Here is a 257,739-nt window from a genome sequence, read left to right as displayed (position 1 = left end):
AATTCCTCCCATTTTAATTATTGATGACAGTTCAACTTGCTCAAAAGGAAAAAAATAGCATTTTAAATTTATTCTGCTTCTTTTACTCTGCACTTTTTCATGGGTGAGGAAAAAGGACTACCCCTGTTTTTCTCTCTACCCTTTCCGATTCTTCTGCCCAAAGGCATTGGCAGCATTGTTTTCTTAGGGAAAACATATGAGGAGGGGGTTACATTTCTGTACCTCACTAACAATCCTGACTGAACTGCCCACCAGGTTCCCATCTCCATTTTCACCCGGAGCAGGCAGCAGCTCTGGCAGGGAGCGATGCGCTGCCCCTGCTCACTGACACAGCAGCACTGACGGGGGCACCGGGGCCATCCCGGCTCTTCCACGGGGCGCGGAGCCCGGTCCAGGGAGGTCCCACGGTGACAGCCGGGCCAGCCGAGGCTGCGGCGGCTGCACTGTCTGGGTGCAGGATCTGGGTGGACTATCTGGGTGCTCTGTCTGGGTGCAGTACCTCGGTGCAGTACCTCGGTGCAGTATCTGGGTGCTCTGTCTGGGTGCAGTACCTCGGTGCAGTATCTGGGCGCACTATCTCGGGGCAGTGTCCGGGCCGATGGGCCCGGCCAGGCTGAGCTGAGCTGAGAGGGGTCAGTGCCGCGGGCACACACAGCGATGCTTTCACTCTGGGCGCGCAAATGACGCAACAACGCCCCCAAAATAACTTCGCGTCACCTTTCCCCAGTGTTTTATCTCTTCTGCTCGCAAACAGCCGCGGCCTGCGCGGCCCCCTCCGCTCTCCGGCGGGGTCAGAGCTCCCCCTCCCGAGGCACCACGGCCTCGCTGCTCCCCGGCACCGCTCCCGCTGCCCTCGCCGGGTGTCTCTCCGGGGGACGCCAGGAAGGAAGCGGCGGGGCGCTGCCTCCTGTCCCGGCAGGGGCCCTCCGCCGCCGCCGGGCTCGCAGGCAGGTAGCGGCCGCGGGAGGGACGGGCCGCCCAGGCGGTTCCAGGCGGGGCCTGGCGGGGGGTGGCGGAGCCGGGACCCGGTGCAGCCTCCCCCGCGGGTGCTCGGCGCTGCGGGCGGGCGGGCGGGGGAAGGCGGCGGGCGGCGCTGGGCGGCCGCACCGCATGCGCAGGAGGGCAGGTGTCGCCGGCAGCCGAGGAGGCGCCGGGAGCATCGTGGCAGCTCCGCGACCTCATGGTGCCGTGTCAGGGCGGAGAGGGCGACGCTGCTCCGGCAGCGGCCGGGCAGGAGCCTGAGGTGCCGCCGGGCCGGGAGGACGGGCCGGGTGCGGTGCAGCCGTGCCCGGCGCCCGGCGTCGAGGCGGCGGGTGCCGAGGAGCGCCGCGCTTGTGGCTGCTGCTCGGGCATGTCGTGGCCGTTCTGCTGCGAGGCACCTGGTGAGGAGAGAGAGTCGGGCAGGGGGGCAGCGTCGTCCCGGCTGGACTGCCCGCTCTCGGGGTGACATTGCCGGGCCGCGGGGGATGAAGAAGCGGCCCGAGGGCATCGGGCCGTCCGCACGTGGCGGCGGGGCGGGGAGCGGCCTCGGGCGGCTGCAGAGGGCGCCCGGGCATCGGTGCCCGCCCCGCCGGCGGCAGGAGCCGCCTCGCCGCTTCCGAGCCGTCCCCGGCGGCGGCACCTGGTACCCGCGGCTCACCTGCGAGCGGGTTCGGCCTCGCCCTCGTCCTCCCGTCCTCTTGAGTGGACAGGCCGGCCCCGGTGAGGGAATCGGCGGGCCGGCAGCACGTCCTGCTCCGTGCCCCGGTGCCCTGTGCCTGTGCGCCGGGCGCGGCTCGGGCCGGGTGCCCGGTGCCCCCCGCCCCGGGAGCGGGCACAGCGCCGGCACCGCTCACCCCCAGGGCCGGGCGGCTCTGTCGCCTCTGTGAGAACCTCGGGAGCGATTATTCCTCGGGAAAACAGTACTTCCTGTTTTAAAGTTTTAAAGACTTGACAGGTTTGGGTAAATAGAAGTGCCTTCTGCCTATGTGAACCTCTGACACTATAAATGCGTTTGAGAGCGCGCTTTAGTTGGTCCACGGACTTGGGACTCTGACTTCCTGATAAGCCACAGATTGATAAAGCCACAAACGTATTGGGAAATATGTAACATGTAGGTTTAAAGTGGAGTTCTCTTAAAACATAAATGCCATCTTAAAATAATTTCTGAAGTTATCTGGAGTACTTTTTTTAAAACAATTTCACTGAAAATGTGTTTGTCATTAAAATGACTGTAATTGACTTTCCAGCAGAAAATAGATTTGTTGGTAAGCTTTGGAGAGGCCAGAGTCCTTCATCAGTGAAATTCACATTAGTGTCACTTACAAAGCAAAGCTTGGGGAAAAAACCCCAGTGTTTGAAATCCTGAGAAACTTTGATTAATTAACCAGAAAGAGTACTTCGGTTTTGGGTTGTCTGTCTCACAAAATTGTTGACTGAGTTGATGACTGAAGGCTATGAATCACTGCTAGATCTTGTCTGCATGACCATGATTAGTTCCAGTGCAGGCTGTTGTGCTCCTGGCACTTTACAGAAGTCAAAGAGAGCTCTTCTGCTTTTTATAACGTGGGGAATCTTCTGCCTTTCCTGAAGGTCTAGGACAATCATCTTCTCACTGACTGTCTTTCCCACAGCCAGTACTCTTCTGCCTCTCCTGCTATTCTTGAGATGCTTGTATGTGAGACGTGTGTTTTTTTTTCATTGCATGCATTTTGCAGGTATAAAACTGTTTGCAACAAAGTACAGCATTAAAAACTCAATTAGAATTTACAACTAAAACAGGTCGCAGTGGGAGCCATTTACCTATGACTTAAAACAGAAGTGGAAGATTGTTTGAAAGCATTATGTATGGAGATGGCCAGGAAATAAAACTGGAAAATTAAATCTGTAGCCACTCAAAAGAGGAGTTGGGTACTGCTTGAAATCTTTTGATTTTCAGGCTGCTACATTCTTTGAAAAAAGCATGAGTGCTTGACTGTTTTGGTGGTGTTAGGCTGGTATTTTGAGGCTTAATATTTTGTGGGGTGGGAATGTTATCTTAATGTAACTTCTCTCTAAAACTTACTTTGAAATAAGTACTCTTCAGAACTGCAGTTCTTGTTTTTGGTGGAAGAACTTGGACCATTTTATTTTTAAAATGAAATAAAACACTTTATTATTGTACTAAGTACATGCTTTGGCAATTCAAGATGTTGATCGTTTAAATTCTAGTATTACAAGATTCTGAAGATTCTGTTTTTGATAGGCTTGTGCTATTGGGTAGCTTACAGAAATTAGTTCCTTCTGATTTTTGTTTGTTCCTTACAATCCAAAGTTTAGTTCTGGATATAAGATCCTTTCAGTGTATTTTGCTTTAATTTGATTGGTTTTCCGTTTCAGCGCTTCCTTTATTTAGGTTGGCTTCATTCTGTAATAATCAGAGAAGCTATCATGCCTGAGATAAAAGTTAATAGTTATGTTTGTGCTGTGTTCATCCATAAGCCAGCCTGGGTTTGGATTTCCCATTTCAGTTATAAGCCAGTCTGATTCCTTTTGTTTCAATATTAGAGACTGTTAATTTTGAAGTTCTGTTATGTGACTGTGTGGATTAAGGCATTACGTAGTTCACGAACACTTTTTAAACACTTTGTTTCATAGTTGGTAGGTGTCCTGGTCCAGTGTTGGTTTGTGGTAGTTTTTATAGTCAGTTTTATGTAAGAGGCTGTTGCTAAACAGAAATATTTCAAGTAGAAGCTGTAACTCTCAGCTGCAGTGTGGCAGGATTCCTTGAGAAACAAACCTTTTGCCTACTTCAGGTTGTAGTTGCTGTTGTAAAGCCTGGGTCCCTAGGACTCCTGCCTGCAAGTCTTCCCTTCTAGGCAGTAAGTAAGATGCACTTTCTCAGCCTTGAGTGCTGATCTCAAGGAGGATCAAAATGGTTTGTGACAAGTTTTGTTAATTTAAAAAAAAAAACCCTCTCAAAACCATACTTAGTTGCTAAGCAACTCACAGCAGTACCCAGCTGATGGTGTTTTAGAGGATCCATAAGGCTCACAGGCTGCCACACTAATGTGAGATGAGGCATCCTTTTATCAAAACACTGCTTTTGCCTGCTTCTGGGACATGGAGTTCTTGCTCCTATCTTTAGAGGGAGTTGCAGAAGAAAAGGTAGCTCCCAGTATTTTATGCAGGTAGAGAAAAAAGAAAGAGATAGTGAGGTGACATCCCACTCAAATTTTTAAATGGGCTCTGTTTTCCTTGGTGTTCACCTCTAGGTTCAGTGGAAATACTGTTCCTTTTATGCAACAAAGCAATAACAAAAAAGGCTGATTTCTTTGGAGATTGCTGCTGCTGACTTCAACACAGTTCTCTGTCTCACAGTTCTCCCTCTCCTTGCTTGCTTTTTTTTTTTTTTAATCAGTGTGGAGAAAATGAGTGGAACGAGGAAGAGTGTGTTGTTGAAGAGAGCCTGAGGCAATGAGGAAACTTGAATAGAAACATTAGACTTGGGAAACTTTCAGGAAGGGGAAGTCTGATAAATAAGCATAAACTAAGGTCTTCATGGAATTATGACAAATATCAGGCCTTTGATGTTCTAACATTAGTTACTTAAATTTATTCTGCTTAAAAATCTGTATTTGATGCCTATTTGAAGAAAATATTTGGATTCTTACAGTGAGATAAAAATGTTATCGGTCTTGGTCAAATTTAGGGTGATTTAGTTGCAAAATGAACATGAGGTATGATAAAAATGAACTTCTGTACAGAGATTTTATATTGTGTATTTGTGAGAAAGGAAATTCATTTTTGCTTAGGAACCTTAGTTAACTAAGCAGCTGATTCCCAAGATAATAGTTTCAGAATCTGACCATGGACTGTTTTGTAGTCAGTTACATTTGTTGGTTCCTGGGCAGAATTGTGACTAGTCCCTATAGTAAATCACCTGTACTAGTCTGATATCTACAAGAAGTTAAGTCTACTATCTCGTGTAGAACTGCAGTGTTTTGTATCCCAGGTGTTAGAGTTCATCTCTTACACCCTGTTTTAAGAAAAAAAGAAGACCCATGATGGTCAGTGAAAAGTGTTTTCATGGTAGATTTGGTAAATACATGTAATATTTGTGTTTGTTTCTTTGGTTCCCCTGTTCTCCATCACAAAAATCACTGCAGATACGTGGAGCACTGCAGTGTGCAGAGCTGTCTGATCAGAAAAGTCTTCTAATAGATCCTTATTAACTGTAGTTTTATCTGTTGCAGGGGTAAAGAAGAAAGCTGCGTGCCCAGGACTTGGTCTGTTTTATACCATACTGTCTGCCTTCCTTTTCTCAGTGGCCTCTTTATTTCTTAAAAAAATAGAAGATGTACATTCAGTGGAAGTGAGTGCATTTCGATGTGTTTTCCAAATGGCATTTGTTCTTCCTGGTTTAATATACTACAAGTAAGTGTAAAAAATGTTTAAATTTCAAGTTATTTCTTAAAACTAGATCTAGAATTATCACTCACTTAAATATGATTGCAATGCAGTGTTATTTTAGTTTGGACGTCAGTTGCATAACTGCATTATTTTAGATTAGTTGGTTGTTTCTTAATATGAAACTGAAAATCTTTGACTCCCTGAATGGTAGAGGCTTCTACTAGGATTATTGTATCAAGTGATTTGATTTCCACAAAGGGGTGATCTTAAAAAAACAGAAGATAATTTGTAGATACTATTGGATTATTTTGCAAGTGAAAAATTATTCACTAGAAGAACAGGTTCTGGACTCTGAATGTGATTGGGGGTCATGATGGAAATAAACTGGTCTGTGATCAGACAGTTAAGAATATTTGGGTATTAAACTCCCTTGTCTAGAAAGGTAAATACCATACTTAAATATGTTTGGATGTTAGTCATGAAATAAGCAAGGTAGTGACATTAATGTGACATTTCTGTTTTTCAGAACAGGGTTTTTGGGACCAAAAGGTAAAAGAATTTTTCTTTTCTTCCGAGGATTCCTTGGCTCTACTGCAATGGTTCTTCTCTACTACGCTTACCAAGTCATGCCGCTAGCTGATGCCACTGTTATAACTTTTACCAGTCCTGTTTTTACGTCATTGCTGGCATGGATCTTTCTCAAAGAGAAATACAGCCTTTGGGATGTTCTGTTCACTCTCTTTGCAGTCACTGGAGTGATTCTTATTGCCAGACCACCATTTCTGTTTGGCTCACGTGTTACAGGGATTGAAGGAAGTTACTCAGATCACCTTAAAGGAACCATAGCAGCGATTGCAAGCACGTTATCTGCAGCTTCAACTATTGTTATACTAAGGAAGGTGGGAAAGTCTGTGCATTATTTTTTGTCAATTTGGTATTATGCAGTCATTGGATTAATTGGATGTGTTATAGCATTGTTTGTTTTGAATGAATGGCGTTTACCACATTGTGGCAGGGATAGGGTTTTTCTAATATTAATAGGCTTGTTAGGGTTGGGGGGTCAGATATTTCTCACAAAAGCATTACAGATAGAGAAAGCTGGACCTGTATCAATAATGAGAACAATGGATGTGGTGTTTGCTTTTATTTTACAAGTTCTTTTTCTCAATCATATACCAACTTGGTGGACTGTGGGTGGTGCCCTTTGTGTAGTAGCCAGTAGTTCCGGAACCTGCCATTCGTAAGTGGAGACACAGTGTGAAAAAAGCTAAACAGAGGGAAATCTAACAATACAGATACTAATTCACTACAGAAACAAGCAATCTTGAAAGATATATAAATACAATATTTATTTTTATTTATTTAAATATCCCATTTACCAAATTGTAGTACCAAATTATATCCAGTAAAATAAGTTGACTTTTTTTAACTAAAATCGAGATGTTTTAGCAACTGATGAGGTATATACTTTCTTATATTTAGGCGTGCTAATATGGGCAGTAGAGAGATACTTCAAAGATGTTGCTTCCTTTCAGAAGTGTACAATATTTATTTTCCTAAAGTTCCTGACTCTCCACTTAGACTCTATTTTTCAGAGCAGTGGAAATAAGTCTCCCAGACTTAATCATATTCTGTGCTTGATTACCACAGGGATTGCAGTACAAAAGTTGGAAGGGAATGAAGAGTTGATAATCCTTAAACAACCAGCTTTTATAGAATAGATAAAACTTGTGCTTCTATAAGCTTTCTAATTATTATTTTGCACAAAGAGATGCCAAATGTGGATTTAATTTGGATTCTAAAAAAACAAAAGCGATTTCATTTTTCCAAGTAATATCAAGAGAAAATTAACTTGGGAAAATTACCTATCAGCTTTGCTTTTTTAAAAAAAGTATTTTAAGTGTTTGCACTTACTTCACAGACATAGTGAAATAACCTAATCACCTATTTTTTTTCACAAGTGATTCTCCCTGTAAACATGTCTTTAGTTGCTGCAGTCTCAGTGATGAGAGACAACAGTTAATTCTATACCACACATAAATTAGCCCTTTCTTCTGGTAGGGACTGCTGCGCTGTAGCTGCACTTTTCTTTATTCTATGCAAAAGATTATATTTTTTAGGTATTTAATATAGGTTATATTTAATGCTGCTTATGACCCTTTTCAGATCCTTCTATACAAAAGTTCTTTATGAGACCAAGTTTGAGTCTCCTTTGCCTTCATAAACATAGAAGGATTTACATTAAAGCTTTTGCCTGTTTCCTAAGAATGTACAAGAGTGCAATGTTAATTGCAGTTTCACAGAAAATGCAGGTTGGCCAAGGTCATACAGAGATTCTACAGAAGAGGTTTGAAGAAAGCTTGGTGGAAGGGTGACACTATGGATACACATCACATTCAGCCATCCACACTGCATCAGACAGTCCTAGTGGGCAACTTCAGTCCCACTTTTCATGCTGGCCCTTTTGAGTCTGTATTTATCACTTCTCTTGCACATCTTCTCACTTTTGTAGGCTTTATCTTGAATGCAACAAATACTAAAGAAAAATAGTTTTAGAGCTTAGTGTCCTTCACATTTCAGGAGGACTAAACGTTCAGTATCAGGAAGTGAAATTTTCCCAAGTTGAAACTTTTGGGTCTTGTCTCAGTAAAGTTTAAAGAAAATTTTAATTGGAATCTTTATTTGATCCTTTGTATCTTGAGGAGGTTTTCTGTTACTTACTCAGTCTACTGTTTTCTAAAAGAGAATGCTGTGTTCTGTACACTTGATAGATGTTTTTTTCCTAAATCACTAAAGGTGGTGGACGTTTTCTTTGATTTGTAGATGTCTAGTCACATGTCTTTCCCTTTGCCAATAAGCATTGCATCCTGTCAGGGCAGATGCAGAGACTTCAATCCCAAAGGCATGGAATGCAAATAGTACCTTAGGGTCATAATATACTGAATCAGAAAGGGCCTGTCAGAATCACTGAGTCCAACTCCTGGCCCTGCACAGGACACCCAAAGGGTCACACCACGTGCCTGAGAGCATTGTCCAAACGTTCCTTGAATCAGACAGGCTTGGTGTTCTGACTGCTTCCCTGGGGACCTTGTTGCAGTCCCCAGATATCCTCTGGATGAAGAACCTTGTCCTAATATCCAGCTTAAACCTCCCCTGACTCAGCTTCAGGGCCTTTACTTGAGTTCTGTCACTGACTACAGGGAAAAGAGATCAGCACCTGCCCCTCCACGTCTTCTTATGAGGATGTTGAAGACCTCAGTGAGGTGTCCCCTCAGTCTCTTCTTCTCCAGGATGAACAGACCAAGTGACCTTAGCAACTCCTCATAAGTCTTCCCCTGCAGACCCTTCACCATCTTCATGGCCCTGCATTAAGCTCTCTAGTAGCTTAATGTTGTTTTACCTTACGGCACCCAAAACTGCCCCCAGCGCTCAGTGCAAGATGCAGTGCAGAGCAGAGTGGGACAGTCCCCTCCCTCACCCAGCTGGCCATGCTGTGCCCTGTGCCATGCTGTGCCCAGTGCCCCCCAGGACACGCTTGGCCCTCCCGGCTGCCAGGACACTGCTGACTCCTACTCACCTTGCCATCCACCAGGCCCCCAGATCCCTTTCCGTGGTGCTGCTCTCCAGCCTCTCATTCCCCAGTCTGTCTGTTGCCCCACCCCAGGTGCAGAATCTGTCACTTGACCTTGTTAAACTTTGTATGTTTGGTGGTTGCCCAGCCCTCTAATTTATCGAGGTATCTGCAGGGCCTCCCTGTATTTGGGGGAGTCAACAACTCCCAATTTAGTGTCATTGATACTCCTTGATAATCCTTGGAGTCCTGCATCCAAGTCATTAATGAAGATGTTGAAGAGAACTGGGCTGTGTCCGAAGCTCATTAGAGACTGGACCCCTGATGTCACCCCATTCTCTGTAACTCTCTGTGCCTGACCCGTGAGCCAGTTGCTCACCCATTGTGTAACACAGTTATCCAGCTGTGTGCTGGACATCTTGTCCAGAAGGATGCTGTGACAGTATCAAAAGCTCTGCTGAAGTCCAGAAAGATTATGTGTACTTTCCTAGATTATGTGGCTTTCCTAGATGGACTAGGAGGTTTGACAATCAAGACTTGCCATTCATGAAGCCGTGCTGGCTGGGACCAATGATTTTGTCCTCCAGGTGTTCTTCATTACCTCACAGAAAAACCTTTTCTATGTATCTGAATATGAGGAGCTGTCGTTGTCCAAGTTTCTGTAGGTAAAACCTGCACCCTGAATCTGAATGTGTTTATAGATATGAGAAGATTCCATTTGAGGAGTAGAATTGGTTCCTGCTTACAGCTGTCTGTTCTCTGCTTTTCCTGAACACTGAAGCTCAGCTACTGCTGACAAGGTCAGGAAACTGCTTTATTATCTCTTAAAAGCCTCACATAATAATAAAATTCCAGTTTGGCACCCTTTTTGCTTAATACTTGAAACTCTGAACTGGGATTGTTTTTCTGCTGCTTAACCATCACTGCCATTGAGAGCAGCTTTCAGGGGAGGGAAGGAAAACAGACTGCATTTTTTACTGCTTCACTTCACGTGTAATATGCATGTGTTTGAATTGCCACTTCTAAAGGTGTGGTTCCAAAACTGTTCAGATTGATGCAAACTTGGATTGTCAGCTAGCCCAGCTCTTTCCTCTTGGCTCAATGCCTATGTGGTTATGTGATGAGCTACTCCTGGGAGCTGATCCAGTACATATCTTCTTAGTAAGGGTGTTGGAGAGGGCAAAACCGGAGTAACCTAAACTTGATGACAGTATAAAAACTTCAGGAAGTAGAATTTGATATTAGTTTAAATTACATTATATGAATGCTGCTTTGTCAGTACAGAATAAAAATTATGTGGAAGCTTACATTAAAAAACATCTTTAGTCCGTGTGATTTCAATCAATCTTGTTTACACTTAGTAAAGTTTCTTCTTAGTAGAGAAAACAGGTTACTGAAGAAAGGATTGTTTTCTTGTCCTTAACACATAAGTAAATGTAGAAAATATGCTACATGACCAGAAGTCAACATCTAGGTATAGTGGTTTGTAATTTTTGTCTCAAGTTCTAGCAGAAACTCTTTCAATATATTTCTTTTGCCAAAACCCCCAGATGATTGGTTTTTCTTCTTTGTTCAAACATACAGGGTTTCCTTATGGCTTCATCTGCTTATTTCCTCTTGCTGTTCTTAAACCTTGCTAAATATTTAAGTTGTTAAGATAATAATCTAAACCAGATCCTATGTTGGCAGATGTATGTTTTGGAACATTGTTTGGATTTTGATCGATCTTTTAGGGAACTGTTTACTGGAATGAGAATGAAGGACTTGACTAGGGCTTCTCTGTCCATAAAGCATTACAAGCTAGTTTCTGTAATTGGCTTTTCTAGATGATGTTGGGAATTAAAGACATTTAAGCTTTAAGTTCTTAAACCACCTCAATTTTAAAATTTTTCTTCCTCTCAAATATAGGCAGAAAGCCTAAATATTAGTTGCAAGCCTTAAAGATAATGAAACTACAGAAGTGTGGATACGATGAAATGCTGGGGTTTTTCAATTGAAAATATTTCTTAAAATTTCTGTTGGGATGGTAAAACTTTTCTCCAAAAATTAACAGTTTGAGAATCTGTAATGAAACTGGCTGAGCCTTGATTCTTTTAGATTTTGATCTTCTTTAGCTTTTTCATACAGCAAGTTTCTCAGGGTCAAAATTATTTTTCTGAGCTTTGAGTCAGAAATATATTGGTGTTCATTGTCTGTAGTGTCCTGCTGTGATCTTTACTTTTTAAATATGCTATTCTAATAGCAACTCCTTCCTATGTAATATGATGGAATATCGTTGCACTGCAATTGCTTTGTTATATTGTTAAGTTTCTCTTATATTTCAACATATTCATTCAATGTTCCAATTTCAGTGGATTCTGAATAGAAGGAGTAATAATTAATTACTGGTTATTTTGCACAGAAACATAGGGATAAAAAGATTTAATTGTTACTGATGCATCGTAAGTTTGGTTCATATGTTCTTTACTATGCAAGACACTGTAATTGCTGGTGGTGAGACTTTGTAGCCTTAATGCCTTATGTACCCAACTCTTCTGTAGAAAGCTTATGGCTTTGTACCGTCACTGTGCAGCAGCCAATTTCTTTCAGGTTCTGTTGGTTGTTCAAAGTATGCTCTAAAAGCCCTTTAAATAAGGGCTTTTAAATAAGTCTACACCAATAATTTGACAAGCTTATTGTAGTAGACAAGAGTGGTCTATATAATTAAAATGGATTTCTATCTAACACCAGGCATGAAATAACCTCAACTTAACAGCATTGGTGATATTACTAGTTAAATGTGTAATTTTTATTCTGAAAACAGATTCCCAATTTCAAAAGGTGGTCCAAGATGATGCTTCTCAGAATTAGTAATAACAAAATAGATCGTACTTCCCTTGATCATAATTTAAAAACTAATAACTACTCCCATGGTATTTTCTCTTCCTTGAGCTTTTGTTTTAAGAGCTGTCTGATGGAGGGTTTATTTCTAGGGAGGCAGCCTCTTTTGAAGTTATTTCCTTGCTAACTAGCAGTAGTTACCCAGGAGGAGTTTGTTTTTTTAGTTCTCTAACCATGATTACCATGGCAGGCTCATCTGTGGCATCAGCCCCACCAGGGTAATAAAAACATTGTCTGTGTCCCTGCATGGATTCAGTGTTGGCAGTGCTGATCACTGACTTCAGCAGGACATTGCAGCTACCAGCAGAATGTTTTTGGGGTCATAACTGACTGTACATCCAAAGAAAAGTTGTGGCTTTATGTTCCTGCAGATGCAGGTGACTTTGGGGGGGAACACTAATATAGAGTTCTATGGTGATAACTTCTGTATATCAGAATGAGTAATTTCCTATGTTTTGTGAATTACTGTTTGATAAAAAGGGGGTAAAATACCTTAATTAAAGGATTTTTGCTATGTTCTATATATTGTTAAATATATGTTGAATTACATGTTTTGTAGAAGTTACTGGCTTTGTTATGTAGTAGTATATTTTTATAGACAATTCTTATATATTGAAATGTTAAGAATATTTTCATAAGAGATTTATATTCCTCATTGCTAATAAAATGATTCTGAAGAATTAATCTCTGGTTTTGCATTGATTAGTGGAATATAACTGATTGCATTAATTGTAAAACTTAATGAAAGAACTGTTAATCAAACAGTCCCCAGCAAACATGAACATAGGTCTCAGATTCTCTGATATTATCATGCTGCATCACTTTTTATGCCTTGCAACAAGCTAGTGACAAAATGAAGTTCCATCAATTTCCATACATTAATTTCTTAACTGGAAGCACTGTAGCATTGACAGATAAGTAAAGTTACATTTTCCTGTGTCCAACTGGCAGTCTGTTTCTCTGGATTTTTTTGTTCTGTTTTATTACTATACATCATAATTGGAATTCAGCTCTTGTCCCACTTGTCACAAGGTGATACTTAATTCATCCTTGTGCTTCCCAGTATCTAGTGTGTTAATAATTAATTTTTCACCAAAGAGGAAAAAAAAATCATATTTGCTAAGTCTTACGGAAAGATTGCTAATTTTTATGGTCCTTACAGCAGTGCTGCTTCCTACAGTGTTGTCAGTTCTTGTAAGAGCAGAAGATATCAGAAGTGAACTTCTCAAGCTTGCACTCAAGAGTTTTGAGAGGAGGTGAGAGATGTTTTTTTCTGGGTGTAACTTAGAGAGGGAAAAATAGAGGAGGGACTGTGAGTTCCATCGTGGGGAGTTACTGGCAGCATTGGCCTGTCTATCAAGCATCCTCTTCACTTTGTATGCTCAAAAATTAACTCATTGTAGGACAACTTGTCACTGTTTGTTTCACATGCTTTAAAGTAAAGGAAAAGCAAGGTACTTCCCAGAAATCTAACTCTGCCAGGCATAGGCAAGGGAATATTATTTGTGAAAGAAACTTTGCCACTTTCTCTTGGCAGTTCTGTGTGTTCTTTGGAACAGCTAATCTAAAAGAAATTTAAGCTTTGAGAGAAGGGGGAGGGAAAAGAACTTTTTTGGTGACTACTAAAAATTTTTATTTAGAAATTATTAGTGGCATAGCATAAGAAACAAAGGCTATTACTAGATGATAAAACTCTTGAAACAAAATTACACAATTATGCTATTCACACACACAAAAAAACCCCTAAAACCAGACAGACCAAACAACAAAAAGCAACAAAACAAACAAACAAAAACCAAAAAGCCAAAAGGAAAAGAGATCAAAGGATTTCAAATTAAAAAGCATTCCCATTATTGGAAAACAAACTTCACTGAAGTTGCAAAATAGTTACATGCCCTGCACTTTATTGATTTGATAAAGTGTTCTTACAGTCCTGAGCACAGGAAGTAGTGCATGAGATAAAATACACAGATGAACTCTTCAAATACGTTTCAGTTGATTGTTCTTCAATTGGCTTTTATGGAACTGTATTTTCTGACACTGCTGAATAGTTCATACATTACCCTGTTAAAGAGCAGTGAATTCCAGAAAGGATGAAAAACTGATTTGCCAGCTGAGTTTACACGCTGAGCAAAGGGAAAAAGATTTGAGTTCTTGCACTGCTGGAATGTGTTTTTGGGGTTCCTGTGAAAGAGGTGGAAAGAAAACTTGTGTTTCCTGGCCAGCGGGCAAGTTCATTTTCCCTCTGTAGTGTGGCTGTTCTGTCGGCAGGTGGGGCTGTGTTTCTTAATTTATTCCTTAGGGTGCAAGATTAAATTCTCTTACAAATCCAGATCCACAGATCTAGACATTAAAAGTTTCAGTACAATGATGTACTCAGTTTAAATATTAAATTTAAGTAAGATTCAAAATGCTATTGAAGCATTTTACTGACTACACAGAATACTGTTCAGCAGACCCTTGAATAATTTCTTAAACTCTTTTTCTCTGTTTTAAACTGTATCCTTCACCTCCCTCAGAGCAAAAGATTCTAGATGGTGCTGGATGACTTCGGCAAGGCTCTGCCTAAAATTCTAGGGAGCAAGGAGAGAGGGTCTTCTCCCTTTCTGTGAACATCAGTGGTTGGCAGGGATCCTGTAATGAGATTGGACATCTTATCAGTAATGATGGTACTGGGTATGATGCAGTCTGGATCTGTAGCATAAGTCCTAAACATCCTTAATATTATTAAAAAAAAAAGAGGGATAACAAGTATATTCTTACTGCTAAATTTTTGTGGCAAGTTGTGTTGGGCTAGGATGAATTTAGGCTGCTGGTTCTAAGGTTGCACAGAAACAGAGCACATATGCTGTCTGAGCAGTTGACCTTGTTGCTCTCTGTTTTTCTCCTGTTTGGCCGGGGAATTTAAAAATATTACTGTTCCACTCTTAATTTTTATTTTGGGGCTGGGGTGAGACCCCTACATAGTTCTTGGTGCAGATGCTGAGGCAGGGAGGCCTTTTGCATCATCTAGTACCTCATCCCCAGGCTCTACTGCCAGATATTCCCAGTGCTTGGGTTTCCCAGTAACTGTTGTTCTGGTCACCACAGCACAGGGCTATGGACAGAAGCAGGTGTGCTGGAAGAGCCTCTTCAGCAGAGCAGCTGATTAAATAAGGAAGTTGTGCAACCTTTTGAGGATGCACCATATGGATGCACCATACTGTGCCTGAAGCCTGGTAGAGTTGGGAAAGTTTGTACCAACTTGAATTAAGGCAGAGAAATATTAGAAAGGGAGGAGGTAACATGGCTAAGTACTACAGTGAGCTAGAAAAAATACTTGTCAACATGTTTTCCATTAGAAGGTTGGCTGGAGTATTTTTTGCTGGTGTTAACAGGCACTGTTAGGTGTTGTTCTACTTCATAGGTAGTACTGGACAGTTTTTGGGAAGCTGAGTAATGTTAAAGAAGAGAAAAACCTTTTTAATATTGTTTGGAAAGGCTACGTGGCAAATCCATTTTATTTTATAAAAATACAGTGCACTGTGAATCAGATATTAGTATTTATTTCTTGTTTTCCCATTAGTACTTTATTACATAAAGCAAATATTCCTTTATATTACCATAAAATTGTTCAGTCACTAATAAGTTTTTATCAGGAAGTGAAGGAAAAAGCTGTTTGCTTTTGAAAAGTAAACCCGATTCATTTTGTTTTTTCACTTTGCCAGAATTATTTCATGTCAATCCATGTCTTGTAAAAGATGTGTGTTGAATTTCTTCATTAATCATCATCTTTATGTAGTATGAATAAGACCCTATGTTCTGCTATTTGTAGTAATGTATGTAGGGAGTCCATATGAAAACACTTAGCTGATGTTCTTTATTATTGCCATGTGACAAAACGTTTTTTTCATTATTAAAAATGGAGAGTGATAACAAAATACTACAATCTGAAATCTTGCATGAGAGGACTGCAAGACAGCCTTTTCTTCCCCAGAAGCCTCATTTGCTTATGTGATTTATCTCCCTTTTCTGCTTTACCTGGCAGAAGCATCTAGCTGTATTTCCTTTGCAGTTTGTTACTTCTTAATTTGCACAAAAGGTGGCTAATTTGAATTTCTGATGTTACCAGCACAGTTATGTGGTTTTTTAAAGGAAGGAAGGAAGGTGCAAAATACACATATACACATACACATATATTAAGACAAGCCAGAAACTTTACAAACTAACCATATTTTTTGCATCAACAAGACTTATAAATTTTAATTACAATGTCTGTCATAAATCATCTTGACTCAGCTTTACAGAACAGCCTCTTGTGTCTCCTGTTCTCTTAGGAGGGGGAAGAAAGGGGGAGAAAAGGGAAAGGAAAAGTCTGGGGGAAAATCTTTGTTCTCTCACTGGCAAGTTCTCTGTAGCAAAGCTGTCCCACTGAAGCCTGACTGTGTGATTGGGTACAGATTTAAGGAAGAGAAGGAACAGTTTGTTCTCTGCTGATTATATAAGAATACCCTTGACAGCATGTTGCTTGCTTCAGATTACAGCCTGTATCCCATGATTAGCATGGAAAAAAATAGGAAAACTAGAGTGATAGCCACATTTCTATTTCTTTACTATGCCTTTTTTTAATCCTGGAAACTTTGGGCTTAAGGTGATGGACAATATTTTAGCCTGTAGCTCTGTAAATGTCAGTTTTGATCAACAAACTTAAATACTGTTTTCCTCAAGAAAAATATATTTTCCGGTTTGATTCTGCTTTTTAAAATTTTCTGGAGGGTTCTGGTCTTTCCAAATTCTCTGATGCCCACATATATTTTTGTAGCATGTTTTTCTAATTTGCCTTTTGTCTCCTTGGATATTTAGAACTTCATTTCAGGATTGAAAGCATTTTTGCAGTCTTTAAAGATTTTTTTTTTTCGTGACAAGACAGATTTTCTCTTTCATATGCAGAGTTGGAAATATGTTCCAAGTACACAATTAATGAAAAAGCATTATTCACATTTCATTTCTCCCATTTAAATGTTTTTAAAGTATTAGGAACTTTTTGACAGAAGCATGATGGGTTACATTGCACTTTTTAAAGCTGCAGCCTAGATGTCTTTCTCTGGAGCTTAATGGCTATGTTTAGGCCCCTAAATTTTTATATAGATCATTACATGCTTACATACAATTTGCTGTAAAGAACAGCAGCTACTTGGAGTTGTGCTCACACTGTCACCTCTCAGAGGTGGAATCCATGGGATTTTTATGGCTGTACTCTCAGGGGACAGGCATTGGGTGTGCAGTGAGGGTGCTCAGAAAAGGGAATACAGACTACAGATCAGTCAGGGCTGCAAAACTCTAATCCTGCATATGGTGAAGATTCATGTGGTTTGAGGCCATCTTCTGCTCCTCTCCCCTCAAATGCTGCCATCGATGGACTGTTCACTGGCAAGCCAACCACATTTACAATACACTGGCAACTGAGAAACCTAAGACCAGCAGATATCAACACTGTACTGTCTTCAGAAATCCTAGAAATTTGTTTTGGATAAATATTTTGTGAAGATGTTTCCATACCAGCCCCATTCACAGACAATTTGGTTCTTTAGCAGCAGTCTTGCTGTCACACTCTTCATGGTAACTTTTCTGCAGATGATTGTAGGTCATTGGTTTAGAATCTGGTGGTGCTGATGTATAGTGTTATTATTTACTTTTTTCCTTTAAGTGTCAATTCTGTTTTTATGACTTCCATGATAACTTTAGATGTACTTTTATTCCTATGTTATCACACTTTGAAGAATTTTTGACTAGGTTGTCTGGGATTTTCAGTATTAAATGCCTCATAACCACATGCATTTATCTTCTTAACCTTAGCATATATATGACTCCAAGTTGTAATTAGTGACTCCATGTTAAACTGCACCAACATGTCTATAAAACACAGCATATGGGTATCTTGATGAAAGGAAATTGGGAGATGCTGCTTTTATAAACCTGAAAGCTGCAGAGCAGATGTGGAAGGAATTACTGCAAAGAATCTCAACTGGCATATAAAACAGAAGCTGAAGTTTATTTTGGTTTTATTATAAAAGAAAAAACATTTTACTAAAGCTCTGTTGTATTTAGGTTACATAAAATTGTGTTGTTCAGGACTAGCTGTGAAACTATGTGCACTGATGTGACAATGGAACAAGGCAATTTTTTTCTCCTTTAAATATTTATACTAGAACTTTACAAGTGGATTGTAAAATACGTATATTTAGAATTTACAGTAAATTTAATAATGTTCCTTTTTGGAGGAGAGACTGTAATAGATATTGCAAAGTTAATATCCTTTTTTTAATTTCATGAGCAAAGAGCAAAATAGTGATTACCCTTTTTAGAGTCTGATTGTCTGGCTTCTTCTGTGGAAAGTCCTGGTCATAAATGCTCATTTCTGAAGAACTATTAACCACAAGCATTCTCATGCTCTCTTATTTTCAACACCTAATCAATGAGCCAGACTTTGTAGAAAACACTAGATTATTGTTTACTTACCTATTATAGATTTCAGAAAAGCATTGATGTGCTTTCCAGGCAAGTGTTGTAATTTTATGCAAGAAACAACACATTTTATCATTATAAATGTATCAAGGATTTTAATGTGTATTTCAGGAACTTCAAGACTATATGAAGAAAGTAATAAAGCAGGCTTCTCAATACATTTTCAATATGACTGTATAATTTGATGTGGAATGAAAGTGCTAGTTACTTGCCACTTTAAAATGACTAATATTTATGTCTATTATTGACTCCCAAATTCTCATAGATTAGTCAATTAATAGCTAATTAATAGCTATATATTTTCTGTCTTCTGGTTTGTTTTGTTTTTTTTTTTTTAGGGAGAATTAGCAGAGAATTATGGTATAGTATTCAATTTTATAAAAAATTATTAAGTTTATTCAATTACTGGTATTAATACTTTGACTTCCATTGTCCCTGAAATGTAATATGAAATAAACAAGAGTTATCACTCCAATGTTTTGAGGACTGGTATTTTAATGTAGTCTCTAACTTTAAAAACTATCATAAAATAATGGCATACTAAAAACATAGCTAGTTTATACAATGGGAAGCCATAAAGGCATTAAAGTCTTTCTTTGATCTACATCAGGACCTACTTCATTGAAATATGAAATTTCTCAGACTAAAACTTGTGTAGCCAAAAAATGATAATGCAGTTGCTCCATATTTACAATTAATTATCCTTAGAAGAAATGTTCTCTTCTAAATATTTGAAAAAAGTTACTGTGAAACCTATTGTAGCTCTTTCAAAGACTGACTGGGGGATGACTTTATTAATGATTTGAAAGTCAAACAGTGGATGTCAAAGCTCATTGTTTCAGCTTTTTATCTAACTGTTCTTTTTAAAAATCTAGCTACATTTTTTCCCCTAATTAAAATGTCCGAAAGTCTCTAAGCATGTGCAGTAGACTTTCAGAATTGCCTCCATGACTGCTGATGGTTACAATAGCCAGGCAAAAGTGACCTCACATCACATAAAGTAACATTAAGTTTGGAATCTAGTTACAAAGCTTCTGGAACATTTATAGACTATCAGACTTCATAAGCAACCTTCAGTCCAGAGTTAATAATGTAAAAAGAATTTCTGAAATTCAAGTAGTTTGTATTATTTATTATGTATTTATTTATTTATCATTTTGAATCAGTATAGAAGTCGTACTGGTTGGGATTATTTATCTAGCAATCACAAACAGCTTCAAAATAGGTCTCTTAGTAAAATAATTGTCTTAAGTGAAAATGCCTTTCTGTAAGAACTGTTTTCACGGGGCAGAGTCCCTTTATGACTGAAGCAGGGTTGTGCTTTACAGAGAGCTGAGATGCCATGACAGAGGAGTCGCCACCCTGCCTCTGTGGGCTGCACTTCTGTAGAATGATAATTGGTTTCTTGGAAGCAAGGAATTAACTGCAGATAAAGCCTGTGTGTTTCTTCACAAGAAAACTATCCATTAGTAAGTCAATGAAAATTTTGCTATACTGAAACCAGAGTGCAGTTAAGAAAACATTCTCAGTCCTTACTTTCATGCGTTTCTAATTTTCTTTTAGAATTTCTGTTTGCATTTGTGCAAATGTGCATGCTTTTCTTTAGTCCTAGCTGAAGGGTGAGTTTTGGAGCAAAGCCCAAGGAAAAACCTTTTGGCTATTTTTTTTTAAATTAAAAGCATATTTTAAGTGTTTTATGTAATTTGTTAAATAAATTGTTTGAAAATATTGCTATATAATACCACGATTAAAAACAAAATATTCCTTTATACATTATACTGCAGGGTTTAGGCAAGTGATTCATAGTTCAGACTGAGTGCAGAAAAAAGCCAGGTATTCTGGAGGTATGCTACCACTGTACTTTTTTTCCTGATGGGAAAATTGCCCAAGTAACTCACATTGCTTTAGTTTCACCACCTGTATAATGTGAATACTTACCATCTTACAGGAATGTGTGGAATGTAATATTTATGCATCACTTTGAAGTTCATCTCTAAATCAATTCTGTAACCCAAACTCCAAACTGCATGGTTGGTAGAAGACTGTGAGACACACCAATATTTTCTGGAAGTACTGCATTTTTCTCTACCTATAAATACTGTATTTGAGCTGGATGTATTGTCTTTAGTTTATCATCAGGCCTGATGGAGCAGTAGGGTATAATGTGATGACTAACAGAGAGTTCTCATGAGAACAGGTTAGACACTGATGTACAGTGAAAGAGAAAACTGAAGCATTCTCAAGGCACTCTCTGCTTGGCTAAGAATGTTAAAAAGAAACCATGACCCATGAATTAAGTCCAGCAAAAAAATACTTTCTTCATCTGTATAACACTGAGGTTGCCAGGCAGCTCAAAATTCACTTCTGCAAAGCTCAGATGTGGGATCCCCCAGAGAAAGTGGAATTCTGGCTGCCTGCAGAGTTTGCCCACCTTGGGAACAAATTTGAAGGGAGGAAGCTGACTTTTTTTGAGAGGAGTCACTTCCATTTTGTGTACAACCAGGGAGAGATGTCCTGGCTAACAATCCTAACAGCAGCTTTCCAACTTGTACCAAGGGAATGAGCTTCTTCCCAAGTAGGTCTGCTTGCAGCAGCTTTATTACATAGATCTAGACACCATTATTTCTTCTTAGTCAAATTTTTTCTCAACCTGCAATGCTTGGTAGCAGGGATGCAATTTCTGAACTGGTAATTGCATAAATACATTATAGGAAAAGAGCAGTTCTGCAGCTTTTTAATACTCATAATTACTTCTTTCCTACAGTTTCAGAGAAGCAAATGTCCTGGAGAAAATGAGCATCTAATTACTTTGTAGAGAGCACCTGTCACTTTTGTATCTGAAGTGTAGCTTTCACAGTGTTCAAAAATCTTACTGTTATTAAATTATTGTCCAGTATCCTGATGAAACAAAAAGTCTTCAATTTACAGGTGAGGAGCTGGATCTCAAGAATAAAATCCTTAATACAAGGAATTGCTTAAGCTTGTTATTGATCCCCAGTGTGCTAAGTTGGCCCATTGATATGTGCCTGAAGACAGATGCCTTTTTGGCAGGTCAAGGATATGGTGATTTCTCCAAATTTTCCATTCAGTAAAATGCAACACTTCCTTTTCAGTATAGGATATCTTTTATTGTTGGAGTTTTGGAAGTTGGAAAAAAAGTGCAAACACATTGTAAAGGAACAGTTATATATATTTTCCCCTGGAATAATGTGATAGCAACTTTCCTACACTCTTTAAAACAAGTGGAAAAGCAGAGAGAAACTGGAAAAAGCTTCTGTGGAAAGGTTGGTGTTGCCTGTGTGTTTGGAGGATAATTCATTGTCACTATTGTAGAGCTGAAAACCCATTGCATGACTTGCTATGAAGCAACTGACATAAGTTGTAGTGTACACTAGAATATTATTAATTAAATGTATTTTGAGCCAATATTCGGACTCTAAAAATATGAAAGTACTGAAAAATACACAGATCACAGAAAACATGAGTTGGAAAAGATTCATAACTCAAATTTCAGTTTCAGCAAAATATTGTCTTACAGCATTTTTTGGATACTATATGCACTGAATGAAATCCAGGCCATGCTGGAGGCAAAGGCAAGGATAAAGTTTTCAGCAGGACCTGGATTTTATCCAATATATATTATATTTCAGTATAGGATGATCAATATTACAAGTTAATTACCTAAATTAGTTCAGACTGACCATGTGTTATGTCTTTTAAACAATAAATTATTTACATGGTATTCTGCTAAAAAGATCAAGGTACTCTACTATGGTGGATGTATTTTCTTCTCTAATAACCAGAACCTATAAGCCAGGGAAAGACTCAGAATAGATAATAAATGTAAAGCCAGGAATTAATAATGAACAAATATATAACACACTATACCTGACCTGATTTGTTTTAAAATTCTAAATAACAACATAAAACCTGTTTGAAAATATGTCACTTACCAGTGGGTAAGTGGCTTTTTTGATGTATTTGTTGAATAGAGTATTTGCTAACAGACTTTCTCCACTGTTATTACTGTCTACAGGACATCAATACTCTTGTATTATGCTCACAACATAATTGTTGCAATGAGGTGATGTGTGTTTGCTCAGGTAACAAAGTAGAATACGTAGGGTTAGATCTGATTTTCAAGCGGCAATAATTTAAATAGTATCATGTAAGATTATACTATTTAGAGTTCCTTGCTTTGAAAGAGAGTGAAATAAACGAACTGGAAGTTTTACAGCCCCACACTGGGACACATCCCCAGATACCTTTGTTATGAGAATCAGTGCCCTTCACAAAAAAAGTCCTAAACAAACCCGTGTTAGCTTATGGCCAATTCTCGCCAGTTTAAAAACTGAGAATGGTTTCTTTAAACTAGAACTTTACGAGACTCTTTTCTTTCCTGTACTTTCGTAAAGAAAATAATCGCAGGCAGAGGTGCACTGCTGCCTTCACCAAACCGCGTTGTCCCGCAGCGACGATGAAGCCCCGCCGCGTTCCGCTGCCCTCCGCAGGCTCCGCTGGCCGCGGAGATGCTGCGGGGCGAGGCGGCGGGCAGGCTGCGCTCCCCGAGCCGCTCCGGGCGGGGGGCGCGGGCCCACATTCCGATGCGCTGAGGCAGCCGCGGCCCGGCCCGCCCCCGCCCCGGCCCCCGCTCGCAGGGTGCGCACGGCGATGGCGCTGGACCGGCTCCAGCCGCGCGGGACGGCGCCGCTGCTCCGCGGTGCGGAGGCGCGGCGCTGGGGCGCTTGGCCGACGGCGCCCGTTCGCGGGAGGTAGGAGGAAACTCTTCCGCGGGCGGCTCCAGTTGGCAGCTCCGAGCGGCGGGACGGGACCCGGGGCGCGCTCTCTGGCTCCGGGAGTCCCCTCAGCGGGAGCCGCCCGGTCCTTCAGGAGCAGCGGCGCGCACGCGGGGCCAGGGCCAGCGGTTCCCGCTGCCGCACTTGCGGGGGGCTCCACAGTGCCTGCCGAGAGCGCGGGGCTGCCCCGGGCAGGACAAGGAGGAGCTGCCGCATCCCATCTGCCTCGCGTGCAGGGGATGATCCTAGCGACCGTCCCGAGGGGCAGCCATCCGGTGGGTGAAAGCCGCTCTCCACCACCGAGGAGGGGCGGTCCCGGGGCAACCCTCCCGGGCGGCCCCGCGCCCTCAGTCCGCGGCTGACTGAGCCGGCGGCCCTGCCCCGCAGCCCCTCCCCAGCTCTCCCTGTCCCTCCCGGGCCCGGCGGGGCGGTGCGCGCCCGCAGCCCCCGCCCCCGGCCCGCCGGGGAAGGCGCCTCGCTCGCTCCGCTGCCCCGGGCAGCGGCGGCCGTGGAGCCCTGGCGAGGCGGGGGCGGCCCCGTCCTGCAGAGCGCTCCGCCGCCGCGGCCCCGCCGCCGCTGGAGTCACCGCCGAACCGAGGAGGAGGACGAGATACCGGGGGGACGCTGAAAGGTGCGTCCCCTGCACACCCCCGCCCGCTCTCACGGGCTCTTTCCCTGACTCCTGAGCGTGGTTGGCCCTCCTCGGGGGCTCTCTGGGGCCCCCACGGCTCTCGTGGCCCCGGGGGCTTGCCGAGGGCTGCCCGGCCGCTGCGGCCGTGCCCTCGGGGGGCACGGGGGCTCCGCTTTCGGCCATGTTCCGCAGCCCCCGCGCCCTCCCCGCCCGACCTTCGGCTTACGGCTTCTCCCTCTCCCTCTTCCTCTGGCAGAGTTCAAGGAAACCCCAAATGCAAATGAAAATTGGGGTGGGCTACCCTTATCCCACATGCTAGAAATTGTTCTCAATTCATCTCTCGCTTTCTCTCTTCCACTGTACAATGAGTTGTAAGTTTTACGTTAAAGTCTGGCAAAATTTAGTCCCAGATTGGTGCAGTGCATCGGAGATGTGGCGTTGGAAGGAGCCTGTGGCTGTCAGGGACAAGGCGTGCTGTCTGTCTCCCCCTCAGTGGGTCTCTGCTCTTGGGGGTGCTGCAGGCCCTGACACCCAGCGTGAAGGGGCAGTGCATTCCTCCCAGCTCCAGACTTCTCTTTGCCCCACTTGCTGAAGTGTTGTTGAGTTAGAAAGACTCAAAGTCTGCAAACACTTACTGAAGTAGTTTCGCTGAAGTGTTTGTAGGATCAGGACCAAAGTGTCTAGGTGTGATGCTTATCTGTTCTGCTGCACCCTCTTGGGATGCCACCAGCACAGGTGATAAAGGGAAGAGCCTATACAGGTGACTGTGAACTGGGCTTCTTCTGATAAAGGAAATGAAAGAGCTGGATTAAGAGTGGTAGAGAAATGCCTGAAGGATCAGCTGTACTTCAAGGAACAGTAAAATGTTTTGTTTCATAGTGAGGCATTTGTGTAAGAAGCAGAATTGGCCTTCTTGTTGCATTTATTATGCTAAAAGTTTGATTAAAAGTTTTCCAAATATTTCCATCCTCTACATTTGTACGACAAAAGTTTGTAAATATTTCCATCATTTACACTTATATATTTGAAAGAAGATCAGAGAACCTGTCAATTATGAAGCAGCCTCTTAGTAATCATTGCAGAGCAGTGACTATTATGTAGTTTAAGAAGTCATATTTTTCCAGCTACATATAATCATCTTTGATCTGTGCTATCACATCCCTTAAAAAGTCAATGGCAAACAACCAATCTCTGTGATCATTACAAAAGCACCGCAACAAATATGCGAGGAGTGAAACATACAAGGTGAAACGTGAGACAGACACTGGTTTGTGTAGTAGGAAGTGCTCAAGAGAAACTCACAAGACATAATGGACATGTATGCCCATCTGCACAAATTTGCAGGGGATTTCTAAAAGTCTTGCTTTCTTAGTGATCTAAATAGAATTCATTCTTGCCAAATTGAGGTAGTAATCTCAGATGCTGTAATGAGTTCATTTCTGTTTTCATACATGGTAAAAAGTTTGTTATTTAGACTTTGTGACTGTAGACGAGGCAGTGCAGTTCCTGTCCTCCCAGTTAACATTAATTTAATGTGATGCATTTTTTGCAATAAAAGTGTGATGTTCAAACCAGGGTTCCAAGACATTAAAAAGGAAAAGAAATACCACAAGGTAAAACTTTCAGATCAAGAAATATGGAAGCCCTTCTGCAGAATAACGAATTTCTCAAAACTGTGTTAAACATAGAGCAAGTTCATAGAGATGATAAGGTAATTTGAGATTTGGGAGATTTGTAATATGAGAAAAAGAAATTCTCTGTATTTAGGTTATCCAAAAGAATGTAATGAAACAATTTGAGCACTACTTGTAAGTATTCATAGAAGTATTTCTTTTTTCAAAGGGCTGTTTTATTTAAGAGAAACATGGATGTTAAGATCGTCTAGTGACTAGAACCTGCATGGAAATCCAATATAGGACAAGGCCCATATTGAAAAGTGACAGCTGTGACTGTTCATGAAAGATTGTAGATTTATAACCACTGGAAACATTTTGCTTAAGTTAGCAGCTCTTCCTTCTTTTTGGAGAAAAGCAGCTATAATTTACCAATAGTTCTGGATTTGAAATGAGAATTAGTTAGAGAAAACTTCAGTTATTAAGGAGGCAAAAAGTAATTAATCTATTATTTCATTAGAGGGCCATGATTTGCATAGGGATTTTTTAAATTAAAAATTAAACTAAGGGTTTTTTTAAGTGATCATCTTAATTTATGTGCGTATTTACAAAAGCATTTCTTCAGGAGTGTTTTCTTATAAAACACTGATAACCACACTTCAGAACTTGGGTTGTGATTTTGTTTCTTGTTTCTACAACACTTAGTACAAAACAGATTCTGGGTCATGTCTGACTCTTAAATTTTATAAATGACAATGATACGTGTTATTAGCAATAATTCACATCTCTTTTTTTGTTTGTTTTATATACTTCTTGAAAATACCAGTAACTGAAAGGTTGGAACAAATCATGGAGTTCCCTGGGTGGACAGACTTACTCTCATGCCTGTTCACAATGCAGCCATTGATGGTTTCAGTGAGCAATGGCTATGATTTGATTGTGCAGACAGCAGGTTAATAGCTCTCTGTACCTTTAATATGCAGTCTGATTCATTTGTAAGTAACACTTTTCATCATGTCTCTGTTTTAAAAAGCTGTTAGCATGCTAGCATTAAATCCATGTTTTCCTCAATTTTGTCCCTTCCTGAGCTTTCTTAATCGTTTAGAAGAGAGGTGTTGCTCATGTACTTGAGGACCTACATGACTGAGTACATATTATGTGAGAGCAGTCCAGCTTACTCTGCATGCTGCTTTATTTGTCTTGGCAAACCTATATATATATATATATATCTGCTTATGGGTAGGGTTTTCCATAGTCATGGTACTGCCAGATATTGCTTATATTTCACTCCTTGATGGTTGTATTTCACTCCTTGATTTTTTTGAGCAAGACATCTATCTGCTGAAATAAGGCTTGTGTTTAAGAGCAGAGGATAAAGTGCTGACAGACCTTTTATGAATTTCCTATATTGGGAGTTCTCTAATATTTTTATTCTGTTTCAAGGCACAGAATTTTGGTTTTTACTTGAAACAAAGTTAATTTGTAAGTATGTCAATGTGCGATCCAAGTCCTCTGGTTTCTCATACTCTGTCATGCTGACATCTCTGTGCAAGACATAATTAATGTCACTGATTTTAAACTAGGCCATCCACAATACTTTCTTCTTAACTGCCCAGTCATTCATAAATAATCCAACATGTTCAAGCAAGAGCTCGATGTGGCAGCACCTACTGAAACCTGGTAACAAGAGCTGAGAGGAACGAGCTCAGCTCCCCACCAGAATTATCCTTCTTCCAGAGCCCGCTACATTGCTCCAGTTTATCAAGTGTCAGTGTAATACCAGCTCTTTCAGTAAATGATTTAGAGCAGCAGGGACACAAACCTTGTGGAGTATGTGACATGCCCCATGGAGCTGCCTCCTGCATTCTTTACATCCAAAACCTGTGTGTACTTGGCTTAGCATTGGTGGTAGAGACAGTGCAGGCTTGAGTCCTTTAGGAGGAGGTATCTGTGGGCCAGTATAGGTACTTGACATTTTACAGTGGTCTGAGGCATATCATTAGGTTTTAAATAGGCTGTCCACTGTGGGATACTTTTTATTCTACATCAGTAAGTAATATTTAATAACTTGTTACAACATTTTCAGTGCTGCCTCCTCATTTAAAAAAAATGACTATACTATTGTATTTGTCAGTTGTAACATTTCATAAGTAATTTAAAAATTAAATGCTCAGGCATTTTTAGTGTTCTTTATGTTACTTATTTCAATGTTTTAAATGAGACACAAAAAAGTAGAAACACTGAGAGCAAAGTTGAAGCTACCATTTGAAAATATTTTTGGGGTAATGGTTTTATTCTGTTAGCATGCACAAGTGCTGCATAACTTGCATCTAATAATAGTGTGTTTTCTTAAACAGATGACTCTCCAGTTGCGTTGACCTTGCCTTGTGTAGTAGGACCTTGCTGTCTGCTGTTTCAGACAATGCTCTGATGTGAGATCTCTCCTCCCACAGTATTTTTCTCTGTCTGTGCTACAGCATACAGCAAGAATGCTGCTGCAGTGATCTTTGGTATTTGAGGTTTTTGTTACACTGCATCTTCTTTCAAACATTTTCATAATGCATTCCTTTACTCCAAGTACAAAACTCTGTTGCTTGGATTAGGTTAATTTCTTTCTGTAGTGGTACAAATACCTTTCAGCAGTGTTTTGGGGAAAACCAACTTGGTTTCCCTTTGGAATTTAGCAAGATAAAAAGGGATCATACCAGATCAGCTACTGCTCTGTGCATTACAGACAGTTCACATCAAAGAACAACCTGTAGATTTCTTCTCAAGGAACTTTCTTGATGTGAATGCCTCCTTTTTAATTCCTTTAAAGTTTTGGATTTTTAGCTATGTACCAAATTGCAAGGGAAAAAGAAAACACAGTGTTGTAATATCCGGGCTGGTTTGCATTTTGAAGATGGTATTCTGCTTCTGTTCTAATTCTAGGTAATTTTCATACTCTGACATTTTTCAAAGATGTATTTTCAACTAGTTAGCTATTGTTCAATGTGGACAAGTATGTTAAAATGCATTTATATGAGATTGTTGCCCATTGGTGGGCAATTTCTAATAATTGGATAGTATTTTCCTAACTTTTTCTAGAGTCACACTTCCGGTGACTTTCAAGTGTGTCAGATGTTCTGTGAGTACATGCATTGTTTCTACTGAAAGCAGTGGGAAAATAACCTCATTGTAGGTACTTCTTGTGAAAGCTTTGAGTTTCTGATCACTCGGTGTGCACCCATTTTAGTTCAGCACACTTAGGGAAGCAGTGAACATAGAGGAGTATCTCTGTAAGTCTGGAAGCCCCTGGATATCTGACTGCAGGAGGGGCTGGCAAACAGGCTGAGTCCCTGCTTGGGTGTAGAGTTCATATTCACTCCTTAGCTGTGCCACAGCCCATGGTTTTGGAACATATTCCGTGGCAGTGGTGTCAAAGAAGACCAGGCAGATAATGCTTCTTGAAGTCTTTTGTGTTATGGTACTTCTTCATTTTTTACGTAAAGAATATTTCTTACTATGGCTCCTTTAGAGCCCTTGAAGATTTTCAGTGTAGCATGAATAGTCTATTGTTTGCATTTTTACATCCAAAAATATACAAAAAGGGAAAAATCTTGCATAATTACCTTTGTATTGTTATGATTGTACCTTTTTTGTTAATTTGTGTTTTTTTAATAATCAATTTATGGAATAGACAACGAAAATAGAAACAGTGAAATCAAACAGTTGGACACCTGCTGGAATTACTTTTGTCTTAAGAGCCACTCAGAATGTTGCTGTCATTATTTGAATATACATGTCTTCTCATTCTGTGCTTTTATTCAGAAAAGTATAAGCAAGAAGTTCAACTTCAGTGGTGGTGTTCACTCAGTAGACTTAGAATTGAAATAGGAAGAAATAACAACATAAAATAGATGGTTTCATATGTGTGTCATTTAAAAAAACCTCCTTGACAATACCACTTAGAGGCATTCCTCATATCATTAGCCTGGGTAATTTAAGTATTTTAGTACAATTATAGGGTTTTTTTATTCTGTTTTTTTTGTTGGATGGATTTAGAAAGTAGCTATCAGTATTCCATCATCTTGTGAAATTGTATTAGCTTAGGCCAAGTCCATATAGCATTGGGTGCTGTTGTTTTCATTGTGGTACTTGTTATGCTTTTGTCCCTCTAGTTAAAGCAGATTTCAGAGACTATAGGACTGCAATACATGGTTAAACTAAATTGCACTACTAAACAGGGTTCTTTATTAATTCTTTGTCTTTAGATGTGTCAGGTTGAAGAAGGTGGTTTTTTTACCCAAGCCAAACTAGCCTTCCTGCTATTTAAGCAGAAAACATTTGTAGATAAAAGTCTAAAGTTGACTATTTCTCATTTCCCATTCTTACCTAACTTTTCTAAAAGAGAATAAAGGTTAAATGTATAGGTAGTACCCTGGTATAGGAAGGCTGTGATCATTAAAAATCAAGCTTTAGCAGCCAGTTTCATTGTGGAGAAGGAGTATAATATTAATACTGTTTGTTCTTGTTTGTGTTAAGCAGATATTGTCAACTACCAATCTATTTGTGCAGATTGAATTTGTTTATATATAGTTATGGGAACATTTTGGATTTGCAATAAAGAAAGAATATTCTTGTAAAATGTTAGTTCAGGCCCATGACTAAGAAGGCATTTATGAGTCTCTTAAATTATTCAATGCCTTTTTTTTGTTCTTAGTGGTCAGCTGAAATTTTTTCTTGTCCCAGCAAATTTTGAGTTATGGCAAATGTTTTTTGCTGGATCCCTGTGTCACTCACTATGAACACTTTTTGGAAGAATATTTTGCTTGCTCTGATTATGTTCATGCAGCAAATTCTGTAACTGTCTTAAAACTTCTTATTTCTTTGTAGTAGGAGACATAAGGACTTCAGGGATCAGGGAAAAAAGAGTCTTGTTTAAAATTTTGTAGTTTCATTTGTATAAAGCAATATGATCCCTTGAAAGTCAGTGACATTTTGGATTGTAAATGGTCCTTCTGGTTTACCAGGATAAGGAAGTACTAAAATTTTAGATTAACTTTGGGGGCATTAGAAAAATAATGGGGTAGTTTATGATATTAGTAAATGGATAATATCTACAATTGAGATGTATCTTCACTGTTTTGTCTCATCATTCTGATCCATTCTATGGACATACCAACAAACTGATTTTATTATGAAAAATGTGTTGTCAGCACCGTTTAGAGCATCAAATTCCAAAATCTCCTTTTCCTTCCATGGAACCTTCCTTTTTGTCTTAGAATTATTAAACCATTATTGTTCCCATTTGCATTTTGTTTTTTATAAACAAAAGTTCTGTTTTTAAGGGTCAGATTATGAATAATTATATTACCTTTACAACTAGTAATTATATAATAGTTCAACTAGGGCTTCTGGAAAAACAGTGCCTCTGAGTACATGACTGTAAGAATTGGCAATACCGGGAATTCCCTTCAGAAATTAATTCTTTATACTTTGTGAACTGTGATTCTAGATTTGCAAGCCAGGTTCAGTAGTGGTGTGTAGAAATAAACAGTTCCCTAGACAGCAGGCTATAAAACAGGTCAGTGTTAAAATATGCAGTAACATCTTTCAAATGTCTATTTAGTATTAGACTACTATGCCTGCCTGAATTCTCTTTCAGGATTCAGATTACAGCATTTGTATGGAGTTTTGTTACCTGATAGGTGTAGGAATGTTAGAGATTCACAGACAGTAATGGGTTTTCTGGAGATCTTCACTTCCACCCTCCCAGAAGAGGCAAGTTTGTGTATTCTCTAAAAATTTGTGAATATCATTCTACTTTGCCCAAAGCTTAACTTGATCTTTGTGTCATCCCCTCGTTTTGTTCCACATACTCTTTATTCTGTTATGCAAGTCGATAATGAAAATGTTTGTCCTTAACAGTCAGTTATCTTGTTGGCTAGGCACAGAAATCTGGTTTTGAGGCTAAAATTTCTGCTTTTAGCCTCAAAAGATACTGTACCACAGTTACAACAGTACAGCATAGTATTATCCTTTATAACAGCTTCAGTGCACCCTTGAACTTCATTTCAACTGTGGTGCTTTACAGAAAGCTGCATAGAATTGACCTAGGAGTTAGTGGGAGAGCTGTAAAAATATTTGAGGAAGGTGTGTGCACAGATTTAAAGCAAAGAAAATTGTTTGGTGTGACAGCATTGGAGCTCTGAGGTTGCTGTTGAGAAGAATGGAAAGCCCTGGACAAAAGAAAAAAAAACAACCTTCAATTTCTTGTTCTTGCTTGCATTTGCATTCAGCAAAACTCTTCCATACATTTCTGTGCATTTGAGTCAAAGAAATCAGTGGATAATTAAAAAAAAAAAAGCCTTTGTGTCCTGGTTTTCCCGCCTTAGCCATTTTGCTTACAATAAAGCTCTATTCTGTGAGCAACCATATGCATCCCAATAAAGGTTTTAAAGTTTGAATTGAGACAGAGACTGTCTCAGCTTTTGGCCAGCAAATGCAAAGAAAGTTGGCCATGTTCCCTCTATTTGCCAGAAAAGCATGAAAGCTGGGGCCCCTCCTCTGTCAGAGAGAAAGGGAAGCTCTGACCTTTCTGCATACAGATTTTTGGAAGTATTGGTCCTTGACATATTATTGGTATGACTTGTCTGTCTCTTTCTTGCTTGATGTGACCCAAAGCCCCTGAGACAAGATCTCTTATCTACAATGAACTTGTATATATTAACCTGGGCTTTTTTCTCTGATTATCAGTTTGGTGGTACTTTTTTCTCTTCTAGCTGCAGTCCTAAATATCAACAATTAATTCCATGTCTACAGAATTACAGTTTTTTTGCATGTGGCTTGTCTCTCATGCTACTAAATCTAAAGACCTAATTGCTTACATTTCAATATTTGATGTACGTATGAGTATGTAATTAAAAAAGCATAGGTATTGTACTATTTATTGCATGTTTTTGTGTAGGCATTTCTAGTACTTGATTTTCTTGTATTCAGGGCTTTGCAACTTTCAGTATTCCAATAATCTGACAATCCCTTGAATGATGTATGACTATATAAAATAAGAATCTTAAGTTATGAAGGAGATTATCCATAAAATTTAGACTATTTTTAATGTGTTCTGTTCTGGTTCAAAAATAAATAATTATTGTAAAATATTTGAACTTAAAATATGAAAATATATTTTAATATTAAAATATTAAAAGTCAGAATATGGGGTTTATAATTAGTACATAATAATATCTCTTGCACATTTTTTTTACCATAACTGTACCTGAGAATATGTATATGTTGCTGTGTAACTTTTTTCTGGTGAGTGAATCATGGAAACTAAGTTTTTTGTTTTTATGGTTATTTTGGTTTTTATGGTTTTATCGTTATACTTCGGTTTTTATGGTTATTATAAGCAATAATTATGCACACCTGGATTATGTACAGCTATTATTAAGTTATATAAACAATGTATACCCAAACTGCTTGCTTTTTCTCTATAATTACGAAATTTATGTAGTGGGTACAATTTTTGTTTTTTAGAGCAGTAACTTGTAAGAATAGAAGTGCTGAAATGCATGCATTGTATTTTCAAAAATATGTTTAAATGTGGTAGTACTACTACCCTTATTACTTCCATAGCTGTTTCTGCTTTTATAAAAGCGTTAGAACACTTAAATAAAACCAACCAGCATTAATGAACAAGTAATACACCAGAAAACTATACAGAATCCTTGAATACTTCAGTGTGAGTAGTGTGCTGTCTGTTTCTAATTAAATTTGTTCTTAGATTACTCTCATTAAGTGTTCGAAGTTTGTCAAATACTTTGTGAGGTCTAAGGTAGATTTTGTGTTTGAAGGTAGAGCTTGCCTTTCCTAAACTAAATTCAATTCTACTGATTTTTCTTTTTTCTTAAAGGTAGGCAAAAAGGGAAAGCAGATAGTTTTGGAAATCAGTAAGAAGGTGTCTGGAATACAGTGGATCTGAGTGTGATACAGTCCCCACTAAATTATCAGGACCAGATCTATAAGGAGGTACTTACAAGATTGCAAGATAAACTCGTAATAAAATAAGAGGACTACTGATAAAAAATTAAAGAATCAAGAAAAAAGTTGGTCTAGTACCTGAAGGGAAAGATGGAAATGAAAACGAGTTGCAGGAGCAGCTAACTGTTTTGAGGTGTGGCAGTAGCATGCCTAAGAAGACAGATGAACAATATTTAATTTGAAATCTCAAAGGACAGGTTAGTCTGCATTCATTTACGTGTGCTGGTTTTATATGCTCTTTCTTCACAGGTCATCTGCGGTTATCCATGAACTTTATTCTAGGTACTGTATCTTTATACCTCATCTCCACATTTCTCACACAACCTTGTGAGAAATTGACTTTTCCTTGTTGGCTTTCTATTGACTAGGAAGTACCAGAGGGGAAAGCAATACCATCAACATTAGAAACTGTTACTATTTAAACAAAGATCTCCGTACAGTATGCAAGATATTGATTGGAAAAGGGAGAGCTACAGTCTGCCTGTTGCACCTTGTGAGTGCTGGAACAGGTGGTACCCTCACTGAGCTACCACGTGTAAACACTTTCTGTTCATATCATCAATGAACTTGACCACTTGTGGCATGTCACTGAGGGGCATCACCTTGCAGACTGTCTTGAAGCAGATTTTTGTTTTGCACCGTTTTGAAACATTACAAGGTTTTTGTTGCAAGCAGAGCACTGTTGCCAGCATCAGCCCTTGTTTTGCTCAGAGCTGTGTAGACTGCACAGCCCATTATTTTTCCTTGCTGCTTTGCCTCTCTTCAGGGATCTTTTCTTGTGCCAGTTATTACTTCATAACACACTCAGCCGCCTGCTGGGGTCAGAGCTGGTTTGAATGGTCTGTCCTGCAGGTGAGCCTCCTCCTGCCCTGGTCTGCAGGGTTTTCCCCTCAGCAGGATGAAGTCACTGTTGTCATCTTGCCCAAGAGAAGTATGATTACAAGGCCTTGGACTGCTCCTTATCTTTCAGTTTGCTGCTTCAGTACTGGCCTGATAGTGTTTGATTCAGCATTTCAGAGTAACCTCCTCATCCCTGTTCTTGGCAACATTGAAAAGTTCGTATTCATACTGCTGCTCGAGTGTTACTTGGTAATTCATTTCCCTCAACTTCTTTTTATCATTTGTGGTTGTGCCTGATGGTGAGACCAGTGACCTCTTGAGCTGGGGGGTTGCAGGAGGGGTCAGTGGGAGGACAAGCCCAGGGCTGAGACTCTGCTGTGGTCCACCTGGGTCAAGAAAGGCACCAGTGGGTGAGCTGGGCCTGCTGTGGGGGGCTGCAGGTGGGGCTGCTGATGGCGTTTGAGGACTTGGTGTTCTCAGAGCCCTGACAGTGCCTCTGATAAATACCCACATTGATCCTGGGTTAACACCATGGAATGCCGTGCTGCTTGTAGCATTCATTTGTTGTTATCGTGCCCAAGAACGGTACAGAAAACAGAGTGGTTTGATCTTAAGCTGTTACAGCAGAAATAACCTTGAGTGTTTCAGCATGCGTCGGCTGGCTCGTTATCTTTCACAGTCCTTTTGTGGTTGTGTTCTTTGGCTTGTTTAATTGTGGCACCAACTGCTTCTTCTGTGGTGCTATCCCTTCTCTGCTCAAGTTTAGAGCATTGATCAGGGATATGTGCACCCCTCCTCCCTTCCAGGACCTTTTTGACCTAAATACAAGGAGTAGACTTGTATTGAGTTAATGTGTTAGCAGCAGGGCTGCACAATCAAATGGATGCAAACAAATCTTTCTGCTTGACTGAGAAAGTATATATGTAACACCAATTTTTATGTAATACGTTGTTACACAGGCATATTAATATAAGAATGTATCCTAGGGTAAAAGAACCAAGATGATTTCCTAGCAACATTTTCAGATTTTAATGAAACAGTTTTGTTTGGATACTTGCAGACTCTCTGGCACATATTGCCAGTTAAGTCAAAATAGAAAAAAAGGTGTTCTGGAGAAGGAAGTGTCATTTTCCAAATTATGACTGCAGTTTTTAGCCGAGTTTCTTATGGAAATGACTTTGTAAAGGCACACTGTGTGTCTGTACACATTTTCTTCCAACTTTTAACTTGGCCTGTAGCAACTGGGTTTATTACAAAGTGCAAGTCTCGAAAATGCTAGACTCAATAAATTTCATGCAGATGTTACTCAGATATAGAAGAGAAGTTCTGTAAATCATTTTGGCTGTGAAGAAGTTGCACATTAGTTGAGGGTCTGTAGAGGAGAAAGACCTTAGTAATAATAATACCTTAGCTCTAAGAAAAGCTTTTGTTGGAAGTGGCGTCGCAGTTATTTCAAATTCATTTCTTCTAGGAGTAACTAAGTTATATAATGCTTGATTATTGTGCATTCTCTTGTTTTAGATTGTACTTTTAGCTACACTACATGAACCTTAAATATCCTCTGAGATGCTTGTCCATTAGTTTTACGAACAACTTCATTGGGTTAAAATTCCATCTATTCAGCTGAAAGTACAAGAACTTTTAAGAAATGTAAGAAGCTTTGAGCAAGTAATTGTTTGTGTTAGATAACACAGAATTAGCTTTTGCCACATATTCTTAACCTAATTAACTATAGTGTGTGGACTGAAGTAGACTAAAATCTGGCAAAAAGTCCCATCTCATCAAGGGAGCAGATGCAGATTTTAGTGTTTAGAATTCTATATTCTTACTATTCTTGAAGCAAGGAGCTTAACTGTACTACCCATGAGTGACCTGTTTTATGAAGACTGAACTTAAATTGAATACTTGGTGAAGGTTGTCTTTTTATCCTGAAATAATGGGTGAAGTACAAATGCACATTTATAAGCCACAGATTGTAAGTACAATTAGTCAGAAATATTTAATGGACTACTTTCTTAAAGTGTCTGAAAGATAACCAGGAAAAGCAAATAAATACCTCCTCAGCAAGGATGTAAATGTTCATTACAATGATTTTAAAGGTTCTCAAATGAAAGATCACCTCAGTATGTCACAATCATTAATGAAGACGTACTATGTTAATCTTCAGGCATGTTTCTCCTTCAAATAGGTTAAATTGTTAAAGAAATGCAACTGGAACTTAAGAAACATGGAATTTGTTTTGTATTTTCAGTGTTTGACTCCATTTATCTTGGAAGATGTGACAGTATATTATAAAAGAAACTTTGTAATTTTGATTGTGGGTATATTTCTGTCCTATTTATTTATTGAGTGAGATTGAATAAATAGTATTTATAATTTGAATTGCAATGTGGCCTACAGGGGTTTTGAAGTATTAAAACGTTTAATTTAAAATTATCACTGAAGGGGTCTTTCTCAACATAATCAATTTTATCTGAACATAAAGAACATCTTCCAACATCCTGAAAAAATAATTTGCAGTTGTGTGGTGACTTGCTGCTTGCACATTTCATTTTAGCAAGAGCCAACATCTTAAAGGTTGTTTCATGGCTTGAATTAGATGTCAGGGTGGGCTTTCTCCCAGAGAATGATGTGACTGATAAAACCATCATAGGAAAAAAATTAACGTAGTCTTGATTTGCTGAGCAAATATTATTTGAGTAGTGCTGTTTTCAGTGTTACAGTGCTTAATATCTAGAAATATTAGAACAGTAATATTAATATAGAAATAGTTTAATGTATTTTCAGGGCTGCTGAATCAATAGTCTTCTGAAAATTCCATGTTTTTAAAGAAGATAATTAATTACAATTGAAGTAAACAGGTTGTTTGCTCTTGCCTTGTTTTGCTTTTACCCTGTTTCTAGTCTTATATTCTCTCTTAGGCATAATAATATGCACAGGACATAGCAGATGTTCAAAAGAGAAAGAATAAGAGAGATAAGATATTGAGATTCCTGAATGAATGGCATTAATAGATCCAGAGTGGTATACAAAGAAAATCTATTTTGAGAAAGGGAAATTGTGCAGTGATTTAATAATGTCAGTTTTCAGCATTTGAAATATTTTTCTTTGCTTTTCCTTAACTAAAGTGTAAATGCATAAATTGACAAATGACTGAACTTATGTCCTCCTACAGATTAGCATTTAATTTTTATTTGAAACATATACTGGGGTTTCAAACTCAATCTTATTGTAGTTATGACAGCTGAACAGTAACATTAAAGTTATTTCTCAAGTCATGTTTTAAATAGGACTACTGTGGCTTAACATACTGTGACTAAAAGTCTTAGCTTGGGTTTACAGAACATAAACTGTAGTGATATATGTGCCTTTAACATACTCTCAGACATTTTAGTCTCAGAAATATTTTTATTGCAGGTTTGTTCTGTTCTCACCAGAGTGGCTTGAATTACAGCTAATACAGGACAGCGCAAGAGAGGGAAATGAGAGAAGACTTGGGTGCTCACACGAGAAAAATGCTGTAAGGAAAAACAAACAAGACTAGGAAACTGAAGTGTTCTTGCTGCTTATTGTGCCACAGCTGGATTGGAGTAATTTTAAAACTTCAGTGGGGTGACAGGTTCGTATGACAAAGTGCAGTTGCTGTTTATTGAAATATGTGTCAGTGTGGCACATAAAGTCCCTTGAAGGCATGGTTTCACATGGTACAAATGCTAGTGAGCTCACATGGGAAGGCTACTACCAGTGGCACTTTGCAGTTAAGCAGAACTGGATAAGAAAGAGGCTTGCCAGGGCTAGAGATTCCTGCTGGACATGGGATTTTGCTTTGTGATGTGAACCTCTCTGGTATTGCCTTAGGAAAAAGGAGAATGAGAGTTAATGGTGTTTGCATATTTGGTAAAGGGTTCTTTACCTCAGGGCTGAAGTGTTACTGTGTTACCAGTGTCCAGGCAAATAATCCTGCTGCTGTAGAAACTGATGTGCTGGTTTCTGTCACTGCTGAAGCGTGGATCCCGGTACAGGGGGTGCAGCTTTGCTGGCAGGCATGGGTGGTACTCCAGGCAGGGTGTGGAGTGTGGCTGGCATGCTGTGGTACCGTAGGGCTTGGCCAATGGCTGGCTGACCTCTGAAGGCTTGGAGCAACTGACTCAGACAAATGCTATCCTCTGGTTAAGGTAGCATCTCCAAAAGCATTTTTCACAGGTGTGGTAGGAAGGGACTGGCATCAGAGTGTGAAACACCCAGTTCTGTCACTGGTGTGCCATTGTGAATCTGTGATTGGATGTTTTTTACAACTGGAGGCCAACATCTGTTTCCTACTTACTTCCCTTCACATCTAAGAACTCATCTGGCTTTTATCTGGCTTTCTGTAATTTGTCCTTCTCATGTACTTAGTTGTTTGTACTAATGACTCTTTGAAGAGAGGGTTTGATAAAAACTATGGTGGATATGGTATGCCATGTTTACTAATTACTACTACATTAGTCTGTAGTCCCAGGTTACTGTTGACTCTTTGGAGTCATAATCAGTTCATATTTCCAAGTGGCAGATTTTGAATGTGATAACCAAATTCTCAGCATATTAGTTTTTGTCTGTAAGCTTTCCATTTTGTATTAATGTTTTAAATGATTGATAAATAAGTACATACTATAATTTCCCTGATATTTATTAATTGTATTGTGATGACAACAATTATTTTCATTAATATTTTAACAAAGACACAATTTGAAATTTTTTAAAAATAATTTCAAATCAAGATGTGTTGTGCACAAAGCACTTTCAATTCTTCTTCTTCCATTTGGTAGACTTAGAGCCTTGATCAGTAGAAAAGTCTCCTGTTATTTTTCAACATATTTATTACTAGGTGGCCTTAATGAAGGGACTTACTGTGCTTTAGCAACTGAGGAGAAATGGCATAATTTGACTAAAGTGAAACCGTGCAAATGAAGGGGGGGTGTGTGTGTAGAACTCGAGAATTTTTTTAAGGGTAAGATGAAGGTATGAATGATGGCATTGAGTTCAGGGAAACCATAAAGTTTTCAAAGGCGGACAAAGCCTTGAAATAGGATGATGGATGAATTATTTTCAAGTCTGAAACTCTAGGTGCTTCAAAGGATCTGAATGACTAATTGTTGGTACTCAAACACACACTCAGTGTGTGGGCAGGGCAGTTGGCTTAAAACTCAAACCTCATTTTTAATTGCTTCTATTTTTTGGAAAGGTTTGTATGATTACTTTTTAAATGTTCAGATCTTAAATTCTGATGGCGCTAGTGCATTTGTTTTTTACATGCTTTAAGAAAAATAATTTTATTTCTCACTGTATTTCTTATTTTTCTTCTGTATAAGCATTATTTAGCCTATTCTTTTGTGTAATATAGTTTATTAATTGTCAGTAATTTTCTTCTCGCTTTTTATTTTGTCTAATCTTTCTAAGAGATCTACTTACCAGCGATAAGTCTGCTGAATTCTGTGCCTTGAAGATTTTTGTTTTTAATTGTACTGCACTTTGTTTTCCTGTGAGTGACTCAGTGCTTGAAAATCTTTTTTATGCATTTAAGACTGTTTTCACATTCCTCAAAAAATTAAGAAACGTTATTCGGAAGTACTCGTTCGAAGATGGAGAAGAATTATTCTGCATTTAACAGCTGGAGTTGTGCATCTCAGGTAGAAGGGCTTGTTTGTCCAAGTGTCAGTGATGGAATTACAGCTTCCAGATAAGGTCACTTAGCATGAAATTTAAGTAACCACTAAACAGAAAGTTTATTTAAACAGTTTATTGCAGGTCAGATCTAGAAAGAAATACAGAACTGATCCTGACAGTGAGATAAATGCAGTTTTGGCCTCTCTCTGTGCATCTCCTTGGCAGAAAAGGAATTCCTGTAAAGAAATGAAGAGTGGAGCTGGTATCTGGCAGAAGCTTAACATTCTCCCTGATGGAGTGATGAATGATGAGGCAATTGAGAGGGTTCACCATCTGGCAGACATTTGCATAGTTTGAGACATCTAATACACAATTATGTTTAGATAAGTATTCTAGAAATTAGAAAAAAGACTCCAACTTGACAGGACAAACAAATACTGTAGTTCTTTGAGATTTTTTTGTTGCTGAAACACAGATGCTGGTGGTAAATCTCAAGTTCTGAATGATGCTCTTTGCCAAATCAAATGTTGTTATAACTTGCTTCCAACTGTTCAAATAGGATTTGTGCACATCTTGAGTGATTCTTAAGAGTCTAGCTATTTCCTCTTTACTGTTTGCCCATAGTCCCCTTGGGAGAAATGAGGTTTAGAAAATGGTGATGACATGTTGGTGCCCTGTTATTGTGACAGTATCTCCTGCTTGATTCTGACATAAAACACTGTAATGAAAAACTTATAGTGTGCATGATACAGCATAAATTGAAGAGAGCTCAATAAATGTGGTTTCTTATTCTGTTTAAGGAATTGGTCTGGAACAAACTATAACTTATATACTAAAAAACAAAGCCCATTATTCTTTTTTAATTGTACATGGATAGTTCTAATATACAAAACATTTTCCTCATAAATCAGTTTTCTCCTTAAGAGCTTGAACTGGGATTATAGTTGTCAAGCATAGTTGTTGGGGTGATGTGACAAAGATGATCAGTAGTTTTATATCCACTTACTATGCCAAATTATTTTCTGTAATTTCCCAAGAATCTCTCAGTAACTGATTGCTTATGCCTTAGATACTATGTAAATAATAGTAATTTGAAATAATTAATAAAATCACTTGGTTGTTGGTGGGTGTTTTGTATGCTGAAATGACTTTTGCTTAGGATAGTTACCTTGTATACGTAGCATGTAGGATGTACGTTGAAGAAATAGTTGTAAATGTCTCAGTATGGCCAGGGTAGAGGGGAGGATTGTCAGGGTTCTTGCACTTCCCTTTAGCTGTTTTGAATTACTGTCTGTCTCAATCCAATAGCAGTTAGTCCATGGAAACCACAGTATGTGTTTAGTAATGTCATGTATCTGTTTCAGTCCCCCTTATTCTCTGCCATCATAATCCTGGCCCTACCAGGCATTCACTGAATTTCCTGTGCAGCTCCCACGGCATCATACTTACAGAATTGCATTTGGCATCACTGACAGCACCCAGCTTCTCCAAACAATTCCCATCTTCACCTTGACACCCATCCCTTACTGCCCCTCATGCAGTTGCTACTTGTTCCCACAATCCAAACAGCATCCTCAAACATTTACATGATCCTCTTTTCCTTTGATAGCCTAGAATTGAAGTGCTTTCTAATTTAACCACATCGTGTGATGGTTCTGGTCCTTCACATGCCTTTTCTAAGACTAAATAATGCTCTAAGTTCAACATGCTATATTTTGTTTTCACTGAAGCAGAATTCTGTCTGACTTCAGATTGAGTAATGAGTTACAGGTTAAGTGGATAGTAAATTAATACAGTTTTGTAGTCTTTGATTATGTTGGATGTTTTGCCTAGACTGTTGTAGACTTCAGGTCCAGATATCTGGGGATTAAGAAATCATTAAATGCTGATATTAATTGTTATTAATGCTAATTAGAACCAGCTTGTACTTGAAGTCTTAAAGTGCATGCAGTCAGTGTAAATGAAAAAAAAAAGTAGACAAATTACTTTTGTGTCACATGTTTTCAGACCTAATACATTCTGAGAATGTGTATGCTGAATGGTTGCCAGGTTGTTTTTTTAATTACTCATTTGTCTTTGTTGGCTGACCTCTGCATCCACAATGATTCACTAATGCTGGATCTAATTTCTTATATTTTTACTTTCCTTTACTGATAGAAGGAGCACATTACATTTCTGACATAACTTAGGCCTTGTAAAATGAACCAGTGTCATTATTAATGGATTTCATCAGCCAATCTAGTGGCTTTAGAAAATGCCAGCATGTACTGAGTATAGTGCAGGCTTTGCTGTCTGCTTCATATGCTTTTATGGTCAGATTTAACTGTAAACTAAATCACTGTGGATAGGAATGATGGGAAGAGTATGCTTTTGAATAATTTCAGCTTTTTTACATGCAAGTGCATGTGTATGTTTGAGGATTTTATATGAAGATCTAGGCTTTGTTCACCAAATGCAGACAGGCAAGTAAAGGAAGCTGCAGGGAGTGATAGTTCTGCAATTCTACAGTAAGATACGAAATACAGTTTTATTGGTTGAGCTTGTGAGGTTTTTACTTGATAGCATATATAACACTGTGTTAACACACTTCATAGCATGTGTAATGAATTCCATCAGTTTCAGGAATTTGCTGTGCACACCGAATTGAAATCTGTTGATTGCAGTGGAAAGCAGACACTGAGAAGAGTATAACTGAGGACACATGAAACCCCTGTCATCTGTTCAGCAGAGCCACAACTTCAGATATTTTTGCAGTTGTCCGTAGATCAGAAGCTTTGCCAATGTGGTATTTACTTGCTATCTCATGAGGTTTTGCATCATACACTAGACATACCAGACTTAGAGAAATGTCAGGGTGCATTTAGACATCCTAGCAAACATGACCTAAACTGAAGCTTCTACTGAGATGTGTGGTCCCTACCAGGCATTCCTGATATTTTCTTTTCATGGAATATAGTAATCATGTGGCTGCAGTTTGTTTGGATGAAAAGAATAATTTTTTGACTTATCAACCAAGTGAATCAGTTTGACTCTGTGGATTCATGATCTCCAAATGAGTGAGGTGGAGAGAGTGGGGACAAAAAGAGAAGAGTGAGGAGAGGAGTAGGTCTACCAGTTTTGGTGGCAGCTACCTGCTAGATTGACATAGCTGAAACATCAAATTATGTTTGCAAATTGCAGAAATGTATAAACCATATTAGGAAGCATTTTCTTCCATTCCCTATGCTGCTCATTTTCTCCCTTGAGCTATTGTAGCACATTAGTACAACCATACTACGAATTAGATTAGGAAGATATTTTAGCTGTGAAGTAACTTGAGTAAAAAGATTCTTGAGATGGATCACATTTGCATTGCAGTCGCATTGCAGTGATCACAAGAGAATGGAACAGCTGGACATGCAGTGGGAGCTTCTTATGCAGACATTATTCTTGATGAATTGGATTTCAAACAGGCACAGATGGAGAAGAGTGATACTGGTAGAGAGAATGGGCAAGGAGAGAATGGAGAGGTGTATGGCCTCAGCAGCTCGGGAGGGAGGTGACCAACAGAGCCAGTGTTGACGGAGATTTGAGATAATTTCTAGAGAAAAGGAGAAGGTCTGAGAGAAGCTGTTTGGGGAGGGTGTGGAAACACTTTGCTGTAAGAGAGAGATGGGAAAATGATTCCATTATTATTAGTAGGAAGGAGGACTGTGAAAGCTCAGTCCTAGTCTGTGAATGGGCTTTTTGGACAGTCAGGGATATAAATGGACTTCTGGTTTTAGTAAATTTCTACTTACAGAAGCAAATCAATGATGTGATTAGTTTTCTTTTTTAATGTTTCTTCATAAAAAACCAGTGTAATTTAACATACATGGTCAATTTCATGATCTTAAAGTCATTGTGAGATGTTAAAGTTGCATAATAATTTGTCTTTTTGCACAGTAGAGTGATATTTTGTTAGAGTTTCACTTAGCAACAGGTGTAATAAGAGGTATAATACTTGCAGTGACAATCCAATCCATTAATTTTTATCCTTGACTTAGGAATAACACAGGGAGTACATTTATGTATATATCATGGTGGCAGGAGAGATAAATCAGTAGAGTAAGACATTTTGATAGATCACAGAATTCTTTGAAAAATCAGTGCTGAAGACAACTACTGATGTTTTATACCTTTTACAAAGAATTATTTTTACTTGATATAGCAAGAAAAAAAATAAAGAGATCAAGAAAAAAATCAGCTGCTTCTCCTTCCTAAATCTTTCTCCTTTGATCAGCATCACTGTATGTAAGTTTGGACTGAAAGGCCTTGGTTGCCAGAAAAAATAAGATGGGCTCCATCAAGTGTGTAGTGTCAAAAAGTTACGTAAGCTGTCATCTGTGTATTTGAAGAGGAAGGACAGGGAAGAGGGATAGGAAATGATACAATAAGAATTGCTGAAGTGCTTTCCTTTTTTTGTGTGCATGTTGGTGGTAGTGTGGGGTTTTTTTGTTTTTTTTAAAGTGAAATAAGTGAGGTTGAAGAAAGTGGATTAAAATAAATTTCAGGGTACCGTTTAAAGGTAGAGGGACTACCAGAGAATGTAGACTTTAAAAATTGCACGAGTGTTACCTTTTCATTGTATGTGCTCTGCAGCTGAGCTGTTGCAGTAAGTCATGAGGTGCTCTGTGAGCTGTGTTGGTAATATGACTCTGTCTTAAGACCCAAGCTTGCCACTCCATTGAACTACTGCTATCTCCTTCTACACAACTTTTCTATGAACTGGGGCTGTTATTTTCCATTCTGGTGCTAAATCTCTCTAGTACAGGATCTGAGTTTACCACCTGGACTCTGATCTGGCTGATCTGGCATGTACATGCGCTTCGTAATGGGTGGAGAATGTAAAACTTGTGACTCTTTGTTCTCTGTCACTTTCCTTTGTGACTCTCCCTGTAGTTAAACCAGTAAAATTGAAATCTTTATTGAAGTATGAAATTGCATTTTTTTCCATGTACTTGTGGTAGTTATTGTATGAAGAAATAGTGCTGTTCTTGCCCTAGCAAACTTTTAAGCCACAGATTTGTAGCTAAATGTCACTTCTTTTAATTTTTTTTTCTTTTTTTTTTTTGTGACCCTCCGTCCACCCTAGCAAATATGATGCATTTAGTTACACTTATTAATTTAATTGGGTGGGAAAATGGGATGTCAAATATCCCATGAACGAATGATTGTGTTTACCTTTTGATTTGTGCCAGATTGCCTTTGGATGAAGGTTAGCAATCAATAAAAAATGAAACCTGACACTCTAAAATGGATTAAAATAAAATTGTTAATCATAACTACTTGAGAAGAATATCAAAATAGATTTTACACTTCAAATTAATCATTGAGCTTTGCTGCTTTTTATGCCCCCCATAATTTCTAATTCTGTCCACTATGGATGATTTAATTATTATGTGTAGCTGAAACTGATTTCATCATTTGCCTTAGTTTTCTGCTATTTTTTAAAATTTAAAGTATTTTTCTTTTGCTTGTTCCTATTGAATTTAGACTGTTCTGGTAAATGTAGGCCTTAATATAGCTGCCTACATTTTCCATAGTTTTAATAATACATGTTATGTTTTTAGTGGCAAATGTGATAAATTGAAGTATAAGTGCATTTGTTTAATTGACCATGATTTATCTAGGAATGTCTCTTTTAGTCTTCTGTTTCCTTTGTTGAGCTGTCTGTAATCTCATATTTTCTGATTCCAAGATTTATTTCTACTGTGCTGCCTGCAGGAAGGTAGTTGGGAATTAATGACAATGTTGAAAGGCAGGTTAGCTTTTTAGCTTAAGGCCATACAAGTAAAGGAGTCAGAAGATTATTTCTGTTTCGATTTTACTCTTCATGCTTTTTTAGTTATAAACTTGTGGTGAAAATACTATGTTTTCTTTATGATTTCATGGTAACAGCATACAGTTTAAGGAAAGCAAAAACCATATAACACCAAAACAATTGTAGTTGTACTTCTGAACATGAAAAGAATTATTTTAAAAGACAGTGTAGATTTAAAGTTGATTGTGTTCTTCAGAATTTTTTATCCTGGTTATCCTGAGTCAGAAAAAATATGGAAAGTACATTTTCTTTTTTCCCTTTTTATTTATGTGTTCAATTTCATTGTTACACTTCAGACTAATATGTTTTCTGCAGTCATGTCACCTTCCGTAGTGAAGTGGAGAAAGCTATTTAAATATGTAAAACATGACAGTGATGACAGTCCAAAATTCTTCTGTGAAATTTTAAGACAGATTTAAATGTTTTAAATTTAAATTTTAAGACAGATTTAAATGTTTTAAATTTAAATTTAAATTTAAGACAGATTTAAATTTTGGAATTCTCTAGGTTTCAGTACAATTATCTTGTGTTTGTAGTTATGATGGTGGATTTTGTTCCATGGATGCTGTTTAATATATCTATATATGTTTTTTCTCTACAGAAAAACAACTTTGTGGGTGCCCTGTGGGGAGATGCATCTGTGACATGGAGTATGTGTTTGGTCATCTACAATCTGAGGCAACATTGTGTGGGCTATATATGACAGAAAAATTACTTGTGGAGACAGTCCAGCTGAATGGCTACGTCATAATAAAGAACTGGTTTAAAAATGTTAATGTCTCAAGCCAGTAATCCAAGTTTGGGAAAGCCTAGCAGCCCAACAGTAGAAACAATTAATTTTTTGTAAACATCAGTGCAAAAAGAACAAGCAGTCGATATATATTTTATCATGTGTTCCCTGATTCTTTAGCTTTCATTACACTGAAATCATGGTATGAGGATTGGTGGGGAAGGTCCTCCCCCCATCCCCAGCACACAGTCCAGCAACTAGAGACTGTGTCAAGATGACCTCTGAGGAGATGACAGCGTCTGTTCTGCTCTCTGTGGTACAGGGTAAAGTGATAGCTGCCCAGTCAGCTGGAGATGAAAATACTGAAAATGCTTTGGACACCAGTGTTATAAGAAGACATACAGCCAGTTCAGGAAGGCAAACCACACACAATCTGTCTTACTTACACAGACTTGAAGAAGAAAGTCTTCAGGGCTCAGTGCCCAAAATATTCCCTCTGGCTAAAGAACAACTGGCTAACGACAAGAGTAATGAAAACTTCTGGGAGAGGAACAGCTCCATCTCTGATTCAGTGGAATTTCTTAACATTAACTGTAACATTGTACAGAAGAACTACAAGAGCAATATCTCCTGCAGCCAGTTGTATCAATCTTGTGCTCCTCTAGCAGGGGAAGAGGCGTGCCTGGAAACTGGAATTCCTGTTTCTCTGGAAAGAGCCATGCTTGCTGAAATTCAGTTGAAAATGAATGGACCTTCATTAAGAAGCCAGACAGCAGTAAATAAGAATGACAGCAGTGATCCTGATAAAGTGGCCTTTTTTCACTTACATTGTGCTAGTGAAAGGAATATATCAAAGGCTTTGTGTGGTTTACACAACAGCTTCCTTTTGGATGACTGCTTGCAGCCCATGAGTGATGGTGATGGTAACACCACTGGTTCCCCAGCCTGCACTTGCAGCATAATGCAGTTGACAAATAATTGTGAGAATAAAAATGGACAGCAGTTGTATGAAGATGCTTTAAGGGATAAGTTCTTATGTCTGGAAAGAGCACCACGAAAGGTTAAAGTGGCATGCTCAGGTCACAACTTCTGTGGAAATAACTTTACTGGAAGGATGCCCTCAAAGCCCTTTCTGAGCCATTTTGAGGACTGCAGTGATAACTGTGAAGAAGAGCTGGAAGAGGATTTTTTTAGAAACAAAAAGGAACGTTCGACACTCTTAATAAGACGTTTCTGTAAAAATGATAAAGAGGTTAAAAAATCAGTTTATACTGGAACAAGAGCAATTTTTAGGACTTTACCATCAGGGCACATAGGAACTGTTGCTTGGAATTATGTTGAACAAAGGAGAAACAACAGTGGCATGAAGTTTTCTAGGATTACAACAGAACAGCTAACTATAATTCAGTCTCTAATAAAATGGAAATTTAATTCCTGTCCTGAGAAGTCCTTATGGTATGAGGTAAGCTTTTCATAGTGGTTTTTTTGTTTGGTTGTTTTTTTTTTTTGTTTTGTTTCCTTGTTTGTTTTGATAACATGATAACCTTTCAATTAAAAAAGTGGCTTCAACTAGTAAATACTTAGTAACACTGAATAGGATATTTCACTTACCCACATTGAACAACCTTATGCTGAACACTGCTTTTTAGAAAAATGTACTGCCATCCTCTAAAATTCTTTTGGTTTAAAATAGCCATGTGGTAAATATGTCTATAACTATATGTATATAAAATTTTTATATATATATATGTCTATACATATATATCAGTATAAAAATGTGTGTAGGTAAATATTTATACCTAGATTTATGTATAAATTTATTTATTGATAAATATTCTTTTCATATAAGAATATAACACACCTATATACAGGATAAAAAGATAAATGCATTTTATAGATATTTATATTTTAAACAGAAAAAGTATGTAATATATGCTTATATTTTTCCATTTATATGATAGGTGTAAAATTATTTATTATAATTCTACACAATTGGATATATATAGCATATATGTATGTATAAACATTTGATGGATAAACTAATAATACAGTTGTTCCATAAATATAAGAAAAGCATTATATATGAGAGTATTAGATTGCAGTGAAAAATTTGTTGCCATGAAAAGAAAGCATAGTATTCCCCCAAGTTGAAGATATTTCTATTTCTTTTACACCTCTTTTACAATAATAAAACAAGTAATACTTGAGTAATGTACATTAATGTGGTGATACTGCCCTGGTTTGTGTTCCCTTAAGTTACATAACACAATGAATACTAAGTTTAGAATGAAATCATGAATGTATAAATTATTATTATAGAAATTACATAGCACATTCTTAATATTTTAAGATTTTAAGCACATTCTTAATTATTTTAAGTAATAAAAGATTTTCTGCGCTGGTGGAAATTAAATAGTTGTTGATGTAATCTATAAAAGATTTTGACCACTGATTACTGAGCTTAGCAAAAAAAGGAGTTGTAGTTTTCCTCTGTTAAAATGTATGAATAACCCTGAGGAAGGGGAAAAATAATCAAGGTAAAAGAGTGTGTTGTCATATAAGCTATGCGTATAAATTGGTCCTGACTAAATGGAAATCTCTTCTTCTCGAAGAAATTTCTAGCAGTTATTGCTCAGAGTCTTCAACAACTTCCAGTAGGACTGAAATGGAAGAAAACTTACATATTCATCTATCATTTACATTCATGTAAGATCACCGAATCCTATGGTAAAATTGATCAAACGAATATGAAATTTTGTCAGTGATAAGGGAAGAAAAGACTGACTCCATGACAGTTGTGGCCTCCTCTAATAGACTTGTGTCCTTCTAGAAATTAGTATTTTTCCATTTAAGTAGTTAATTGAAGAGTTCTATAAACATGTGTATGTCAGGTTTTTTACCAGGTTGCAGAGCTTTGTGGTGCTGGTGATTTTTGTGAAATTCACCACACTGATCAATGGAAGTACAAACTTGCTGGGAGAGCAGATGCAGTGAAGAGGGCGTGTTCACTGTCCTATGAAGGGGTGAATATAATTCTGTGGGTTTACTTAACATGCTGTATGCATGGTACATTTAAGTATCACTACAAATTTTAGGGGGGAGAGATGGGACAGTGTTTTGTAGCTGAGATAGCTGAAGGATGTGTTTATAAGTTTTTATTGGACATTGCCAATTTGACGTGAGTTCCTTAGGTTTTATCATGCTTGCCTGTTCAACCACTTTCCACCACCGCTGTATAATACAGAACATAAAGCATTTTGGGGTGGGAGAGCTTTAATTTTAAGATTTTTTTGTAGTCTGTTTATATGAACTCAGAAACAAAAGTAATAATTATTCACTGAATAATTATTTAAATAGAAAAAGTTCTGTCTCCAAGTCAGCAAAAGATAAACAGGGACTGTAAAGCACTTTGCATAACTACAATGCACAGAAAGAAACACGTGGTTTTAAACTTTTTCTGATCATGTGTCAAAGTGTTTCTTCATCCAGATGGACACTAAAACTGTTTTTCTTCTTATCAGCCTCTGTATATAATCTCCTTATGTTCAACATGCATCAAGTTCTCTTAGCACTGTTTTCTTGTTATTTTAGCATAGAATATTGTTTTTGTAATAATATTTGTATGTGGTTATGGCTTATATTATTAGCATTATAGATAGATTTACACAAACAGAAATTAACTTAATGGATGCCACAAATATATGGGCCTATTGAATGTATGCACTGGGTTAAAATAATTGAATGAATTATGGGCATTTGTAGGAATCTTTCATGCTAATAATCAAAGGAAGAAGGAAAAAGTAGTAAATGAATGTGGTAATTTGTTCTTCCTTTCCCCTTATCTCACCCTTTGAGCATGCATTCTGTTTGGAACAGCTAAGTGAACAGTAATTCTGTTCTTCAAGAGGAAAAAAAAGTTGGAGAAATTAAGTTTTCCTAGCAGTACTGGTGCAACATGGAACAATAGAGACCTTTATATTTTAAAGTAGGAAAATGTGGATCTCATTTGTGCATATCCCTTACATAAAAATTCTAGCTCTAATAAAGGAAAGGCACTGAACTGTCGCTTGGTTAAGTGATTTTTTCTTTTTTCTTCTTTTTTCTTCCTCTACATAGGGAGGTGGGCCTAAGAATTTGCACTATATTGAAAATACACGATGTTATATTTTTCTTCATGTAGCATATTATTACTGTTGAGAGGTATTTCATATGCAGATTTAGACTCCTCTGGATTTAATGTATGTTTTGTATGGTACCAGTTTTTTTCTCTAGCACAGGAGAGAAGTGCTTATTACTTTACCCAATTTTCTCTTCTACATGATCAATAGTTAGAGAATCTCCTTATTAGTATGTCCATTAGCATGTGGTCCAGCAGTTGATCCTCTACATTTATTGACATAAGACTTTATCTTGAATATTTTTTCTAATTTTGCACTTAGTTTTTGTAGCTAAATTCAGTGCACCATTTCCCCTTATCAGATGGGTGTGTGTAATGTGGCTGTTGTATCTGTTTAGGAGACATCTGCTTGTCTGTGTTGGAACAGTGCAGACCCCTCACATTAGTACATATTAAAGGAGTCACAAGTGCAAAGAGTTTGCCATACAAGAGATCATGAGAGTGCAGGCTCTGGTGTTGGCTTTGCTTGAACAGGTATCCACTGCTTGGACACCTGATACCAGCTGCACTGTGTTAGCAATCTGGCTGATTCCCAGAGTCAGAGTTTCTGGGATCTGTGAGATGTAAGGTTCACAGAGCTGAAGTCCACTTTGTTTTTAGCTGATATGGTGGTGGTTTTGCCGTGGTGGTAAGTAATGTGACAAAAGTGAACCTGTCCACCATTGACTAAGGTAAGAAATCTGGGCAGCTCACTAGACTTTCACAGAGTGATTCTCTCAAGCTATGCAAGTGACCTCAAGATCTGCAGATGGCAGCTGCAACAACATAGTTGCAGTGCATAATAGCTAAATTCTTTAGTTAAGCTTATTTTGTAGGCGTCAGTACTATCTCTGCTGTGTCATTACATTCCTGGTGCCAGTAGTTTGAGCTTTAAGAAGCAAGAACTCTGCTGCCTTACTCAACTCTGCTCAGATGGAAGTTAGCACTCTAATATACCTGACATTCTTCATAGTTGCTAAGTTACTAAAATGCCAATGACTAATTAGGCGACAATTAAAGAAAATATTAATTGCTCCATGTCTGTTCCCATGGAGAATAGTGATTCTATAATAGATTTACCTTGTGGGAGTTTTTCATAATTCATGCAATGATTTGGTATAGTAGTTCAGCATTTGTTAGCATCAGGTTTTTGGTCTTTTCCCCTGTAGTGTCCATGGTATTTCTATGACTCCTGTGTTAAATGAATGTCATGCAAAGATTTGTGATATGCATGGCTAATGTAAGGAGTTGTGTGTTAAGATTTCTTTATTTCCATAAAGTTGAGCTATAATCAGTTGGTGGTGTCTGTTAAGAAAAATTTCAGGGGAGAAAAAAGATTTGGAGGTAAAAAATGTTTATTTTTTGTAGACATTTTATAAAAATCTATATTTTAAAATTTTTATTAATGTGGAATCTAAAATAGTCATCTTGGATAATATTTTTTAAAAAATAGAACTAGACATGAGTTGTTTTCTGTTAATATATAGTATTTTAATTGTTGTTTATAATTAATTTTTAATTCTTAATAGATTCTTAATTACAGTAAACATTTTATAATTAATATAAATATTGATTTTAATTTTGAACCTGTAGAGAGATCTCAGTTCCCTCCCTCTGCTGTCCTACTCCCTTCCAGAGCTGTATCAGCAATTCTAGTCAGTGCATGCTTTTGTGGCATTTCTGAAAATACAGATAGATTGAGTATTTCACTATCAGTCATGGAAATAATATCTGCTTAGGCTATTTCAACAACAGTTGCATTAACCAAATGCAGGAGCTTGTTCCTGCAAATGTTAACACATGAAGAAAGGAAGGGTTAGTAATGCTGTGTGTATGTAAGAACATTTTTTGGTTGTTTTTCTCAGGTGTTGAGTTAATTGTAACCTTTAATTGTCAATATTTATCAGAATGAAGAGTGTAACCCTCTTTTATATCTAGTAGTATTTTGGAAGATACACTTTTCCAATGTATTCAAAACATAATTTATATAATGAAGAAGCCCATATTGATTCTTAAGAAGTGAAAGAAAAACTTGAAAGCATTTGTGTTAGTATGAATAAGCAGCATAGAGTGCCTGTTTATGTGCTGTGTTTCAGTCACATGACTGATCTGAGTTATTAGACAGAGGGCTTGTGGAGTGTCCACATGAAATTACCTGGACACGAGTCTTATTAGTAAAGTTATTCTGCCAAACTCTCTGAGATTCACAACCCACAAAGTAGTTTAAAAAAATTAAATTATTACTGACTTTCACTAATGAGTTGTTTTTAATTGTTTCTGTAGGAATTTCAGGTCTGGGTTTGCTGTCATACCATATTTCTGTTAGAATTACGTGCTTTTCCCACAGTTTTTTTACTTCTTGCTACATATTTTGAAAGATAGAATTCTTTAGACGGACTTTTACTCTCCCTTCACAGTTTTCCCTGCATGCCTGAAATGTAACATTGCTCTTCAGGCTAACATTTATGTTGTACTTGTACTTGTACTTGTATTTAACAAAAAAGGCTGATTTGTGATTCTGTGGTGTGGGCCACAGGCAGATTTGAGATTTTTCAGCTTTCCATTTTGAAATAAAATTTCTAGTCTAGCATGCTGAAAGGAATTTACAGGAAATAATGACATAAAGCAAATAATCTGCAAGTGGTTGGAGTGTTTCTCCACTCTAACAATAATTTTTTTATCTGACTGTGCCTGAGTATTTTGCCTGTTAAAATGCCATTGTGCATTTTAGACATAAAGGTGTATTTACTTATGGTAAAGTAGTTGGTAGGTAAGGACAAACAGGTTTTTATTCTACCCGGACCCAGTATTTCTCATTTCTTTGTTTAAAGAAAAAAGTTAATGAGCAGAATTGACTATTTGGAAAAAAATCAGGGAAGCAGGAGAAGAGCCAAATAGGCATGAAATTATGTTTTCCCTTCAGTAAGTACTGTAAAAATAAATTGAACTTTTAAAAATGAAGGTCTATACTTGTATTTGCTTTGGGTTGAGTTACTCCAGCTTTACAGGCTAGCTTTAAAACCAGAAAACTTACCCTCTGTCTGTAGAAGTCATATTGCTACCATAATGTGATAGGGTTTGAGCTAAATTGCTTAATATTTTGTATTATTTTACAGTTGCCTTATACCTTTAACAACATTGGGCCAAATTATGAACAATAAGTTTTAGCTGTGACCACACTTAGGTATTTAAAGCCAATAGTGTGGGAGTCTTGGCAAGAGCATTATATTATGCTTTCAGTTTTTCCACATTTTCTGACTTTCCTTCTAGTGACTGTTCATTAACTGTAAAGCAGCATGAAGGTCTGGTTTAGAAAATCTCTCTGCAGCACATTAAAGGGTTCATTTTAGAGTGTTAGAGTTGGACACTTTTCTAAATTCTTTCTCAGTTGAAACTAAGTTATCTCCATTACCTGTATGAACTGTTGAAAAGCTGGGTTGTTTACTCTGGTGTAAGTTAATAAAAACTGTGCCATATAAACATGACTCTCTTGGTGAGTGAATAACTAAAATCTGAATTTATGAGATTTCATATACATTTTAATTTATCTTGCTTTTCTACAATCTTTCAGAATATTTAAAAAAAATTTCTAAAATTAAATAAGCTTGGCTTGACAGTAATTGGTAGGCATATACCTTACCAGTATGATATTTCAAGAACAACTTAGAGGAAAAATGTCTACTGGAAAATTTTACTTGCCACAATATCTAAGCCATCCTCCATGAGAAATGAGGCTATTTGGTTCTTCTGTATGTGAAAAGTGATTGGATAATGTACAGTTATGAGCCCTCTGGTCGTGAAATTTTCTTGAAAATATGGACTAGTGGCAACCTAAAAGTCAAAATAAAGATTGAACATAATACAGCCATTAAGCACTGTCCAAGTATGTCCACTTGGCTACCAAGTGCCAGGGGGCTCTGAGGGTGCCCCCACACGAGTCAGAGCTAATGAACCAGGGTGACTCAGGGCAGTGTGACAGCACACAGCCTTCATCAGGAATGCTGCAAGAGGGGCAGTGCTGGAAACAAACAGCCCTGGCATTTGTAGCCACTTTTTAATTTTCTTTCTTTTTTTAAATTTTTGTTGTCCTAATAATTTCACTAGACAATGATATAGTTAGACACTATTATTTACCTGTAAAACACATGTTTCAAACAGTGTTTCTATTGTCCTGCAAATCGTGTGAAAGTAAAATTTTGTTTAATATTTTCAACTGTAACCAGATACATTAATTTTTGAACTGAGATTGAAGACTTGCTTTTAGTATAGAAAATACTGGAAGATGGAGACCTGCAGAGGAGGTTGCTGTGATAGCACAGAAGCATACAAAAGCAATGAAAAAGTTTATTTTTGTCTTGAAATCAGCACCTGCACTTGTTGCAGGACTCTGAATATTCTAAGGAACTCTCATGAATGTAGGGTTTTTTCTTCCTCTTAGCTTTTCCAGTAAGTGTAATTCCTATTGAGTGTTGCTACCATTTGGACTTTGAATCCACAGTAAAATAATGTAATCTTCTTTTAAGGTGATTAAAAGTGATTGTTATGTACTGGTTATTTTCATGCTAGTCTCTCAACACTGTAAATATTGTTTTCAAGCAATCAGAATGGATACAAGCCTTCATTAGTAAATAGTGGCCAAAACAAAGGAGGTATTATTAGCTGCTCTAGTTTCATGTTACAGCAGTCATGGTTCTTAGAGTGTTTAGGAATTCCCTTCAAGTATTAGAGAATGGGTGAAATCCTGGTCATACTGTAATCTTTTAAAATCTCCTATTGGGATAATGTTACTTGGAGGGAGAAAAAGAAGCATGTGCAGAATGAAGCTATTGGATTCATGTGAAACCATAGTTTTATGTCAGATGTTTTAAGAGACAGACGTGTGCCAAGATGACAGACAAGCTTAGATTAAGCACTTTTAAAACACTACAGTTTTATACTAAAAATATTCCCTATATAAATATATGTAATACATTGTAATATAACTCAGGTGGGATCATTAACTTAATAAATAAAAGTTCCCTCAGTCCCCATCAGTTGTTTATGCTGTTTTATACTGGTCATGTTATCACAGTGCTTGGAAGCCCTGCTTCTGGACTCGAATCTGTGTCCTTCCTAGCTGTTTTACAAACAAGTGATGATCTCATCTGTTCTCTAGACTTAGAGGCAGTTAGTTGTTAGTGAGCTCACTCAGAGTTTGAAGATAAACTTCTCCCAAACACTCTCCATATGCTGTGGCTAGATTTCCTTTTATCCTCAGCAAGCTCAGTAGCTTTGTGCTGCACTGTAGTCTGCAGAAGAGACATATCCTCTAAGTTTCCAGTGAAGGGGAGGGGGTGGAAACCCACCTTCAAATTTACCTACCAGTTACTAATATTAATGTTAGGGAACTTTGTAGTTACAAGCATAAAAGCAAAGAAAAAACCAAGTTTTTAATAAAAATGTATATAACCAATCAACTATGAACTACTTCTAGGCTGAATAAAAATCTGAATGATAATTCCGGATGGTTTGTCTTTCAGCAAAAACATAAGAATGTATCCAAGGCCTGGAGAATTTTTCTCAATGTGATTTTGTGTTGAATCAAGAAAAATACTCCATAGAGCAAACTGTCCTCCATCTCCTGATTTAAATCCTTGAGTCACTTTGCAGATTTAGAGCATCCTGCAGCGTGCTTGAGGCCATTATAGTTCTGACCCTTGCATATGTGAGATTTTTTGACTTCATGTAAGCACACTGCTATTGTCATGGGAGCTGTAACATTGGACTTCCTGTCTGTTGTTTGCAATCTTGGGATTGCATTGGTGGCTTGTGTATGTCAATGTATGCATTTTCAAGGGAAAACAGGGTATTTCATGAGCATTCAGAATATTTCCCTTTCAGGAAAGTAACTTGTATTTTGGGTTACCTATATGTCCTTTTGAAACTTATCTTACTTAAAATGCAGTCAAGGGGAAATACAAGAGTGCAAAACCTTTTGCTATGTGACCATTTCATTGAGATGTAGTGATTTACTGTCAGCATAAAGGAATTTTTGGTCTATTCACACCAAGTCACTCAACAGGGTTGGGGCTGCAGAAAAGACAGAGGTTATCTATAAGCATGAAGTATAACATGAACCATATTTTACAGCAGTGTATTAATTTTCTTATTTTCTGTAAGTACAGAAATAGAGGGGTTTGTTTCTTTTTTATTGTTTTTCTTAGCCAACAGATTGTGGATGGACATCTATTATAGTTTAAATACATTTGAGCAACAAAGTTCTTTCATCAGTGGGCATTTGTGAATCATTGCATATCTAATTTAGCTTGCACAGTGATTCTTTGCAATTGGTTTGTAAAAACTGCAAATCCAGCCTTTGTAAATGATGATCTCTTTTGAGTCATATTTTTTCTAGTTTTGAATAAATTTCTCATCACACATTGGTTTTGTGTGATGGAACAGCTGTTTCCTGTTTTTCCTCCCAGTGGTTCAGCTGCTGAGGAGATAAATGAATCAATGGTTTGTTTCAGAATTAAATTACCTTTATAAAATGATGGAAGAGTACAACAAATATGTTGGACACCATTACAAGCATGAGGTTATGCTGAAATTCAAGAGATGAAGTACTGTTTGCTATACCTAGGTGTTTCATATACTACAGGGCTTTTGCTACACCAGGAACTCAGTTGATACAGAAGAATTACCAGAATTACCATCGGAAATACCAGGGCAAAGCTTTGTGTGGAGAATTTGGGTGTGCGTGATGGAATTTTCAGGCAGTTCCAAGTTTTTGTGTTAGCATGAGGATATTTTGATTTATCTGTTATATCATCTACATAATTACCAGACCAATACATCATATTTGTCCTGTTCTGCTACCCCCAGGTTTTGGACTGCTTTGGATAGATAACAGGTTCATTTTTGTAATTATACAAATAACTTTGGAATTTTAAAACTGAGTATGATATATATTTTCAGAATAAAGCAGGGCTGGTGTATCAGGGAAGACATGGAATAGTTGGTATATTGTCTGCCTATTAGAGCTGGCTTGTTAGTACACTTTGTTTCTGTTTTGTTCATGGTGAACTGACTCCATATCCACATAGAGAGAAGCTGTGTTTTGTCCTTCCTTCAGACGTCTTTCTTCAGGACCTTTGAATGACTTAGTTACTAACCCAAAAGGTGTTTAGATAGATAATAATGAAAATATTGCTCCCTATCTTCAGATTTGAAGTAATTTCTGTGTAGGATTGTAGAAGGATCACCTGTTGCCCCAGATTTTTTTTGCTCTAGAATAGCAGGCTGTTCTGTGGCATCCAGCTGCACCTGTCCCTTGTGCTGTTTTAGTCCTCCCCGGAAAGCTGAGTAGGCAGATTTTATTTAGTCTGCACCCTCTGGCATGATAGAAAAGCACACAGAGACAGTTGGTAGCGTGTCTTCTCCCATGGTCAGTCCCCTGGATTGAGATCTTTAAATATTCTTTACTGTTGAGTCGCTGAGTTTCTTAGCAGTGAGTAGCAGAGGAAGAGCTGGGTCTGTACTGAAGGCCTCAGCTCCAGAACCTCAGGGCATGCATTTGCTTCCTTGGGCAATGTACCTCAACTATTTTATTTACCCATTTGTAGGCCTTATTCCATTCCTGTTTTAAGGGCTCTGCAGTCTTTTACACATGCCAGCCTTAACAGTATTTATGTCAGGATATAGTCCAGCTCTTGCCATTTGAAAAAGTTTCACCGCTGCAGTTTGCACTCTCTTCATTTCTCTATGGCTTTTCCAGGCTCCTTCTCCCTAGGGTTCTTTTTGGTGGCTGACTACAAGGTCTGCTCTCTCTTTCATGGCTTCCTGACCTTGGAAGTCTCCATGGGACTTCTCATTAAATTCAGTGATAGGAAGGGGAAGCATTTTCCTCTCTCCCTTGAAAATTCTAGTTATTTATAGCTCCTCCTAACTAGCTTTGCTGTTTTTACAGCCAGCCTATCGAATGGTTTTCTGATCTTGTCTTCTAGTGCCATTCTTGAGCTTACATTCAACATGCTTACTATTCCCCACCCTGGTGGTCTTGATGGAGTCTCCTTTATTCTTAATTTTCTTTATAGAGGGCAAGAATTTCCCAACATACTTTTCTTTAGTTCTCTACTATTAGATAGCACTTTTTTGTAATATTCACAATCTACATTCAGCCAAGTCCAGTACTTAAGGCTGAAATTCCTTCTTCGTGAAATTGCGTGGTCTTAATGGGCATTCCTACTTATATAAGTCCAGCTTTGTGGAGCTCAAATTCCCATGTGGCATCTGTCCCATATTTAGCTATTTTATGTCAGTTTAAAATTTTGTTTTGTCCTCTTGTTTTCCATATTATTTTTAGGGATTTTTTTTCATGTGAGGTTTGGTAAACAGCATTCAAACTTTACATTGGGTGATTGATATGCAAATGCTTGTACTGTTACACTTCAGGACTGCAATTCCCTTTCCTAAAGAGCTGGTATTTTTGGACAAGGTTAAATCCAACTATGATAGAGCATAGTTGTAAGGGGTTTTTTTCTACTGTACTCATCAGGAAATAATAAGTATTTGCTAATTAATATTTATATTAGGCAGTGATGACCAGATTCCCCTAATCCTTGCTGAATTTAAATTCCACCAGTCTGCAAAAAACCACAAGGAAAACAACAGCCAAGATGAAAGCAGATTCACAGGACATACCCATGTGGTTGTGACTCAGTGGATCTAAGAGAACAAAAACTTTAAAACCCCTTTTTTTAAAATAAAAGACATGGAAATTGATTTAACAGTAGTGGGCGAACTTGGTAATGGGATATGAAAGGTAGTTAACTGAAAGAACTAATGAAAAGGAGCCAGTGTTCTATGAAAAACTTGGAAGGAAAATAAAAGAGATAGTTGACAAAGCGTCCTTTGAGTTTTGGGACTTGAAAAATGTAGAGAGCAAAAACCGACAAAATCTTGTTTTGAAACCTAACCAGAACTAAGAGATTTGCTGTTGTTTTTTGGAACTAAGACATATGTAAACCAGTGCTAAAGCTGTCATGATAGTTATGTACAGAGTTTGTACTTTCAAGTAGAAATATAAAGAAAATTAATAGAATTTGGAGAGAGATTACTAGTCATCCTTTGATTTTTAAATCATTTGAATTGAGACATTTTGGCAAAGCTTGATGTTACACGGCCAAGCATGTGTGGCAAGGCTCAGTAGTTGGGCAGTTTTACTACCTTCTTGGATTTTTAATTAGATGATATTTTATAGGGTTTTTTTCTCAACAACATTTCTGCTATGGAAAATATTTGACAAACTGACCCGCTTTTTAAAAAATGGTTGTTAGTTTAAAAAAGACAGATCTTCAAGAAGATTTAGTGTCTCAAGTTTGATAAAAATTGGTTTTAAATTCTTACCTGGTCAACGAATGAAATTAAATAATGAAATAGAATGGCACATAATTTTGGAAAGCTTAGAATAACAAAGTTTCTTAGAAGACTAATATGAGGAATATCAAAATATTTAACACTGCTGCTGCTGGTTTGAGTCTCTGTGCTTTCAGAGACTTGCAGACTTCCACCTTTCTCCGAGAGACAAGGAGCAGGGCTCCCAACTTTCCTTGCTCATATATTACTATTGCCACGGTACCAGCAGTACTTGTGCTCATATGAGAGAAGGTTTTTGGTTGCTTAGCTGACATTTGTGTGTCATTAATAGTATGTGCAGCACAGCTTGGAAACCCATGACTGAGTCCATGACTTCGTTGGATCAAATTTTGAAGTTTTTGACTGAGATGACATTATTTTCTTTATGTTCTGTTGATAAATACCACATTGGGCTCCATAAAGACAGTCTAGACCATAGGTTGTTTTCATGTTTGGAGAGCAGCCTATTAGCATCCCTTATCTCTTAGGCTTGTCCTGAACCACATCATAGAGCTTCTCTTTGTGCCTGTGTCAGTTCCAGCTGCTTGGGAGGGAGTCCCACAGCTGTACCAGAGACCTGGAACAGCTGCTAGGTGAACAGGGGGCTCAATAGCACAGCATGTCTGCAGGACTGTAAAACCAGTTTCAAGGTTTACAGATATTTTTATAAAAACCTTGCCATGTTGTTAGGCCAAGATGTTAAGATATTGAAGTCTTGAATACCCATTAAGATTGGGGAGAAAAGTTCTTGATGACTTGTCAAGATTACCATTGTAGGATAACAAAGTGTTTGGGGCATGTTTTTCTAGAATAGATTATTCATTATTTTGTATGGTGGAAAACCATACTATATTTTCTTCTAGATATTTGCCTCATTGTGATTTTTCTTCATTAAGAAACATTCATAAAATTGATTAAGCATTGACAAAATGCTAACTGGAAATTTGAAACCACACTGTTTTTGAAAGACAGCAGTCTTGCCTCTGAGCATTCTGCAGTTTTAATTTTTTTACTTCTCTAATTTTTAACTTCTTTATGCAAGCAAGCACTCTAGGCAAGTCACTGGTACCAGTCTTTTTCTCTAGCACAGGACAGAAGTGCTTATTAACATACTTTACCTGATTTTCTCTTCTATATGATCAATAGTTAGAGGATCTCCTTATTAGTATGTCCATTAGCATGTAGTCCAGCAGTTGATCCTCTACATTTATTGACATAAGACTTAGGTAAGAATGAAGGGCATAAAAGAAATTATATTTTATGTGTCCTGCCTGAATCAAGTTTGGTCATAGGATTTGCTTGGATCAAATGGCTCTAGGACCATTAGCTTTTGTACATCCTTGGTTCAAAGACTATTTGCATTTTGCTAATTATTGCAAGTAGCTCCTCTCCAGCCAGCTGTTGTCATGTTGTCCAACCCAGTGCTTTTAACTTAGCCTAACACCATGGACAGATGCAATTGGTCTGGCTGACATCAGCCAAGGAAAGCATGAAAGTTTGAACTATTTGTCAGAGTTGAGTCCCAAAAACAAGATGGAGATGATCTGAGAAAGCTTTGTTTATACAGTAATTCTCATTATACTTTTCTGAAGTTAGACTTCACACTTTGGTGCATTTCAGAAAATATTGCATCCAAAATAGGGTGTTTAAATTAGACATAGAAATTTCCTAATTAGTCTGCTGGTAAAACTGCCATGATTTTCAAGATGCTGAATGCCCTATGTTCCTCATAATCAGACCAGCAACAGATAGAAGTCTTAGGGATTTACAGGTTTGATTTTTAGGAGTCCAGTTTGAAAATTTGGGCCTAAGTTTCACTGGAACACTCTTTGAAAGTATTGACAGGGCTGCTGCATCACTGTCATCACTGATTTCCACTTAGACCTGGTTTGGATGTGTATATATACATGCACATATGTATATAATCAGGAGTAACTGTGAGAATGTGGTATGATACCCATGATGATAAAATATTTGTCTTTCTGCAGTCCTTTTGACAATAAGGCTTCATTAGATAAGAATCCTTATACTATATTTACACTGACCCAGATCTCTGCAGGGATACTTTTACAGGTGTAACTTTCCCAAAAGAACTGTGTTAGCATCTCCTTGCTAAGGTTTCAAAACAGCTCATAGATGGACTGGGTGTATTTTATATGTGGAAATCATTTTTCCATACCATGGTTACAGAACACGTATTTTCATTTGTTGAAACTCTATGAATACTAAAATATAATTAAAATTTGTACATTAGGAGAAAAAGAAATAGGAAAAATCTGATCTTTGCACCTGTCATTGAAATTGTACTATATTTGAAGTAAAATGTGAGTTATATGCCATCTGGTGGATAGAATAATTCATACAGTTTTACTGCAAATCTTGATATATTTTCTCTGCTGCATTATCACTTTTAATTGGCATTGGTGGGTATTTCTTCAGTCAGAAGTAAAGGGGAAAGAAACCCTGAAAACTGAATTTGAGGCAAAATGGAATTCCAAACTTGGTGCTGGTGTTTGATTAGCCAACTGGATGCTTGGAAGAAAAACTCCAAAGCCCAAATGGTAATGAAACCATTTTCCCCCACTTCAAATATTAATTCTAAGTGTTTAAAATTGTGTACCAACTAGTCAAAGATCATACCTGACAGACCTTTCTCCAGGCTCTGGCTTATTGCAGATTATAAGGTGTTTGCCATGATCTTTGCAGACAGATTGGCTGTTTCTGTGTCTGCACTGACAGAGCAAGTGGGGCTGGGGCAGCCTTTCTCAGCCCATACACCCATGTCCTACAGCATCATTCAGCCTGCCTTTGCCTGCAGGTCACAATTCCATTTTTCCACCTATTTGGAGCACATTTTCATTAAATGCCATTTTCTGCAGGAAGCAGTGCTTCTAAAACTGTTGGATTGCTCGTTGGTATGAATGCAGAGGTGACTTGACTATTTAAAAAGCCTAGATTAGGCAGATACAGTAAAGAGCATGGCCACTATCCAGTATTTCTCTTTGCACACAATGCTACATGGGGGCATGACTTCATGATACACATCTCAGGATGGTTTATGGAATAGACATAGTATGGGATAACAAGTGGAGCAGTTGATGTTGGTTGGTAGAGAATTTCTGTTCTGTTATGTTGATGAATAGTTTTTATTCTTTGCGCTTTTATGGATATGAAGGAATGTAACATCCTGGTATCTACTGGAAGACTGATAGTACAGCTCCCTTGATTTTTCTTCCAACTGACCAAATATCTGCAATTAAAAATATCTAAAATTAACTTTTCTGAAAATTACTATTAGTATATTAGAAAATAATGAAAGTACTTCATAATGTCTTTCATACTGTGATTTACTACAGATTTGATCTAATAAAAGCAAGTTTGTGCTTAGAGCCTGAAAAGGAACAGAATATTCAAGTACCTTGTAATCAATGCATGTGTGAAATGGAATTGTCACCACCATGTTATATCATTGTTCCACTAGCTAATGAAAAGGCAAGGAAAGAGCTGAAATACAATACAGTGGAAAAAACAAGTAATGTTATTGCTTCCACATGCTCCTGATTTCCCTAATTCACACTAGATCAGGTGTCTGGAGGTTTATTAGTTCAGTCATGGTGCACAAGAGGGAGATATAATTGTACATGGAAGCATTCATGGAGTGTTTTATTACTGGAAGTAACGGACTACTTTAGAAATATTTTTAAAGATTCTTCTTGACGGTAAACTTGCTTAGAGGAGACTCAACAGACTTACTAAATGTGACTCCAAACTTCATGGAGTTTTTATTGTCCTTGTAACTGAATTATTTCTCAGCATTCAAAGATAAATAATGTTTAAAAGTACAGTAGAACAAGTGTTCAGCTTATTTGCAAAAATTAGAGTTGAAATGTTGTTTGCACTGTGGTATATAAGGGCTTCTTTCTGAACTAAGCTGCTTTGGCACTTTTTTGTGTTGAATATTTAGTGAAGAAAGAGTATTTATAGTCTTGCCCCCCCCTTTTAACTGTTTCACTGGTCAGGAAACACATACTCAGTAGAACACTGCTAAAATGTTGACAGGCTTATACTTCACATGGTCTGCACTCTTGCAGAAACATATGTATGCTATATTTGGAGTAAATTCTCTGGTTTGTGCTATGAGTCTTACTGTGTCTAAAATGTTTTGTATGATTATTTACCCTCAGAAAGGCCACAGCACTTCAAAAGGTTCAACAAACACTGGTGTCGAAACTTGCTTTGAAAAAATCCTTTCCCATAAACTTGTAAGCATTTTCCACATGCTGCTGTTTTCTCCCCCTGAAATTCTGAATGACTTCTATCATCTTTAAAAATTAAAAAAATAAAGGTGTTCTTCCCATCCTGGTTAAATGATGGTCAGCCAAAGGAGGCGCCCAAAAAGATGTCATTAAAAAAAAAATAAAGTGCACATGTATAGGTATATTTTCCTAATGATTGCTGGGGAGAGTGTTTTTATGATATTTCAGGGGTATTCAAGGATTCCTTTAGGCGATTTGTGGTGAAGCCTTCCTCCACTCTTCCAGCTCGAGAGTGCAGTTAGAGAGGCCGGTCTTCTTCTGTCCTGTGGGACCACGTAGGAGGGTCAGGTCTTCTCACAGGCTTCGTGATATCACGTAGGTCAGTTGGCCTAGATCCCGTTTTATTTAGGACAATTAGGTCTATGATGTATATATCAAACCTTAGTTTTCTGAGATACCCATCGCCTTACCAGCTTGAGAATCCTCAGAAAATGGTTAAGGTTTGCTTTTAGTGTTTTGCTGAATTTCTTCTACAAACCAGACAAAATAATCTTTTCCTGAGGTGAATTTGCCCATCATGGAGCCAGCCTTCCTGGCTTTTTGTGCTTATATGGCTTGAACAGAGATGATATTTTCTCTTGGATAGTCTTATGCCATGACACTTATGTTTATATAAATAAAAAGAAGTTTTATTTTGAACAAGTTATCTTAATATAAAAGATCTATTCCATTTGCTTTGTGTTGTTGATTAAAATGTCCTTTGTGTTCATATATGTGTTTAAAAACATTTAAAAATCTGTGTCTGGTAAAACGTTGCTCTTGGCAAAATGATGACAAGAAACATTTTTTCATGTAAAAAACATTACAAACACTAAATATAATAGATTATATAGAAGAACAATTTAAAATGAATTTTTTTTCAGTCTTCAATGCTATTTATTTCAAACAAGTTTAGGCTTTAAAGTTAGTCAAGCCTCAATACAGCCTGTTAATTTTAAAACAATTGAATGTCACTCCTTCAACTCTTTACTAGGACCTTTTAGATTTAGATTCCGTGTTTAAAAAAACAATTGTCCCTTTTACTCTGTATTACTTGAATAACATTGTAGGCAAAGCTTTTTTCTTGTTTATGTTCCTATCAAGGCTACAGAAAACAATTTTCCTACCAGTAGGTGGAATCAGATGAAAATCTTAATTATTAAACAGAGTGTAGCTGTATTTTCTAATCCAGCCGAAAAAAATCATCGGAGTGGCTCCAGTTTTGAAGTGCAAAAATAATAGCAGCTTTCTAAAAAATATTTAGCTCATGAGAATACAAATTAGACTAATAGAAATTTATTATTTATATTTAAGAATACTCTGACTTTGACACCGATTCCTTACATGCACTTTTGGAGAGTACTCCTGGATAGGTTAAAAATGTTGCATGAAAGAAATTTCTGTTATTAGTTAATATCTGTGTCTGTTCAGTAGGCAGTTATTCTTCTGGGCAGCTTTTTCATAAAACTTTAGAATGAAAATCTTCAAATTATAGATACAAAACTTATGAACATCTGGGTTTTTTAGACACTATTTTAGAAAATAATTCTGATCATTTTTGTAATTTTTTTGTATTACATTTATTCTGAGACCTCTTATAGAAGAAAATTGGCTGTATGATTTCTTTTATACGTTTATTCAGAAGAAAAGATGGAGTAAAGGTTTCCTGGTAGTGTGTATAGTTTCCTGTATAGTGTGTATAAAGTTTTGGCAGTGTTAACCCTTAGTTTTACATGTAATTAAGGTAGCAGGGTTGTCACATATATCTCTTCCTGAAAAATCTGTGTTTGTGCACAAAAGAGTGACTGGTTCAGTCTAAGAGTGACCGATTCATACACCAGTTTATCTTCAGCCAGCTGATTGAAAGAGGTATGGAATCCTTTGGGAAGCTCAAGCAGGAGAAAAAGGTTTGTCCAGCCTTGTTGTATTCGTGGCAGTTGAGGGAGAGTTGTTCAGCAAAGAGCAAGATGCTGAAGTTAGACATTACAGATTTTCCTTTTGATTCTTTCTCTGTTTTCACTTTGAAAATGTTATTTACATACTCATTTTTTCCATGGGTTCCATATTTGTAAATCTATAATAGTCTTAACGTACTGATTTTGGGGTATAGTTTGTTTTCCTCCTGGGTGTTTTGGAAAGTGAGTGAAAATATCCACCCACCCAGTACTTGTAAAACTTTTCAATAAATTTCAGAAATTAGGAATTATACAGCAAAGAAAATGTTAAGGTCTTTAGTGATGGACAATGCAGATTTTCCAGCTTGTTTTTGGCAGATATAAAAAGTGCAAGTTAGACTTCAGTCTTTTTTTAAAAAATCTGCTAAAATGGTCTCCTGCATTCTTGCCTTTCGTCCTTCTTTACTGTAATTTTGTGTGCTGGAGAGTTCCCATGTATGTTCTAGAAGGAAATAATTTTTCATGGGAATGTTTTTCTCCTTTCACCGAGGACAAGCTTTCCAGGGATGGTTTGGATCAAACCATACAGAATATTTGTGATGAAAAGTATAATTTACTGGAGCTCAAAATGCAGCTCACACTTTCTCAGTGAAAGGACAGGGGTGTTTAATGTATTGCAAATGCATGTCTTGGTATGGACACAGGTTCCAAAATGTTTGAAGAACTAAAGCCCTTTGGGAAAAACCTACACAGACAAATTCATGAAAGGTATGTGGGAGAACTTGTAACGTCAGAATTCTGCATCTGGGGTTTCCAGCTATGGGACAGACTTGGCAAGCAGACCAAAGAGAATATGTTGGCTGTTGTCTTCTTTTTTTTTCTTTCCTAGGGTGTATACTGTAGTAAAATTCCTTGCAGATATGCACTCTCTATAGTTCCATTCAGATAGAGAAGCAGAAAGCTAATGAGTTATGGATTAAAGGATTTATAGGAAATATGGAGTTTGCTTCTGTTCCATAGCACAAAGTTTCTGCTCTTTGCAATGTCAAAGAAGGTCACTGTGAAATTAAAGCTATATTAGAATTGACTGCTCTTAATTAAATAGAGGTCAAATAATCAGTCTTTTGCAGAGATGGATTGTTCTCTTTGGAAGTAAAACAAAATTGAGTAATAGAGCACCTTCATCTTTTTGTCAAGAAAATCCCACAGCTGGGGACAATGTCACCTTCTCTGAAAACATGTCACACCATTTATGACTTGTGCTGGCACAATAAACTCTAACTCTCATCCCTCAGGCATTTGTAGCGGTTTGTTTACCTAAAATTTCTTGACATTGTTGAGAAAACATTGCTTTTCTTCCTTGGACTGAAAGAACAACAAACCCCCAAAAAGCTGTTGATGTGGGTTGGAGGGAACAATGTTGTTCATCTGTTGGATTCCACAGACGAATGGAACCTCTTGTAAATGCTATTCGGTCCATATGTTATGAGACTGAAAAATACATGAAAAGTGTATTTGACAGGAAAAGCATTTGGTTTTCTTGCTGACCCTGTGCTAAGATGAAGAGAGCAAGGATGTCTTACTGGTGCCTGACTCCTGACTGTGTTAGTCATGTCAATACTTTACCTCATGTCCTTCAGGTGATACTGGAGTTCCTGGTGAGAGCTTAGAAACAACTCAGAACTGACAACTTAAATGAATGTAGACTTGTCAGCTGCCTCCTCTGTCTTCCTATTTTTTTTTTTTTTTTGGTGTGTGTGTATGTATGTGCAGGGACACGCTTCGGAGTGCTGTCAGTTTAGTTAGATTGACAAGCCTACTTGTGTAGAAAATAATATGTTCCAGACCAGAGGGACACGATGATCTTAAATTCAACTGATAGAGAACATTACCAGACTATACATGGAATTTAGATAGCGTTATGTTTTTCTACACAAACCCTAAGTCCCCAAAAGAAGGAGAGAATTTCATTGTTTATCTGCCAGAAGTGCACTTAAATTGTATTTGAATAAATCTGTTAGATTGTTGTTTTGTTGGGACTGCCAAGAACGGATTGGCTGTCTTGAAGTATTTCTTCGCATAGTGGATCATGCTGCACATTAAAGAAGCTTAAAAGAAGAAAGCAGTTTCTGTACTAGATGGTATCAGGGTTCACACTTTGGATAATGATGTGGTTGTAGGCACTTAGAATGAAGATTTTATTATAGACAGCAGAAGTTAGGAATTTTCAGTTCAAATTGCATCTTTTTTCAGGTGATTTTTTCTAAATTCTCAAAGAACATTTCTGCAGCTTTTGTGGAGTAGTAGCTATAAAAGACTATGAACATAAGCAGCACACAGTATATATAGGTAAAGCTACAGATTCTAGAGCTGCTTAGCTAAATCCATTGTAAATTTTAAATTTTTTTTCCAGTTACCTTCTTTCAAAACCATTTTGCTAAGAAATCAGTAATGTCTCCTTTAAAACATTCATATACTTGAAAATGTCAGTTCATTATGAACTAAATGCCTATAGGTGCCTTGCAGCAAACTTCACTTTTATCTTGGAATAAATGTCCTTGTAGTTAAGAAAAACAATTACAACTCTTTGTCTGAAATTTATCATATTTATTCATTATATTAAGGTTTTTTTCATTCAGAACAATAATTGTTCCCCTACTTTACAGTGGAGGTAGAAGCTGACACTGAAACTGGAATGTTTATAGTAAAGATGAGCATCTTTCAGTGATAATCTCCCAGCAAAAGTAGGGCCACCTGTTATACAGAAAGTGGTTTTGTTGAAATGAAGGAACAGGATTGTCATCTGAGATGTCCATTATTTAAAATATTAGCAGGTAGAACATCTGATGACATTTCTCTCTGTTTCCAGTATAACATTGGCAGGTAGTTTCAAAACATCTATAATAATGGTAGAGAATTTCTTTGAGGAGCTAATCTGTGTTGCAAACCTCAGCATGGTTAGAAGTCTGTACAACATATTTTCTGTAGGAGAGAGGTTATCTTAAAATATTTATATGATATATCTCTATCAAAGACTCTAGATTTTGACAAATGCATTTCAACAAGGGTTAATCACGAGCAAGAAAGCAGAAGGCTGAGTGTGTACCTCCTAAGTTGTTGTTCTGTGTAGAAACACTCATTATTGGGCACAAAATAGGCAAGAAGAGACTACAGCTATTTCTCTCACTCATTACCCATATGAACTCTCCTTCTCTTGTTGTTTTACTGTTGCCCTTTTGCTCAGAAGTAGTTGATCCATCTCTGACTACAAAAGATACAATGAAATTGGTATATATGGAAGAGGTGTTTACGCTGTTCTTTTCACGCTTGGGAATTCCAAGGGGTTGTCTTCTAGACACAAATCTGTATGGGAGCAGTGAACCAAATTTAGAAGATCCTAAAGGCATCAATCAAAAGTACATTTTCCCTGAATATAACCACTAAAATATTTCTTCCAGCTTCTAGCACTTCAGAAAATAAACCGGAAAACGGTATTAGGGAGGTTGGATACTAAAGCATGTGTTAAAATATCAAAGCAATACCAGAGGATCAGTTATTAGAGTTAAACAAATTATTTTTTTCTAAAGAAAAGTCCTTCACATGTAGTTGTTGTATGATATTTCATTATTTTTAGAGAAAGAGAAGATTCTGTAGAAAAGTTTATTTTATGAATCCTAGGAAGTCTTATTCAACAAAAGCATGCATGTGAAATTTTTCTTGCTTCAGTTTTGGAAGATTGAGAAAACTGCATTGTAATGCCAGAGCCCAAATACTTAAAATGGCTCTAATGTATTGATCTTTGGGGTGTTTAATGACAAGGTGTTAAGAAATCTTATAAATTTTTTTGTATAGCCTTAAGCTACTTCCTGCTATTTTTGCACTACTTGCCTAGATAATCTTGTATTTAAAATTGATAGTCCTGATAAATACAATAATATTAAAACATTTGTTATAGTTTTTTTTTCAGAAATCATTATATCTGTTTTCTTTGAACATAATGCTCTCTGCCATGTGCATTTTTAATGTACTTATTGCTGTCTGCTAATTCTTGTAAGAGAATACTGAATGAAGCTATCATGTTTTACTAATAGTTGGACATTTTACGTGCTTTTTACTTTCCCACCATCCTAGCATGCAACTGTAGTATATCTTTTAAGAGTTTTTCTTCTCTGTGTTTCCATAACTGTAGAGAAAGGTATCTTAAAGCCAGTAAGTGGTGTGTCAGGTTATTTAAAAAGAATTCAGAAGATATACAACTCTCACATTTACATCACGTTCTGCTACTCAGTGGTTCTTCAAAACTCTTGCTAGTCAGTGGTTTTCCTACTTTTACCTTTGTCATCATTACTTTTATCACATACTTGTTTTTTTTCCTCCCTTCCATAACTTGTTATTCTCACCTATAATCTTTTTTCAATCAGTGTTTGTTCAGAGATCAATTTACTGAAGAGCAGTATTTGAGGGATAACTAAATAGTAACAAGGCCCACTTCTGAGATGAAGTTACCCAGGTTACCAGATACGGAATTATTCGTGTTTATTTGAAGTGTGACCCACTTTAAGGACCCTTTCTGAGGAAAGCCACAAAATAGCCAGTGTGCTGCAGTACTTTCATGTTGGCTCCATCGTGTATCTTTAATTAACAAAAACGAGGATTTGTAAAGCTGCTTATTTCAGTTCCTGCACTAGCAAAAATTCTCATTCATCTACTTTGTGTTCCTCTGGAACTCTCTTAAAGTAGAATACAGCTGTCCTTGGAATTTTTTAGGCTTGCAAAAATGACTTGTGCACCAGGCCTTTCCTTTATAAATTGTGCCCCCTTGTGAAGAAATATGGTGGGTCAGTAGGAAGGACAGCATGAGAGCAGAGCAGTGTGTGGCAGCCTCAGCCGTGTGCTTGGGAACTGGTTCTGGAGGACTGCAATTAGAAATAATCCTCTTCTGTTTATATAATTTGTCTCAAAGTTTTTTCCCTGTTAATCTGTACATTTTCTGCAGTAGTATAATTGTGTTAGTAGCTTAGAGATGAGAAATCTAATGTGGGAAGAATCATTTTACTTTTGCTTACAGTGAGTTTACATCATGCCAGTGACCTTATTTTCTGTATTTATAACTACGTTTTAGAAATTGCTTCATGGCTGGCATTGTAAATTAATTTTTTCTGTAAATTCATACAATACCAAGCACAAGGCGGTGCCTTCAGATAAATTAAGCATTGCATCATTTCATTTGCAGTAATGTAAACACAAACTCCAGTAGGCCTGCAAAATTAAACATTAAATGTATCAGATTTTATTATCTGTGTGTCTGTGATCACATTGAAATGCTTATGGAGTTTTTACAAGGAACAAATTTCCACAGACTGTTGGGAAGTAGACTTGTAGGAGCTGCAGAGGTGAGGCAGCCCCATGTGCAGTGCAGCCACGGGATTAAGATTTGGCAGCACAGTTCTTTTCTCTGCAGGCTCTCAGGCAGTCTCTGTAGACGGGAACAGGCTGTCATCGTGGGTTGCTGAAAGCCAACCTGCACTTTCTGCTTGTGTTGGCTTGTTTCAATCTCTATAAGTTTTGTCATTTTTCCTGCCAGATGATATGATATGGATATGGTGAAACACAAGGGAAAAAGGTATGGTTCATGTAATATAAACTGTTAAAAAGTTTTTCATGCTCCAGGGATAATAGGAAAGCTTTCCTTCGTCAGAAAGGAGAATGTAGTGCTGGAGAAAAATATATTCTTGCTTTATTAAGCAAGATATTTCTTTCTGAACAACTTTCTTTTCAGTGAATACTTATCCTGTTCTTGTAAGCAATTAGTAATTTTATTGTTTTCTTTTTATTTAAAATAGGGATACCGAATGTGAATGTTTACTAGCTTGTTGTGTTTAATTGATTGTAAAGCCACTTACAGAATTTTAGCACATAAAGTTATAAAGTCTACTTTTTTGCTTAGTATAGACTCTATAACTCTATAAATTATGTAAATATTAACTACAGACATTTATTTTTCTTACTTTATTGTTTTGATAAAATACTTAGATGCAGTTAATTAAGTTGACATTAAACCCCCCAGTGAATTTCTGACTCTTGATGTGTGACTTGATGAAGAAATATTGCATGTACAGCAAGGATTTATAGAAAAAACTTGATATTTTTAGTGAAGTATATTGAAATCATTAGCAAAGTCTGTAAGACTTGTGTTTTTGAATATGCAGTAAAATATAAGTGGAAAAAAATTCTGTAGCTATCGCTTCACCCAGTGTAATCAATACAAAATTGTTCAGTAGAAATGCAATCAGGATGACATTTGATTATTATGTATATTTTTATAAATGCTAAAAATTCAGTTTTGTCTTATTTTCCCATCATGTGCATGTGAAGCTAAAATTACACTACCCACTAGTCATGATAGAGAATTGTTTCATTTTCTCAAACCTATGTTGTACTTTTAAATAGTCTAAAAACTTGGAAATTGTCTAATGTTTAAATGTACCAGACTAGTCTTCCAGTAAAGCAATATGTTTCAGGAATTTAAACTGAACAGTGCTTTTGACTTGACAAGCAATTTATTGTGTAGGTTGGTTAATGAGGGATCCAAGATCCTGCTTGTGAAAAATAACACAATACTGTTCTTTTTCGTACATGAGCTCTCATGATGAGTAACAATAAGTTGTGATGGTTGCACTTAATGAACACAAACTTTCTACCTCTGTGACAACTTCTCTTAATTTCACTTAAATAGCAAGAGTTTTACCTTTCTGATACCTTGTAGTTTGGTTATGTTCAAATCAAATGACCTGGGAACATTAGGATAGGGCCTTGAGGTTTTAAGTAACGTGTCCAAATATTAATTTTTTTTTTGGTGCTGCTACAAAATCATAACACAAAGGGGAACTAAAGGTTGATACATTAAAAATATGTTAAATCGTATATACTATGATAATGTTTGGCAGCATTAGGTTGTGGGACCTGCTCTCCAAGAAGCAGAATAAATGCATAGGAAGATAAAAGTTCCTGTTTTAAAGTGTGTACAGAGTGATAAAAAAGGTGAGCTGTGGGTTATACAGATAGGGCATTTTTCTAAATTGCCATATTACTAAGTAGCATGTAAATATGGGCTTTTGCTGATATATTAGTAAGTCTAGGGCACTAATGTCCTGTAAATGAATAAAATACACAGTCAGCCAGTCAGAAGACTAAAAAAGAATGACTGGACAAAATGTTGAATTACAGTCACACATATGTCAAGCACATATTGAAGGGCAGTTAGCAAGCCCATTCTTACTTTATGGAATTGTATTTGTTGCCATCTTTATTTGTTCTTACTTTCTATTAATTTAGAGAGGGGTCATGACTCTCAGTAAGTGTCTTTTCTGTATCAGTCATTTTAATAAAACCAAACTAGTGCCCAAGCTTTACATTTTGTATTTTCATAAGGAGCTAGACTTCCATCATTGCGTCAATTTGTTTTCATGTGGTCTTTACGTCTTCATAAGCAGATTTCATTATAGAAGAATGCGTTAGTACAGTTTGTAGAGTAACTTATGGAATATAAAGACTGAGTTTGAAAATCGGTTTTTTTAGATGGAAATTACTTTTTTTGCACCATGCAGTTGCCCTTTGCAATGCCAATATTGCAATAGGTTTATATATTTAATGTAGATTTGGCATTTGATGAGATTTCTGTTATAAAAAGCATATGTAAACTTTTCCCTCTACGGAATAGATTGTCCTTGATGTGGTTCTGAGAAGATAGGAGCCTGGAAATTATCTTGTTTATTCTGTTCTACAGTAAAGATCCATTAGATCTATCTAATCTTTATAAAGTACTGGTTTTCTGGTTTTTTTTGTCCCTGATGTCACCTTAAGTTTTTATCGTAGCACTGTTTGAACAAGTCTTCCTGCTTATTCTCAGAATGATGATGCTGTGACAAAACTGCCCTCTAAAGATCTTGAGAATGTACCTGTCAAATTGAAAGTATTTGGGACTTGAGTAAAATGTTAAGCTACTGCTAGAGTTTCATGGAAACATACAATGCTTTCAACGTTTTTTCGTCTTTCAATGATAATTATTTAAAACAAGAGCAAACAACCATTTTTGCTTAATAGTTAACTGAAACATCCATTACAAATTTTCCTCCCTCAAGTACGTGAATAGTTTGTTATGTACATAAAAACTTGGTGTAGTTAATTCAAAACAAATCTGTACTCAGCTCTCCCAAAGCTGTTAAAGAGCACTATTTCTCATTAAGGTGAAGCTTTTAAAGTTTAAAGAATCCTAAATTTGGCACATGTACTTATAGATAAATAAGTCAAAATGTTTTCAGAACTGGTGTGATAGTACGAAAGAGAAGCTTGTAATAGGAATCTAGGTTTTATCCTTCATTTTGTGAGGCTAAGCATACACACAGGTCACTTATGCATGTAATGCAGTGTAATATAATTGCAATTTATAAAAATGATTACACTGAGCAGAGTGGCTATGAATTTTGGTAAGGAAGCTGTTGTATATACAAAGTTTAGTTGAAGCTAATGCTAAAGCAAAATAAATCTCATGGATGACTAAACTCTAGTCCCTGGCTCTGTAACAATCCCCAGAGAATAAGGAAATTTAGTTTAAAATATTTTTGTTCATCTGGTCTTAAGCCAGATGCCTTAAATTCTGAAAATCAAGCCTCCAGTGACATTCCACTCCAATGGGAAAAGAAAGGAGAACATATACTCTGATCCTGCAGAAACTTAACTTCATCAACAATTAAAAAGTGTAATTTAAATTCTGAACTACTGTGCTCTTATTCTTTCTCCCTTGTTCAGTCACTCTACTTTTTCACTCATACTCATTCTCTTAAAACAAGCATATTTACCTTAAAAAACGTGTTTTAAATGTGATGAAGGAATTAGAACTTTTGAAAATTGCAGAACTTTAGATTATCTCTTTTGTGATTTTCAGGCAAGTTAAACTGAACTGGAAATAGAATTAATGAATCAATGCCCCATGTTTAGATCTTGGACTTGGCTTCCAAAGCTCCCTTTGGAGCATCAGTTTTAACTTAATAACAATGTTACCACCCTTGCATCATTTTAGCAGATTCAGATGATAATTAAAAACTCTTTCAGTGACAATTGCTGCCATAGATTCAGTTTGATTCCAGTATACAGTTGTCTTAATGTGAGTATGGCTATTAGTGTATTAGGTATTTATCATCAAAGTTGTTTCATAAAATAGAAAGATGATGTGAAAATTGAATGTACGGTGTTCTGCAGAACAGTTATTTAGAGGCAACAGGTGAACTCTCCAGCTGGCAACAAGGAAAACAGGAAGTTATTTTTTTAGGTGGCTGTGTTGTATATTAGTTGTTCACAATGTCTTCACATGTATAGCTTTTCTACACTTCCAGATGCAGCACAGTCTTAGCAGATAATGACCAGGGAAGATGAATAGTGTTGAAGGTACTGTGTTCTTGATCCAAGAAAGCAACATAAGGAAAATTGCTGTATTGTACCGTGATGGATCATTGTGATCGCTTAGTTTTAGCCGAAATTTTTATTCTAAAAATTTACAAGATAGCCCTTTTTTATTCTTATCTTTTTGTAGGGTTGTTATTAAATGTTCATTGTGAATGATGATGAATGAAGACTCACTTTTTATCAGTAAATTATGATTAAACATGTAATTTCAAAGCTAAGTTTGAAGTATCAATATTCTCTTGTGACTTTGGGCAAGGAATTTTGCCTTTTCTATTTCTGGGTAATTTTTAAAAAAAACCCTTAAAGTGGAAAATGCCTCTTTATAGAACAGAGTTATTTTGTTTCATGAAATCATGTTCTGTATCCTGACCTAAAAGTCTATCAAAAAATTCAGTCATGAAAACTCTGAGAATTTCCTGGCCCCAAAGTACTATCCAAAATAATCTTATAATTATTCATGTGACCCTATGAACCCAACAGCTGAAGTACAAGCAAACAAATAGGCATGGATTCAGTGTCTATAAAATTAGAAAATGAGAACTAGATTTCCTGTGCTAAGGAAAACTTGCTCTTTTATTAGCTGTATGCCATGGGTAGGATGCATAAATTTCACAGCTGTAGTAATCTGCCTACCAATCTTTTACTGTAATATCAGTTAAAATTGGTTATAAATGAAAGTATTTTGGGATACAGCAAGGTTCTATTGCACTTGACATTTATTCAATCCTTAGGTTTCTGTCTACATATCTGAACTATAGACTGTTTCTGATAGATGGGCTGAGATCCACCTTTCAATTTAAGTCCAGAATGTAAAGTACAATAAAATCCCATTATGAACCTTTTCTGATACAAATAAAAATAGTGATTGAATAATTAGAAAGATATTTTTATTACATGTACTTTGTGTCTGAGCTTTGGCACATTTACTCTGAGCTTACTCTGAGATCTTCTAAGGCAATTCTGAGCAGTTTCTCTGCTTGCAGGGATGCATCATTACACTGTGTAAAAACAGAATTAGCCAGTTCTATGACCTTTAACCCTTGCCACTGGCTATCTTATGAATTTTAATATGAGAGACATGGGAATGGAACAGACTGTGTGCTTTCTGAATCAGTTATAAGTATACATATTAACAAAATATTTTCAAAGAACACTTAAGGCCAGAGTTTGGCATAAGCAGCTATAGTGAACTTTGACAAATAGATGAGATTGTAGAAAGAGGATAAGAAACCAAACTTGTAAGGGGTGGTGAGATATGGTCTTCAACAGGGATAATTTTTAGGTTTTCTGTTCGGTTCTAAGATGTTCATGTTGACAGGAGATCTCTTTAAGTGTTTTCTTTCTTTACTGTATGTTACTCCTAAACCTTATTGTCAGTTTATAGATCAGGACTATGCAACTAAGCTCATCTTTCAAAGTTGTTTAAATAATCAGTTCACATGAGTGGGAATGCAGCTATTTTTAAATGTGTGAGTTCTGTGGAAGCCTTTCCTCAAATGGGAAGAATACAGTTGGTATTAAGGTACAAACCCATACAGATTTCTGCCTGTATCTGATGCATGTCTAGGGTTTTTGTTTGTTTTTTAGAGAAAATCTAGACTTGCTATTGCTCCACATACAGAATAATAGGTTAAAAAAAGATGTGGGACATTTGGGGGATTCAGTGATCCATTGTAATAGTAGCATCCTTTACAGTTTGACGTACCAAAGACCTTTCTACTATGATGAAAGGAGGAATTTAAAATGAAAATACTAATCTGTCCTGAATTGAAATTGTTTCATCATGACACATTTAATATTCTAACATCTAAATGGTTTGAGTGACTTATTTCAGTCTTTCTGAGAGTTTTAAGCCTAATTAGCCTATTTTAGATAATGTACATAGCTACACTAAAACTTCAGAATCAAAAATTCAACCTGCTAATCATCTTCTTGTTTCAAGTACTTTTTATAACACACCTGTGAAGTTTTATATGAATGCTTTTTTATCATCAGTAAGGTATATCAAAAGTCATTATTAAAATATACTTTTGAACAGTACTTATGTGTGTGGTACTTATACTTTTATGTTAAAAAACATAGTAGGTAATTTTGAAAGCTGATAACCCAAGAAATTCCAGTCCACACGATCAGATGTTCAAAGACATGATCCACGTCAGACTACTAAAACTATCAGCTTTTCAGTAAAAAAACCCCAAGGTGTGCATTAGTTAGGTGGAGATTACACAGATGTTTATTTAAAAGAGTAATTTAATTTATTTAGTTACTAAGGCAGCAAATTGTTCATAAATTGTTGGTGAAAGTTGGAGGAAGTAAATAAACACTCAGGAAATAAAAAGAATACTGGCTGCATGTAGAATTGACAACAGTAGAACAGAAAACATCTAAAAGTTATAAGTTGCAAAGGACTAGAAAAAGATTAAAAAATACTTAAAACTAAGTTAGCAAGTGAACTTAGTAATAAAATAATTAATAAGTATATATTTTTTCACATACACACTTGTACCAACAGAGGTATAAATAACTGACCCAGCTGAAAGTGATGTTTTTTGCCTTTTCTAGCAAAGATTACAGAGGTTTTTTTCACTGGCAAGGGCATTGTTTCACGTTGCTGAAAAGTGATGTGGAGAACTCCTATTTTGTGTACAGTGTCATCCTTTCATCTTCTCTGTAATCAACTTGAAATTTCAAGTTTTTATGAAAAAACTTTCAAATGACAATTAATGCCTTTTATCAGCCTCTTATTTATATCTTAAGGTGATTCTTCTTAATAGTTATTTGAATCTAAAGTATAGTACTTGCCATGAAAAGCAGGACTTTCTCAGGGTGGAGGTATTGTTTTAAATCTGTATCCTAATTACATCACCCTGCTTTCCATCTTCTAAATCTGTGAAGTTCATCTTTCCTTTGGAAAGGGCTATTTAATACTGTTACCTTTCAGAAATGGAAAATAAGTAAGTAATAGCAACCAAGTTTTTATCAAAAGTAAAAATGATGACTTGTTGGAAGTTTCGATCTGCTGTTACAATTTCTGGTCAAAAATCCAAATCTCAAATTATTGTTTTAAAAACTGTGTCATCATTTCCTGATAATAAGGAATGAAAAAAATTCTCCACTTAAGGCACTTGTCAGATACCAGAACTGAATAGGGATGGCTAATAATATTTCTGAAGAATGTTGAACTGTACTTAAGGATTATTGCCTGTGCAAGATAGTTTAATCCTCATTAAATTCTGTTTCTGTTCTTGAAATTATCTCATCCTTAACAGGATGCAATTCATAAGAAATATTGGCTGGTGAGGTAATGCACATTCTGTAATTGCAATCGAAGCTTTAGAAAGTTCACAGAACATCACTTAATGAATATTAGTGTTTGGGCACATCTGTGCTTGATCGCTCTTTTGGCAGCCTTCCAGCTGCCATTGACACTGATTTCCATGTTCCCAGGGTCAGCTCATCTGTTTTGTGTGTGTCCTCTGCTGCTCTGGGCCACATTGCCCATTTACAACTTACTGTGTAGAACTGAATACTCAACAAAACTTGCTGTTGAGTAAGTGAGCATTGTTGCTCTGCAGCTTGATACTCTTGTCTTGATCTCTGTGCTGACATTCTGTCTGCATCTTCCTCATCCTTAAAGAGAGCACAAAAGTTGGAAAGGTTTTTGAGAGCAGACATTGCAAAAAGGATATTGGCAAGACAGCTGCTGGAAGGGTATCCACAGTGTTTCTTCTAAATTGCTGGAACCTGAAGATCATTTGCAGAAAAGGAAAATATCTGGGTCTCCCACAGTGACTGCATCACTGGACATTAGGAAAGCTATGTGAGTATGCTGGAAAAAGCATTGACTCCAATGATGAAGAGATGCCTGAAGCCCTTTATTTCTCTCCTGTGATGTGTTCTTTCCTTCAGGTGTGTAAGGGGACTGGACAGGCTCCAATGCATGCACCTCCTCTGCAAGTTGTATGTGCCCTACCCCAGGGAGGGCAGCTTCTGTTTCAGTTGGGAGATTTATTCCTACTATAAGGACAAGACAACATAGCATTCCTTGTATGTTATGAAGTACACTTCAGATTATACCATGACACTGTGTCCTCTTATTTTTTTTCTTATTTTTTAAAATACAGTACAGTGTTTCAGCAGTCTAGGGATACTTTAAGGAACTTTTCCATTACAAAAACTGGCATCTCAGCAGGGAGGTTATAACGTTTTAACACCATGTGAAAAAACATAGAAAGCAAGATATGAGCAAGTTAAGATATAGACAATACTCTTACTCCCTGCCATTCTTTGCATTTTTGCTGAATTGCATATATTTCACTGTGAATATGTATTTATAGCTCTAGTTTTCTTGCTGATTAGTTATCAAAATAGCCCTTTACTGCTATTTCTTAAGCACATATGCAAACCTGCACCAAATGGCTGTGTTTCAGTAAAACCTTCAGGCAGTGGTAGTCTTGTTCTCCTGTTGGTAAAGCTGCAGGCAGGCCAGGTGGCAAGTGCCACTGCTGAGTCTGTCAGTTCTGCTTGGTGGGGCAATTGCTGGCTTGCAAAGCCACCTGAAGGGTGATGTTCAAATACATCTCCAAAAGCTGTTGAGTATGAAGAAAGGCATGATAATATGTAACCCTTTATTTGATTGCATTTTATTTTAATCTGGGATGGCTGTTTGTACTTTGAGAATGTTGCCTGTTAGCCAAAAATGTTGGATCATGAGATGCTAGGAGAGGATCTGTGAGTTTGATGCCAGCTTGCAAAACTGCCAGATAGTTGTCTTTGTGTTTGCCGCAGGGAGAAACTGCAATAGAGTGTCATGACAAACAACAGATCAGAGAAGCTTGGGAGAGGTAGCTGTCCTGGTTTCAGGCAGGGTAGAGCTTTCTTCTTAGTAGCTGTTACAGTGGATGTGGAATGGGAATGGTGTTTCATCTCCTGCTGGGCTGGACAGTCAAGAGTCTCTCACAAATTTCAGTGGCGCTACAATTTAGAAAAGCTTACAGTTGAGTGATTGCATTCATCCACATCATCTGGAATAATAAGTTGGGAATGAAATTTAGTTGACCACAGGTTTTATCATAAACCTTGCCCTACTTGTTCTTGTAAATACCAGAACTCAGTTAGACACATAGCCAAAAATTTCATCAGCTGTCCTGGTGTGTGCTTATTTGGTTACAGGCTGCCGAGTACCACCAAGAAGTTAGTGTTCTAACAGTCCAAATATCTGACTTTTGTACTCCAGACACTGAAAGCCACTTACCAAAATGTCCAGTTTCTTGAAAGGATTTCTGAAGACCTCACCTATTTGATTGCTGAAGTGAAGAAGACTTGCCAGTGAACAGAGCTGAGAAATAGTCCTGACAGAGCAGACCTTTCCGCTGTTCTCAGCATCCTCTTTGTCAAACACAGTAAAATCCCTCGGCTTTGAACAACCTGCACAACTGTTTGAGATATGGCCTCTGGCATGTCCTCTTGAGAATATCATGTACACAGAAAGACAAACATATACACTATTGTAAGGATAACAAAAAATGCATTCGGTGTTTAATGTATTTCAGTTCTTATAATTGATACATAATCAGAAATTGTTACAAGACATTCATATTTTAGAAAGACCTTGAATTAAAGATTTGTACTTTAGCAATGATCTTGAAATGTCATGAACTAATCAGTGAGGGTATGGTCATAACGTGAATGAGATAAAGCTGAGAAAATTCAGCATACTTCAGAAAACTAACTATCAGCAGTACCTATTTTTACATTTTTTACTAATATATGCTCCGAAGTGTTATGCTGGAGTATCATTTTGGAAGACATAAAACTCAAATATTGACCAATTCTGCATTAATGCCTCATTCACCCAAGTTCACTTTGCATATTAGTTTCTTTCTGACAACTGGTGTTTTTTTGCATAGCAGACTGTGCTTGTATTCCATGCTATATATATCCGAATTAAATGATAGAATAAATACATGTAAAAGCAATTGGAATGGTCCTTGGTCATGACTTCCAAGAGATCACTGTTAGCTTCATTTGACCAATTTTAGTAAGGGTTTTCTTCTGAAAAACCTGCAAGGCCAAAATGAAAAATCACTCACAGAATTTCGTCACTTGAATGTAATTTTTCTTGGAACAGAACAAATTTGAAAAGAGCAGCATTTCCTGTGCTGTTAATTGTGCTTAGGCTTGTATGTTCTGTAAAACCTTTGTGTTTTCAAAGGAGGTATTTAAATGATCTTCAACACATACTGTCCTGAGAGTTATTACTTGTTATTATACCACTATGGCTTACAGGCATATAAAAATGCTTTAAAAGTGTGCAACAAATGAAGACAGGCTGCTGTCAGCAACCCTCCATCATAGAAGTGCTCTGTAGGTGAACAGCCAGGAAATCAGTCTGAAATGTGTTGTACCAACTGAACACATGCACACACCTGAAACTACATTTCAGTATTTCGTCTTGATTATTCAGGATATCTTGATAGATGTGTTTAGAGAGTGTTTGGACAGATGCAGTGAAGTATTAAAACCTCATTACCCTATTGTCTCATATTTTTACAGTGTAGTAGCAATAAGCATAATTTCTCATGACTATTCTTTGCAATGAAATTCTTGGGTACACACATTCTTCTGTAAATATTCTGCTGCCTAATAAATGGGACGTTTTTAGTCGGTTCATAATTCCAGTTTCTGGGTTTTAAAAGCACAGCAGCAGCTAGATATTTGACAACATGATAGCATGCCTCCAAGGTCTAAGCTAAATACCTGAGGCAGAAAAAATATGAAAGGAGAAACAAAAAAAAGACTACAGTAAGAGATACATGTGCATTTTAGTAAGAAATCACAATTATTTTTTATGAACTGCTATATCTGATATTTCCAGTACAGCAGTACCCATGAACTCCAGCTTCATTCTGGGGGAATGTGTGTCATAAACTGGGCAGTAAGTGGCTGCGGTCTTTAGGTTTCTGCCATTTCTACACAGTAAAGCTGTAGTAATGTTGTGGAGAAAAGGACATATTCCAATTTGCAATTCCGTGATGATTAAACAGAAAAAAAAAGATTGCAAGAGAAAACTAAGGAATAATTTCAAGGCTAGCATAAGTTGCTTGTTCTTATAGTTATTTTTAAAGATTTTTTAAATATCTTAGCAAAATATGTCTGTCGCCACTGTAGGAAACTTTTATTGCCTGAAGGTTATCAATAAGTTAACTTGCAGATACCATTTTAAGTTACTAGAAGCAAAACTGAGGGGCTTTTAAAAGTAAAGTTTTGATAATTTATTTAATACATTATTAAGAAGTGAATAATCTATTTTGTTTCCATGCATTTTCCAAGTATGGACTTGGTTGTAAAGCTGCTAGGATGGAATTCTGTCTGAAATTAATCTTTATTTTAATGCTAATTTTCATTTTTGAGTTGGAGGACAATTTTCTCTACTAGAAATCAGAAATATTGTATGTTGCAAGTAATTTTTATTTTCTTTTTACTTACCATTAAAATCTCCTTAAAAAAGAAAAGAAAGCAAAAGCTATTGAAGCCATAGTATACTCTTATTGGAATACTGGTGTATTAGTATATGGAGCTTCCTGTTTCATCTTGTTTCTTATTTTAAAAGTGTTGCGTGTTCATTACAGAATGTTTAGTATTGCAACACTTTCAGAGTCAGATACTGTCCTGAGTTTCCTTTGAGTTACTGTTTTGTATGCAGTAAGTGAGACATGGCAACATCAGACTGCAGATGGTTTTGAAATCTTTAATTTGATATCTAAGGCAAAAGTGAGGCTTGGTTTCTTGATGGGTAGCTTTCAGTTCAGTGCTGCATCTTACTCTTTTTGGTTCACATTCATTTTTAATTACATTAGTCATTCTTTGGTAGTGGCATGGATCAATAGGATCTGGATTCTGCCAGGATGAACTGTAAGCTCTGGCTTGGAATAAACTTCTTTGTCTCCCAGGCAAGATTAAATTCCCAATTGTCTGCTGCAATCTCTCTGAAAGGTGGTTTTCCCTGTCAGTTACCTGAGGGATTTGTTGCTATTCTGATTGTTTCAGTTCTTTACAGGGGCTGACAAGTATACACATTGTAAGTCTGTATTTTTTTCGTAACCTCATCTGTGTGCAGCAGAAGTAACACACTCAGAACTTTAACACATCAAAACAAACAGAAGTTGAAAATGTTATGTGATGTGCAAAGTCTTTGGAGACAGCTAGTGCCCCAAAGTCTACTTTACACAGAAGAGATTAACACCATTATTCTATGTATAATCTCTCCGGCAAAACACTGTCGCCTATTTCTGTCAACAAATAGTTTCTTTGCTTTGGCAGCTGAAAGAAATTTTAGTTGTGTAGGCAACAGAACATGCCTTTATAAGTTGCAGAGCCCAATTTAAAAAATATTTTGGATGGTAACTGCAGTTTTGAGAAGTTAAATTATATTCATTAACTAAATATTTTTTTAAAACAAACTAAAAAGACTAATTATGTCTACTGTGTGTAACACACTCATAGTCCAAAGGTTTACTATTTCACAGTACACCTTTTGAAAAGGTACTTGCAGACAGTTAGCTAAATAAAAGATCTATACACATACCATCCAGGTAAGGCACCCTTTAAGAACACATTTTCTTTCTGAATTAAGGTGATGATGTGTCTATACTGACAGTCTAAAAGTCTGCGAAACTGCCAGATAGCAAAGAAAAGAAGATAAAGATGCAGGTGTAATATTTCTAGAAACCTCAGACCAAAAAAATTTTGGAAGATCTGCAGGGAGAGGGGAAAAAAAAAGGTGCCACAACATTTCATGCTGTAGTGTAGTGCATGAGTAGTGTAGTGCATCACAGGAGGTATCTTTTAAAGGGATTGAGTTATATATAACCATAGTCAACATGTGAAAGTTTCTTTATCTTAATAAATATGCCAGTGTTCTTTTTCAGATCATTGAATTACATTACTAGTTAATGAATTATTCTATTTTTAATATAAAATTTTACTGTTTTCCCCCAAAGGTGGTTATTACAAAAATTAAAGCTAAGATAACAAATATCTACTTAATAGATTAAATTGTAATTGATTTTCTGCAATTTGTTTACATGGATGAAGGAACCACATCATTGTTCACTTCTTCTGTTAGTGGAGGGTCAGATCCCCCTCATGGAGCAGGGAGTTGGGTCCCTCCTCACTGACCTGGCAGGGTGAATGCCAGGCTCAGGGCAGAAGTGGATGGGTGTGAGATCCCTGTGCTGGGAGCCACTTCCTCCCTGGATCCGTGGCTGGGCACGTGTGTGTCCCGTGGGCAGGGTGTCGGAGCCTCTGACATGTGGCATGCACAGGCTGTGCAAACAGGTTCTTATCATTTGACTGAGCACATGTGTGCTTGCGTTGTAGGGCTGGCTGCAGTTTCTGCCATGTTGATGGATAGCTGTATTTTGTTTATATGTGGGAAAGGATGGCAACAAGACACAAGGCGCTAATTGAAAAAAACTGTCATGAAGCCATCAGCTTGTTTCTTCTGCACATCTTTGACTGGTGGGGATCAATCTCATGAAAATTGTCTCAGCACGTGTCCTGGTGACAGTTATGCTGACATTTCCCTGTGTTAATTTGTAGTTTACACTTTGTAATTAAGAAGCACAGATCATTGAAACAAATTATTAATGTTAATCAGTAAGTCATCATGGAAGAATGCGAAGAATCAAGTCTCCCCTTTTATACTAAATGAAGAGATTTCTTCCAGATTCTTGCTTTGATCATTAGACCCTTTTAAATAAGCAAACATTACTTAGTTGCTAAGCCACAGACTGAAGTTCATTAGTGTGTTATCACAAATATTGGAAAAAGAGTACTAAACCAATATTAGATAGAGGACCTGTGTGTAGGCTGGAAGTAATGCAATAAATGTGAACATTTTGAAAGAGGGTTCAGAGTGATTAAAACCATCTCTGTTTGCAAAACCCCACCTACTCAGCAAGAAAAAGTGCCAACCCTGAGTTGATCTGATTTTTTCTGCTACTGATATCTCTAAGGTTTTCTGGAAGTACAACAGATCTAATAGTATTATAAACAATTTTATTCATATTCAGTAGTTTAAATGTTGATGAGGTATATTGATGTGGGTTCTTTTTAGTCTAATGGTTTTCTTTAGAATGCTTTTAAACATAGATTGAAAGCCAGAATGACTTCTCACTTAAATATCCTGTTTGGGAGCCTGACCCAAAATTCTAACAAACCAGTTTTGGATAAGTAGATATTGCAGGTCATTGAACTTCACAAGAAGTCGTGTTCATTTGGAATTGTTTTTATATTCAGTATGTTATCCTAAGCAAGTGAACTAACAGTCCATGCTTTTGCATTCTTCACAGATCTTCAGTACAGTGAGAGAAGAGGAGGAAGGAGCAGAAGATATTTTTCAATATATTCCTCACCTTCTGAGGAAGCTCCCAACATCTGTTACAGACTGTATATACAAAGGAGATGGTTTTTGTGTAAAACCATGTGTAACAGGTGCTTACTGTCAATATCGTGCCACTTCTCAGAGGACTGCGCTCTCTAACTATATAACTGGTGCTTTGCTAGAAGCAACTACATCATTAGGAGCAAGAAGTGGTCTTTTAAATATCTTCGGAGGATCAACTGGAAGAACAATGCTTAAAGGTAATGAAGATTTTCTTTTATCTCTGTCCACTTAAAGTATAGCATGAGTTCCAAAATTATGAATACAGATAAAAAAGATTTTATGTTTTCAAATATTTTCCTTTGCAGTCATTATATGAATAGCTATCTTAGTTTAATAAAGTAAAAATGCAACTAAACTGAAAAGACTTGTATTACAAAATGTTTCAGGTTTTTTTCTTGTTAGAATCTTTTCTGCCTGCATCCAAATTTAATGTCTAAGCCATTGTTTTTAGGGTGTTTCCATGTGTAGTATTTCTCATTTACCAAGTGCTCCTGCTCATGGGCTGACTTGGTTCAGAACTAGAGAAAGGAGTGTATGCTCTACTTGGTTATTATTGTTGTCATTATACAAGTAGCTGTCAGCATAGCACTGTATTGAGAAGCATGTACACTTCATTACTGGTTTATATTTGCTCTTCTCTTGGGTCCATCATCTTTGTAGTATTGGACCATTTCAAATAACATGGGTGCTCTCTGTGTGGAAAGTGCCTGTTGGAAAATGGATGTTGCATACTAAACTTCCATGCTGATCATCTTCATATGTAATAATATCCTCAATGTGATTTAGTTTAGTCTGTTTTGGAAGCTAAACAAAGCCTTCTTGGTACAAATTCTGTGCTTTAAAATATGGTTTTGTAAAGAGCAGTACTTACATTATTGATTAATTTTTAATTCATGCCTAGAATATTTCATAAGTTACTCAAGAATTTGGAGATCTGTCATCATCTGTCATCGAAACCATAACAAAAGGATGTACTATCTCTGTCATACCATGGTAGAAGTGATGCATGTGGGTATTATGGCTTGCCCAAAATTTTACAGAAATATGACAAAATTAAGTGCAAAACCAGTGCGGTTCCTTAACTAACACAAATACTGACTTCATTTCTAACAGACAAATAATGGTATAGTTTATGCTCATATATGGCTGTCTTAATTTTATCCCAAGAAGTGGCCCTTTCTTGTTTTAATTCTAGGTGAATCAAAGGGTAGAGAGAAGCACTGAAATATTCTATGAATAACAGGTACAGATGGCAAACTTGTAGCATGTGAATGAATTTCAGTAGTACCTTTTACAACAACATTGAGCAGCATTACTAAGCTTCACGTACCATCATTGTCTATGAGAGACAGATATGTACAGTATAGCACCCAATTTTGGTAGGGTTTTCCATTTTATTTTGTTTGGTTTTATTTGTTCTGGGGAGATGAGTGCTTTAGAAAAATAAGCAGGAACAGTCCTGCGATAGCTCGGAAATCAGAATTAGAAGAACTGAGCCACGTGCTTCGGAGCTGAGTTCTGAAACTGAAGCAGCAGCAATAGTTAGCTCAGGCCCACCAAGCTGCTGATATGGCTCCATCTTTTTATGGAGCCTCAGCTAGTGAGTGCTCTTGTGTGCTCTGTGTGCTCCATGTACCAGCACACTTTGCACTAGTTTGGGGGTATCTATGGTGACAGTATTACATGGTGTATGTTGTTGGATTCTGAGCCAAAAGATGTAAGACATTAAAAAATAGTTCAAGATTTTGAACTCAGTTTGCAATTCCACTGATAGGCTGTGTAGAGAGTAGAGACAGGATTTACTGTAGTGGTCTAGGCATGATTTACTGTGCTGATCTCTGGTGAGGAAGAGGTGTGCTGCAGCTCTAGGATATTGAAATTTTCTGGATGTGGAAGCTTCCTGTTCATTTATATTGTGACGATGTATTATATCAGAGAAATTACAAGAGTCCTCTCTAAAACATTTATATGGAGTGTTACCTGGTGATGTGACCAAGTCATTTACATTAGCGAGGAACCCGGCTGCATTCTGAATTCAGAGCTCTGGTCATCATTCATGGGTGTGTACCTTTTGAGAAATTGTCCTGTCTATACAGATTGATAAGAAGGTTATTTTCATCTGTCCAGCATCCTCTGTATTGCTGAATTTAACCTCAATAAGCTAACCTCATCTAAACCTGAGAAATTTTAATTCACATCAATAACTCTGTCATCAAATGCAATGGAGGATTTATCTCAGGATACAGAATGTCTTGGGAACACTTCACTCAGTAGTTGTTTGCAGGCATTGAAAAGAGAATATATTGATCCTGTTGTGGTTTAATAGCTGCTGTTTTTTAACCCTGGTAGGTAGCACCTTGCTGCCACTCACTCCCCTAGAATGAGATGGGAAGAGAATCAGAAGGGTAACAGTGCAAAAATTCATTGAAAAATTCAGTTGAAGAGAGTTTAATAGATAAAGGAAAAGCTGTGTGTGCAAGCAAAGCAAAATAAAGAAGTAATTTAATACCTGCAGTCAGCAGGCAGGTGTTTTAGCCCTTTCCATGAAAGTAGGGCTCTGTCACATATAATGACTTCTTGGGAAGACAGGCACTGTAACTCCAAATTGGTTGTCAACTAAAGAGTAAATATTACTGCACTTCACATGATTTTCAAGACAGTTCTTAAAAAGCTTCCAAAGCAGAAGTAAATTTGTTTAATAGAACCAATCTATATCATGAAGTCTTGAAAAGATCTCAAGGGCTGTTGAATTTGTGTTTGGAGAACCTTTTCTGGACTAGACAGCATTCCACTACTTTCAAAATGTTTGCAATTTTTGGAGACAAAGTTCAGCACTCTCTTGCACAGTGTGTTTAAAGAGGAGCCCATTACTTTAATGAGAAGTGTGTTCATGATTCAGAAAGAGGATTTCTCAAAAAAATTAATTCTCTCTTTACTTAGGGCTTTTATGTAATATCTGCCCAGGAAATAGGGATCCTGCAAACAGGAAGTCCCTAATACTGGGATAGCCTCCTGGGTTGTGTCTCCCCAGCACCAAGCACTTGGTCAGTTCTTTGTGTTGTCCTTCAGGGGTTACTTAGTGACCTGAGCAATGAACCTTACAGTCACAAGCAGTCCAGCTCCAGGGAATACTTTCTAAGGTTTTGCTTGGTAGCTAAGGACCTTAAATGCTCTGAGTCTCCAGGGCTGGGATGGTTTTGTGGGCAGATCAGCCACTGTTGTTAGTTCCACAGAAGGCTTCCAAACATACCAGACCTTCTAAGCCAGAATTCCCAGTCACGTGGATCTGAGACTGAGAGTTTTCAGAAACTCAAGTAGGGCCTGCTGTGTAGGGGGGTCATGTCTGAGGCCTGGAGCAGAGCTCCTGCAAGCCCTGCTCTCAGATGGCTCCCGACTGAGGGGCTGCCACTCCGCTCCCGCTAGCACAGGGATAGTCTGAGACTGGGCTCCCGGGAACCGCGGATGCCTGGAGTTCCCACAGCTGCTCAGTGACATTCACATCCTTGTCAGCATCTTTGTTGCTACAGAGAACATAATTTTCACATATGAACACTGAAGACATTTAGGCTGCACTGTTTTAGTACCTCTGTATGTAACTCAGAGGTTTTGGTTAGTAAAAATTTAAAGTGTGTCTTTCAATGGGATTTGGATTGAAGCCAGGTCTTTTTTTCCTGTAGAAAGGAAATCCTGCTTTTCAGCCTGCTCTGTTTCTTACAAATTGATTGTTACAGAAGTTTGCTCATAGTTGTGAATGGGCCAGAACTTCCACTGGAATCATATTTGAAGGGCCAGTCATTGTCATAGTTCGTATGGTGTTGACATTTTTATGCAGAAAGTGAAAAAAGTTGTGTCTTTCTTAAAGAAGGAACTAGAGTATGTGAAAATGTTTGTACTTTACATTTGATAGAATTATCATTTGAAAGAAACATGTACACTTCCCCCCCCCCCCCAATTTAGTTCTGTTTGTAATCTAAGAAAAAGGGAAGGACAGTTAGAAAGAGGTGTCTGAAGATGGAGCAGACTGCAAACACATTTCTTATCAGTATTCTTTTCACTTTAGAATCTTCTAAAATGGGTAAGTCTGATGCCACTCTCTGTGATATAAATCGGACTACATCTTCTAGAGAAAGCTCAACAGGCCTTGTTAGACAGACAATAGCAGGTTTTGACCAAGAACATAAGGAAAGTAATTTGTCATGAATGTGGAGGCAGACTGCAATGATCTTAAGAAAACCTGCTTCATTCATCCCATAGAATTTAGTGATTACTGGTTTTTTGTAATCAGACTTTGCCATGTGCAAGACTGAACAGCAAACAGGTGCCCAAGTCTCTGTGGCTTTTCCCACTGCTGTTTCTTGTATCCTTTGCACAAAGTGTATTGTTACAATATTGGGAAAATTCCAGGATCCCTCAAGTTAGGGCAGTTGTCTGATAGCTATGTGTCAGAGTCATGGGTGATAACAAGCTTGATGTACATAGATTTAGAAAGGCCAGCATAATTTAGCTGGTGGGTTGTGTGTGTGTGTTTGTGTATGTTGTGCACAAAGGTTAAGACCGTACAGAATGAAAGATAAAGCCAAACAAGCTGAAATTGAGACCTGAAAAGACAAAATGTGTCTTAGGGTGACAGTCTGTGGTGAGATGTGTCAATGCACTATAGGAGAGGAAATCAGATACTGGAGACTGGTCAGTCTGTATGTAGATAATGTGGCCTGAGGCAAGGGTGTGAGTCAGGAAAAAAGGATTTCATGCCTGCTGTGTTGTCTCCAGGATGTAGGTTAGGAATAGCAGGAACAAGTGCAGGTCATCTGGTTAGGAACAGAAAGAAGAGTGACATGGCAGGAAGCACAGATCGAGGCTGAGGCATCAGGAAGGAGGAGAAAGATTTTGGAGGACAGCTGTAAGTGTAGGGACACGTGGGACCGTCTGGAGCTGGCTACAATGATTGTCCCTGCTACTGGCAGAAGGGAAAGATCACTGAGGTCAGTCTCCTGGACCTGTCTCACCCTTTGGCCAGCCCTAATTGCAGCCAGATTGGGCTGCAGTCAAAGGGACACGCAAAGGGTAGTGGAGAAAGGGCTTAATGAGGATCCTTGACAATGTTAATTTAACAAAAAACTTCCTTCAGTCCAACCTGTTTAATACATTATAGGCACAAAGATTTAAGTTCTGTCAGCATAGCTTGTCTTATCCTTACAGTCTTCTTTCCGGGGTCAGTAAGTACTACAAGATAGACACATAATTGAACTAGGCAGAAGGTTGAAGTTTACCAGTGTAAGTGATCTTATTAAAAGAATTTAAAGTATTTTCATCTGTAAAATTGCACCTTTGGATGTAATAGTATCATACTCCTGGTACATGTCTGTATGGATGTGCATATCCTAATCTGTGTACAGGGCTAAGCAATTAAGAAACAACTGAGTTTCAGCTGATTTTACATAGATTTTCATTCCAATAATACTGTGTGAGAGTTCGGGTACACTGTTGATCCTTTAACCTGTCTATCTGAGTCTCAGCTTATAGCAATATTTTTCTTGGGAGTCTATAGCTGTTATTTCCACTAAAAGAAAAAAAAAGGAGTTTAAATACATAGAATGAGTCTGTTGTTAGAGGTTTGTTGTGAGGAAGGTAATAAAGGACATGCTGATGTCTGTGGATGAAGGCTGAGAGAGCAGAAGTTTGTGCAAAGTGATGTCAGTTTTAAAATCAAATTTATTATTTTTTTATGACAACTACTCTTCAGAAAAAAAATGAAAAGGGATTCTGAGTGCAGATAGTTAATCCCTGAACTGCTTATTATTGTTTATTATTTCAAAGGTCTGAACATTTGTTTGAATGGACCTTGTAAAAGTAGTGTCCATGGGAACTTTTAAAGTGTAGAATGGAACTTTTTCAGTATGTTTATGTTAGCATGTCAGTCATGAGCAGAAAACTCCAAGGACTCAAGGAGCAAGATGACTCAAAAGTCATCTCTTGAAGCTTTGGTTTTAGGAAACAAACTAGAAGAGGAAATTCAGTTTTGTAGGATAATGGTGTTTTATTTCTCCAGACAGAATTTTTTTGCTAAATTTCAAGAAATAATGTGCAGTTTACTTAGCAGATCAAAGACATTCAATTTTTTTTTCTCTGGGCTTTCAGATATTTGCTTTTATAACTAGTGAAAAATACTTTAGTAATTGACCCTATAATGATGAGAAATGCTTAATTTGATGGTTCATTTTATATATTTGTAGTGAGATAGCATTAATAAAATTTATATTTATAAATAAAATTAATTTTAAAGTTTTCTATTGCATCTCCATGTGCATCCTTATGTTTTCATATATAACATGATTTTTTTTTAAATCTAAGTGTCCTAGTTTCCATCTGGAAGTTGGAAACAACACTAAATTGTCATTCTTCCAATTAAGAAAGAATATGCTTGTGTTGTCAATGAAAAAATAATGGTGTGTTGGCCAGGTCCCATGGTCCTTCCTTCAGTAGGGATTTTTCAGACAAGACATATATTCTCCATATAAACAAAGTGTCTCGGAGTGTACTGCTCACATTCCAGCTCTGCACAGACCTCTCTCAGACTTCCTGGGGAAATGGAGAAAGCTTTCTTGTGGCAGCATATTGGTTTTCAGTCTTGTGTACTCTAGCAAATTTCATAAGTAACTTTTCAGTGATGTAGTCCTGCTGCTTGTAAAAGTGGTGTAAACTGTGTGTAGGCAAAGGTTAGCTTAGAATGAAGAAAAGAAGTGATAAAAGTGCCAGAGCCAGATACTGACTATGGGATGAAGGCAGGGGTTTGGTTTCTGCTGACTTTCTGAATATAATGCAATCTGAGGGCTATGCTGTCTTTTTCATTCCCCCTGTTTGTAATTTCTTCAAGGTTAATCACATTTCTAGAAGCCTCAGGGAGGTTTTCCTCTACTTTGCCTCTCAAATAAACGCTTCTGGATGGTTACCTAAGTCATAGCCCTTTTTCCTATTAAAGTTAATGCTATTGCCTTTTACTTGAGTTGTTAGTGCAGAGAGCATAATAGCTGTAAAGGTAGGGCATTTGCTAATAAAGAAACACACATTGTGGTTTTTGTAATGCTTCAGATGAAGTTTCCTAAAACAAAACTAATTCCATTTATTACTTTTGGCCTGTTTAAACAACACTGATATAAATATAACTTGTACAAAAGCCTGAGTGTAGGGTAACTTATTTCTTAATATATTTAAAGACAAGAATCCAGCAGAATTAAAATGACTCTTGTTTATAACTCTGCTGTCAAAATCAAATGCTTTTAGTCTTAGCAGGATGTATGCTCATCCTTAATTTCTAAACTTCCTTCCATTTGAATCCTAGTGTTTCAGCTTTTATCTGGGGAGGTGGGAAACCTGACCTTTCAGTGAGCCAGCCAAATGCATGTCTTCTTCATGGCTTACACAAGGCATGTCAGTTATGCATTTTGCCACAGTTTGTAGCTTTAAACTGAGCAGCTGTTGCCTCACTGTTAGTTTGGACAAGTGCAGCGTGGAGACTTTTTGGGGCACTGAAGTACCTGCTCTTCTGGCATTTTAGGAGGAATCTAAGATTCAATGGAAGGCACATTTGCTGGTAAGATTTGCCCTTCTGTGGCCGGTAGTACACAGTTCTGATTACGTACAGGGAGTTAAATCAAAGTGATAGTTTTATTTCCAGAGAAGTAACTTGGGTGCCAGTTTTCTAATCTTATTTTAGATCTATAATGGCTGCATTTAAATAATAGTGCTGTCAGGACACGAAACTGTTTCTAGGTGGAAAATGAAGTAAGGATTTAATTAAAGCAATATGAAATAATGTCTTAACAGTGTATTTTGTATCTCAGCTTGTTTGACATGGAATGCAATATTTCAAGTAATTTAGGAAAATTGCTTTGCATTTATTTGGTTCACATTGCAACTATTTCAATATTAAATTCTGTTGTGGGACATTCCTTTGTTTCGTATTCTACAAAAAACAAGTGTCTGTTACAAAATTGCTGGACAAAATAGGAATTTCAGTACTTTAAAAAGTACTAGAACAAGGTAAGTATTTTTTTCCTAAAGCATATAAATTACTCAAACATTGCACGTTCATACCATGTTTTTGAATGTAAGTGCACTGCTGCTTTTTCTTTAGTGAGCTTTTCTTCCTGGATCTTCAGTATGCAAGTTTATAACTTGCAAGCAGTTTTTGTTTCATGATTGCTTAAGGGAGTTTATGGGTTTTTTCCCTTTCTGAATGGCATGTACACATAGCAGCATGTAATAGCAATGTTTTGCTCCTAACTGGTCATAAAGAAACCCCTCCATTTGCATGTCTTTTTCAAGTGGCATTTGTAACTTGAATGAAGGTTCATAATATTTTGCTCTGTGAAAGGAATGTCCTTTATGTGCTAACTCTCCCATTTCCCTAATCTGGCTGTTAGCTAAAGGCTATGACAAGCATTCACCATTCGAAGTGATAGTACCCCATTGCAATAGGAAGGTTGTCTTGGTTGTCAACACTGTTATTCTCACCTCAGTGATTCAGAGAACACAGCAAAAAAGCACTCTGATATCAAGTGTATCTGTATTGATTGCAAAACAATGGTGGTTTTGATGTGCCTATTCAGTCAGTGATAACAACTCTGAGATAACTAGAAATAGTACAAGAAAGGGAGTGAAATTTATTTTAGTTAATTTCAGCTCAGACTCCTCCCTTTGGCTGTTTTGTAATGCTTTCAGCTTTGATTTGAGGTGGAATGGTGTAAACATTTTTCTAAAAATTAGGCTGATACTAGGATTTTTCTTAGGGCATAATTGGTTTAGCTTTTATTTAAGAGGATTCATATTGACATAGTTTTTGAATGTTTAGTTATTTGCTTTTGAAATACTAGGTATGCATATAAAAGCATTGCTACATATTTTAGTAATTCTGAAATAAGTAATTTGCCAGGAAGATTTATCAAATGCGAATTGAAAATGTTTCAAAGCAATAGTAGGATAAGTAGGATACAATTTGCTGCTAAAAGTACCTTTAACTATTTTCTTGAGCTTAATTTTAAGGGCTTTGCACAGCTCTACAGTAATTACGTATTTTTGTCTACATTTCCCATGGACTTAGTGTGACAGATTTCATGCACACTTTCAGCTTTCTTTGTGAGTGTTGAGGTCTTCTAGGAAAGAGATAGATCTGCTGCTCTTGCATCATGTCTCCTGTCTTTGCCCCCATCCATGGGCTGGAGTGGTGTCTCCTAAGAGCATTTTTCTTTGAGGGGGGGAAAAAGAATTCTCAGTCTGGAAAAACTATTGCTTCAAATGCCTTTTAATATGTTACTCTTAGCTTTAGAGTACATTTTATCTGGAGCTGTTCACCTGTATTTGCTTGTTCAAATTTAAATTGCAAAGCTCTGCAGAGAAACACAGCAAAATGGTCCTGTGGAGAGCCAGGAGTTGGGCTGGATGATCCTTCTGGTTCTTTACAGCTCAGCATGCTCTGTGATTCTGAGAAAAATTTCTTTAACATGGATGAAGTGTCATAAATATTTGTAACTTATTCTAAAAATGATTATACAGTTTTTTCAAATAAACTGGTCTTCTTATTAATTTCTAGAAGTTTCAACTTGGAATTCAGAAGAATTCCAATTGGAAATGTCATTAATCTTTGGGACTTGATTCTGAAAATAGCTATACCTAAAAATAATGCTTTTGTGTTATTTGCTTAGAAGAGTTATTTCTGTTCTTGTGTTTTTGTAGGCACTTGGCTGATAAAATGTAATTAGCATTTTAGGAACTTATTTGTGGTATTATGCTTTAAAGCACCATGAAATAGTTTTGTTATTATTTAAGTTGAAGTGTCTTAAATTTAAAAACAAAAAAGAACCTTAGAAGTAGAATTTTCTTCTAGGCTTTAGGTGTTCATAATATGCAGTTCTGTAATTGCCATGAAGTACAAGGAATCAAATTAAATCATATAGTTCATGTCTACCTCATAGGTACAGTATTTGAATATAAAACCTCCTAATAGCTACTAACAAAACTTTTAAATATGTATTGAGCACAAAAAGAAGAGGTGCTGCGTCAGGTACTGGTTGTCTTGAGGATGGTGGTAGGATTTGCATACAAAGTCAGTGTTTGGGAGAGAAGTCTTCAGGTATTTTCCATAACCATATATAGAATTAATTTCTCTAAAAAAGACATCAAGAGGAAATATGAAAATATTCTTGTTTGCAAAAATAGAACTAGAACTGTGTCAGTAACTAGGATTTCTGTTTGATTCCAAATCACCAAAATATTATACTTTCTTTTGTTCAAAAGAAACAGATCCTTCAAAAACCAAAACTTTTCTTTGAACGTCAAATATTGGAAAATATTTCAGAAAGCTTGAGAAGGAAAAAAAGGTTTAGTGATTGCATGGATCATGGTGCATCAAATTTGAAAACAGGACGGCACTAACAGCATGTTGTTTGGGAAAGTAAGAAAGCTCATGGAATTGCAAAGCCTATTGTCAGTGGAGCCATTTAGCTGGTCTAACATCCTTCTGAGTTGTCTCTGTAATAAGCTCAGTAGTCAAAAGGCAACTGTGCTACTGTACAGCCTTCTGAAGAAGCCTGAGATCTATCATCCACATGCACAGCTTTTCCCAGTGGTCATTGATGCTCCAAGGCAAAGGGTGACACTTCTAGTGTGAGTTTTTCTGTCATCAAGGACCAACCATTTGTTCTTGTTATGCATTTTTTCTGCTAGATTTAATTATTTCAAATCTGATCTTTTTCCCCCTGTTAGGAGATGCTTACATATCTCCTACAGTCAAGTCTCCTCTCAATTGCACTTTATTGAACTAAAGTTACACATTTCTGATCTAAATATCTTTCGCTGGATCTCACTATTCAAGCCTGGAATAATTTTATAGCTCTCTTTGGATACTCTGTGGTTTTTCTGTGTCTTTAAGAAATACAGAAAAGATAACTGTGTATTACTGGTGTCATCCATGATCTATGCAGGGGGACCTAGTTTTGCCAGCACCACCTCCTAAAAGCTCATAGATAAAATTCGGTTTTAGGGTCCCATCTTATTTTTTCAGAGCTGTTAACCTTAGGAAAGCAAAACTCCTTTTCATACACAGGATTTGCAGTTCTTATGTCTAGAATACTTCCTATTTCCAGTAGATCTATAATGTGTACACTAACCTGACTACTTGCTTTTCTGTTAAAGTCAGGTTTGTAAGGTAAAATGGTTAACTGCCCTGTAACAGTCCTGGAATAATTTGGGTTGGAAGGGACTGTGCTGGTCTTAAAGACAGATGTGCTTTATTTTTCCAGGTTTTTTATTTTCTTGCTATATAAACAATATTGTTGACATGGTTGACCCTAACTCTATTTAAAACCTTACCTGCAATATAGGTAACAGTAGCACCACAAGGAAGGAGGAGGAGTGTTAATTTTTGCTATGTACTTTTACAAAAGGAATTAATTGCATTTGAAGTCTTCAGGTTAAGGGAGATTTCTTAATATCTGGGGAAGGTACTAGTTTTGTGTTTGTTTTCAGATGGTAAAATCACTGGCTTTGAAAGTTCCCTGTTAAGAAAGGACTGCAAACACCCTTTCTAGTATAATCTGCTAAAGCTTAATGACAAAGACACAATTCATTAAGGAGTCTTGTGACTGTTTAGAACAGCTTTTATGTGGCAAGTGTATTAATCCTGTGAAAGCCAAATGAAATAAATACTTCAATTTTTTTACAAGATAGCTAGTTTCATCAGTATAATACATAGGGCTATATATTCTGTTTGCTTGAACACAATCTTCTATAAATGTAACTTTTTAATTTACCTCATGATGCCCAAATGACATAAACTAAACAAAGAAATTAGAGAAAATAGTTGCTTATATAGTTGCTTATAGCAGGGTTTAGTCTAAGCAGAACTATATCAATTTACTAGTGAAGTTGTAGAAAAGCTTGCAAGATAAAAAAGTACTTAGAGCATTTATATTAGAGGTAGGAAGAAGTAATATTGAGGCAAGTCATAGATGTTGAGATTGTTAAGATCTCTGTTATGAAGTTAAGGTTGATTTAATGCTTTGTGTAGTCTATTGTTTTAATTCTTCTGACTTTGAGACATGTGCCTACCCTGTTCTCTGCTGTCTGCTGTATTCCACTAATCCCTCTCTGGCTTAAACTCCTGTGTCGTAGAGCAGACTAAGGCTAAATCACACAGGCTGCTCCACTCTGTAATTTAAAAACATATGAAAGGAAGAATCAAAATCTTTGAAGCTCTGACTTTTTGGCAATTCTTGTTATTGTGATGAGTTTTTTTAAGAACTCATTATTATTAAGCTAAATAATATTTTTGCTATCTCAGTACTACAGAACTTTTCTTGGACTTCAGATTTTTTTTAAGCATATCAGCATTTCCCCTGGTAGCTCGCCTGGCCGTGTCTGTACTGCATAGTGCTCATGGCTCTGTGTGAAGTGGTGAGATAGCCCATGGTGCCATTGGTCCTTCAGTCCACTGAAAGTATGTGACTGTGCATCTGATGTGTTCTGTATGTCTGTGAAAGGACTTTGATTATATTGACCTGAGTTTTGCTGTGTATTTCTCTCTTTCTGAGAAAATGCCTCTCAGCATCCTTTGAGTTGTGCTTCTGCCACAGCCTTTGTGATTCCAGAAACCTTGCTAAGAATAGCTGGCTAGTAGCAATACTTTCTTAAAAGAATAACTGGCATGATATAATACTTACATAACATCATGAACGTGACTTACTATGATGGGAAGTTGTAAATTCATGTTAATCCCTTATAAAAATAGTGTATGAATTTTCCTTAGCTTCCCATCAACTTCCTCATGAGAAAAATCAGCTTGTTAAGGATGCAGGCTGTTACAACCCATTTGAAAATTTTCTGGTATTTGGCATCATTAGGTGTTTGCATTGAAAGATACCTTTCCAAATTGCCTTTTAAAACTTTGGAAATTGCATTCTAGAGTAAGGAATAGCTTCTTTCATTTAATTCTGTAAACTCATTACAGAATCTTTTTCTTCACTCAGTAAATTTAGTAATGGTAATTGGACTTTGCCAAACAGGTATTGTACTACACTGGAAACTTGCATTGAAATTGCAAATAAGGAAAAAATGTGAGACTAAGAGGATTGTTGTTATTCTAGGTAGAGAGATTAGTTTTACTCTTTCTGAATCACAAGAGGAAGTAGTTTACAGAAGAAAAGAGCTGAATTACTTCCCTTCTTAAAAAAAAAAAAAAGCCAACAGTTCGGCAATAATTTTACTTTATTCCTCTGTGGTTACAAACTTTCATTTTTTTCAGGCCGGCTTCCTCAGTTGTATTTTAACCCTACAGGAAAAATGCCAATTTGACATACTGTACGTTTACAATACATATTCACCAATGAGCCTGAGCAAAGACTGTGTCTGGGGAAGGAGAAAAAGAAGATAAACTAATCCACACTAAAATAAATAATAAACATGTATCAGGAAAGCCATCTGTGTTTTGCCTGCATGGACATGCATGTTGTCTGCATCTTGTTTTTCCTTCCTTTAAATTATCTGTAAAGTAACATACCTTTTGTCCTGAGAGCGCTCAACCCAGGATACTTAGCCCATAAAACTGTATTTCTCAGAAATGGCTATTAATATTGGCTTTGAAGATAGTTCACTTTTAATTCCAACCACAAGGAAAAAATACAAATAATATGTAGAATACAGTAGTCCAAAATAGTTCAGTTGGAAGGGACCTACAGATCATCTAGTCCTACTGCAGTAGCTAGCCTTAATTCTTTTAAACTAAAACTTAGGAGATTGTTTTTACCCAAGAATACACATAAGGATTACGGCAAGGGCATCAGCTGTGATTCTACCTCTGTGTTTCTGTGCAGTGTAAACAGGACACAGACCAAATGATATTTTGTGGGCAGACACCTAAGGAGGAGTAGCACAGCTCTGGCTGTGTTGGGGTAGAGTGGAGGTACCTGAGCCCCGTGACAGTGCTCTGCAGGACGTGCAAGAGCCGTGGATTTGCTGCACAGCGTTCCCAGTGGCTGCAGGTTACTGACTGGGTCATCATCAGTTAATGACATACTCATTTTCACATCTTAAACATCTCCCTCTCTTTTTGACCAGTTTCAGTGAATACTCTTTTAGTATGTCTTAAAATACTTCTAAGCCATTTCTTTAATAATGAAGTGCGAGTGCTGAATGGTTGTGAATTATGAGTATTAGCTTTGCCCTTCACCCTGTTATGTAATCCATCAATTGATTTCCAGTTCATAATTTTTCTCTATTTTTGGCATCTTTTTCAATTAGTGTCCTTGGTTCACTCATTTATCCTTGTGCAAGAGAATCTTTTCATATTTTCCTCTACATCGTGAATTTTGAACTAGGAGGTAGAATTACTGCAGTATTTCTTTTTAGCAGCATAGAACTCACTGTTCTTATTAACTCTTTTTAAAGTATCTTTATAAATTATGGTACTGTCTTTAACAGCACTTTGAGAAGTCTGTTAAAGTGTGTGAAGTGTTTTGTTCTTACTAGGTTTTTCCTGCTGTACACTGCTGATACAAAACTATTATCACAATAGTTTTGTGGAGTTCCATTACTAAGTTTTTGACTAATGCCTTAATAAATCAAGCAGTTTTCTCTGATGTGTCTTAGGGAATTTCTATGTGTATGTTTTTGATGAATACAGGTATATTTCCTGGATTTTGTTTTTGTTAGAAATCTAAAAATCTTGGGTATCAAATTAAATTATAGCTGCTACAATAAATGTGACTGTGCTGTCCTATTCACAAAATGTTCTCATTATCAGAGAAAATTCAGAGCACACAATAATTGAATCGTCACCTAAACTAAGTGGTGAAGGAGTAGATTTTGTAGGTGCTTCAGTTATGTAGAGGTTGAATTTATATTATTCCAGGTGTAATATCAAATAAGTTAAAAAGTTTCCATAACAGATCATACAAAGACATTTTGTACCCAGGTGCACAATCGAAAGTATCTGCTGTTAGTGGTTTTATTCTCTATCCATTTTCGTAGTTACGTAGAGGACAGGTCTCAAAATAAACTCATGTTAGGAACAGATTCTGTTTAGGGAAATACTGAAAGCAGGCCAGAATGATGAAAACTCCGAACTGATTAAGCATTTTTCAAGTGTATTCCATTCTTTTCAAATTCTTCCACTGCTAAGCTTCAGGGCTTAAATCGGGAACATCTAATCAAGTGTTGTTTTTACTGGATGTGGCTTGGATTAATTTTGTTCCAATAATCAGTAAGAATAATAACCAAAACACCTTATGCAGCAGATTTGCCTGCCCTTTGGTCTATGTGGAAAATCTGGTAGCGTGTCTCATGCACTGGATTGTCTTTCCTTTGAAGATTCAAAAGGCAAGAAAAATTAGTATCAGATCTTACTTAATTCTCATGTTATTCTTTGACATTATTAAAATCAAGTTCTCAGATTGGCATCTAGTGTTCATCTTGTGTCTCTAACACCAATGGCAGTTTTGGTGTGTGCTTCACTTGGTATGACAGTGAAGCTATAGGAAACATTCTTATTATTTTTACCTTGAAAGACTATATTTAATGACTGTTTTCCAAATTGAAACAGTTTTCATTTGGATAGTTGCTTGAACTTGGGCATTCATGTGCAGTATTTGTAAAACTGGACCAGGTGGGAGCAGACCATTGCTCTTTCCCACCTATCCTTGAAGGGTCACTGCAGCATGTAATCTGGTCTTCATGATAAGACCAAAGTATGGAAGATGATGCTTTTTACAAAATGTATTTCTGAGGATCTTAAGGCCAGAAATGAGTTCTAATTTGTGCTTATGGTAATTTATGAAGTTGTGCAGCAAGGTGCAAACTTCAACAGGTCATTAATTAAATGCAGGGATTGTTAATGTCAAAGTCCAGTGCACTCAGACCAGAAAGAAATGCCTCAAGGCTGAGGCATTGAAAATGCCTGTTGCAGTTTTACAGGTATTTACATTATGAATGCTATGTTTTGCTGCTACAGTTTGTAGTCTTTTAAAATTAAAAAGTTCCTAAAACAACAACAAAAAAGAAAATGTAGAAAATCAGTATCATAAGCCCTTGCTTTAATGGGTACCTAACTGTACATACATCTGTTGAACATCCTTCTTTTCCATAGGTGTGTGTATATATATTCTCAAACTACATTTTTGTTTGCATTTTCTCCCATACTCACTGATTATAACAGAGTTCTTTAATTCTTAAAATTGAAAAGCTTTTGCATTACATAAATGGAAAAAATAGAAGCAAGATTAATTTTTACTGTCTTGATTGAAATACTCAAATATTGGAACCTGACTTGAGATGCTTGCACTCTGTCTAATCACTGGATATTTCTCCATTGCAGCATTAACTGAAAGTTGTATGCATTTTAATTTAATTTTGAACAGCAGCTCCTGCTTTGATTTTGGACAAGCTTTGTATTATTTTGGGAGGTGAGGTCAAACCTTGAGTTCTGCTTTGACTCAAGCAGTAACGAGTTCATTTTGCATTGAGAATTATGTGTTCTTTTTCTACAATATTCTTTTCTTCCAAAGTAAACTCATAAATCCTCCCTTTTGACGATTTTGTTCTTATGGGCTGGAATTTATCTGTAATTTACATGTACATTTGTTTAGCATTTGAACTTAACATTCCATATGCTATGCTGTATTTATATCCAGATCTTAAAAGGTCTTGAATACAGATGCTGCACAGAGAACCCTCCTGCTGGTGTGTGTTGCTCAAGTCAAAATCCTGTTAGTATGCCACTGTGGCAGCCTTTAGGAGAAAGATTTATGAAATGTATGTGAAAGTGGAATATTTCTGAAATCATTCAGGAGTTTTTCAGAGGAGGGGATTCATTAGATGGGATTACATTTCAGGAAAAAAATGAAAAACCCAAAGCCACTTGAACAGCAAGTGTGGTGGTGTCATAATAACCTCTTTCCAGCCTTTTCACATATCTGTTACACTGTGGTATAAAGGTGTATATTTAGAAGATCAATCATTATAGCCCAGAATCCCTTCATCCAGCCTTCTTGGTGATAGTTGCCTCTGAAGCAATGAAATCTTGTGTCTGGTCTTGCACAGTGTGTGCTGCAGCATGCCACAAGCAAGAAGATGGCATGTTGCTATCCAACAGCTTTTGAGAGCTAATTTTCAACCAGTCAACCAGACATTCACAGTCTATCTACCAAATTATAATTAAACCTTCTTCTGGCAGGTGTTCTGAAATGAGGATACAGTTTCATGAGTTACAGCAGTAGGTGAAGGTCCCCTAAAATAGCAGGTCTCAGGTGGCCCATTGCCATACATAGGTGGCCCATTGCCATACATGTAGACTGGTAGCAATAAAGCTGCTTTCTGACTAAACATGTACATGGTGGATCTCTTCAGACTTCTGGCAGCACGGCTGATTCCTCTCTCTATAATACCTGTAAGTATGTCTATGTTCAGCAAACCCTGTGTAACACAGGGTGCTCTTTGTAGTTGAAGTATGCATTTGCTACCCTGTTAGCCTCAGGGTCGTTTGTTACAGGCACTGCCTTCAAAGCCTGTTATTTCAGGTGCAGAAGAAATGTTTACTGGCTGGGGTTAACACACAAAAAACACATTGATTCTTATGCAGATATTCTGCAGCCATTGCTAGTTGTACTTTTCTCCGTGAGGATGCAGTCTCAGCTCTTTGCTAGCTGCCCTGAAAATGGAAAGGAATTGGAAAATCAGCATCAAATTGGATGATTTTTGTCCTGAGATCTTCTGATTTTGCCAAGTCAAAATTAATGTCACACTGCTACTCGTTGCATCTTTTTTCTTGGGAATTTACAGCCAGAAGAAAACCCAGTATGTATTATGGACAAGTCTGATTGTTTTTGTCGGTCAGTACCAGCCAACCTGCATACAGAGAGGAAATGGTTGATTAAATGTGTTGATAATATATGGTAATTCAGAGACAAGCAGCCAAGTTCTCCTGTACACTGCAAAATATTTCCATGAATGACTCAGGCTAGTGGAGTGGTAAAAGCCCTTGGATGCAATTCCAGAAATCTGAGCAGCAGCGTGGCTGTAATTACACACGGCAGTGTAGCTGTACACTAGGGATGATGGGAGGCAGGCATGGCAGTTCAGGTGTGGTGAAATCATGGTGATTCTTTGAATTCGTTTCATGTATGATGTCAGTGCTCGTATTTCACAGAGATTTCACAGGATATTGTGAGTTGGAAGGGACCCAGAAGGATCATTGAGTCCATCTCTTAAGTGAATGGCCCATACAGGATAGAGCACATGGCTTTATTGTTATTAGCACATGCTCCAGCCAACTGAGCTAATATCAGTAAATCTAGTTTAGAACCAGGATCTTCTAATCCAGCCATAAGCAGAGTTGAAATAGTTTTTCAAGCTCATACTTAATGGGTAGGAACTTCTGAAAAATGTAAGGGCTACTTGTAGTTGTTAACTCAAGGTTAACATATTAATAAATACTTAATGCTGATCATCTTTAAATCAACTTTACAATCTAAATGAATGTTTTGTTGTACGTAGGTTTTACCCTGTGAAAATGTTTACCCAACTTTTGTAGTTAAAGAAAAAAGAAATTCTTTCCCATGCATGTGCATCTGAACTGTCCTAATAATTATATCATTTTTTTAGACAACTTAAATTTGTTTCAAGACAGAAATTATATAGGCAGGTTGTATCTCTTAACAGTACAGTACTTTCATGTTTTTTTCCTCTGGGATTTCACGTGATTGATCCTATAATTGCAAAATTTTAAAAGTGTGTCCAGAGTCTGGTTTTCAAAACGGAACTCTTTGCCAGTTCCTAAAGCAAGAAGTGATTTTAGGAGTGACTGTTGTTACAATCACTCCATATCTTTCTTTTTGCTGAATTCCACTACTCAGTCAGTTCATGAGTCAGGATTTTGTAGTATATAATGTCATTTAATTCAGTTATACTTCAACATGCTAGTTGCCTTTTAAAAAAAAATCCTCTCCAGAAGTTTCATAAATCTGTTCAGCAATAAAATCTCAGCCTCAGTAGGAATATCTGTGTGTTATAGTTTCAGGGTGTTCTATTCCCAGCAAAATTCTTTTCTACATGTGATTTCTCTCTTTTTCCTTTTCTCTTTGTACTAAAGAAACTATTGCTTTTTTCACCTGGCCCAATGTGGTGACTTGCTGCTGCTTCCCAAGAGATCACCTCCTCCAATGTCTTGCTATTACTATGCCTGAATTAAACTCAAAGCAGGCATTCTTGAACTAGCTGTGAAATTTGCTGTTTCTATTCCAAACCTGAAAAGGATCCTGTGCCCTCAGAGTGTATCAGTAATCCTACTTGGTCTAAAAAAAAAAATAAATAAAAATTCTACAGACTGTAGCTCATCTTCTTTTCCTCAGGTTATCTCTGTCTTCTGCTTTCTGATGCTTAGGTCCTAAAGAACTCCAGTTTTATTTAGTGCAAGTACCCTGTAGATCAGTGCTCCCCTGCTAATAATAATTTCCAATGTGTGCTGATAGGCAGTTTTAAGAGGTAGCCCATATTGCTAGATTTAGGTATATGGACAGAGAACCTGAGTGTCTTCTCATTTGATTACTTGACTCATAAGGAAATTTGAAGACAAAGTGGATCTATTGATTTCAGTGGTTTCTACAGTGAAATCGAACTTGAATTTGATCCCGTTCTGTGTCAAGCTTCCCAGTTAGTTAAATATCAGGCTCTTTAATACTGGAGTGAGTTGTTTGCAGTCAGAATTGATAATGGTGAATTCATGTTCATTAAGGGAGAGAGAGATATTTTTAATTAGATAGAAGAGAAACAGGAAATTAACAAAAGCTTGTTGGTTTGGTTATTACGGTATTGAGATATGTTGCATCCAAGGGACAGCAAAACAATGTTATCCCAGTTGTGCTGATCTGTACTGGAAGCTGGTGTTCAATTAAACTGCTTTATATTGATAGGTGTCTTCTACTTGGGGAGCTTTTATTGTATTTTTCCTCTTTTTTGAACAGAACAGTTCTACATTTTCTATATTGACAGCTGTTCATCTGTGGCTATTTCTTAATTTTTTTTACTTTGGTCAGTATTTATTTTCTCACTGTACACATAATCCATATTTTCTCTTAAAGCATATGAACAGTTTGGAGGATATCTGTAGCATAGCTTACTAAAAAGGCCTCTATTAGAATCCATTTATTGCACACATTTTAATATTAGCAGAGAAAAAGAATCCTCTTAAGATTTTTCTATACTTTCAGTTAGATTAGTATAACGTCATAAAAGCAAAGTCTATTATCAAAAAACTGTCTAAGTTAAAAGATATTATAATAGGTTGAGTAATTACTTTTATTCTTACAGCTATTGAAATCCATCTTTTGCTCTCGATCACAGCTTGTCATAATCACAAGATCTTTGCCAGTAGCCTTCTAGAGAGTGAGCATGTTCTTAGGGACTGTAATTTTCACTTTACTGCTTTAAAACTGTTTTTTGAATGTAGAGATGGAATACTTTTTTTTTTAAATGAAAGTAAGTGTAGAAAGAAAAGGACCTAGAAATAAAACTAAGACAGAAATCCAGTTATTGAATATTTCAGTTAATCAAACTTTGTTGAAAGTAGATTTTCATATTCTAGGCCGGCTTACTCTTTTTAGATGGCATTCATTTAAAAAATGCAGTGACTTTTCCCTGGCACTCTGTATTTTTCTCCCATTCTTAAAAAGATAATTCTTTTGTTAGAGGAGAAGAGCCCTCTTTGTTCCCACTGGTATCAGCGATGACTAAGTCAGTCCAGGAGTCCTTTGTTAAAGCTAAGCAGAGGTTATCTTGTTTTGAGTAATAAAAGTAATACTTGCTGTGTTAAAGATTATCTGCTTCAGCTGTTTATCAGCAGGATAAGCAAAGCTATCTATTTCAGCTTTAGGCCACTCAGAAATGAGTAGTCTGGGTCCTTATTTTCTTGTAGTATTTTTAGCATTAACTTGATGTGGTAGAACACAAAAACCAGTATCATTTACTGCAGCAGCTAATTTTAGTGAGGATCGTATCTTGCCTTAACTGTGAAAAAAGCTACTGTGATTTGGGTCTGAAAGCAGTTCCATTCTGCAAGTTACTCTAAGGACCTGGCCATTCTTTGAAGTGCAGAAAGATACTATCTGTTTCCTGAAGAACACAAACTGACAACACAAAGCTGGAGGACTTACTTATGAGACTGGATAAGGAGTTTTATAGCAGAAGCAGATCTGTTCCTGGAGTAAAAAATGGTGGAAGTCTGAAGCACACACACACAAACAGATGAAAAAATAGTCCAGGGAAAAAAACTAGCTTAATACAGGCAAATAGACAGAAAGTAGACTTTCATGCAGAGTGTAAATCATGGAAGGTGGTGAAGTTGAGAATAAGGATCCTGGATTTTCTGTGATAAAACACAGAAGACTGAAATGACGAAAGATAAGATATCTGAATCTGGAGAGGTAAATTATGCCAACAACCAAGACTTGCAAAAGATGTGACTTATGGAAGAATTACATATTTATAGGTGTAGAAAAAATCAACAGAAATAAGTTATTCTACTTACTTAAATAAGTTAATTCTACTTCTTCAGTATTTTTAGCCATACTTTAGCCATGAGCTGTGTGCCTTCAGATTTCTGTTTAGCCTCTGTTCCTCTCCTTGGATATCAGCTGCATTTTTGCTGCAGCAGCCTGTTCCATGTGCTCTCACATTACAGAGAGAATTTACATAATGTTCTTCCAGTTTAATGAAGAATTGAGAAATGCTAGTTTGAAATTCAGTGTTTTGAATCAGGAAGTGTTTTATTTATTTTCAATCTTCTTTCAAATCCAGCAGTACTGGTGGCTGCTCTTGAGTCATCTTGGCTTCGCTTCCATGAAAAGATTTTCTTTTTGACAGCTTCATTTTTTTGTTAAAGTGAAGCTGGGTTGCGAAGATTTCATTATGAAAGATGATAGTTCCATTAAAGGTAGTTTGATTAAAGGCATTCAAAATCCATCCACTAGCTTTCTGCTGGATTTGATCAATGGGCAGTCAGTGTAGTGAAATCCAGTTCTAATGAGATTCTTATTCTTGATGGTTTCTGGCAGTATAGAGATATGCTTTGGAGCGAGCCTTAACTGTGGTCACTTTGTGGTGTTGAGCCTTGTTCTTAGATGTGAGAGGTTGTGCTAAGTGGAGCCTGAAGGGTGATTATACTTAGGCAAGGTAATGTGCAAAAGATCATGATCAGTGCTCTACCCTATTGCAAATTCAGTGTCAAATTTTGCCAGATTTTGAGGTCTTTGTGCATGGTGTAGTTGGTACAATGATGGAGAAGGTGAATTACTAAGACCGCCCCTTTAAACCTCATCGGCGAGCAGTGTGATGCTGAACAGCTCATCTTTGCTCTTATGTTTTCTCTCTTTCATCTGTCACTAGGCACTCCTTATAGAGTTATATCTTCCTTCCCTGCCATATTGACAGCTATAAGGTGTTTACAGCTGTACTTACCAAATAATGTTGGTTTTGCTAAGTATCGCTGTGGCATTGCACTGTCCATAGTACTTGCTGTCTGTTTCCTGTGGTATATGATCACCTGCAGCCAAGCCATCATCTGAGCTGCCTGTCCTTTCCTGACCTTGGTGCTTGTTCCAGAGACTGGATGTTTCTGACAGCTACAGCTTTTCACCAGTTGGGATGTGTTAGTTGCCTTCTGGGAGTGCATCTTCTGGTGCAGTTTTGTCTGAAAAGAATCAATTTTTTTGCACTAAGACTAAACTAAAGCACAGTAAGTGAAGATACTTGGGAGATTCACTTCAGAAGTCCATTTGTGATGTAAAACAAATGTTCAATCTAGACACAACCAAACACCCTCCATTTCAATGGTGAGATACAGGGGAGGCTGGTGCAGGCTGTACTTTCTCTGCCTTGTGTGGGAAGGGCTTGCATGCACATGGAGTCAGTGAGGCATTGTGACTTCTAGGGAGCAAATAGGTGTCGGTGGGTGTTTGTGTCACACCTTCCATATTATCTTCTTCCTGAGATAATGCTGGTTGTGACAGTGACAGTTCAGTCCATATATGTAAAGCATAAGTAAATACATAATCCTTCTAATATAAAATGAACATTATATTTTGCATTGTTTTTATTTAGGCATAAGCTTGTATTCTGCTGCAAAGTCAAGAATCGTGCACATGAGCTTTTAGTGCTTTTTTATTACAAAACCTCTCAGAACAGTTCTGTGCAGGTTGAGGCAGGAAACAGAACTGAAGTCTCATGTAGAATTGAAGCAAAGACGACTGAAAGGGAGCCCAGAAGCTCACTGCACTCCACCTGTTGCCCAAACCAGCAGTGACACATCACTGGTGTTCTTAACTGGCTTTTCCCCCTCAATCTTTGCTGCAGGTGTTTCAATGACAGAGATTTCTCAGTATATGCAGATACTGTGCGGCACTTCTTCATTATCACCGAAGTTACATATGTTTCCCGCTATATAACCAAGCTACTGCTTGTTGCAAATTAATCCCATTACTTCTTTTCTTGCTAGTGTAGACAGAAACAATTTGTTCTTTCAGAAGTTTCTTCTCTATTTGAACATTTCTCAATAGGTTCTGTTCGCCCAAAGACTTTATTTAGGGCTATTGCAATTTATAATTTGATTTTCAGTAGACTATATTAAGAAAAGCCAATTTTCTGTCTTCTTAACTTCCCTCTGATTAATAATAGTTTGCACAAAATGACTTAGAGTGGAAAACTCATGTAGCATATTTTATGTTTATTATAAGGGACTGAATTTTAATCAGTCATTATGAACTTGGTTTTTTTCTTTCTTAGAGAAACAAATTGCACCCTTTATCACTTGAGAGCTTATAGATATATTAAAAATACTGGGTAAGAGATAGTTCTAGGGTGTAATCCCATTATGTGTGTGGAAAAAATCTCTGAAGATATTTCATGAAGCAATGCAAAAAAATAAACTCCTTTTTCTGAGAATGATGAAGAGTATGTAATATATGGCTATGAATGTTTTTACATTTAAGTAATTATTGAAATATTTTTCAGAGAACCCATTCTAAACTTATCTAGTAAGAAGATTCACTCAGTATTTTGGAATCATTGTGTTGATGTTTCATGCTTCCCACATGATCTTAGAAAGCTTGCCTTCTTCCTTCTTAGGAAAAGTTTTATTTTTCAAGAGATATCACTGCTGGGATATTATAAAACTACCATGAATGTTTTGTATTAAGGATAAAACATTCATGCTCCCAAATATATGCATTTTCTGAGAGGAATGAAAAATATTTTGTAGCCTTGGACATTTGGTTTCACAATGCAGCAAGCTCAGATACAATTTATCTTATAGCAAGTGGATTATGAAGAAAAATGCTGACCCACATGGGTTTTCAATTATCATTATACATTATTTCTTGTGGGAATCGGGTCTCAGTGCCCCAGTCAAGCCCTCAAATTGCTTTGTACTGTGGCTGTTACATGGGGGCAAAGCAGAGGCACACTCTGCCAGATGAGCCCTTTATTTGAGGCTGTGATAAGGCCACGGGTGCTGGAAGAAGGTATTTCGATGTTTCTGGAAGCAGGTGTGTTTTGGCAGGTGGTTTTACAATCTCCTAACTCTAGCTGCCCTCTATCTAGCCAGCACCAGATATAAAAAAAAACATGTAAAAGAAGGTTGTTTAAATAGAAAGAAAGTACTTAGAATATAGTGTATTGCTGAGTAAATGAATGAACAGTTTAACAAAACCAAAACACCATGTTGTCTCGCTTTTGCACAGCACGGTCCAAGAGTTAAAGGCAAAGCCTAATGAATTTTTCCTTTGTTTTGTTGTAGAACGCCAAGCGTGTACATCCATGTCTGGCTCCAGCGTGCTTCCCTCCAGCGTGGCCGGTATCAGCAGGGAGCTGATCGAGCTGCAGCACCTCATCCAGTTCCCAGAGGAGGTTGCCAGCATCCTGACCGAGCAGGAGCAGGAGCTCTACCGCAAAGTCTTACCCATCGACTACCTCTGCTTCCTGACCAGGGATTTGGGCAGTGCTGAGTGTCAAAGCAAGCTGCCATCTATTAAGGCATCCATATCTGCTACTATTCTTTCTTCTCCTAATGGAGAACATAATGCTATAGAAGATCTTGTGACAAGGTTTAATGAGGTAAAACAAAACTTTTAAATTGCTTTTTGTAAGGGTTATTACCTGATGTATGTGTTTGTTATTTCCTTTATCTCTCCGAGCCAAATTTAGCTGTAACAGCAACTTTTTAAAATGTAAATTAAGATGACCAGTTATTTAGCTAAATAACTTGCACTGAATTTAATAGGAGCTATGTGATCAATTTGCTCAGTGAGGTTGGGAAACAGTTGCCTACCTTTTTCTTGCACATTGTAAAGTGAACATGAAGAAAAAATTACAGACTTCTAATTCTTGGTATTTATACTGACAGTATGGGTTAAAATTTCAGTCAATTTATTAGTTTGTTTAGGTGCTGGAGTTCTATTTATTTGTTTTGGATTCTTGTAGACTAAGCATGATATTAGGAGTCAGCACAGAAGTATTATAGAGTTTTCTGTATTTTCTGTAGTATAACTACACTAGTCTGCACTATTTATTTAACCACTGTGTGTATCTTAAGCATTGTTATACAAAGAAGTGTCACTTGGCATGACATTTTCACAAGCCAAATGTTGAGTTCTTTAGTAAGATTTTATTTTGTTTTCAGAAAGGTGGTCTTCTGACGAGTTTAATAGAAAACTGATTAAGAATTGAGAAAATGGTTAAAAAAATCCACCCAAAACCCCAACCCAAATCAAAAATCAAACCACCTAAATAAAAACTCCTGATTTAGCTACAGAAACATGGAACAGTTTGTTCTTTTTGGGGGGGGGAGGGGGGTGAACTATGTGTGATGTTAGCAGTTTCTAGAATTGTAGAAGTGGAATAAAATGAAGATAAAGTTGACTTAATGCTTTTTTAGTTTGCTATCCACTGCATTCTTATAGGGGGTGAGATGAAAATTTTTTTACTACTATGCAAGTAGAAAATTTTTTTGCTACTAAGCAAGTAGTAAAAAAAAAGCATAAAATTAAGTAAATATAGAAGAATGTGTATTGACCCCCAGAGAACTTCCTGTGTGCTGGGCAAAGAAGAATCAGGGAGTGAATATTTAGCATGTTTCAAAGTGTTCCTTCTTGTGTATTACTGAGATTTAGCAACTAAAATAGGGTAAATACATTGGCTTCTCTCACCTCATTCAATTATGAGAACATACATAAAAGTTGCAACTACAATATTCAGTCTTTAAACAGAGCCTAAAAATTGTTTTAATTAGCTGCAGTAGCAGTACTCTATTGGAGCAGACTACAGAAGATGCTGTGGCTGGTGTGGCTGGAGAGGATTGTCGGTGCCGACCCTGCTGGGGCCCTCCCTCCTGGGGGGCTTCTCATGGGGCTGAGCCAGGGGAGATGAGGTGCACTGGCCAAGCTGTGTACAGCCTGGTGAGGCACAGTGCCAGGGCAGTGCATTGAGGACATGTGGCCATCAGCTGTACAAATCAGACTGACCAGGATTGTGTTCTGACATTGAAGGGTCACAGGATTGAAAAGCAAGTAGGTCCTGAAGAAGTCTTGTCAGAAATGACCCAAGTCTGTTCCATATTAATGACAATTTTAGCATTAAAGTTGCCTTTTGATAAGATAGTCAGCATTAGCTTTGAATCTTGGAGATTTTTGACTTTCCAGTTTTTGTTGTCTAGCGTTCCTTGTTTGGTAATTGTACAGGATAGTTTTTTATATCATTTGAATTAATTCCCAAATATTCAGTGCACAGATTCTTTGGTATATAGTGCAATAGATTATTTGAAGTATAATCGGGAATACATTTTTAAAAACATAGATGTTATGTGTTTAAATGGAGTTATTGTAAAATATTTACTGCTTGTCATAAGTCACTGATTTGCTATATGCTTTATCTTACAGTGGAGTATATCAGTTGCCATAGCCAGTCATGAGCGTGAACTCTCAAAGTGTCTTTGTTTATAAATGGAAAGAAAATTCTTGTACAAAGAGTCATGATTTTGTTGGCAAAACTCAGTGAGCACTTGCTGATTTTTTTGGCATTCCCTATAGAAATACTGAAGTGTATTTATAATGTGGGAGCCAAAATTACTTTTAGGATGACAGGCTTCTGATACATGATGGGGAAAAACAATTCCATGTCATTTTTCTGTTAAATAATAATTATATTATTTAGAGAATTTTTCATGAAGCAGTATACTTTTTAGTATTTTTTTCAGACAATACCTATTAAGGAGAAACACTCTATAAAACTTGTGTAGAATGACAGTCAATCCTGAAGATTTTGGACTACATGCATACAGTATCATCAGCTGTAAATAAAGCCTGTAGTCTTTAGGGTTTGATTAAAAATGGAATTGCATAATAGTGGAGCCTTGGGCACAACACGTTCTCACCGGTGAGACACAGCTCATACTTCATTTGCTGCTAATAATATCCAATTGATCTTAGAGTCCTGTCAGAGCAAGGCTCTAGACCAAACTAAAGGCAGATATTCTTTCCTGTTACTAAATGTAATTAAAAGCTGATTCTGAATTAGTGGCTAGCGGGAGGATTAGAGTGAAATACAGCTATATCTACCTTTACAAAACTATTGGCTCTAAGTTTCTAAGACTGTGCACTCCATAGTGGTAGTAATATATTTTTCTGCTCTGATGGAGCTTTGGCTATAAGAAGTTTAGTTTTCAAGGATGTAAAACTGTAGGAATAAACCATTGAGATTCTGCAGAGTTAGCAGAGCCCTGGCAGCTGGGAAGTTAGGAAAATGGTACCTAAGTGTGTTTTAGGACCATAACAACTGGCACATACGTTTTTGCCATCTCTCCTTGTTGCCTGCTGTGCCTCTCTTCTTGATTCAGTTCTTTTCTCCGATTCTTGTATGACATGACTTCACCCTCCTTCTTTACATGGAGTGACATGTGCTCTTTCCCCAGTGTCATATGGCACAGTCTTCCTGGGATTCTGTTTCTTTTTCTGTCCCTTTACCCCCCCAGGCTCTTGCACCTTTATGACTGACTCCCAACATTCTTCTGCCTGTTACCAGCAAAGCGACTACAGAGACACAAGTACAATCAATGCACATGTTGTAAACATTCATGTGTATGTAAACATTTAAAATCATTTCAGTCATTGCTTTATATAAACATGAAAAGAGTCCCTTGTAACTTGATGTTTCTGGCTGAAGCTTCAAGTAAAAGAAAGCCAGTAAAACATTAAACAAACTGAAACATTTAATTTTCCATGCTGACATATGTGAACAGAGCAATTGTGGGTTCTTAAATTGAAAGTTGCATCAGATTGGAAGACAGGTGGCTGACTGAAGTTAGTCCCACTGCTGAACTGAAAATGCAAAATCAGAAGTCAAATGCATAAGGTGATTTTTTTGGAAAGATATGGTTGCCAAAAAATAAGCTAAAAAGGTGAAAAAGTTTGAACAGTGTTAGTATAGCCCTGCTACTGGAGTGGTTTCATCACTCACTAAACCATTCTTAAAATCAATAAAGTTAATTAAAATATGGTTACTTAGGATACTTAGTGATGATAGTTTTATTTTTAATGGTTAAATTTTGTAAGGTTTTTTCATTTTTCATTCAAAACACAAATTTAAACCTCACTAGCAAAACAGAGACATATCATTTTACTGAAATAATGGAATGTAAATAAATATTGCAGTCTGTCTCTTAGTTCAGCATTTTTTGCAATGCCTAAATGGGTTTGCATAATGCTTTTTAAAAGATTGTGTTTGTACAAATATCAAACTCTTTCCAGTCCTTGTTTGGAATAGTTTTTAGTCAGATTTAAAATGGTAAATGTTCTCTGTAATGTTATATAATTTCACACAAGTGTGTTGAGTAAACCATCTATTAATAAGCTATGCAATTTAAAATATTCAGATATTAAAAATGCATCTGAAAATTATCTTGCATATTATACCAAGAGCCAAAAAAAATTCGTAATTTAACCTCAGTGAAACCCATGTAAAAAATTCCAGTTCTGTTTTATACACAGAGCTCTGTATAAATATATACACAGATATTCATCAATATGCGCTGACAGGTGTGTGCACAGTTAGCAGTGCAGAGGAACTCACTTCAGGCAGCTATTAGTGCTGATGCTGCATACTGCTAGTGTTTTTTAATTACCGTTTTTAAAGGGAGAAATTGGACTATCCTGATACACTACGAATTCTGCTTTTAAACAAAGTAATATTTTTCCCTCTTGCCATGATTACCATATGATATCTGATGAAGATTATTATTCATGTTCTTCAGATTTTCCTCAAATGTCTTGACTTTTATCAAACAAAATTACTAAGACCAGATTGACTTGGTTAAATGGGTTATAGATTGCCATGCTTATCCTTTGGATACCTTAAAAATCATCTTCTTGTTTTGTATGCAGAGATTTTTCATACACATACTTGATTTTGTCAGTATTAAAGTTTCTTTCTTTCTTGCTCCAGTTTAGGCAGTATTTAAATCAGCTACAATTTGTTATAGAAAGATATCCATGGCTAATTTATGGTAGGAGTTAAGGAAGGTATGTACTGTAATCTTACCTTGCGGCAAACCAGAAGAATTTGTTTTACTTGCTAGCAACAGTAATTGCTAAACTTCAGGCAGGCAGCTGCGTTTGGTAATTTCACCCCTGAAAGCTGCATCTCTCAAGTATTATGAAGTTCCTAAAAATGTAATATAAATATAGAAGACATCATTTCTTCCATGTAGCATCAGCCACTGAAGTATGTAGCTTGGGAATTGCTGTAAAAGTTTTACAAACTGAAGCGTTGGTGAAATGAATGTAAAACACTACAGATGATAAAACACTGCACATTGCAACTAGAAATTGTTAATAATTTCCTCCCTCAAAGCACCACTACATTTGCATTCTCATAAAATATAAAAAATAAGTTAATTCCCATTAAAAAAAAATCACATAATGCATTCTCTAGGAGGTATATAGAGGATAGTAAAGAATATATATATGAATAATCTAAATTTTGAGTATTAGAAGACTGAAATAAGAGAATGATTGAAGAAAATCCATGACAGATTTAGGGATACAGTTAGTAATTCAACATGCATTAAATGCTGTTCCTTCCTGTGTACTACATGGAGCGAGGTTCCCATAGAGTGAATGATAAACAGTCCTGTAGGTTTCACTTGTACAGGGATTTAAGGTCATGCACCATAACTTGAGGATCAAGTTCCATCAGGAGTGTCTCTTTCATGTCCTTCATGTTTTATTAGTAAAAGCAGCTGACCCTCAGTAATAAGCTATATCCTGGCCCTGACAAATTGGTAGATGTTTTCCTGCATATAGATTTGTCTTGAAATCAGGGGTAGTCCAATAATTAGGTAATCAAAAACATAGGCTCATTTTACATTTTTAGTGACTGATATCTATTTCCCATGTTTAAAAGTAAAAAATACTAACACTAGTAGAAATATGCCTTTCCCAAGTGCATTAGCAATAGCTAACCTGAATTTACTTGAAGTCTTTGATCGAAGTAAGGTAAGCCAAAAAAACTTCTAAAAAATAGTTAAATTAGTTATTGAATGCCACAGATTTTGGTGCAGTTGAAATAGTAGAGATTTTATATAAAAAGATAATTTCAGAAAACCTGAAACCTGTACAGATCTTTTTGTACTACAAATTGTAGTACATATTGCTCAGTACAGGTGGCATTGCCAGGACATTGGGTACAGGTCCTGTGTGCTCAGATTCAGATTTGAAGGAGATTCCTATATCTCTTAACCTTGCAAATGAGACTACTTTCTATGTATCTGAACTTTATCTGGCTCAAGGTTGTTAGTGCTTCTATTAGGGCACCAGAAAATATTTAAAACTTAAGCAAACATCTATTCAATTTTGCTTGTTTAGTACTTAATATTAGTGTCCAGTAATCCTGGATGACACTCATTTTTATCCATCTGAATGAAAAGACTGATGTTATTATCTACTTGTTTAAGTAGATGGTGTGTTAATTCATTACTTTTCTTGTGTCTTGCCATCATGTGGGTTACCGTAACAGAGCCAGGATACATTTTCTCAGGCTTTTCAGACTCATCAGCAGTGCAGCGGAAATCTAATTATAGGTTTGCTGTGATGATTTCTGTTCTGAAGGGAGCTTAAAATGACTTACATAAACAGAACTATGTAAGTCAAGTGTGAAAAAAAAAGTAAACTAAGGAAATAATGATTACTGTGTTGAAACGTAGATCATGATCTGATGTTGAAGTGCTGTCCAACACAAAAACTTAGTCCAAAAAGCTTTACTGCTCTTTCTGACAAATACTTGCAATGCAGTTTGATCTCCTTGGCAAGGCTACTCCTGTGCACTCTTTGGCTGGGATGTACTGTGTGTGCTCAGGCACTGCCTGAGCCCTGAAGCTCTCATGCTGATGTCATGGCAGCTTGGTACCAAGGCAGCTGATGGTGCTGCATCCTGAGGTCAGGTGTTCCTCGGCTGTGCTGCAGCTGGGGACGTGGCTCTGCAAGCCAACCAAGAAAGAAATGCTGCAAGAGGAGGTGCTGTTCTGTATCCACTTGGCTGGAGTGTCCAGGAGTCGGAGCTTGCCAGGATGGAGCTTCCTTTTGCTCTCTTCCCCCACTAGAAACCCATGGATTTAGTGACAGGGTAATTGTGCCACATCAAAATACCATCTATGCTAATAGCTTGCCGAAGTAGGATTCTGAATTCAGCTTCCAGGTGAATTCCACAGCCACCAAAAAATAAGTACCTATAGAGTTCTCTGCTTTTGTGTGAGGTGCATCTAGTTCAGCTGTACATGGACAGCATCTGAGGAAATCCACTTCTGAACTCCCATTTAAATGAAAATTTGATAAGTTTGTTATTGCTTGAATACCATCTGTTCCAGGAAAAATTAAAATACCAACATTTCTAAAGCAGTCATGTTCATTTTTTCTCAGGAGTGGTTTGTGTCTTAGATGCTCACTTCCATCCCCTGATTCTGCCCAATCTGTTATATCTGCCTTTGCCTATTCTATTTTAGAATGAAAAGATTCAGACACTTTATTTTCTTGTTTAGTGAAAGATTTTTTTAAATGTTTTCTACTCCTCTGTTGTTGTCCTACAGGAGGAGTGAACGTGAACTTCATGGTGCCTTTTGTACCCTTCTTTTGCTCTTACATGTTATACAGTATCTCAAGTCGGCAAAGGCTCACCCATGCTGCCCTTTATAGTTTTTTGTTTGTGATTACAGATTGTAAAAGTTCATCATGCTGTTTATAGCGGTCTTAAACTCTCTATTAAATAGAATTTCATCAAGTGGCTGCTCTAGTTTAAAGGTTTCCTGTTAACGGAGAGTCTGAAGTCAGTTGCCTATTTAAACATTCTTTCTCAATTTTGATACTGTTTTCTCTGATCATTACATCTTTACTACTTTAGATTAAAACATATCTGTTTAAAATTATATGATTCTTTCAAACTTATAAAACCATATTAATCAAGTCATTACCACATTTGGTATTGCATAGCAAACAAATATTAATTTTTTGGTGAGATTGCGTGTTTAGCAGTTGCCTTCCCTAACAGAGCCATTTCTGGAAAATGAGAATAATCTCCAAAAATAATATGTCACTTTATTCCAGCATACGAAAACAAATCTGTGCCACAGATCTGATTGTTCTGTTTCACAGTTTCTGATTTTTTAATGGATTTGTTTTATTACCTTTTATTCTGGTTTTGCCCTCATTTGACCCCCGTGCCATGCAGTTTATGGTGGTTTGTATTTTCCATACCTTCATGTTCTTTGGGTATGCACTTCTTGGTCGATTGAGTTTTTATATTTTAGGAGTAACTAAGTAAATACACCAAATAAAATCTCATTCTGAGTTTCTGCAGTGTTTAGTGTGCTGCCCCTGATGCACACAACTTATTGCAGCGTCCCCATAGTCACTGTCCTCACTCCCGAGTATGTCCCCAGTGAATGAATCTTCAAGAATTCAGTCCCAATAGTGTGACTTTTAAATTTTTTTTTCTATATAGGGTGTATGAATTTTCTTCTCATATGGACATTTCTCATTTATTGTTCTTGATTGATGATGCCCTCAGACAGGTTAAATAGTAACTTAGATTTTTTGTAGTCTTTGATTTTCCTCCCTCGGGAGCAGGTGGCTTGGAACACAGAGTCTGTATAGATGTGCATAAATAGAAGCCCTATATTTTTTCAGGAGGGTTATTTTCCTGTTAGTACTAATGCATTTACATTTTATTTCACATGCTTGGTTTTTAAAATAAAAGTCTGTGGCCCCTGAGGGATGAACTAGCCTTTCCTAATTTTTACAAGCCTCTCTTCACACTGGTATTATCTGTAAACACTTGAGTTCTTCAGGACCAAAGAATGGAACACAGTGTCAGTAAACAAATCACATTTATTGCCTCCTAAGTGTTTACACAATGACAAAAATCAAGCCTCCAGGGAGTCATATTGTAAAAAGAAACAGTTGGTTTAAATTAGTTTTCCATGTGAAATATAGCTACTTTTTATGGATATTGTGGGAACATAAACTGGAAAGAAAATCTGCACACTGATAAAATGAAGGGTTGATTCTTATTTGTTTAATACAAACAGAATCATGTACTAAGTTGATTTCTGATTCCAGCATTAATTAATTACCAAAGAGAGGTTGGTAGTACGGGCGCACTTTGAAAGATGGGAATTCTTTTTATTTACTTGATTAGTGATCTTGCAAACAAATAATGCAAAATATCTGAAATGTTCAGTGCATGTAGGAATTAGCAAAATTGTGCATTAAATGCAGCTAGTTTTATGAAATTAACCAAAACCAAAAATTCCAATTTATCAACTTTCACTGTTCATATTGTTGACACGGGTTATGTGGGACTGAGATCTATAAGCCATGTTAATGAGAAATTACACTGCAGATCTCTCCAGCAGCTTTAGAAATCAGCACTAGCTGAAGCTGTCCATTTTCTTCTGTGGCATCAATGCAGATTCAGAATATCTTCTATTAAGATGCAGTAGTTTTTTGTTTAATAAAAGTTTTTCTAGACTAGTTAATGATTTAACTGTTGTCATGTGAATGTCACTGTGTAGGTTGTGTTTGCAATCCTTATGTGATTTGGCAATGAGCCTGTAAGTGGAATTTTGACTGATACCCTCCTGATGGAAGAAACCAAACAAACCCATGTTATCTGTCAAGGATGCATGAGTGCTCCAAGGGTCGTTGCTTTGGCTGACCATACTGTCTGTTTGGTTTTACCAGGTGAGCTCCTGGGTTACCTGGCTGATCCTGACTGCAGGTTCTATGGAGGAGAAACGAGAAGTCTTCTCGTACTTAGTACATGTGGCAAAATGCTGCTGGAATATGGGCAACTACAATGCTGTAATGGAATTCCTGGCAGGGCTAAGGTACTGCCAACTCTTTTTTTTTTTTTAATGGCTTTTCAGTGATTGATTGCATTGCAGCCTCTGTTAAGCAGATGTCTCTGGAGAACAATGAAAACTAAACAAAAATCCATGGCTAAGCCACATCATCTCATGCTGTGACTTTCTAGTAATCCCTTTTTGAAAAATGAAGCATGCTAAACCCTTTCTTTTTTTCTCAAAATGCTCTGAGAACTCCATCCGTTTTCCTAGTGCATGTTGAATATGTTGCATTGCAAAACTTTTTTTAACAGAAATTTTTAAAAATGTAAAAAGAAGGTGGGAAAGCAGTTGTGGTTTATCTAATGAGCTATAACTAATGTAACTTGTGGTTGGAGTCTCCAGAATATAAGTGAAGCATGATCATGGTGATGCTCTAAAAGGATCAGTCTTAAGTGTAAAAAAGAAATTACCCGAAAATGACAAAATACCCTCAAAAGACCAAACAGCCAAATCTGTGTTTAACTCCTCTGATTTACTTACACAGACTGATGTTGGGATCTCATGCTGTCATGGTCTTATGTAGAAGGACATGCATTATCTCAAGGAGGAGAGAGTAGGGGCTAAGAGAGAGCTCATTGTGTGCTTTCCTCTGGAATGACAGGTTCCTGTAGGGCCAGGGAGCAGGAAGGCAGTGCCTTAGCACTGGCAGTTCAGAGGGCAGCAAATGCCTCTGAACAGGGAAGAGTTAAGATCAAGTTTCCTATCTCTTGGCTTTGACCCGTTGTATAATATGTTTGTGTAACAAAGCTCTAAAGTGTTTTGCATTGCTGTTCTTTGTGGTTCAGTAAGGACCTCACTGAGCTATTTGTTTATGGTTTTGGTATATAAAGCTCTTTTGGGACACTCATAGGCATGGGGAGTATATTTCAGCAGAATACATCCACCATCTCTAAGCCATGTAAGTTATGAGGGAAAATGCAAGGCCAATTAAGGGCTTAATTTTGTCTCTAATGCATTTGCACAGCGCAGGAGAGATAGGAGAGGAGAGTTAGTGCTGATGAGCAGCATTTCAGGATAGGGATGGAAAGTGGGGTTAAGGGCAGTCTACTGTGAGGTATCTTTGGATCTTTTGGTATGTCTGAGGCCAGGGGTGGGAAGAAAGGCCATGTGATTACACAGACATACAGCTCAGAAGGTAAAAGAACTCCCAGAGGTACTCATAGTCCTTGCAGCTATTTCTGTTGGAAAGCAGAATTTCTTTTCAGCTACAGCTCTGCACTAGTGCCTGAGGGCTTGAACATGACTTACGTCCTTATTTCTGTGAAAGTAAATCATTTGTGAGCAAATTGGGGAAGAAATCAATGTAAATTTTAAAAAATAAATTTAACTTAAACACTCCAACTTTTGCTTACTTTATGGATTGTTCATAATATAGCTGAAGGAATTTGTAAGAAACACTCTGCTTTATCTTTATGCTGTTTCCAGTCTTTTCTTACTTCTTTATGGGCCCTTAGAAATTTTAGGCAATGACACAATAAAAATGTTAGAGAGCCTACTGGTATGTTTTATGCAGCTGGGCTTTTATTAAAATGTAAAATACTGCTCCAGTAGATCATACTGCTAGTTTCTCATTTTTAGTTTTGTTCTTTGATAATTCAAAGGGGAATTTTTATAAAAATAATGGCTTTGATTTCATTCATTCATTTTTGAGCAATTATAATTTTCTCTATTACATATATGCAGCAGGTATTGGACTTGAAGGTAAGTTGTTGAAATTTTTTTAATAAATTTTGTGATCCCTTCTTGCAATAGGTCTAGAAAGGTTTTAAAAATGTGGCAATTTATGGACCAGTCTGATATTGAAACCATGCGAAGTCTGAAGGATGCTATGGCACAACATGAGTCATCATCTGAATACAGGAAAGTGGTCAACCGGGCACTCAATATTCCAGGCTGCAAAGTTGTTCCTTTCTGTGGTGTCTTTTTAAAAGAGCTCTGTGAAGTTTTGGATGGAGCATCAAGCCTCATCAGACTCTGTCCACGATATAACTCCCAGGATGAAACATTAGAGGTAAATGAAACAAATATTCTAAGATGTTATGTTCTTAGCCAGTGCTTTATTTTATATAATCTTACACACAGGCATCATCAAACTAAAGTTTTCTAAACCAGACTGTTACTAGACTGGTCAGTTACATTGATATCAATTTAATTCCCATAGTTCCTTAGCAATTTAGATTTGGTTGTTTCTACCTAGTTCAATATCAGACTACTGAGAAATCAGCATTAGTAAAAAAGGATGTTGTTTATACTTTGGATTAAGTAAATATGTAAAGCCTGAAATGTGTTATTATTTTCTGCTAAATACTCTGACCTTCCACTTAATTCACTGGGAATTGGAAGTTTGCAGTTTCTTAAAAACAGAATTTAGAAGCTCAGCAGATCAAGCTTTTCCTCTATGGAACAAAACTATTCTTATGAGTTCTATTATTGTAGTTTGAAAAGAAAAATGTTCCTGTTAGATGAAGCATTGAAGACTGAGGCTTTTTTTTAAGTTTCCAGGAGTTACTTTAACTTGTCTTATTTGATTTATGAAATTATTTGGTCTGTTTTGTGTTGCAAGTAGGTACAAAATTCCATGGGAATTAGGAAATATGCACTAAATGTTCTTAATAGTAAAAATTTCTACAGTGAGAAGTAGATGACCCAAGGTTCTATTTGTAGCTATACTAATCTTTTCGATATCTCTATAGTTTGTTTCAGATTACAGTGGACAAGATAATTTCCTACAACGAGTAGGCCAAGATGGTTTAAACAATCCAGAAAAAGAATCAACAACAAACAATATCTTTCAAACAATTCGGAGCTGCAATCGCAGTTTGGAGTCTGAAGAGGGTGAAGATAATGTCAGTGAAGGCAGCAGCTCAAGGAAAAACTCCTTGAAGGACAAAAACCGCTACCAGTAGGTCTCATTTTATTTACTATCACCACTTCTATATGTCATGGTTTTAGTCTTCGATTTTCTTTTACCAGGGCTTGCCTTTTGAAATAAGAGCAACTTTAGCATTTTTCCTTGTATTTATCCATTTCCAGTTCAGAACTTTTCTCCCCTGATACTCAACAGCTTGGAAACTCTCTGTATAGCTATATTTTCCCTCATGATGTAATTACTTCCTCTCATGATAAGGGTAAATCCTTTTTGTCTTACACAGAGAGCTTTAAAAATCAACAGTTACAATTACAATTTTGATCTCTAGCGACAGGAATAGCACCAGGACATATTTGTTATCAGAGCTCAGAACATTATATTCTGCATGCTCAGGCAGTGTTCTGGCCCCTTCAAAAAAGGTTATTTATTATCCTTTAAAAGACTTCTTCTTTTAAGGACATGTTACTTTGAGGGGTTTCAGTTTTGTCCAGGAAACATTCATGTGTGAGTACATATTTTGAATTTTCAAGTTGCTGTAGTCCTGCTATTTTGCAAAGATGTTTACTTCATTGTGCTCTGTGTAAAAAAAGCCCAGTAATCTGATTTCACTTTGAAGACCACTCTTGAAGACTGTACTAGTCACCAGCAGGAAATACAGGAAATGCAAAATTAGGACATCACAGGATGTTCTAGAATGTTGCTTTGCAAAGAAGTTTCATTGCAAAGCCCATGTAGACATAGGTGTGTCAGGTCAGCTTTCAACTAAGTAACTGTGTTAGACTAACTTCAAATTAAGTAACAGAACTTTAGTGCTCTGAGGTAAAGCATTGTAAAATTACATCAGGGCTTGTATAAAAACATGTTTAAGTCACTGCCTTAAGTTATTTTACTAATAATGTGTGTCAGAAATATCAGTATGTTCAGAACTATCCAACTTACTTCACCTACTTAAATATTAAATCTAAAAAGCGACTGACTGAGAGGCAACTGCTATCTTCCTGTTTAAAATGCATTTATTTCATTAACATGTAATTCTAAATTTCATTTAAAATAAATAATCATGATTTCCTGAAAGAATGGTTTCTAATAGAATTATTCACATCTGGCTTTAGTTGCTTCTAGGAAGTGGTGCACTAGATTAAGCCAAGAAAGACAGACCCACTTCTCTGCCCACGTATGCTGTCTCTTGACTTACTTCAAATAGCACTTTCAAGTACTAATACTTTCTTCCAGGAATTATTTTTTTATTAATTAATATGCTTTAAAAATCAACTTGCAAATCACAGTTCAAATGGCGAATAAGCAAGGCATATAAACACTTCACTTGGATGAACAAAATAGAAATTAAATGGAGTTCCTTTTTCATGTCTTTATGAAATAATTTCTTGGTAAATTACTTATGCTTTATTCATAAATGTAATCTAGTGAGTTGCACTCCAAACTAAAGTAGGAATTCAGTTTTTAAAAAATCCAGTGTGAATCTGAAACGAAAATTTAAAATTTAAATGAACAAAACTGCAGATAGGTAATTAAAGTTGTGTTTCCTGGTTCAGGCCACTACCTACTCAGTTACAAGTGTCGGTACTTCTGAGGCAGTAAATACTGATTTTAACAGTAAAATACTTGTAGGAGAATAGCTCTGAAAGTACTGATTTAGCTCAAGTGTCTCACAGGCTTTGGAAATTCCTTATTCACTTGCCATGTTGTTCCTGGGCATGCAGAGAACTGGGTGAGGCGCAGGAGTAAATTGCTATGGAGGCAGAAAGGCCATGTTCTGTTGTACTTGCATGGAGGCTGTGTTTGGTTTATTTTTATTCCTATGAACAGCTAAAGGGTTCTAAGGAAGAAATTTAGTCCTCTTTCTGGTGAGACCTGTCATATTTGCATACAGTATTATAAAATCCAAATTATAACATAATTATGCATTATCTGATAATTGTAACATTGTGGTCATAAAGGCAGAAAAATACACTGCAAAACATGTTTCTCATTACTTTGTAATTGTAAGAAGGATTTTCAATTAGTTTTTCTTTTGATGATTTGGATTAGTATTGTGGAACATGAATGCACCAAAGCTGGTAGGTTAATTTGATTTGAAGAAAATGAAAGGCATCTAATAAAATCAGTGGGCAGTGGGTGTAATTACTTTCCTAGTTGCGTTAGCAAATAAGCTCTATCACTCTATAGTCAGTGACCCATCTAATTGCCCTGGATTTCTGTACATGCCAGATAAATATCAAACATTAATCTTTCTTAGAACTCTGTTCTGATGATTAATAAATTTTTAAAAAATAAAGGTATGCAGGAAAATGAAAAAAAAAAAACCCCACCAAGCAAATTTGAAATAGAGTTTTTATGGAATTGTTAATTAGTGAGTGACCTATGAAGATACTCCTTACTTTCAATCATTGCTTCATTAGCCTGATCTTATCTTCACATTAAAACTTTCTAATTACAGTAAATAATGTATAAAATAGTAGGGGAAAACCTCAGTTTTTTTTTTCTTTTTGTATACCTTGCAATTTTCTCCTCTAAAGCTGCAATCTGTGTCACTATTTCCTTTACTTTTCATTTCCTTGCCTCTCGGGGCAGCACATGTAAAGAAAGGCCCTGGTCCAGCCCAGGCTCTGTAAGTGCTCTGAGGAATTGGCAGCGGTGTCGCTTTTGGCAGCTTGTGTCAGAGGCTCCATTTCTATGTGTGCTTACGTGTGTGTGCTTGGCTTACCTGCTTCTTGTACATTCTAATCTGCAGCCTGCAACATGTGAAACCAGGCATAAGCAAAAGTCTGCCATTTCTGTCTCTGCTGTGATAGACTCCTCCAGCCATGCACAGCTACTCTCCAAATACATGTTATAGCATTTGTACGGAGACTTGTTCATTGTTTTGAGGGCATAGGGAAGAAAGAGCTGCTTCAGTTGCTTGTTTCATTTTAAAATGTAATTTTATATAATACAGATCAGCTCAGTTAAAACGCATGACCTTTATTTGTAGGAATATTTCTTGAATAAACAAATCTACACGTAAGACCAGTGCAGTTATTTTGTCAGTCTCTTCACCACAGCAATAAAACCTCAACCTATTTGCCACTTTTTTATAAATTTGGTGAAGAGTTTGCAATCTCACCCATTAATAAATTCATAGAGGAATCATTGCTGTATGGAATAAGGGAAAAATTCAGATTAATTTGTCATCCAGGTAGAGGAGAGTTTGAGGAAAAGTTGATGGTCATCTGTGCTGTTTAGCTTTGGGGAGATGGTGTATGTGACTTGGAAACACAACATGAGTCATCTTTGGCTTAGTTGGTAGGTAAGGGGCAGGAACTGGGAGTACTGTGGTACTAGGAAGGGGAACCAAAGAGGGTATTAGGATAAGATATCTTGAAGGATATGTAGAAGAAGATGGTTTGTATTCTATTGCCTGGATATTGTTAGGAAAATGTGCTTCATTAGTTCTGTTGTACACAGAACAGTTTGCCTGTGTTTATGTTCTCTGAAGTACCCAAATATTGAACATTTGTGCATTCATACATGTTAGATGCTTCTGCAGGGAAGACATTTCATTTTCACTACCTCTTCTATTAGCTCAGTATTGTTCCTCTGCATCTACTGTTTCTAATTTTGGCAAAATAGATCAGAAATTTTCGTTGCTACATACAAGTTTATGTTAATATTTTCCTTAAGTAAAATAAAATTTCTCATGGAAAGTATCTGATAAAATTCTTTGTGCATTCTTATGAGGAAGATATGTATTTTAACCAGTATTTTACTTGTTTTAATCAGAATATTATACAATGTGAAAGGTCTGCGCATTAAATCAGTAATAGAACAGAGATTAGAAGTCCTGTCTGAAATACACTATATCCTGCTAACAGTTTCCACATATGGCACTTAATATTTCAGCTGAAGCAATCTTACACAGAGGATTTAGAAACCGGTATCGCTTGGCCTTAAGAACCAATCAGACACTCTTTATTATTAATGCAAAATTTGGAAAGTTCTAGGAAAGTATAATCATATTGTTTCAGGAGTTATAAGTAATTGTAGCAGCACCTCTTAATTGATGCAAAATTGCAATAACATAAATTGTAATACTTCAAAAACTACACAGATTCCTGCAAGTCCCAATTATATAGTGATGATAGTATTCCCTTTATTTAAACTACAGCAGAAAAATACTCATCAAGCATAGCACAAGTCAGCACATGTATCACTAAATATAAATCTCTCATCTTTTCTCACATGCAGATTTCTCATCGGCGATCTTTCAGATTCTGAAAGTGACATATTTGAGCAGTTGAAAGAATGGGACACCAGTTCAACAGAAGAGCAGCAAAAAGCTTTCTGCCATGGGATAGAACTCATTCCCTGGTACGTGTTGTCCATCAGGGCTGACGTCCATCAGTTCATGCAGCAAGGGGCAACCGTCATTCATTACGACCAGGAGACACATCTCTCAGCTCGCTGCTTCCTCCAGCTCCAGCCTGACAATAGTACTTTGACTTGGACAAAACCCACCACAGTTTGCCCTGCAAATGCCAAGGCAAAACTGAGTGTGCTGGGCAATACTGCTGAGCTTGGTAAATACCAGTTTCTTGGTAATAGTGGACTGGTGGAAGGCTTTTTGGACTTGTTTTCAGCCAAGGCTGTATATATGGGACACTCGGGCATTGATATGCACACTGTGTGTGTTCAAAATAAGCTTTGCAATATGTCCCTTGAAGAAAATGGTATAACACTACTTTATGGACTTCAGACTACTGATAATAAGTTGCTGCACTTTGTTGCTCCAAAATACACTGCCAGAATGCTGTATGATGGATTGCTGGAATTGACTAAAGCTGTAAGAAAAATGAGGAGATTCCCTGATCAAAGACTACAGTGGCTACGGAAACAGTATGTCAGCCTTTACCAGGTAAAAGATGCTGTGATTCTCTATTAAAAAGTTCAAAGATATCAACAGCTTAATGTAATGCAATTAGTTTCCATCATAAGTAAGATTAGATTAAAGATTAACATTAAATCTCCAATTTTGTAACACGGATTAAGCAGCAAGATCTGATTCTCCACACAAGGTTATGTCAAACCTTGCAAGTTTTCAATACACTGAGGTTAAATTTTTTTTTCTTACAAAGCTCTTCATATGTTTGGAGTTTTGAAATAAATATTTTATTAAATACAAAAGAAAAAAGCAATGACTGTAGTTTAAAAGGGCACCAGAATAATGAGTGATAATAGTTAGGGCCAAAAGCATCCCCAAAGCAGAAAACAAAATAGCCCTGGGGCATTCACTCAGTAATCAAAAATTGTCTCCTCTTGATGTTTCTTTCATTGGTTCCTCAGAGATCTATATTATTGCTTTAAAAATGTGTCCTTATTCTCCTTGTTTTGTTAACACTGAGAATCTTTGTAGGAGGATGGAAGGTTTGAAGGCCCAACCTTGGCTCAGGCTGTTGAGCTCTTTGGAGGCAGACGATGGAGTACAAGAAGCACAGGCACAGGATCTCTCACCAAAAGCACTGAGAAGCCCAATGTGCAGAGAAACAACACTCTGGGAATCAGTACAGCTAAGAAAAAGAAGAAAGTACTCATCAGGGTAGAATATTTTGCTATTCATGTGTTTAGTTTCCTCCTTGTAGTCACTGTATAGCTGTGTTCTGAACCAGAGAAAAGAAGTTTGATGATGATGATGATGATTTTAAAACTGTTTATTGCCATTTCAAGTTTGAGGATTATTATTTTCCAATAGTTTGTTCTTTTCTCATGCTTGCAGCATTGTTAGGGTGTGTAGGTGCCAGGGCTAACAGAATGGGACAGAATCTTCATGCAGCCTTTAGGTGCTACCTCAGTATAAAGATAAAATACTGGTGGTGATAAAAATCTTAACATGCAAAGTGGTGTCTGGAGGTTGGTGTAATTTTTTTTAATCCTTTATGCTTTCGTGTTTCGAAAAACACTACGATTGTTATTCCATATTGCATTAGCTTGCATTTTATCTTGTGTGGGTGACAGGAACATGACCTAGTCTGGCAGTCTCCTCTTTTCCTGGACAAAACTGCTTTCAACAGTAGGCAGGAGAGAGGAAAATGCAGGACTAGCACCTCTATGCTACCCACATTTTCTAGTGGGCAGGTAGAAAGATTCTCAAATGACAAGATCCATTCTCTTTAGAGCTCCAGTGCACCAGTGAAATAGTGTAAAACCAGCTGCAGCATTCTAGAGAGGCACAATCATTATCTTCTGTGTGGTGTCAAACTGAGGTAACACCTAATGGTCCCATGCTACGTATCTGTTTAAGTTGTCTCTTTTCGACTGTTACTGGCCTCACAGGAGTCTGTTTCGTAAGGAATAGCTGATTTATCTCATGGTTTTGTTACAGATTGTACTGAAGTGAAATGCAAATAGTAGGTTTGGGATGTTTATTATGTTGCTCATTATTTTAGGGTGAAAGTGGAGAGGCCACTGATGATGAAATGGCAACTCGGAAGGCAAAAAGCTGTAAGGAATATCGTAATAGAAGTGGTTCAGATCCTCAAGATATTGATGAACAAGAAGAACCAGGTAAATATATTGCTTCAGTACTTAAAAATCTGTCAAGGTTTAGCTCAAAGCCTTTTTATGCAGATATTTTTTGTAGTGTTAAAAATAAACTTATAAAGCTACTTTTGCAGTTGAAACTCCAAATCTGTGAACTCTGAAATTAACTTCTTTAGTTGTTCATGATTGTTCTTAAATTTAGTTTCAGTAGCACTCCCTATCTATTCAGATAAAATACATTCATAATGTTGTTCAGTACATACTTTTTTAACTGTTTTGGGACAAAGCTGGAATCCTGCTAGTGTCTTACTATGTTTTAATGAATTTTCGTATAGGTCTTCTGGACAAAAGCATTTTTATTCGGCCAAATGTAATTGTGGTGAAAACTTTGTTTTCTCCTTAGATCAAAATATTATTATTAATGCTTCTCCATCTAACAACCTTCCATCACGAAGAGCTCACTCTCTGACAGCATCTGGATCTCCCAACTTAGGAGCCACATCATCTTCACCAGCAAGACCAGTCTCCTCTCCTGTAATATCATCAAGCAAAAGTCAGTCTAGGTATGGGCAAAATCCATTTGATTGAAAAAAGAAAAGAAGCTACTGTTACTTACTTATTATCTAATGTGGGGTTTGTGCCCAACTGGCAAAATCTGACAAAAACAGTGCCAGAAATGTCATTAGCCTTTTTGTAGACATCTAAAACACATTGTAGCAGAACACAAGACATTTAAGCTGAAATGCCATGAATCTGAGGATGGCTTTGTAGCAAGTCCCTGAGCAGCATGTTTCAGTTTATATCTGTTACAGAAGCAGATTGGAATGCTGTTCCCAAAACTGCACAAATACAGAGTTTAACTCTTTTTCCAAATCTTCTCCAAAATATAGTTATAGGCATTTTCTCTACAGTGAAAATCAACAGAAATGTTATAGATGTGTGAGCTGAGGTTGTGAGGTTTCTCAGCATAAATAATTTCTACCTGAGGGAGTAATAACCTGTGCTGACATTACTGGTGATGGCTGAAGTACTATCTTGGGAAATGGAGGAACCAATTTGGAATCTCTTACAGGTGTCTTTTTCTTGAACATTCATCCTTTTTGTGCCACTTAGGCAGTGTAAAAGGTTTTGCTGTTGCAATATGTGCAGTATCATAGTGCACTATTATGTTAATGCTATATATACTAATGGTGATGGTATTCGTAATTACAGTATTAATAATAGCTCAGAGGCGTGGACAGTACTTTATAACATACAAGAAGACAGTCTCTACAGAGGCTTTCCAGTGCCTTTCTGGAGAAGGATTGCTGAAATATCATTATGAATATGAATCTCGGGGGTTCCAGGAGAGAACAGTAAACAATAGAAGGGATTACTGCTGCTGATAGAACATTTTATTTGTAGAGACACGTCTTGTACAGTGGTTTCAGTTGTGTATTTCTTGGGAATTGTACTTATACTTAAAATAGTTGGATTTGGCAACAGGTGTGATTAGTAGAGTCACCTGTGAACATGTGTGGTTGGGTTAATGCTGCTTTGTGAGCCTCTGCGTTCCTTTTGTTTTTCACTGTCATTCACAAACTTGGATTTGTCTTGGTAAGCAATTTTTTTTTGTAATGGTGAGAACAGCTTTATTTTACACTGAACTGAAGAAATAACTGCTTTACAATCTCTAGAAAATTATTCTGTGTTTTGCAAATCTGCTTTTTGCTTTTATGCCAAAATTGTAGTTGTCTCTAAATTAGATTAAAAGGTTCAATGGAGAACTCACATTCCCTGGAAAAGGACAGCTAATGTTCTTTTAAATCCTCTCAGGCCGGGGTTTCTGCATGGATCTGTGTGTAGCTAAGCACTGTGGACCTCCCCCAGTTACCACAGGTTTTCCCTGACAACATCCCTGGCACTTCCACAGCATCACTTTGCAGAGCAGTCCCAAGTTTGCTATGACCCTTCCTGACAGAACTTGCTTGGGATGTACCTTACAGCTGTTTCATCTGTCCTGAAGGAGTCTTCCTAACAACAGATTTACATATTTGACCCATTATCTTGACCCTGTTTTAATGAGCCATTAAGAAATTTGGAGCACTGGAGAGAGTTTTATTCTGAACAGAAGTAGCTTGCAGCTGCTTTTGTCATTCCTTCAAAGCAGATGGGCATCTGATGAATTTCCAAGTTCCCTGGAAATCTAGTGCTGTTTGTAGAGTGGAGGAAGCAGCAGGATGGTTGATAAGATCCTAGGACACAGAGGACGGGATATGGACATAGAGGACAGAAAACTAGAGTTGGTGGCCTTTTTGGGAAGAGAGAGTAAACCTCCTCACTCAGCAGTCAATCCAGACTGCTACTAATGGCAAGTTTGGTGGTTGGTGATGATGGAGTTTCCTTGGGGATTTTGGCTTTTTTATTTAAACCTTTTGTTTGTATTGTTTTCCCATTACTCTGGAAGATAATCTTTAGTGATCAGATTGGGTGAAATGGTGAGCATTTTTTTCTGCTCTTAGTCTCCTATTTGGTACCCTGCAGTTCCAATCTGTTTTCTGGAATCTAGAGGCTTTCCTCATCATGGTTTATTTTTCCTGTCTTATAAAAATGCTGGGAATTATTTTAGCTAAAAAAGTTTTATGCAGTATGTCAGTACTTTCCATAGTGATGTCAAACAAATCCAATATTATCAACTAAAGTAGATGGTATTTTTTAATACTTTTAAATCACATTTTGTTTTCAATTGCATGCATCCATCCCATGCCAGGAGTAAACTCAGGAATCTGGTCCAGCCTATTTGTGTAGAAAGTCACCTGCTTGCAGGCATGTCCTTAGGAATACTGGACAACAAGCTGGTCCTGTTTTTCCATCACAGCTGTCTGAACTATTTGTACTGAGCCTGATGGCAAAATTCGTAGAAGAATGGATCAGTCAGTATATTTGAACATTACAGAGCAATAAAATCTGACATGTGATCTGATATTTTGAAGGAAATACTGTAACTTGTGCAGTTAATTATGGTTCAAACCAGATAGTTCGTGATATTTGTGTTGTTGCTTAGATCCTGCCCTTTTCAGGGTGCTGTTGCTGGCAGATCCCATTCCTGTAATGTGTATTCATTGGTGTTTAGGCCCAGGAAGGGGCTCAACATCTCAGCCCCTCATTGCAAGTTACTCCATGTAGTTCACTAAGGACTTGTTCATACTGCTCAAGTAAGGCCTAACTGTACTTACTAGTGCAAATCCTCTAGAAGCCTAAAGATTTTGGGACGTGACTTTTGGAAATGTGCTGGTTCTACTTCAAAAATGTTGTTCAGCTGCACAACTTAGATTAATGATTGCAGTTACAGAACAATCTATTTTATTATTTTGTCTTCAATGGACCTTATACACAGCCTGCATTACAAGAATATTGGCATTGTTTTCTTTAAAGGGAAAATAAGTGCTTTCATTTGTGCCATGTGCATGAAGCCTTTTTTCACATGAAAGTTTTAAATTGCATAATATACATTACTCATTCTGATAAAGTTTACAGTTGTCTTCAAGAATAAAAAAATAGCTGCTATAAACCAAGAAGGTAGAAAACATCATTATGCATCTTAAAAGATGGTGCTTTATTTGCTTCTTCCAGATATTGGTAATAAATGCATTAAGGAGAGCACAAATAAACTGTTAATACACTAATGCATAATATTTCAGTTAAGTAGAAGTTTAATGTAACCAAACTACAGCAGTCTTTTTTGATTTAGCACATGGAGCAGCAGTAGCTGGCATGGCCGTGTCAAAGGAGGAATGAAAGGATTTCAGAACTTCATGGTGTCTGATAGTAACATGACTTTTGTGGAATTTGTAGAGCTCTTCAAATCTTTCAGGTAAAAGATTTTTTTTCTGTACTAATTTCATTCATCCAAGTTTATAAAAGAGCAAAAATTGAATTTTTCTGTTCTTTTTGCAGTGTCCGTAGCCGCAAGGATCTGAAAGACCTTTTTGATGTTTACGCTGTGCCTTGCAATCGATCTGGCTTAGAACCTGCTCCACTTTATACTAATTTGAAGATTGATGAAAATAGCAGTGGATTCCAGCCTGATTTAGGTTTGTTAAAGAGAAAAATGCAATTGTTAGACTGCTGAGCAGTTTCAGTTATTTCCCTTAATAAAATGTGTCTCCTTATCAGTTACAAGTTTAAGTAGAGGACTGCTGCCATGCCTCCACTAATCTAGTTAGTGGACTATAAGACAAAAATGAAGGGAAGGAAAAATATTCCAGCTTTCCATTAGCCAGATATATTTGTCACTGGTAATAGCAGAGGGATAAAACTTGTTGCTGAATGGCTGAGCCCAGGGATCTGTACAGGTTGCAGGAGTCCTGGAAGGACTAAAACACTGAGCAAATATAGGGAGGAGAAATAAAGAGGCTGTGCCCTGTGTCCCATTTGGCTGTTTTTTTCTTATCTACTTCCCTAGTGGATCTGCTTTATTTGGGATAAAGGGGAAGGAAGCCTCTGTCCCTCTTTACATTCCTCAGTTACCATAATCTAAGTCTGGGACTTTGGCCACATGTAAAGAAAACAGTCTTTCTGCCAAGCAGCTTGTGGAGAGGGTGCAGAACAATTGGCATATGAAGCTGGAAGAAGATAAAGGGAAATTGAACAGGAAGGGTGTGGGGTTGCACACAGTGAAGGAAAGGCTTTGAGGCTGTTTGTGATGGTGAGATGGAGCAGGAGAGTCCTGGGTGTGTAAGAGGCCGTGGATCCATGTTAAAGGTTCCAGGATTTTGTTCAGAGTAATTGGATACTTGTAATCTGCTCACATGCATGCTTAATTCTCTCTCTTTTATTAGTGGGCAGAAACAAGATGATTTTGTTCTAATTTACTGCTAAAACACCCAGTGAGATACTTGTGTGTATTGTATACTAGGTTATATTCTATACAGGATATGTAATACACATAATTGTTTAGCTTATACTTTTATTTCCTCATTTTTCTTTTAAGATTTGTTGACTAGAAATGTTTCAGACCTTGGTTTGTTCATTAAGAGCAGGCAGCAGCTATCAGACAACCAGAGGCAAATATCTGATGCTATTGCTGCTGCCAGCATCGTAACCAATGGTACTGGAGTTGAAAGCACATCACTGGGAGTGTTTGGAGTAGGAATCCAGCAGCTGAACGACTTCCTAGTGAATTGCCAAGGAGAACACTGCACCTATGATGAAATCCTCAGTATTATCCAGGTCTGTAATACAAATATCTTGCATTTCCTTTTTACTAGAACTCCAATTACTTCTGTTTTCCCCATTAACATTGTGTGTTGTTCAGAATAGCATCTGTGTGGGTATCTCCTTTCATACTGATATTGTCTCTACAGTTTACTTGAATTTAAAATTTAATACTATCTTTATTTTGGACTAGAAAATTGTACAGATGTCCATAAATATATCCATTAAAAATGCAAATAAATAGTTTTATTAGCAATGAGTACTTTAGTAGAGAAGGGATGCCACCACCTACAAAAGGTGTTCAAGACAATTTTTTTATTTTTTCTTTGTCTGGCCCCGTATTTGATTGAGCATAATCTTACATTGGAACTTTAAAAAGCACCATTTCCACATATTATTGGTTTATTGTAAAAAAATAAATAAATAAATTCCAGAGCAAACATGGCCACTTTATTCCCTTATGTACCATGGCTGAAGATTTTAGAAACTGTGTAGAAAACTTTTTATTCCTTCAAATTCCTTCATGTGTAATTAATATACTCCAAAACTAAGTCCCTGTTTAACAGTTAACAAAGGCTAAAAGCTATACATAACTATCAACATGTAAGATAGAATTGCAGAGTTTAAAAGACAGAAATTCTAAAGAAGCTTCAAGTTGGAATACCATAACTCTTGTTGACATGGTGGTATGTTGTATTTAAGCATATTAGATAGGAGTAGGACACCTGATTATAAATCTTTCTTAATTGCAATTTAATGGCTGTCTCAGGAGGTCAGATTAGGCAACATCCCTTTCAACCTGAATGGCTCTTTGATTTATGATTATGATTTTAGTATGTTTGTGTAGTCATTTGTAAAACACACTTTGCAGGCACCTGATTCATTATTCACAAAAAGACTGTGTTTAAATACAGCTGTTTAGTGCTATGAGCAGACTACATATAAAAACATGACAAGACATGTTTCTAAGAATTTTATTGTTTGTCTGTTTGATTTCTTCCTCCTCATAGAAATTTGAACCTAGTGTGAACATGTGCCAGCAGGGGCTGCTATCTTTTGAAGGATTTGCAAGGTAATTACTTTTGTGCTTTTTTATATATATATATTTGTATGTATATGTAAAAAGATGATACCAGTGTATTGATGTTTCTTGGAGAGTCACAAAATGCTCATCACAGCATAAAATTTCCTCGCATCTTCTCACTTCTAGATTTTTGATGGATAAAGACAACTTTGCCTCCAAAAATGATGAATCACAGGAGAATTCTGAGGACTTGCACTTTCCTCTCTCATATTACTACATAGAATCCTCACACAATACTTACCTTACTGGCCATCAGCTTAAAGGGGAGTCCTCAGTGGAGCTCTACAGCCAGGTATGCAGGATTGGATTGTTGTGTAGCTTTCAACATGAACTTGTTTGTTTTACTGGCAAGTTTCAGGAACATGACCTTTTTGCTTTGAAAATCTAAATGTCCTAAACCCCTGCTTGCAAAACGTTGGAAAACATGATGTGTGGGAAAGCTGCCTGTAAGCACAGTTGTGCTCAAATGCCTTTTCTAAAGCAAAAAAAATGGGTTTAGTTTGAGATTCATAGCATTTAGACACCAGTCGGTCTGACCCAACCTACTAAAATTAGACTTTCCCACAGGAAAGACTGATCTAATATTTTAGTTCATTCAGATGTCAGAAACACTACTGAGATACTGTACATTGCACTGCAAAGACTAATTTCAAATAGAACTATAACTTCTAAAAACGTTACTTCTAGGAATATTCTACAGTTTTTAGACTTTATGCCTGATTGGTGCTGATGAAGGAAGGAACAGTTTCTCCCTTGGGCTTTCAGTTCTGTACTTCTTTGTGTATGTGTATGCATATATATATATATTTGTGTGTTTACAAAATGCTGGAGAAAGCATCAAACTTCCTGGCAGCAGTGTTTTCATTATGCTGAGAGTTAATGACTCACCACTGAGAATGGACTCATCTGGTGTCCCCTGTGCTCCTTCACCTGGGGTTGTAGGCAGAGAGGTGAGGCTGTGTTAGGAAATCCTGAATAACACAAATGCACTGAGTAATGCAATTGCAGAGGTTCCTGTAGTGGCACTGCACAGTGATCTTAGTATTGTGTTGGTAATAGATGGGAAGTGAGATAGAGATCAACTGCCTTCAAAGTTTGCATGATTAAGAAAAGCTTCTTCCTGTCCCTCAAGTATGTGTTGCCAGCTGAAGGGGCACTTTGTTCTGGCTCAGTGTGTCTGGCTTTCACAGAAGTGGTGGAGTGCCAGCTATGGACACAACTGTCTGAAATAAAATTATTCAGGTTTTGAGTAATTTTTTTCTTTGTTCATGAATGGTTTTGCTGGAAATTGTTTTAATTTTTGGGTTCTTTCTGTTCAGTAAAATATTAGCTTGTAGTACAGATGACAGGCATGCTAAATACTGATCACAATAATAAGCTGGGCTGGCAAAAGATGGATTAGCTCATCTCTTCCTTCATCCTTCCTCTTTGCTTCTTGGTTTTCTAGCAATGGCTTTCTAAAATAAATAAATTAATAATTTAAAAATTGATGAATGAATTGATGGCTGTAAATAGCTTGATATAATTGATTAACATGGCCTGGCACATTTCCATTGTAACTATACTCATAGAAGTTTCTTAATACTTCATTTTCAGACTATCTTTATTTATAAAACTAATAATAACGAAAAAAACAGCAAAACTGCAGGTGCTTTCCCCATAAATGATCATGAGAGCAACCTGAAATAAATTGCCATGTTGCTTTATAGCTGTTTTTGCAGGTAGAAGTATGGGAATGTTTCTCTCTCTCAGAAAATTAATCTATACAATAAGAACCACCTTCTGTAAACAGATTCCATGTGTCCTGTATGACACCATGAATTTCAAAGCTTTTTGGTAATTCTCCCAAGAATATACATGCTTTGCTTAATTTTCCCAGTCTTTTTCAATGGGAAATAAGGAATTCAGTTAGGGAATGCAGTTAGCTGGGGACTGTACATCCCATGGGCTGTTCACTTCACAAAGATTGCTCTTTGCAGCAATTTTGCTGAATCACAGGGCTTTCATTCAGCTCTGCAATGTCTGTCTTCTGCTTTGATGGCATGACACTGTAGTTTAGATGTGCTTACACTCTTCAATTGCATTATAGGTTCTTCTGCAAGGCTGCAGAAGCGTAGAATTGGACTGCTGGGATGGTGATGATGGGATGCCTATCATTTATCATGGGCACACCCTTACTACAAAGATCTCTTTTAAGGTATGGTGGTAATGCATGTAGAAACAAAATAGAGGGAAGTTATTTTTTCTGTAATGAAGGGGGGAAAAATTGCCTACTAGAAAAATACAAATTCTTATGTGCTAAAAATTTTAATAGAATATAAACTATAGATTATGTCAGACATGAAATTCTCAGCGGTAAATATGCTTTCAAGTTAGTTTTTGTAGCATATGTAATGTAATTTTCTGTCTTTTTGTTGGTACCTAAGTAACAAAAGTAGGTGTTACCACTTGTGTTGTAACAAGACGCCAGCTTGCTTTGAAAGCACAGGGTGGCCTCTTCCTTCTTGCAGAGGAAAGCAGATGTCTCCCCTCTCAGCTAGCAGTAGGTTGACTGAGAGCTGCAGAATGCTGCTGTGTTCTTTCAGTGCCTCTCTCTCTGTCTGTCTCTGGCAGGAGGTGGTGGAAGCCATCGATCGCAACGCGTTCATCACCTCCGACATGCCGGTCATCATCTCCATAGAGAACCACTGCTCGCTGCCCCAGCAGCGCAAGATGGCCGAGATCTTCAAGGTGGGCCCTCCACTGTGGTCAGGTATTCCCAGCACAAGTCCTGGGGCTTTCCATAACACATCACCTGTTCTTGATGTTTCAGAATGTATTTGGAGATAAGTTGGTGACAAAGTTTTTATTTGAGAGTGACTTTTCTGATGATCCCATGCTGCCTTCCCCTGGCCAACTGAGAAGAAAAATCCTGCTTAAAAACAAGAAGCTGAAAGCCCATCAAACACCAGTGGATATATTGAAACAAAAGGTACAGTCCTTCCTTAAGAGCAAGCAGTGAGACCCAACTCTTGTTAGAAATAGTTCATTTGTGTTTGAAGTTTTTGCTAACCCCAATGTACAGCAGAATAATCTAATGCACATTCATGCTTGGATAGTTCACAGTGGATTGCAGTGCTTTCAAAAGCAGACAGCACATATAGTAAATTATAGCTACAGCTTAACTAAATTTTAGTGTCTATTAATTTTATGAAACTTCATAATATTATGATTAACACCATATGCCCTGTGTGACAAACATAAATAAATCTTTTCTCTGAGGTTTTAACATTTACTATTCATGTTTACTGAGAAGTAGTCATATGCAATGAGTATGTGTGTGTATTTACAGTATGTAGTCATTTTTGGTAGAGTTCTGCTTTGTTTCTTTTTTCAAACTCAAGCCAGTCAAATACTTGATTTTTAATTGACTTTCTGTGGGATACTCTGCTACTCAAATGGTGTTTATTCCCATTTGAGAATTTTTTTGATTTTTAGAATTTAGGCCTGCATCTCAAGTAGCCTCAATCTAATAATGTCTGTGGTTAGTCAGCAGTTCAATTGAATCCTTGAAAAATAATTGCCATTACTCAAAATGTAAACACAATTGCATTAAACTTAAATTCTTGTTATCAGATGAGTAAATCACACTGATCATACCAGTATATAGATATTCTCCGTCTTTTGAAAAAGTATTTAACTGTTTCTGAAACAGCGTATTTCAGACTGGAAAAAGGCAGTCTTGAATGATGTGCAACTTAGACATTTTTCCATAATTAATTAGGTTTCATATCTTATTAAGTGTTTTTCTTGCAATACAAGTTCTCTTTATGCTCAAACCCCCAAAGTGGTATTTTAGCGTGATCTTAACAATCTTACTTATTTCTCACTTATGTATTTAGTGCTTTCATAGAAATAAAACAAGATACAAACATGAAAACTCTTTTTCTCTTCAAAAGTACTTAGCGATGATGTAGTAAGTGTTTCTGTTGTTGTAGGCTCATCAGCTGGCACATTTGCAAGCACAGGCTAGCAATGGTGCTAGCAACCCCCCACCTACCAATGAAGAGGAAGAAGATGAGGAAGATGAATATGACTATGACTATGAATCTCTCTCTGATGGTAATTATATTTATTTCTTTGTTTGCTACAGTGCTTTTGTTAGAACTGTAGTAACAAGATGTGAATATTCTAGTTCAGGCATGAGCTGGGTAAGCAGTGTCCTTGCACAAGTCTGAAAAGGCTGAAAATCTTCAGCTGGTAGAGAAGAGGGGTAAATTGGAAGCCGGTTTACTAAGTCATGAAGTGGTGGATTAAGGGAAGCACAGAATGCTACTCGTTAGATCTAGCTGGTGCTCAGTAAAGCAAGGGGAAGATCAGTCTAAAATAGGTAAAATATTTGTTTGTGCAGCTGGTAGTAAACTTCTGGAATGTGCTGCCTTGGGAAATTGCAGAGCCAAATGGCATCAGCATATTAAAAAAAAAGGATTGGACAAATTCATGAAGAGATGTATAAGCAATTGTTATTGGTAGCAGTATTTGGTCCAACATCCCTATTATTCAGTGATTGTGGTTGTTGGGGTGGTGATTAGTGGCTGGTTGCTCTGTTGCCACTATCAGAAAGAATACTGGGTTAGATGGACAACTGGTCTGACAGAGCTGGGGGTGTCCTCCTGAGTGAACAGTGAAGGGCTTCACTAACTGCACTTTTCATTCTGCTGGGGGCCCATTTAAGTTCTAGGTGCCATGTTCAGAGAAGATGTAAGGCTCAAGCATGTCCTGCAGCACAGGGCTTCTTTTCAGGTGGTCTCTTGTTTACATTACTTGCTCCTGTGTTTAGTGATTTTAAAAATAGTCACAAAATTAACAAATGCAGTTCAAGACTTGACACTGCTTGTGGAATAGCAGTGTTGTTTATGAGTTTGATGTCAATGCTGCCTTCAGTTGCATTTTGCCTGAAAGTTGGCCTAGCTGACAACTTGAGCATACTCTTTGTGAGCAGCAGGGTGGAGATGCTGTAGATGTAAATTGCAGTGAAAACTCAAATCTTTGCTAACATATTTGCAAGAAAATTTTGCAAACTGATTGCAGTAAGTGACTTTTTAGCACTGTTCTAGTTAAGAGAAGGTTTGAAAAATCTGAAGCTAGCAAGAAACATTTACACCTTCCAGTATGTGAAGGAATCTGCAGTATGGTTTAGTACTTTATTACAATGATTATTTGTTGAAGTCTTTAATTATCTTAATATTTTGTTAAAACTAATCTAAATAATAGTCTGTAAACTTTCTAAAAGAGATTCAGTTTTATTTTTCTTACCAATACATTTTTTTTGTGTAAGGTTAATAGTTTTACAACTGACACTTACTTTTCATTTCTCTGGCTCTAAATCTTAATTCCCTTTACTCTTATTCCCTCTCTGACTCGTTTCCCTGTAGCTGATGTCCTTAATGCTTCTTCTGCTCCTAACAGCCAGGAAGGTAAAAGCCACTTGGTTGAGCATTTTAACTGCATGAAATCAGCACTGCATCTTCAGCCTGTTCAATGTGACAATGTGAATATATAGCTTCTACTTCATATTATAAATGCAAGCAGATATTCTTACATGGCATTGTTAACTGGTCAGGAACTGTTAGAAGCCTGCATGTGTGACACTTATTATGCATAAAATAATATGCATCAGGTCAAAGCATCAGGATTATCAGGAATGAATTGAAACCATTCCTTTTGTGAAAACTGTAACATTTTGGTCCAGAAGGACCACATCATTATTAGGCATACTGTTCTCTGAAAAATATGTAGCTTTGAAGAGGTATTTCTATAGATATAAAAAATACTTGTGCATGGTGAAAGTAAGGAGAGGAAAGCCAAAAATTGCTGTACAAAATGTTTACGTATTTGATGGGGTTAATTGTGCTTGGTCTTTGGCATTTTTTTGTCATTCAGGAATATCAGTTGTTTTCAGATGACAAAATTAATTCATTAGATGGTTTGGTTTTAAAGATCTTCTGAGCACAAAAGGATGGGCTTTAAAGGAAAGGCAGTGTCTTAACCAAACCCAAGCATTAGATTTTTAAATAGAAGGTTACTACTAGAGGATGATGCTCTGACCAGTAAATGCATTATTTTAGCATCTGATTATTCATATAAGATTCACAACACTGTCCACAGATATTGTTAATTCAAATTAAATTTCCAGTTGAAATTGTTTGGCTTTATGTTTATTAAAATCCCATTAATTTTTAGATAATATTCTTGAAGATCGACCTGAGAATAAATTATCAAGTGATAAACTGCAGTTTGAATATAATGAAGAGACTGCCAAACGACTAAAGAAGGCTGATGGTGCTACTTACAATAATAAAGGAAAGGTAGTTCTGCTTTTTCCCTCTTTCTTCTCAGCTGCACTTTTATATATAACCAGGTTCAAAAGGATTTGGACAGTTTAGATAACTGAGACATCAGATAGTAAATGGACTTTAATGAAGAGAAACAGTAGAAAGCATGGAAAGACACCAGAGAAAATAGCCTAAATAGAACAAATGCTCAACATACTGTTCAAGAAATGTCCTCAGAGGTTATAGTATGTATAGGCTGCTTGACTGAAAATTAATATTGATGGAACTGAAGATTTCATCTGACTCTTCAGCATCTTTATGCTTCAAAATAAGTTTAAAATACTGCACTATGATATGAGGTAATCACAGCACCTCTTATTAAATCCTCTGGAAAAAGAACCAGTGTACTGCTGTTTAGTGTATTGCAGATTCTTCTCAATATGGATGTGTTTGTTTTGTCTAAATGTTTGTAGAACTGACTGATTAAGGCCTTTACACACTACTGCAGAATCAGTAACAGGTGTTGATCAGATATGTGCACATGGGAGGGAGATTCATTAGGTGAGAACAGAAACATATAGGAAGAAAGTGATAAAATATTTCAAAGACCTAAGTAAGATATGCAACAGTCCTTCTGCATCCAGTAATACTATTATTAATTGTTCTTGGTATTATCACTCAGGTTTACGACATGGAGCTGGGTGAAGAATTCTATCTTCCACAGAACAAGAAGGAAAGCAGACAGATAGCCCCAGAGCTATCAGATCTTGTCATTTACTGTCAAGCAGTGAAGTTCCCTGGTGAGTACACTGCTCTGTTTTATTGCTTTAAGCTTTCTAACTCCTGGAGACTTTATGTTTATGTTTTGGATTAGTTTGAAGTAGTCGAGGAGGTTCTTTCTTCATGATTTGGTAGTCTTCATAATAGCAGCTCCTGGCTGAGAAGCAGTGTTCATAATTTAGGTGAATACATACTGTTTGTCATAATAAAATGTTTACAAAAGTGAAATTTGCCAGTCTTCACAACTTAGACAACTGCTTCACTGCCAAATGCCAGATGACAGAAAGCTTTATCTTGAGAGCTCTGAGTTTCCATGTAAGGACCTACTGAATTAAGAAGGAGAATATTCTTAAGGCCTTGAAGGTAGACTGTGTCACATTTCTTTAAGTGACCTCTGTTTAGTGTGTTTCACCTTTGCCTCCAGCTGTATTTTCTGTTCTTTCCCAAGTGGACAGGAGAGGAGCCATTTGCAGGAGTAAAGCACCTTTTCATAGGGTGAGTGAGGGCAGCTGCTTGCAGACTCTCACTCAGTCTTCATGGAAGCAGTTATGGAAATCAGAAAATCTTCTTTTGTACAGTAGGAAAAATAACTTTTGCAGAGAAAAGGAGAGGGAGTAACTGAAGAGATCACTGATAGGCACTTGTTCAGTACTGAAATATGAGGTTGGGTATATTTTGGCTCACACTATGTACATAAATACTTTTAAATTGAGAATTTATTGTTTATTGATATGTTTAATGTTTTGAATTAAAAATCTGCTCTTTAGTGGAATGGTTCTCTGTGGAAAAATTAGCAATTCTGCCAAATCATGATCTTACACAAACAGAACTTTAATCAGATTAGAGAAGCTAACCAAACATAAAATAGTGTCAAATAGGCAAGATAAACATGCTGAAAAATGGACGGACATTCTTTCATAACTTTAAAAATTGTAGGTGTCACTTGTAAAAATAATGCCTTCCAAATATCCAGATCTGATACTCTTTTTAATGAAATCTGCAATGAGATATATTTCAAGTAAAATATTTTCTTTTAAAGAAAGATATTCGAGATTAAATAAGGATAGTTTGGGTTGTTCCAAGCATTTTGACACATAAAAAATTCTGATGTTCTAAGAAAACTTTGAAGTATTTAATTTTTAATGTAATACTGGTTATTAAAGAAATACCTGCTTTCCTTCTCAGATTTCTTCCTCTTGATTTAAAGGGATCATGAATAGAACAATTAAGAAGATTATCTCCTTTCACAGATGAACACATAAAGCTGTAGAAATTACTTTTCCAGCAAACTTTGTCTCCTTTGAGACAAATACTGCCTCCTCTGTAGGCTCCCATGGCCACCATGCTAGTGATTGGATTGCTCTGCTCAGCTGGAGGGCACAGATGTGGTGCAGTGCCCTACCCAGTATTGCCCATGAATGATGGGAGCAAGGCTGCTAGATCCATGACTATGTAGCTCTAGTGCCTGTGTTCCTAACCAGCTCAGAAAATGCAGGAGTTTTGGAAATAGGGAGGGTAGAATTCATGTCAGTGTCTGATCAACGGTGTAAATACTTTATTTCTTCTGTCTTCATATAATTTTGTTCTCTGTTTACACTTGCCTACATCCCTGAATGTTAATCACTGATTTGTGACTATAAAAAAGGACAAGGACCATAATGTTCACTTACCCTAACCTACTGGGTAACACAGACTTCCCTAAGTGTTCCCTGGTCAAAACAGAATTTATCATGTGGAGAAAATAACATTTCTTGTTTATAAAACCTCTGGTAACAAGGAACCCACCATGGCTCTTGTTGTTTCTGTGCTCCTTGGCCTTACAGTCCTTGCTTAATTTGAATTCCAGTGTGTTGGATATCATTGCACCATTATCTGAGAGGCTGGAGGTCTGTTCTCTTGTGTCACCCAAGCTGAGGGCAGTGGAGCACCCCTGAGCACTGCTACTGGCACATGGCTCATCCCCTTGGTGCTGAGATCCTCACACAATGAGTAGAGAAACTCAGTACATAAGAGCAGGATTTGCACAATCAAGTGGAGGGGGCAGGGAGCCACCTGCGCTCACCAGCATGAAATTCATCACCATCATCTCCATCATATCAGATTACCTGCCCCTATAATATCACTTCTCAAGAAATTAAAGTGAACATAAAAAAGGGCACCCTGCATATAAAAATGCTGTAAATTCCCTTTTAAGGTCTGCAAACCTGCAGACTTCCTGTTGGTTGGAAACACATGGTGAGAAGGTGGCAATTATGTTAGTGTGGTGAGAGGGAGAAGGGCAGGGAAGCTTGCAGTCCTCTGGATTGAGTCCAGAAGCAGTAAAGCACTGTGCTTATATCTAACACACGAGATGGGCACTGAATTCTGTAACTTGAAAAACATGGCACAGGGGTTGCAGGGAAACACAAAACATTTACTCTGACACTGTGGTAGTACAATAGGATTTATGTACAGTATGGTGGAATCTGAGCTGATCCTACTTTGACCAGACAGTTGGACCAGATGACTTCCATATCCTTGTCAACCTCTATTATTTTGTGATCTGATGATTCTGTGAATTAGTAAAGCTTTATTTTGAAGTCAGATTTAAATTGGAGTGAAAAATGGAGCTTGTGTGTGGGAAGAGATGTGTAACATGCAGAGCATGGGACAGACTGAAAGGAAGCTGCCAGCTGCAGTGTGCCCTGTGGCCATCACACTGGGCTGTCAGCCCTGGGGCTCTGCACTGCACTCTGGTGATTTGTGAGGTCAGTTTGTTTCCTCAGTGACTGTCTCCACAACAGGACTTTGAAACTGGATCTTACTTGCCAAATCCATTTGATCCATTCAAAACTGGATTTAAATAGTGCTGGAAGCACACAGCGCATAACTCCTCATTCTTCAATTAAATTCATATTCCTTGATCCCAGTTTCTACCATCTTCTGTGGTTTATGTGTATGCTTTGGCCCAAAGAGACAATACATCTCCAACGTGGAAAACATTTATGTATGTTCTGAATTTTACTAACCCAAGCAGTTCCATTGAAACTGTGTGCATAATTTTAGTAAGTACATGTACACATGCCATAGAGATTGAGAGCTGAAAATTTGCAGCTGTGGGCAGACTTCAATCAGAAGAGGCCAATGTATCCCCTTTGTGATTTACATTTGTGTTTGAAATATTAGTATTAAATCCAGAACTGTCTTTAGGCAGGTGTGAATTGATGTTACTTAATGTGGAAAGTTTTAGGAGTCACATTTAGGCATGTAACAGTGTATTTGCTTTGTTACATTCCATATCAGAAATACATCTTGGGTTTCTGAGAGCGTCCCACATCTCACTGCCATGGGTGTCAGAATAATTATTGTGCACTTTAATTTTGATCTGCTTTGTGCTCTCTCCAAGCCAACAGAAAAAAATTGACCTTAAGTGGGATTAAGTCTGTTTACTTCACCAGGATTCAGGTCATGACTTTTAATGATTATGTTTCTAGAATGCACAAGTTTGAATAATAGCTATACTAGAGCTTTCCAGCTCCACTCCTAGTATGTATTGGCTATTAAATATGTAATGGATTTTGCACACCTAACTGTATTTACCAGCACTGAAGTACAAATAAACAGAAGAAGAGGACTCTGAAAACAGTTTTTGAAGTTAAACTGTTTAACCAACAGCATTTGGACATATAATATTTATAATTCTATATCTTTCAATCATGATCTTGCATTTATTTAATTATGTAGGTATTGTCACCTAGATGAATTTCATTATATTCACTACTGATTTATTGCTTCTGTAGAAAAGATTTTTATTTTTAAAATTATTCCTATTCCCAATGAATACATTGGGACTGTTACTGCCGATTTTTTTAGTATCAGTTTGGACCATTTAGTAATTTGAGAGGAAGCCTTTACCTTCCTCAAGCCAAAAAGTAAAATGGAGAAAAGTTATATCACACTGAGAGAATTGTATATTGTATTGTTTCCTATGGATTTCTATATACATTATATAAATGTATATACATATATGCATTATATATAAAACCATGCATAATATATCTTATATATATGTATATATATAATATAAAAGTGTGTATATATTTAAAGATTTTAAAATTAAATTGTGGAGAAAATACATTGTTTGTCCTGTGAGCTATATAACAAGAGTATTCATGCCTTCAAAAATAATGTAAAATATGGTGGAAAATGTCATGCCCTCTCGGTCATGTTTTTTGGCTCATTTATTTTACATTTATGGGAATAGGCTTGTCAACTCTAAACCCATCTGGCTCTAGCAGAGGAAAAGAAAGAAAAAGCAGGAAGTCCATTTTTGGCAACAATCCTGGCAGGCTGAGCCCTGGGGAGTCAGCTGCTCTTGCCAAAGCATCTGGAAAAGGTAAAGTTAGCATCTTCTTTCACCAGTCACGTGGAATGACACTGTAATCCAGCACATGTAGCAGACCAAGCTGTTAAAGATCAAATACTTTGCAATGTGTAAAACGTTAAACTTTGGAATGGTTTTTCATTAACACGGCAGCTATTACAGTACCACTGTTACAACTGAAGTGGTGAGTGTGGAATATTAGGATTACTTGATCAAAAATGTGATGATCCTAATTCATAAGCAATTTGAAACTAATGTGCATTTTAAGTATCTTGAAATTTATATTTTTAAAGATATAAGTGAATATTTTCAAAGTACAAATGAAAGCCAGGACTGTTGGGCTGGTCCAGAAAAGAATTTTTATTGTCTGAAGTAGAATTTAGAGGCCTGAAATTTGGCCAAGTCCAAATGCGTAATTGTGCAAATTAGACTCTGTAGGTGATTCAGTTTGTGAACCTGGAAATTGTGCCTCTGCCTAGGAACAGATGTAAAGAAATACAGAGAAAGTACAGGAAAGGCTCTGGAGCAGGAGTAAGACCCAGATCCCCTGCCTTTCAAGTGAGTGCCATAAACAGATATTTTGAACTAATTTTCTGGCTCAGGGACAGTTGTATTTCTTGCAGCCCAAGGGCATGACTGCAGCAGACAGGAAAGATTTCCTTCTAGAGGCCAGTGTCCTAAAAATGAAGAATTGTGGTGCCTTATTCTAAAGCATATAAGTATTTTGCTGCCTTTTCCCCCAAATTTTGCAGTCTCTGTAGACTGTTTGGAAAATTAGCAGGTGGCTTTCAGTCTTGCCTCTCTTCCTCATGTAAAATGTATAAATGAGAAGAAGGGAATTTTATTCCTTTATTTCATTTTTTTATTCCTTAACTTAATTTTTTATTCCTTAATTTAATATTTATATTCCTTAATTTTTAATTCCTAAATTTTTTCTAACTGCAAATGCCAGTTAGGTATATATTTATGAAAGTGCTTGTTAGCACATCTAATCATGGTATTATTTCAATACTTGGACATTGTGTTTCCTCTCAAGGATTGTTCTTACTGTGTCAGAAGGACTGTGACACTTGTCCTGAGTAGTGTCATTTTCCAGGATCACCTTTTTCTACCATAAGCAAAGCACGCACACATACTCCACTAGAAAACATTGCATTTGTGGAGCCTCTGGACCTGCAGCTGTACCTTGAGGGCACTGTTTGTTTTCCAGGTCCCTTTGATGCGATGCGGCAGACCTGGGAAGATCCTTGCTCTCCTTACAACTCTCCAGCCTCCCTCAGTGCCATCATAAGGACTCCCAAGTGCTACCACATCTCGTCCCTGAACGAGAACGCTGCCAAGCGGCTCTGCAGGCGCTACTCGCAGAAGCTGATCCAGCACACCACCTGCCAGCTCCTGAGGACCTACCCCGCTGCCACGCGCATCGACTCCTCCAACCCCCACCCCCTGATCTTCTGGCTCCATGGGGTGCAGCTCGTGGCTCTCAACTACCAAACAGATGGTAAGGCTGCACAAACCCAGGGTTTAATACATTGGAAATGTGATAGGAGGCCTTACGTGGTGAATTTGTACTTTCCCTATTTACTTTTCCCCTGCTCTCCTGAGGGGACCTTCCTGTACCTGCACCCCAGCCACAACAGGTTCATACCACAGGAGTTGGGTCCTTGAGGGCAGTGACCTCAGAGTCCAGGAGCTTTATGCCAGTGCACCAGGTTCTCTGATAACCCAGAAGTGCCTGGACAGCAACACTTCCATTTTTATTTTTATTTTATTGATGAAGGTTGTTTTTTTTTCTCCAGAGTTCAAGTAACTCTTACCCTTTCAGATAATTTCAAGCATAAAAAAGTATGAACTACTTTTCACTTGGAAGTGCTGCCTTGGATGTTGGTTTAATGTTGATCAAAACATTTTTTGAATATATGCTATCCTATCTTTGTTCCTTCACATTTTCCATGGGGGATCCATTAGGTCATCTACAGTGCTCTACAGAACCTGGCATGAGCTCAGTTTGTTAGAGCATGGTGCTAACAGCATCAAGGCTGTGTGCTTGATCCCCAGTGGGCCATTCTCTTAAGAGCTGGACACAATGATCCTTGTGGGTCCCTTCCAATTCAGAATATTCTGTACTTCTGTGATTCATTATGCAGTTCAGGGCACATTCCTAGAAACTTCCCAGAGAACTGTTGTAGGCAAGCCCTACAGCTCAATAAAGACAATGGAAAGGAAAGAAGGAACTGTTCTTAGAGTTTTGTGTAATTACAAATAATTACTGGATAGATTGGACACATAAATCACACATAGTTGTGTAAACCAGGAATAGTACATAACTAAAATAGTTTAAAAAAAGATATTTCAAACATGACTTTGTCTTCACTGTTGCAGTTTTTCCATTGTACCATTGCTCTCTGTCAGTTTTGGCTGCCTTAATTTCGCAGATCTTCCTCTGCAACTCAACGCAGCAATGTTTGAGGCTAATGGTGGCTGTGGATATGTTCTGAAACCTCCAGTTCTGTGGGATAAAAGCTGCTCAATGTACCAGCATTTTTGTCCGTTGGAAAGAGATCTTGATAATAAGGAGCCAGCTATATATTCTTTAACAGTAAGTACATTAAAAGGGAATTTCATACAGGCAAACAGATAGAAGTAGACAATATACAAATACAGTCTTTAACCAGTATTGTAGTCATTTTTTATGCTTCTAATTGAAAAGATTGAATCTTTAAATGTTGCTTCCAAAGGTCAGCCTAACTAACAGAAATTGGAGAGGAAAGGAACAAAGATTTGTCTTTATTTCATTGTATTGGCTGATTTGTATCCATAGTTACTTCCCCTGTTTCCTTCACAGTATTTGTTGAAACTCAGTCTTGAAAGCATTTTCCTTGGGACTGCACAACTGTGTAAAATTGCACATGTGCCTTGATGTTCTACACATTTGTGAACACTTGAAAAGCTGCACAAAAAGCCATTATGAAAAGCTGTACTGAATCTTGAAAAAATATGTTTTTGTAAGTCATATAACAAGATATATAATTCATGGATTATGTGGCCAAAAAAATGTACTCTCAGAAGCTAGTCCTTTCCAAGAAATGTGTCAGAAAAGTGAAATTCATAAGAACCAGGATTTTCCCAGCTGTGGTAATTGCACACTTAATTCTTGTGTTGTGTATGCCAAAGCAAGCCAGAGCTCAATGCCATCACCCCAGAGTAATAGAGAGAAAAGTGATCCTTTTTGACTGAGTTACTGGTGCATTCATTATGGATTAATGTTCAGAGGCCTTGAACAGTTGTATAGTGTATTTTTTCAGAGGAAAGATACCGTAGCAGTGGTGTTGGGGGTGGGACGGTTGAGGGAGCTCTGCTTTTGAAATTACTTCCCTGGCAATCACAAAAGTGAGCGTTGTAAAACTGTGCTTAGGGCTGTGCTGAGCAGTATTTGGCTCGGGATCATGGCAGCTTAGGGATTACCCCCCTAACAGTTCTCTGTGCTCCTCCCTCTGCTGCAGATCGTGTCTGGCCAGAACGTTTGCCCCAGCAACAGCACGGGCAGCCCCTGCATCGAGATCGACGTGCTGGGGATGCCCCTGGACAGCTGCCACTTCCGCACCAAGCCCATCCACCGCAACACCCTCAACCCCATGTGGAACGAGCAGTTCCTGTTCCGCGTTCACTTCGAGGATTTGGTCTTTCTGCGCTTCGCCGTGGTTGAAAACAGCTGCTCGGCTGTCACAGCCCAGAGGATCATTCCCCTGAAAGCGCTGAAGAGAGGTACGGCGTGGCTCCTGCTGGCACCCTAAGCCACAGTGGCCCAGCACATTCCTGGGTTGAATCCTTCCAGAGGGAATTTTTTAATCAGTTGCATTTTTCTAGAGGAGACAGGGAGCGAATACCAGACAGCACACCACGGCCTGGCAGTACAGTGCTGATCTGGGACTCCCAGGGAGCTGGCAGCCCCCCCAGTGGCTTGTGAAAGGTCTGATCCTGTGCTGTTGTGGAGGCAGGGCCATGTGGGATACACCTGCTCCCATCCTGAGGCTGTATCACCAGGGGACTGGCTGCTCCCTTAAGGAAGCTTGGGGGGATTTCATTCCTGCCTTGTCCTTTGCCCAAGAAACTGCTGCAACAGCTGATCACTGGGCAGAGGGGAATTGCACTTCTCACAGCCACATGGCTGGAGGGGAGTCGGAGAAGGGGTGAAAAAAACCCCATCACTAATTGTGTGACACCTGGGGGAGAGAGTTTCCATCTTGCCAGTAGCTCTTTTACATTTGCTTTGTGCCACTTTAATGCCACACAACCGTCCGGGTTGGTGTGTGAGATTTGGCCATACACATGCATTTTCCAATGAGAATTTGACCTTGCTTTATTTGTGTTCTGATATTTAGATATTTTATGTACGACTCTATTGAATATTATGGTAAAACAAAGGCACGATGCTCTATGAGCCACTCAGCAGTAGGATTTGTGTTACCCTGTTGTACAGTGTGTTCATGCTGTGCTATTAGAGTGCTTCAAATCCTACCTGTGTGGCAAAGTGTAGCTATAAAACCAGCAAATTTGAGTTTTTCATTTATGAGACTTGTGTCCTAGGATATGGCAAAGTATTTACAGAAGGATTTTTCCTCTCTAGGCTACAGACATGTCCAGCTCCATAATCTACACAATGAGACTTTAGAAATTTCCAGTTTGTTCATAAACAGTCGGAGAATGGAAGAAAGTCCCTCTGGAAACACTCTGCCTGCATCTGTGGTAATTTATTTTTTGTTTGTGTGCATGAATTACCTGTATTCTGTATTCTTGATTTAATAACTACTATGGTGTGAAGATTTATAGGGCCAGAGTGTTCAAAGATGTTAGCCCTCAAACCTGCACATTCTTCAGACATACCTTAATGCCTTTTTTTTTTTCCTTTGGTGGAAGTAAGGTTATCCCACCTGGATAAACCTGTGGGAAGATAAATCTTTTCAAAGTCTGGCTCCTCTGCTGTATTTAGGTATAGAACAAGAAATGTGCTCCTCGACTGGAGGAGTGTGGACGAGCAGTCAGGTTCAGTGCAGCCTAATGCATTCCTTTGTGCACGAATTGTAAGCAAAGCATTTGAGACCAAAAAAAAAGGAAGATGCAAATTACCAACAACTTTGAAATAATGAGAATTGATTTCTGTTACAAGAAAAGATGAACTCTGTAGTTCCATAAACACATACAGATTTATATATGTGTGCACAGCCATATGTTTATATGTGCAAGTATGTATACATATGTACAGGTATCTGTATATCTAAAAATATGCATGCATAGATGTGATTTTTGTTTAAAAACCCTTAATGTTAGGCTACCTGGGTTACTTGTGTTTTGGCAACTTTAAATATGTATTTTATCATTTTGCTGACTCCTAAAGTGTTAGATAAAACCTTCTGAGCTCCTGTGAGTGCAGCAGGTATGTTGCATATATTACCTCCTGTGGATGCATTCCAAATTTCTATCTTGGTGAATTACAAGGGTAGAAAGGAAGAACAAATAGTTTGGAGGTTGAAACAAAGCTATTGCTTTTCATCCAGTCTGCATGCTGAATCCAAATATCTGAGCTCAGCTAGAATGGGGAATGAATGATGGAGAATTGGCCCTTTGTCCAGGGGTAGTTTATGTATTCCCACTGGAAATCTTCCTTTTTCTCTTCAGCTTCAAGAGACGATGGAGGCTTTTGGAGGGTTTGTTGGGGTTTTTTAGATGCCTTGATCTGTAGTGTAAGGAAGAGCCATGTATGAACTGAACAGCTTGCTTGTCAAGGCCCTCACAACTTGTGTACAGTTTCTTTTAAGCAACCTAGAAATAACATGCCTGTGTAAAAACGTCCAGTAACCTGTTGAATGTTGTCTGAACAGTTGTTTAGCCCGGGAGAAAGGAAAGCTGCCGTGACTTACAAAGTGACAGTTCATGGAATTCCAGGCCCAGAGCCTTTCACTGTGTTCAGTGTGAGTGCAGGGACCACGGCTGCACAGCTGCTCCATCAGGTGAGCTCCTGCTGAATTGCAGACTCTGCATTGCCAGAATCCACACTAACATCTGCTGCACCTCTGTCTCCCTGCACTTCTCACACATCACCCCAGCAAGGAGTGCTCTTAGAAATGCATTGCAGTGCAATTAATTACACAGCAAACACACAATATAAGCAGTGGAATTTTCCCAATCTTGGCTTCAGAGAATGGGTTTATAATCTTAGGACATATTCCCTATTAGTATTTTAATATTTGGGCATATGCAGATGAGAAAAACAGTGTCTCTAGTCAATGGGTGCAGTGGGCTCTCCTTACAACAAAGGCAAACATTTCTGCACAGTTCTTTGAACTGAGGCACCGCAGGAACAGAGAGTAAAAGTTAGAGGGCTAAGTTCATGAGTAGAAAAACCAGATAACTCAGCAGGGATTGTTATTCTAGCAGTGGGAAAAGACTGTACTGTCCTGGGATTATGAATAAATTTTCTGGCAAGCTAAAAAGGACCAAAATAAGCTTAAATAGTACTGCCTTGTCTGGAATAGTTGAACTGCTTGGCTGGGCTAAAGAGAACAGGACATTACCCTGGAGTAAAATATCTGAATAATAAATAGCACATCAGAAATCCTGCCTGCACTGTCAGAATAGTTACTGATTCTTAAAGCTTCCTTATTCATTCTCATTTATAACTACTAATTATGCAGTGTTTATATTTAGCATTCTAATTGTTGTGTGTTGTCTGTCTTAGCTCTTGGCTACCATAAAAGGCACCGAGTCATGCGCTGCAGACTATTTTCTGATGGAAGAGAAAAGTTTTATATCAAAAGAAAAGAGTGAATGCAGAAAACCACCATTCCAGAGAGTGATTGGTCCTGAAGAAGGGCTAGTGCAGCTTTTAAATAGTTGGTTCCCAGAAGAAGGATATGTTGGAAGAATTATCTTTAAAACTCGAGAGGAAGTAAGTCTGTTTTGGATAAATTATTATTTACAAAAGTAGCTAAAAATAGTTCTTAGGGCCACGAAACAAAAGGGTGCAGTATTTGTTTCACTACTTGGTGAGTAATGTCAATGCTGTGTGCATTATTTAAAACCAAACTTAACTCTTGAGTGAGAAGCACAACTGGACTTTATAGACCTGTGTGACACCAACTGGACTTCCCTGAGCTCAGCTGTGTGTTGTTTATTCATTATGGCTCAGTCACCAGTTCAGTGACTCTGTTTGGAGTGATCTTTCTAACTTAATGCAAATCTAGATTATGCCATGATAGAAAATTAATATAAAGATAATAGTTAATACCAAAGGATCATAGTAGAACGCCAGAAAACCACCATCAATTTAGATGGCAGCAACTTATCATCTGTCTAGAAAAATTAGAAATAATTTTAATATTAAAGAATAAGTCTAAAAGCCTCAAAGGATGATTAAATTATCATTTATAGGCTAAAATAATTAAATATGTGATTTCTTTTAATTTAAAGGAGGAAGATTACTTCAGTTTACACTATGAGCAAAGCACCCACAGCTTAAAATATGCTAGTGCCCAGGCTTGTGAGACAGAGACAAAAAAAGCAGGAGAAAGACACTTAAAGATCCCATTTTCAGAGGCACTTTCTTTGGTCAGTTAGGCAAATAAAAATGCTTGCTTAGTACACAGACTTTACATGCATATATATATATATATATATATATATATATATATATATATATGACAGAGGTGCTCTGGTATACTTTAAACTGAAAAAAATGTATTTTTGCTTATTTTGTCAGAACTTTTAGTAAAGCTTCAATCTGACAAATTGCTATTATTTTACACAAGTCCATATTTTGGTTTCCCTTATATCTAACCTTTGGAACAAAAATAACAAGGTAGAAATTTGTTTGTAGAAATAGTAGTCTACTGAATTCTACTGACTGCAACACTGCCTCTGTCAGTGTATGTTGCCACAGGTGTCCTGCCAAGCCCCATTCTGTCAGAAAATGGGTAAAAATCTGCCTTAGCTCATATAAAAATTATGCTGTTGTTCTGTCCTGTTATGTGAGTACCTCAAAGCATCACCCATAATTTTGAGCCTTTCTTCAGACAGCAGCACCACAGAGCTTGGGCTAGAAATGAAGCTGCAAATCTGACTGGAAAAACAAGGAGCAGGTCCAGTGACAGGGTGCAATACACAGCCCATATTTACAGCTTATGAATCCCAGCTGTGTTCCAAGTGTTCCAAGCCTTGGACAGAAATGCATTCTCTGAGAGAAGGTTCAAGGAGGAATTCTGTCTAAAATCTGCAGTAGTCATTGAAAAGGGAGAGAGAAACACACAGCCTTCCTCTTGCTCCACACCACAGGAAAATGTTCACTCAGATTCTGGCTCTCTAAATTCTCTTGGCTTTAGTGCAGGGACAAGAAAGAAAAGAACCCTTTCCACCATCTCCCATCATGCTGGCACTGTTACATGACAAAACATCCTTTTGTATACATAAGGGAAGGATTTAAGGGACCATTTTTGTTAAATAGGATGTTATACAAACATCTCCATTCCTCACCTACTATGAAAGGTATTTCAGATATCGATTTTAGAAAACATGGGTATTTACTAGCATTATTATTTATTATTAGCAGTAGTGGCTTGTCAAACCTCTCTTATAATGCATTTAACAAAATGGAGCCAAGGCAACTGCAGTCTCTAATTTCCATGTAATAAAACCCTTGTGTGACCACCAGCTATTAGTTACCTCTCTTCAGTAAATGAATTTGCCTGTCATTTTCTCTGTAGAATTTAAATGAAAGAAATGTCTTTCAAGAAGCAAAGGAAGAAGCAGCCCTCAGCTCTGAGGATGACAGCTTCTTTGTTCAGGTACATGATGTGTCCCCAGAGCAGCCACGCACCGTGATCAAAGCTCCGCGCCTCAGCACGGCTCAGGATGTCATACAGCAGGTAAGGGAGTGTGCCCACCTCAACATGTGGGCTGGAAGTTGGTTTCAAACAAGCTAAGGTGGGATTTGTTCTCAGCACTAGCTGAAGAATTGGTTTAGTAACCTGAATCTGAGAGAATGCCTTGTTTTTTCTTTGTTTTCTCCTTTTAAACAGACTCTCTGCAAAGCCAAATACTCCTACAGCATTTTGAGCAATCCAAACCCAAGTGATTATGTGCTCTTGGAAGAGGTGACTAAAGAACCAGCAAACAAAAAGTCTTCAACATCTAAACCATCTCAGAGGATTCTCTCTGATCAGGAGTGTGTGTTTCAGGCCCAAAGCAAGTGGAAGGGAGCAGGAAAATTTATCCTTAAGCTCAAAGAACAGGTTCAGGTAAACATGCCATACTTTGCAGCAGATGTTACAGATGGTGTGTGATCAGCTTAATGGGAACCTGCTTTCCATGCAAGGGAGACACATCTGGCATGGGGGCAGGTGGAGAGGACAGACTAGCAAAAAGCAAATTTCCTCTTTTCTCTGAACCTCCCTTACTTATTCCTTTGCAAAACTGAATCAGTTACATTCAGCAATGATTCCCTCACAGCCTGCAAATCCAGAGCAACCTTTATCTGCTACCAGCTTTCTGTTTCTCAAAACCTTCTGGCTGTGCATGCCATGTTCCCTGTCATAATAAAGGACCATTCAAATGGGCAGAACTTATAAGCTACTGGAATAAAGTCCCCTTTATTCCTGGCCAGTGAAAAAATTGTTCTGTTGCTTTATTTCAGGCTTTAAAAAATGGCAGGAATTAAGTACATGCCTGCTGGAGAAGGAGCTGTGTTCTCCTTTCCAGCAAACACCACCAATCCACAGCTGCTGTTGCTTTAAAGTAACTGCATTATAAGCAGAGATTACCAAATTTGCTAAACACATCTATAACAATGCGTAATTTTTAATTAATTGATTCAGAACAATCAGAAGGAAGTGCCTGGCTGAAAGCACAGCCGTACTGAGTTCCTAAAGGGAGGCCTGCTCAGCAGTATGTCAGGTGTTTTCATATTCATTCCTTATTTCCCAGTGAACAAGCAGCTGTTAAACCACCTCTATGATCTTTTCTAATTTTTCCAGGCAGCACGAGATGACAAGAGAAGAGGCATCTCCTTCACCAGTGAGCTGAAGAAGCTGACCAAGTCGAGTAAGCAGTACCGGGGCTTCGTGTCGGACGGTGGCCAGGGCAGGGAGGAGAGAGCCGCCTGCGCCCTGGCCTTCAGTGACATCATGGAATAGTCCTGGCTGCTGCCACAGCAGGGCCTGCCAGGTACGGGAGACTGAGCCCAGCTCTGGGCAGCCTTTCAGAGCAGCATTCCCAGAGGATTCCTGCTCCCAAGCTGGAGCAGAGCAAACCAAGTGAGGTACAAGCACTGACAGAATGATCCAGAAAAGCCTCAGACACTGGTGTGCACAGGCACGATGACATCAGGAAGGTCTCTGAGTGAACCAGAGTGGTGGAGTTTCACCCACTTGCTCTGTCCATTTAATCCAAAATGTTGCATCCCAGCTGATTTTGCAGTACTCATTTTTCTCAACAGTTGTGCTCAAATAGCAATGCTCTGTTATTCTTCTGCTCTGGACCACAGCAAATAGAAGTGAGCAGTAGAGCTTTTATTGTTTTTTGTTATGTTCAGATAATAAAATCATCAGGATTGGTGACCTCTTTTTTAGCTAGAGCAAGTTTACAGTGTTAATTTCTGTCTGTGGAAATTTTGCCAGAAACGTTTAAACATTTACACTATCCTTTCTGTATCTCTTCAATTTCTTCCATCTTGCTTGACTTCAAACAGCTGAAATACACAACAAAGACTGTCCCATTTATTTGGAGATAGTAAGTGCCACTTGCCCAGCACTGTACACTAACCAGACACTTGCACACTGCTACTAGAGCACTGTGACAGCTGCTGGGAAGTTGCAGCTCATTGCAAATGAAGAAGAAATCTTTTTCAGTGTTGATAATCCCACCTCACAGATGGCCAATTTAAGATTTTTTTTTGTATACCTCTAATCATTAAAGCATTATTTGACATGCACTGTAATGTTGCTGCTAAGTCACTAAATTAACAGAATTTAGGCACTGTTTTGATTTGCAAAGTATTTCAAATAGGAAGCTTATTTTTAGGCTGCTATAAAACCCTAAAGCATTAAAACAATCTGAATTCAAGGAAAGCAAAGTAAATTATGGGAAAATCAGAGTCGCTTTCCCTCTTCTGCATTTGGCTGGGTTTTTGTTTTGCTGGGGTTTTGTTTTGTTGTGTTTTCTTGGGGTTTTTTTTCCTTTTTTTTTCTGAAATCCAAATGTGGAATTTACATGACTGAATCCTTCTGCAGTGCCTTTGAAGGATCCTGCTGCGGACTGAACTGATCAGAATTGTGTGCCCTGTGCTACAGATGCTTTAATCCAGGCAATACTGCTGGATTAACATCCAGACTCTGGGAGTCCTAAATGGGATGCTGTAGATGGGAAAGATGCCTGTCAGCTCTTAGAAGATTCCTCTCTTCCTGTTTCTTCACATCTGCAGATTCTCCATAGGCGGATGGAGAGGTTTTCTTGGACTGTATGTTGTAAACAAACACGTGTCATCAGCCTCCCCTTTTTAAACAAAAGATAATTTTAGCTTGCTGCCTCTAAGGAATCAGAAGGCAGAGAACCAGAGTGGTCTTTTATGTGTATTATGTTAAAATAACGCACTTTTACCTGACAATTACTGTTAAACACTGTGTTAAGTGATTGTAAAGAGATTTAAATATACTGTAACTTCCTTTGCATATCTGTTTAACTTCGGTGAATATACAGAAAACATTCAAAATTATTTATGGTTTATCTACATTAACAAAATAATGTACAATAGCTGAGTACACCTTACTGGTAGTGAGACCTTGGCAAGGAACAACATTTTCTTCTTATAAATTTTAGTTTTCCAGGCTTGTGTTTAAAGAAAGAATATTTATTATCATGTTTCAAAGTACATGCCTTTGTATAGTATATTTATCGTATACTACTTTTTAGAAAATGCAGATTTTTTTATCTTTCTCTGGATTTAGAGGAAAAAAACATTAGAACTTTTCTGGTTCTTTCTTTTCAGCACAAGATGTTTAATACCCAGTACTGACCAAATTCAAACCAATGCATTGATAAGTGTAATTAACATTTCAAAATTTTTAATTCAAACCACATTTTTCCAGGTAGTCCGGAACTGTCTTTTTACTTGTCTGTTAAACCCAGAGAGTATAAAGAACTTTACACTCTAACTCTTGACAATTCTGTTTACATAGAAACACTATTGTGAAGTTTTATGTGTGCTGAATTCATCTTTTGTTATCTAAGTTAGTTATAGTAGCCTCATTTTTTTTTCCCCTCCATGGGAGTTACTGATGTGTTTAGTTATTTAAAATAATCCATTACAGGGGCACAAATTAAACAACTGCTGCCATCAGCCATCCCTTTCATCTCCCACAAGAAATGTGTCTGTGGGGAACAAACTGCTCTGCACATGTTTTTGTTTCACTAGAACAAACCCTAAACAGAAGAAAGAAGTTACAGACAGTAGTCTCATGACAGCTAATGCCATCCCCCCCATGAATAAGAAAGTGAAATAAAAGAAGACAAAGTTATTAACTGGCATATAAACAAGAAGACAGAACCTGCATTCTGTCACCAGAAACTATGAAGTCTTTCACTATACACTACAGGAATTGCCTTCAAAGTAGCCATTTACCAAAGCAAAAAAGTGCCCTCTTGAGGTCACTTCCAGCTTTCAGAAAAAATAACCACAGACATACAAAAAAGTCACATTTCTCAGTGGCATATCCTCACAGAGGCCATGCACTTCCCACTGCTCATCTTTCACAAAAGTTAAGTTTTGAACTTAACCAAAGCAGCATTTTGCAGATCAGCAACATGACCCAAGTCAAGCCCCCAACCAGCTCAGCCTGTCACTCCTTACCAGGTCCAGCTGCAGCAGCCCCTGTGAGGGACATGTGCTCCCTGCCCAAGGGAAAGACTGAGCCCCAGCAAAATGTTAAGCAGTGACAACTTCCACAGAGGTCTGTACGCATAGCTTGCTTTGGATACTTTGGAATTACTGGGAAATACATGAACCTGCTGCACAATTCAACTAATGCAACCATTTTTAAATGTTAGCTTTATTCTCTTTGTTATTTTAACACAGTGGCAGTTTGATGTCACTGAGAAACTTTTCCTTTTGGTGTTTTTATGGCATTTTAAAAATGCTTAATGTCCTGTAGTTTGCCCTTACAAGTTTAGCTTTTTCTTTTTTGTTGGTGTGGGTTTTTGGGCTGTTTTTTATCTTTAGCAGCTCTGAAAATTCTTAGTATCACCTGTAGTATCACAGTAGGCTGGCAGACACCCTTGCTAATTAGTTGGATTCAACATTGAAAGTTCTTATACCCATACTGTCACTCCCTAGTGATTTTCTGTCACATAGATATTAAAAAAAAAATCATGGGGAAGCAAAGGGGACATCAGTAGTCATGTCATATTGTGCACCATAGGCCTAACACTAGCCTGAAGTCTTGTGGACATTTAAAATCAGCAGTTTTGTACTATTTCTGCTAACACAATCTTTCTAGCTGTTGGAATAGCTTATTAATATAAGTATCTTCATCATCAATCACAGTCAAAGCCTCCTTTGTCTGCTGTTTATCACAGTGAAAGAGAACAGCAAAATATTTGGCTTTTTGTTTAAAAACCCTAACTTTGTAGGCGTGTAGATATCTGGAACTGTGTAAGACTAATGAACCTGTTCCAGTATTTTCATTGAAATACATGCATCATTTAATTTAAAGTTTAGGTATTGGTAAATATCCAGGTAAACTTTTCTTGGTGAAACATGATGCATTTTGGGGTGAATTTGGAACAGAATTGCAGTGCCCTTCCTCTTGCTGGTTCCAAGTAGTGGAAATACAATACCACTGGAAGCATTAAAGAGCAAGGGGGACTTGCTAACTTTTGTGAAAGCCCAGTTAAAGAGCTTTCATGTGCTAAGTTGTTATGCTAATAGGAATGTTTATTCTGTTTAGCCACAGATTTTATTTCTGCAGGAATCTCTCCACACATTCCTATGACAAAACTGACAAAATAACTTTGTCCTTTTCCATGCTTTTGGCTGAGTATGGACATGAATTAGGAAAATACATTCATTTTTACATTACAAACTATTTACAGGAAGCAGCTTCCAGGATAAAATTTGAGAGAAAGGAATGTAAATAATCAACATCTTCCAGAACCATGCAGTCTCTGAGCAGTAGCAGGCCTTGCACTGCACACTTTTCAGGTGGAAATCTCTTGCTTCTCCTGCTCCATTGCCTATTGGCAAAACCACAAAAGTATTTTATTCTGTACTATTTAAAAACTGCTCCTTTTCTACCAGTTTCTTACCCTTTCCTGTGCAGCACGTGGTGCTTGCAGTGTGTGACTGCAAGAGCCAAGAGCTGGGCAGCCCCAGCTCCTGTGGGTGCAGAGCTCTCTGCTTTAGGAACTGCTCCATTACCACATCCCAGAGCTCTCTGCACTCCAGGAGCTGCTTCCTCTGCCGCCCTAAGGGCTTCCTGCTTCTGTCTCACTGACCCCAGCAACAGCACTCAGAACACTCAAAAATACTATCTCAGATTTTGGGTTTTTAAGCCTAGGGACACTTTTTTTCCTTGCTTACAAATATTACTGGGTGAGGTGTCTGAATAGCTGCTTTTAGGAAGGTGTCTGCTAGAACTCACAAGCTTTTGAGAATTAAACACTTCAACACAGAAATATCCAAATATTTCATGAACACTTTCTCTTCCATTCATAGTTTATGTTCAAAAAGAGAAAACTTTGCTGGTAGCTTGAGAGGCTAAGTCTGCAGCTTCTGAAACTCAGCTGTCTGTTCTGCTCTTCAAATGCTTCAATTAACATTTGGTGTTTAATCATTGTCTGTTACTATTCCACTGTAAAACTCAGTTTACTTTTAGGGTAGCCCACTAAATGTACCAATGGTGGCAGTTTTTTCCTGTCTGTGATAAATATTTTGTAACTTAAATAGTGATAGACATTTGGCAGAGTTAGCAAATTAAACACAAAAATAAATAGCAGTAAATAGATTTTGCTCCAATAAGCTCTTTCAGAATGACTTGTTCAGTTGTCTTCCTCTGCCTCTTCAAGCATGTTAAAATATTCTGACAATGCAACATCACTATGTGCCAGTCTTTATATGTTTGGAAAATATGTAAAATGAACAATTTTAAAAGTGACTTTTCCACCTGGACTGTTTTCTCTCTGCTGACTTGAATAAACTGTATTTGTATATGTTGTAAAAAAATAAATGGTTTAAGATGTTGAATCTTTGTTTTTGCCTTCCTGAACTGACAAAGGTACTGACAAATGGCCCCCTTGGAATTTTGCAGAATTTTAATCACATCTGTATTTGCAAACACTTAACAATTAAACTAAAAAGAACTACTCAAAATGAATGGGAATGACAGCCTAAGCAGACAGAAATGTGTATAATCACCAGTGTTATGCATGCAGGTTTGTAGTCCACACAGTAAATATAATATAACACATAGGTATTTTATATGTATAATATAATACATAGGTATTTTTAATCCCTTAATACACAGATGCCTGTTCTAAAAATATTTGTAAATTTATCTTTAATTACTTGGAAGTTGGTGACCTACTGTGATCAATACTGAAAACGTATTAAAAGAGAAATAAATTAATTGTAAAAATATCTAAGAACCATAAAACAGGATAAAGGACTAAATACCCTAGAGAAAGTAAGATATTTTCTGACATAAAGGAAAGCTTTGCAAAACTTACACACATACCATTATCACATCACAGATTAAGCACTACAGAAGTGCATTAGCTGTCACCAGGGACAGCCCACTACATTCCCCCCCTGTACAATGGAATTCACATAAAGACAGTACTCACCTTTAAATTATTTCATATATTTCACCTGTTCTTTGCAAAGCCAACATGCAGCTGAAAATGGATTCTAAAACAATCAGACAATAAATAATACTTGGAGAATGTGGAGAGAATTACCTACCAAAAAAAAAAAAAACCAAAAAACAAAACCAAAAACATTCTAAACATTCTTACCTTGTATTTGTCCAGTATTCTTGACAGCAATGCTTTGCTGAAGACACACAGCAGTAGAGCATTCAATCATGATGACAGCTTAGAACTGAAATTCAATGTTCTTAATTTGCCAGTGTCAAGATTCATCAGAAGGGAAAAAACAACCAAATATAAAATCATTTCAAGATGAGGTAAATGGTTAGAAGACATCAGAAGAAAACCAGGAAAAATGCGATACATATTCCAAATGTAACTTAGACATCAAAAAGTCAGTACTATGTTAACATTTTCAAAATATTTATTAAGTTATCAGCACAACCCAGTGAGTTTGCACAAACACATATGTCTATATTCTGTTATAAAATTTAGAAAAATACATAAACAAAAATACAACTGTGCATGGTTGCAAACAATTCTTAAATTACTTGGGTTTGTTTATTTTTAAAACACTGACATGACAGTTCATTGTGATTCCCCAGCCCCCTGAACAGGGGCTTGGTGGTTAGGGGGACAGGCCTGTAACTGTGTGAAAAACTGCTGTTATATTTTTGTGTGTTTCTATATTCACACAAAAGCCTGCTTGTATTCCTTTTATGATGACTGGTGATTTCTTTCAGCCAATCTTTCTCCATAATTAAGAATCCAAGTGAACTTGATTGATAGGTACGTTTATGCCAAGGATGATTCCTTCAAGTGCTTAGCAAAATCCAAGGGTTTGTGAGCACCAGTCTCAATGATGTGTTGTTGAAGCTGTTTGTTTAGTTCTTCATCTACAAATGAATCCCTTTGCAAGAAGGTATCCTGAAAATTACAAAATAGGAGTTCTATTACTAAACAGGGCCATGTTTTCCATGCCTACCTTAGTTTAGTAGTCTTGTTTCTCTCTCCTGGTCCCAGATGTCTAGGCCAGACCTGTTCATCTGACAAGCACCGTGTCAGGCAGCCCTTCATAAGCTCATGGGGGTTTGGTGAGGCTTTTCTGCTTTGTGCTAAGCTGGGCTTTAGAAGATTACCTAAAACACACAGCCATGGCTTCCAGCTCAGAGTGGGGAGTTCACACACTGCCCCCTGTTCAACACACCTTACAAATACAGATCAAGCACACTTTGGTGACAGCACACATTTATACATCAAGCATCTCTGACCAACAGGCAACAATGCTCAGAGCACAGGCTGTGAGTCAGAAAGGAATCCCATGAGCCTCCTGCCTCCAGCCACACCTGGAGCTCTGCCTTTTCCTGGTGCTCAAATAAAAAATTATGATCAAGCACATGATTTAAATTTCCCTGTGAAAGTCTTAAAATTTCCAGAGCCAAGTACTTTGTGTACTCATGGAGAAATGAGAGCCTCTCCTTAGTGGTGCACAGGGCTCCAGTTTGGAGCTTCTGTCAAAAGCAGGGAGATGCTGAACCCCTGGCAGCCTGGCACACACAGGACATGCAGAACACAGAGGGCAAAACTCAGGTAACTGCCAAAATTTGTTAAATGGGCCAAACAGTCATAGAGCAGGCAAGACCCCAAGGTAATTTTCCCATTTAGGTCCATTATAGATAGCCATCTATGGACACTGTGATCTTGATGTTCCACTGTTTCTACTCCCTAAAGGAGCTTGTGCATTTCCTTACTCAACCTTTATTTTTCTCCCATCTGCTGTTCTCAGCCTTGCTCTGTCAGAGCTGCTCATATAACTCCCCAGCAGGACACACATATCAGGGAGTCATTATGAAACAACTGAATAAGTTAAGTACAAACACATTTTCAGAAGTTGCTTCTCTAAAATGAAAAAAAAATTGTGCTCTCAAGGCTTCAGCTGACATTACTGAGTTATGTGGAGCACTGACAAGGTTAATAGGTTATAATGTTTGCATTAGAAAGAAGGAAAATTATCACTTTTTAAAGGACACACCACTAACTGGACACTTAATGAAGGCTGGCATCTGGAACACATCCAGCACTGAGGATATGAACACACTTCCCCCATTTCTCCTCTTTTTACATTAACCCTTTGTTCCCCTCAAATTTCCACTTTAGAGCTGTAGTGACACTAACAGGGATCAGTATTCCTCAACACACCGAATCAAACACTCTGGAAATCCAGCTGTCTTGGCAACTACCCACCCTGGGGAAAGATCTAGCTTTTTATTATTGCTTTTTCAACAAACATTAGTTCATCATTACAGAAAAGAGCCAAGAAATCTGCACTGAACCACTGCAAAGTGCAAAATAACAGCTACCATATTAATCTTGCTATGTTAACTGATGCTGTGGGAGATAGGACTATTTATACAGCTATTTTTCCCTTCCTTATACTCAGTCCTATCTTATCCCAGTTTAAAAAATGTACTTTATGCAGAAAGTACAGAAAAGAAAGCCACACTGAGTGTGCCAATGCCTGGGCACTGCATAGTGAGCCAGCAGATACAGGTTATATTGGTGTGTCAGATGGTTAGAAATGAGAACAGTACCTTTCTTCTGGGTGCTACTGATGCAACAGGAGGATTAAAGGTCATTCCTTTCATACAGTATGTCTCAAAAAGTTCTGTAGCAGACCTACAGTAAAGAAACAGTGAAAGAAAAATGGCACTGGACAAATACAACTTCAGCTGATCTATCACCAATCCAAGAGCAGCATCCCACACAAACCCCACTCTCCCCCTCCATCATACTTTGGGAGAACTCCTCAGAGTAATGAGCATCACCTGGAAAAAATCAGGAGCCAATGGCTGGGAAATAATGTAAGTGAAATTAAGTAAAATGTGTCTAAATACACACAAGAAAACCGTTGTGTTCCCAGAGCTGTGATCTGTACATATTTGAAAAAAAAAGGGGGGGGGAAAAAAAGGTAGGTAAAGACAGTCTTAGCTGACAAAATCTGCCAGAATATCCAACAGTTCCTTGCCAAAGGGTTTTAAAAAAAACAACCATGGGAGAACAGGGAGGACCGTAACAGAAAAAAACTGGATGGAAGATAGGAAACACAGGAAACAGGAAAGGAGTCTATGGTCATTTTTTGTAATGGCAGGAAGAAACTGGGTCTCCACAAGGCTTTTTCCAGGACCTGCACTTTCTAACATGTTCAAAAAAGAGCTGGAGAATCCCAAGTTATTTGTAGTAGTAAGAATGAGCTACCTGTAGGAAACTGCAGACAGACTGTATGAGATGATCAGTAAAGTGGCAAATGAAATTTAGTGTTGGAAAAAGCAACTCGACATAAAAACAGTAGGCTCTGAGCAGACACTATCACTTAGAGAAAAAATTATCTTCTTGTTATGACAGATACTTTTATGGGATTGTGTCTTAATGTTGTTTGGAGTTGAAACAGAACACAATAGAAATTAGTTACATCAGTGTATCAATCCATAGATCACCCGCATCTCAAATATTGCAACTGAGTCTCCAATTTCATCTTGAAATGCTTAAAGTGGTAAATGTTCAGGAACATGCAGTGAAGTGTATGGAAAATATGGAACAGCTCCTGTGTGAGCTGGATGGATCCCTCCATCCAGCAGAGACAGTGGGTGGAGGTATGATATGACTGAGGTCTGCCAAACCCTGTGAGGCACAGGAAAAGTGATGGAGCAGGGTGTGCACTTCAGCTCCCAGAGCAAGAACCAGGGGCTGCCAAATGAAGCAAACTGGCAGCAGGTTCAAAACAACAGAAAGCAGATCTTGCCATGAGGAGCTGTGGATTCACAGAACTCTGACCAAACAATGCTGCATTTGCAGAATGTGTGCTAGGATTCAAGGGACATTGAATAGTTTTGGGAAGAACTCCATGAAGAGAGGGGTACTAACAGAAAATGGTCTCAGGTTCAGGAAATCCACCAGGCTGAGACCTGCCAGAGGCCTGCTCAGGGCATGTTTCATGTGAATGCCCTGGTTTTACTTTTCACAAGGCACCTGCTGCCAGCCACTGCCAAAGACTGGATGCTGAATTAGATCTTAGTCTGAGCCTGGATGGCTGCTCTCATGTTTTAAGCTGCTACAGACCTTACACTGCAACTTGGGTTCTAGTTTCCTCTGGACAGCCCCAGTTCAGTGATCCTGATCCATATTCAGATCAGGACTGCAGCTGAAGGTATTTTGCTCCCAGGGGAAGAAAACACTCTGCACTTTGAGATGTTTACCCTTGTCACAGCCTGGCAACAAGTCTCCAAAGGGAAAAGAAAGGGGGAAAAAAAAAGGGAGAGAAAAAAAAAAAGGGCAAGCCAGCATTCTGCATTCTGTACTGGCAGAAGAAGAAAGAGTTTGAAGATCAGAGTCTTAGGTTATTTTTAGGGATTCCTTTAATATAGTATAAGCAACAGCTTCCTTTCAGGGCCTGTTATTAAAAAAAGGAACTCTTTGATAACTCACCTTTGGCTCAAATCAAGTGGAAGAACTCCTGAGCCTTCAGTTGGAGCTCCAGCAATAAGGTGAGACGCAAATTTCTGCACTGTTGGATGATAATGTCTCTGAAAGAAAGGAAGAATGAAGGCAGTAGACAGGCAGTAAGGGATAATGTATTTCTCTACAGAATCTCATGTTTATTTCCAATTCATAAGATGGAAGGTCTGCTTTTATTTTAGTAACTGAGTACCTCAAAATCAGTCAGTTTGTGGGATTAATGTCATGCATTTATTCCCTCATATCATGCTGTGAGCATGACTCTCCACAGTTAGATAATTCCTACTCTCAGAAAACAGGGACAAAGGGCAGAGGAAGTCCTCTCCAAACCCTGACTGGAATGACAGATCAAGGTGTCAGTTCCTCTTGGAAGAAGAGCTGGACTGCAAGGGAACTTAACAGATCTAAAAAGTCTCCAAAGGAATCTAACAAGGCAACCTGCAGTACAAACCAGTGTGTATTATAATAGGGGATGTGTAACATCCCCTTTTGAGCTCATCCTTCCATACCACTGTGTTGGTCTTCCTCTTCCTCTGTGTTGGAATAGGCTCATATGGGCTGAGATTTGACAGATAAGCCTGAAGACCTCTGCTCTCCATTTGTGTAAAGCACCTAAGCATTGAGCAGCTATTTACTGCTGTTACTTCCCAAATCCCTGAGTTACTCACAAACCTGCAGTAGATGCAGCTCCCACAGCGCTGTGTTCTGGGCATTGCAATGCTCTGGTTCATCTAATTCTGGGAGATAAATTCCACTGCCTTGAGATTCATTGTCTAGTAAGAGGTCCATCCTTGGGAATGTCTACAACACATAAAAAAAAGAAAATGAGTTGTTTATATTACCCACCCAATTATAACATAGTTGAGTCAGTTTCAGGATTCATTCCACTTCAGTCAGCTTCAGCAGCATTTAAACATATTCTGTTTTCATCATTCTCGTTAAAGATGCTTTAAAAAATTCTGCACAAAATAATTTTAACAAAAAATTCCATAACCTTTAGCCAGTAAGCTAAAAATTTGAACAAGTAAAACTTACTTGCATGAATACCCTGTTTGTTGCCAAGATGCCAACACTGGAATTTGGAAGCACATGAAGAGCAAGGATGGAAAGTCGCTTTAGGAAAGCAAGAGCTCGTTGCTGGGAGACTTGCTTTCTCCTCTTGGCAAACATGACATCCAGGCACTGCAGCACAATCCCTATGTCCTCATTGGTGCCACCTCAAAAGCAGAATTTCACACAAAGAGTAAAGAACCACCTCATGGACAAACATTGTATACTCTGCTAGGGGCTGGAACTGAACTGAGAAAAGCATGGAAGCTGGGAGGCTCAGACACCCCTCATGTGATGCACACATTAAACATCCACCCTCTTTTGGTCAAAATAGTCCAGCTTTGAACAGAAAAAATGTACCATTGTTTCTGTGCTCCTTTTTAAGAATATACTTGTTCCATCAAAAGTATCTAACTATTAAACACTGCTTATTAGTGTTATAAACAATGCTTATTAGAATTAAGCTACTGTTTTAATCCTAAATGCATTCATTGTATCATTATTTATAAATGATTAAAAAGTGAAAAGATCTGGTCTTTTACCCATCCAGAACAGCAGAATGTTTATTCTTAATAGTGAATCCACAATTATTTCTAAAGTTAATTAAAATTATGTTAATTTCAAATTTTATAAATCTTTTTTTCATCAATTTTTCAACTTCTCAAAATTACTGGAAAATTTAGATTAGAACACAGAAATGTTATCATCATAAAAATCAGAAAAATATACTAGAAAATTTTTTAGAGCAGAATATAAATGTAAATTATCTTTAGAATTATCTTGGAAAAATCAGGTGTTTTTTCTTTATTGGAGAGAGAATTAGAGAAAAAAGACAAGAATTTTTAAATTGCAACTGAAAGAAATAATTATAAGGAAGCAAAAAAACTGAGGACAGACTAAATGCTTATCCAAGATCAAATATTTGGCACTTCCTAATGAAATTACATGATTAGAATCTGTTACCATGTATTGGAATAATAATTCAAGTATTTGTATTGCAGTAATGCAATGTGCAACTCAAGAAAAAAAAAGTAGGTTAAACCAGACAATAATCTTCTCAGAAATCAGATATCTTAAAAATGTGTAGTTTATTAATGCTACATAAAGGCTTTGATAGCAAGGAAACAGAAAAAACATTATCTAAGTGAACAGTGAAAATAGGAATCTGGAATTACCTGCATGCAGGCTGAACAGTGTCTTGTACAGATGTGTGTAAAATTTCATTGGATCAATGTTAAGAACATCACCTATAAACATAATCCCAAATAAACACATTTACTCCATTTATTTATCAGGCAATATTAAAGAAAAGTTTGTTTTTAAATATCTCCTACCTTGACCAGAGAGTATATGAAAAGCACTGAGAATGCAATGAAGACTCTCGCGGTAGCTTAAATCCTAAGAATACAAAACAGATTAAGTACCCAAAAGAAAGCAATTTTAAGAAAACAGTAATGAAAATTCAACTTACCCCAGATGCAATAAGAGAATGAAGGACAATCAATAGGTCATCAAAAAATTCCACATTTATGAGATGAGCAAACCTGCAATCAAAGAGATTTTAATTTTTAAATTATAGATATTATCTTTAAACTCAGTTCAAAGTGTTCTGAATTGCCAAGATCCACACCTTAGAAGCAGGCTAAATCAAATGCTGAACTATCTTCACAGGAAAGAATAATTCAGCCCACAACATGCTAATCATGGCTCTTCTGGAGCATTAAAGACATGCTTGTGTCCTTTAGCAATTAATCAGACAAAAGAATGGAATCACATCACACCCTGTGGCATTTGCATCACATCAATTCTATCATGTGAAATTTCAAATCACATTGAAATGGTTTTGGAAATAGCAGAAAACTTCAGCAGAGAAATAAAAGAATTTAAACTAATTTGTCAGGGACTACCTTTTCTCGCTGCTTAAGGCAAAAATTTCTTTAGTGCTTTATATCTTTTCCAACACACACAAAAGAAGGTAGTCAGTTCTTACTTTGCAAGACCTTCGAGCACAGCTGGCAAAAGTGGAGACTTCTGAGCTTTCTTCAAGATCCTGAAGTAAGTTACAAATACAATATTCAAGGTCTCCGTGTGCTGAAGGAAAGAAAATAAAAATACTTAATCATGTGAAACAGACATTTCTATTTCACTTCAACTCACCTGAAACACTTTTCTCTGTCCAAGCCTGCACTCAGGCCTTTCCAACCAGTCCTGGCACTGCCATCTCTGCACTTCTTACACTGAAAAGCTCAAGCGCTCCAGTGCTCTCCTGCTCCTGGCTCTCTCCTGGCTCCAGCCACACTCCTCCTTTGCCCAAAGGCCACTCTGAGAGGCTCTAACACCCCCTACACAGTGTCCTATGGAACAGGGCACCTGGAGGACATTTGTCAATGGATTTAATACCATTTTGAGCAGACAGCAGAAGGGAATAGGAATGGCTACATTAGCCTTCATGGCTAAACTGAGAGTGTGGTTTACTAAAACCTAGATCTCTGTCACAGGCAAAGTACTTGTTAGCTAACAGCATGATCCAGAGATGTGGAATGGTGCCAGGTTGGGATGGAGGGAAGACTCTTTTAGTTACAAAAGGGTTAGGAGCTGCCACTCTGCTAAAATAGGGGAATAATGTCTAAATTACTTACCAACTTCAGTTTCTTTTCTTTACTTTCTGATGCTTCTGCTTCCAGGAGTTCTCGTTCCAGTTTCTCTTCTGCTTTCTTCCACTGAAAACATACAGTTGATTTTAAGACAACACATCCAATGTTTCCAACCAGTCTGGATATCCAGGTTGAAAAGATACCCAGAGAATAAATCTTCCATGCTTGGTGAGTTGCTTAAGTCAACCTGTGATTCTACAGAGTAACCCTTGTCCTATCAGAAACACCCAATCATTATCAACATTATCAACACAATGAAAAAGGAAAGAGGAAAAAATAGGAAGATAATTAAATTCTCTCTAGAACCTAATAAATTTTCAAGTACAATGCAAAAATTGATCACTGATGCTGAGAGTTAACAATGGCAACAGCAGATGTGCAATTGCTACATAAAGTAACAGAAACAGGAACAAATTGCTACATAAAGTAAGAGAAATAGAGCATGAGAAAGCACATGTCCTACCTTTCTTTGCATTCTGGAAAGATTTTTTCTTTTCTCTTTGTAAGTCATGAACTTTTTCTTTGGAGCAATGTCTTCAGAATCTTTTTGTAATTCTACTTCCTTAATTCTTAAGTGAAGAAATACTTTTAACACCTGTTGTAAAATAAAATAAATATAATGGGAGGTCATGTACAACCTGATAGGAACTAGGGTAAGAAATCCTGAATTCCATTCCAGCTATTGGGCTTTGCTGGTCAAAGGTTCTTCAGTTTACTCCCCTCCTGCTCCTTCACACCTTAAGTCTCCCTGCCTGACTTAAGCCATGTCTTTGGCAGAATCTGATCTCTACTTCCCAGTCTCCTTCCCTTGCCCCATACCTCTCTAATTCTGTGGCTCAGCCTAATCCTGAACTGTCTGTGGTCTGACAGAGTGAGAAAATTGTGCTTGTCTGTAGCCAGCAGCTGCAGTAACTTTAACATTTGGGGATTTTTGAAACTTTTGACAGAAGAATATTGGGAGATGTAACAGAAAGACTCTTACCTCAGGTCTGACATCATAATTTCTACCCCTCACAAGGCCAGAAATTACTTTAACTACACCGAGTGAAGCATAGCCCAACTTGTCCTGTTTAAAGAGCTTCTTAACTGCCTCAACACACAGTTCAGAAATCTGAAAAGCAAAGCACAGAAATTGTTCTGTAAAGCCAAGTCCACAACAACAGCTAGTGACAGACAATACTCATGGTATTTACTAGTTATAAAGTGCACATAGCCTGTAAAATAGTGAACAGATACAGCCAAAAGATCTGGATATTGTGCAGTAAAGCTCAGAATTAATTATTTTTCACACAAAACAAGAACTCTTTCTCTAATCAGAAAATCACTTACCATTTTTGATGGATCATTCATGAGTGGAACAATGAGAACAATGATGTTATTGTGGAAGTTGAAGTGGGGTAGGGCCACAAGCAGCTCACATAGACACTTCACTGCTACCTCTGCTAGACCTTTATATGCCTTTAATGAGATGACATTGCTTTTCTTCAATTTCCTTTGCTTCCAATCTGCACAAAATATTATTTTTAGTGATTACTTTTCAGAATGATGATGATCTTATATTTAATTTTTTAGTGATTGCATGTGTACTTCATGTAAGTGCTATCTCAAAGACAGAAGGTACCATTCATTCAGAGGAGGGAAACTGCTGCAAACAATTTTGCCTTCACTATGAAAAATGAGAAGTGTTAACTGTACCTTTAATTGTTTGTTCCAGATTTTCCAAGTAAAATTTATACTGGCTTACAAGGCCTTCTTCAAATTCTCTCAGTTTCTGAGTTTCTTTTTTAACCTGTAAACATAATTGAAATGAGATTTATTTGGGGAGCTAAATTGGGAAATTAGCCAATGGTGAAAAAAAAGTTTTAAAACAAGTATCAGATATCTAAGTAGTTTTTTCTTCTAGACAGGAATTCCTAGAAATGTATTAAACATAAAACATATCTGTATTTTTCTACAGATGTGTTCACAGGGCTTTTTCCAACTAGGCCTATTTCATTTATAGAGCTTGAAGTAACATTATCAACTAGATGCTATTTTAAAACCATGACTCTAAACTGCACTAAACCTATATCCAAAAAACTTCTAAATATTGGTTAAAAACAAGCTCCAGAAAACAAGTTACTCTGCATTTGTTCAGCAAATTGTTGAACACATTTCAAAGAAATCTATGCCAGTTGGGTGACAACATTGAATAATTTGCTTTCTTTCTAACTCTCTTTAGTGCAGGTCCTTATTCCAAGGTCCATGAGGAAAGTCACACAGGTTTGGTATACTACTTTCAGACACAACTTTTCCCCTCCATTACCATCTGCATGTCACCTACTTATTGAAGGAAGTATGTAAGAATTTAATGCTCAAAACCAAAACCTCTCTTCCTGAAAGTGTCACAGCTTTAGAGCTTCAATAAGTATTTGTGTAGTTGTCCCCTTTGCTCAAACCATAAAATCATATTAAACAAATCGCTCTTAGTACCTGGCATAGCTGAAAACATCCTTAACTGCTCACATACACAATAAAAAGATTTGCTCTTTCACCTTGGTAGCCTTTTCTACTTCAGTCAGAGGCCGAATTTTGTAGGAAGGTGCAATATCTTTGAATATCTCCATCAAAGACACCATGACCAGCTTCCTAACAATCACAGCTACGTTAGGATCCTGCTCCATCAGCATGGCACGCAGCTCCTTCAGCTTCTTAATCTGATTGAAGAAAACAGGCAGACAGTAGATGAAAATCAACTGCAAACCAAGGGACAAGCACAATGTACATTAACTCAGCACTTACTCAGACTCTACTTAGCACTGCATAAAGAGCCAGGAAATTATAGATATCCCAACAAAAATTTAGTCTCAGGAATGTTCAAAACATCCTGCTATTACAAACTTGCACAGAAGTACAGAAAATTATTAGGATATCCTGAAGCATTGAGAACTATCAGATAGTAATCAGAGTAACTATCATATAGTAATCAGAGCTTACACAAGGGTCATGCTTAAGGAATGGGAAAAATAACAAAAGTGATACAACTGACATTTTCCTTGTTCTACCCATATATTCTTGTGCTTTTGCTACTGTTTGCTCATTCAGATCTTTGTTTCTTGACTTAGTGAACAACACACACACTTGTACATGCTGGTTAAGTAAATGTACCTACATTGCTGTCTGGCTCTGAGAGAATGGCAGATGCTAAGGCAGCTATGTGCATCTTCCTCTCCTGTAGCTTTTGTCTCCTTTGGGCAGCCATTTCCTCAGGAGTGAGAACAGGCAGGGGTTCCTCATTAAAGTCTGGCACAGATGTGAGAGTCAGAAAAGAGGGGAATCATTTAACAAGTACCATGTTGCAGATGCTGCATTTCAAACAGGTACCCTGGTAAGGCCCCATGAGATCAACACAAGAAGTTCCACAATCAAAGAAGCTTTAAGAATGACTTTGCTAGATCTTATATAATCCATAGATTCATTTTTGCTCCACTTCAAAATCTTTTACTTGCAAAAAAGAAGTGGACTAAGTGTTTTTGAATCTGCCCATGGTGTTCTCGGAGTACAGTGGGAACACATAACCTCAATGTATTACCCCAACCACACTAAGAAACTGCAGTGCTCTGCAATTTGTATCAAATTATTCATCATTCACTTTTTCTCCTAAAAATACAATTGTTTTTGTTTGTGTTTTCTAAATATTATTTTGCTACAAGTATTTCCTTCCTCAACTTTATATTTAGACAGTAAGGACCCAGAAGTCACAAAGTCACTAGGAAAATGACCATTAACTCAAAAGCCAGCTGCAAATGAAAATCACAGTGTCCTGGTATTGATGTTTTAAGTAAAAAATTTTAAAGACAAAGACACTTAAAGCCTACAAAAGTCTGTGTCCAGAACTACATTTCAAAATGATCTCAAAATAGAACCACACAGATATTCTTTATGTAAGACCAGTATTTCCTTCTTACTAGCAAATATGACACAAAGGATAAAAGGAACTTCATGCAAGCAGCAGTTCTAGGCGAAATATCAAAATAATTTTGAACAAAGACAATCTGAAGCCAGCCATTCATGAGATTCTAACAGGTAACATTTGAATAATGGTTATGCTTTGGTGGCAATGTGGTAATGAACATATTCAAAAACATCCTGAACAAAATACACTTCAATTGCAAACTTCCTTGAGAAACAGCAAAATACTTTTCAGTATGTAAGTGATTTGGAAAAAAAAACCAACAAAAAGCAAACAAAATGTTTTATTACCCTCTGCTTCTTCCATATCTTCTGCGTCCTCTTCTTCATCATGTGCAACATTGAGAACTGCAAAAACAGAGTATCTAGTGTCAAGCACATAACAAACACTGTGAAATTTTAAACCAATAAAAGATATACTTCTTGGCTACTATACCAGTTCCAGAATCTTTGTCTTACCTGGCTTTTCCACAGCTTGAGGAATTATGCCACTCTTGTCTTTGATGGGGAGCAGATGGATAAGTTCTTTTTCTGGCTCTGTTTGCAAACGTCTTGGCACCTTCTCGTATTTCTCAATCACACTTTCATGTTTTCGTTTTTTGATGTGAACAGGTTCACTGAAAAATATGATGTAAACTAAATGAACCAGCCATGTAATTAGACAAGAGCCATGCCTGACCAGCTGGATTAAGTGGCTGCCTCTCACCCAGGCCAGGGTGCTGTTTCACTTGTCCTTCCTCCTTCTGAGCTCCCCCACAGCAGAGTGGCTGTCCTGGCAAGGCTGAGACCCATCAAACCACCCCGAGCAGTCCTGGCATGAAGGACTCCAGCAGCAAGGAGCAGGATCAGGATCCTCTCACTGGGCAACCAGCCCAGAGCCTTCCTGTACCTGCCCCACAGCCTCTCTCCCCCTCACTGTGTCTGACATTGCAGATGAGGCCTAACCAGGACATGACAACGAGTGACCAAGGTCAGTGACCATTTCTATCCACCCCACTCCATGGCTGTTTTTAGCACTGTCACTATCACTTTTCTGCTCTGCCCACTGGCAGAGCCTGTGTCACACACCCCTCTGCAATGACAACAGCAATAACCAGCCTGGTGTGGCAGCCTTTCACAGGAATGCTCCTGAGCTACACCTAAGGGTACAAGAGGGGATTTAGCCTGTGCTAATATGAGCACATGATTTGTAAGTGCTGTAATATCTGAAGAGTTTTTAAGACAGATTGTAGCTGACCAGAGTAAAGCAGACTGAAAATGTAACTTCTCCAATTTAAGGGAACACTATGAAAGGAGCTAAAAGCCCATAACAGTGAAACAGGTAAAAGAGCAACCACTTCCACTGTTTTCCTAGCATCCTAAAAACATTCTGGCATAATGAATGTAAGACACATAGAACTATATTTTGCAAAATATTTCTAAATAAAACCACACAATAAATTTTGAGCTTTGGAAGACTTTAAACTTATGTTACACCCAGTTAATTTGAAAGGGGAAGGGGAAGGTTTAAAACAAAATTCTTCTAATTCAAGAACTTGCAGTGTGGCTACAAGACACCATGCAGCACAACTGCAACTTTGTACATAAAAGCCATTTGCCATTTACGCCTTTCCTTCAAAACTAGACTAAATTATTAATTACTAAGCAGAATCAGCATTAACAAACTAAAACCACCGTACAACAGCACAGAGAGTCTTTTCACATCCATCAAAAAGGGCAAGGTAAGATTTTCAAACAGTCACGTACACAGACAACTCTGTAGAAGTGTATTTCTAAAGACTGTTCTACAACTAGGAGCACTACACCTTTCTACATGTCACTGTGAACTCTACCCATGCCTTGGTCCACAAAACTAGTAACAAATTTTTGGTATGAATGTTTTGGTGTTGCATGTGTTTACAGACATGGCTTACAGAACCCTTTTTATTTTTTTCCAGCAATTTGCAGTGCAATATGTGGTTCATAGTCCAGGGAATGTCCTGAATACTCTATATAGAAAAAAAGACTCTGTTTACAGATTAAAGCATTTCTTTCATTTGAGGGATGCTACTTATCTCACAGCCAGGCACCTCCCAGGAAGGAACTGCAGAAACAGTACCCTGAAGGTCAGGCAGAGCACCTGAATGCACTGATACACATTGGCACATTAATACTGAAGTACTGACAGGCTGAGGAAACACTAAACCAGAGCTGCAAAGAAACACCAGACTGAAAGAGACCTCTTGATAAATGCATTACTTTACATATTAATTACATATTAACCACACAAGGCTGAATTAGTATGAAAAGGAGACATTGCAACTCACTTAGAAGAAAGATCTCTGGTTAAAAAGGATGCTTTTTGGGCCAGATCCTCCATTAATTTTAAGTCATCTTCATCCATCATGTCCAGTGGAAGAGCTTCTTCTTCTTCTTTTTCTTCCCATTTTTTAGCTATTTTAGAAGATGATGTTTACAGATTAAGATCCCATATGTATAGTCACCTTTGAAAACCTAACCCTGCCTGCACTTTTGAGACCATTTTATGCCTTACTTCTACCTGGAGCTGCTGACCTTTATGCCTATGGGTTTTGTTATCCCAGAAAACTGCCTCTTTACTATGATACCCAATAATAATCAGTGCAAATATATTTCTACCATCTTTAACTGACAGTTTTAGGTGCCAGAATGGCCACATTTTGTATTTTTCACAAGTCTCCCATTCTTTCAACAGGAACAGCAGCTATTTGTACACAGAAAATGAAATGTTGTTTTCTCCAATTTTACAACAGGAAGCAGCAGGATATTCAGTGAACAACACTTACCAACTTGTTTCTTCTTGCATTCCTCCAGTGGAAAAGGCTTTCTAGAAATAGCATCTCTGACAGCTTCCCTTAGCTTCTTTTGTTCTTTACGATACTTCTTAGCAGCACTCTTCTGCTTGTACTGTTTATTCTTTAATTTATTGTCAAGTTTTATTTGACTAGTTCTCAGTAACTTGCGAAAACTTGGAACTCGCTTTGTGTTTTTTCTCTAGAAAACAAACAGAAAACTACAAGTCACTGACATGTTAACAGTCTTTGCAAAATTTATTCCACTGTTTAAGATCTCTGAGTTCCTATTTCTATTAGGACTGAACAACACGTTTCTTGCTAACAGTATCATCAATTAGCTTCAAATTTACACAACTGTGTTACTCTTCTCTTTGAGAAGAGAGCACTGTGACAAATATTTTACAGAAACATTCTCTGACAATTTTTTTATTAAACCCTATGTCCATCACTTTTAGACACTCAAGGTATGTACATAGCTCGTTAGGGCACAGTTCTTTGTGTACTCACAAGCACTCTGTTCTCTTCTCAGGGTGCTGCTGTTCTCCAGCACATGCTAAAGTACCTCGGGGGACTTTATTGTCCGAGGCCACAGCCTCGGGCAAATGTCCTCCTGCAGGACACCTCCCCAAGCTGAGCTCTGGCTTTCTCCTGCCTGAAGCTCTCCCGGCCCAGCAGCTGCAGGGACACCTGGCGAGGCTGCCTGCTGCCAGGCTCACAACAGCAGCTGTACCAGAACAGGGTTACGGGGCACAGAGCTCGGGGAGGCACCGCGGGCTGAGAAACCGGGCCCGATCGGGGAAAACCTGGAGGCTCGGGGTCAACAAACAGGGCCCGTGCCAAACCCCGAAACACTCCCGACCCGAGGGTGCTCGGATGGGAATATGGGCACGGCAGGGATCACCTTACGAGGGGTATGGGAAGGCAAGGCTGTGCAGAGGAGCTGGCACGGAAGCGCTGTTGAGGATGATGTGTCCCTTTACAAAGGGGACAAGTGGCTGGATCAGTGTGGGGCTCCCCGAACCCTCAGCTCATGGCTGGATCATGGTGCTACTAACAGCACGATTGTGGATCACTCCCTGTACGGGCCGGTCAGAGCTGGGCCCACGACCCTTGCGGGCCCCTTCCAACTGAGAACATGCGTGAATCTGTGAATCCGGAATTTCTGTCAGCTCAACTTTAGCTTCCCTTTCTATGCTGGATTATCGGGAGATGGCTGAAAAGTCAGCGTTCGTCTCGGGGGGAGTGACGAGCCTGCGCTGCGCCGCCGGTGCCCACCCAAAGCACCCGCACTGCTCTGCCCTTTCCGGAGCCCCGGTAGCATCGGCCTCTAACGACCACGGCTCCCCGTCCCGCCGGTCCGCCCGTGAGCCCCGGGCTGCCTCCCCGCGCCCCCGGCCCGCTCCCCTCACGGCCCCTACCGGCTTCATGGCGGCGGCCCGCGCGTGCTGCCGGCGGCGGAAGCGCTCCCCGCGCGGCCCGGCCCGGCCCGGCCACAGCGGCCCCTGGCGGCGGAGGCCGGAGGCGCCCCCGGCCCAGAGCCGCCCACAGGAGCGGCCTGGGCGGCGGCAGCAGCGCCGCGGCAACGGGAAAGAAGCACGGCCCGCAGCTAATGTAAGTTTTATTTACACAGGAATTGGTACTAGTGGTCTTAAAGGAAGGCTTGAGCCTTCTATTTACAGTTATATACAGATTTATAGTTGAAAAGTAAGAAAACTGTACAAGATAACACAAAAATATAAGACAAATTGGATCCAATTAAAGTAGTGAATACATAAGTTAAGAAAAATCAGACATTTACATTTCAAATTGTAATGTTATGAGTAGCATATATGTAGATTTTAAACCAGATAGCAACGCAAGTTACACCACACTAAATCTTTACCCCGATTATGCAGACTCTGCTTTTAAAACACCAGACAACTGGAAGCCTCCTGCACTTAAAAATACATAATGGTAATTTTTACTTGATTTCCAGAGGGACCAGTTACAAAAACCCACATGTAAGGAATTTATTTACATTAAATATTAGCAAAAAATGGATCAAGAGAGTGCAAGTGTTCCTCACCTGCAGTGCTATGCATTTTAAATTTCTGTCCCCTACAACCACAGGTTGTTGTACAGCATCTTCAAGAACAGGAAATGTTTGAAAATATTTGCCGTGACACATACAGCATGACCTTATGTCTCACAGTTAAAAGATGTTAGAGAATTATCACTTAACAGATGCTTTTTGGATTTCAGTATTGCACACTAATAAAAAGACAGTTTCAAAAACAATTCTGTGTCTGCATTATTTCCATGTGTTAAAAGTGGCTGCTTCATTGAGAACACAAAAGCCTGTAGATAGCCTTGTCATTTTCTAGTGTTCACCATTACATACAAGTATTTTTTAGTTGGAAATGGCTCGACAATATAAAACTTCTGGTGGCAAAACCCTTTCACAGAATACCCACTCCATTTACTCCACAATCAATACACCAAAACAAATGCTTAAACACCACTTGCTCTGAAAGCTGTACAGTGAAAATAGCAGCCCTGTTCTTACCACTGTTTAAAATTCAGATTATTTTTGCTCTAGGCTTGGGCACAATATGTCTACAGTTCCTGAGTTAATTACATTCGCCCAGACTGAAGAATGAAGCTGCAACTTAAAAAAAACCAAAACACGTAAATAAGACAATACCCCTTCCCAAATCTTAACCACCTTGCACATAAACACACCAAACCATTTTATTTGGTCCTCAATACTTGCAAATTGTTAATTGTGGAGGTAATGTTTGCACCAAAGCATTTGGTTTGGATAGCAGTTTTGGGGTCTTAAGATTTAGCATTTCCCTCATCCCCTCCAAAAAGTGCCTTTGTGGTATTTTTAAAAACAGTTATGCCTCAAAAATTTGCTTAAAGTACCAACAGAAGTTATTACAAATGTTTATTGCATTGATCTGATTCTTTTAAAGTATTAAATATGAACTCTCCACTTCTGAGGTTCATAGGTTTTAGTATTCTGTGTGAAATCAGATCTTCCCATGGCAAAAACTAATACTGGCAAAAGGGTGAAGCTTTCATCAGTTCGTTACTCCACTGAGAGCTGTGTCTTTTTTCTGTCTCATTTTCACATTTTCTTTAGTGCTTTTCCCACATAGAAGTGACATGAAGACTTCTTTGTCATCCAGTGGTTTTCCACGTTTCCCATGGACCTCAACATTAGCTTTTTGGTGCTGGGCTATGGTTCTTGTCCCCTTCTTTGTTGTCCTTCATCAGTGAGGCAAACACCTGGAAAAGTAAATCACTGAATGAATATGAAGGCTGCCAGTGTTATAATAATATCAGTATTAACTGCCACAATATTAGCATGGAGATAAATTTCTAGAATGAGACACTAGGAAGTGCCCATTGCTAAGGAGTCAGACAAGCAGCTTAAATAATCATGAAGAGAGGTGCTCCATATATTCATGTACTGACATGTCAGATTTGATATCTATTCCCAAGAAACTCACCTGTGCCCATTTTTTGTTACTATTCTGCATCTGAATAGCTGCAATACAATTAAAAAGCTTTTCTGATGTAATATCTTCTGGAAGTTTTGTTAGAAACTGTGCTATATGAATAAAGTCCATCTGTAGGAGAATATCTTCATATAACCGAAGGATACCTAATCCTGTCCTAAACAAAAATTCTTCTCCATCTCTACAGAAAACATCCCAGACACGACAGGCCAGATCAAGTGGTAGTGACTTGCTGTAGAGTGTAAAGATCCTACAAATGAGTCAAGAACAAAAAAAGGAAGAGTTACAAATTTATTTCAGAAAAATGAAAAGACAACTTCCTTTAAATCTCAGTTACATTAGTTCAAAGTAAGCAGATGACAAGTTATTTTATACACTTTTTTTCCCCCTATTTCAATGATCCACAGCTCTCCAGTTCTTGAAGTCAGAACTTGTACTCTGAAACCCATCTCTTTTGATGCCACAGGAAATCCTCCATTTCAATGCCATCTCCTTTAGAAAGCTCTGGCTAGAAAGGTGACAAATCTCTTCATACTCAAACAAAGTATAATAAACACATAAGAACTTAAGCAACAAAGATCACAACTGTGTGACTTAAGTTTTCCCATTTAAGCCATAGAGTTTAACAGCTCTGTTCATTTGTTTTCTAAACTAAATCTAAAGCCACAGCTAATCTCAATAGAGGGCTGCATCCAACCAATGTACTAATGATAAATCAATAGCTACATTTCTGTGATACATTTTCGAATTTTTCATGTTAAAATCACAAAAATCTAATAATTCTAGATGAAGCTCATCCTTATGCACACAAACAGATACTCTGACAGCACTACCACTCTTCAAGGGTGCCTTCCATTACAGACACACACAGAGCTTGCTACTCTCTGCTTTTGAACACTCCTTACTTCAAAATTTTCACTGCATTTTCAAGTTTATCCCTTTTCAAATCAGGCCTTAAATTTCATCCTCCCTCTACTTTAAAGTCTCTATTCCTACAGTCATGCTTCCTTCAGTAGCTGACTATGCTCATTTCATCAAGTCACTTACAGTACACTGTACTGCTATGATGTAGTAGCCTCCTCTCCCCTACTTATGTCACATAACTACAGCAACAAGAAAGTGAACGCACAGAACTCCTGTTTGTCTCATTTTTTAACTGAACACATCCCTTTTAATAAAGCTTGAAGCCGGCCAGAGGAACTACAGTTAGACAAAACAGTTCCTCATGATTACACAAGACCTACTGAATGCCTTTTTTATGCTTTATTCCAATGTTGAAAGACCTATAGCAAAGTAGAAAGTGTCCCAACAGTTCTAAGGTTAGGTTTTCAATATGTTCTATGAACTCACCAGTCTATCAAATATATGTCTGGAGTAAGACTGTACGATTTGAAATGAAGAAACAATTTAGGAAGATTTTCTTCAAAAAATACTTCAAAGGCTGCAAAGTATTTCAGCATCTGTAGGGACAGTAAAGCACATGATAAGCAGTCATCAAAAGAATGTTTGGTTGTAAACCAACACAAACCCCACCAAGAAGTGATGTCAAGACAGCACAATGTGACTCCTTAGGATAAGTAAAGTGATTAAATGTTTCTAGAGGAGAAATCAAAACATGAGAATGAGTTCTATGGATTAGTACCTGGTATTCTCAGTTTTATAATCACAGGTTAAAGTTCTCCATTATTCAATGGACACCAGGAAGTCATCAATAAAACAACTATGCTTCAAGTCAAAAGAACGTTAAGGTCCAAAACCAGAAAACTCTGTGCATACCATGCTGTGATCCACACGGAAAAAGGCCAGCTGGCATGGCTTGTTTAGAAGGTTAGCAAAGGCAATGAAAGCATCTGCCTCTTCCAGATTGAGAATGAGCACAGCAGCAATGAAGGACATCCCTTGTACCTTCAAGTGGGAAAAGCATCGGGCAAATAAAGGTGAGTAGGTTCAGTAGATCTTACATCTTTGGAAATGGAAATATTTACAGTTTGCAATTTATCAAGTACCATTGCATGACATTTCCAGATGAATAGAAACAACGTGGATAAATTATTTTTATGCATGCAATCAATTTGATTCCAGCAGTTCAGACGCTCTGGGAGGTCTCATGATCACAAGTCCTCAGGACTTGAAATACAAGAAAGTTAAAACCACACAGAGTGAATGCAGAGCTCATGAGAAACAAAACCTGGCCTCAAGTTCATTGTTAAACTATGGGAAAAGCAGTCATGGAGAAAAACTTCACATATGGGACAGTTTAGACCCAGACAGATACATTGGAACTGAGACAAAATTCTGTTTCAGAACAGTCAATACATGCCTTTCCACTTGCCAAACCATAATTTTTCACATATATAAAATTACTTCTAGGTGGTTAGCTGCAGTGCAAGTTTACATTTTTCCACCATTACTCTCCCAAAAACACTTTAGCCTGCAATAAAAGTAAAGAGCATGATTCTTGTAGTTAAGTGATGATCTGAATACCCATTATGCTAACAATAATTTTACCAATTTCAATTGCAATCATCTTTATTCCACTGTCTCTAAACATTCATGCTGCCTGTTCTCATTAAAAAAAAACCCACGCAGTCAGCATTTTAACCAACTAGGGAAAAGAGTATTGATATGCATCAGAAACAGACAATCAGCTTTCCATTTCTGGGGGATAAATAGGTGTGGAAATAAGATTTCATTACATTTACTGCCATATTAACATTTTAAAAATGTGATAAGAAATATCAAGACTAGCAATACTTCTGATGGAAAAGAGAAGACTTATCCACAAAAAATTACTTATTTGCCTTTTGAAACTCCACCCTGGGAACAAGCAGTCTCAGAACCTGCAGAGTTTGTAATCTCACTTTAAAAATATGGGAGAGTCTCCAAAAATGAGGTCACAGATGACAGAATTCAGGCCTAAAAACATTTGAACATAAAAAACCGACTAGTTATTTATGCAGAGTCCCAAGCATATCTGATTTAGAGAGGAAGACACACCCTGTGCTAAATAATGCTTTGTTGCATGGATGAGACTTAAAACTTTTCAAGTGTTTTTGAGCCCTGAAGCATTAGAGCTTGTGAAAGATGTTCCTAGATACCCCCAGGAATAAAGTAAAACAAAACCCTTTTCTTCATTACTGTTCATTATTTAAATGCTTCTGTAAGCTAACACCATTCAGAGAGATGGTAGGTTTACTTGGTTTGTTCAGGGGTTTTTGACAGTTTTTTTAATGGGTTTTTTCTTGCTTGTCTTTAAACACAGTAATGTTTGCTGAAAACAGTCTAATCTTCACTGAACTCAGAGGGAGTGATTATTCTGTGTCAGCAAGACACTAAGAAGGAATTTCTGGATTTTAGGATGTGCAGTAGTGAAGCAGGGAGTATCACTATGGAAATGGCAACAGGGGAAGAAAAAGTAAGACAGAACAAGTGAGGTGCTAACTGGAAGCCCACTAACACCTTATGGGTTTTTTTCTCTGTGGATACTCTGTCAGAACTATAATGTCTTATGAACACACCCATTTAAAATTTTCCATGCAATCCAGATACTCAACAATGACATTCAGTACATTTTCAGCTATTTAATTGTCTCTAAGAACTACCATCATTGTGACTGCTATGAAATAACTGCCGAAGTTTAATTATTAAAGCATAATAAATTATTATTATGCTTGTAGCATAATGTTTAGAACACCTATTTATTCAATATACTTTAATACATAACATCTTAAGCTTATTTGTCATGTTAGAAACATTTTACAGCAAATACTTACATATCCCACATCTGGTCTGTAACATGTATATGCTCCCAAAACACTATGAAGGAGATCATGATAAGGACCACCCTAATAAGAGGAGAGAGTAGAAGGAGAAAAGAAATATTTATTTAAAAAAAATACAGGAAAGGAACAAGCTGATATTTTAAGAGGCAAGTGAGCCAGTGAATTGTTGCTTTATTCATATCTAGAGTAATACCATCTTTTACTTCAAGCATTACCACAAATGCTTTTGAGATGTTAAAAGAAAAGTAACAATAATTCCATGAAATAATTCAGCAGAAACCAGTACATAATAGAAAATGAGGATATCTGGTACAGATCCAAGGTTGGACTTTCCTCTTCAGGGACAATGGATATTTTAATTCTTCATAGTGCAAATTACTGTATAACGATATTGCATCTTATTTTCTATACATGTATGCACATAATAGCTATACAAAAATCATAAAGCCTGAAAATGCATCAAGATTTCTGTAGCAGTGAGAATACTCTCATTTCTGCCTGTAGTTTCATAATTAATAGGAATCAATTAATTAATAGGAATCTCATTAACAGGAATTTCATACATTTTCAAAGGGAAAAAAAACCTCATAGTCCATCACTAAGTGTCTCTATTTTATTCTCATTTAAGAACATTTAAGAAGTCCAAACAACTTCTAAAAACTCTTCCATATTTGGCCAGTTATGTTTCTTGTTTAACTATTCAGAATTTTAAAGCTGTCATAAGGAAAGTTAAAGGCATCTCACCTTCTGGAAAATATAGAGGGATGGAAATGTGCGTGATATATCCAACTTAATTAGCTCCAGACTGGCCTCACGATCAGCAACAGATGCACCTGCATCTGCAAGCAAAACCAACACTTATTAAAGCTGATCAATTCTACAAACTTCAGAACAAAACTCCTGTAGGCACATAAAGACAAGGAAGGCAGCATTCATCCAAAACTTCCAGAAGAAATTCTGCTAGCCCTTGAATTATCTCTGTTCAATCCTCTCCACAGGGGCACTAGGATAAAAACACTAGTGAAAATGTGGGAAAAATACAAGTAAAAGACTTGGGGAAAGAGCTCTTTCAGAGGGCTTAAATCAGACAAGATTTCCAGCTGGAAAGCAAAGATGACAATTTGATGAACAGCTAAACAGAACCTGCTCTGCTGAAGCCTGGAAAGCAGCATTTCATTCCAGTCTTCCAAAAACTATCATAGTTGGTGTTCCAGACTTTGCTACCAAAGATTAGTAATAAGCACTGTCAGCTTGCTTGCTTTTCAGAGATGAAAATTCTATCACTCTTCAGTTTCCCTTATTACACCATTTCCCAGGACATCTGGCACAATTAAAACAGCTCCTTCTCCCTTCATTCCCATCCAGAACTATTACCTCTCAAAAAAACAGATTACCTAAGCTTTTCCCCAAAGACAGCCCACACCCCCCACAACAAAAGAACAAGCAAACCACCACTCCACAGACCAAGGGCCATTGCAAACATGTTTTCCAAGGATAAGCATATTTACAGTCATATACACACCAAATTTTTTATAAATTGTTTGTCTCAAGACAACCTTCAGATGAGTCACAGGGCTATCCCTATGGCAAGCACAAACAACTAAAGTAATGGAAAAGACACTATCACAGGGCAGCATTTTAAAAACTATCAGTCAACAGCACAAAGAGTTAACCTTTATAACAAGGAGACATCCAACATTAAAAACATCACTGATACTATTTTTAACAGAAAGAACATGCACAGGAGACAGCAGTATGCCAGTGAATAAACTGCATTTGACAAAAGAGTGCTAATATCCCCACTTAATAGATCTGGAAGGAAAGGCCATCTGGGCAGGCAAGGAAATACAAGTGGGATCTGAAATATGTCATGTTTTGTATTTTTGACCTCTCAGTTTCAGAACTAAAAAATAGAGGATATTCTTTTTTCTTTCCCAAAATCATGGACGTGATACTGAGGAGAACCCATCTAAGAAGAGCTAAGCAAGAACATGTATTGTAATTGAGTTTCCTGTTTCTTCTTTTTGTATTTCATCTAGTATTTTCATGAGAGCCTGAGTCTTGATACTTCAAAGGAAACATTTATTTGAAAGTAGCACATGCAATATTTTAATCTGTCTTTTATTGATACGGTAAGTGGTACCAAGCCCCTCGCTCACTGACTTGTTATAGGACAGCAAACATTTAAGTAGGGAATTACTTTGAGAACTTTTAACAAGTATTCTTAATGCTGAAAATGAAGAAGAACTTGTGAGACTTCTTGGGTTTGTAAAAGTGAACAGGAGGTTGTTGAGCACTCAGGAGATCTCACCTTCTATGTCGTTCTCAGTACTTGTCTCACTGAAGCTTTTCCATCGTTCCTTAGCTCTTGACAAGAAGATTTCATAAAGTTCTGCAAGAAAGCAAAACAAAACCAATAACCAAAAGGGAAGTATTAAGAAAAGCACCCATCCAAGACAAAAGCATGCTAAGCATTCTTGGCTCTGGTTATTTGGTTTCATCACTGGGGGCAGGAGACAAGTCTATTAGATGGTTACCACAATACACAGTTTTATTGGGTGCACTGTATTGTACTTTCTGCTGTGAACATGCAAATTATGACAGGGAAATCATGCCTTACATAACTCAGATTTGTATTTTTGAATAAAATGCTTACAATTCATCAATCATTAGTCATAAAATAAAACAATTCCCCTTTTCACCCCCTTAAGAAAGCAAAGCTACAAATTCTGTTTTAAACAAAAAAAATGTTTTCTGAGGGGAAGCACTACCTTAATTCTTAAAATACTAAATGTTTTTCTAAGCAGGTTTTGAACCTTGTTTCCATAATTTATGAGGCTAAAATGTCTAACTGTAAAACACAATTGTTCCCAGCCTTATAAAATACATTTTTTCAGAAAGAAATATACCCTGATTTACAGAAATAGATTTTTTTTTTTTTTTTAACAAAAGCTCACATTTTTCTTTGAAAATAATCAACCTAATTTAGCATTAACATGTGATCTATTAGGAACATACCAGGAGTGATGTTTAACTCATTTCCCACAGCTAGACTCCAAACCTTCCCACGTACACTTGGGGGCAATCCCTGCCACCACAGCTCTCGAACTCTTCGGGTAGCACGCCTAATATACAGGAACAGGGAGAAGAAAAAACCAAAAGGCACATATTGCACATTTTTGTTTTGTAAAATCACTGGGCAATTTATAAGCAAAATAACACACTGTTTACCAAATCAATATTCAAAGATCTCTGTTGATGCTAAAGCCCCATTAAAAACCCCCAAACATTCAGCTCCCAGAAAGCACATTTCATGTTGCTCTGTAATGACCTCACACTATATCATGGCAACAAAAACTGACTTCTTGACAACACAGAAAAGGAAAATAAGGTATGTGGGTCCTCAGTTTCCAGAGGAGAAACAAGCCATGCTTGCCTCATTTATACAGCAGAACTTTACTTACATGCCTTCCCAGTTAGGTAGTATTTCATTGACCCAAATCACCATAGCACTAGCGATATTCTCTTCTTGCTTGAAACGCTCTCTCATTATTTTTTTCCTTTTATGTGCTTCTTTAATTTCTGTTAGGCATAACATGTTAATAATTCTGTATTAGTGTATACAAATTACTAGGTAAATTATTCAGCTACTACCCAAGTATTAGATGTCTAAAAGATCGAGGGTAAACTACTGTTGCATGTACTATTTCTGTTGATTGTAGGTGTATTTCTCTGGATGTTTTTAAATTTAAGCTATGTTGTTCAAATAGAGTGATTTAGACAAGCAAAAATCAGGCTAGAAAACTAAGATAATTCTCTTCTGCAGTACACAGGATAACTAATAAGCAAGCACATCATCAGCGCTCTTTTTCCACTCATGATTTTCATACAATATTTCATCTGAGCCTTATTCATTCATTAGACTAATCAGCAATATTTATGGATAATTTTATTATTTAAAAGTGCAATTCTACATCCATTTTAAAACTATCTCAATTTTACTGAAGCTTCCACCTAAAAGGATTCTTATTTTCTTTTCTGGAAACAGGACCTAAAGACCTAAGACAAAGTCACATTGCCGAACAAGAGAACAATGTCCTGCCTTCTGTTAAAAAAAAGATCATTTGCAGATTCCTCTTATCAAAAAGGCTAAAAGAAGGACAGACCAATGCTCTCCTGACATCACTTAGAACCACTGTGAAATTGCAGGACATTTTCTATTTAAGCATGCACTGGTCACATCAAGAGAGTAAACATGCCCTCCCTGGTAAACAGAGATGGCTGACCAGCTTCATCAAGGTTTTACTGAAGCTTTGAGTCCGTAGCAACAGTTAACAAACCAGGGCACACACATGAAAACACCACACATGGCTGAACCTCCAAAGATGCCGTTATTAAAGAACACAGACCACAATTTACAAGAAACACACCACAAGAGCAGAGTGAAATGCATTGTCAAATGCTGTGGATTTCTTATTGCATCTTTCAAAGTAAGCTGCCATGGATCCATAGATGATCAATCAGTTCAGAAGCTTGTATCTCTGACAATAGCCCAAGTAAAACATGCAGCACAGATTCTTAAAATAGCTTATTCCCTGAATACTAGGCACAAGACTACAAAAGTCCTTTCAACAACTATTCATAGATTGACACAGTACCAGATGCTACAGATCTGTTTTTTAAATTAATCATGCCTAGTGGGAATAAGAAGGTTCACACAGGTACAGCTGATTGGAAAATAACCCCAAAGTTTTCATCTCTCTTCCCATTGAAATTGATCTGAAATTCTTAGGAAACCAGATCTTAAAGCAGTCAGCTTTATTATACTGTGGCTCGTAGTGGCAACTGCAGCAACACAGCTTGCAAAAAGAGTCCAAGTATCCAGAAAGTTTCTACTACACAAGTACTTTTAAAAAATTAAGTTTTTCCTTAAAAAGTAAATGAAAGGTTAAGTTGCATTCTGAACTTAGCTACGTTCATTGAAGCAGAATAGCAATTTGATAACTGAGTTCTGTTTTAAACTGCGTGCCCCTATGCACCAGAGAATAACCCAGACATTACACAAGAGGTTCTTTAATGCAACCACTTGCCTACAAGCCAGGATTTGCTTTATTTTTGCAGCAGAGTGGAGAGGAATTACAGTGATTGCTGGCAGTTGACATACCTCGTTTTTTTGCTTCTGCCACCATCTCATCATACTCCTGTCGATGACGTAAAGCCTCCTCCACTGACTTGGCAGGAAGATTTCTGAAAACAAGTTGTTCCTGAATTCAATACACACAAATGACATTCTGGACCATTTCAGAACAGGATTAAATTCGGTTTATCTCAAAGGTGAGCTTTGGGGCTGCCATACTGTCAGTGTTCCATTAACAGCTGTAGAGAACTACTAGATGTTTGCTGCTCCTGTATTTTAGTTCTCCTAGAGCTTCCCCCAAAGTAAGGTTGTTGAATTTGTTGAACATCTGGATTGATGCTCAAGTGAGTGACAAAAGGAAAATGCAGATATACCATATAGTTATTTATTCCAATGCATTTCTGGCCATGTGTATTTTAATAATATGTTCATATGAAATCTATAATGAAGTATTTTCAATAAAAGGTAAAGGTTTTTATACATTGTAGTTAACCTCTTAAAATTCTCACAGAAGAATGTAAGTTTGCCAAAGGACGAAAGGGAAGATCACCACTGATGTCAGAGCTGAAGCTAAGGAAGCTTGGTGCAGTCCAAAAGTTCACCAGATAAAAATGTGTTTGTTTTTTGGCTGCATAATGATCCCCTAATTGCTAAACACACTTCCTCTTGACCAAGGAGACTCACTTCAAAGCAAATGAGAACACAGGGTTTGGTCTCAGCCTCTTAACTAATGTCTAGTCTACTATGGTCCAAAAAAAATAGAAAACAGTTTTGTCATTTTAATATTTAAAAAGTTTTCTGTCTCCTCTCTCATAAAAGCAGACAAAATAACTTATTAATATTTTCAATGAAAGTGAGAGCGGAATGTATTTTCAAAGGTTAGACTGTGGCAACACACTGCATGCTTGGGGTGGCACTCCAATTTGAAACAAGTGTCATTTGTAAAAGCATATTTATCTTGGCTTGTGAATTCTAATACTGCAAAAGTAAAGAAAAACATCAGCAATTGAGTTGTTGCATATCTTCCCCTCTACCATACAGTAAAAGAAATAAATAATGCACTTATGAAAACAAATACTCATATTAATCTGTAATTCCATTCAGAATATATCTGTCTTAGCAAGGAATGAGTTTATACACTCCCAGAGAGAATATCCAAAGAAACACTAATATGCTTTATTTTCCATTTCCTAATTGGAGTGATTAGAGCAAACATTTAACAGTGCCATCACAAGCTTTTCCATGGTGCAATTTGAAAACATTGCTCCACTTGTTTTCTTTATGTTCTTAGTCAGCAGGTCCTTTCTCTTTCCTTCAAATTGCTGAAGACTGTATATCCGAAAATACTGACCAATTCATTACCCATTTTTTATCACTATTCTTATTTGTACTTTATGTGGGTTTTGTTACATCTTCAACTGCTGTTTCCCTGCCTTCAGCTGCACTTTTAGGTATTACCTACCTAAAATGTTTTAAGTTTCCAAAATAGGGGAAGGGAGGATAAGGGAGAAGGAAGTGCACACTGAGAAAGCAGGGAAGAAATAAACCAAGAAAATTCCTGAAGATTTGAGGATGCCCAGAGCATGGTCACAGACAGCTGTGAGACACAGTAGATTACAGACTGGTGGCTCCATTACAGTGAGAAAAAATTTCCTCATATACACTGTGATTCACTTAAAGGCTCTTCTGAGAAGTTTGTTAGGCTATTATGTGGGATAGCATAATACAACCATTCTTTCACATAAGACTTGAGAATTTTAGCTAAAATTCAGTCCTTCAGTTGCACAGCAGACTCATACTTACGCTGGTCGATCCTCCAGAATCAAAGCAGTAGTTGAAAGTGGTTCAAACTCAATATTTTTACGTCTGGATGATGGGGGTGGAGGTTTATACATTCTTCCTGTCCGTGCTTCATATTCCTAAACAGCATTATTGATAAAAATTACATTTCAACTTTCAGCCTCACTCCAAATTAGTAAGCATGATATTACTAAATGCATAAATAATTTCACATTAAATATTTTAACATTACTTAATAAGCCAGCAAGTGGCAAACACTACAAGTTGAAATTGCTGATAGCAACAGTGCAGCTCTCCAGGACTGCTGAGTAAAGATGAATGAGAAAGCAGTTTCTTGTATCAACTTAATCTTTGATCTATTCTCGTTCAATATTTCAACTGAGCATCCCAGGATCAGGTAGTAAAGAAATCTGCATAATCTACCCAGCCTAGCTAGTGCACAAGTGTATTTAAGTAACATGTGAAGCTGACAATTAAATAATCCACCACCAATCAAGAATACGTGTCTCTTTCCATTTCTTCCTCCCGATTCCAGCCCCCCTTAAAGATCCAGTACACCTCACATTCCCGAGGCCTGGAACAACACCATCATACCCACATAAACCAGAGCCACCTACACTACACTCAGTGACAATATACCAGTATTTATCATTACAAGCCTGTTCCATAATTTCCTTCCGCTGAGGTTAAAACATGCAATCTACTCAGAAAGAAATATTTAACTGCCTCCAATATACACAAGATTCTGAGGAAGAAAGAATTCTAATCCTTTGACCACAACAGCAACTCAACAAAACAAAAATATGACACAATCCTTAGAAAAAAGCTAAACAGAGCCAGATGAAAACATCAAATCTCACATCCCCTTCTTTTTCTCCTCTGTAAATAAAAATTTACTGCCAAGTTAATGGAATAATATGCATCAACACCATTCAGCACATTGAAATAAGTATCTTGAACAACTGGACACAGGACTGGTAGAGTTCTGTTGTAATTTACACAAGCAAAATCAAAAAATCAATGCTCACCATTTGAATGAATACACATACTCTCAAGCTGAAAATTAATTCGTTCCACTTAAAAATAGAAACAACATCAGTACTCCTGTCACGCTGTATACCTCAGGACACTCAGTACATCTGCAAATTAGGAATGTATCCTGTGATAACACCCAGAGATCAGCATCCAGGCTACAGCACAATAGCAATGCCATCCCTCAGATTCTTGGTAGAAGTTCTGATTTACTTCCATAGTCTCCTTTGTAACAAGAGTCACCAAATCAAGTTCATTTAGTGGTCAGAGGTGAGGAAGCTCAAACATTAGCAACCTTTTCAACATCTCTACATATCTAACTTGTATGCAAAAAAAGGGGGGAAAAAAGGAAAAAAAAGATTAAAAAAAGCACTGCAAGATGTCTAACAGAAATGAAGCCACTCTTAAGGCATTTTTTAACACAAGCGATACATGTGAACAAGACTAGTGGTTCCAGCTATCACCTGTGCTAAGAACTGATACACTATTTCCAAGGCAACAGAGGAAGAAAAAAACAAAAATAAAAATTCTTCAACAGAGATTTTCACAAAAGGCAGAACTCATCATCCACCTGTGTTTCTGAAAGTACACATCATGAACAGTTGGATTTTTTAAAAAGAGATCACATGGGCAGAGAAGGAGAACTATAAGTGTTACTAGAAAGATTCAACAGAGAGACCAAAATAGCCTCAGGCTCAAACTGTCATGGCTGCACATTCCCAAACTGAAATACATTCCAAAGTATCAGAACCTTCCAAGGGAAGATGCTTTTTCCTCAAGAAGCCTGTGCTCTAGGAAACTGATTTGAAGATCAGATCCCACAACCATCAGATGTGTAGAGAAATTCTGCAAATAAAGTGTCCATTTTTTTCTGGAATACTTCATATGACTACATGTAAAGTATCCAATATCCTTCACTGTGCAGTTGATGCAGAATCTAAAAAGCTTGAACTGACATAAAACTCACTTTGAAAGATGTGAGTTAATATTCTCCCACAACAAGGTAAAAATACAATTTAAGTCAAATGTCTTGTCAAATGCTTAACATGCAGGGCATGAGCCAGAAGATAGAACAGTTGACAGTTAAGATTCAAGACTATGTAAAACCTGTATATGTAAAACAATTATTTTGGAAGTGTCACATGTATGGTTTCACAAGAAGGTTGTTTTAAAAAATCTTTATTGCAACATATCAGGCATTTATTGAAAATTCCAGAGCACTTCCTAATTCCAAAATAAACAAATTTTAGCTTTAATAAAAAGTTATCTTCTTACTAATTCTGGAACGGCATCCTGTTATCTACTGCCAATAATTAACTCAGTAAGAAGCTAAAATCATGTTTTTCCTGAAAAGCACTGTGACAATATACTTAAGAGTGCTTCAGTATGTGGAGGGACTCGCATTTCTGGTATTTATTCCTGCACAGACACAGATAAGCTTATTAAACTACAGACAGGTAATTGGGGCTGGGAAAACATCTTTTGCTTATAAACTGCATTTGTTTAAGAAGATAAAGATATCTCAAATAGTTTCTTCTTAAAACAACAAAAAACCCCACCCAAAAACCAGAAACCCAAAAAACCCCACCCCCTACCACCACAACAAAGAACACCAAAAAAATGCCCTGGTATTCTAAATAATAATAAAAAAAAGTAAATAAACCCACAGAGGTCTTTATTGCTTGCACCTTTTTGTTATCTACATGGAAAACATGCAAGTCTGAAATTTCATTCATTCTTCTGCTATAGTACCATAAAAGACAGTCTGACCATTAAGAGTCATTTTCAATACCTCTAAACAGGACTGGATTGCTCTGTGTAACATAAAAGTAACTGCTCATAGCTTCCTCTTCCAATACTTAAGCCAATGACCTTAGAGAAGGGAAAACCAGCTGCACTGCAGCACTCCAAAAGCATTAGTAGACCTGAAGTAGGGTATGCACGTGGGGATAAAGTATTTAGCTACATGTGAAACACAGGGATTCAGTGTGAAAAGACAAACTTGCATCTACAGAGCCCAAACTATACAGCTGTAAAGGAATAAATACCAACCATAAAATTCAACATGAATCTGGAATTAAGTTTGATCTATTTATGAACCAACAACAAAAGCTGAACTCCTGGGAATGAGTGATAAAAGCCTTTGGTTACAAGGACTTTGAAAGTTCTCACAGTATCTATTATACAGACAAAACACCACACATCCAATTATGTTGTAGGTATGCTGGAGGAGAAAGGCATCTGAGGTGTAGAGAATTTCTGCAACTAAAGAATGCAACACTGAATAAGCTTCCCCTGGCTTAAGGATTGCCTCTATTTAAAGTAGATGTTAAGGCATACTAATACTCCAATTAAACATCCTGTGTATGACAGTTTCTTCTAATATGCTTTCTCCTCTCTAATGCTAAGTTTGATTCTAAAATAGTTTTTATTCAATCAGCTGCGACTTCTGCTGATGAAACAGAGTGGGAATTGCAACCTTGTGCAAAAGGTTTTAAAACTCTCTCCTTCTACACACACGTGACTGGAGCAGATGGGTCTATGAAACATCTATATGATTATTTTCATTATGTTGTACAGCTAACTAGATATATCATCAGAAAGATTGTAGGCCTTCATTTGAATCAGGGCTGATCATCCAAGAATAGAAGCATTGATAGAATCACCTAGGAGTGCATCCATGTAAGAAGAATTTCTGCTAATGAATAATCCTACATCAGCATGCATATTGTCTCCAGGTTAAATGTTAAAATTGCTGAGCTAGCACTGGCTATTAAGTGATTATAAACAAAGTGTTAATAGCAAGAGTAGATGTCACTTAAAAATCCTGTGAGTCATAAACTAGACATTTTCCCAGAAACAGGAATTCCAGATGCTGTCAGGACAGGCAGAACAGTACATTCTCGCCTAATTTGCAGGTGAAATAGAAAGAACAGATGTATTGATGGAGAAGAAAATACTAATCTTCACACAGTACAAAAGGACAACCAAACAGACACTTAAGAGTTTCTAGGTCAGTCTTCCAAAATTAATGCCATTCACTTTCAATTCTTTGTTTGCTGTATTTTTTCCTCAATTGGATATTTAATAAGGTGCATTAAGTTTCATCTTTTGTTTACAAGAAGTCACCGGCCCTGGTCCCAATAAAGACACGCTGAGAGTGGCCAGGCCATGTAATGTGAACCACAGGCACCAGAATCAACCAGCAGTTATGGGACTGCTCTGTTCCACAGTTCCACAGAACTGAGAAGCCAATCTGTACTATTCATGTTTAACACAGAGTGCAGAATTACATAAAAAGTGTACAAAGTAATGGGCATGCACAATTTCAGAAGAATCCCAGTCACACAAATAGATAATGTAAATTGTAATAGAAGTTTCAATAGCTACGCTCTTCTAGTTTTCCAATTCCACATTGGAAATAGTGATTAAAAGCATCTGGAGTTCTGAAGCGCTAATAGCTTGTGTGGCTCAGAGACAGAAAGATTCTAATATATAAATTTTCAAATTTAATAAGTTGTTAAAAAAATCACAAATTTAGCCTTTCAAAAAATTTACCATTAAGCAATGAGGCACAGCAAACATAGAAAGTAAATTACTGTCAAGCTGTATGATTACCTATTTCTTGCTATCCAAGAACATGCAATATAAACAATAAACAATAATTCTCAATCACTTCAAGTTGTTAGTGAGATTCACATGTGAAACTTGTTTATTTTGCTAATGGCTTCTAATGAGTTGATGGTTAGTGCCATAAAATATTCATGCTACTGTGAAAATGTGATGTTTGTACTATTTTAATGAGTGCTACACAGTCCCATGCATGGCATCAAATACAACTACAAAAAGTATATATTAAATTTCATACCCCTGTGTTTAATAGACTGAGAGCAGATATTGACGCAAGACTGCCAGAACTGTCATCCTAATAAGAAAAACAGAAGCAGAGCCTTAGTGAATAAATAAAGGAAAAGACCATTACAAAACAGCAATATGCAATCCAAAATTTAAATTCACATGTAGACTATTTATGTTTGAAAAAACATGGATGTGTCTGTTCCTCTTCCTTTTCCAGCCCTCAAAACAGACACATATTCAAAGACTTCCCACTTGTGCAAGGTCTGTACAGACATCGACTGGATTGTTCTTCTGGTTTAATTGATGTTTTATATTTTCAGTAATCAGCCCCTCAGCCCTAAGGGACATTTTTTCCATGGTGCTTCTCAGATGCATGACAAAGGCAGTCCCTGATACACCCTGTGTCTCCCCAGCACACACCACTCACAGACATTAGACTGACTTAACCACAGCCTTGGAAGGTACATGCTATTAAAAAGGAGAAACAAAACATTGTCCCCTGTCATGTTATCATTGGTATTTCTAAATTTAAAGCTCAAAAGTGGGCTATACCTCAGCCTTGCTGGTGAAAACAAGGATGTATTTGTAATGCTTTGAGGAACAGTCACTTCCATCATAAATAAGATTCTAAGCACCACTCAAGCAGCAAGGCAACCAGGTATAAAAGCAAGCCCAGCTACAGGAGACCCTGTACAACCACTCTGCAGCTCTGCACATTTCCAATCAAAAGTCAAAGTTGGTTTTATAATGGAAAGATAAGCCAAGCTAAAAGATGGGGTGTAGGGGGTGTGACAAACAAAGCCCACTGCTTTTAAGCCTTGAATTACAGTGCCTGGAAGAAGGAAAAGAAGGTTTTTATCATTAAACAGAACATAGCTGCAGTGTTCAGAATAAGAGAAACCATTTTAAAGGCTTTCTTCTCCCTGGCCATACTATTTTTCCTTTTCCATACTGAAGTACCATACTAGCCTTGGAAGGATAAGATTTATATTAAAACAAACCAACAAAAAACCCCCACAATCTCACACTTTAAATAAATGTCCATGAAAGACAGCAGATTTACCACCTGAACCTATCCTTTTGGAATTCAATACAGCCTGCCTAGATGATGATTTTGCTTCCTCAGCACCCCAAGCTCAGCAGCATGCCTTCTTAGCCTGCAAATGCTCAGTTCTTTGAGAAAAGAAAAAATCCTACAGATCATGCTTGGCTAAAGAAATTCAAAGGCCCACAAAGAGAGAATCCAGAAGACCAAAAATAAAATATAATGTCCCACCATATCAAAGTAAAATAAGTTCTATAATTTTTATTACCTCAATTTATATTATTTGTTTCCTCCAAATCCAGCAACTTTCAGAACAGAAATGAAAATACATATCTATGTATGCCCATGCTTTCTTTTTCAAGCCTTAGGAAGAGAACAGTTGCTTCAATACTCATTGTAGTTGTTGTTAAAGACTTTGCTTTTTAAAAAACAGCAATCAGAAGAATTCACATCAGCAGAGTCAATACTTCCACGTTATTTTCAAAACACTGATCCCATTCCTCCTTGTAAGGTACTCCCCTGAAGATGCATTTGTGCCACCAACATAGCACTGACATCGTAAGAAGTTCTCCTTAACAAGTCTGGCTTGTCAAAGCAACTTGGGACGTCCTGGCAGTAGGAGCTGAACTGTATTTTATGGCCTTTATGTAAAGCAAAAGAAAGCATCTGCCACTCTGAGGTCCTGCCAGTTTCACTACCATGTTACTGACAAGATAATCACTGAAGAAATCTAAAACACTGGGGAATGTCTATGGTTTACCTCTAGAACAGATGTTTTACTGACTACACATGTGATAATTGAATGATGTGGGACATTTCTTGAGAATCTGACGGGCTACAGCATCTAAGAAAAGAAAACCAAAGAAAACCATCCCAGCCTTCTCACTGCTTCTGGTAAGGCAAATTGTTATTCAGGTGTTACAGGTCAGACCCAATAGCCCCATTTATTATCAGTCCTTGTTTCAAGGCAGTTTGTTACCAATGTGTTTCTGCCCTGTATCTGGCAAACAGACAGAAGTACTGCCTTTCTTTTTTTCTCCAGTAGTAGTGCAAGGTGAGCCAATAACAATCTGCTTAAGAACCACTCCTGTAAAAAAGCATTCAACAACTTCTCTGAGACAGTCAGTCCTGGGTTTGCTTACAAACACACACAAACACATTTTATAAGCATTAAGAGCTTTGTGCACTTTTATACTCTAACAACCAAGACTGGAGGGAAGAGTTAATATTGCAAGCCAAAATGTTTGAATCACATGAAAACTGATTCAAACCACATCTGTTCCTCTGAAGAGAAGCCTCTGAAAACCCTTGTCTCTGGGAGACCACAGGAATTCTGCCGAATCAATGACTGCAATTTCTCCGTTAGATCTCAGACTGGGATAACAACATTGGAAAAATATTCAAGTGAAGACACTTTTTTAGCCCTCAGGTATTTCATTTTTCTAAATATTTCAGAGCCACCCTAACATATTTTCAGAGGTTAGATGTACAACAGTGACCCAGTCAAAGCTAGTAGTTAATGGACTGTCAAAGATTAAAACCTTCAATTTTGTACACAAGGTGACAGCTATTGGAAAAGATGGCTTCACTTCTGAACAAGCAGTCACTGCTAAAATCACTGCAAGCTTTTAATGGTGTGTCAGATTTAAGTAGAAAAGAAGCTTTTTTTTTCCACTTCATTTAAGGCTGCCACTGAGAGAAGCATTATTAAAACTGCTGATTAAGCAATTTTGGTCTACGTTTTGCTTGGTTTTTATATTGCAATGTGTAATTGCATATTTTGAGTTGACTTTAATTCAGGCATATTATGAAAAACCCACCATACTGCTTTAAACACATTAATAAATCGTATGCAAGCCTGCCTTAATAAAATAAGGTAAACTTAATTATTTGATATTCAGAAAAAATTTTTATCATAGATTAAAAGCACTTTTCTTTAACTGTAAGCACAAAAACTGAAATTGTGCTTGCATTTTTAAACAGAATCTGGACTTTGGTCAATACATTCCAAATTGTTATATATCAGCCCACAAGTCTGTTTCTGCTTTAAATGCTTCTGCATTAAAGTATTTCAACAGTCTAATTTAAAGCAGATTTCTGTACAGACTGCAAAGACTTTACCAAACTGATCATTAATGACAACATGCTTCTTATAATAGCTAGTTTTATTAGCTGCATTTCATGAAAAAAGGCACACTTCCTAAAACCATCAGATGCATTTGACATTTGCAGTCCTGGGGAGTTGTTTTCCCTTTTCAAAAAAAAAACCAGTGAAGGAAAGAAGCCCAGAGGAAGGAGAAGTCCAGCAAAAGAGTTGGCCTCAATCACATCCTGCTTGGGCAGCTCTAAATCCAAGGAGAGATGAGCGTGCCAGCAGCTGCGAGCGGGGAGCTGCAGCTGCCAAGAACTTCCAACCTCTGACCCAGTTTGAGGGAGCGCATCGCGCCCGAGGCGGCGCAGCTGCACGGACGGTGCCGCAAACCCCGCCGGCTGCCGTGCCACGGGAACATTCATCATCTTCCACACGGGCTAGGAGGCTTGCAAAGAAATTAGTTACAATCATGTTCATTAGGCAGTCTCTGAAGGCACAGCTGGCTGGCATGTCATCTGAAAAATGCCTATTGAACAGTAAATGAAACAGTATCCCCAATGAAGTTTCCAGATTTTCTTGGAGGTTATTCAAGATAATACAAGCAATACCTGACCTCTCTGGAGGTGAAGTTGCCATAGAGCAGTGTCTAGTTGATAGACAGTGACTGGAAGCCACAAGCATTCATTTAAATGTGATCAGCAATTTACTACATCATCCTTACCATAACAAAAAGAACAAAGGAGGCTTCCTTCAGCCAGGATGGAAAAGGGACACATAAGCCCCACCAGTCTTTTGGCTATACATCTACAATGATGCAATTTTTCTCAGTTTTACTAATAGGAAAGTACTTCATGCTTCATGATACTGCTATAAAACTTTTATGTAAGTATTATCCTTATCCAAAAGACTTCCTCCTCCTATTAATTGCAAAGTTTTTCCTGTTGTGAGTTAATTTTTCTTGCAACAGGGCTTCTTAAGATCTCATCTTTTACATGCAGGATGCTGACTCATTACTGAGTTTCCTTAATCAAGGGTTTATTTGCACCCTCCCAAAGCTGGCCACTGACATCAATAAAGTGAAACCATGATGGTGGTCCAAAAAATCCAACCATGAAAAATAATGTTCAGGAATGGCAAGATTTATTGCTAATAATAAATTACCATAAACTCCCTCACAGGCAGCTTTCCTATCTTCTTGTAGTCTTACACCTAAGGTTCATTTTAAAAAGCTGGCTAACAAGAAGTAACCATGGTTCTGGCCACAAAGAGCTAAAAAATTGGGGGGAAATGTGAGGCTTCTGTTTCAATCATATCTGATCCCTCCACTCTGATTTAGAAAGTCAAAGTGCAAGTTTGGAGAGATATTCCATGTAGGTTATGAAGTAACCTGACAGATTCACAGAATTCCATGTGAACAAAACACATTAAGCTTTGATCATACTTCTATCAACTTCTTGAAGGCCTTATATTGTTTTCACTCACATCTCCAGCCTAGTGAGGAATTAGTCTAGAGACTACAGTCCGCCATTTGAAGTGAAGATGCTATTCCCCACTGATCTTCAACAACCAACTGTGCCTACATTCATTCTAACCCATCACCAGCTTAACAAATTCCAACATTTTTTGAGAAAAGAAACCATCAGCTTTTCTTCAAAGGCATATGCACAAGGAGCTACACAATAAATTTTAAACACACGTGCAAGACATTTGACATATGCTAATTATGGAGACACTGGGGTCATTTCACAATTTAAAATCAAATTTCCTTAGGTATGTAGCTCTAACTGTGTGTAGAGCACACTGTCAAGCTGGTTCCCCCACTGATAACTGTATCTTTTAGATCATGAGGCTTTAGATAAAGACCATGAATGCTTTAGCCAAATAGAAAGCTAAAACTATTAGCTATGACTGGTACTTCACTCGAGATCATGTAAATCCAACAGTGACTCTAATCTGGAAAACATTATAGCACAAACCACATGACTAGGAGCAACTCAATCATGGCTAAAGATAATACATTGTTGTAATCATTTGCTTTTCTGACACTTTGAGGAGTTAAAAAACAGAAACACTACTGTTTAAAACAAACACCATCACTGAGAGAAAACAGAATAAGAAAGTAGGACTATTTCTTCAGATCATCATCTTCAACAGGTTGCCCAGGAAAGCTGTAGATGCCCCATCCCTGAAAGTGTTCAAAGTCAGGTTGGACAGGGCTTAGAGCAACCTGGTCTGCTGGAAGGTGACTGCCCATAGCAGGGAGAGCAGGACTCCCTTCCAACCCAAACAATTCTATTATAACTTGGTCTCCAGAACAAATATCTTCATTACTAGAAAACAGCAAGCAGGTGACAGGTAACACTGTGCAGATTCTCCATTTCTCAGAATAGAAGAGACATCTGGATTTTACCACAGCATTTTCAAGCACAAGGCCAACAGCATGCACCTGCAAGCAAAGCAAGAATCCTTGCCCTCTCCCACCCGAAGAGGAAAACCACTTAAATAAGAAAACTGTATTTGAAAACGTAGAAAAAGCATTCATTTTACTTCACACTACAAACCATAGAATAATTTGGGTTGGAAGGGATCTTCAAAGGTCACATAGTTTCAACCCATGGTCACAAGTCACATTGCATTAAAGTCCTTCAAAAAGATCCTCTAGTTTTTGACTTTGGTTGCTCCCAAAACGCCCTCTTTGCCACAAAGCCCCTTCTAGGAGATAACTGAACACTGCCTCATTCACAGCCATTTACACCTGCCAAACACATCAGCTTATTTGGAATTTAAGAAAGCAGACAGAGAGAGCAGCCCTCAAGAGATTCAAGTTACTGTTTTAACCAACACAGGGGACATTCACATTTCTTATGTCAATAAATCTTTCACCTTCAGGTTTGCACACTAACATTACGGTAACGATACGTTACCAATTGCTCCCCTTTGAACACTGATATTTTAGTATTATTTATCAAAGACAGATTCCACAGGAACAATTATATGGAAGTGCAACCTTGTGACAGAGGAAGGAAATCAGAGGTGTCTTTGTGAAGAATTCCAGTAGCTCAAAACCAAGTTTAATTTACAGTATTATTTTGCAACAAAGTATCTTCAGTGAGATTAAACCTTCAATTTAAAGAAGATTACACGTTTCAGAATTCTAAGCAATTTGTCACAGGTCACCTATATAGGAAGTCTTCCAGACAAGGATGGCAATAGAAAAATGAGTCCTATTGCAGCATACCATGTTAAATAAGACAAAATTTTATGGGAAATTAATGCAAGTTCTAATGTCTTGATAAAACCAGCTTAAGTGCTTTTTGAACATTTACCACCTTTTTGGAAGTACTTTTTATAAGTACTGAGATGTACTGAAGAATGTAATCATCAATGGAATCATCATCGCAAAATAATCATAAAACTCAAATTCCTTAGTAAAGGAATTACTTAAGTAAATTACTTAAGTAAAGCCCCAAAAGAATGTTCTCAGAGCAGCCTGTGGTCATATAACACCAACGTGGCTATAACAGCAGAGAAATGCAGTACCTATATCTTATTTTTACAATTTTCCTACCTTGAGTTGTGTGATGTTTACTCACCTGCTGAATAATTTTGGAATCTTTTGGAAGGTTTTCCCTGGGTGGGACTTTTCCAAACAACTTCCAACCAGGAGCGCTTTGGACAGGAGGTTTGAGTTCCTTTGTCCTTTTAGTGAAGAAGTTTCTGAAAAGAGAGAATGGATTTGTTTTGTTTGTTATAAGCATATAAACAAAGCATATTGTTCCTATTTACATTTCTTCAATTTCTCCACCAGTTCACTTGGGTGAACTGTAGAGATTTACTGCTCAGCAAATGCAAAATGCATTCTGCTTTCAAATAATTAATTTGAAGTGGAGCATCTTTCATTACTGGTGCTTTGATGCTAATATTTGTATTTAACACTCAACTTTACCTCTAAACCACTTTATCAGACCTTTTTTTAGTAATAGCAGGCACTTCCTTATATATAAACAGCACACCACAGATTCTCAAACTTTTATTTGGGGCTGGTTTTAAGTGTTTCTTCTTGATTTATTTGGAGAACAAAATTACTACAGCTGAAAAACACCCTGTAACTTAAAGAGATTTTTTTTAATGGTGAATTATTACTTCTACCAATCTTCATGGCTTCAACTTTCATAGCATGACTAGAAAACCAGGAAACAATCACACAGCTTCAGTTTGGCAGACAAGCTTTATCAGTGCCTAAAGCAATTACACCCAAAGAGGCAGATGACTGCATTGCTCTTACTTCTTAGAAAGCCACCATCACAAGACCGTGTTGGTGGCCACTTGTCAGATACTCAGCTATACTATTTGACTCCAATCACAAGTTCCCACAGAGCATGTTATGTACAAGTGCTTTAAAAATGAAAGAAGTGTATTTATTCTGAATACTGGAAGGTTACTTTCCAGAAACTCTTACCACAAAGGGATTAAAAGCTCAGTAGCTTGTAAGGTTATTTCTCAGGAAGCTTACCAGCTGACCTCAGAGAACAGAATAGAGGAGCACTTTTGGTGGAAGATGTTTTTGTAGTGTTAACTAGCTAACTTCACACTCTTCTTCTGAAAAGACATCCTCAGATTTATTCTTCACTTAATGTATTTGTTGTATTTTAAAATACAATTCCTTTTCAAATTGGAAGCAGTCATGTTTGTGCACAGCAAACAGTCTCCTAGCTTTGCCCAGATAAAAGGAGCATGCTTCAACAACCACAATCTGTCTGAAAAGTGTTCAGGGCTCTTAAATTCCAGGGCTGTCAGGGCTTCTAGCCAGACAGCATAGCTTTACAATTAGGAACTGTAGTGTTTGTAAGACATTGTATGGTCTTCATATACAAGCTATTTTTTTTGTTCCTAGAATGTTTTTTGTTATTTGGGAAACAAGCAAATGCCTGTCAAAAATCCCTTCAGTGCAAGTCTGTGTGAATGAACTCTACAGCCTGTGAGCTTGTGTGTAGTTGAGGGTCTAGCCACCAGCAAACAGCAAGCTGGAGAGATGGAGAAGTAGGTGCTGATAGAGCATGGAAGCCTCCCAAAAACTGTTAAACTCAAGACTGGTGGTCCCATGGAATCCAGAAAAAAAAAAGAAACGCAGAACACCAAGACTCTCTTCACTCCATTTGAGGCCACTGCCACTCACTACCATCATCAACAGCTTGACAAAAAAATTAAAAAAAAAAATTAAAAGACTGCATTCAAGAAAACAGCAATTGCTATAGGCAGGCAGGGAGTACAGGATTACACACACACCTGATTGACAAGAACACCATGAGACATTTTTGTGGAATGCCCACAAAAGAGAATAGAATCTGTTGGTGCCCCAGTACACTGTGCCACTTCTGTGGAGGTCTCCCAGATGTTGTTCCAACCAATTACTGGGAAAGCATGTTTGGAAATAACTGATTGCATGGTTTGAATAGTTGTTTGCCATTATTGAAATTGAGCCATTGCTACTAATAATAGTTTAATACAAATTGTTCTAGGAAGCATTGGTTGTGACCCACACATTCCACAACTCTGTCCCCATCAGAGAAATTTGTAATATCTTCATCCATCCCTGTGGAATCCAAGTTAGCTCAGAAGCTCCAAGACAGTGGTTTCTGATACACAGCCTGGAAAGGAGGAACAGTGAAAAAGACCAGCCATGGTACCCATGCCTTGAAAAAAACCATCCTCAGTCAATCCCAGAACTGAACACTATTAGTGAAATAAACAGATCCACTCTGTAAGACAAAAAAAGTGTGCTTACATAAATAACAAAGGCTCATTTCATAAGGGCACTTTTCACAGTGCTTTACATTGTCTTCAGGAGGGAAGGAGGAGCTGTCAAAGAATAAACAACAAAACAAGACAGAAGTTTTCTAAAGACTCTGCACTACCCCACAGCCTTGCCCTTAAATCTGCAACAGCTGTATTTGAACTTCATTAGAGCAGACTTTTTCCCCCAAAAGCAGGTATGCAGGTAGGTACATTCTGGAGCATCTTTCTTGATTTCACAGGTAGCAATAACCACCCAGTCTCTGTACACACTATGGAAAACCACCAGGGTTACTTGGCAGTTGAACTCCACTGCCTCTAGCATATGTAGAAGCTGAAAGATGCATTTAATATTGATGGCAATCTGTCATTGTATCAAAGCTGGTTCATTAACAACCAGGTAACTGGTTTTCCTTTTAAAATGAAAATAATGTGTAAACATACAGATTTTTTAAATTAATATTTCAATACAAAAAGATTTAGGCATGCTCATGGCTTTTACAAGATTTAATTTTTCAGGTTTTTTAAACAAATAAAACATCAAAACAAACATTCTTTAATGTAGTCTGGAAGGAATGAAGTTTAACTTTTATTGAGCACATATTTCAATGAAGTCTGTTTCTTGTGAAGGCTAAGAGCTAGTAAAACTTTGTATCCTGTCAGAATAAACTTCACACAGGAATTCTAATCAGAAAGAAATTAATGAGAGATTACAAATAAGCTTTGCTGAAGATGGAAGGACACTTCTTAATACATTGTTTAGGCAAAGAACAGTATCACATCTGAGGTGTTCTTGACAGCAGCAAAGCTTTACAAAAGCTGGGTTAAGGAACAGCATCTGTGAATGCTTACAAGTTGCATTCACTGAACTGCAGGAAGTGTACTAGATTTGATGTATTTGTTACTGCTTAGAATATTCATGATTCTCACTGATCCTGGGAAGAGTCAACTATTGAAATGGCTGAAAAGTCAATAGCATTTTGGTACAGAATCTCAAAATCCATTTGAAAACCTCAAAATTCATTAAAAGAGAGTCTGTGCTTTAGAACTGAACAATTCTTTCTGTTGCAAGGACCCATGGGATAGAAGTATTAAATTAGTTCATTGATTTAAGCTCTGCTTTACAAAAGCCCAGGGGAAAGCTGTAAGGTTTTTTCCCTGCTTCTTTTATATAACACATATTAACACCCTCAAATGACACTCCAAAATGTTTCAGTAGGTGCCTTGAAGAGCTCAAAAGCAAAATGAAGTGCCACAGAATGAGAAGTTATTGGCACAGACCAAGACATCTCTTGCTAACATGGTTTGGATTACACTAAACAAAAACCTGTGGGCTGTGAGCACACAACTGCAACAGCTGTAATGACAGCTAGGACTGGTGGTTTTCCCCCTTATTTTTAACTGTGTTGCTTCAACTATTCCTGCCTGTGCCCAGGATAGTTTGTGCAAATTTCACCATACTGGTGGTACAGCAATTCAAAAATGTTAGCAATTTCTACAGGTGACATTAACACTATGTTCTACTAACGAAATTGCTTGCTTCCATTCCTCTTTTGCTTTCGAAATCACTTTTTTTGTTGCTATTTAAGATTAATTAGTGCAGTCTAAATGCAATTAGAATTAAGTCTCAGAAGGGGATAGGTGGAACCTGATACTTTAGTGATTTTTTTAATTTACTTTGGGGTTTTGACTTGCCCTCCCCCCAAAAAAAATCTCAACACAAAAAACTTCTTTCTGATTTCAAGTAGCTACAGGTCAAGAGGACAACAGATTTCCAAGATTTAGAGGAACTTACTGGAAAATATGAGACAATTACTTCAACCTTGATCTTAAATTTTATCCAAAACTAGACTGTGCTGTATTTGCACAACAGCCACTCAAATAAAGCTGAAGTGCTTTGAACAGCAGCAGGTAGGAATGGCTCAGGGTAGCTCCATCTCCAGCACTCTGCCTCTAGGTATAACTGAGTGACCTCTGCACAACAACAGGAGTCTGACAAGAATCTTTTGTTTGACCAAAAATGTCAAACTAACCTCGTTTCAAGCTACACATCGTTTTGCTACAGCTCTTTCAACAAAGATAACATACATGGATCTTCCCTTTGTACAACTCCACTGTGTGCCACAAACAACAGGCTGGCAGCATTCTACTGCTTTGTGCATCCCAGCAACACCTTAAGCAGCTTTCCTTCCCAATCATTCACTCATTACAACTGCACATACAGGCTCAAGCTTCACCTATTCTGACACTTTCACCGATCTATAGACAGATTTCAGGTGTAGAGGAAGGCTGGAGTTACACCTTAGCCATTAGGATGGATATCAATATAAAGCATACTAACAATGAGACTACTCTTCTCTAATTTATTCATCTTGCACTACACAAAAATGGCAAAATTCAAGTGGTCTTAGAGGAGAGCATAAACCATGTTATAATCATCACTACTGTTATACATGAGGAAAGTATGCTTCCTTACAGTTCATTTTAATATAAAAATTAATTTAATTTGAAATGCTGCATTATGTTAGACAAAAAACCCCAAACAACACAAAACACACACACACAAAACCAACACAAACAAAAAACAGAAAAAACCAACCAACCAACCAACCAAAAAAAACCCCAAAAACCAAAACAAAACCACTAAACTATGGGCACCTTTGGCACACATATAGTGTGGCAACAAAAAAACATCTTTCCAAATAAAATAAACATAATTTAGGATTATTTTACTAATAAATCAATGTTGTGTTTATATCTCAATGCTGAAAGGTAAACTACTATTCTCTGATTTCTCATCCTTAACAAGATAACTTTGAGCTTGCTCAAAATGTTTACCCAATAATTTACAAAAAGAGACTTCAAGTTATACTAGCATAGTAAAAGTTACTTTTTTTAGATAAAAAAGCTAACTGTCAAAATATTTTCTGACTTTTACTTTACACACAACAATCTGGTTTACTGTCATCTTCCATCATCAATCATTTCTTCTCATTGCACCCATCTTTCAAGAGCTTTGATAACAGGGAATTGTTATGCTGAGAAAACAAGATTTGAAAGCCACGAGAACTGACAGAGGAAGTCTGAGGAAGGCTGATTAGATTTCCCTTTTGATTAAGCACCTAGTACCTGTTAGTAAACACTGCATAAGACAACTGCATCATTCTAAATCCAGGGAAGCAACACACAAACAGGAAGGAATCAGCATCCCATCAAGAATATCCTCACTCTATCATACATAGCTTTTCCTCACAGAATCACAAAGAAGAGAAATCCAGCATAGAAGTAATGCTACAAATGAGCACCAAGTTGGACAAAAAAACCTCAGTACATTTTCTCTGTGTTTTTAATATAGTTACAAAAATACAGTTAAAAGCCCTGAAGTTAAATTTCTCTGAAATAACATTAAAACTCTACTGATTCCAACAAAACCTCAGAGCATGTAAAAGGAATGCAGTAACAAAAGTCATTAAAAACTGTGTTTGTATTACAAAACAACTGATTTTGCATCCCCACAAAGAACAGAGTTCTGCTTGTACATGTCATCTGCTCTTGCTCCACCCCATGCTAATTTATTAATAAGCTTCACAGGCATACAAAATAGGTGTATGCTTAAAACTTGTCGAAATTTGAATTAGCTGAAAGATGAGCTGATAAGGAAATGACTTATTTACCCAACAATCTTTACCCAGAGAATTGTATTAGTAAGGAGTTAGAAGAGGCATGTTCCAGGAATTGCTATAGATACATTTTTACAGATGGAAAACCCTAAAATTAGTTGTTTTTACTTAAAACCATACTTTTAGAACAAATTCTGGAAACCTCTACATGCCTGCAATTCCATATTCTGTATGGAATATTCCACAGCCAAATACATAACAAGAACTATTAATTCATATTGGCATCTCTTTTCCAGGCATAACACACAAAAGCTGCTTAAGAACACAGCAGAATTCTTCTCCATACCCGAGTCTTGGCCATTCTGTTATGCTCTCATGTGAAATAATTTGGAAATAACAGCAGACAAAAAAACCCCATTGCTTTATTAAGCAAAATTAGCCCCTCTGCTTTAAACAAGACTTTTCAATAATTTACATGCAGAAACAAAGGTAACTCAACTCTAAGCATAAATAATGAATCATTGAAAGGAAATAAAACCTTTTTGGTTAGCCACTTACAAAGCCTGCAGAGCAACAGGCATTCTACATTTTTAATTTCAATAGCTTCAAGTGTCAGCCCATTTTGATCCAACACATTTTTGATTGCTCTCAGCACAAGTTTCAAAGTTGTGCCCTATATTGGAAGAGATGTGACCCAACCAATTTTACAGTTTCCATTTTCCACCATTTTGCTACAAGCAGCAGCTAGATTATAGATTCTCTTGTAATTTTATTACCCCAACCACAGATTTGTTACAGGTTTCTAGTTTTAGCACCTTCTAGACGTAAAGATCTCCTCTTACTCTCTGCACCAAGACAACTCAAAGAATATTCCATACTACCCTCTCCAAAGGAGCTTCAATGTTTGCAATACTCTAAACCTGCAGCCTTAGATGCTACACAAGCAAGCTTTTGGCCTCTGTCCTCTCCCCACCCCTCCAATAAAAACAAATAAAATAAGGAAATGAAAAATTGTACCCAGAAAAACAACCATCCTCAGCAAGACCAAGCTTGTAGTATTTTTTTAAAATTAAGTATGTCTCCATTTGTATTAGTGATCAACTAAAGCCTTGGCTACAATAGGTATACCTGAAATTTGATGAACTGTCAAGGACAGTTCTCAAGCTAAGGATTGAGAAGCTGGAAGGAGGTGGCCTCTGGTGTCTTGGAGAGGACAAAGATTGACGGAACTATCATGGAACTGCACTGATGAGACTTAATTATATCAACTCTCTTATCAAGCTCCTAGTGAATACCAGTCCCAAAGTGGCTTTCCAAACTCTGCTGGCAGACCAGTTTTACTACAGGTACACAAACACTTGGGAAGTTTTAAGAGTTGAAAGCGTTGAGCAGTATTACAGAACACTTTGTACAGAACACTCACTGATAAACTGTATTTTACCAGATTACATTCTGCTCCTAACAAAGAGCTGTTGCCCAGGTCAGTTTTACAAGCAGTTCAAGCATTCAAAAACATTCATAAATAAGCAGACACATAAGCAAGCTAACTGATGGGGTTAAATTTCAGAATGGTTTAATATAAATAAAGGAAGAGAATCAACCTTTACTTTTCAGAGTGAAGTAGCAAAGCAGAGCTTTATGCCAGACTGTTCTATCATTTTCGTATTTGATCAGGCAGTTATAAAGCTATTTTGACACTACACCAAACACTATGGTCAATCTTCTCTAATAATGATCAAAGGTCTCTTACCCACAGCATTTAAAACAAAGTCTTAGAGCACAGCTGCGAGAAGTGGAGAATTTTTACCAGTTGACTACAGATATTCTGTGTATCTGTATTTTCTGGTATTTTTTGTATGGCCAGGAATATCTAATCCATCAAAGTCACAATTACTTAATGAGCAACATACTCCAAGCAAAACAATGCTTGAGGAACAAGTGCCCTTCCTCCCACAAACCCACATAATGGGGAAGTGCATTTCTCCTCCTTGCACAGTAATGTCCTACAATCCCTTCTGCTGCATCAGCTCCCACACCCTCCATACCCTGCAAGTCAATCCAGCTCACTAGTCCCACAGAAAACCATCAACACTTTTTTCACTCTCCAGCTTAATGAGCAACAGCAGCTCACAGAGGATCATATAAATACCAGAAGCAGGGATGAAACATTTCCTTTGTTTCCGGACAATAACAAATTCTTCAGTCAGCTCACCAAGATATCTCACAAAGTACAACTCAGTTAAACAAAGCACCTGAAATTGCTCTAGATGTGACTCACTTTCAGTTAAGGCAAAACTCACCAGCTTTATCAGGGCAATCACTATACCTATAGTTCAAATGTTTCTATACAATGTATGCTTTCAAAACAAAGGTGATAAAGATTTCCAGCCTGTGACATGGCCTACAAGTCTGTGAACTGGAAGTTCAAACACAGGGCAGAGTTTTGTTTTGCAGACTGTCCCAGGGGTGATTGTAACTCTGACCAGCCTGGTTAAGGCTCAGTTAATATTTTTCCTTTCTGGTGCCTGACAGAGTGCCTGTCAACTACTCGATTGCACAATGTAGCACTACAAGCACTGGAGCACTTTTGCAGTCACTCAGTGCATTGGGTTTCAGCTGCAACTAGCAATTGCAGCTAGCAATATATTGCAACTAGCAATATATTTTGTCATTGCTTCGGTGATCAATTGCAGAAATACTACAAAACACAAGAATTAATTTTTGATCTATTAGCTGATAGAAGAAGGCAGGGGACTGATTTAATTCAGTTTTGCCTGACATCTTTTCTAAACATGAGGAAGAAATTTTCCAATCTACCACTCCACTACTTACAGAATTTGAGGAACAGCAAGCAATTTGCAAAACACAGTTTACAACAAGAAAAAGCAATAATAGAATCATTTAGGTTAGAAAATATCTCTAAGATAATTGAGTCAAACAATTAGCCCAGCACTGTTAGGACCACCACTAAACCATGTCCCTAAGTGTCACACTTACATGACTTTTAAACAGTTCCAGGCACGGTGACTCAACCACTTCCTTGGGCAGCCTGTTCCAATGCTTGACTAGCCTTTCAGTGATGGTGCTTTTCCTAATATCCAACCTAAACCTCCCTTGCCACAACTTGAGGCTGTTTCCTCTCATCCTATCACTTGATAAGTGGAAAAAGAAACTGACACCCATGTCACTACAACCTCCTCTCAGGTATTTGTAGAATGACAAGGTCTCCCTTCAGTTTTCTCTTGTCCAAACCACCCCAGTTCCCTCAGCTACCTAAGGCAGACAGATGCCAACCACACAAATACCTTTGATAGCAAGTGGATTGCTTGAGTTTTAAAGCATTCTGGCATCCAGCACACAAACTGCTTCATTACTGCCCAGCAGCAGACAGACAAGATCCTACATTAATGAATGTATTAGGCAGCTGAAGCAACACACACAGGACAGAACTTTCCAAGGTCTGAGGCCTGACCACAGCTAAGCTTAGATTACCTATTCTACAGCTGGCCTTCAGGAAGCTTAGACCAACAAATGTCACAGGCAAGGGGAGCCAACAAGGAAGCTTTTATTATGCTACAGGATCAAAAGACACTCTTTCACTTACCCAAGAGCACATTACAATGTGCACCCAACATAACAATGGAAACTGAACATAGCTTCTTAATAAAGGAGTACCTTGGAGAAGGGAGAAAAATTGTAGGAAAGTACTCCTCTAGGCTACAGCTTTTCAGTCAGGCCATAAGAAAGCAGGAGAGGAATTCAGAAGAACACCAGTCTGAGTGTTTGGCTCTCAGAAGTTCTGAAAGAATAAACTCATCTATGACCATGAAAACTAGTTTTCTACTAATTGAAGTCATAAGTTCACCCACACAACAGCCACACTCTTCTTCAGACTGTTACCCCAATATCGAGCCAGAAGCAAAATGCTCTGCAGGTGGCTTGCACAGCTGACTGGCTTCTGAAAATACAGAGGCAAATTATCAGTCTCTTCTGCAGGCTCTCCTTGTGTTCAGACTTCATTCAAAAATCTGTAGGATTTTTATGCTGGAGCTCTCTCAGACTCTGAGAGGTTTGACTGACCTCGGAAACAGGCTGCAGTACTAGAGAGATGAAGCAGAAACCGTGCTTCACTTCCTTAGAAAGCAATAATAAAAAGATGCACACACAGAAGCTGCAAAGTTTAAAGCAGTGCCAACCACCCAGTTCAATAAACCTAGTCCCCTCCCAGCTGAACAACAAACAAGACCAATTATGATAAATAAAAAAAGACAGATGTTTATATCGTAAACATCTCAGTAGTTCAAATAAATTGAAGAGAGGAGTAACAATTTTTTCATTGACATGAATGAAATGTGACCAAAAACCCTTAAACTCCTTTTTTATTCTTAAGCAATCAGGACAAAATAACTTAATGAATAACTGGAACAGCCAAGAGAGCAAAAACATAGAACTATCATTTTCTTAGAGGCCAGCTGTGATTTAAGTGATCTCCTTTGGTAGTTATTTCCCATGTAAAACATTCTTCTTTTAGTCATAGCCTATTCAGAAGAGATGTTCCATTCACTTTGTCACTACTCTCAATATACTCTGTAAGAAACCCTGTGACCCCAAATAAGCAGAAGAGACCAATGAATGAAAAGGCCTTCAGCAAAATGAAGGGGAGGGGGAGAAGAGAAGATGCTTTCAGATTAAGTTTAAATGCCTCTGTAGAACAGTCCTGAACAAAACAAGCTATGATTCCAACAGTTTGCTGCATACAAAACAGCAATTTAAGCTGTTTGGCTCAAAAAAATCCACACAGTCCCCCACAAAAAAAACCCTACAGCATTAGTTTAATGAGAACTTACTTCATGAAAATTCATACTAGGATTACAAAACTCCTAGTGCAAATATATGTACCAGTGTAGAATATAACACTGTCCTTTACACTATCAACCAAAGAGAGTAGAAAAATTGCTAACAATACTTTAGGCATTACAGACTGATGAAGACTATACATCGGAGGTTTCAGAATTGACATCTATTCAGTCAGCTTTTTTTCCTTGAGGGGGTAACTGGGGAAAGACTTGCTGCAGACAGAAGCTGGAGCAACATGGCCTTCTGAAACCTATCCAGAATTAAATCAACGTAACATTCTTCTGCTTGAGCTCCTGAAATTTCACTTTGATTTGCTAGTCAACAGACACCCTAACCAAATTGATTCCATGGGTGCGAAGCATCTTATCTATGGTGAAACACCCACTGAAAGTCAGAAGCTGGTCAACATGTGAACACAACGTCACAAAATAAATCATTCTTCACAAATGTCAAGGAAGAATCCACAGAGGAGCTTCTCAACTTGATAATATGAATGCCATATCCTATTTTATCAAGTTACTTATGTCTCTAACTCAGGAAAAAAAGAGTACTGTTTGAAGTTGCCCACATATTAGGGTCCAGGTACTCCTGCTTACTTTCTCCAATCAGCTTTAATTCAAAGCAATTATATGTATCCATTTCTTCCCTTAAGTTACAAAATTACTTATAGAAAGCAGAAACAACTGCAGCCAAAAACAGAAGGGAGAAGGGTGCTCTCATGATTTCTCAGGGAAGCTTTTATGTATTCCCTTAACTCTTCTCTGTAATCATCTTTCAATATATATTGACAGTATGGCTGTTACTTTTTTTCATTCGGTTTGTTTTAATCTGGACAATGTAAAACCAACACCAAAATCAAAAATAAAACACGCAGGTTTTTTTCAGTAAGATCTGATCAAGATACAGGCACAGGCAATAGCAGAATAGAAATTAAGCACTGTGAAGTGACCCCATCAATCTGTTTTCTTATCTTTACATGAATGGAAGGTTTAGAAGACCTGTCACAAGGACAACCCGTTCCCACTTGATTCATTTTTGATCAGAAGTCCACTAAAGATTTTTCTTCTCCATAGGTGCCCAGTACATCCCCTGAAGTTTCATGATGATTTATGTATGCAGAGCTTTTCTCCAAGAGAAATGTTAATTCTGGTACTAAACTTTCACAAGACCCATCTAAGTAGATGCCTACGTAGTGCAAAAAGCTGCAAGTGGTACTTTGTAATAAACTGAAATATAAACTACATAGCTAGAGACACTACTGTGTACTGAGTGACAATACTCAGTGAGCCTCCCTGCAACCTTCCAGTCTCTGCCAAGGACATCTGTAAAGGCAAGAAGATCAGCAGCTTTTGAAGGACTACCTACTCAAGGTTGTGTTTACAAAGAGGGAGACAAAGATGTGAGCTTCAGTGATTTCTTAGTGCTTTGTGCCTACAAATATTGACTTCTTTTGACTTTCCATCACCTCCTCAAGTGAGTATTTTTCAAAACTTCTGGACAACAAACACAATCACTCTGGGCAATGAAGGAAGTAAGAGACTAAAGACATTTTCCATAAGAATATGTGTGCCAACGAGCCATACATGCTTGTAAACCCTTACACCTATTTCTCACAGCACACTCCAAAGACCTGCAAGAAGTGGCAGTTATGAATTAATCTCATTGTGAATCTTAGGTGAATATTGGAACACAAGTGCTTGGAAAAATGGTGCTCTACTACTAAAAAAGCAAATATCACTGTTGTCAACAGTATGCTTTGAATCAAGGAATAAAAAACTTTGCCAACTACCAGATACCTAAATTTGTCTAGCAAATACACAATTCAGAAAGGTACAATATCTACACAAGCTGAAAAGATGGCTGATACCTACCTACAGAACTATGAAGTAGAATTCATCTTTAGAAAAGGTTCAGAATCGAGTCTTGCTCTCAGCCCTGGATTACTTGCTGCTGCTTGACCTTTTTGGTTTACTGTTTTGCTCTGCCCCCAAAAGCAGCACATTTAGAGCATACTGTAGTCAAGGTAATAATCATGGCTTTACTTCAACTGTCCATGCAATGTTCCTGCTCACTGAACCATTCTGCACCCAACAGGGATCCAGTAACCCAAGAACAGAGCATTGCCCTTGTAAGCTGCTGTGTACAATGCCTGTATATGACTGCATTATGAATTATACACTACAGGACTACAAAGCAGCAACAGATGACTTCCAAAAAGCCATTTATGGCTCTGACCAAAACAGCAGCACAGTGGATACAACTGACCATAGCCATGCAATTTTCCTTGCCATGACACTCTGCTCCACATACTGATCTACTTGTGGCATCCTACTTCACATGTGAAGAAAAACAAGATGTACAGCAAAACCAATTATTTTTCTGTTAGAAGTTGTTAGTATTGATTTGACAGGCTTAATGATTTGGCAGAAATACAACTTAAGATTCCAAGGCCATATATCAAACCTAATACTTACTTGAAAAAAAGGTCCTAGTCACCAATGCAAACTTTCTCAGGATCTTAAAGTAATTATTAATGACAATCTCAAGGGCACAGCCACTCTCCCTGTCACAGAGTTTGGATAAGATGCATCTGATGACAGCTGCTTGCTTTTTCCCCCACCTCACCTCATCAGTTTTCTCTCTGGTTCAGTGAATGAAGACAGACAATTAACATGGATTATTTCAAAGAACTATGAAGCAGGTCATTCTGATAACTGAAGAGCTGGGAACAAGCTGGAACAGCTGGAAACAGCAGCCTCCTAACCCAGATCTGTCTGATCAAGCTGTTTGGTCACGGCAATTACAACAATAAAGCTGAAGGCAGTAGGACTTCCTTTGCCTTCTCTTTTTTAAGTATCTGCAAGAAATGTCCAGCTTTTAGAATCATTTCCATATAATTATGGCTATTAGAAAAACACAATGGGAAATACCAAATTTTAGACAGTTTGCAAACTCAACAAAGAGCATTACAAGCACAAAACATCCTAGATACATGGGTTGCTGGGCTACCCATGTAGCACATCCAGTACCTTTTGGGTTTTCTTTTTTTACATTGTGGGAGCAGCTACACTCTGACAAAACACAAATGAGTTGCTCTCTCTCAGGTACACAGCCACTTGGTACAACTCAAACTCTGGGGAGCAACATCATTTATGAGCCCGTGCACATTCACAAATACAAGCAACCTTCTCCTGAGAACTTAAGGAAGTAGAGTTGCTACAAACATTCAAACACAGGACAATTTTTTATACCATTTCAGTTCTTATTACTGACATCCTCTTTTTAAGAACTATAGGATAACCCACTTACATTGGCAACTTTGAATTAATCTGGACAGTTTAAAATAAAAGTGAGAAGTCTAAGCTTTTGAATTACAGGTTCAGAAGAAAAGAACTAACTACTGAAAAAGTTATAAAAGTTTTATTACCACTTTTCATAACGGATATTACCCATTCTAGTATTTATTTATCTAGAGACAAATCCGTCAAGCAAGACAAGTTTGAAAATTTTTTCAAAGAAAATCACTGGAAGTTTTCATTAGTCAATCTCATTTTGGCTTATGAGATTAAATCAACTGTAACTAAGGCTCTTTTATGAATGTATAGGCAGAACAGAAGGTAGCCAGTATTGCTCACCAGGCCAAATGCACCAGAGGCACAGCCAGCTGGGCCAGTCAGGCACTGTGAAATGGGATTTCCTGAGAGCCACTCTTCCACTGAGGTGTCTGTACTATAGCTTTTGTCAGGATAGAAGCAATTACACTTTTTCATCTATTACCCAAGCCTTTACTAAAACCAGCAAATATCAATTTATATTGACCACTTCTGCTGTACACCAAGTTCAAACTTTTCTATTGTCCAGGTTTTATCTGGGATAGAGTTAATTTCTTCCCAGTAGCTGGTACGGAGCTCTGTTTTGGATTCAGTACTGGAACAATGTTGATAACACACTGATGTTTTGTTTGTTGCTAAGTTGTGCTTATCCTAAGTCAAGGACTGTGTCTCATGCTCTGCCAGTGAGGAAGCACACAAAAAGCTGAGAGGGAGTATAGCTGGGACAGGTGATCCAAACTGGCCAAAAGGATTCCACATTATAAAAACCTAATGCACGGAACATAAACTGAGGGAGTTACCCAGAAGAGGCTGATCAGTGTGTGGGGAAAGGGTCTGGCACTAATCAGTGGGTGGTGAGCAATTGTGTTGTGCATCACTCAGGCTTTTCTTTATATTATCATTATAATTTTTACTATTATATTTTACTTTGCTTAAATTACCAAATTTTTCTTATCTCGACCTACAAGTTTTACTTTTGATTTTTCTTCCCATTTCACAGGGGCCAGGGGTGAAAGGGGTGGAAAACAAGAAGTTGTGTAGTGCTTAGTTACTACCTGGGGTTAAACCACAGCATCTATGAGGAAAATGCTCCATAATTTCAATCAATTATTGATTTGGGGCAAAAAGCAACAACATAAATGTTACTGGTAGATGTGCTCAAGTAGTGAGGCAAAAGGAAGGTAATATCACAGAATATTCTGACTTAAAAGGGTCATCGAGTCCAACTCTTTAAGTGAATGGCTCAGACAGGGACTGAATTCACAACCTTGGCCTTATTAGCACCATTCTCCAACCAACTGAGCTACTCTCATACATATACTGCAGTCCACATAACATGAGGAAAAAGGAACGAAAGCATGGGATGGAAGATCACTAATATGGAATAGCAGGAATCTCTCAGTCCATCCCTGAAACAAAGTGTGTGCACAGAACTTATTCTTCAACTGCTACTATTTTTATCCTCAAGAAACCATCTCCCCCTTTCCTGAGAGTTGGCAGAGGGAGCCCATTTCTCCATTTGGGATCCCACTTTGAGATCAAACCTCTCCCATCTCAATTCTTCAGTTAATAAATTAATCTTATTCTGTCATCTTAAAACACTTAGAGACCTACTGTCCTATCAGCGACTTGAACAACAACTATAACTCCTGGGTTTGGGAGACTTAAAACTGCTGGAAATTATATAGAGTGTGCTATAAATTACTATGGTCCAGCTGCACCTCCTGTGTAGTATGCTAAAGAGTGAGTAATGCGACAGAGACCCTAGGCGACAAAGCTGGATGTCCCACAGCTTTCGGTTTTGTGCTAGAAACTTAACACAATTCAATTCAAGCACAAAGCATAGTCCTTGAAGTTTTCAACACCACACTTAGAACTAAATAAGTAAACTATCTACACCGTCAACAAGTAGGAAATGCTTTATAACACTTGGCAATTTCCACGACGATTTGAAAGGCGTTTCCACCACCACCAACTTCCACTTTATTCTCCAAGCGGTTTAATGAGTACCACTGTGATCGTTCAGACAGCGATATGCCCTGGTACAGGAAGCAAATTCCAGCTTGAAGTCCATGTAGCTCGTAGTAGTAAAAGGGTCTTTATCATCTTACTGTCGCGTCCAAAGCCTCTATCCTGCCCCAAGAGTATCTGCTTGCTAGCGAAAGAGCTCGTCAGGGTCGGAATTCGTGCAAGACCCTGCTGCCCCGAGCCCCGCTCCTGCACAAGAGCCCACGGCCGCCCGTGACCCGGCCGGCAGACCCGCATCCATCCCCCTGGCCCCAGGCTCTGCCGGGCACGGCCTCACCGGCCCCGCCGCCGGCTCCTTTACCTGGTGAAGAACTCGGCGAAGCTGCTGCCGGCGCCGGCGATGCCCACCCGGTGCCGGGCCCTCTCCGCGGGCTCCTGCGGCGGCGGGGCCGGCTCGGCGGGCGCGGTCCCTCCGTGGGGCAGGTGCTCCGGGGCGCTGCGGCGGCGGCTCACCTCGTACGTGTTGCGGGAGTTCAGGTTCACGTCCGTGAAGCCGAGGGGCGCCGGGGGCAGGGCAGCGGGCTCTGCCCGGTCCCAGCAGGTCCGCGCGGCGGGGGCGGCGAGCGCCCGGCTGCCGGCGTCGCCCCCCGGGCTGCGAGGCGGCGAGGGACTCTCGGCCGCCGCCCCCCCGCGCCGCTCCGCCTCGCTCCGCAGCCGGCAGCTCCTCAGCGGCTCTTCCAAGGCGGTTCCCAAGGGGACGCCTCCCGCCGGGCAGGAGAGGAAGCCCCCGTTCTGCAGTTTCGCTTCCTCCTCCTCCGGCCCCGGCTCATCCCGTCTTGCCCGAGGGGGTGGCGGCGGCGGCTCCTGCGGCGGCAGCAGGAAGCCGACGTCCCCGTTGGTCATCCTCCCGCAGGGGCCCACGGCGCAGGCGGCTCCGTTCGCGGGCTTCTCAGGGCAGCGCTTCCCACTCGCCGCCGCGGCGGGGCCGAGCGCCGCCAGGTACCGCTGCAGCAGCCGCTCCTGCCCCGGCCCGCCGCTCCGCCGGCTCGAGCCCCGGCTCCCATCCCGCTCCCCGTCCTCCTCCTCCTCCGCCGCCTCTTCCTCCGCCGCCTCCTGCCGGCCCGCGGGAAACACGGCTGCGCCGCCCGGAGCTCCGGCATCGTCCGGCCCCACCATTTGCCGCCGCGGAGCCCCGGGGGCGCGGCGGGGGCCGGGGCGCGCGCGCCTTCCTCCGCACCGGCGGCGCCGCGAGCGCTGGCAGCCGGCGCCGCTCTGCGCGTCGGGCAGCGGCCTCGGCGGGGGGCGGGCGGGCCCGGCACACGCAGGCGCGCGGCGCCGGCGGCGGCCCTTCCCCCCGGAAAGTCACCATAGAGAGGCCGGGCAGGAAGCGCCCGCCCGCTCGCCCTCCCGGCAGGGCCGCACCCGGAACCATAGAGATGCCACCCAGACGGGCCCTCGCCCGCCAGGGGCGCTGTGGAGGCCGCGCCGCGCCCCCGGTACCGTGTTCCGCCTAGGGGCTGGCAGCATGGACCGCGTTCCGCCGATGTGCCGCGGCTGCGGAAAGCTCAGCCCGGCCGCCTCATCCCTCCGTCCCTGCCCCAGAGCCGCCCGGGCTGGGATTGAGCGAACTGTCCCGGCTGCACACGCACTGCACACAGGCAGGCTCCGAGCGGCGCGGCGGAGGGCCCGGGGAGCCCCGGCACCGCTGCCCCCGCGGCGGCCGGGCTGTGGGCACGAGAGACGGGCAGGGCAGGGCAGCATCGCTTTTCGGAGGAGACGGGACCTACCTGAGCTCTGGGGGAAACGGGACGGGGAGAAAAGGGAAATGACATCGGCACTTCGAAATCCTGGGGTGAATCCTCTCCTGAGCAAGGGATGGGATGTCACAACTCCTCTGGTTAACGCTGGAGAGGCGGATGGAGGGCATTTACGGGTCCCGTCAGCTCTGTTTCCCACCACATTTCTCAGAGAAAAACCAAATTATTACAGTCCCTTCGGCCCGGCAGGAGAGCAAGGCCACAAGTCAAAGAAGAGGTAAAGAGACTTCAAGTGCCCAATAAATATTTCCAGGATTGCCTATCCTTCGAATATGACATCTGAACTGCTTGTGAGAACACTTTGTATGCTACTTTGGTCAAAAGAAACCATTAACAAAGATGAACTAATTAAGCTTTTTTGTTAGCTAAAGCTTTCTAATTAAGGTTTTGCTGTAACTAAGATGGTAGGCTTTTTGTTCTCCACCGTGATTTGGGTCATCTCAGACACATGGAGACTGATCACTCTGCCTGCTGAGTGGGCATACATCCTAGGTGCTATAGAGGCTCTCCAGCTTTTACCAGAGAAATTCTGGTTTAAGGAAACACTCAGATCCAGAGAGTGTCTGTGATCATTCTCAACAGAGTGTGCATTGTTTACCTGGGATGCTCTATGGCAGTGTCACCCTTGAACAGACCCTCAGTGATTTCATTAATGCAGCAGCAGCAAAGCATTCCTAGATGTTAAACAAGCTGAGTGAAATGGAGACTGGCCTGAGGGTGTGACATAGGGCTGGGTTGTGCCGCACCAATTTCAGTCAGTGCAGCAGGGACAGCTGGTAATTGTGCCAGGGCTTCCAAAGGATAGCATATTGTGTTGCACAAAATAAGACCATTTGGTTCATTGGATTTGCATTGATTTCCACCTCCAGGACTGCTGTGGTTTAATCCCAGACAGCAGCTAAGGCCCACACACCCATTCACTCAATCTCCCCGTGGGATTGGGGGGTGTAAAACTAAGGAAATCCATAGGTTGAGACAGTTTAACAGGTAAAGCAAAAGCTGTGCACACAAGCAAAACAAAGCAGGGAATTAATTCAGCACTTCCCCTCATCAGGCAAATGTTCAGCCAGTTCAGCTCAGTCTGATTTGAATGAGTAAGGACGAGCAGGTAGTTTGCAAAATGTTGTTAGCAATTCACAGGGAAGAAGTGGGACTAAATAGCAGATTATGAATGAGAAACTGTAATTTATAATTTGTTCCCAAAGACTGAGAAAAAACAGCAGTCTGTAAAAAAACCCGAACAACAAACTGTGTAACTCATAAGCCCACCACTAACTTCTCATTATCAAAAGGACAACATAACAAGGATTCAAATATTAGTCTAACTCTTGTGCAATCAATGCTGCTCACTGAAATACCCACTGTAACAGGTACACCATAACCAATACACAGCTGATGGTTTCTCAGAGCTTTTTCATTACTTCTGTAATTAAAACATGGAATGGCTTCCTCAAATCAATGTATAGGAAGAGCTGTTCCCTAGGGCTCCCAAAACCTCAGATGTTCTTCTATTTACAATATAGTTGTGATCTCTGGCAGTTCACTCCCAAGGCTTTCACTCCTTTGGAAATGCTGCTTTGGAAAGAACATCTTGCAGCCCACTAATAGCAGTTTGCATGTTTAATACAAAGCCCTCTGGACAAGATCTCATCGCAGAGTGTAACTAACAATTCATTTAGTTGTTTGGCAGACTCCTGCACACTGAAAGCTTCTCCTTGGCACACTCCCAGTCCTGCTGCAGTCCTAGAATTAAATTACACTGCCTGTGGATCAAACACTCTGTATACCTGTATTAAGGCAGTTCAGTCTGTATTACTTTGCTTGAGTATGTTTATGCTTGTGGTGGTTCAAACAGTGCCAAAAACAGTGCTATAGGCTAAGCTGTAGTTGTCATTGCTCTATTGGGCACCAGGAACCTTTCCAGATTATTAACAGTCACTGGAAGACTCTCCTTCCATGTAACCTCCATGTTTCCCACTGCCAGACAGGGCAAATTAGATTATATACCTATATATAGACTTCTGTTTCCTTCTGGCTATCACCATCAAAATACAGAAAAGCCAAAGACTCCAATGTATCCAAATGTTCGTGGTTTAAATATCATTAAATCCATCTGGACAGAGAGTTACCTAGAAATCGCCCTTATCTGAAACCAGGTTAAAATAGAAACAAAAAGAAATATTTATTACCACATCCAAAGCAGATTTGTTATAACACAGATTCTTAACAGTGTAGAAGATATTAATGAAAGAAATTTAAAATCCACTTCTGTTATGATCCAAAACTCTTTTGCTTTTCCCTTTCTATCCAGTTAACCAATTAGACCTGATCCACAGTCTCTGTCCATGTCTGCCAGAAACCTCATGATGTGTTCACAGACTTCAAGTTTTCTCTTCCTTTTTGTACAAATTCACCCCTTGAGATGCACAAAAATGGGCAGAGAACAGACACAGATGAAGCAGAAGAAAAGGAACAAATAAGTGTCAACAGGCAACACAGGACCTCATGTTCCTCAGCCTGAGATTGTCACTTGCTCAGGCAGTAGCTCTGTGTGGTTAGGGGAGGCATCTTTTTGGGATGAAGTGAAAAGGGGGTCACTGAATGAGGAGATGATCTGAGCCCATTTGTCCTGTCCCTGAGAACATTTTGGCCAGTTGTTTTCAACCTACGTCTTTTGGGTTTCTAGAAGGGGCTTAGAGGACCAAGAACAATTATTCTCTCACATATTTCATCCACTAATTTTGAATCACATATATTCAGTCACATATTCAGTCTCAACTGGTTTTGAAGGTTTTAAAAACTTCCTGTTTTTTAGGCAGGATAGCAGCATGGTAGCCTACAGCAGTACCCATTTTTTGTGAGAGTTCATTGAACTGCAGAGATTTTACTTTGCACTTTTCTTACCAACATATATGGTCACGTGCAATGAGAGTGTTTACTTTCTAACATCAATATATTGTTGATAAACATTTGTTAGTTCTCCCCTATGGTGATTACAACAAATTCCTGTCTCGGTCTTGTGCTGTTTGCTTACTGTGTCATTAATACAGATAAAATCACTTCTATGGCTGATAAAGCAAAAGCAGGAAGAAAAGTAATACGTGGAAATTATTCTTTTAATTTTTTTTTTGCCAAGTCATATTTGATTTTTATTCTGTAATAAAATTTTAAATAATGTTGTAATACACATTGGGAGCTATGAGAGAGTCTGTCTTTTCATTCTCCAAACACATCCTCTTCATAAGGTAAGTTCACATTAAATATTTAGGAATAATCTAGTTTATCTAATTTTAATTTTCCCTGAACCTACAGATGCTATGTATGAATATACAGCATGACTCTAAAATGTTGCCAAGACTGAGCATCGGGACCTGGGTGCTTTTGAATTCTGTTTGATAAATTTAGTGGGAAGAGAAGTGGTCTAAGAAAAAAAGTCCACTAAGATGAAACTTGAAAGAGTCTTTCCTCCTGAATTCAAGGGAAGTTGAAAGGGCTTGGGACTATTTGCAGATGAAAACTTTTAATTGGATTTTATTATAAATTATTTTCTTGAGATATGACCAGCATAGAAGTTTTCAAACCTTTCATAGAAAGTTGAAGAAATTATTACAGAATGTACAAGAGCAAATGAGTGAACAGTTTTCAGTGACAATATTGGTATGAATTGGTCTTATGGATGAAAAATTACCTAATTTTTTTTTGCCATGCTTTTTTGACATTACTGTCCTAGCAATTTTGTTGGTTTCACAGCAGATGAAGCTGGAAGATACAGATACAGGAATAAATACCTGGAAGCAAGAGCTGCCTACCTCAGTTTACAAAGCACTGCTTGTGAATGTTGAACCAGGTCCGAAATAATAGCAGAAAGGAGTTTATCCTTAAAAGAACAAGTCTCCCTTATCTTGGGCAAACAGAATAAGAGGGAGTGGTTGGAAAGTTGGAAAGGGTAAGGTTCAATTTACTGAAGTGTGTTTAAGCTGCACTTAACTGGCAGACAATCCCTCAGGAAATGCTGCAGCCAGGCACAGCCAGTAGGAGTAGGGCTAATCACAGGCAGTGCAAAAGGGGAGAAACTTTTAAAGTGTATAATTTATTAAGGACATTTGTTAATTATATTTGCTGAGAAATGTTTGTCTATTTGTACAAACCAATATGCCACATTTGGCATCATGGATGGACAGGAATGAGGGAAATGAGAAAAAAAAAAGGCGTATATTTACTACACAGAAATATCACCTTCTAATTATGCAGTGTTGCATCCTACACATAGCCTGAGCTATTTTCCAGACAGCACTGAGGGCCTGTGTTGCTGAATTATTCCATAAAGTTTTTTCATGTAATTCTTATCAGTGAAGTGTCCCAGTCCAAAACTGCTGTTAATGGAGCTATTAGATGATGGCTGTGGCTGAACAGTGTGACAGTGGAACACTTCTCATTTTTCAGTTCCAAGGGCATTATGTACATTACACTTACTTCATCCTGACTCAGTCTTAAGAACCAATCATACACACTGCCTCCATTTCTCTGTGTAATTGTTTCCATAGATGGAGCATCAAGGAAGAACTGAAAGAGACATGTTCTCAGTCTAAACAGGGGTGTCTCCAAGAAAGCACCTATCATGCAGTCAAGCTATAGCCAGTGCACCTGATATTTGGCATGTTCTACCACAGGAAAGATGCATATACTGCAAACAAGGGCTTTTGTTTATCTGGTTTTTAGTCAAAGACAAATTTGCTCGGCCCTTGCTGGAGAAGGAACAGGGAGCACTAGGTGGCAAGGTGTGTGAGGTGTTGGAACTTCTGGGGCAAAGATTGTAACCAAGGGACTCCTTCAGGATGGGTTTGTTTCTGACCAGGGATAATTACCAAGTAGTTATTTTTATCATTGTCTTTACTGTGAGCATTTCCTGTGGCCTTTATCAGCATGAAGCCTGGGGAAACCCAGATTAATTTGCATATTAAGAACAGAACTTGAATCTGAATCAACTTCCAAAGTGGTAAGTGTAGGCTGTGGAACCTTATCTGTTGTGCCTGCAAGTCTGTAAGTATCCTTGAGCATCAATGCCCAGTTATTTTACATGCTGTGGTCCAGCCACCAGCTTGCAGTAAGTGGGTAAATTAGGCTTGCCAGTATGGGCTCATACCCTAACTTAGGTAAGAGAAAATCTGTGCTGTCAAATGAGTGAAAGGAATCCAAAGATTGCTCTAAAATGTCTGTTGGATAGATTCTAGGGATGTGAAATCTTCGGAGAAAGAAGAGTGAATATAGGGCTGTGACCCTTCAAAGGGATTTTATCTGCCTCCTGGCATCACTTCTGCCTTGCCTATTTTCTCTGTACTGAACCACCGCTAAGGCTCAAACACAGGCTTTCCAAGCACCAAGCCTTACTGGGGCAGTGGCAGGATCTTGCCTTCAGGAAGCAATTGTGCTCCACACTCATGCAGTGTGACTGTGCAGTCCAAGCTGTTCTGGCACGGGCTGTGTGCACCCTTGTAACAAGATGAGAGACTGAAATGCTCCTTATGAAACACTGGAATTCAGCCTATCAAATATCACATCTCCCAGGTGCTAGAAAGCTTGCCAGCTTGCCCACAGGCTCTGTTTCACTAAATCTCTGAAATAAATGAACACAAAACAAAACACAGTGTTATGGCTGTCTGAAATTCTGACCACATACCAAAAATTGACACCACTTCCCAAAGTTTGTTATAATAATCCTTCTCCATTTGGACAAGATCTCAAAATTGAATTAACTATTTAATTAACCACTTTGGTATTACATTCATTTGACAAAGCAGAAATGCTGACACTGGATCAATGTGGCTGCAGCCTCCAGTCACTGCCTGTATGAGCACACACAGCATCAGTGACATTGGCACTAACCCTGCACACAGCTCCCAGGCACAGAGCAGACCCTGCCATTCCCACCAGCCAGCTGTGGCACCACAGCACAGGTCATGGCAAAGGCAGTGCCCTTCCAGGAGGCACCTTGAGGCTTGGGTTGAATTATCAAATCCTGTTTGAGCACTGAATTTTAACCTGCCTCAGTTGTCCAGCCAGCATGTCAGTGAGCTAGACTGAGGAATGAGCTCCAAATGCAGTCATAGTAAACTTTTAAAGGCTCAATTTCTGAATCAGGGCTCCTTTTAATCATATGTGCTATAAAACATGTGAGCACTTAGTCTAGAATAAGGTAATTCGATAAGGGAGAAAAGGAGAAAGAAAGAAAGAAAGGGGAAGGAGAAGGAAACTGATTTTGGTTTCTTATATAAATCTCTTCTTGGAGGAAGAGAGATTTTAAATGCAGTGATTGCATTTAAAATACATACAGTGTCAAGCCATTATATACATATTGTAATATGTCTTACATATATGGAACAAGCTCACAAATTTTCTGAAGTCACGAGAGGCTGATTTACCCATTCCATCAGTATTTTTCAGTTATTTTGCCCAGAGCTTTCCTGTTCTATCTCAAGTAAGATAAATTCAAGAAATAGTTAAAATCAAAGCTTACAGCATTTGCAACTCACCTCACACACTTATTTTCACACAGTGTTGTGTTTTCCCCTGTGTTTTTCTTTCCTTCCTCTCCCATAAGCTTACACTTCACTCCTTCCAACCCAATACGGAATAAAAGCAGGGCAATGCTTCTATTTCTGTCTTTGCCACTGACTCACTGTACAGTTTCTTAAGCATTTACATTTTCCACTTGGATCCTCTGGTATCTAAGAAAATGAATGTGACTGTTGATGTTTTCTTCATGGTAAGAGCACTCACAATGTCTCTCTCTGTGCAGATTCTATTGCATTCAGTAAGGCTTGAGTCCACACTACAACCTTCCTATCAGTGAGGATATTAGTAGGGGTTCTGACTTCAGCCTAGATGCCTACTTTAATTACAACAATCAGAAATGTATCTTTTGAGATTGGTCAGTCAGATTTTACTTCAAAAGCCACAAAATTTTGAGGTGAGGCACTCACAGATATGCACACAAAACAGCATCAGCATACACACTCTCCTTTATAATGCATGCTAAAAAGGAGCCAGAGATATTCACAGAGCATAATGTGATCCTGGGAACAGGAGATACACAGAGTTATTTTAATATGGAGAATGCTGGCTACCTTGTGCTACAGAGCCCTGCAGCACTACTGTCTGCTGAATATGCAAAAGCATTGCTCTTTCCTTTTCAGTGCTGTATTGCCTTAGGTCCAGCTACTGTCCCACTTACAATCCTTCACAAATACATTCTGTCCTTTGGGGTCATTTTATTGATTGCTACATAAAAGTAAATGTATCAAGCCAAATTAGCAAGTGTGTAGATAAATCTTACAAACTAAGCTTTAGTCCTTACTATTGGAATGAACATCAGAGACCTACTTGGTTTGCAGATGTTGGCAAAAGCCACGTATGTGGAACTACAGATGGTTCCAAATAAGACAAAAGTGGAGTTGGCTCTTATATGCCAGCCTGTGTTATTTTTACAGCTCCTACTGCTTTAACAGAGTATATATTTAATTAGAGAAGATTCTCCAGCAGTTGTTTGAATTATGAGTTAGTCTTACGGATAAATGCATTAATAAGAAATGTATTCCAATTTTCAGTATCATAGGAGGAGCAACACAGTGGGCTGCTAAATGAAGACTGTCCAAGGCACAAAGAAAAACAGGACCAAGTGTTAACGATCTGTTATGAAATGGTACAATCCAACTAGTTGAGCTTAAATATGCTGATTTTTTTTTACAGGGTAAGCTGCCAGCTATGCTGTTCAAGGTTTATTTTAAAAATTTCCACTCTCTCTACTAATTACCAGAAATATCATAAGAATACAATGGAAATCAGATACTGCTTGAAAATTATTTGTATTGGAACTAGTGACTGGAGTAGTTTAAATTAAGAGGCAAAGAAATAAAAAAATACCTAATGTAAAAATAAATACCTGCTTCCCATGTCAATTAATTGCATTAATTTATATTTTCTATTCTTGTCCTAATCTCTTTTTTCTTATGACAGGATAACCATACAAATTCTTCGAAAATGAAGGATTATACCCTATTTGCATGAGGATACTTTATTGAATGTAGGCTGTAAATATGTGCGGCAATTATATACATTTATGTGACAACATGCATATTATTATAATAATAAATAGAAGAGTGTTTAAATACACCTTTGGCTGAAAAATAAAGAGGCAGGGTTTGGATGCTGTGAACAACTTATTGCCAAAATGCAGTAGATTCAAACTAGAGATCTTAGGTTTCTGTGCTTTTGGTTTCATTGCATAAAATTCCAAACCAAAAACTAAACAGCACAATACTACTTTGGTGAAAACAGATTCTGACAGCCAGATCTGAGCGCATTCCCAGTGGATGTAAACCGACACGAAGTGACACCCTGCTCTCTGACCAAGCTGAGATGTGATCGCGGTCTCCAAAAGGAGACGCTCGGAGAGCGCCGGGTCCTGCCTCGCCCCGGACACTTGGACAAGTACGGGCTGAGGACTGGCGGAGGGCTCTTCCCAGGGCGATGCTGTGGGGAAAGCTCCCCCCGCGCGCTTGGGAAGAGCGCTCCGTCCCTTCCCAGGCGGCCCCCGCTCGGTCCGGCAGCGCGGGGGCCTCGGGCACCGGCTCGGCCCGGAGCTGCTGCCGCCGCTCGGTCCCGGCGCTGCGGGCGGAACGCGCGGCTGCCCCGGCCCCGGCCCGGCCCCGCTCCGCCGCCGAGGGGCCGCCGCCGCCCGGAGCCCCCGCGGGGCCGCGGCGGGACAGCCCCTCCCTCGGGCCGCCGGGAGCGGCGGCGGCGAGCCGGGAGGCGGGAGGCGAGGCCCCGGCAGCCGGCGGGTGAGTAGCCCGGGACAGCCCGGGCCGCCGCGGGGCACACCGAGGGCGGCGGGCAGAGATGCCCCCGCGGGCGGCCGCTCGCACAGCCGCTGCCCGGGGGGGGTCCCGCCGCCGCCTCGGGCGCTGTCCCGCCGGCAGGAGCGGCCGGGGGGGCCGGGGCAGCGCCCCCGATGGGGAGCGCGGCGCCGGGGGGCGGCCCGTGGGTGCTGCGGGCACTCACCGGGTGCCTGCTGGGCGCCCTGGTGCTGAGCACGCTGCTGGGCAATGCGCTCGTGTGCCTCGCCATCCTGCGCTTCCGCCACCTCCGCAACAAGGTCACCAACTGGTTCGTGCTGTCACTGGCCATCTCGGACCTCTGCGTGGCCCTTTTGGTGATGCCCTGGAAGGCGGTCACTGAGGTGGCTGGAGGCTCCTGGCTCTTTGGCAGTCGCTTTTGTGACACTTGGGTGGCCTTTGACATCATGTGCTCCACTGCCTCCATCCTCCACCTCTGCATCATCAGCCTGGACCGGTACTGGGCCATCGCCAGCCCCTTTCGCTATGAGCGCAGGATGACGCAGCGCCTCGCTTGTGCCATGATAGCCATGGCCTGGGCTCTCTCCATCCTCATCTCCTTCATCCCCGTGCAGCTGCACTGGCACAAAGCCGAGGACAGTAGAGATCCAGGCTCCTGGCTACCTGGGACACCCCGCTGTGATGTCAGGTTGAACCGCACTTATGCCATCACCTCCTCCCTTATCAGCTTCTACATCCCCGTGGCCATAATGATCATCACCTATACCAGGATCTACAGAATTGCCCAGGCCCAGATCCGCCGCATCTCCACCCTTGAGAGAGCAGGGGGGCAGTGGCCAGCTCCTGGCAAGGAGCCCACATCCTCTTTGCGGCGTTCCTTGCACAAGGAGACCAGGGTGCTGCAGACCCTTTCTATCATAATGGGGGTCTTTGTTTGCTGCTGGCTGCCCTTCTTCCTGCTGAACTGCCTGCTGCCTTTCTGCCAGCCCAGCCTCCAGGAGGACCCTGAAGGGCAGTCACTCTGTATCGGCCAAACCACCTTCAACGTCTTTGTGTGGTTTGGTTGGGCCAACTCTTCAGTGAATCCAGTCATCTATGCTTTCAATGCAGACTTCAGGAGGGCTTTCAGCAATCTCTTGGGCTGCCGGTGCTGCTGCTGTGGCACACCTGAATCCCCTGTGGAGAGGGTCAACTTCAGCAATGAGCTGGTTTCCTATCACCGTGACACCACCTGCCAGAAGGAAGGAGCTGTCCCATCGTCAGTGCCTCCTGCTGTCACCACTGCATGGGTGCAGCCCGTGCCCCATGCCATAAACCTCCAGGGAGAGCACAGCAGTGAGGAGATGTCTATGGAGAAGAGGGTTGTGACTTCTCAGACTCCCCTTGGCAGCAGCCCCAGCAGTTGTCAAGTGCCAGCTATTCTGCAATTGGATTGCAAGGCAAAGCCATCCCTGTAAACTGCTGCCCCCTGTACAGAACTTGGTCAGTGTGAGGGACCCTCTTGTCTCAGAGGGATGAGTGATCAATCACCTCTCTCACACACAGCCACCACACAAGGAGAGTTCTCCCTGTCTCCATGTAAGCTCCCCAGCAACAAATGTCCCATGCCAGAGGGATGGGAAAACACACTGCTCTTACCACACAGGAAGCATATGGAGTCCATTCCAAAAGCACATAGCAGCCACATATTTACCTCTTCCCATGGCCACCTTCACCCCTTACTCTCACAGTCATTAGACATCTCCCATGCATTTGTTCACCCCCATTCTACAGTCAAATTTGAGGTATATATTAAGAATAGTAGATAATTAGATCAAAGTAAAAAAAGCTCACAGTTCAGGCAGCCAATCCCTTCAGAAAGTAGAAATACAGTATGATCCACAAAATAAAGAGTGGCCAGGTCATCTCTGTCAACCCATTTCACTACTTGCAAATATGAAGATCAACACAAGGCAGAGCAAATGGGTGTTGGATGGCTTGCAGGCAAGAGAATACTGGGAAAACTATGATTGTTTCTATCTGTGTAGAAGGGTTCAGCAGACATTAAGGCAATACAGTGGCATCTCATTGCCCTCTGTTTCTCTGTCCACTACTTAAAGGTTCTGCTGCTGACCATTTAATAGAGTGCTCCACTCACCACCATCCTTGTCCCATTTTTTCTGTCCCTCGCCTATGATGGATTGCCTTTGATTTTCAGGAAGATGATGAAGATGCAACTGTCCAGAAAGAGACATAAAGAATGCTTACAATGCAAGAGCTTTCTTGGGCATTGTCTCACAGATGGTACAAATTATACTTTTCAGAACAGTGATCTGTGCTGAAAGGACAGCAGCAGAAAAGAGACTGTCCTCCCAGTGGTCCTGCTCCCTGTGATTTTAAACCAGGTGTAGTTCTTAAATCCCTGTATGCATTTTCCCCATCATTAGTTCCTATGGGAAAATATGCTCATGCTACCCTGCTCTTTTCAGGAATGTGTCCTTGGGGAATACTTGGGTGTGACTGCCATCTGTTCTTGGGCTACAGAGGCAGGACAAGAGGTAATGGGCTGTAAGGAAGACCAAGGCAAGAATTTGTAAAAACTTTCTAAGAATAAGGATAATTAAGCACCGGAGTAGATTGCCTAGGTAAATTGTGACTTCTCTCTCAGTAAAATGACTGTAAGCTTCTGTCAGATATGACAGTGACAATGTTGATCCTGTCTTGGGGCAGAGGCACAGAGTAGTGGTCTCTTGAGATAATCTCTAGTCCTGCTTCACTATGACAATGTGTCTCCTTAAGAAGCATTGAGCTTCAGATGTGTTTGGCTGTGGGTTTTTTTGCATGCAACTATCCTTAGATGTTTTATTGTAGGCAAAAAAGGTACAGATAAGAACTTTGAGATGTCATTGGTATACTTCCTTTCTTTTAGTGATTATCCATATTTCTGAGCATTTAACTATCATTCAGCATGCCTAGTGCCTCCTCTGGAGAGCAACCCTGAAATAAACCTGGTGTTGCCTTAAAAAAGATACAAGGTGTTTTTTTGTTTTGATTCCCATTGATTAGTTTCTAGGTGATCATATAGGAACTGTACACGGATTCAGATGTTAAAGATTCTATTTATAGTTTCCTCAATAAATTCCTCAATTTTCCTCAATTTCTTTCTTCTTACACAAACCAGAAATGCATAAGAATGTCAGAGTCTAACTCCTTAAAACAAACAAACAAGCAAACAAACAAACACATTTATATCTTCAAGCTCTAAGAGACATCTCATTCCATGCTCTCCACACTAAACCCATCCTGGGGAGATACTGATAAACCTGACAAGGTACTACCCTGAAGTGTGACTTCCCAGCTGCCTGCCACCCTTCTGTTTCTGTTGCACGAGCTTCAGCTGGCTCAATCCCTCAGAGAGGGAACTGTCCCTGCCCTCACACCTTCCAGCCCATGGGCAGGCACTCCTCTGGCAGTCGAGGCCACACATGAAATTATTATGCACAGGAGATAATTTTTTTTTAGTATGTGTACAGTCTCATTATTAGTGATAAAAGAAGTTAATGAATGGAAGAGAAAGATTTACCTTCTCCCAAGGTTTGTCCTGCTATGGGAGCTGTCTCATCCAGGAATTAGGCTGGATTTACTATTTAGAGTGATGATGAAAATGGTGAAGGACAGAGTGGGTAGCAGAAATTAAGCAATGGATATATTTGAATAATGTTTTAAGAACAATGAAAAATGCATGGTAGCTTCAATCTATGAAACTATGTTTGTTTTAAGAATGGAAAAACATATTTGTGTCTGTGCTTGTGGTCATAGTTTAAACATGCTTCATTAATAGGTCAGATTGTACCTGAAAATAAGTGTACATTTTCCTGAAGAAAAACTCCTGGTCTTTACTGCATCTTTTTAAAGTGACAACTTGGAATTGTTTTTTGTAAGTGATGTTGGAAATAATTGTTTGTAGCTAATTGCTAATGGTTATTACTGATGTGCAGATGATACACATTACAGTAGTTTACAGTAGTAAGGTCTGCTGCAATAAGTGCAGTGTAATGATCAAGACTGCAATAAATTTCAGAAATTGCATATTATAAACTCTTCATTCTCATTTTCAGTAGCATATTACTGAAGGTACTTTATATGAAACTACGCCACATAGCTATTCAGACTACATCTGCTGTTGCTGATTTAATAACATATAAATATTCACACTCTATGTAGTTTTATTTTCCTTGACTGGGAAGCATTCTACAGATCACCCACTTCTGTGAATAGCAAATAAGCAAGACTCATTTTTCCTAATAATTTTTTGCAATGATTAACTGTGATTTCTGACTGACATTTTTCTCATGACAGGGCAAGCTCCTGTTTTAGATTACACAAGATCCAATTAATATTAATATTGTTAGGTTCAAGTGTGATAAGAAATATTAAAATTATTACAATAAACCAAGGTTTACTTCAGCAGAAATTAAGAGGCAAAATTATTTCCTATTTACACTATTGCAGCCACTCAAAAGAAGTATCTTCAAAGCAAAAACTTGGCAGGGCTTTGTTATCTATATACCAAATTTCTTGGTTTGGCAGGGCAAAAGAAAGGTATTTTTTTAGTAAATAAAAGTAAAGGTATTTTTTTTAGGGAGTTCTATGGCTATTCCTCAAACACACTCTCTATAACTCAGATCACCAAATCCACATATCTACTCATGGATTCAGCACAGTGTGTGTGAGGTATTTCACTGACCAAAAGCAGTTCATTTCCCTGCCTAACAGTACCACAGGTACAATACCATTAACATCACAGTGACCTAAAAATAGCTTCTAAATAGCCCTGGTGTCAAAGCAGTGCAAGTTCACAGATACCTCATCAAAACACCATTATTAGCCAGTGCCTAAATGTCTGAAACAAAACACAGTTCAGTGCAGCAAAGTACAAGGGGTGGGGTTTACACTGCACACCAAATGCCTCTCCTGTTCAAATAATTCCCACTGTCTTTCCTTCTGTCACTCTACAAAGTTCTCAACCACCTGCAGGTCTTGTTCCTTTATTATATACTTGAGATAAATACAGAATTCCTGTGGTCATACAAAAGCTCAAGTAGCAGAGTTTATGGTTATGTGCAACTTTAGCAAATGACAAATCCAGTGGAAATATCAATGTAAGGAAAACAAGATCATACCTCCATTGTATGTATCACACCTCTGGTTTTTTATTATCCCTCTGATTAGTATCAGATGCCTTAACATTTCAGTTAAACTTTCTGTGAGGAACAGCTGACCTAGGTTGCAGAAAGAGAAACCTGTTACACAACTCAGTTGTCAGGAGCATCTGTTGCTGCTTTGCTTTTGCCAAAATCATGCCTCTTGTGTTGGATTTCAGACGAGGCACCTACGCACACCATATTGAGCACATTTCCATCACTTGAATATCAGTAAAACTATTTTGTGAAAAAGTCTTTAGTCTTCATAAACTGTATTTTCCCCTTAATTTGGGAGGTTGAAGCGGCTTTGTGGATATTAACCACCATCAGTCCAGTGCCCCTGGGCTCTGATGTACCTGAGTGGTTTCATCACCATGGTTATAGACTCCCACCACATAACTTTATCTCATTGAAATAGTTTGACTCACTTTCCTGAAACCTCTTGACCTTCCCACTGTAAAGCAAAGTAGGATGCACCCTCTGGGCATGGGCTATTCCTCAGATTTCTAGTTCTCTTAAGAACCAATTTTCATTTACACCAAAGAACGGTACCAAGATGTTAAAGGCCTGACTTTTTTTCCCTAGCATATTTGGCTTAAAAAAACTTACTGTAGTCTTGATCTGGTCTTGTTATTCCTCCCCAGTCCCTACTTGTGTCTAATCATTGAAGATATTTTCGAAAACCCAGGGCTTATGAATGAATTCCACATTTTTCTTACGTTAGGTAGCTACACAATAGAAAAGCTGCCAATCGGTGGAACTACTGACAGCAGTAAATGAACCCAAGATTTTTCATATGTGCATAGTACAAAATTAATGAAGATGCTAGAGAAAATGTAGGTTTATCTTCATCCACAAGAGCAGAATTTCATTTTGAGACAGTTTTAGTTTACTTTAGGTACTAAGAAGACATTAGTAAAATTTGCAGAAACTGTTGCTGGGTTCCCTTTTTTCTTTAAAGAAAAATTTCATAGCGCTTCCTGCAGTTCAACATTTTAATAGATTTTTAACTAATTAAATTAATCTTCGCTCCCACCCCCAGTGAGAACACATCACTCTATTTTACTCTTTTCATATTTAAATCTGAACTGGCTGAATGGAGTCTGTATACACTGTTTCATGGGCTCACATCTGCTGATGACTTCTGCATGAAACGTGAGCAAGTTGTCTGAGCTTCTATTACAGTCAGGGGAAATCTCGGCCAAAGAGTCAAATGTGTCTGGAGCAATTTCCTGAATCAAGTGAAGATACCTTCTTCAGGCTGAGAGGAAAACCTGGCTAGACTGACTAGCTGATGGGGAAAAACCCCAGGCATGCAGGATAGTAAGAAAAAGGGAGTAACAAGATCCAATGAGCAAACAAAGTAGTTGTAACTTTTTGCTGTTGGTAACAAAGCTGAACCAGTTAGAGATTTTAAATAAATGAATGCATAAAATAAAACAGAGTATAGAATATTTACTAGTGCCTAAGTCAATAACATAATCATCAGAGATGACATCATGACAAATGTTCTTGGTGCACATTTGCTAACAGAAGGAGAGAAATACATAAAAGAGCTGAGTTTCAAGAGATGAAACTGGAAATTAGGCATTGCTTCTTATGCCTTGGATTATAGCAGAATATTAGTACTGCCAAACCACATTGTGACAATAAATTAACAGATAATGGTGATTAATAACCCTAATTTTCATTTGAAGAATGTTTATCCTGTAGTACCAATGTACCCAAGCTATGAATTACAGTTTCACCAGACTGATACTTCCTTGGTGTGCTACCAGCCTACAGTTTTTAAGCTCTTCAAGGGTTTGAAAACCCCAAACCCGTGTTACCATCACAGGTGACACACAGAGCAGCTGTTACTGGGAACAATAGGGCTTTGGGGACGCAGCAGTTCACTGCAGGCTTCTTTCAGAAGGGGTTGGATTTCCACTGTACTGCTGACAGCTATGCACTGCAGAAGTACAAAGTACTCTGAAAGATGTTTGTAGTGGAAGCCATTTCCTTGAAGTGTGTTCAAAAGTTACTATGATGATCCTTAGAGGCATCACCTCGGCACAGATGGGGTGAGTCCAGGGACAGGGGAATAGAGATAAAACATAATGTCTTTTGTGCTGAGCTGATATCTGACAATGCAAACTGATTTTATTTGCAGCACAGGTCACTGCACTCACTATTACCATCACTTTTGGTTCCAGATAATGCACAGCAGTTGCTTATCTGAATGTGCACTACATTTTAATTTTTTTTAAATAGAAGCAGCGGTTTTTTTTGCTTCTGAATAACCCCCTTTGTGAATTTAACCCTAACTTTCAGTGACAGGCAAGCTAGACAGGCACAAAATTTGAATTGTAAATGCTTTGTTGAGCTTCAACTGTTGTTCAGTATGCCTTACTTTATAAAGCTGAAACATGTAATTTTGGGGTGGCACAAGCTGAGCTCAAACAATGTCTCAAGTCATATGCTTCCAGATATATATTCTGTCTTTAAGTGTTGCTACAACATTCCTGCTCCTCTGCAGTCCAGTCACGAGAGTCATTCCTGGGAAACACACCGACATAAGATGAAGGAAATCTATATCCAGTAAAAAAAAAAAAAAACCAAAAAACCTAAAGCTCTTGGATGTATAATAGTAGTACAGGGTAAATTTTTCACATAATTTAATGCCACTGATTATTGACAGTAATGTTTCTGCATTACTTAGAAAAATCATAATTTCCTTTCAGGAAATACTCAATGCTGTCTCTGAGCCTCAGCTACAGGAGTGTTTCCAATGAAAAAGGCAGTTTTTAGCCTTATATGCTGACTTACACAGTAGGATTTTAGAGGCAGAAGACCCATCACTCTTGGCAAAGGTATCACGTGTGGTAAGAAAGGAGAAGAGCCCTGCATGGCATATTGCTCCAGGAACAAAGGCTCTATAACATCAGTCTGGTGACACAGGTGGCCATGGAAAATACAGGAACTTCAGCACCCCCAAGGGGTTCACTGGGGACAACTGGATGTCTTGGGCAGAAGGAGTCACTGAGATTTTGGCAGCCCTTAGCTGAGCACCTAACATCAATCATGCAATCTTGTACCACAAACCAGATTTTCCCTAAACCTCAGTCTGCAATCCCACTGCTCTATTGTGCCTGCTGCCTGCATCTTCCAAGCACTGCAAGCAGCTCCCTCCCTGCAGGACACTCTGGTATTTGCTGTGATTCTGTTACTGCCTGATCCAGTAATTCTAAAGGTCTCATCATTATGTTCTTCTAATCAGTCAGGGTAGAGAAAAACTATTTTCCATTTCTAATAGAGCCTTTTAGGCCCAGAGAGACCAGGATGCAGAAAGGAGAAAGCAACTTAAACTGCCTAACAGAAGAAAAGACACAAACCTGACCATGTGGGATGTGGAAACTCAGTGGCCTGTGTAGTGACAAGGCAAATGCAAAGGAGCAGGAATATGATAATCAACTGCCTTAAGTAATTTTTACTTTCTTACATTCTTAGTTCTTCTTTTTTCGGGTGTTTTTCTTTGATGTTTCTTTGTTATGGTGTATGGTGTTTTAATTTATTTGGTATTTATGCAGAATATAGTTCTACTTAAGAAACACAATATATCAAACTCATTTGAATTTTGTAAGAGCCACCAATTGTATGCTGATAGAGTATATAAAGGCTTGCACAGCCTGTGTATTTCTGCCCCATAAAAATCACAATAATTTATAGGACAGGGCCAACTTCATTGTTTGCTTGTATCTAATATACCAGCATTCTCCCCACTATTTTGGAACTTCAGATAAAACCACAATGTAAAAATAAACATAATCCATAAAAGAATGGACTTCCCGTAGAAAAACATCCACCTTTTAGGTGCATGACATCTTTCACAATTATCTCATTTGACATTTACTTTTTGCTGTAGTACTCTACATATCAGCTCACACCATGGAAAACCAATCTCCAGCCTTCAGCAGGTGGCAAAAGAATTCAGTCCAAATAAACTGACTTTCTGGGCAAGTTAAACATCTGAGCCTCCTCCAGTTTCAAGAGATGTATTTTACCATGGAGATACACAGAAAGCACTGTGCATATTGCATTTTCATCAATTACAAAAAATTGACTATTTCTATTATCTTTTACAAAATTAAATTAAACATACCAGGACGTAAGTCTTATAAATTTGCCATTTAGTTTTTCTGGAATTTTAACTGGAATCTGGTAGTTCAGATCTTTTCTTCAGAACTCTTTTTTTTAACTTGTGTTCCAACATACAGCCTTTTTATTCAACTTGTAAGATATTTAAAAGAACTCAATCTCCTGTTTACAGCTTGGTTGTCAAATAATTATGATTTGTTTCCTCATTAGAAAGCTCTACAATTACATTTTTAAAATCTAAACCCTCCCAATTTACATTTTCAGAATGTGAAATTTCCTTGCATTTCATGAAAAGAAGAAAAGAAAGAATCAGTCCAGCCCTGTGAGTTATCTCAGTGGTGTGTGCAATGTTTCCTGCCCTGTGTGCTGGATGGGGGGTTCAGCTCAGGCCCAGTCCAGGTTTCCATCCCCAGCCCTCTGCTCTCCTCGTGCTGTGCCTGCTGCTGCTGCAATAACAACGTGCATTCACACCATCTGATACAAGTGTTCCCTGATAACATTTTAATAGATCAGCTCCTGCATCACTTGAGCTCCCCACACCCTTCTGCTCTTCAACTACTTTTGTCACTTCAATTATGAAATAAGCCTTTCCTGGCATGTTGGTCACCTCCACCACACTGCAGCCAAGAAATAGTGTCAAGATGCATTTGTTGAGCTAATTTTAATACTTTACATTTCTAGAAATGTTCAGATTAAATGGGTTCCTCCAATCCTTCTGTGCCTAAAATAAGGGGACAAGGGCAATTCAAAAGGCAGCTCGCTTTCCTTCTGCAGTGCTTGCATGGGGTTTCAGTTACATGTAGGTCTGTGTGCACGTTGCTACAACAAAGGGTCATGTGTCTCCCACTTCTTCAAGCTGACCAGCCATAAGTTCTATGAAAGGAAATGGTCTTTTTGACATTCTAATGGAGTCCTCTGTGTAGTACTAGCTGAAATAAATTCCTTCTGTGATTTTCTTCACTATTATTTTGAACAAGCTTAAAGAATGGAAAAGGCAAAGCTGAAGTTCAGCCTTTCACAAGACTCAGAGCTTTGATCAGCTGAGAGAAAAGCCTGGAGTTGTAGGGGTGTTCTAGCAGCTCCCATACCCAGCTCAACAAGGGGCATTGTCAACACTGAGGTCAGTCTGTTCATTGCACAGTGAAGAATGAAGGTAGGAAATAGTGGTCATGTGGGCTCTCTGCTAATGGAGACAACAATGACTCTTTGACAAACATTTGAGAAGCAGAAATGAAAAAGCTTTCCAAGTTTGTTTATGAAAGTAAAGAATAAGTATGGCAACCTTTATATGGCTGATAAAGCAGCATCCTCACAGTGGAAAGCAGAGTACAGAAGAGAACATTAAGAGATGGACTCTTAAATATGAAAAATAACATACTTTTAAAAATAATAGCAGGTAGTTATGCATCTCTAATCAGAAACACAACAATCTGAGTTGATAATGTACAAGTCAGCTAAAGAAAGGAATATATACATGGTGTGAGGAACAAAGCAGCTCCCGTGGAGCACAGGAACAACTACCAAAAACTCAATTCTCTAAGACTTCCTGACCTGGGTGGAAAACAAGGCAATGACTCAGCCCAGCTCATGGAAAAGCCTGCAGGGAATGCAAGATGAAAAAGATGGTGGATATGTGGAACATTTTCTGTTAAAGTAGATGAATTGAAGAGAAAACGTATTCTGGGATGATTCTGAAGACGTGCAATGTCCTGGCTTCCAAGAGAGCAATCACCAGCAGCCTGATCTGTTGACTGAAGGATGGGTGTATGGATCGTTTCAAACCAATTCTGCATCATTAGAAATTTATTTATAAATCTCCTGATCAATACTATGCAGTTTCTTTTCTATCATTTTGCAAAAAGCTACCTCTTGAACAAAAGGTTGGGTTGAATTTCAGTGGCACTTGGTTGTCAGGGAATGAAAGAAGCAACACACAAACATGTCAAAAACCTGGACAAAGGCATCAGTCTGACTGGAGAGAAGTGCTTAAATAGGATCTAAAGGTAATTGAGAAGGTCAGTCTACCTCCGTGTAGACACATTAAATATGATGTTATTCTCTTGAGCCAGTACCAAGAAATTGGAAGATTGATAGTTCAAACAAGAAGGTTAAACACAGCTATGGTCTTGTGTATTTAAACCATTTCAGTTTATGAATCATAAACATTGTTTACACTACCCACTTCTCTGAAAGGAATTCATAATGACAAGGCTGGAAATTGTGACTACTTTCCACTTGTAAAACAAAACTGTTTTGCAATCATTTGCAGTTGTTACTGCAGTCCTAGAAGCTAGAATAACAGAAATGGATATTATTCTTCACAGTGACTGGAGTTTTTATAAAATACAAATTATTAATTCAACTGAATTTTTAAATATCAAAATCCTGAAGTCAAAACCCTAACACAGTTTCCTGTGCAATATCTTCAAAGACTGCAAAGTGGCCTCTAAACATAATATAAGTTTTTCAGTTCAGAGTTAAAACCTAAAGGATAATTTATTCATTCACCAATGAAAAGTGGGATTAAGGCTATGATCTGAACTTCTGGAATAAAAAGATGCATAAGGAGATAGCTGTAATCAGTGATTCATTTTTTACCATTTGCCTTCTCAGTTCTTTTCTTTGTTAGTTTAACATGCCCCTTGTTTAAATCAAGTTTTCTAGGTCTGTGATACTCTCATTGCTTTTTTACACTCAATTCAGTTGATCTTTATCACTTTTTGAAGAGTAGTGCTTAAACTGGATACAATGCCCCATTCAAAGCCTGGTTTAGCCCATGCCTTACTTCCTGTGTCTTATGGCTGATATCTTTATTTCTGTGTTTGCCTTATTTGCTATTGTATGACAGCTGTTGTCTCACGTTCATTGTGGTCCCTGTAGCCTTTCATGCTTTCCTGCAGACATTACTCCACCAGCATCCATCCCCTTGGCTTTGTGCAGGTGTTTCAGACCAGGATCTTGCACTATCTCCACTGAGCTGAGTCTCACACTTTAGGCTGGTCCTGAGTGGTCACATTAACTTTGAATTTGGTTTAGGATCTGGACTGAAGTCCAGGTTACATCCAGTAGGGTACATCTGCAGCTCCTCATTGTAGAGCTCACATGGTAAAGCACACTCTTTATTTCATCTGTCAGATGGACAGGCCCATTAACTCCCCAGGGATTTGTTTCAGGCTCTCTGCAGAGGCAAGGGAAGCATCTCTGCCACAGTGCACACTAATCATGTTTTCAGAGATAACTCCATAACCAGCTGCTTCTAGGGCTATAAAGGTTATTCTAACATAGGGAAAGAGCAGTCAAAACCCAGCTACAACAGCAACAGATTTAAACTGCAAGCACAGAACAAAAGGATACAGTGATTTAACTAGATTTAAACTGCAATTTAAATTTAACTAGATTTAAACTGCAAACACAGAACAAAAGGATACAGTGATTTTAGTAATGTAAGAAAGATCTTCCCCCCACTATATCCCCATCAAATCCAAGAGAGAAATTGCAGCTTGTTCAGGAAAATTCATATAAAAGCAATGAGCACCAAAGACTAACACCTGCTTTACTGCAAAAGAGAAGTCACAATCATGGAGGGAAATGTGTGTGTAAATATAGACGCAGGAGAACATGGCAAAGAATACTAAGAAAGATTAGTTATTGCATGGGTAGGCTAGAGAAATCTCATTCTGGTTTATTTTCTTTCCTTAGCTCCTAAAGTTTAGTGACTTGTATAAGATGTAAAGTAAATTGTCCAAAAAAATATAACAGCAACGTGCTCATTAAAACACAGAGTAATATTTTCCTCCAAAGCTGATACACTTAGGATAATCTCCTATAAAGATTATCTCAAACATATTAGACAACTCCATTTCACACTGCATAAGTGGCAGCAAGAATGTGAAAAATGGACAGAGATCTCAGTGTAATATATAACAATTACAGGTGGTCAGAACTTAATTTGAAAGCAACTCCAATGTTTGGTGAACTAATAAGCCAAGGCACATGATGTGCCTTGTGCTCAGTGGAGGCATAGAAGATTTTAAAAGTCACAATGCAGTCCTTTATGGTGCCTCCTGCTACCCACAGCCCTCAGTCAAAGGCCAAAATTCCTCCTACAGCCCATGGGGTGTCCTCAGCACCCATGAAAGTGAAATACACAATGTGGCATGCTGAGAAGGGAGCCACACAGTTATGTATGTAACTCCAGGCAGCTTCCTCTTGAGAATCTTGGTTGTAAACCCTCTCCTATGGTTTGTTGCCCAAGATATTTTATTTCCTTCTCATAGTCCTCTCTCTTTTGTTTCTCTCCCACTCCAACCAAGGAGAGCTCTAACTGTGCAATGCAGTTAGGAACTGGGAGAACTACCTGAAAATGTTCCCTCTCCCCTGAATTAGAGAATCCCACCTCTTCTCCAGGAGTCATTCTCTCAGTCTCTCACACTCTGCAAAGGTCTTTCATTTTTAGCACAGAAAGATCAATAGTCAATATCAATTGCTCTTGTCACATCATAGCATGAGTCATATCATAGAATGGTTTGGGTTGTGAGGGACTTGTAAAGGTCTCCTAGTTCAGCCCTTCAACAAGCTGGGACATCTTCAACCAGTTCAGATTGCTCAGAGCCCCAGCCAGCCTGGCCTCAGATCTTTCCAGGGAAATGTCCCCGCGCTGTCCCCGCGGGCGGCGGCCGGGGAGGGGCGTCGGCGGGGGCAGTCCCCGAGCATTGATAACCCCGTGCCGGGCCCGCCGCGGGCAGCGGGGAGCGCCTGCCCCGCACCGCCACGCACCGCACGGCGCACCGTGAGTGCCTCGGGCTGGGCAGAAAACGCCGGGGTGCGTGGGGAAAAGCGGGTGCGGGGGAAAAGGACGGGGGTGTCTGATGCCGCTCGCAGCTGTGATGCCGCACGATGGGCTCCGGCTGCTGCTGTCCAGTTACGGATTCCTGGCAGGGGTGGTCCCGGGACGGAGCTGACGGATGGACGGACGCGAACTAAAAGCCCCGGGGCTTACGAGCCTGGAGGGATCAGCTCTCTCCACGCCCGGCTCGGGCTGGCGGGACCCCGAGGGCTGCGCGCCCGCCGGGGCACCGCCCGCCACGCTCCGTGTGTCCGCAGGGCGCGGAAGATGCGGCGGGAGGGAGGGCCCCGCACCGGGACGCCCCGTCGCTGAGGCAGCCGAGGATGAGGCCGCCCCTGGCGCTGCTGGCCCTGGCCGCCCTGGGGGCCGCCGCGGGCGGCGCGGAGCGGGAGGCGGCGGAGGAGGCGCGGGCGGGGCGGTTCTCCACGCCGGAGCGGCACCGGTGCCGCTGGGAGCTGCGCTCGGCGGCGGGGGCCAGCGAGCTGCGGCTGAGCTGCCGGGCGGCGGGCGGCGGGGCGGCGCGGAGCTGCGCCTACCGCGGGGAGCCGCGGCGCTGCCCGGCCTTCGGCGCCCGCAGCCGCCACTACTGGCGGCAGATCCTGTCCCGGCTGCGGCGGCGGCGGCGGCACCCCTGCGCCCCGGGAGCGCCGCTCAGCGCCCGCCCCTGCGGCCCGGGCCGCGCCCCGCCCGAGGCGCAGCTGCGCCTGCTGCCCGACCCCGGCCCGGCCACGCCGGCCCCCGGCCCGGAGCCCTCCGAGGACCCGGCGCAGACCTACTGCGCCGAGCGGTGGCACTCGCTGTGCAGCTTCTTCGTCGGCTTCTGGGAGGGCTGAGCCGCTCCGGCCCGCGGGAGGGAGCGCGGCCGCCCGGGCTCCGCACCCGGACACTGCCGGCCTCGCCTGCCCTCGGCCACCGCCGCCAGTGCCCCCCGACTCTGTCCGCTCTCCTCTTCTACTCCCCAATAAAGCGGTAACTATTTTGTGACAAGAAGCTCGCGTAATTCTTTGTCTCGCCGAAGCCCTGTAACACCTGCAGCACCGTTCCGGTGTGTAACTGAACCGGGTGAGAGCACCTAGGCACAGCTCATGCATTCAAGGACGTTAACTTTTTTCAAGGGACATAAATACGAAGAGACAGCTGTTCTCTCCCCAAAATCAATTTCTATGAGCCTAAAGTTTGTAGTTAGACTGGTCGCCCAAGTAGAAAACCATATATTTACACCTGAATAAGAAGCGACTGAGACCTCATTGAACCCTAGAAAAACCTTTCTTGCTGACAGATTTCGCAAGCTACATGAACCAGTCTCGTTTCCCACAGAACAGCTGGGCAACTGTCTCCAAACAAGAACTTGAACAGGGCTGGGCAAGAAACCAGCTGTAAAAAGAAAGGTTGAGAAACTCAGAAGCATCTAGGTACAGGAACTGGATTTAGGAGATGAATGATATTTCACCCAGCTAATGACATACTGTTGAAATAGGCAGGTTATTTTTCCGGGGGAAAGAGGGGTTTGAGAGATACTTTATCCAGCGCAGAATGGGGTACATTTTGGTAAGGAAAGCTAAAGTTTCCCTCAGCTGTCTGGGGTCCTACACAGCCCTAGACATCTGCCTGTGACCAGAACAGTTGCAGACTCTTTCCGAACGGTTTTAAGGATCGCTGTGAGAAGGCCACTAAGAAGTCATCAGGATCTTGCCAGTACCTCTCACAAGGATCTGGGCTGTTGCATGCGGCTCTTAGTGCCAAAACAATTTCCTTTACAGCAAATAGCTGGATAATGCTCTGTGCAAGCACTATGCCAAAGCTTCATCACCACTGAATGTGGCTTGGATCACTATTTTTTTTAATGACTGCTCACTTTTCCTTCTTGTGCCTGCCACCCAAGCAGCCACAGAGCAGGCTGCTGGCTAGAGCATTGCACAGTACATTGCAATAATGCCCAGCTTTGTTTTACTTCCATGGCCCCAGCACAGCAGCTTTGTGCAGTGCTGCTAGAGTTTGTATTTCTCACCATCAGATGTAAAGGTGGAACACCATGGCAACCAAGCTGATTACCCCACATCACTCTGCATTTAAAAACCCAGCTAGGAACGCTGAACAAATTCATTGTTTATCCAAGAGGGAGAAGAAAGAAGAGGATCCCTTACTTTATGTTTAACCACAATATTTCCCTGAGTCTCCAAAGTAGCTCAAAGTCTTCCTTTTAGCACCACTAACTAATAAAATACAGCAAGGCAAGAGACCGTATTAATTGCATTTGGATTTCTGTTTGGTGTTATTACTGTGGTTAATAACACCAAAGCCTAGTGCTGAATAATATACACTCAGTTTTTCTATTGACAAACTGACCTGCAGATCCCAAAGGCTGGGAAATCATAGTGAGATCCTCAGATTTGTTCTTAAGGGGGAAGACCATGACTTTTTGCTTCCTATCTGAACCTTTTAATTCTCTCCCATGATTGGATAACAGCTGCCACCACCACTAAGGCAACCAAACCAGAAACACTTTGTAGCCAAGATCTCCATTTCCAACAGAAACAATTCATTTTAGTCCTGTGGCAGCTCCACAAGAGGTACTCATTACACTTCCCACCCCTGGATTTAGTTCAGCTCCCCAGATCTGCCCATGCACCCACACTTTACCTCTGCTCTCCCATTGCAGCTGTGGCAGTCCTTCACCTCTGCTCTGGGTCCTGGCTTAGCTGGCTCCTGTCATCACATCCTTCCTTCCTCAGCACCTCCTGACTATCCTCAGCAAGAAGAGCCACTGTGGCCCAAACCCTGACTGTTTGTCCCGTTGGCTGATAAACTCTTGCCTCCCAGAGGAAGGTGGTGCTGGGAATAATCAACCTTGCCCATATGCAGCTGCTGCTTGGGCTGTCATCACAAGGGTGCTGCCAGCTGACAGATCAGTACACTAGGTGTGTTTTTCAAGCAAAAGCATAAGCTATCTTAAAAAAACCCAAAACACAAATGATCAACATTTTAGCTTCCGGAAATGAATTCTGGGAGCTCTAACTCAGGAAGTTTTCAGAAGAAAAAAAAAAACAACCAAAAAAAAACCCAACCAAAACCCCCCCACATCTTTGTGCCATATTACACATGACATTGTTTCCTTTCCTCTGGGTGCTGAGCTCATCTCTGTATCTGGAGGTTCCAACAGAACCTTGGAAGCTGGCAATACCATTTCCTGATTTTCCTTTGAAGAAAAATCAGTGATGCTGAATCTGGGCATACTATTAGTGCATCTGGCTTTAATTGCTCTCTTTATTTGCAGAAAGCCCTTGATCCTATCAAATAGCACTAATCTCTCTTTCACCACCTTCTGATTCTGAAGGGACAATTAGAAGATGTTACTGTAATTTGCAAGGTTAAAGAAGGCAGTAAGCTGTCTTGCTGAGTGTAGCAATTTTTTCCTGTAAAGTGACATCAAAAATTAATAAATGGAATAGAATTACTCTTTCATGACTGTCTGAGCAGAGCTTGTCCCACAATGGATCTGGAGTTGCAGACCCCAGACTTTGAACAGTTCATTCTTTTGTCCCAGCCCAGAACAGGAATTACTCTTTCCTGGGTTCTGCACTAGGCACTTCCTTCTGGAAGATGCTGATTTTCCCTCTCAGTCTTTATTCATTCCTCTGAATTCAGAGGTTCAGCGAATGAAATCTGCTCAGGCAGTCATAGCTCAACCCTCAGCTCTACCAGCTGTACTTGCCTGTATTTGCATATTAATGTTTCCACATGTAATTTTGACATCGATATTTCCTACTTGAGTTTTTGACCAGCCTGTGCTAGGAGAGTCTCTGAAGGGATGCAATATTTTTGAGGCTTGTGGTGCAAGTTAAAAGCCATCAGACTATTAGCAAATAAGAATAAGGTGGAGACACAGAAAGAATAAAAAGAAATGAACAATTAAAAAAGCAACTATTCAAGCTGGAGTTCATTGGATAATGGAACCTGAAATCTTTGGGAATCTCTCTTTAATTGCCCCTGACATATTTCAGGCCTCCCTTGTGCTGTGAACCCTGTCTAAGACTTACTGTAAAACCAAGCAGCACACGAGGTGAGTGAATGGCAGGCTTTGTCAATTTCCCAAATAACAAATCACCTCCTCTGTAATAATCTGGATTTTTAAGAGTTCCAAACTCACTTCACGAACACAGCTACATGAAAGAGGCTTTTAACCATACAGTATTACAGAGTTTAGATTAACTCTCTCAGCCCTCATTCTCCTTCCTTGTACCTTGTACAGATACCTAACTTGTATCTGTTAGATACAAGTATCTATCTGTTTGGTACATGTATATCTCCAGCTTTAATAATTTTAGGCTCTAACATGATATTATTTCCTGGCATAAAATGAGAAAATGTTTGGTGGAAGCGTCATGGTAAAACACAGAACTAATTTCTTATTACACATTCACAAAGTACTAAAATATCTATTTAACAAAGGAAATCCATAGGACAAAATCTGGTCCAATTAAAGACATCCAAATCCTAAAATACAAAATTGTATCTAATATCTACTTAGGCACACATCTTAATTCAATAAGAAATATCTTAAAGCATTTCATTCTCCATGTTATTTACAGAGCTCGTATTTAATCTGACTACTGGAGCCAGCAGATATTCTCTCATGAGCAAATTAAAGTCTTAGGTCCCAAAATGTCTGTAGGGCTTGAATTCTTGGTTGAAAAAGAACAAAAAATTCCTAATTAATTTTTTTTTTCACACTGCAGTTGGAACTAGAAAATACATTAGATGTATCATCCTCAGAGTTAGTTTAGTGAAATGCAGGAGATGAAAGTGTAGTGGCTAACCTTTTAAAGCTGTGTTTCTTTTCAATTTAAAAAAGTACTGTGCACTTCCCAAAGTCACGATCCTTAGCAGCAGCATGATTTGCACTAACAGGAATAAATATAGCCTCAACTCCATGTGTTTGCTGCTTCTTTTTTATTTTAAGAGCAAAACCTTTTCCAAAAATTATGAATAAATTTATCACTGGGATTCTTTTGATGGGAAAAGACTAACAAGACAGCCACACAAGACAGTATTATTTCGTGTTGGTCGAGACAAGATGCTGAGGATTTGGAGCTGATCTTTTGTTTCTGCTCAAAGACAAATGGTATAAAATTTATATGCATGCTTCTGTCCTGACAGCAAAGGGCTTCAGCACGACTCTTGACTCTCGATGACAGCTAATGGCTCTTGGGGATGCTGCTCTCTGAAGTCCCTGGGCATGAAATGGTTCTCGCAATTCATCTCCCGTTAATAGCAAGACTACAGTGTCTCTTTTTTTTTAAAGTTCTTTTATCCCTGGCTGAAGCTGCCTGTGTTCCCATTGGAGCCGAGAGGGGGTAGTGTGATGGTTTTCTCCCCTCAGCTCTATTCTCTTGCAGCCCTCAGCAGACGTCGGGGCAAGCTGGAGGCCCTATGGCAAGCGGGACCCGATGTCATCCCACCCAGCAGGGGCCAATGAACGCCTGCAGCCCCAGCTGGCGCACACGGACACACAGACACACGGACAGCATCTCAATGGCCTCGGGGCTCTCTGGAGCTCTATGGGGCCTGGCAAATGGCAGCGGGAACAAATGGGATGGCTCCTTTCAATGGGCATCTCTGGGCCGGAACATTGTGGGGCCAGGGTCATGTAGGAAAACAGCAGCAGAAAACAAAAAGTAGTTTGGTTTAAGAAAGAAGTTATAATAGACCCAAGGGAGATAAAGCTTCTGTTTTCATTTCTGTGAGACGAGGTAGCCCTGGGGTGGGGGCCAGCCATGTGCAGGTGGCACCTATGGGGAAAACACAGAACTGGGACACCAAGAGGAGCCAGCTGGCCCTTTCTGCCAGCACCAGGCTGGTGGGGAGAGCCCAAATCACCTGGCATTGGTTGCTTTCTTCCTTTTAATGTGCCCATGTGGTAAACGTGGCTTAGTAATGAAATAACATCACAAAGTGACGAATATATGCCTGATGATACCCCAATATAATCAGCCACAGCTTGGTCTGCATTTTACATGGCTCCTCCTCACCTGCAGAGGTTGTGCAGATGTTTCATTGCCTTCTTCACACTCTTTGCTGCCTCAGGAGATCAGACTCTGATGCTCAGGTCCATTTCCATCTCTGCAGTTCCTCTGCCCACAACCTGATGGAGTTGGGACTCTCAACAGTGCTAGTTCCTTTCAAATTATTCAAACTAAGGTGCCAGAGTGGGGTAGGCTTCTTGTGGGAAATTTGGAACTAACCCCTGAATGAGGTTAATGAAAATGTTTCCATCACACATCAGTTGCAGTAGAAGTCATTTACACTTGAGAGGAAGTACCAGCTAATTTTAAATCAGTGAAAGTGTGAGTAAAAAATTGGCATAGGTAACTCAGAAGATAAGCCTGGAAAAGTCATAATTTCCTGAAAAATTATAGCTCATTTGTTTTTTTATTATTACAGTCTAGGTAAGGAGTAAGTACATATAAATATTCTTTGTAAATTTAAGACAGTGGTTTGTTGGACACCCTCTCTTTTCTAGGTACCTTAGGGACCCTGTTCAGCACAGGCTTGTGCTGTTAACCCAGTTATCCCACAGGGGCATCCCAGCTGGGGAATATTGTGAGGGGTGTGTGGCCATTGTCACTCAACACACAGCAAACTGAAGCCATCTCCAGTCTAGTGACAAGAACAAACTATATTTTACCAACACTGGATGATCACCATTTATAAATAAATATAAAATAAAAATAATTACAAAAAAAAAAAAGTGGTCTAAAGTCTTGTGTGGGGAGGGAGTGAGGGGGCAGAGATTTAAGGCTAACAGAGTTTTCAGCTATGTTCCTACTGGTAAATTAACCTTTCCAAAACCTTCAATAATTGCTTGAGGCCATAGAAAGGTAGCTTCTGTCAGATCTTCTCTCTTTAACTCCTAGGGACAACTTTTGTGGACTGTCATAGAAATGCATTATCATTCAGCTTCATGTGTGTGCCTGCATGAGCTCACCACAGTGAAGAACATCTTTCCCTGAGCAAAACGGCTTTTACAGATGCTGCTGCCCTTGAGTTGCATTAAGGGTCTAGCTAGAAGAAGTCAGATCAAGCAATATGATTTCTGTTAGGTCTATTAAACCAACACAGCCAGGCCATTGCCAGACTGACTGGAAGAGCAGTAGGGTGTAAAGGGAGAAAGCCCCCACTGCCTCCCAATCTATTAAAATGGGCCACAAACACAATACTGATGTGGTAAGTCAGGCAATATGCAAATGGCTGCGCGTCCCAGAAACCCTAATCCTATCAAGACTGCAGAAGATGTTAATTTGGCCATCTTTCACAGCTCATAAATCTATCTGTAGCAAAGCCAGGCTGGCAGATGTCATCCACTAGCACTTCTTTGAGGCTGGCAGTCTCGGCATAGATGCCCGATCATGCCTCAGTAAAGACCAATGAAGAGCATTGTTTGTGTGGCCTGGGGGCAGCTTCTCACATTTTGCTACAATAGAGGAAAACAGTGGGAAATGTGAATGACTGATTGGCAGAACTGGTGGTCTTGGTTGTCCTGCTTTCCACATAGGGAGCTACAGATTTCACATGCATTTTTCATCAGCAGCAAGCAGATTAGTCTACCTTGTTCTCAACAGTTAGTGGTGTATATTCCTCAACTTAAGTTTTTGAATCCTAAACTATAAATTACCAGCTGGACATATTTCCTTTTCTCTCAGGCAGATACTCCTTACTTCAAACTACTGAAAAGAGCAAACAGCTTTATTATGATATGATCTTACTTCTAAGATTTAACATCTAGGATAGAAATATTCTATTTCAAAGCAAGCAAAGATCTGTAAATAAAGTATCTCTATAACGATATGTTCATTTTATCCTTCTCAAATACAAGCTTTGAAATTACCAGTTGCAATATAGCTTCTTTAATACCAGCCAGAATTAATCTAATTTTTACAGTGAGGGTGATAAAAGCACAGGTTGCTCAGAGGGGTGGTAGATTACCCATCCCTGGAAATATTCAAGTTGGACAGGGCTCTGAGCAACCTGATGACATAGTAGAAGAAGTCTCTGCTCTTTGCAGGGGTTTGGACTAGAGGATTTTTAAGGGTCCCTTCCTACCCTACTATTCTAGGATTCTGTAATAATTTGCTTTTAAAAGGTGTATATTGAAAACATCACAGCAGAACTTTTTATGCGAAGTTACCTGGGACCAAGGTGGATGAACGTCGCTTTTATGAACCAAAATGTCTTTCAGCTTCTCAGTGGATATTGTGACTATCACAGAACTCCATATCAAATCACTTTATTACAGCACTGGGCTGAAAAAAGAAACAAGACAAAATTATAAAGAATGCTGTAGAGAAACAGGGATTTCCAGCAATAAAAATGGCATGTGACTGTCTGCTATTACAGGTACAGACATCCCCATGGAAACTGCTGTTCACTTAGGATGTGTGCATTCCTGTCACAAGCCACCCACATCACTTCATTTTAGATCATGAAGCTGCAGCCCCACAGAACAGATTTCTTTGCTTGTTCAGAGGGTCTAGAGAGAGGCAGTCTCTGAACCCAGAAGCTGAGCTGCTTAATGCTGGCAAATCCCTGCTCTCTGCAATAAGGGAGAAGGTGCAAAAGGCAGCCACAGTTAAATAATTCAGATGGGTCTAAAGAGACAGAATGCTGCAAAGAAGAAGAAACCTGAATGAATTCAGTTTTAAAACTTAAGGACATAATGAATTTGCTTGGGAAATCCTGGTTGTATTTTACAATTAGAATTAGATATGACAGGGGAGAATGCATTGTGTCTGATGAGATAACTATTCCAACACCATAACCTTAAATTATTATTGCTAAATTATGATATAAATATAGTTCTGATTAATTTTCTGGACACTAACAGAATTAAGAGGCAAATGTGTGTTTACAGGTATGAGATAATTCATTGTGTTAAAACTAGTAGGTCAGTGAGTCCAAACACATTATTTTAAGTAGGTTAAAGATGCTGAACCACAAACCCCACAAAATAAGTACTGTAAATTCTGTCCAGTGGAGGAGACATATTAAACATTATTTTGTAGTCTGTTTGTTTCTTTTTTTAAAGGAAAACATGTTATTTATTGATATTGCAGTAAAACATCTGTAATACATAACAATGCACCCTATCACACAATAATATCTAAGCTATTAATTGTACAAAGTCACACCATTATTCTTTCTTTACAAAGTACTAAACACAGCTGAAACCTGATATATGAAATATTCAACTCATACATTTTGCTCAACTGCTTTATTGAACAGCTAGTATTTCTGAGAGAGGGGAGGGAAGTCTCAGAAGACATAGAGGAGGCATACCTAAACCCAAGAGTTTATGGACTATTTTTATATGACTCCTTGGCTTTTAAAATTTGCCACAAGGTTCTCGTATCTCTTGCAAAGTATTGTCATGATTTCAGTATATCTGCTGGACTATGTCCCTACAGCTGACACTTGGTGCTCACATGAATAAAACTATCCAAAACTTTAAAGCACGTCCCTGAATAAATCTATTTACACTAAGTGTCAAATTTTCCTCCTAACTGAAACATTCCACTTAACTGCTCCAGGTTATTATTTCTTTCTGCATTTTATAAATATCTGTTCTTTTTATTAGTGTTTCCAAATTTATAATTGACTAAGAACACTTTAATAGGTGGTATTTCAGAAGGGCTTTTGAATATGGTTTAATATACAATTACACAAAAAAAGCAGGTTTCCAGATTTGTCCAGTCCTATCCATAATGGGTTATTCCCATTAGAATTCCCCTGGGACTTATCTGCTCTGTGCTAAAATTGAGAATTGCTTGAAATGAGCTAGCTCATCATTCTGCCTCTCCACCTCATTTTGAGTCTGATTATACAAATTCCAAGAGGCTTTTAAAGCTGCCAAAATGCTTACATGGCATATATATGTAGGATGTTGGATAGAAGGTTCACTAAGTTTTTTTTATTTCAGAAATTCAGCAATCTGACACACTGGCAAAAAAGAGCAGCATGTTTCTCTAATTTTTCCTCCTTATCAAGACACTTGGTGCCTTTCACTCTAATTCAGTGTAGATGATTTCCTTGACCTTGTGGTGTAACACTGACCTGATTTTCTCTGTTAATGTAGTTCCCACCACTCTGAGATGCTCAGTAAATTACACCCACAACCCTGCTCCCTTCCTCTTTTTTAAACCTCATTTTTTTCTTAAGGTCTGTTCTGCACCTTCAGAAATCCATCTCTCTAGTAATGTGCTAAATGGTTCTCCATTCAGAGATTTACTCCCAATAGGAGAATGTTTTCTTAAAACCCATAATTTTGCAGTTTCTAGTGCATTTTCACATTCCTAATCTTTTGAAATAAGCTTTAACATTAACTCATTTAGTTTGAAGTCAGATTTATTTCACTGTCTGATTACCTGGTTTAGAATCTTTGCATTAAAAAACACCTTTGGCACAATGTGCTTCAGGGCCCTCATGTTATTACTGGAACTATGCTGCTGTCTGTACAAATTGCACTTATTTATGTGTTTTTTAATTATTTCTAAATCTTGAAGTTTTAGTACCCAACTGCTAAGTGAGTTTTTTCCCTAAATACTGAATTAGACTTTGTTCAATAGAAACAAGTGCTCTAATGAATACTTATTATTCAAAGTAAACTTCTTTAATTTCAAATCTAATTAGTTTATCTCATGTTTGCTGTGCTTCAGTAAAATACTTTCAAATAGGGAACCATGATCAGTCATCATATGCAGGTTTATTTATTTAAAGATGACACTTTTGGACTGCTTAGTAGCTAACTCTATCATTAATTAACATAATACTTAATGTGACTGCTGTCAGCTTCTACTTTGACTAAAAAGCTATTAGATGCAATATTCCCCTCAGCTGGGTCATAAATATTATATAGACTAAGTGATTTACTATTACTCATTTTTATAACAAAATCAGTTTTTACCTTTCATAGAATCACAGAATCAGTAAGATTGGAAAAGCCCTTGAAGATTGAGTCCAAACTATTTGCTTAATTTATTTACCTGCTTAATTTAATTACCAGCTTCTTTATCAGGCTAGTAAGAAATTCTATTTCTGTACACATCTATTGATCTATGATGCCCACAGCCCCAGAAAATTGAATAGATTTCTTGTGAAATAAATAAATAAATATGAATGAATAAATTTATTGTGAAATAAGCTTCCAAATGCATTGCTGGCAAAGGTTACCTTTCTGAAGAGCAGCTGGACAGCACAAAGCCAGGCATTTCTGCCCCTGACAAAAACAACTAGTTCCCAATCCACTTCACAGGCTACTTCTATCAACTACTCAATACTAACCCTTCCCCACATGTACCACTCCAGTTCTGTACACAGTGTTAGCAGGCGACACGAAGCTGCTTTTCTAACTATAAAAGGCCTCAATCACACATTCTTAGGCACTGGTGCATCTTCTTTTGCTCCTTAAACAATTCACATTTGTTTTACATGTTAAGGTCTGCAAATACTTCATGGTCTTTTGAAAACTGCGAATGGTCCTACCTTAAAAACTCTGCAAGGAGGCGTTCCCCTGGCTGTGTCACTGCACATGTCAGGAGCCACCCCAATCACCTTTGGTGCCACTCAGGAAGACCCCAGCTGAAACACAGTCATAAATGAACCAGCTTTATCAAGATTGCAGATGGAGAGATGGATCTCACCTCCACTTCCTTCGAATTTCCTGGCTGCATTAAAATCCCCACCTTCCCATATACATCTTACCACTATACAGAATCCAGGGGGTTTTCAGCTTGCCTCTGATAAATCAACGCTTCAAAAATCAACGCTTCAAAAGTTTCGAAGATCTATTGTGCAGGAAATTTGCCTTTGGTATTCAAACCCTATTTCTTTTCTTGCACACAGTTCACCAGGTCTAACATTAATGTTTTGAATTGGCTGCAAATTTTCCCCTTCTAAAACGTGTGTTCTTCTCAAAAAGAGCCTCATAATGTCCATACATCAGTGTTTGTTTGCTTTTTTATGTCAAATGTAAATTGGGAAGCTGATATACCATGAGTACTTTGGCCATTCCCAACAATTATATTTGTTATTCCTAACATGCCTTTCCAGTGTGTGTAGAATTTGCCTTTCTTTTTTTACAGGTTACTATTTCTTCTATTCTCTCCCTCCTGTCTGTCTTCTCTCAGTTGCCATCCTTGCACTTTTTAGGGCAGAACTTGTTATCTCCAAACCAATCACCTACATGCTTTTTCTTTTGTGTCCTGCTCTGGCTGCCTGTAGCTTTTTCTGATCTAGTGAGCCACAGGGAGAGGGAAGAAACCCCTTGATACTCTCAGAAGCACCACTGCTTATGCTTGCTGCACTGGGACAAGAGGAGGGACACACCTCCCCTTATGCCCTGCACGGTAACACCACCACCTCCACCTCCTTCTGCAACTTAAGCACAGCTCCAAGAACCAGAGAAGGGCAGGCCTCAGTCAG

General features: G+C 38.5%; 6 protein-coding genes across 8 annotated transcripts; 4 read left to right on the top strand and 2 right to left on the bottom strand.

Annotated features, from left to right (window-relative positions):
- The first annotated feature begins 1,180 nt into the window (after positions 1 to 1,180).
- SLC35G1 (solute carrier family 35 member G1) lies at positions 1,181 to 12,505 on the top strand. The gene is made up of 3 exons (XM_036385665.2): positions 1,181 to 1,382; positions 5,214 to 5,394; positions 5,897 to 12,505. Exons 1-3 carry the CDS (start codon positions 1,181 to 1,183, stop codon positions 6,612 to 6,614), a joined length of 1,101 nt encoding a protein of 366 aa, XP_036241558.2. The 3' UTR covers positions 6,615 to 12,505.
- Positions 12,506 to 23,645: 11,140 nt separating this feature from the next.
- On the top strand, positions 23,646 to 163,005 carry PLCE1 (phospholipase C epsilon 1). The gene is made up of 33 exons (XM_054515605.1): positions 23,646 to 23,752; positions 46,314 to 47,904; positions 86,002 to 86,293; positions 110,929 to 111,245; positions 120,416 to 120,561; positions 122,332 to 122,590; positions 123,273 to 123,481; positions 127,694 to 128,360; positions 128,859 to 129,041; positions 129,889 to 130,006; positions 130,386 to 130,545; positions 133,713 to 133,835; positions 133,919 to 134,055; positions 134,955 to 135,193; positions 136,189 to 136,250; positions 136,389 to 136,554; positions 138,352 to 138,459; positions 138,876 to 138,992; positions 139,075 to 139,233; positions 140,240 to 140,363; positions 142,485 to 142,609; positions 143,259 to 143,376; positions 147,600 to 147,731; positions 148,930 to 149,220; positions 150,155 to 150,318; positions 151,223 to 151,484; positions 152,347 to 152,465; positions 153,599 to 153,727; positions 154,456 to 154,665; positions 156,476 to 156,637; positions 156,791 to 157,009; positions 157,745 to 157,934; positions 158,999 to 163,005. The coding sequence occupies exons 2-32, from the start codon at positions 46,717 to 46,719 to the stop codon at positions 157,901 to 157,903; spliced, it is 6,864 nt and encodes a 2,287-aa protein (XP_054371580.1). The 5' UTR covers positions 23,646 to 23,752; positions 46,314 to 46,716; the 3' UTR covers positions 157,904 to 157,934; positions 158,999 to 163,005.
- A 1,029-nt stretch (positions 163,006 to 164,034) lies between these two features.
- On the bottom strand, positions 164,035 to 180,070 carry NOC3L (NOC3 like DNA replication regulator). Its single transcript, XM_036385301.2, has 21 exons — positions 180,027 to 180,070; positions 178,600 to 178,807; positions 178,102 to 178,228; positions 176,255 to 176,412; positions 176,087 to 176,143; positions 174,996 to 175,126; positions 174,379 to 174,540; positions 173,540 to 173,633; positions 173,174 to 173,349; positions 172,827 to 172,955; positions 172,308 to 172,439; positions 171,830 to 171,910; positions 171,181 to 171,281; positions 170,662 to 170,734; positions 170,525 to 170,588; positions 170,366 to 170,437; positions 169,176 to 169,357; positions 168,813 to 168,941; positions 168,111 to 168,208; positions 166,220 to 166,304; positions 164,035 to 164,555 (listed from the first exon to the last, which is right to left on the bottom strand). Exons 1-21 carry the CDS (start codon positions 180,033 to 180,035, stop codon positions 164,424 to 164,426), a joined length of 2,400 nt encoding a protein of 799 aa, XP_036241194.1. The 5' UTR covers positions 180,036 to 180,070; the 3' UTR covers positions 164,035 to 164,423.
- Positions 180,071 to 180,208: 138 nt separating this feature from the next.
- TBC1D12 (TBC1 domain family member 12) lies at positions 180,209 to 221,681 on the bottom strand. Of its 2 annotated transcripts, XM_036385299.2 has the most exons (14): positions 220,792 to 221,681; positions 204,454 to 204,577; positions 197,734 to 197,790; positions 192,837 to 192,952; positions 191,061 to 191,143; positions 189,361 to 189,478; positions 188,915 to 189,021; positions 188,208 to 188,288; positions 186,641 to 186,735; positions 185,888 to 185,959; positions 183,891 to 184,019; positions 183,465 to 183,574; positions 182,106 to 182,364; positions 180,209 to 181,881 (listed from the first exon to the last, which is right to left on the bottom strand). In XM_036385299.2, the coding sequence occupies exons 1-14, from the start codon at positions 221,604 to 221,606 to the stop codon at positions 181,813 to 181,815; spliced, it is 2,235 nt and encodes a 744-aa protein (XP_036241192.1). In that variant the 5' UTR covers positions 221,607 to 221,681; the 3' UTR covers positions 180,209 to 181,812. The 2 variants fall into 2 exon arrangements, with proteins under 2 accessions (XP_036241192.1, XP_036241193.1); XM_036385300.2 differs by lacking the exon at positions 197,734 to 197,790.
- A 9,437-nt stretch (positions 221,682 to 231,118) lies between these two features.
- On the top strand, positions 231,119 to 235,176 carry LOC118688534 (D(1)-like dopamine receptor). The gene has a single exon (XM_036386190.2). The coding sequence runs from the start codon at positions 231,255 to 231,257 to the stop codon at positions 232,554 to 232,556; it is 1,302 nt and encodes a 433-aa protein (XP_036242083.1). The 5' UTR covers positions 231,119 to 231,254; the 3' UTR covers positions 232,557 to 235,176.
- Positions 235,177 to 245,136: 9,960 nt separating this feature from the next.
- FGFBP3 (fibroblast growth factor binding protein 3) lies at positions 245,137 to 246,255 on the top strand. 2 transcript variants are annotated; one of them, XM_054515624.1, is made up of 2 exons: positions 245,137 to 245,208; positions 245,523 to 246,255. In XM_054515624.1, exon 2 carries the CDS (start codon positions 245,589 to 245,591, stop codon positions 246,096 to 246,098), a length of 510 nt encoding a protein of 169 aa, XP_054371599.1. In that variant the 5' UTR covers positions 245,137 to 245,208; positions 245,523 to 245,588; the 3' UTR covers positions 246,099 to 246,255. The 2 variants fall into 2 exon arrangements, with proteins under 2 accessions (XP_054371599.1, XP_036241557.2); XM_036385664.2 differs by having other exon boundaries at positions 245,174 to 245,241.
- Positions 246,256 to 257,739: the final 11,484 nt, after the last annotated feature.

The sequence above is a fragment of the Molothrus ater genome, chromosome 8 (assembly GCF_012460135.2).
Source record: "Molothrus ater isolate BHLD 08-10-18 breed brown headed cowbird chromosome 8, BPBGC_Mater_1.1, whole genome shotgun sequence".
Lineage (NCBI taxonomy): Eukaryota > Metazoa > Chordata > Aves > Passeriformes > Icteridae > Molothrus > Molothrus ater.
The sequence above is the reverse complement of the archived record's forward strand: the minus strand, read 5'-3'. Positions and strand labels throughout refer to the sequence as shown.

What these genes read in the sequence shown, in the direction of transcription:
- NOC3L (XM_036385301.2), bottom strand. An exon ending in ACTGTTCAGCCTGCATGCAG is followed by an intron (nt 169,358 to 170,365) that starts GTAATTCCAGAT and finishes TCTGCTTTTGAG; the next exon opens with GTGGCACCAATGAGGACATA. An exon ending in GGGAGCTGCATCTACTGCAG is followed by an intron (nt 168,209 to 168,812) that starts GTTTGTGAGTAA and finishes CCTTTCTTTCAG; the next exon opens with AGACATTATCATCCAACAGT.
- SLC35G1 (XM_036385665.2), top strand. Translation starts at nt 1,181, where the DNA reads ATGGTGCCGTGTCAGGGCGGAGAGGGCGACGCTGCTCCGGCAGCGGCC. An exon ending in GTTCTGCTGCGAGGCACCTG is followed by an intron (nt 1,383 to 5,213) that starts GTGAGGAGAGAG and finishes TATCTGTTGCAG; the next exon opens with GGGTAAAGAAGAAAGCTGCG. An exon ending in CCTGGTTTAATATACTACAA is followed by an intron (nt 5,395 to 5,896) that starts GTAAGTGTAAAA and finishes TCTGTTTTTCAG; the next exon opens with AACAGGGTTTTTGGGACCAA.
- PLCE1 (XM_054515605.1), top strand. Translation starts at nt 46,717, where the DNA reads ATGACCTCTGAGGAGATGACAGCGTCTGTTCTGCTCTCTGTGGTACAG. An exon ending in GAATTCCTGGCAGGGCTAAG is followed by an intron (nt 120,562 to 122,331) that starts GTACTGCCAACT and finishes TTCTTGCAATAG; the next exon opens with GTCTAGAAAGGTTTTAAAAA. An exon ending in TCTCAACTACCAAACAGATG is followed by an intron (nt 149,221 to 150,154) that starts GTAAGGCTGCAC and finishes TTAATTTCGCAG; the next exon opens with ATCTTCCTCTGCAACTCAAC.
- LOC118688534 (XM_036386190.2), top strand. Translation starts at nt 231,255, where the DNA reads ATGGGGAGCGCGGCGCCGGGGGGCGGCCCGTGGGTGCTGCGGGCACTC.
- FGFBP3 (XM_054515624.1), top strand. Translation starts at nt 245,589, where the DNA reads ATGAGGCCGCCCCTGGCGCTGCTGGCCCTGGCCGCCCTGGGGGCCGCC.
- TBC1D12 (XM_036385299.2), bottom strand. Translation starts at nt 221,606, where the DNA reads ATGGTGGGGCCGGACGATGCCGGAGCTCCGGGCGGCGCAGCCGTGTTT. An exon ending in TTCGCCGAGTTCTTCACCAG is followed by an intron (nt 204,578 to 220,791) that starts GTAAAGGAGCCG and finishes CTCTCTTTTCAG; the next exon opens with AAACTTCTTCACTAAAAGGA. An exon ending in GTAACAAAAAATGGGCACAG is followed by an intron (nt 181,882 to 182,105) that starts GTGAGTTTCTTG and finishes TTACTTTTCCAG; the next exon opens with GTGTTTGCCTCACTGATGAA.